Source organism: Carassius carassius, chromosome 8 (genome assembly GCF_963082965.1).
Source record: "Carassius carassius chromosome 8, fCarCar2.1, whole genome shotgun sequence".
Taxonomy (NCBI): Eukaryota; Metazoa; Chordata; class Actinopteri; order Cypriniformes; family Cyprinidae; genus Carassius; species Carassius carassius.
Genome location: NC_081762.1, coordinates 3,544,866 through 3,754,865, shown reverse-complemented (window position 1 = coordinate 3,754,865; position 210,000 = coordinate 3,544,866). Strand labels below are relative to the sequence as shown.

General features: G+C 35.7%; 8 protein-coding genes across 12 annotated transcripts; 5 read left to right on the top strand and 3 right to left on the bottom strand.

Annotated features, from left to right (window-relative positions):
- Positions 1-10,301: 10,301 nt before the first annotated feature.
- Positions 10,302-40,834, bottom strand: LOC132144999 (TBC1 domain family member 20-like). 2 transcript variants are annotated; one of them, XM_059555653.1, is made up of 8 exons: positions 40,574-40,834; positions 39,640-39,825; positions 39,458-39,538; positions 37,191-37,377; positions 36,746-36,847; positions 23,102-23,243; positions 20,018-20,202; positions 10,302-11,027 (listed from the first exon to the last, which is right to left on the bottom strand). In XM_059555653.1, exons 1-8 carry the CDS (start codon positions 40,635-40,637, stop codon positions 10,775-10,777), a joined length of 1,200 nt encoding a protein of 399 aa, XP_059411636.1. In that variant the 5' UTR covers positions 40,638-40,834; the 3' UTR covers positions 10,302-10,774. The 2 variants fall into 2 exon arrangements, with proteins under 2 accessions (XP_059411636.1, XP_059411637.1); XM_059555654.1 differs by lacking the exon at positions 10,302-11,027 and adding an exon at positions 17,157-18,739.
- Positions 40,835-41,963: 1,129 nt separating this feature from the next.
- LOC132144996 (diacylglycerol O-acyltransferase 1-like) lies at positions 41,964-57,211 on the top strand. Its single transcript, XM_059555650.1, has 17 exons — positions 41,964-42,283; positions 44,702-44,789; positions 49,912-49,952; positions 51,375-51,460; positions 51,620-51,672; positions 52,362-52,467; positions 52,672-52,800; positions 53,388-53,462; positions 53,592-53,695; positions 53,757-53,795; positions 53,886-53,927; positions 55,116-55,160; positions 55,506-55,618; positions 56,491-56,556; positions 56,672-56,759; positions 56,871-56,933; positions 57,011-57,211. The coding sequence occupies exons 1-17, from the start codon at positions 42,099-42,101 to the stop codon at positions 57,158-57,160; spliced, it is 1,473 nt and encodes a 490-aa protein (XP_059411633.1). The 5' UTR covers positions 41,964-42,098; the 3' UTR covers positions 57,161-57,211.
- Positions 57,212-58,258: 1,047 nt separating this feature from the next.
- On the bottom strand, positions 58,259-62,056 carry LOC132144998 (cilia- and flagella-associated protein 20). 2 transcript variants are annotated; one of them, XM_059555652.1, is made up of 6 exons: positions 61,578-62,056; positions 60,146-60,225; positions 59,911-60,022; positions 59,646-59,834; positions 58,491-58,601; positions 58,259-58,407 (listed from the first exon to the last, which is right to left on the bottom strand). In XM_059555652.1, exons 1-6 carry the CDS (start codon positions 61,659-61,661, stop codon positions 58,405-58,407), a joined length of 579 nt encoding a protein of 192 aa, XP_059411635.1. In that variant the 5' UTR covers positions 61,662-62,056; the 3' UTR covers positions 58,259-58,404. The 2 variants fall into 2 exon arrangements, with proteins under 2 accessions (XP_059411635.1, XP_059411634.1); XM_059555651.1 differs by having other exon boundaries at positions 58,259-58,410; positions 61,578-62,053.
- A 3,914-nt stretch (positions 62,057-65,970) lies between these two features.
- On the top strand, positions 65,971-78,603 carry LOC132144995 (E3 ubiquitin-protein ligase TRIM21-like). The gene is made up of 8 exons (XM_059555649.1): positions 65,971-66,126; positions 67,200-67,364; positions 74,691-75,079; positions 75,399-75,485; positions 75,988-76,221; positions 76,301-76,439; positions 77,056-77,091; positions 78,025-78,603. Exons 2-8 carry the CDS (start codon positions 67,202-67,204, stop codon positions 78,570-78,572), a joined length of 1,596 nt encoding a protein of 531 aa, XP_059411632.1. The 5' UTR covers positions 65,971-66,126; positions 67,200-67,201; the 3' UTR covers positions 78,573-78,603.
- Positions 78,604-80,374: 1,771 nt separating this feature from the next.
- On the bottom strand, positions 80,375-85,876 carry oxsm (3-oxoacyl-ACP synthase, mitochondrial). 2 transcript variants are annotated; one of them, XM_059555647.1, is made up of 3 exons: positions 85,798-85,876; positions 82,645-83,661; positions 80,375-81,122 (listed from the first exon to the last, which is right to left on the bottom strand). In XM_059555647.1, the coding sequence occupies exons 2-3, from the start codon at positions 83,649-83,651 to the stop codon at positions 80,720-80,722; spliced, it is 1,410 nt and encodes a 469-aa protein (XP_059411630.1). In that variant the 5' UTR covers positions 83,652-83,661; positions 85,798-85,876; the 3' UTR covers positions 80,375-80,719. The 2 variants fall into 2 exon arrangements, with proteins under 2 accessions (XP_059411630.1, XP_059411629.1); XM_059555646.1 differs by lacking the exon at positions 85,798-85,876 and adding an exon at positions 84,693-84,777.
- A 72-nt stretch (positions 85,877-85,948) lies between these two features.
- Positions 85,949-130,494, top strand: LOC132144994 (serine/threonine-protein phosphatase 6 regulatory ankyrin repeat subunit C-like). Its single transcript, XM_059555648.1, has 29 exons — positions 85,949-86,189; positions 87,269-87,370; positions 95,874-95,969; positions 96,292-96,405; positions 97,470-97,574; positions 101,709-101,807; positions 105,926-106,027; positions 107,325-107,426; positions 107,714-107,812; positions 108,891-109,091; positions 110,237-110,338; positions 110,410-110,508; positions 111,409-111,537; positions 111,632-111,760; positions 111,841-111,957; positions 112,850-112,948; positions 113,796-113,996; positions 114,069-114,167; positions 119,855-120,058; positions 121,817-121,918; positions 121,990-122,088; positions 122,183-122,347; positions 124,506-124,613; positions 124,691-124,888; positions 125,089-125,295; positions 125,697-126,154; positions 127,671-128,569; positions 129,459-129,596; positions 130,105-130,494. Exons 1-29 carry the CDS (start codon positions 86,052-86,054, stop codon positions 130,236-130,238), a joined length of 4,845 nt encoding a protein of 1,614 aa, XP_059411631.1. The 5' UTR covers positions 85,949-86,051; the 3' UTR covers positions 130,239-130,494.
- Positions 130,495-145,295: 14,801 nt separating this feature from the next.
- Positions 145,296-149,640, top strand: LOC132144846 (uncharacterized). Its single transcript, XM_059555411.1, has 6 exons — positions 145,296-145,435; positions 145,521-145,595; positions 148,757-148,816; positions 148,966-149,034; positions 149,124-149,345; positions 149,447-149,640. The coding sequence occupies exons 1-6, from the start codon at positions 145,417-145,419 to the stop codon at positions 149,638-149,640; spliced, it is 639 nt and encodes a 212-aa protein (XP_059411394.1). The 5' UTR covers positions 145,296-145,416.
- Positions 149,641-150,508: 868 nt separating this feature from the next.
- On the top strand, positions 150,509-201,508 carry LOC132144992 (solute carrier family 45 member 4-like). Of its 2 annotated transcripts, XM_059555644.1 has the most exons (9): positions 150,509-150,663; positions 151,962-152,053; positions 175,921-176,799; positions 191,367-191,555; positions 196,160-196,339; positions 197,456-198,537; positions 199,564-199,663; positions 199,745-199,956; positions 201,083-201,508. In XM_059555644.1, exons 3-9 carry the CDS (start codon positions 176,520-176,522, stop codon positions 201,434-201,436), a joined length of 2,397 nt encoding a protein of 798 aa, XP_059411627.1. In that variant the 5' UTR covers positions 150,509-150,663; positions 151,962-152,053; positions 175,921-176,519; the 3' UTR covers positions 201,437-201,508. The 2 variants fall into 2 exon arrangements, with proteins under 2 accessions (XP_059411627.1, XP_059411628.1); XM_059555645.1 differs by lacking the exons at positions 150,509-150,663; positions 151,962-152,053 and adding an exon at positions 156,240-156,307.
- The last annotated feature ends 8,492 nt before the right edge of the window (positions 201,509-210,000 follow it).

Below are 210,000 nucleotides of genomic sequence, written 5' to 3'. Positions count from 1 at the left end.
CATTATATCACTTGCTCACCAATGGATCCTTTGCAGTGAATGGGTGCCGTCAGAATGAGAGTTCACACAGCTGATAAAAACATCACAAAAATCCACACCAATTCAGTCAATCAGTTAACAGCTTGAGAAGCCAAAAGCTTCATGTTTGTAAGAAACAAATGCATCTTTAAAATGTTTTTAACTTCAAACTGTTGCTAGTCCTCTATCCATAACATTGCTTTCTCCAGTGAAAAATCATCTCATTTGAATCATGAGAGAAATATGCACAGATCAAGCACCGTTTACAAGCCAAAGCGGTACAAAAAATAAATAAATAATAATAATACAAATTAGTTAAAAATATCTTTATGATGGATTTGTTTCTTACAAACATGCAGGTTTTCACTTCACAAGATATTAACTGATGGACTGGAGACTGGAGTGGTGTGGATTATTGTGATGTTTTTATCAACTGTTTGGACTCTCATTCTGACGGCACCCATTCATTGCAGAGGATCCATTGGTGAACAAGTGATGTAATGCTGCATTTCTTCAAAGAAATCTAAAGAAAACTGGAATCTCTACAATTTGTATCACATCTTGTACTACACATTTAATCGGTGATCAAATGTTCAAATGCTATGGCCAGTTGTGTATAGTCCACCAGTACCATCAGAGCATTTATCACCAGGTAAACCCAATATAATCAAAAAGGAAGGCATTAGACGGCAGTATAATCATGCTGTCGACCTTTAATAGCAGTCTTCAGACCGTGAGAGTGCCAGTGAGGCTGTAAAATGCGTCTGTGAGAAGTGTTTGCAGCTCTTACATCTCTTTGTGTCACTCTTTTAGAGTAACTAACACAGCAACTTGACTGCGTAAGTCATTACCTGCAGTCTTTGGTCTCTGGCCAATACATTAAATCTAAATTACACGTCTGCAGACTGAAGGATTCCTGCGGCGAGCTGCCAGTAAACAAACAAAGAGACCTCGCTGTTTACATTCACACACTCGCCTAAAAACACAGTCTGGTCTGTAGTTCTGTCTAATTTCCCAGTTAAATTATCTTATAATCATATAAACTGGACAAAATTACGTTTGAAGCAGTTTATTGCATGAGATATTGTAACATTCAAAATTGAATTGAGAAAGAAGTTTTAATTTCAACTTCAGTTCATGAATTTTAATTGAGGTGGAAAACTCTAAGATTTAATATAAGGAAACACAATTAAGATTCATTTAAATTTAAAGAAATTAGATTATTTTTTTTAGCTAGAATAGCAAAAACTGTCCAATTAAATTTTGGCTTTTGTTCTAAAGTTAGAAAACATCTTAAAGTGCCTTAAAGTTGGTCAGACAAATTTATTCCTGCTACTTTTAATTAATTGCGATTAAGTGCATCCAATCGGTTTGTGTACTGTGTATATTTATTATGTATATATAATAATAACATACACACACACATACACATATACAGTATATAGGTATACATATATATACACACACACACTTTTTTTAAAGAAACAAAATATTTATATAATTATGAATACAGTGTATGTATACATGATGTTTTTATTTATTTATACATGCATGTATTTATATATACATAATACATATACACAGTATACAAATACTATGCAAACAGGATTTTTTATACATTTTTTTTTTTGGATGCAATAAATCAGCGTTAATCGTGTGACAGCCCTAAAAATAATTAAAAGTAAAACACCTGTTCACTGATTTAAAAAAGCTGAAGCTGTAAGTAAAAGAGTTTTTCAACATCAAAATGTCACTTTTGCTTTTTCTTTGTAGCCTACTTGTTTGTGAACTTTACTAGAGCAAGGTCTGTGTAAAGATTGTTCATGCACCATTTTTCATGTGTAGACCTATTAATTAAAACACATTGTTTTACAAAGCAACGTAAAAAGATTAACAAACAAACACTTAACACGGAGTTACTTCTGGTATGGGGATTACTCTGAATTTTCACCCAGAAATTTCTAGTGAATTGCACAAATAATTACAAAGAATTACAAGTCTGCATGCAGGCTGAAGGATTCCAACAACAAAGAGGCCTTTACTCTGTTTACACTCCCAGCTAAAAGCAGTTTGACCTGTAATTGACAAGTGCTTCAATCAGCGCAGTGCTGAACCTGAGGCTGCTCGTTCTGAAGCGTACTGTCGCGTGTTCTTTGTTTTAATGTCTCGCTCAGTCACCGAGGCCACAGCGAGTCACAGACATTATCTTCCCACCGAACACGCAGTGCATGGTAAAGTGTGCTACACGCGTGCCGTTCCGTGTCACTGACTCTGTACAGAGGTTTATGGCTTGCACTCATACATATATGCATGCTCTAAGAAATGGAACACGTTTAAAACATTTGCCTCTGGTCTGGCATGCCTTACAGGGGACCCCAACGCCCTGACGAGATACAAGCTGCGCGAGCATCATTGCTTTTATTACAGGCAGTTTGCATCATGCTCCGTGGCCACGTGGCGTCCCGTAATGCCCTGCGTTGGCGTCTCAATTCACTGAAATGAGTCTCGCTACATTTTTAAGGTGTGCAACGCTGGCCGGGATGCGTGCACAAAGCGAGCGTGACATTCAAAACCAGTCTGTAGGGGTTTTATTGAAATCTAAGTGTCAGGTCCAGATCACTCATACTGATGTGACTCAGTTTTTATCAGTTTAGAAAGTTTAGCTGAGGAAAAAAACTGAGTTTAAGTCAATAAATCGTGTTGCAAAACCTAGTGAGTGACCTAGACAGCATCACATTACATAGACTACATTTTACATTTACTCTTATGGATTTGGCATATGTTTTTATCCAAAATGACTTAGCTACATTGCATTCAGGGTTTACATTTGATTAGTTCATCCATTCTGGAGGAATCGAGCACATTAGGTTGGAGTTGCTTTATTGGTTATATGCTTTATTGCTTTTTAACAAATCTTATATCATGATCCAGACACAAGGCTTTTCCAACATTAAGCTAAATTCTAACGCAACATCCAGTAAATCGTTTGCATTAAGGCAATCGCAGAATGCACTGCAACAAACATTCATAATCACAAACATTTAACTTACACTGCAAAACAATCTAATTTTTTATATATATTTGGTTGGTAATTGTCCAGTTGAAATATATTTTAAAAAATCTGTCAAACCAGACAAATGTACAGTAGGCCTACTTGTAAAGCAATTTATTTCATATAAATTTATCAAATTTACTATTCATGCTTTTTGAACAAATAATTCCCCCCAAAAAAACAAGTCATGAAAACAGCAAGTAGCACATTAAATTAAACATGACACTTTTTAGGCAAAAAGACTCCAATAATTTTTATTTACAACTTTGAATAATGTTACAATTCAATCATCATATACAGTACACTTGTTTGGAGAATATTGGTTTTAGCTTATCTGCATGATCACTTTAAAATATTGGGAGTTAAATCTCGTGTTTTAAACGAGGAGTGTGATTTGTGTGCTGTGCTGAGTTGTTGTCTATTTAGAACGTTGTGCAAATCAGTTCCTCACTTTAGGATAATTAGAATGTTGCCTTAGAATTTAGACAGCAAGGAAGCATCCTAGGTCTTGAAACTAAGTGAATAAGAGAGCCAGATGCATGCTGGGAAGAGCGCTGGTGTGCTTCAATAGCTCATTACAGATTTCGAGGAGCTCAGGGGCCTAATTAACACCAGCTCATTTCCTACCTGTGCCCAAAAACACTGGGCTGTCGTTTTTCATGATTAATTCTCTATCAGCGGCTGACCGTCAGTCAGGCCAGACTCTCAGATCTCCAGTCTTCCTCAATTAACCGGGTCATGGGCATGAATATTAATCCTCACCTCTGTCATTTGGGTACCTGGAGTCGACCCCTTCAGACAGGGCAGCTTTCTCTGGAGGACCCTAGAGCTCTCCATGCAAATGACCTTTAACCCTCGGTTTGGTTCCCGTATGCTTTAGCAGGTCCCCAAGTACCGCAGAAAAACCTTGCTGGGCCGATTTCACTCAAAACCTTTCACAGACGCAGAATAGATTTGAATTAGTTCATGTGCTCCCATGAACTAAGTTGCTAGCATCATGCTTTTACTGTATGATTTTTAAGTTATTTTAACATTATTCTGCCTTCTAAGAAGCCAAGTTTTAAAGGAACATCAAATTAATACTTAAAGCAATCCAAGGAGGCACTGCAACAAACATTCACAAACATTTCATTAACAGAGCAGAAAATCCTATACACTATTTATTTGTGCTTATTTTTTTTAAATAAAAATAATTATTTAAACCAGAACAATCTTTGCAATTTCAATTTCTGAATTTTAATTAAGGGTACAAAATGATTTGAATGTAAGGAAGCAGAATTAAAATGAATGTAACTATAATTTTCAAAAAAAAAAAAGAAAGAAAGTTGACCAATGTTGTTTTTCTAGTTGTTTATAAAAAGCTTAAAAGGCCTTCAAGTTTGAAGGTTTATCCTATAGGCTTGAAACTGTAACTGTCAAAGTGATTTCTTATGGATTACTCTGGTTTCTAAGTTTAAATGAGAAAAAAAAAAATCAAACTGTACAAACACAGAACACAAACTAAAGTTTTCTTCCCAACTCGCAACAGTACCAGGAAATTTGTAGATTTCCACTCACATCAGGGGTTTAGTTTCCATGAGTTTTCTTGGCGAAAGACGGGAGAAGCCTCGCTGCTTAAACCTGCCGGTATGCATTAAACATAGAATTGGCCGAGGGAATGATGGGATACTTCGTTGCATGGGTGCTGTGAGTCTTTCATTACCTGAGCTGTGAGAAATCTAATCGACAGCCCCTCCATCTCGACGGGCGCCCATCCATTCACCGCCCCGCTGCTCCGGCTGAACCCGACGCCCGGTAGGCCGCTCTCTCCTCCATTCTTGGCTTCATTCGCTCTGTTTCCTTCTCTCCTGGCCTTTGGCGGGTCCATTGAGTTCCCAGCTGCCCTTTAGAGCAGTTCTCCATCTCTTTCTCTCCTCGTGCATCTCTTGCTGCTCTTTCTGTGCTTTCCGTGACCTTGCTGTACAGCGAGATGCTCCTGGGAAAAAAGATGCCAACCCTGCACTGCAGCCGCTGGCTAAAGCCTAGTGCACACTTCCTTGTTTCGAAGGAATAACAACTGAAAATCTGTTGAAAATGTACTCCTCTTCAGGCCATCCAAGATGTAGAGTCTTCATCAGATTTGGAATAATTTAAGATCACATCACTTGCTCACCAATGGATCCTCTGCAGTGAATGGGTGCCGTCAGAATAAGAGTCCAAACAGTTGATAAAAACATCACAATAATCCACAAGTAATATACTCCACTCCAGTCCTTCAGTTAACATCTTGTGAAGTCAAATGCTGTGTGTTTGTAATAAACAAATCTATCAAGATGCTTTTAACTTTAAACCATCGCTTCTGGCAAAAATATAAGTTCATAATCCATAATAACACTTCCTCCAGTGAAACACTCCATCTCCGGTTTTCCTTTCACATCAAAATCCACCAACATATTGGTCTAGAACTGTTTTGGCTTGCAAATGGTGTTTAATCTGCGCATATTTCTCTCTTGATTCTAACCAGATAACTTTTTTTTTTTTTACTGGAGGAGGCAATACTACTGATAGAGGATATATATATATATATATATATATATATATATATATATATATATATATATATATATTTTAGCCAGAAGCAATTTGAAGTAAAAAAAGAAGTAAAAAAAAAAGGTAATTATGGACTTGTTTCTTAGAAACAAGCTTTTCATTTTCATTTAATTGATGGACTGGAGTGGTGTGGGTTACAGGTGGATTATTGTGATTATTGGCACTCATTCTCATTCTGACGGCACCCATTCACTGCAGAGGACCAACTTGTAAGCAAGTGATGGGAAAAATTTCTGGGTGGGTCCTATTTCAGTGATGCAATAGAAGAACCATCTTGGTTAATTTAGTGAAATGTTCTAAAAAGAACTCTATTTCAGGGTTAAAAATCATCTAAAGAACCTTTTGTGGAATGGAAAGATTCCATGGATGATAAAGATTCTGCATGGAACCATCAATGTCAATAAAGAACCTTTATTTTTAAGAGTGTGTCAAATGCAACTATAATAGGTGAGGGCTTGTGGTGTGTGCTTGGAATAACATACAGGTGTTTAGGGCCTATTTATGGATTTCAAAACTCAACAGATTATGTCAAACAACCTAATAAAAAGTATACGGTTGAATTCTGGTTGATCTTTTGCAAAGCTTTTATTTGTGTGCACACTTTTAATGACCCAGAAATCACTCCGAATAAGGAGCTTAATAAAACATAGCGTTTGATTGTAATATATACACGTGAACAGCAACTAACAAAGTCCAACAGACCAGCTTTTAAAAAGTTCAAGTCTTTCTTCAGAAGTACAGCGGTCTGTGTTCCAATCAAACAGCAATGCGTCCAGGTGTCAACTAGACCTTGTTTAAACTTGGCCGGAGAGCCAAATCGCTTTCCTGTCAAGTCTCTTTCTCATAGCTGCTGGATCATCTGCCAACAGTGTTCAGTGAAGCCAGCAGCCTTCTGTCCTCACACATACAGCACTGTAGGCCTTTTAGAAATGAAGACAAAAGATCTGCTCCAAAACTAAGAGCTGCCTTGCTATCATGCATCAAGACACAGATTATTAAAAACAACTGTTGTAAATAGTCAAATCCCCTGCCCTCTGAGATTAGGAATGCAGAATCCCTTAGTGTTTTTAAATCATCCCTTAAAACGTACTTTTTTAGGGTTGCTTTTATGTGATTACTTTTATATTGGCTTTTTATTGTTTGGTTAGTTCTTTACTGCTTGTACTGTTGTATGTATCTTTTAACTTCATATTTTTATATGCATGTAAAGCTCTTTGAGATGCTAGTTTTAAAGGCGCTATATAAAATAAAGTTTATTATTAAATCATTTTTAATATACATACTCTCGTTCAAAAGTTTGGAGTTAGTATTTGTAATGAAAAAAATTATACTTTTATTAAGCAAGGATGCATTGATGAAAAGTGACAGTGCAGACAATGATAATGTTACAGAAGGTTTCTATTTCAAATAAATGCAGTTCCTTTGAACTTTCTGTTCATCCCAGAATCCAGTGCTTTCACAAAAATATTCAGCAGCACAACTGTTTTCAACAATGGTAATAATCAGAAATGTTTCTTAAGCAGCAAAAACACTGAAGATTGGAGTAATGATGCTGAAAATTCAGCTTTGATCACAGAAATAAATTACATTTGAACACATATTCACTTAGAAAACAGCTATTTTAAATTGCAATAATATTTCACAATTTATACATTTATTTGTATTTTTAGATCAAATAAATGTGAGCCCAAGAGAATTCTTTAAAAAACTAAAAACTTTACAGACCCAACATTTTTGGAATATTAGTTTAAGTACATATCTATACATTCACACACATATACATACATAATTTTATGCATTTATACCCATACTAATTATTTTCAGTATACCATTTCTAGTCATATCATTTAAACTATGTATTTATGATACTTGTGACTGAGTTTTCCACGGCCAGTCGAATACAGTCAACTTCCTTCCAAACATCTTATTACAATCATTGGTCTAAAAATAACAACATGAACCTGACAAATAGCACTTTGGTTTGATTTAAACTCAGATAAACAAAGCCAGTCTGGCTAATTTCGACTCGGATGCACCTAACTTCCAAAATACAAGAGTTCATGAGCCACTCGAAAATAATAAAAAAAAAATCTGCTCCAAGATTCTCTGGATCACATTAAAAACACATTAAAGTTGCCGGGATGAAGACTTACTTCACACAAACACATTATGTCTTCCTTTTTTTGGCAGTGGTGATTTTCGGCTGAGGGCACCGTCTGGTAACAGCCGCTCATCAACACCCAAGGCACAAATAGAGGCAGCCAGCTGTGGAAGCTCTCACATCACTTCCTGCAGTCGGTCGGGCTCCGATCGACTCGCTCCCGCCTGCCTGGAAACGCAAGACTGTGATAGATATGCATTGCTCTTTTTAGAAGACTTCACAGCCTGTGAGGGTATGAGCTGGCTTTATAAGAAACCACAGAGCTGAAGTCTTCAGGAATGTTCAGGAACATTTATGATAAGCTTTAGTCACTGATTTTGGTGTGAACCAAACTAGTCCATTTTCTGAAGTTATTAATGGACTGTACAGTAAAATGTGACCCTGGACCACAAAACCAGTCATAAGGGTAATTCTTTTTTAAATTGAGATTTGTACATCTTATCAAAGATGAGTAAATCAGCTTTCCATTGATGTATGGTTTGTTTGGATCTGACAATATTTGGCTGAGATATTTGAAAATACTGAGAAAATCATCTTTAAAGTTGTTCAAATGAATTTCTAAGCAATGCACATTACTAATCAAAATAAAGTTTTGATATATTTACAGTTGGAAATGTATAAAATTTCTTCATTGAACACTATCTTTACTTTAAGGGGTCATATGATTTTTTTTAATGTTCATTATTTGGTGTATTTGGTGTAACAGAATATGCTGACATGCTTTAATAATAAAAACAAAAAAAAAAACATTTTTCAAATACTGTACATTATTGTAGGTCCTCTATGCCCCGCCTCTCTCAAACGTGTAGTTTTCTACAAAGTCCCTCCTTCCGACAAGCACAGTCTGCTCTGATTGGCCAGCTGACCCAGTGCATTGTGATTTGCCGAACACCGCTAGCACTTGTCAGAAATGTGACACCCCTTTCCATATTCGCAAGCTTCTTCTTTCAAAATAAATGGAAAGACAGTTAATAATGTCCTTAGTTTTATCATCAGTTCAAGCCTGATAGAGGAACAGAGTGGTGTGACAGACACAGTGATGAATCTCGTATGTGTTTACAGTACACATGCCACGGACGGTTAAGACATCTGACTCCACTGTGTGACAGTCTCTCTCTCTCACACACACACTCACAAAACGCACAAAACTCTGCATTTGAACAGTCAAGAGCAAATACTTAAACCTACATACAATACATACAACAGCTGATTTAGAAGCGCCAGATTGTCGTAGCAAAGTCACAATAACCTCCTCTTCTAGGTTCACGAAATAGTCGTCCATAAAATGCGTTGCTGCTCTGTTGTAAGTAACTAAGTAAATCTTAAAGATTCCTAAATGCATCTGCTTTCTAAATAAAGTGCTTTTGATTTCGCCTAGATACACACAGCATCTCCCTGACATGGCTGCTTCAACACTAACTGCGGTTACCTTCTTTACCATCTCAATTAGGAGTGTCAATGGTCTATTTGAGAGATAGGTGGCGGTAATGAACGTCTGTGATCTGCTGTAAAGCAAGAAGAATAAGAAGACGCCTCGTGCACCTGCTGCTGAGAATGCACTCAGGAGAGGTCTAACAGTTTGTACATTGCGTGAATCAGAGGTAAAACATTGTATAAATACTGTTCGGTTTCTTGCACAGACTGATTGTTTTGTGTCTTTACACATCAATGTATCGTCACGAGCCGCAGTGTTTAATTTGGTTTTGTTTAGGTTTTTTTTTTTTTTTTGTATGTATGTATGTTTTAGCTGTGATTCCCATCCACTTACTTAATAAGAGTGATAGACTGCAACAGTTTGAGCTAAAAAATCTTGGTTTGTGTTCTACTGAAGAAACAAAGAACTAATAGGAGTTTTTACTAATAGGTCTTTTTTTCAGTAAAAATGCACTGAAATAAAAAGTTTCATTTACAACTACTTAAAAAAATAACTTTTTACAGTGTGCCCAGAAATACTTAAAACAAGATAAATATGTTCAAAAACGGCAGTCCCTCATGAACAAACATTACGTTCTGAATAACTGTGCAATAGTTAAGTTAAAATTAAAAATACTAAAATTACTAAAACTAAAATATAAAATTAGGGTAACTTATATATTTATATATAGTAACTGATCATCAGTAATCAGTAACAGATTATTATATGTAAGCAATCCACCACAAGTGTCAACATTTGAAAAAAATGTCTTAAGACGAGAACAGGTATTGTTTTGGTTTTAGGTTTTGTTTTGGTTTTGGTTGACTACAATACAACAGTCAACATTTGAAGTTGATCAGAAAGGTCAATGTTGTCCTAAGACAAGAACGGGTTCTGTTTTGGTTTTAGGACAACATTGATAAAACATTTTGATCCACTTGAGATGTTCACTACTGTATACATACAGTATACACACATTTACTAGCAGTTTCTCGATGAAAATATTATTAAAGTAAATAATTATTTATTTATTAATTTTTTTGAGAAAGGCATCAACTGTATAATCTGTGCACAGAGGACACTGGTTGATTTCTGAAGGACCTGAAAGTGTGTGTGTAGGTTGATCTGGCTCTAGAATAAACTGTGTTGTTGTTGTAGTAAAGTACTGTGTTCACCAGCGTGTCTCTGTGGTCTTTCAGCCTTCACCCGTTTTCTCCTCTTAATGAGCTTCACTCACTACTGACGGCAGAAAAAAAAAACATTTAATAATTTGTGCTGTTGAGAACGGCCTAGCAGAGCATTTTCTCTGGCATTCTGCTGATGGAACGACATCCAGAAATGCTTAGGATTACAAAAACCTTGATTGACTCCTCCCACTTCTCCAATATTAGCTTGGCTGAAATCTATAAATAAGGAAAAAAAGCACGGTTCGGAAATAAATAAGCAGCAGATTCATTCTCTCCAGGTGTTTTGCATCACTTAACACATATTTGCAATTGCAATTCACCCTGTTTGTCACACGTGAGCGAGGTGTTTGGTGTCAGAAGATCTGCGAGAGAAACTCAGGTGCCCAGTCCATGGCGGTCTGAGCCACAGCCAGCGCCGCTGCTCCTAACGTGGCTGACAGACCCCACACTGCCATTTTGATGAGTTGGTTAGTGCTTGCTGGCTGAGTGCTCATGGGAAGGGCTAGCTGGGTTTCATGCCGCTTTTCAAGCTGTTGACGAAGGACGGAGTCGGGACGCTGCCTCAGTGTAGACGTCTGGAAGTCAGTGAAGGTGCTGATGGCGATTCTGAGAAGAGAAGCGGAGAAACAGAAAGCAGTGTCACTTCAGCATCACTACTATTTCATCTTTAATTATCATAATTTTCCATTTTGATTTTCGTTGAAGTTTTAAGACTTTTTTTGTGTATTTCAGGTGTATTTAGGTTTTTATATTTTTATTTCAGTGTTAGTAATTTAATCATTATAGTGATCATCATAGGTTAAAATACATCTTTAGTAATTTTACTTTTAGTTCACAATTGCTTTTGGTTTAAAGTCAATCTACAGCAATACTGCAAACCCAACAAATTAAACAAATTATAAACGCTGATTAAGCCTGAGAACTATGTCTGGTGTTTACAGGTCAATCATGTGCGATACAAGTCAATGGTAAAGCAACATTAGTCTTTACTGAAAGAGAAATAAAGTCACAAAATCACATCCAGTTAAAACTGATTTGATTTTGCAACATCCTAGTGAACAGATAAGAAAACATTTTTTTAACATGCATCAAAAAACCACACACAATAAAAGAGATTTCAGAAACCAAGCAACCAACAAAAAGGTCAGGTTTGAACGCCCAGTTAGTGAACAACACAAGAAAAGACTGAGTGAGTGAGGCATAGAACAAAAGAAACATCAAAAAGCAGAAAGAAGGAACTGCAGCGGACTCATGGCCTCTGGTCTCAATCAGACACACGGATAGAGCCTCATTTCCAGAGTTTTCCCAAGTCCTGTGGAGCCCATGCTGAGGGCTACACGACTTTCTCTCCACAGTTTAGAGGAAAAACATCATTAAAAAATCATAAAATATTCAATTCCATTTCATTACGGTCTCTATGGAAGAATAGTAAACATGGAATGCAAATGTCTTTCACTCAAGATAATAAAACTGCCAGAAATACATTCAACACTTAATGAAAAAGTGGCTCTTGTACAAGAAATACCACGGGCAGACGCTGATGGGCTCAACGACTTTAAGTCTTCATTGTTTTGTGTGCTTTTTTTTTTTGCTCTCCTGCCTCTGATTCTCGGTTTTCCCCAGTTCTCATTAGTATCTACAGCTAATGCGCCACTGCTGAAAATAGCTGACAGGTAACAGCAGAGCAATTAACTTTTAAACTTTCCCTTTACCAGCGGAGGCCTGGGAGAGCCGGCAGTAAACCCCAGTCTAATGCAGACCCAGCAGAGCGCTGTCACTCAGAGCCGGCCTGAACCTCTCATGAAACGAGCTGTACGCAGTGCTTTTCCATCCAGCGACAGTTCACTGAAAAACCACATCGTTCAGGTTACTAGAAACACAAAAGAACTGCACCATAGTCCATCTCTTCTAAAGTCAAATATTAGCTTTGTGCAAAGTGCTGTTAGTATCGTTAACTAAAACCAAAAAAAAAAAAAAAACATTGGTTTTATTACTCGTATTATTACTTATATTTGATCTAGTTGCCAATGGAACATTTCTAATTTTTGTTTAATGCCGAAATTCTAAAATAACCAAAAATCATACATACACTTAATAAAAACTATTTATAAAAATAACTTATACAAATGAAGAAAACAATCCTAAAAGGTTAAAATTAAAAAGAAAACAGAAAATATAAAAAATAAAATTTTATTCAAAATCTTAGCAAAAATTTTATAGAATATCAATTGTATTAAATTAACACTGGTGCAAAGATGGATGTGATATTTACTAAAATCATATTTGCAATAATGGTGCCTAGTTTTATTGCACCGAGTGGTTTTATTTCAATGACTTGCCAATGCAATATTGTTATAAACACTAAAAAAGACTAAAGTTACTTAAAAATTGTTTTAAAAAAAAGCTTTAAAATTGAAATGAAAACAGAAAATATAAAAATAAAATCTAATTGAAAATATTGACAAAAACTAACAACATTAAACACTGGTGCAAAGACTTAAAGAGAGCACCATATAAAACTAATTATATGTGACCCTGGAGCACAAAAGCAGTCTGAAGTCTCTGGGGTATATTTGTAGCAATAGCCAAAAATACATTGTATGGGTCAAAATTATAGATTTTCCTTTTATGCCAAAGATCATTAGGATATAAAGTAAAGATCATGTTCCATGAAGATATTTTGTAAATTTCCTAACGTAAATATATCAAAACCTAATTTTTGATTAGTAATATGCATTGCCAAGAACTTCATTTGGACAACTTTAAAGGAGATTTTCTCACATATTTCTCGGTCAAATATTATCTTATCCTAACAAACCAAACATCAATGGAAAGCTTATTTATTAAGCTTTCAGATGATGCATAAATCTCAATTTCAAGAAATTTACCCTTATGACTGGTTTTGTGGTCCAGGGTCACATATTTGCAAAAATGGTGCCTAGTTTCATTGTACCAGGTTATTTATTTCAATATTTGTTATTCATTTTACTTGTAAAACCAAAAACACCACACAACAAAATAACAAAATGACAATGAAAGTCATTGCAATGAAAGTAATGATTCAAAATATATATATAAAAAAATATATAACAATATATCAATGATGTTAAATAACTCCTGGAAAGACCAAAAGTTAGCGCTAGTGCAAAATTGGTACCTTGTTGCACTGCACCAGGTTTTGACGTCCATGGTGCCAAAAACAACTGATTCTCGTGAACATGTGGAATGGAGAACAGCTTTGTTTGATCGTTTCCTCACACAAAGTTATCCATGACTTCAGAAGACTTCCATATGGTGCTTTTTTGGTCGTCAGATATGAAACTATGACCTGTTGTTGTATAGCAAGAACCAGGTGAAGATTTCTCAAAGATTCAGGTACAAAGTATAGACAGGTTTCGAAGGACGAGAGGATAGGTAAATAATTTTCATTTTTTGGGTGAACTGTCCCTTTAACTCCCAAAGCGATGGGCTCTGCGGGGAATCTCTCTTCCCTCAACTTCAGAGATGTATTTTAGTCTTTGGTTTCCTCTGACTGCTCTCTTCAAGGTGGCACATGTCTGATGGTCTTTGATCGCTTTTTCTCCCTCCCTCTTGTCTCGAAAAGAGTTTCTAATTTTACCGTTTCCTCTCTCAGAAGCAGCAGATTGTGTGACCTCTGTCACATCATTCTTCTGTTTTTCCCCTCGCTCTCTTCCTCTTGCTCAATCTGTTCTTGCTGTGGTGAGGAAGATATAGCAGATGATGGATGTGTTTACACTGGAAGAACATTTCCACGGCTGCACTCAGTCAAACCATCACAACTCCACAGTCTTCACAGAAATCCTACCCTCATCTTCCTCCTCTTTGAAGGTCTCATTCACTAATCACATGCACACGTGTATTAGGGCGTAAAGCCTGTGTGCAAATGCTTACATGTTTCAATTGATTTGCACATATATATTTTTCATCTTATGACAAAACCACATATTCACTAATTATATATTTGACACAATATTTGGAGACAATGGGGTTTTTAATTATTACTTTTGTTCCGCAAAGATGCATAAAATTTATCAAAAGTGAGAGTAAAGGCAATAGCTAGTGTGGCAAATTATTCTATTTCTTTTCTCATTTTTTATTGGAAATAATAAAATGATGGACTCTGAATATCCACTGACCCTAAAATTGCCTCTGCTCTCCTGCAGGTGTAACATGCCTGTAAACCTGATCACCATTAGAGCCTTGGGAGCCCGTTATTGGCTTTTAGAGCATATACTTAAAGCCCTCTCTCGCTGTCATAACGTTATGGGTTAACACAGTTCAGTGGGATGCTCTAATTCAATGCGTCCTTCCATCTAACACACACGATGGCCGTATTATTAGACACTTGCTGCTGAGATGGTATGCCCAATTACCCATCAGTCTGCACTTGTCTTGTGTGAAAGAGTGTGTGTGTGTGTGTGTGTGTGTGTGTGTGTGTGTGTGTGTGTGTGTGTGTGTCCTGCAGGTCTTTGTGAATCAGCTCTGATGTCCTGATGACCCGTAAGTGCTGGCTCTTTTTCACGTCAACAGGAGCTGTTTGTTCAAGCATGCTGTGATGCACCAAAGGCCTTTGCTTACTGGACACACATAGAAATTCCAAGTGGAGGTTAAAGGGTTAAAGGTTCCTATATGCTCTATAGGTCCACTTTGGTTCACCTAAATGTTCCAAGGAATCCAAGTCTATAATGATGCTTTGAAGTATTTAGGAGCTGGATGCACATAATGCCACCCACCACAAAGTCTAAATTTCGAGTGGTTAAACTGAACTTTCTTTAAAGGAATACTTAACCAAAAAATGAAAATACGCTGCAAATACTCACCCTCAGGCCATGCAAGATGTAGAGGAGTTTGTTTCTTCATCAGATTTGGAGAAATGTAGCATTGCATCACATCCTCTGGAGTGAATGGGTGCCGTCAGAATGAGAGTCATTCTCAATAATCCACAAGTAATCCATACCACTCCATTCCATCAGTTAATGTCTTTTGAAGTGAAAAGCTGCGTGTTTGTAAGAAACAAATCTATCATTAAGATGTTTTTCCTTCAAACCGTTGCTTCCAGCTAAAATACGAGTCTATAATCCATAACATTTCCTCCAATTAAAAAGTCTTGTCTAAATCAGGAGAGACATATGCAGAGATCAAGCACTGTTTACAAGCAAAAACGGTCCAAATCAGCTCCAAATAAATATGTTGGTGGATTTTCAAGAAGACAACATGAGTGACACTTTTATTTTCACTGAAGAAAGTGTTATTATTGATAAAGGTATTTTAGTCAGAAGAAAGTTATAACGTCTTGATGGATTTGTTTCTTACAAACATGCAGCTTTTGGCTTTAAAACACATTAATTGATGGATTAATTGTGGATTATTGTGATGTTTTTATCAGCTGTTTGGTCTCTTATTCTGACGGCACCCATTCACTGCAGAGGATCCAATGGTGAGCAAGTGATGTAATGCCATTTGTTTCTAATAAAAAAAACAATGATCTGAGGGCGAGTACATTTCAGCAAATTTGTATTTTTGGGTAAACTATTCCTTTAAGCCCTGCGTTTGTTTACTCATTCATTTTATGATCTTAAGATGATTCGGCCAGTTCGGTGATTCTTTCTTTATCAAAAGAGCTCATTGTAGTGTGGGAATTGGTAAACATTACTTTGGTTCTTAGCAGAAACTGCAAACTGCAAACCTTTTAGCCAATGCATCAAACAAAGATCACACCTTTAATGTAAATCTAATGCAGCATTTCTCAAACCCATCACTGCATATTTTAGATCTCCCTTATTTAACATACCTGATTCTACTGATTAGCTCATTAACTCATCAAGAGCATCCGTGACCTGAATAAGGCATGTCAAATAATCCAAAGCATGCATGCTTGTGGGGTTCTGTAGGAAAAGGATTGAGAAATACTGAACAAAAAGCCATACCTAGCAATGGCCTAGTGTTTATTTTCGGGAATCTCAGATTATTTCAGTCTATCTCTCCCCTTGCCCTCTCTCTAGTTCTATAAATAAATAAAAAAATAGGAAAAGCCCCAAAAAATCATATGCAATAAAGCATGCAACACACTGACTGATTCGCCTCAGATTTATAAACGTGCTTGAGGGTTCAGACCAGCTCTAGGTAGATGTGGGTGTCATGTTCCTGAAATCTTTCTGTTTAGTTTGGCACATCTTCCACACCCTGTGGTACTTTATCTAAATATGGGTAGCTGACGCATTTCATGGCACCTACCCAGATTAACTTTTTAAATTATGAAAGATTTGAACATAAATGTGAGTTTGTACATGAATATGAAAAACTACCTCAGTCCGGAAACTATTTAGCCCTCGGTTAACATTATCGAACAGCCTGTGTAGCATATGACATCATCTGACAAGGAAAGTCGCTACAGAAGCGAAGCAAGTTTTATTACATTTAAGTGGAAGATTTGAATTATGCAATACCTTTTTTTTTTTTCCATGCATGAAAAAAATAAAAAATAAAAAATCACAAAAAAAAAAACTAGACCAGGAACATGAATTTAGAAAAAAATAATGAGCTTTAAAATCATGATTGCAATATATAAAGCCACAATCGTCAGATATCAAGTCACAATTAGAAAAAGTAAATGAAATTAAGATGTAAAGCCACAATTATGAAAAATAGATGTAACTTCAATAGATATTTAATAGCTATTTAAATATTTAATAGATATAAATTCAATTACAAAAAGATGCAGATGCAAGATATAAAGTCAGAATTTTAAGATATACATTTTACTCATTTGTTACTAATTATAGTGGCTTTTAATTTTTTGTATCTCTCCGATTGAATAGCATCAATAAATAAAAAGTTAAACTAAAGAGCTGTAAGATATAAAGTCACAATTAAGAAAGATAGACACAACTGTGAGATACTAAGGCACAGTTTTGAGATACAAGGTTAAAGAAAGAATACAGGGTTATGTAAAGTTGGAATTACAAAACATTTGGAGATATAAAGTCACATTGTGAATCAAGATACCTTCTGATGTTCATTAATGTTTATTTCATGCCATAACAAGTAAAGAGGAAGACGTGATCGGTTCACATGCTGCTTGAACTGAGGAGCTCCGAGGTACAGAGATCTGTCACAACACATTAAAGAACCACACAGAGCTATTTGTTGTTTGAATTTCTTTAAAAAATAAACACATTTGAAAGCTGAGACCTTGTTTCATACCAAAAGTAACCTGCTCTGTCTCGTCCGTCAATGTGTCATCAGTGTTTGCTCCACAATGTATTTTTCACTTTGTGAGAACATGATGTGTGGCGTGAGGAAGGGGGCGGGTTTTTTGTGCAGGATCAATTGTAACTTAGACATAAAGCTGCAGTTATGAAAAATACAGTAGATGCAGTTGGGAGATATAAAGTCAGAATTGTGAGATACATAGTCGCAATAACAAAACACAGATGCAACTGTGAGACACAAAGCAACAATTACGGCAAACAATCTGCATACAAACAAACACCGGCGGTCTACAAACTCTCAGCATCCAACAGAATACACGGATGCTTGTTAATTCTCCTCTAGTATTTTCTTTCCTGAACACACCAGATCTAATCAAACGGCAACAGGCAGCGCTAACAAACCCCAAACGCTGAGATCAGAATCGGTGATAATATAATGTGGCTGCGTTTATGAAGTCAGATGCGCGCGGAGGGCAGGGTGTTAGCTTGAGGGGTGTGTAGGGGGTTTTAATGAAGAACATTTGGGGGTCAAAGCCATTAGGGAGTACGTGTCACTCCTCATTACGGCACTCCACAGGGTCAAACAGAACAATAGAGATCAAGGTCACAGGTCACGGCCTCAAGAGAGGCTGCTCATTTCACTCACACACACACACACACACACACACACACACACACGTATGTTCTTTGCTTTCAGTGAGGACACAGATGCTGGTGGGGGAGGGGTTATGCAAATCAAGGCAGAGCTTTAATAACCCATTGAGGCGGAGCTTCCTTATTGCACGCCTGATTTGCATACAGAGTCATTCTTGCACTTTCTGTCTATCATTGTTGCTCTTTCTCTCTCACTATAGCATTTCTGTCTTTGTACAGGTCTCTCTCTCATTTCCGTCTCTCTCGCTGCCCCTCATTCTCAATTCTGTCACTTCCTTTTTCTCATTTGTGTCTCTCTCTCGCTCTTAATCTTCATAGGCGACAGCAGACATGGGGAGATCTTAAACAAGACAGATCTCTCCTCTGATGGCTTTTTCAGCACTGAGGGACTCGAATTCAGTTCCCGCAGAATGCCGGAGGAATCGGTTCCTTCTGCCGTAAGAGATAAATCATTAAAGTGGCTTCACCTGCATCTGCGAATGCAATCATCAGATTGACAGCGAGTGTTTAGACACACAGGAGCGAGACGCAGACAGCTCCGGCTGAGCGTCCTTCACGTCACAACAGGGGCACAACAGTCTCACCGTGTGCAAAGGAAGTGATATCATACTCAATAGCTCCACCTGATGGACACAGGTGGAAACAAACACCCCTCCAGACCAAAGATGAGGAGTGTTTTTGCACTGTATCTTACAGTGTAACAACACTGGAACTAGTACAGAACACTACTTAGGGCTGAACGATTCGGAGAGAGAAAAAAGCTAATAAAATGCAATTTTTTTTTTTTTTTTAAGATCTCCAGGTTTGCTGAGCTTGTTTGTAGGGGTGCAGAATTTGGCAAATAAATAAATACAAATAAAATAAAATCATATCGTGCGTATATACTAAATGCTAATATTAATACAAATTATTATTATTATTATAAAAAAATTAAAACATCAATATTGTAATCATGCTGTAACATAAAAAGTATAATATATAAAATATTTAAGAAAATAAAAATAATGATAAAACAGAATAAGAAATATATAACTATTGTCATACTATTGTACTGTAAAATAGTATATCAAATATTCTGTAAAAATAATTCAAAACATTACTTAATAAAATCAATAATATCAATCAATAATAAAATATTTTATTTTATAGCATAATAACAAAATAATTTAAAAAAAATTTACAGCTGTAAAATAACAATACCAATATTATAGAAATTAATAAATTAAAGATATTAGTCTTATTTTCTTAATTTTCAAACATTAAACCCTTTGGCAAAAAACTTAAAAGCTCCTTTGTTGGCAAAAAGTTTATAAACCTGTCTTATAAAAAATCTGGGGTGCGTTTCCCAAAAGCAACTTTGGTGGTGAGTTCCGTCGTTAGCAATAAAGTTCAATGGAAGTAACAGCTTTAGTTAACTATCAATGCTTTTGGGAAACGCACCCCTGGATGGTGCATGTTGTATTCCCAAATGCACTGACAGAGATGGAGTTTGTGTGGAGCAGTATTTATGGTGAAACAAATCCTAAAAACACCAGATTATGAGCTGCTCATGTGTAAATGAACATACTGCAGTGCTTCACTCCAAAACATACAGCGCATAATCACTGATAATAATTATAGGTACTTTATAAGCATTTATGCTTCTCTGAAGAGGTGAAAACCTTTGTTCAAGTGCATGTGTGTACATGTAAGCGTGTTCGAGAGCCTCACATGTTGCGTGGCTGCAGCGCTGCAGACTGGGTCAGCAGAGAGGGGGGGCAGCTCATGAACAGCCTCTGAGCTCGACCAATCAGATCCTCGTACGGCAGATCCTGAGGCATCTGAGACAGCAGGTGATGAACGCTGGCCATATCACACTCGCTGCTCTTCACTTCCTTCTGTCTGTACAACACAATCTGATGAGAGAGAGAGAGAGAGAGAGAGAGAGAGAGAAAGAGAGAGAGAGAGACACAGGTCTGTTAGTCTTAGCGTCTGACTCATACTGTAGACAAAACTGACAATTCAATCTGATCGACTGGCTTTATTCAAGTATAACAGTCCACTGGGACACAAATGCGGTGTTAGAATTGTTAAAATTACACTTCTGAGGAAGAGATTCACTGAAGTAGAAATAGGTTCATAACTACAAATATATGAAAAATATAAAAGAAGTTTTTTAATCACTTAGTAGCATGTAAACTAGACATCCATGAACAGAACAATACATTTCACTGTGAAATAAATCAGGTTTGATCAGAGTAAAAAGAAAAACAAGAAATCAATGTGAAAACCCACAGTACTAAACTAATTAAACACAACTTGGTGCTGAACCCCTTGTCTTCAAAATGCTGTTGTTTTTTTTTCTTTTTTAAGTAAACAAGTGTTATTCTGTTCGATTTATATTTAATTTTTTTAAATTGATGTTTAAATAAGAAAAGAGTAATAAACTTAAAATAATAAATGAATAATATAAAACTATATAAAAAAACAATAGAAGCGTAATTCTTAATCTTATTTCATGATATAATCTCTGAAAATAAATATTAATATATTTAATATATGAGACAACTTCATATCATTTAAAATGATTCTAATTGTAATCATACTACAATCATACAGTCAATAAATTATAATACACACAAAACACGCAAAATTTTATTGTTTTTTTACTTTTTTAAGTTAATTTCATTTCATTTATTTTACTTTATATTATTTTATTTGCTTTTCTTGTTTTAAAGTAAAACTTTTTTTTGACAAATTAGAAAAAAAAAGCCAAATAGGGTACGAAAATTTTTATTTTTAATTCTAATTGAAGACACATTTTCAAAAACAAGTCTGTAAAACAAGTAAATGTCTATGTGCAGATAGTTTTAATTAAAAATAAATATAAAAAAATGTGACTAATTGTTAATTTACATGCTCAGTCTCTTCCAATCTAAGTGGGTGATTCTTGGTGAGAATAAGATACATTTTGGACCAAAACTAAACTGTTTCCTTCTCTTACAAGCAAACAGCACTGAGCTGCCTGTAAAAAACACCCGAGTTCACAGATGTTCACTCCAGCACGGGTGTCTACAGTCCCTCCCAGCACAGGTCAAATAAGAGCAGCTCAGAGCTGAGCTGGGTCACGTCCAGCAGTGTGTGAGTGCACCGAGCCCCACCTCATGCACCGAAGAAGAAGCAGGATGAACTACATTTCTTTCTACTGCTTTCTTATCCTGACTTCAAACGGCCGCTGGCCCCCTTTGCTTTCGCTGTTGTGTCTAGCAGGGGAGCGGCTCGTGGAGACAGAAGAAAGAGGCACACTTCCACACAAACCTCTGGTGAATTCATTAGAGTTGTTTAATTAACTGATCCCGTTACAACAAAGTGCCCTCGATTCCTGCATCAAATGAGGAAGGAGTGGAAAAATAAAGAAAATCCCTCTCTTTGCAGCCACGTTTGTTGTTTTTGTGCTGATGAATTTAGCGATCGCCTAAATAAGTGAATTAACAAACACCGAGGCAAAACACGGTAAACAACATCCTCTTTAGGATTGCAAAAGCTTGGTATAGTGTGAGGGGTTATACGACGTAGAGGATTGCTCTGAACTCTCACTACTGCCTGAAACTTCAGTGTAATCATGGGAAAACTAAAAACTACTGTTCACAGCAAAAGAGTGCCATTCTTGAGGATAGAGACCGTTTGTTAGACAAGTCAGATAGACACATGCAGCCGGTTAGTTAATGTAAAATGACCTGTTTAGAGATCACGAGTGAATCAACACTGGCAATCTGATGAGATTTAGCATTACCAGTAAAGACCAATGTTGTTATTGTTAACTAAAACCGAAAACTAGGAAAAATTATTTTCAGTAACTGAAATAAAATAAAATATATAAATATAATATAAATATAAATGAAAATTATTAACTGAAATAACTGAACTAAGTTGAAGTATTAAAAATGTCAAAAACTTAAATAAAAATAAATGTTATTATTATTATCATTATTATAATATTATTATTAATATAATAATTATTATTATTATTATTATTTCATATTAAAACAAATGGAAGAACTATTAAGATAATAATAACAATAATAATAATAATAATAATACATATTTATTATTATTATGATTATGATTATTATTATTGATGTCATCCTTTAATATGAAAAAAATAAACAAATATATCAAATGTTGCCTTGGTTTCTATATGCAATGAAAAAGTTTGTTGAAGAATATAAAGGACTAAAACTGAATAAAATATAAACAAAAACTAAACAGAAGTATTAAAAAATTCATAAAAATAAATATTAACATAATAATAATAATAAAATATTAGATGAAAACAAAATTCTTAGTTGAAATAAGTTAATAATATAGTAGTAAAATGATAGTAGACTAGTAGTAAAATTATTAAAACTGAAATAAATGAATATTTGGCCTTGTATTTTTATAAATGTGATGCTCATCTCAATACTGTTCCCTTTTAAAAGAAAAAAAACTCTGCTTAATGTGCCTTGCCAAAAAAAAAAAAAAAAAGGTCAAATTGGATAGATGAAACTAAACTAAAGCGCTTCTCATCCAGGCAGATGAAGAAGACAGCACAGTGTTTCAAGGTCTTTGAAACATGGTAAATGTGAAAGTGGCTTTTTCAGCATCTTGTGGCAGAAGTGTTGAGCTTTAAGGATGCCCAGTCATGTTAAAATATATTTTTAGAGACCCTTCAGTCCTTTTCACTCAGGAACAATGAAAAGGTCAACACACAGCACTGCTGGATGTCCTTGAGACACAGACTAAAGCACAGACCGCAGAGACGCTCCTCCTTACCACAGCGGCGAAGTAGATGGCCATGAGTGGGTGAGACGCCAGGAAGAAATCATAGAGCCGCAGAACATGCCGGAAATCTGACAGGACGTAGCCGTACCATGTGATCAGCCAGCTGAGGGCGAAGATGGTGCCCACCTCAGACCTGCAACACAAAGACAATCGGTGATTAGCTCTCATCTGTTAACATGAGTTAATGCATGAGAAAACATGAACAAACAATGTCTAACCATATGTTTTACAGCATTTATTAATCTAGAAGTCATTTTAATAGTAATGCATTAGTCTATTATGATTTTAAAAACTAAATTATTAGGAACTTATTCATCAATCTATTTATTTTATTAGCAATGAATTAATATATTAGCAGTTTTCTTTAATTACTTCGCAATTTATTCTTTAATCTATTAGTTATTTTATTAGTAATGCATTAATCTATTGGGATTTTTATTTATTAATTTTAGCAGTAATTCATCCATTAATTTATTAGGTATTTTATTAGTAATGCATTAAGCTGTTAATTATTTAAATTAATTCATTAGTAATTTATTCATTAATCTATTAGTGATTTTATAAGTAATTCATTAATCTATTATGATTTTATTATGAATTTATCCATTAAATTTATTAGGTATTTTATTAGTAACGCATTAAGCTGGTAGTAATTAAAATAAATATATAAGTAATTTTTTAATTAATTTATTAGTAATTTTATTAGCAATGCATTAATCTATAAATAATCTCAAATGATCTGCAGTTTATTAATTAATCTATTAGTAATTTTTTGGTTAATTTATTAGTAATGTTATTAATGTAGTAATGTAAGTAATGTATTAATCGAAGTAATTTTTTGTAAGGTATTAATTTTAGTCATTTCAAATTATTAGTAATTTATAATATTAGTAACTTATTAGTAATAATGTTATCAGTAATAATGAAATAGTTACAAATTATTTGTTCATTGTTTCTTCATTCATGTTAAGATACAACTTTTGAGTTGAAAAATGTATTATTAAATGTTAAAATTGAGATTAAGGTTATTAAATGCTGTAGACTTCCTGTTCTCATACACACACTCACATACATATATATATATATATATATATATATATATATATATATATATATATAAATTCAATCATAGCTATTTATTTATTTAAACTAAATTAATTTAAACTACATGTAAAAAAAAACACATTTCCTTGGCAATATTTGCCAACCCCATTTCAGAGCACTATGAGCATGCTTATATTTGAAGAAAACTCATGATTGAGCCCCAGGAACTGAGGTTTGGGACCATGGCAAAAGCACAAAAACTAGCATTTAGCATATACAATGGGGCGGCACGCTTGTATGTGTCATGTAGAGTATGTATCCGGCAGAAGTAAACACGCTCAATGGCAACATGACCTTTGAAAGGGCCTATAAACTGTGAAATGGACATTCAAACATGACAGAACTCCTCCTCTAAAAACCCACCCAAGCATTTAGCATGTGCAAAACACAGAAACGCATGTCTGACACATTCATTAATCACCATCACTGATGTCACTGATATTCCATGCAAACAATTTAACGCTGCTGTAGGCCTTTTTTTCCACTCTGTAAATGTGCTGCAAGGTCACGAGTACGTGTAAGACGAGAACAAAAGTGACCCGCCAATGGACTACAGATGGACTACAGCCACAGATTTTCATTTATTTATTTTAACAGCCATGAAACTGTAAGTGCATTGCATGGGCAACTGTATGAGATTTATTTTTATTTATTTGTACTTTTTTTATTATAATTATTTATTTATTTATTGCTTTTAAACATTTAAACAAATTTTTATTGTAAATTTCTATTGTCTTTTCACTGACCTACAAGATTTCACAAATACAATATTTTTTTGTTTGGTTGTGTTTAGAGATGTTCCAATACCATTTTTTCCCTCCAGATACCGATTCCGATACTCATGCTTTGGGTATCGGCCGATACCGAGTACCGATACCAGTGTGTTAAAAGAAAAAAGGAAAAGATCATACTACGCCTGCATAACTGTGATATTATCATTGTGGTAAGGTCTGGCTCAGGTTAAACCCTTTGTAAAACATGAATAAATACAGGAAATGGAAGCCATTTATTTTAAATTATTTTTAATGTTTAAATAGAACAGTATAAAACAGTAGTGCAACAGCAATTTAACTAAATAAATACAGGAATATATATTTTTTTATTTTTTTTTAAATAAAGTGCAGCCACAATATTGTAAAAAAAAAAAAGGCATTTAAATTTTTTAATAGAACAGTATAAAACAGTAGCCCAACAGCAACTTCAATGATTCCTTAAAAAAAAACTTAAAGTGCAGCCATTATGAAATAAAAAGGCATTCAAACCTTCAAATAGTGCAGTATTTAACAATAGTGCAAAACCAACCTATAAAGTAAACATAAACAAAAATACAAATCAAAAGAGTAGCAGCTACATATTAAACAAAAAATACTTTACATCAAGTAGGCTACACATTGCAGTAGCATTTAAGCAATTTAGTATTGCTCATAATTTCAAGAGCAAAGGCAGATTCTTCTTCAAGAAGATGAGCATTTCTGCCCTCTCTCCTCCTAGCCTGTTCCTTCTTGCATCAATAATGTTGGATGCTACACTGAACAGTCTCTCACTGTCAACACTGGTACAAGGAGCACAGAGAAACTTTGCAGCGGTGGCAGCCAGGGTGGGAAAACGAATTTGGTTGACTTCCCAGTACTGGAATGGGCTGTCTGAGCGTGGGACCGTTTGTTCTGTCAAATATGTCTGTATTTGATTTTGAACTTGTGTGCTAGTGCTACTTGCCCCACGTTCCTCATCATGCTCCTGCAGGATTTCCTCAAACAGGCCTTTCAAGCTGCTCTTTCTGCTGTCTGGCTGTGCTTCCAGACGTGGGGCTTTATGGGGGTTTTCTGGCACTGTCGCTGCTCCCTCAGGTGTCGTCCTGCTCAGTAACGCTGCCGCCATCTTCTCCACTTCTTGGGTCAGAGCATCCTTGGCATGCTTGTTGCTGTCTGCTCCTGTGAAGTATCTAAAAACAATGAAAAATAATAAATAAATGTCTTAATGTGTAAAATAAACATATAAGCAACCTCTATAGTAGCTTTTAGTGGTTACATATTAATGCAACAGTAATCAATAATAATGCAATATCTAGTTATCCAAAACACCATTTCAAAATTTTGTTTATAATATAGACATTTAATAAACATATTAGACATACCTGTCTTTGAATTGTGGGTCTAAAAGAGTGGCAACTGCATACAAGGGCTCATTCTCGATATTCTTGAACCTTGAATCTTTGACTAACCTCCGCCCACATGAATACACAAAAATAGGGGCGTGGTTTTGTTGCAGTCCGATGGAGAAGAGAAAGAGTTGCGTCTGTGTTTGTCGCCATGTCGTCGAAACGCTGTTATTTTCATCTCGGAGTCCAATCACCTTTGTTTGGCCTTCCCAGGGACGCCGTACTTGGAGATTAATGGTTACAATTTATGTTTAACTCAGTTCCGGAAAATTATAATCCACATGTAAAACTATGTGCAGCACATTTTGCTGAGGACAGCTTTCTTAAACTCAATCATTTTAATGCCGCATTTGCACAAAGATTATTCTTGAAAGATGGAGCAGTTCTCTCTTTGTCTGGAGAAGACGTTGTTTATGGACCACAACCGGTAAGTGTATTTTATTATTTAAGTTGGTGTGTTTAACAGTTTCTGTAACTTATTACACAAAGGGCAACGCTGTTTAGCTTTGTTAACTAGATGTTAGGGCTGTGCAAAAAATCGAACGCGATTTTCATGCGCATCTCGTCAGTAAAAACGCTCCTGTGATTATAAGTACATCTCTCCAGCACATGCTCCTGCCCACTTGCTTCTCAAAACTAGTCCAATCGCGTTTACAGGAGGGCAGCGTGCTCTAAGCTGCTGTCGAATCACAACACAGGAACCGCTGGCACAATCACAACTCGTTACTCATTTCTGAAGGAGGGACTTTATAGAACAAGGAAGTCATCAGCCCGTTTTTATGACAGTGAAAACAGCGGTATACAGAGAGGTGAATTGTGTGAAAAATACTGTTTTTTTACACGCGAAACATGAACACATGTTATATTGCACACTGTAAACTAGGGCTGGGACAACGTCCCAAAAAATACGTCGACGCAAAATATGCGCATCGATTCGTCGACCTGTTTTTATTTTTCTAAAAAACGTTTGCAAAACATTTACCTTATGTGCGCTGAATATACGCGATGGCCGGAACAACATTCTGTCCAACGTTATATAACCAATCCAGGGGTTTTGGCGGCTGTCAAAGCATTATTTGATCGGTGAGTGATGTAGAATAGAATGACTGCGGCGCCTGACAGGGCGCGTACGAGAGAGAGCCCCGGCTGTGCGCGCACTCACAGTCTTCAAACAACACGAGCGCTTCTTGCTCTTCCTCTCCCTTGTGCATATTAATCAAAATCATTAAACACGATAGAAAAAAGGCAAAACACCAAAGTTTCACGCGCGCTCGCGCACTCACAGTCTTCAAACTACACGAGCACTGTCTTGCTCTCTCTCTCTCTCTCTCTCTCTCTCTCCCTTGTGCATATTAACCAAAATCATAGAAAAAGGGCGAAACGCCAAAGTTTCACGTGGAGCATTCAGAGATTTTTTTTTCTCCATGACAGGCTGCTGGCTTTTTTTTTAGGAAAAGCACTCTGTATTAGCTTAAAGCCCTCAAGTTTACATTGGTTACTGTATTCTTTCAATTGCTCTAAACAAGTATTTTGGGTGACCTTTTTTATTGAATGCTAGACATCAAGTTGTTGTTATTTTCATCTGAAAGAAGAACTTTTTTTCAGTAAGCTAGGCCCTATGTGTTCAGTAAGCTTGTTTCAGTAAGCTATGTGTTTTCAAGGTTTCAAGGTTTTATTGAATGCTATCTCTATACAAGTGCAAAGTAATGCATTCTTAGTCAGTCTTTTATTTTGTAATTTTAAGAGCAATAAACATATATTGCAATGTTAAGGAATTCATGTTTTTTTTTCATTCAGATATGTAAATCAACATGTATAAATTGTTAGTAGTCAATTAATGGGGAGATAATCGTAATCGAATCGGTCTGAAAAATTAATCGTTAGATTAATCGATGCATCAAAAACATAATCGCTAGATTAATCGTTTAAAAAATAATCGTTTATCCCAGCCCTACTGTAAACACAATCAAAGCTTCAAAAAAGCGTGAAAAATGGGACCTTTAAAGTAAAATAGCCTACAAATAATATTTAGACTGTGTTTTAGATTAAATAAAGCAGTAATTGATGTCATAACATAATGGGTATGTTTTGACTTAAAGATCAGAAGATATAGCTTACATGAAAAAAAGACATTAATAACATGACATTAATAATAAAACAAATAAATGACAAATAATTTTATATATACTGATTTATTCATTAATCATGTGTAATATGTTAAATTTTTTTAATCAAATCATAAGCTCTAAAAGAATTTCAGAATTTGTACAACTTTTGCTGTAGACCATCTACAGATGTTAAATCTTAAAATACAAAGTTAGGGTTAACTGCATCTTTCTGGGGGAAAATGCAGCAATTGATTTATAGTTTATTTATAGTTATTTTCAAAGCTTCAATGTACTGTCAAAAAAAAAAAACTCATTGTTCATTTAATTCTAACAAATAAGATCTTGTAAAAAATTAACCAAAATCTAAAATATTTTGCTTAGAATTTCTGCAAGGAGAGACTTCCGAACAAAAGGGAATATATCGGTATCGACCAAAATGAGTTAAAAAATATCGGCATATCGGATATTGGCAAAAATCCAATATCGTGCATCCCTAGTATAAATGCTTTTTGGATTTAGGCACTATATATATATATATATATATATATGCTCGTTTGGAAACACAAAAATGTACCTATGTTCCGCACACAAAATATTGCATTCGGTCATTCGGTACACATGTGCACCGTAACGAAAGCCCTGTACCGAAACGGTCCGGTACGAATACACCTACCGTTACACCCCTAAAATATATATATATATATATATCTCTGTACAGACCGACTGATGCACAAACACAAACAGGAAAATAACAATTATTTTTTAGGCTGTCTCATCCAACCATGGGCTTTTTAGAAGTTCTGCATTTTTATTAACTTGTTTGGAAAGATCCATAAAAGCAAAAGCAACAGCACCTGAGTGAGCAACACCATTAAACCTGTGGACCAGCGCTGCGACGAGACACGCACATGCAATATTGATGAAGAACCTCTTATTCTCTACATTTTAGATGAGTCACCATTAAAATAACCTGCTTTTACAAACGCAAGCCGGAAAAGCCACACGCAATGCAGAGCCTCAGGTTTACGTGAATACTTGCACAGACGCAAGGCGACATACATTTATGATGTCCCAAAAGTGTATCAACAATATCAACAATTTTGTTGGCTTGCCACACCAAACGGCTTTCACTTAAACAAGACAGTCACATAGCAAGAAAGCATGCATCTATAAGCATCAGGTTTTAAAAGACAAACCACACAGACTGACAACATTCAAAATGCATTTGAGGAATATGCAAGCTTTTTTTAACCGTCTAAAACAGGATCAACAATAACAATGATCATTATGTGAGTTTCAGCACAGGGCTTACATTCATACGACACAACATTACATTTCTTTACCATGAACGAGCATTTTTATGCAAATGCCAATATATTGTTTTCTGTGAGGTTTAGCAGTTTTTGATTTTAAAATGTGTGTTATCTAGCTACTGTAGCTAGGGCTAGGTATCGAGTTTGATACTTTTTAGACACAGACCAAATTGCCTCGATTCCATCGAATATCGAAAAACTTCTCATCGTTAGGTACCAAATTATCGATACGTGGCGTTCAACATCGTTAACAAAGAAGAACTACGTTAACAACAGGAGGATGGAGGACGCTGTGATCAGAGCAGTGTTTTTGTTGCGTCTTATAGATTTCACAATAATGGAGATGGAATGTCAACGTATACGTAAAGTGATTGAAAGAATCGCCAGATTCTGCGAGTGCGAAAATGTCCAAAAGTGGGTAGTTCCACAATTAGTTCTGGTACTATGAAAATGTTCCTGCGGTGCGAAAGCGCGTGTTACACAGTGTGAATTTTGTTGACGAATAATTAGCATCATAATGTTTGTCAACAACATTTTTTTTCACTGACGACAATTAGAAGATAAACTAAATCTCTTTTTGAATGCCAAAAACTATGGCTACGTTCACACTGCAGGGCTTAATGCTCAATTCCGATTTTTTGAAAAAATTAGATTTTTTTGCAAGGCCGTTCACATTTCCAATTAAATGCGACCTTTTGTGATCTCCTGTGTGAACGTGAAATGACCCAGAAGTGATCCACATGCGCAGAAGAGTACTCAACGGCCAACGACGTCACTTGTTGTTTGCGGAAGTAGCTAAACGTGGATGTCAACAACAATGTAGTCAACAGCGGAGCTCATTTAGCAATATTAAAGTTATTTAAGCAGCATCGTCCGCCATGGTTGTTGTTTATCTTCTCATTCCCGCCTACTTCAATGCAGAATTATGACATTTGTAGCATATAAATGACGTACGGGTCGGATACATGTGGCCTGGCCGTTCAGACGGAGGTCGCATTCCAAAGGATCGGATACGTATCGGATTTAGGACCACATACCCAAGTGGCCTGGGTCGCATTTGAAAAGATCGGATCTGTGTCGTTCAGACTGTCATGAAAAGATCAGATACAGGTCGCATAGGGGCAAAAAAATCGGAATTGGGTCGTTTCAGCCTGCAGTGTGAACGTAGCCTATGATGTAAATATATTGACATTTTCGTCAACCAATAAAACCGAGACAAAAATGTTAGGGTGGGACAATTTGGGAAGAGATTCATTCAATTTCCGAATGAATCTGCTGCGTGATTAGGAGGTTAGATGCATACATATGAACTGGAGGGACATAAGCTAAAATACACTTGCTGCACGTCGCATAAAACGTTAAAAAAATGTCAATGTGTAAGAGTAAGAGAAGAGCAGACATATAGATAAATCTGACAATGCAAGAGAGAACTCAATTCGGTCCGGTTTTCAGTAGGGATGGGCGAATCGATCCTGAAGTATCGATATATCGATTAGGGCTGTAGCTATCGAATATTTTAGTAATCGAGTATTCTACCAAAAATTCCATCGATTAATCGAGTAATCGGATAAAATGTGTTTTTGCTTAATTAAAAAGTGTAATATTAATTATGCAAGAGAAAATAAGACTCCTGGGTCTCTTAAAATGGACAGCTAAGTTTCCTTTTTTAGAAAAAAAATATTTTTATTTTTTTAAATGCATAGAATGCAATGCATACATCAAAAATAAACATTTAATTATTACCCATTACCCATCTCTGTCTGTACTTGTACTGTGAACAATGACAATAAAGTTGACAGATGAATTAAGTGCATTTAAATGCCATTCAGTTGGGGTTTTAAATAAAGCATTTTCTGAGATGCACATTAAACACATAAAACATCAATTTAATTTATCTTTTAATTATTGAAAATTAACTTAACTTTTTGGTAAACAAAGGTAGTAGTTTTTTTGCAGTAGTAGGCTATGTACATTCTGCTGAACAATAGTCTTTAACCAGACTTTTATTTTGATGGGTTGACGTACCTTTACAGTTCTGTGTATGTGATGTGATGCTAGTTTTACTCAAATCAAATGGTCAAATGCTCATGAAGTGACTGTCAGTGCAGTTCTGGAGATGTTGTTCATGTGTTCACGTCCTTATTTAGTGAGACAGCAGACGCTGAAATTACCGCGAGCGTCACGCGCGCTTCTGTGTGTTTAATGAATGAAGACGCGCTTCTGCTCCATTCATTAACAGGGACACGCAGAACATGCAGGATTCATATTTAAATAGACTGTTCCGGCTTAATATTTACAGATATTAGTCCATATAGTGATTTGATGTAAGTGCAATGAGCTATTTTTGATTAATTAATTCAAAATTTGGTAAATTCAGTGCCATTCCGCGTTAAACTGTAAATTCCACTTTTATGACTGGATTCCGCGATTCCCTCCGCGTTTTCTGCATCCCGGAAATTATAGGGCCCTAGTTGTGGCATGCCAGCTCTATCTTGCAATGAACACACACCACAACGTTCTCTTTACGTTTGCCCGCGCCCTCAAATCAAAACACTGCTGACTCCTTGCAGTATGGGATTTCAGACGCAGCGCTTGTGTCTCCTTCCGCTTTGTGGGTGACGTAAACGCGTTGTCACATTAAAAAAAATCATTGCGAAAGAACCTGACGTGGGATTTAAAATAAATTAAAAGAGGCTTAGAGGCAGAGGAATTTGCCTCGATCATTTTTTGTAATCGAGTTACTCGAGGAATCGTTTCAGCCCTATGATAATGATGCAAGTATCGAAAGTATTGATACTCAAATAAAAAATATCAATACTAAGGTGTTTTTATTTATCAGTGTTTTTGTTTATTAAACAAAAAATAATGCCTACAATATGCCTTAGATTGGACAAATAATCTATGTTAGCAAATAATTGTGTGGAAGGCATTTTCCTGCTCGTCTGAACACACGCAAATGTTGCAAGGCAAAATCAATCAATTACAGAGAGCGTCTACTGACTTCTGACAGTGCATTTCAATAGAGCTGTGTTGCCTATAATAAGAAAGCATTTATGTTTTTGGAAAAGACAGCCCAGAACAATGCAGAAAAAACATATGTTTGGGTTATTTCACAGTAAACCCATTGAAACTGTACCCTAGCTTGTGCAGTACATTTATTTAAATTTGAATGTTAAAAGTTCATATTGCTCATGTTCTTTTCTGTATTGTTAATATAAATCATACTCTCTCCGAATAAAAAGATTGCATTTTATGCATGCAACAGTCTATTACTGGCAGTCCCTTATGACAATGAACCATGGTAAAGTGAACATAGTTTAACTATAGTATTTGTAGATTTCCTTGGTTACCACTACAATAAACATATTTTAACTATGCGTAAACAAAAATATAACCTAATAAGTTTCAATTAAGGCGTATTGAATGTTAAAATGCATTTCAAATATAAAGTAGGTATTACTACCCATTATACTCATAATAATTAAATAAATTTCATAATCTAAAAGTTTAGTTTAGAAGTATTGTATCGGTATCGATATTGACGATACTGGCAATTAAAAGTATCTGTATCGTATCGAAAACAAAATATGTGGCATCACCCATCCCTAGTTTTCAGAGCAGAGACACCGAAGCATACATACACAAAGAGCGCATCTCACAGAGTGCGAGTACTCTTTTGCGTTGCATGAACGGAGAATTACACACAAAATTATGTGGGATTGTCCGTTTTGACGCGCATTCGTGTAAACACAGTTGATTACATCTTAAGTGAACGTAAACAGTACGTTATTGCAGCAGTTTCAAAGGTGCAGCAGCCTAATTTAGTTGCTATTGTCCGAGTCATTGATGTTAATCAAGCAACAAAAGAACTTTAATAACCCTAACCCTAAAATAAACCCTAAATCCTATTTATTTATAGAAATAAAAATGTCTGCTTGAAAGAATGAAGAATATGGTAAACAAGTTACTATAAATAATGCATAGTAAAAAATTATAAACATTTGGTATTTCATTAAAAAGAAGATTCTTTATGAGAAGTGGTTGTGTGTCACTGCAATTAATTCAGTGTCTATCACGATAAAACCTTAATATCAAACCTATATAATAAATGTAGAAATATGGGAAAAATGCTTAAGGTTTATTAAGGTTCAAAATTAACACTGGTGTTACATGACCATTCATGCACACTGTAGCATCATGCTACATAAGACAATAATTAAGATATATATTACGCTTTTACTCCAAACTCACTTTAAACCACCATCAAGTGTTTGTAATAACTTCCGATTGCCGTCTAAAGTGTGTTTTGGCCATGTAATGTTGCTGAAATGAAATATGTTATTACCTCTGAGTCAGAGCAGCGATCATGGATGAGAACACAGGCAGACAGCGCTGGAAGCTGCTACTGCTCATCACTTAATCAGTGGAAAATGGATAGAAATGATGAGTCTGTCTGAGCTATGCATTTTAAAACAAAAACACACTAGTGTAAATATAGCCTAACAGACGTGTAAACTCAAGACTATTTGAGCTTTATTAAAACTATTTGCACTGATATATTGTGTTGATTACATTTTGTTCCTTTGTGCAGTGGCTCAGTGGATGAGTCTGAGTCTGCTTAAACATCAACAAGCTGAAAAATAAAACCAAAATTTTTTTTAGATAATGTAATCTTGTTAAAATTGATATCGAAAAAGTATCATTCAGGAATCGGTATCAAAGTCAAGGTATCGGTATCTAAAATTTCTGAACGGTACTCAGCCCTAACTGTAGCTGACTATAGGATTTATCGAGATTGCAAGAATGGCTTAACAGTCTTAAAACCATCAGCTAAAATGAGAATGAATTTCTTAATAAAGAAATAAACTTATTACATTATGCATGATATTTCTTTATCTGCAAACATTTTAATGCAAATTATAAACATAATTATTACTCATATATTACAGTAAGAAAACATCAAAAACAAAAAAACACTATAACAGTAACCAACTAAAAAAATATGTAAATTATATAATTACTCAAAAATAAATAAACTACAGGACCTACCTAAAGCACGTGTTACCAAGTGTTATTTTCATTGACAAATAATTTACGTAATAATGTCCGTCAACAACACCAACGACAACGAGATGATACGGACAAAAATGTTTTTGAATGACAAAAACTGACGAATCAACTATCAACGAATAAAATCGATACTTCTTTATCTGCAAACATTTTAATCCAATTATAAACAGAATTATAACTATTATTTATCATATATTACAATAAAAAAAACACTATTACAGTAACAAACAAACAAATAAATGTTAATTACATAAATACTGAAAAATAAAATCGCAGAGCAATAAGCACTAACTAAAATTCAGCAATAACTAAAAAAGGATTAACGGATATTCTCTATGTACTGAAAGTAATTATTTGTTGTACATTTGTTGGTGTATTTTTTTTTAATATTACTAGAATTTAAATAATTATATTAAAAAAACAAAACAATATATACATGTTTGTTAGGGTTTTTGAAAATCAGGAAAGAACAAATCCTTACTGTTGAGCCCTGTGACAGTGACTTTGATAAAGGACCGCACAAAAAAACGTCTCTTGTGAGAGTATTTCATAAAGCGCCTGTGTGTGTGTGTGTGTGTGTGTGTGTGTGTGTGTGTGTGTGTGTGTGTGTGTGTGTGTGTGTGTGTGTGTGTGTGTGTGTGTGTGTGTCCTTGCAGGGAAACCAGTTTTGATCTGACAGAGGTGAAGTGAACTGTACATCTACTACACACTGCTACTCCTCTTCTCTCGTCTGATTCAGTGTAAACAGCTACCATCTACTGGCAGCAAACGTGCAGACATTCAAGAACCACGTCACAGATTTCAGCAGCTTTAACAGTCACATACAGTGTGTAATAGTCAAAGATAAACCTGTTAACACATGACTCTGTCTAGTTGTTTAAGATGCCCTCTGCTGCCCTCTTCAGTACAGAAAAGTATATTAATCTCAGCTGGTCAGATGCATTGAAATCAATGATCTGGGATCATAACAAGCCGATTACCATGAAAAAATAATTTGACAGAATTAAAACAAAAAAGTCAGGACTTTGTTACTCCCAGTAAATAAACACAGAATTCTGACTTTTTTTCCCCTTTCAATTAAAAGTTTGCATCTTGCAATTCTGCTTTTTGTATCTCACAATTTTGCCATTTTTATTCTCAGTATTTTGAGTTTATATCTCAAGTTTCAATTCTAAAATGCAAGAAAACAAATCTGATTTGTGAGATATAAAATCAGAATTGCAAGAAAAAAGTCAGAATTGTGAGATTTTTTATTTTTTGCAGGTTTTATGAAGGTAAATAAACCTAAGGCTTACAGAACATGTAAAGAACAGTTTCAAGCACAAACTCACATAAATTTTGTTCAGTTTTTCAGCTTTGTTATACATTTATATCTTATAAGTAAATGCATCTTCTTGATTTAAGGGTGTTTAGATATTTGTATTGAAGAAGAAAATCAAGAAGATATTGATTTTCTGCAACGTTTTCAATATTTAATGTGATTACTTCATGAATTTAAGACTTTCTACTCTGAGAACTTGTGGAAGGGCAAATTAAAAGTTTTTTTTAAGACTTGCAGAACCCTATTTTTTTATTCTGGCAGAAACAGGCTTCCATATCCAACAGCAATTTAAAAAAAAAAAGACAACAACAACAACAAACAACTTTCTGCCAAGCCATATAGTTGGTTAGTTTAAACCAAAGGCTGTTTATTGCTGATGCATTAATATATAACTAATATGCAGTCACAGCTGGTTATTTACAACAGCTTCAAACATGCCTGATCCGATCAATTTAGAGCCAGAAATACCTTAAAGTTTAATCTTTATAAAAACTGTAGTTGCGTAGAATATGCATGTAAGAACGTGGATCAATCACAGATAATGACAAGTCAGCAGTCTACCTGATCATGAAGTCATGTAACTCTTGGTCCACTCGCTCCAGAATGGGCATCAGATAGTTCAGGACGTGCTTTGTGCTGTCCATGGTGGGGTCCATGAAATCCCTGCAGTTTCCAGCAGAAGAAAACAGAAAATACTTATCAACAAAAGAATTCTTATCAACATCAGAGCAAAACAAAAATGAGTAATTTTTGCAGCTCAGCAGCAGCTACAAGGTCATGGATTCGATTCCCTTGGAATGCAACTGACAAAACGTCATTGCTTTGGATAAAAGTGCATGGCAAATGCACACATTTTTTGATGATGCATCAGTCAAGTTTTTTATTTATAATCCTAAAAAATGTAAAATGCTTATGTGAAACTAAATTCTCTTTTGCTGCAAGGAGCAAAACATAACATTATAATCAGAATTATGTTGGGAGAGAACATAAGGTCAGGTTAATTCACCTGAGATGATGATTGGACAGTTTCTCCATGATTGCGATGGTCATTTTCTCTCCCACCACCAGCAGGAAGGTCACCACAATGTCATGATATCCCTGATAATAGTGCAGCTGAGGATTTCTCCTCAAAACATCCAGAATGATGTCGATCAGCTGCTCCTGGAGAACCTCTCTCTCATCCACACGCATGCCTGAGAACGATCACACCACCACAAAACCAAACGCATTACTAAAAAAAGCACTGTTTGATGGAAATTAATTATTCCTTAGGATCAAACACACTCTGTAGACATAATGACTTGTAAAAGTCTCCATGATTATTGCAGCTTTAAACCTCAACTTTCAAAATATCACATGGGAAGCTCAAGGTATGTGTGCTGGGATAGATAACACACAATCAATGCATTGTTCTGAATTCACAGTGAAAGAACTTCACTGAAGGACACTGGAAAGACTGGTGATTATACAAGCAAACATTAATATGCAGAAGAATATTTAGATGTTCTCAATAGGGGTGTAACGGTACGCAAAAATCACGGTTCGGTATGTACCTCGGTTTTAAAGTCACGGTTCGGTTCATTTTCGGTACAGTAAGGGAAAGAAATGCAAAAATTAAACTGCAGGTTGTTTATTACTATAAACTTTTTAAACAATTTGTTTACACTTTTTTTAAAATACTTTTTAATAAAATAAATAATAAAATATAATTTATAATAAAATAAAAAAAGAATAAGAAATAAAATACTGCTGCAAAGTTCTCCACTAAATAAAACACTCTCAGTCTCAAACCAATATCATATAATAAAATATAATGAAAAATATAAATAAATAACTGATTACAGTGCAGCATTACCAATCCCAGCTTGTAGGCCTGCTCATATTTAAAAAAGATATATAACTTTTCCAAAGTGTAAAATGCAGCATGAACAGTTTCAGTTTTTAGACCTGCTCAGATTTCGTTATTGCGTTGGACCGATCAGAATTAAGAGCAAAGGTCTGTTTAAATGCCAACGGGAGCTGCGTTTGAATTACAATCGTTTTTTTCCTAGTTGTAGTGATGTTCACACTCGCGTGATGCCTTTTGAAAACCTTAGGCCGGTGACACACTGGCATATTGCACCTGTCAAACACCGTCAATACTGTTGACGGTGTCCTTTATCATTAGGCTTTATATTTATGCTCAACATGAAGTATAGATATTGTTGTTGTGAAGACAAGATCCTGTTCTGTCGGCGGTCTCCCTCTATGTCACCTACAGTAGCAGCAGCGCGCCAGCGCCACATCAGGCACGATTCTGGTGTGTAAAGACATAGAGAACGCAAAGCAGGTGTCACGCAACTGACAGGCAGCAGAAACGCCACACTCATGCCACGCAGCCAGTGTGTCACCGGCCTTAGAATCAGCTGCAGGGCGGGATTTGCACTGAACGCGGAGACTTCCGCCACTTAATATGTTCGTTTGGAAACACGAAAATGTGCCTATGTTCCACATACAAAATATTGCATTCGGTCAACACGTGCACCGTACCAAAATCCCTGTACCGAAACGGTCCGGTACGAATACACGTACCGTTACACCCCTAGTTCTCAATGAGGTACAAAAGTCTGTGACAATATGGGGAAATTAAATAAATAAATAAATGAATAAATGAATAGATAAAATAAAATAAATTTAAACCTGGCAATGTAAAAATAAATAAATAAATAAAATGAATTAAAAAAATCTTACATAATTTTAAATATATAAAGAGGAATATCTGGGTGTTTAAAGGTCAGGAGGTCAAATGTCTACATTGAAAATCTGGGATTTAAAATCTAATTTAACTGTGGAAATATAGAACATTTTAGGGTTAAAAACAATATGAAAGAAAAATAAAATTAATAAAAAAATACATATGTACAATAAATATCTTATTTCTTTCAACTTTTGAATTGCTTTGTTGCATTAATATTTTGAATTTTAAGTTGTTTGTATAAGTTGTTTTCATTTTTATTTCATTCTTATTTCAAGCTTATTTTTTAAAAAAAATCATATTTTATTTTTTAATTTTAAAAACCTCACACAATTTACAATAAAAAAAACAAACAAATCAGTCAAATCAGAATTTTCATATTTTGGATGTCAGATTTTATGTCACGCTGGACAGTTAACTGAATAAATGCAAACAGTGCTGACTGTAAGTATGTCTCAAAACAGTCCAGAGTGACTGAATCAGATCATGGTGATCATGGAGATGATGGTGACTCATTGACTCATTTATCAGATACTGACCTTTCGGGAAGCGTCGCATTGATCTCCTGACATCGAGAACCACCTGTCTGTAGTCTTTGTGGTCTTCTCGGTCATCTTTGGCTTTAAATGAGGGAAATAAGAAAAAAGTAAAAATAAATAAAATTTAAAAAAGAACACTGAAGTTTTTGTGGGACGTCCCACATGCACAAACACACACTTACAGGGTTTGGCAGGCAGATTGTACACATTGATACTGAGGAGTTTGGGCCAAACTTTTCTTCTGATGTCATCCGTCAGCAAACCTCCTTCGCTCACAGCCGCCCGCCGCAGGGTCTCGATGTCCACGGGGTCACTGTTCAGGGCCTGATGGATGTCCAGGAGCTTCTGCTTCTTCCAGGGTAACTGTTCTGCAGATAAAATACAAACATATGAAGCAGGATGCAAAATTAACACTAAACATGCAGCAAAGTGAATGCCCAGTTGGCTGTAAATTTTCTCTGAAACTGAGCATTGCATGGCTTAAATCAGTGGCTCTCAGAGAAATCACTACATGTTAACTACTATGTTAAATCAAAATGAATTTTAATTTAATCTTTGAGTTTTTTATTTTCCTGTATTTAAGCACAGTGCAGTGATAATGTTCAAATTGTGTATTTACAATGTTAAAGTCTCTGACAACGATAAATAACTCTTATTGGGAATAAAGCTTCATGTACAGATATAATTATGTGGTTAAGCCAGCAAAACTAAATATGAAACAAATTCATGATGACACATGATGCTGTGTAACACAATAACCTAACCAAAAATACAATAAAAGCATAAGATCACTTGATTATTTGAATCACAAATTAATATAAAAGATAAGCCACTAGCTAGACGTCATTATATATTTCTCACTCATTCAGTGACATCATAAGAGGTCTCTCTCTCAGCTTCGATGACGTCATAATGGACCCGTCAATCATTCGGTGTCAATATAATGGATCTCTTACACATTCAGTGACATAATAATTCTCTCATAAACACATTAAATGGTTTTCTTATGGATCTAACACTTACTTAGAGACATCATAAATAACTTCTAACCCAACCATAATGAATCTCCCACCTATATTCAGGACATTTAAATTGGACCGGAACCGGTAACGTTACCTTCATGTTTCCTGACAGACGCTTGAGATCCGCTCGCCGACAGTCGCTTCCTCGCTTTTTTCATCCCTTAAAGCGACTCACAGTAATGAGGATATCAAATACATACTGTTCTGATGATTATGAGATAGTTTTAATTTAAAAACTGGCAGTAAAAACAAAAGGAAAGTGACGGTTATGATTCTCTTCAGATCGACGTCGAGACGTGGAATGAGTGAGTGCTCGTCACCCGAGCTTTACGCTCACTGGCTAAGCGCCGGTGAGTCAGTCAATCAACATTGGCTGCTGTCAACGTCTCTTCTGATTGGTTTAAAGACAACGAGAGGCTCGACGCCATTGGCTCATTTCAAACGTGATTCTACCCATGATGACAGACATGCGGCGTGTTTGTATTTACATGACTTATGTAATATATCACTGACGCAATTTCAGGTTTTAACTTTGACATATAATATAATATAATATAATATAATATAATATAATATAATATAATATAATATAATATAATATAATATAATATAATATCGTTTATCGTTTTGGATAAAATCGTTTTTTAAATGACTAAATTGATATGATATGATTTGATATGATATATTAATCTTATATATATATATATATATATATATATATATATATATATATATATATATATATATATTATATATTATAGAGAATATATATATTATATATTATAGAGAATATATATATATATATATATATATATATATATATATATATATATATATATATATATATATATATATTATAGAGAAGCAATTATTATTTATAAATAAGTATAATTTCAATAATAATAATAATTACCTACAAAAAAATATATGATATTATAAAATATAAAATAAATAATGTTTTAATACAATAACAACACTGCAACTTCTAAATGTACTACTAATGATCATCATTACCATAATTTGGATTACAACATTATTCAACAGGGCACAAAAAAAAACACACACTGTAATCTCAGAACATTCTGTGCAATAAGTCTAAATATATTAGACAATCCGATGTCTGTATCATATCAAAGATAAAGCAAAGTATATTTCCTGATAGGGTTTTCTAAATAGCCTACAACAAACAGGGCAAATACTAAATGGAAAACGTGCATTATTGTAACCTGAACTTGTGTCTTCATTAGTAAGGCCTAACTTGTCAGATTTATAAAAACTTTCCAAATTGATCTTATTGTATCCATTGGATAGCTAAAACAATAATAATTATATATTATATATTGTATCACCAACGAACACAAAGTTCTTTATAAGTATAAACAGCAAGCAAATGTGTTTTATGACAAACTATTGGCAAATCGTGGAGATGATTTTAAAAGGGGCTTTATGATTGATTGAGTAAACTGTGCCATGGTGCATCTGGAGTCGCGCGCTCATTGCGCAACGCTTGATGTGCCGCGCGCGTCCTGTTCGATTCAGCGCGCTGATATCAAAGCTCGGCGAAACGGCAAGAACATGACAGAGACGACGGGTCTGTCTGCTTGATCATAACCGCGAGCATGGGCGACAGAAGCGAGAAGGGCTCGTTGAAGCACAAACGGAGAAGCACGATCTCCGGAGACGCGGCGGGAGCTCATCAGAAGACGCTCAGCGGACAGGTGAAGGAGAAAGAGCAGAGACAGAGACACGACACACCCGCGAATAAACACAAGAATCACCGCGATGCTGGCGACCACGACTTCAGGTAAGATGTGTTATTCAACTACAATGTTTTTGACTTGATATATGAGCCACATGTCTCTTTCTCTTCTCTCTCTGTCCAGAATCTCGATAGATCTCGAGAATGATGCTACTGTACAGACACGTGTACAGGGATGAAGGCCTATGGCTTTTTAGTTTCCTATCATTCATGCAATATTATTTCAATATGTTCAGCTATCATTTTAATTTCAGTCTAAGTTTTAGCAATTTTGTTATGTGCAATGTTATATTTTATTGTATTATTGTTTTATTATTGTATTATTATCATTTTTGAACTTTAGTATGAGTTTTTAAGTTTTTCAACTGATATTCTTTATTTTATTTCAGCTTTATTTCACTTAACGAAAACTGTTTTTTTGAGAGTTTTAGTTAACAATAACATCACTTTATTAGACATGTTCCCTAGTGATTTCATAATGTACTATAATATTAACAATATAATATACTGTATATATGCAGAGGCATATTGGCAGTGCTATTTATTGTAGTATTTTTATTAAAATGTTTCATTTTCATTTTAGTTTAAGGTTTACTAATTTTGTTAAGTTAAAATTATTATATTTCAAACTTATTTTTATGTAGCTTTTTATATTTCAGCTTTCATTTTAGTAATTTTAGTACTTTGATTTATTTCAGTTATTTTCCAAGGCAAACTTTAATTCAAAAGAGATTTAAAAAGTTTTTAAAGTATAAGTTTTTCATCTTATGTTCATATATTTTTTCAGCTTTATTAAAATTCCCGAAAACTACTTTTAATAGTTTTAGCCCAATTCAAAACAGCACTGTTTATTAGACATACCAAAGCAAGTGCATTTATTTAAAAGACAGCACAAGTGCACTTTTAAAGCAAACCATCTAAGTTGCCTGGTTGCAACTCGCAAATGATCATAGTGATATAAAATTCTTATACATCAATGCATATTTCTTTACTTTCTAGTTGTAACCAATGACAAACATATGGATTTCAGTTTTGTTAAACATTTTCTGTATGCATATATTTAGTTGCTAATACATTCAGCATTTTGTAGGCACTATACAAGTTTATTTAATGCTTTGTACCTTCATGTGCACACTGAAGATGTGCAGGGAAGTGTATGAAGGACATGAGGACTGAGAAATGGTAAGCGAGCACATGGAGTAATCACAGTATTATAGCTCCAGCAGCAGTCGGTCACATACTGTACAGTATTTCACTTCAGTTGATGGGTCACTCTGGTCTGTTTGGCTTTGAAGCTGTGACCATAGTGTTAAAAGCACTGAAGGCTAATCATGATGTTTCCTCAAGCCTCCTAAACCGAGGATGGAAGTGAAAGAACTTGTGTAATGCTAGTTCTCCTTTCAGTGCATGTGTCAAACTCAGTTAGGTTCAGAACAGACACGTTCAGAACAACTAGCATACTGCTTCCTGCACAATATATACTGTACACGCATATTTAATATAGATATTAGTATTTTCAGGTAATAATCTTCATGTTTGCAGTATGCTGTATATAAAAGGACACGAGCGGTGTAGTGTTAGTTTTTATTATTATTTTGAATTTACTTTTTTCTTTATACTTTTAGTTTTTATTGTAATTTGAGTTTAAGTTTCAGTCATTTGTTATGTTAATAAATAATTTTGTTTATATATTTTAATTTATTTTAATGTATAAATTGATTTAATTTTGTAGATTTTATAATTTTGGTACTTCATCTTCTATTTTTTTACACTTAATATTTTTTATTTGTATTTTTAATAATTTTATAAAAAGTTTATTCATTTGAGTACTTCAAGCTCATTTGATTTCATTTAGTTGTCATCATTTCTAATGTTTTAACTTTTAAGATTTTTCTTTAATATTAATATTTATATTTATTTCAGCTTTTAGAAGTAGCAAGAGCTATTTGAATCATTTTAGTTAACATTAACAACACTGATGGACATCTCTTCAGGTAATGCCACTCCTGGTAATGAGCTGTTGTCAAATGAAATCACTTATAAAATCAATAAGATCAGCATGACCGCAATCTTTAATAACCTTTATAAATCACGCCTCATACACTTGAACACATTAAGAGTGAGATTGCTCAAACTCTGGCATTTCGTCACCCATTTCAACATTTACTTGTTCTCAATCAGTGTTTTACAGTATAAACTCATTGTCAGGGATGCAATGATGTCTAAATGTCATTGCATCATATTGAGTGTAAATGCACTCAAACGCTGCAGGAACTTCTTTCTTTAAAACAAATTACACTTGGTTGCAATGACGTTCAGATATTTTAAGTGTCCAAATACTTTTCTGGGCTGTAGTCTGAAGCCTTTAATAGCTGTATATCAGATCAGAAATGCATATGCACAACTTATTGGTAGAAAGCATGTAATCAGCTACTGCTTGACTCATTTTGTCTGTCTCTTCAGCTGCCATAAGCTGCAGGAGTCGCTGCTCAGCTCCAATAGCGGCTACAGCAACTACAGAGGAATCCTTAACTGGTGTGTGGTCATGCTGGTAAGTCTCCAGCACATGTAATGTCCAATATTACAGGTCCAGAAAATACCCATGTTTGCTCTAGATGAGAACAGATTTGGAAAAATGTAGCATTGCATCAATGCAGTGAATGGGTGCCGTCAGAATGACAGTCCAAACAGCTGATTAAAACATTACAGTAATCCACAAGTAATCCACACCATCAATATCATCTTGTTTAGCCAAAAGCTGCATGTTTATAAGAAACAAATTCATCATTAAGGTACTTTAACTTGTAAACAGTGCTTGATCTGTGTGTATTTCTCACCTGATTCAGCCGAGTTGACTGTTTCACTGGAGAAAGCAATATTATGGATAAGACTCGTATTTTAGTCTGAAGAAAGTTAAAAATGTCTTTGAGGATTTGTTTCTTACAAACATGCAGCTTTTTCACTTCACAAGATGTTAACTGATGGACTGCAGTGCTGTGGATTCTGGCGGCACCCATTCACTGCAGAGGAGCCATTGCTAAACAAGTGATGCAATGCTACACTTCTACAAATCTGTTACCATGAAGAACCCACATTCAAGCCATTATTGGTTTGAAAAAGCATGTAAAAGTAAGACTTTTTGGAAGTGTACTGTAAGATGACTATGTCAGTGCCATGTTTAGGCCCTCGCTGTTACCTGAACATAAACACTGTCACTCAGTTGGACTTGAACCTTTGAATGGCTTCGGTCTTATCATGCCCTTCATCGCGGTCAGTTGCGTCAAGTTCATTCTGGGCTATTGAGAACTAGGATTGAATCGAGTAAGAATTTGACCTTTATCCTCGGCTCCGGTCTCGTATAATCATGTGACACGCAGCACAATGCCAGACGTATGAGTTAGAGTCAGATTTCTGCAGTGGAAACAGTGAGAAGTGACTGAAGTTTTGCTCAAGTTGTTGTGACAGCCTCGATTCCCACATTAAACCGTACAGTTCAACCCAGAGGGTGTTTATTCCTCCGCGCTCTCTTGCTGTCTGTCTGTCTGTTTGTCCTCTCAAAACAAGCAGCATGCATCACGTTCTACTCGCTGTTAGAGGCTTAATGCATTCATTTTGTGTTAAGTGTCAAAGAGACAAAACTGACAAAAAATTCATAACAAAAATTACCATGCATAACTTTGTCTTATCAGAAGTGTTATTTTAGTTCTATTTATATAATATAATGTTGTAGATTTTTTTTATATTTATCCTTTTCATTTTAGTTAGTAATTTTGTTAAATATTATTTCATTATGTACATGTATTTAGCTTAAATTATTATAATTTTTTTTCACTTGTAGTCATTTCAGTAATTTAAACTTAAACTTATTCATTTCAGGGAGTTGCCAAAGCAACATTTTAGTTTGTTCATCTAATATTTATGTTTTATTTGATTTCAGCTTGATTTGATTTTAGTATTAATTATATAATATTACAGTATTGTAAATATTTTGGATTAGCTTTTAAATTTTAGTTTTAGATTAATTTTGAGTAATTTTGTTATGTGATTTTGCCTTTTTTTTAAATGTTTCTATTTAGCTTTAATGTGTTTTATTTCCATATTAGTTGAAATAAAAAATATTAATAGTAATATTAGTAATTTTAGTACTCTACTTAAACTTAGTGGTTGTGAACTTAAATGTTTTTCATCTAATATTTATTTTGTTTTGTTTGATGTTTTATTTTTTATTTTATTTTATTTTAGTTCATTATTTTACATTATTTCCTTTCATTTCAGTGACTGAAAATGATTTTGAATAGTTTTAGCTTCAACCTAAACTTATTTCAGTTACTTTTCCAAAGTAACTTAAAAAAAAAATTAAGTTGCAACTTACAAATTGTCATATAATATTTGTTTTTATTATATTTCAGCTTTATTTCAATTACCCAAAATAATTTTAATAGTTAGAGATTTAGTAATTTTAGTACTTCAACCTTAATTTATGCATTCCAGCTAGTTGCAAAGCCCCTTTTTAAGTTGTAAGGTTTTTTAGTTTGTTTAAGTTTTTAATCTAATATTTGTATTTTATTTTATTTACCAAAAATGATTTTTAATAGTTTTAGTTTTAGTTAACAACACTGTTTATTGGACCTATACCGTTGTAAGACATCATAATATATATATATATATACATACCATAATAGCAGCTGCATAAAATAAATCTCACTGGAGATTGGAAAGTGTTTTGCTGAAAACCTTTGGCTGTCCTAGAGTGACCTTTGACCCACTAACAGATCCTGCCAGCTCCATCTCAGTCTATAAATACAGTATCAATGACTCTGACATTTAATATGCTGAGGATGTATACGCTAATGCTACAGGGACGTCACTTATGATGATGTGTCAATCACAAGACAAACCGTCCTTCAAGTCCATCTCAGTCTGTCAGAGCGAGCGGCCGAGTCTTAGAGTTTCTCTCCTCTGCTGTAATGAAAATTCAAACACTTCCTGGGATTAGTTTAATGAACGCTCAGAAATGTCACCCGTCCTCTAAAAATAAACATCTATTTCACCCTGAACCGCTGAGAAACTGGAGCAGCATCTTCAGAGCCATGGAAAGCAAATCACAGTTAATCCTCGCTTTGAAAAGCCATCACATCGACGCTCTCTGTGGGATTTAGCTTTGACTTCATTTTTTCTTTTTACCATATTCCCATGGAATATCCTCAAATGCTTTGAATCCATTAATGGATAATTATGAAAGTCCAGTAGAAAGGCGACTGCTTTTGAGTGATTTCAGCTGGAGGAAATAGATGGAGAGCAACAGCAGGGTCCTGAAAGTCAAACTCTCATTCGTCTCTCCATAGAGAAAGACATTTTTCATTCATGCATAAATGAAAACAGGTCAGATTTCTGTAATAATTCTAAGAAACTGATTGTGTTTCAAATGCACAATAACCAGGTTTATCTGTTTCTCATCAATAAATCCAACTTGCTTCAATCTGCTGCATCTTAACTATGAAATATTGCTTGGTTTGAATAAATGCACTTTGAAAATATAATTATATCAATAGAATCGATGTAAATGGTTAATAAATGAACTAAGCCATGTTTTTTGAGTGCAGAAATCTGACCTCTTTCATTAATGTATGACTGTCAAATATACACCACATTACGTTTATTAGTTTATCTAGAACTGTGCGATCCAAATGGATGGAAATTTTATGTGCAACTCAAATATATAAATCTTAAAATTAGGTCTAAATATTTGAGGGTTCAAGTCAATGGCAAGTCTTTTGGAAAAGAGCGTGTGTGTGTGTGTGTGTGTTTGTGCTGAAATGAACCAGAGTCCCACAGCCTTTAAGCAATTACCCGAGCATGGATCTATGTGCTAAATCAATTAGCAATATGCCTTTAATGAGGTCAGGGTTGAGTCTGGCAGCTTTCCCGACGCAAATCTAATCAAATGGCCTTTGGAATGAGAAAGTCTTTCAGCAAATCCTCTTCTGTCGTATATTATCGATGGTGGTTCAAAGTCTTCAGGCCTTGTGTTTTGATTAAAAATTAAAGCCTTCAGGTGCTTTGTTATGCTTTTAATGAATAAAATGACCAAATCACAGTGAATTTGGTTTAAATAAAGCTGAAGTAACACTCAGAAGAAGTTCATTTTCAGTAATTGAGTCTGAAATACGAGCGCAGAAACCTAAAGCATGAAAACTGCTCTAAAAGGTCAGAGGTCAGATGTGTTTGTCAGACTGGAGTGCTTTATCTGAAGCTGTTTATATTGTTGTGCTGTAGACCTTGCTCTCTGCTAGTGACAATATGTAAAAACAATATTATGGTAGATACAACACAATCATTGGAAGGAAACATCCGTCTTTCTATTTTAGAAATCTACATATGATAATAGTTCACCTAAAAATATTAATATTTGCTGTAGATGAATTTGTTTCTTCATCAGTTTTGTAGAAATGTAGCATTGCATCAGTGTCTCAGCAATAGATGCTGTACAGTGAATGGGTGCTGTCAGAATGAGAGTCCAAACAGCTGATAAAAACATCACAATAATCCACAGCACTCCAGTCCATCAGTTAATGTCTTGTGAAGTGAAAAGCTGCGTTTATAAGAAACAAATCCATCAATAAAAAGGTTTTTGCTGTTTTATTTTATTGTTTTATTATCTTTAAAATTTTGCTTCTGGCTAAAATATGAATCCTCTATCAATAATATTGCTTTTTCCAGTGTAAAACTGGTCTCGTCTGAATCAGGAGAAAAGTATGCACCGATCAAGCACTGTTTAAAAGTTTTACAAAACAGCTGTAAACAGATATGTGGGGGGATGTTGATGTGAGAGGACAGCAAGAGATGGACTTTTACACTGGAAGAACAGCTTGTTATGGATTATAGACTCATATTTTAGCAACTGTATTAAGTTTAAATGCCTTAAAGATAGATTTGTTTTTTAGAAACATGCAGCTTTTCGTTTTACAAGTAGGAGTGACTTTGATTCACTCAACTCACGATGCGATATGATTCACAATACTGATTTCACAATATGATTTTCTCACCATTGTATTAACAAAATGTGATTTAAGACAAATTATAAATGAAATGGTGCATAACTTAAAAACTTAATAACCTTTTATTATTTCTCAGTCAAAATGTGGCACAGTTCTTTGTGAAATTGAAATGTCAAATAAAATAAATGATACAAAATTAAAGAAATATAAGTCAACTAAAGTTTTGCTTCGAGGCAACCGCAGGATTTTAATCACGATCCAAACAGAGTTGCTGCATACATGCAGTTTTTTATTCAAGTTAGATTATATAGTTTTGAAAACTGCATATTTTGACTAGCTTTGTGAAATCTGAAAGAAACAGAAAATGCAGACAGGAAGATATGCGATGCAATAATAAACTACTAAGCCATTTGAATAGTCATTTGGTTTTTTATCCAACCAGGAATGTTTTATCGACATATCATCCAGATGAGCAAACGCTTAATATTGCTGCATCTTGATAAAAAATACACTACCAAACAGACACAAATGTGACAAAACCACCTGAATCATCCTGTTTATAGAGTTAAACATCAGTTGTCCTCCAGTGTAACTCGTTTCCTTTCGTTTTGTCTGTAGGCTTGGATACAAATGAGCTGCAGATGCATTAGATTGGTTCATTTGTTTGTGTTTCAGGTTCTGTCCAATGCACGGCTGGTCCTGGAGAACCTTATAAAGTAAGTATATCATTAACATCATTTGTTGCTTAATTCATAAATAAAGCAGCTATGCTAATTTGATTTCTCACGCTCAGTGACTCACTAATTTCTGGCTAATGATCCAGCTGAAGCGTCTGAATGAGACAGATAATGACTGTGCCCGGCAGGAACTAAATGCATGTCTTTTGTTACTTGTCATTAAGCAAGCACTTTTATCCAGAGCAGCATATAGTGCACTAATCGCTGGGCTCGTCCCTCTGGAGAAAGACACTGTAGTTTTTCCCCGGGCGCCGCAGCATAAATGGCTGCCCACTGCTCCGGGTGTGTGCTCACAGTGTGTGTGTGTGTTCACTGCTCTGTGTGTGTGCATTTCGGATGGGTTAAATGCAGAGCACAAATTCTGAGTATGGGTCACCATACTTGGCTGAATGTCACTTCACTTTCACTTTCACTTTCACTTTCACTAATGATGAAGAAACTCTCCAGTTTGATGGGTGTTTCTACCAGGTGTTGAATGCACAAGCTTTGGCTTCTGGGATTTTTCAGCCCAGTCTCACTATTTATTCAACATTATTCAACATTAGCACTAGCAAATGTGAGGCTTTGAATAGCAAACAAAAGCAATACAGTCATACTTATTAATTTTTTTGTTTGTTTGTATAAAAAAAAAATAATAATATTTTTTTTTTGCATTGCATAGCTTTTTTTTTTTTTTTTTGCATTGTCGTTTTTTTTTTAATGACACACATTTACACACATTTTCCACCAATTCTCATTACTGCTTTAAGAAAAAAATCCCATTCCAATTACAAAGATTAAAATTTTTGTCATATGTTATTTCAATTAAATAGTATAATGTTATATATATATATATATATATATATATATATATATATATATATATATATATATATAAAATCATTTGTTATACTATTTTTTTTATAAATTATATTATAAAAGATATAAATTATGTACACATATATTTTCCTATACATTCATACATATACGTGTCACAATGAAAAAATCTTTCTGTTTCTCTATAGAATGATTTAATGTACCATGCAATTATTATAAATTATTGTAAATATTAAAATGTATTATTTATTATTATATTTTATGTAAATGTATCATTTATTATAAATAAAATTATACAATTGTTATATATATATATATATATGTGTGTGTGTGTGCGTGTGTGTGTGTGCGTGTGTGTGTGTGTGTGTAAATGTCACTTTTTGATACATTATTTTATAAATATTTGTTTTAATTGATTATTGATTTAAATCCACAAATGTTATTCATATAACTATATATTATATACATGAATTTATGTATATACAGTATGATGAAAAATTGAAGGCAGTGTTTACTTAACACATGAAAACGTGCAGTTTCTCATTAGAAATGCATCTTAATGACGTGATCTCTTCTCGTCTTCAGATATGGTGTTCTGGTGGACCCCATCCAGATCATCTCTCTCTTCCTGAAGGACCCGTACAGCTGGCCGTCTCTGTGCCTGATCATTGGTATGATGAGTGTGTGCTTTGTGACCTACAGCAGATACATGCAGATCAGCTCAAGCTGAAGACATCATTTCACACCACATTTACACTTTCTGTCATGCATAATGTAAGATCATAAAAATCCACTTCAATATGCTGTGTCTAATCTGTTTGCTTTTGCAGTTTCCAACGTCTTTATAATGGCAGCGTTCTACATAGAGAGAAAGCTCTCTGTGGTGAGTTGCATGCTGGGAATGAACTGTGTGATTACAGTCATGGATTACAAATATAACCAGTTACACTGAAGAGTGAATCTCAGAATCCAGATCAGATCACATTTTACCTCAAAATTTAAAAAACAAATAAATAGTATCAATAAAACAAAGCTTTTTCTTTTTTTTACCTTTAAGGTTTTCTTTGCATTATGACATAATTCACATGACAGTTAAGCACATTTTTATCTTATTCTTGTATTGCTATGTTTAAATATCCCATCCTCATTACTATAATGCAAAAAAACCCCAAATATATATATATATATATATATATATATATTTATAACTAAACTAAATTTAAATGATGGTAGAACATAAATGTAAAATCTACCATATAAATTCAGATTATTATTATTATATATTATATAAAATACAAAATCTATGCAATATATATATAATTAATAAATCTGACAAAAACTATATATAAATATATATATTTTTAAAAAATGTAATACATTTTTCACATTTATTTATTTATTTTGCATTTATAATATATGTTTGTATTGGAGATGAAATATGATCTACAGCTGGATTTCTTCCTGAGATTCCACCGACAAGATTTGAGTATTGCAGGTTAAATGTATATCTGTTAGCACAGGTGCTTTTCATTGCTGGTTTGTTTTAATAAAGTCATGTAATTGAATTTCCAGGGCATCATCTCCGAGGGCACCGGGACATTCCTCCACTGCATCAATCTTGCAGCTCTGTTATTTGTCCCGGCCGGGACAGTTCTCAGCCTGACCTCTATAACCCCAGGTATCACACTTACACCTTCAACCTTCGATCTTACTGGAAAAAGTAGTTTTCTTATGTATTAACTACCAAAACCTCTATCAGTGGCAGATTTTACCTTCTGATCATGTGATTTGGTTGTGGGTTTAACTATAATACTATGTTTTTATTTATGTAATCCTTGTTGGCATGTTGGAAATATATTTCTGTCCCGTGGCTGTGTTTCAGTGGGTAGTGTTCTGGCGTTGAGTGTCTTCACCATTCTCTTCCTGAAGCTGTATTCATACAGAGACGTCAACAAATGGTGTAGAGAGATCAGACACGCCAAAGCCCGAACCCTGTGCCGCTCTCAGTCCTGTGAGTCACCCTCCAGCCTCACCACAAACCACACACAAACTCACATTTTCATCATGCATTCTCATGCATTCATATCTGATGTCAAGCTAATTCTAACATTCACATGCATTTCTGTGCATGAATGCTTCTAGATACAGTACACAGTCATTGTTGTGAAATGCATCATTGCACAAATCTTAATCTTTGCATCCAGTTGTTTATTTTGCAGCAGTAATACCTGCCGCTTGTCCTCCTGCAGCACCTGCGCTTCATAAACCCTGTATGTTCTCATCTGTTGTTTGCTGTGAAGGGCTTTCAGTGTTTGTCTGAATCTGTACAAACAGACTGAGATGTGAGAGGCATTGCACTCTTTCGGTTTGCTCAGAGTCTGAGCATGAGTACTAATGCTGTACTGTACTGCCACATGCTGGGCACAGAACAACAGCACATTTAATGCAGCTTCACCATCAGCATAAAAATTAAAAAATGTGTGATGAATTTTCATATTTGATCAGTGAGTCCTGTTGTTATACTTGTTGTGGCTGTTCTCCTGGCAGAGAATATCTGAATGTATTCAGTGTGTGTTAATGTTTGATTTTCTCCCGTAGGCCCGTCTGTGCACAAAGCTAATGGCACGACTGAATACACACATGTGAGCTATCCAGAAAACCTCACACACAGAGGTCAGTCACTACACAACAACTCAACCTGTTTAACAAGGAATATCAGCTCACTTGTAATTAAAATATCAGTTCAAATACTTGAATTGAATTAATAAAGAATGCATTTAATTGAAATGTATTTAATTACAGACATGTATTATTTTATTTTCGTCCCAACTCTGTGTTACGAACTGAACTTCCCGCGCTCTCGGCGGATACGGAAGCGTTTCTTACTGCGCCGACTGCTCGAGATGGTGAGAGACAGCAGAGACTCACGTTTACAGTGTGCACTTTCTGATAATGTCTTTTTTGCAGGTGTTTTTAATGCAGTTAATGCTTGGATTAATGCAGCAGGTATGCAACGAGTCATTTTAATAGAGCTTAATTGTGTGTGTACAGTATATGGCATTATGTTTTTAATGACTTTTATTTATTTTTTAATAGTGGATGGTTCCGACGATTCAGAACTCAATGAAACCCTTTCAGGTAGAAGCGCCCTGTAAATTCAAACATATAAAGTAATAGTCAGAAAAAATCTAATTATTTAAAGGGACAGTTTATTGAACCTTTAGACAAAAAAAAAAGAGTTTGCATATGGGTTTTTGTTTAGTATCATATCTGATACATCCGGATTTTATGGCTCATATAGTATTATAGAGTGAGAATATGGAGAAAAACAAATGCCTCATTTTTGTTCAAAAGCTCAAACAGAGCAAAGATATGCCAGACCACTGACATGAAATAATATAAATACCAGCTATCACTCTACATTAGTCAGTAATGTCTTATATGATAAGATTTAAATGCTTACTGTTATGATCAAACCATATGTGACCCTGGAGCACAAAGCAGTCTGAAGTCTCTGGGGTATATTTGTAGCAACAGCCAAAAATACATTGTATGGGTCAAAATTATTGATTTTTCTTTTATGCCATAATCATTAGGACAATAAGTAAAAATCATGTTCCATGAAGATATATTGTACATTTCCTACCGGAAATATATTAAAACTTCATTTTTGATTATTAATATGCATTGCTAAGAATTCATTTGGACAACTTTAAAGATGATTTTCTCACTATCTAGATTTTTTACACATCAGATTCTAGATTTTCAAATAGTTGTATCTCAGACAAATATTGCCTGACAAACCATATATCAATGGAAAGATTATTTATTCAGCTTTCAGATAATGTATAAATCTCAATTTTGAAAGAATGTACACTTAAGACTGGTTTTGTGGTCCATGGTCACATATGTGTAATGCAATACAATTACGTTCCTCAAAAAAGCCTGACGATCATATTTGACTCACATTTGAACATGATTTTTATCATAAATGATGTAGTAAATCTAAGTTGCTTCAGTCCAGTATTTGTCTTGAAATGTTACTAACCATTTAAAAGTTATTCTTATGATTACTTTACAAAAAGCATGAGCTGAAGGTGGACATTTATATACAGATACTAAAAGATACTTTTCACTTGCTAAAAACTATAAACTATCAATCAGATGACAGAAAAATGCTTTTTTAAATTCAAGGTGGTCCAGGGTTTAAATACTTTAGTACTGGTACTGGTTAGGCATACAGAAAAACATCTTTAGCATGTTGTTTTTATCAATTTCTCATTTGTATGCACTGATTGAACATGGAGTCTCTGTCTCTTTAAACAGGACATGGATTTCTCTAGAATCGTTGAACGTCTTCTGAAGCTCGCTGTAAGTGTCCAGAGAAACCATTGCAGACAGATGCTGTTGTTGTCATGGATGGAATTTTGTTGCTAGAGCTTTTGCAGGTGCTGCTGAAACGACTTTCACTGTGGCCCTTGAAATCAAAAATAAATTGACAAACAATATTGAAAACCGAATTATACAGTTCAGAATTTCCCAGAACATTTAAATGCTGAATGCCATGATTGACCAATCAAAATTAAGCATTCCAGGCCGCTTGAATTTCGCATAGTAACAGCTGCTGTCACTTTGGATGATGTCATGTCTGTGGCCCCTCCTCCTCAAGAGTGTCTAATGGCACAAGCCCCGCCCCTTCTCCCTGTCCCTTTACAGGTGCCCAATCATTTTATCTGGCTCATCTTTTTCTATTGGTATTTCCACTCCTCTATGAACTTCGTAGCTGAGCTCATGCAGTTCGGAGACCGGGAGTTTTACCGCGACTGGTGGTGAGTGGCTTCCTCCGTCCAGAGCTGATTTACGCCTAGCTAAACCTGCAGTGTGATAAAGTGTCTGTTTACACCAAGGATGATAACTATACTAATATCTTCTATGAGAATAGAGGAGAGAAGAAGTCCATAAAACAAAAACATTGACAGCGTTCTTTTCAAAAACTTTTTTTTTTTTTAGCGAAATATAACAACTTTTTTTCTCGTAATTTAATGAGTTTATTCTCAACATTTTCTACATTTTTTTTGCTATTTAACAACTTTTTTCTTGCTATTTAATGAGTTTTTCTCAACATTTAATCTCATTTAATCTTTTTCTTGCAATTTATGACTTTTTCTTGTAATTGAATGACTGTAATCTCAACATTTTATCTAGACTTTTTTCTTGAAATTTATCAAAAGTATTTCTCAAATTTTAATGACTTTAATCTCGAGATGGTTTCATTTATTTTTTCTTATCCTCTTCCAAAGATATAAAAGCCTGTTTCTGTAACAAAATAAAATAATAAACAATTTTTAATTTCAACTTTTCTTCTCACAATTCAGACTTTTTTTCTCATTTCAAATTGATGTAAACTTGCATTCTGAATTCTGATTTTCTCTCTCACTTTTCTCACTCTGAATTGTGAGAAACAATATTTATTACGTTGTTTATTTTATAGCTATCATTAGAATCAATGGGCCTTTTACTCAATGCATTACTTTTGGAGTCACTTTTTTTTTATTTGTGCATGATCCATATACAACTGTACATATTTGCTTTGATTGCATCACATTACAGACATAAAACAGCTTGCAGATGCATTTCATGAGAAAAAGTTTTCACACTGTATAGTCCAGAGTGTAGTAGTTAATGAGCTTTTTGTTCACAGGAACTCTGAAACGATTCCGTATTTTTGGTCGAACTGGAACATTCCTGTTCATAAGTGGTGCCTGCGGTGAGCTGGGGTTATCATCACTTTATGTGTTATGTGTTGAGCTTTGTGTTCATATTACATATAGTTTGTGTTGTGCAGTTTGTTCATTGATTTCTCATTCTCTGTCTCTCCTCAGACACTTTTATAAACCCATGTTGGTGAAAGGAGTGAATAAGTTATCCGCTCAGTTAGCCGTGTTCTTCTTGTCGGCGTTTTTCCATGAGGTTTCATTCCACACTTACATTCCTACACTACAATTTACAGTCATGTCAGACTTGTTTTTTTCTTTTCCTGTTTCTTTAATAGTCCTGATTGCTTTGTGTCATTTCTGCCAGTATTTAGTGAGTGTTCCTCTAAAGATGTTTCGGTTCTGGGCGTTTCTGGGAATGATGGCACAGGTCAGTCTTAAATATTCAATATTGCTTGTTGAGCATCAAATAAAATTCCTCATTTCTCATTCTACTTCCTGTTTCAGATCCCGCTGGCCTATCTTGTGGGCCGATTCTTGAGGGGAAACTACGGCAACGCCGCCGTCTGGATGTCACTGATCATCGGTCAGCCGATCGCCGTGCTCATGTACGTCCACGACTATTACGTGCTGCATTATGAGAGCACTGCGGCATGACACAACCATATCTGCTGAATGTAAACACAATGCATATATTTTTTGAGAAAGGGAAATATTAGATTTTTAACGGACTTCAGCAGACAAATGTGATCTGAAAGAATCGAGCTGGAGAGTTTTATAACGTACGATCTGATGTTAACACAGCTGAGCCAGAGCAGCACATCATTGCAATGCCTTCTCACTAATGTTTTATACTTGACATTTTCATACTAAGGTGATCAATTCAAAGAGGCGCAAAATCCAAAGTGTTTGTACTTTTCCAAATGCATTTCAGAAGGGAACTCATTTGTGTCCGCAATATAAATCTAAGTTGTTTTTTTAATTCTTCGTGCTGTTGCTTTGGTGTGATTGACTGAATCTTTGAGCTGATTCACTTTGTTCAGAAATGCATGACGTTTGTCAACATTTTAAAGAATGTAACTGCTTTTGTTGATTTTGATATTTGCTGATAAATTTCAGTTTAAATAGATCATATCAACATGAATCTGCGAAATTATTAAAGCCAAAATTTCATGTTGCTCTGTTTAAATTGCCAGCAGTGTTATTTAGATGTGATTTAATGGGATTCAAGCAGCAATAGGGCCAAGAAAGATGTCCTAGATAACATATTCTCATATACTGTGAAGAGATAATACAGAAATAATTATTCTGTTCTCTGATTATCTAGCTAAAACATCTCGACTGCTGTGGTGCTTGCTCCCATTATTTGTGTGTGTATTTTTGGATCTCATAATTGACCATGGTTATGATAATACTGAGATGTAAATTGAATTTATTCCACTGTAACTGCTGCAATCAGGTGTGATAACAGACTTGTTTGAAGAGTTTTTGAATTACATTTGAAGTACCTTTCTACAAAACATTTGACAGATTTAATAACCAGCTGATTTTTCCTGAGAAAGCCAAAGTTTGTTACTGAAGACATTTTACAGTTTTTCCCTGTACAGTTTCGGCAGCTCGTGTTCCAGTTTAATAAATCTTTTCAAACATCAGCTTATCTAGTTGTGCATTAAACATGATGTGACAATATTTAGAGAAAATGGCTTTGTTCAGATTTTGTATGTCGCTATAACACATGCGAATAAGATCAGGGTACACTTTGTGCATATAAAATATTTATTCAGCAGATGGAAACCAATCACAAAGATCCAAAACAACACTTGAAAAACAACAAAAAGACCATCCAATATGAACGTGTGCAGATAAAACAGAGAGGAAATGAAGGAATCCCATCTGCTGTGTCACTGCTGTGGAGAAAACACACGAGATTAATACACACCGATAGAAAAACATGATTCTGCACATGAGCAGGCCTGGTGAAGCTCACCTTTGCTTTGTTTTGTACTGGTAAATAGAGTTTAAATTCAGCGGGGAGCTCGTCCTCGGAGTACAGCCGGTCGGAGAAATACACCCTCCTGATGCGACAGTTTGCGTGAATCTGAAAGACCAGGACGGCCATCATCATCATCATCAGTCTGACGGCTTTAGTTTCAAGCTATTTCTAATAACAGCTTCGATCATGAAGGTTTGCTCACATTAGAAATTATTTTTGTATTGGCAGATTTTAAAAGCACTGCTATTTGTTCTTTCATATATATATATATAGAGAGAGAGAGAGAGAGCAAATAAAATATTATAAATATACTATTTTATTTAAATATAAATGTACATAAATCTTATTTTTAAAATCTATATTATACAAATTATTATTTTCTAAACAATTAAGTCAACTGAAATACAAAGAAATTATGATGTAAACAAATCTGATATGTTCTGCTGCTTAAATTATGCTTAAATATTATATAGTTACATTTTATCATATTGTAATACTATATATATATATATATATACACTGTCTGCAGTGTTAAGTATTATTGAATTAGTTTTTATTTTCAATTTACATTTTAATAATTTTGTTGGGTAAATATTTTTTATTAGATTTTTTTCCTATTTTCTTATTGTATTAATTATTTTTAAGTTATAGTTATTTCGGTTGAAGTTATAAGTTGCTTTGGAAACTATCTGAAAAAAAGTTTTTATACCTTTTATTTTAGTTAACGTAAATGTTTGAGTAACAAACATGTTTTTATAGTTTTAGTTTTTATTTAGCTAACTTTAACAACCCTGAGTTACCATAAACATAAACAATAAATCAGCTGTTAAATCTAGCAATTGAGTACATCTAGAGTTAGTCCCAAAATAGCACACTTTATGTAAATAGATTTTCTTATATTTTTCCTCTTGATGTTGTGCTGAAATAAGTAGTCAAATGTATTTAATTAAAAGCTTGTCCAATAAGATGTCTTAAAGTGTTTTTTAAAAGATCCTACAGAACCCATAGCTTTTGATGTTAAAGGAAGTGAGTTCCAGAGCCTTGGAGCCACAACACATAAAACACGGTCACCTCACATGTTCTAGGAATAATAAAAAAAAAAACTAATAACCCAAATATAACCTAAAATACCCTGGGTCAGCCTCTCACCTGCACTCTCAGCGTCTCGATGTAGTTGGTGCCGTACGCCCGGCGTGTGAAATCAGACAGGTTGAACTGGATCTGATTCCAGCCGTCGTCCAGCCGCATGGGCATGGTGCAGATGAAGGGCTTCACACGGGTCGTGCTCTGATAGTTACTCGCCCTGAACCTCCGCCGCACGTTCTTATCGTCCAGCACCTGAAGACCATCACACAGTCACACATGTCTGACATCACTAATCAACTCTGACTGATCTGAAGAACCGGTTCTCTACCTGAACTTCGAAAGTGAAATATTTCTTGAGGTTCTTGATGATCATGACGAGGAAGGGCAGCTTGATGCCGAGGGTTTTCTTGGGGTCAGCGGGACACGTGATGTAAGTGGTGCTGTGGAGATCACACACACACACACACACACACACATGGGTCAGGTCTGATCATGATTGTGTGTGTGTGTGTGTGTGTGTGTGTGTGTGTGTGTGTGTGTGTGTGTGTGTGAGACAGACTCACCTCACATTCGTCCCCTCCACCTCCAGAACTAAAGACTGGATGTCATTGTCTGTGATGCGCTTTATGTGTCCGTTTCTGACCTGCAACAGCATAATTAATGTCTACATCAACCTCTCTGTCCATTAGGTTATTAGCTTTTATCCTTCAGGTTATAACAGAATGCATTTTTTCAGTTAACATATATAATGTTATATATATACATACACACACATATATATACATATATATATATATAATAAACATTATAATACAATAATATAAAAGCTATATATACATACTAAAAAATAATTCATATATATATATATCAGGGGTATTACAGTTAATTAAAACTAAAACCATTAAATAAATAAAAAATCATTTGTGTTACTTGAAATAACCTAAAATAAAATTACAAAAATTCATATTTCAGCTAGATGCAAAGGAAACATTTCTCATTTTTATTTAATTTAAATTAAAGTTTTAAAATAACAAAAATATATAGAAAAAATAAAATAATAATATTTAATAATAATTAACAAAATTGTTAAAAGTTTTAAAATAACAAAAAAACTACAAAATGGAAAAAAAAAAAAATTAACAGATGTACTAAAAAATGATGGATAACTAAAACTAGACCCATTAAAATAATCATATTTTTTGTTTCTTAAAATAAAAAACTGTTAACAGAAATATATATATATATATATATATATATATATATATATATATATATATACATAAATACACACACACACACACACACACACACACACATATATATATATATATTTAAAAAAAAAACTATTATTTACAATTATTATAAAATTATTTCACCTACGTGCAAATGAAACATTTATAGTTTTTATTTAGTTTAAATTGAAGTTTTAAAATAACAAAAATATATAGAAAAAATAAAATAATAATAATTAATAATAATTAAAAGATGAAAAAATTATGGATAACTAAAACTATACCCATTAAAAATAATATAATTTTTTGTTTCTTAGAATAAAATACCATTAACAGAATATACAAACTAAAATTTTTAATTTCAGCTACTTGCCAAGGAAACATTATCGTTTTCATGTAGTTTCAAGTTGATGACAACTAAATCTTTAACATAAATTACTGAAATATAATAAAATAAATGAAAAATAATAATAACTAATTAATAAACACTAAAGCATATACCGGTACTATAATACTGTTTAGGTAAGTTACTTGAAAGAATGCTATAACAGTATCATTATGGTATGTTGTTACCATGGTAATATCATAGTACTTTTTGCAAGAATGTGTATAACGTTACCGAGGCTATATCTTTCACACCTAAAGCAGATGAAGTGTAAACTCGAGCATCATTCTAGCCTGAATATGTGATTGCAGTTAGCGGTGCATCAGCAGCAGCTGAGCTCCATCAGTCAATCTAGCATCATTCCCGCCGTCTGCTCACCTTCTTGTCCCAGATCTGCAGGGGTTTGCTGCCGATGCTGTAGAGGATGGACAGAAAGCCGCTCTGAAATGTGTTTTTGAACATAATCCTGCGGTTTTAATTCAGATGACTCCACACCATTCACAGTTTACTCTGCTGTGAACGCGTCCGGCTGGATCTCTGGACTCCAGACCTCGGGTTCCGCTTTACAAACAACAAACACACGTATGCATCAAGTAACCGTCGAATATCAAACTTAATAACGCGTTAAATATCGCGTCTGGTCTAATTAATCCTCAACAGCGACACTGACGAGCCTGAGTTTATTTGGGAGTTGCTAGGAGACGTGACGTGATCTGGTTGTCACGTCGGACCCTTTCGTGTTGACACGGCTGTTGCTATAGTAACGTAGAACTCTATGATCCCAGTGGTGTTAAAAGAGCTTTTTATTAAAACAATTAGATAATATTCAGAGAGGACATCTCTTTATCCTCGTGCGTACATTTTTAGGACACATTTACAAAAAAAGTCTTATAGAAAATACTGATGCACCGTGACAACTAGTTCAACCACTTTGCATTGAATTGCATTGCATTGATTTATGAAATGAACTAATTCCTAGATGCTTAAGACTGTGAAACAGAGAACCATTTTGAGTGACATGACATCGGCAATTGATAATGTAGGGAAACAGTAGACGATTGCACATAATTGCATTAAAGAATGAAAAATTCCTTTTATGATGTGCACAGATGACTAGATGATGACCAAGCAGTTTTGAGTTTACAAACAGCTTTGTTAATCTGTTGATATCTGTTCTTCATGACCTAAACATCAGTCCCAGACACACATGAGCAAAACAAACAAACCCAGATAAAGGACAACAGCAGCAGGAGCTCTGACTATGGCAAGCCGTTGTAACATTTAATCTATACCTTACTAGTATCTTTTTCATGTTTCTGGTACTTATTTTTTAGATACTAGTAGCTTTTCCATTAAGTACTAGTATTTATTCATTAACTACTGCTTATTCTTTAGGTAGTAGTGTATTTTGTAAAGTTACTAGTACTTATTCATTAGATACTAGTACTTATTCCAATAGATACTAGTGCTTATTCATTAGATACTAGTACTTAATCATTAGATACTAGTACTTATTCCTATAGATACTAGTGCTTATTCATTAGATACTAGCACTTAATCATTAGATACTAGTACTTATTCCAATAGATACTAGTGCTTATTCATTAGGTACTTGTACTTATTCATTAGATACTAGAATTATTCCAATAGATACTAGTGCTTATTCATTAGATACTAGTACTTATTTATTAGGTACTAGTAATTATTCATTAGATACTAGTACTTATTGATTAAATACTAGTATTTATTTATTAGATTCTAGTACTTTTTTATTGAATACTAGTACTTAATTCAATAGTGACTAGTAACGTTTATACTGTTACTAGTAACACATTTAAAAATTTTGCTATCGACTTCTATGGGGATCCGTCATTGAGAAATCAACTATTCAGTTTTGACTAGTATGTATTCTATGGTGGCCGAGAGAGATCAAAATACTGCAATTTAAGAAAACACATGCAAATTGAAAAAACACCAGCAAATGCACTGCAAATCCTTACAACACATTCAAATTAAGAAATGCTGCAAATCCTCACAACACATGCAAATTAATAAATGTGCTGCAACTCCTCACAACACATGCAAATTAATAAACGTGCTGCAAATCCTCACAGCACATGCAAATTAACAAACGCGCTGCAAATAGCACTGACCACAATGGGACAAGTTTCAAGGAGACCCCAAAAAGTGTCTGACGCGGCTGGGATTTGCTTATTGTAGAGTAGCTACTGGTCAGTGGAGTTGTTGGTGAACTGAAAGGTATGTTTTTTTATTTTAAACACTCTGATTGCAAATTATTTCTTTTAATTTTGATGATTGTAACTGACAACTAAGGAAAATCCCAAATTCAGTATCTCAGAAAATTTGAATATTACTTAAGATCAATACAAAGAAAGGATTTTTTTAAATCTTGGCCAACTGTAAAATATGAACATGAAAAATATGAGCATGTACGGCACTCAATACTTAGTTGGGGCTCCTTTTGCCTGAATTACTGCAGCAATGCGGCGTGGCATGGAGTTTATCAATCTGTGTCACTGCTCAGGTGTTATGAGAGCCCAGGTTGCTCTGATAGTGGCCTTCAGCTCTTCAGCATTGTTGGGTCTGACATATCACATCTTCCTCTTCACAATACCCCACAGATATTCTATGGGGTTAAGGTCAGGCGAGTTTGCTGGCCAATTAAGAACAGGGATACCATGGTCCTTAAACCAGGTACTGGAAGCTTTGGCACGTGCAGGTGCCAAGTCCTGTTGAAAAATGAAATATGCATCTCCATAAAGTTGGTCAGCAGCAGGAAGCATGAAGTGCTCTAAAACGTCCTGGTATATGGCTGTGTTGACCTTGGACCTCAGAAAACACATTGGATCAACACCAGCAGATGACATGGCACCGCAAACCATCACTGACTGTGGAAACTTTACACTGGACCTCAAGCAACGTGGATTGTGTGCCTCTCCTCTCTTCCTCCAGACTCTGGGACCCTGATTTCCAAAGGAAATGCAAAATTTACTTTCATCAGTGAACATAACTTTAGACAACTCAGCAGCAGTCCGGTCCTTTTTGTCCTTAGCCCAGGCGAGATGCTTCTGACACTGTCTGTTGTTCAAGAGTGGTTTGACACAAGGAATGCGACAGCTGAAACCCATGTCTTGCATATGTCTGTGCGTAGTGGTTCTTGAAGCACTGACTTTAGCTGCAGTTCATTCTTTGTGAATCTCCCCCACATTTTTGAATGGGTTTTATTTCACAATCCTCTCCATGGTGCAGCGATCCCTATTGCTTGTACACTTTTTTCTAACACATCTTTTCCATCCCTTCGCCTCTCTATTAATGTGCTTGGATACAGCTCTGTGAACAGCCAGCCCCTTTTTGCAATTACCTTTTGTGTCTTGCCCTCCTTGTGCAAGGTGTCAATGGTCATCTTTTGGACAACTGTCAAGTCAGCAGTCTTCCCCATGATTGTGTATCCTACAAAACTAGACTGAGAGACCATTTAAAGGCCATTGCAGGTGTTTTGAATTAATTAGCTGATTAGAGTGTTGCACCAGTTGTCTTCAATATTGAACCTTTTCACAATATTCAAATTTTCTGAGATACTGGATTTTCCTTAGTTGTCAGTTATAATCATCAAAATTAAAAGAAATAAACATTTGAAATATATCAGTCTGTGTGTAATGAATGAATATAATATACAAGTTTCACTTTTTGAATGGAATTAGTGAAATCAACTTTTTGATGATATTCCAATTATATGACCAGCACCTGTAGATGTATAGCCTGGTAATACCAAACTCTGCTACTTCGCTTTGCTTCATAGACAGAGTCTGGAAGGGCATACAGTAGTTGACAAACGATTACTTTCTCATGGGGGGGCACTTGTCTGAAGTTTAAAATCATTGGTATACCCATTAGACAATCACATAACATTTGGTTATGACCTGTACAGGACATTAAAGTAAAAACATTCAGTGTATGCAGCACCAGTGTGCCCTGTACAGAACATTAATGTAAAAACCTTCAGTGTCTGCAGCATCAGTGTGTCCTGTACAGGAGACATTAATGTATAAACATTCAGTGTCTGAAGCACCAGTGTGTCCTGTACAGGACATTAATATAAAAACATTCAGTGTCTGCAGCACAACTGTGCCCCGTGCAGAACATTAATGTAAAAACCTTCCGTGTCTGCAGTACCAGTGTGCCCTGTACAGGACATATTAATGTAAAAACATTCAGTGTCTGTAGCACCAGTGCAGCCCTGGTATGATATTTATTGTTTTTACTGGAGGAAAAATAGGAAAATAACAGCTAATAAAATTGGTGTCTTATCTCCATCCAGCCACCAGAGGTCATTCGATAACCAACAAACACATTAGGCTACTATATTTACAAAATTTATATTGTTTGCAAAACTGACAAAAATACATTTTCTATGTGCTTGTGTACAAATAATTGTTTCTTTTCTATTTGGTTTTCTAAAAAAAGTACATCCATCTCCTTGTTTCAGTTGGTTTTATCTCTCTCCTATATAGTTATATATACTATATTACTATTGAATTAAGTACTAGTATTCAATAAAAAAGTACTTGTATCTAATGATTAAGTACTAGTATCTAATGAATAAGTACTAGTAACTTTACAAAAGACACTAGTACCTAAAGAATAAACACTAGTAGCTAAATAATAAGTACTAGTACTTAATGGAAAAGATACTAGTATCTAAAAAGTAAGTACTAGTAACATGAAAAAAGATACTAGTACGATTTATAGATTAAATGTTACAATGGCTTTCCATATTCTGACATCACTGTAATTCAGTGAGAGATTCAGAGAAAACGAAACTTATGACAATATGGATGCCTGAAAGTTACACAAAATATTTTCTGAGACATTTAAAGACTCTTGTGGAAACATCTGAAACTCACAGGTAGGCTTAGTGATAGAAACATAACAGAGATTGTCCCGAACAGGTTTTCTAATGGAGTGGTTTGGTTTGCTGTAGTAGGGTTTATGTCAGACTAGAATAATCTGAACAGAACCAAGCTTAAGCATATCAAATATAGGCTACTTAACTTTTTTAGTTTACTGAAGATTCTACAACTTTACACTTTTTAGTCAATATCAGTGTGTATGATATGAATATTCCTGTACATTATTATGAATATTGATTAAAGAGTCATAATGTGATTTTATGTTGGAAAAAGTGAAAATATATTCAATGTAGAACGATAAATAGATGCATAAATTAATTCTTTAATAATTTGTAATTAGTGATATTGAGCTAGGCTATTTGGTATTTGATGTGGGATAATGCAATGAATATTAAATCTGGGTTAGTTCCACTATAAATGGAAATTCTTTTATCGTTTAAACACCCTCATCTCATTCCAAACCCCTTCGTAACTATCTCTTCAGAGAACATAAACAAAGCTTTTTTTTGTCTATTCACTTAAAATTCTGACACTTTTAAAAAAGAAGCGAATGCCTAAATAACATCTGTTCATCATATAAAACAATTATCTCTTCATAAGAATTGAATTAACAGTCTATTTAATTCATATGGATTTATTTTTTAATCTCTTTACAAACATTATGAATCATCAGACTTTCAATGGAGGGACAGAAATCCCTCAGATTTCATAAAAATATGTATATGAAGACAGATTTGTCATTTTAGGGTGAATTACGCCATTTTGCAAACCATATTTACCCCAAATTGCCAAAATCAGACTTTTGAGGTATTGTAAGATTATACTGAAATAAACGTTCCTCAGTTGGGAGGTGTATGTGAAGTATTTCTGTTCCTGTGGCTCAGTGGTAAAGCATTGTGTTAGCAGTGCAAAAGATCATGGGTTCAATTCCCAAAATGTACAGTATAGCTTGAATGCACTGTAAGTTGCTTTGGATAAAAGTGTCAGCTAAAAATGCATACCTGTAAATGTATTTAACTTCAACTGTTCAGGAATAAGAGTAATTTATGTTCATCATTTATCTTTTCAGCAATGTCATCCTCCAGTGGTCCACTGTCTGAGGAGCTTCAGTGCTCTATATGTCTGGACGTGTTCGCTGATCCAGTCACTGCTCCATGTGGACACAACTTCTGCAAGACCTGTCTGAATAAGCACTGGGACAACAGCCAGACCTACAGTTGTCCATATGTAACCGGTCTGCTGCTGACCGCTGTCACAATACTCTTTTTCTCTGCGTTGTGTTTAGTAAGGACCAGGACACTGTTACTGCGGTTCATCACAATGACGATGTTTATTCACAGTCACACCCAACATGGGCTTTCACCAACTGTGGATCTGTGGATTACAGCAATAAAGTTGATAAAACGTCGTGTGAGCATCTCACTATTGCATCACCTCTCCCCAGCATGTGCAATGCGAACTAAAGAGAGAGGCGCGCGCACACTCAAAATGGCACCAATGCAGCAACAGAAAAACATGTCAAAATAAAAGTCTCTAATGTGAATAGCAAAAACAACATATATTGCTCAAAGAAAAACAGAAATAAATCAGTAATAAAATAAGGATTTTAGTGGAAAAGACAACAACAATACATTAAACTTGAATTGTACTTCTAACTCGTTACATTCACCCCTTCCAGATTTCACTAAAATCCGTACTGGATCCAAATCAAATAACAACTGGTACAGGTCTGCAAATGAAACATTCATTAGTTCAACTTGTCAGTTACCCACAAATAGGTCAAGAAAAACCCCAGGGTGATCAAACCTAAGATTATCTTGGAACAATACGGTGCCTTGTACACCATAAAATGACCTGACCCTAATGTTTCATATTTGGAATCAAAATGTATCTTCACATCATACAAAAATAAAACACAACAAAATACTCTTTAAAACAAAGAAAGGAATGACCCAGTTCTCTTTTTCAGATTACTTCCTACACCTTGGAGGTAAAAGGGTTTCTGAGCCATCGACTCGATTAATCTGTTCACTTTCTTAACAACTCTACCTGCCCTTGTCCTAACACCCTGAACGTCAGTAACTGGAACTTGGATGTCAGTGTCAGTCTGAGTGTCAGTCAGAACTTGTGGTTGTGTATGTGTATCTGTGTCACAGTCAATGTTAACATCAAGAGATGATGGACTGGATTCAGCTCCACTCTGAGAGAAATCTCTGCTCTTATTCTCTTCAATGTGCAACTGATCACTGGACTCCATTTCCTTCGGACTGCAATGGTCTGTTTCCACAGCTTCCTCATCATCAAAATCTGAAACTACAGAACTTTCAAAGTCTACGTTCACCCATCTCCTGGTTCTCTCTTCCAGATCTGTTGGTTCAAAGTCATCCGCACAAGACTCATTTCTGACGCTACGTGACTCACACTCTGAATCTTCCACAGAGGGCGGAAGACTTTCCTCCTCATCAGGTGTTTCAACAGGTAGGAAACTAATGTCTAAAACCAGGTTCCTGTGCACAATCTTCACTTTCCCTTTCTCATCCTCTAGCTTGTAAATGTGCTTCTGCAGATTCCTGTCTACTACAGTGTACACCACAGGGTCCCACTTATCCGCTAGTTTCCTCTTTCCTCTTTCTCCTTTATTCGCCACCAGCACACGATCCCCAATGTTCAGACACATCCCTCTGACTTTCTTGTTGTAACCTTTTGCCTGTTTTCTCTGCTCTTTTTCAGAATGTCGCTGCGCAATCTCAGCCGCCTCATGGAGGTATGACATCAACGACTTCAGGTAAGTACCATGATCAACAACCACAGGGTCATGTAGCACCTGTCTGAACATAACATCCACCGGCAGCCTTGGTACACGACCAAACATGAGTTGAAATGGAGCAAACCCAGTTGTCTCATGGACCGTAGCGTTGTAAGCAAAAGTTAGCGTTTGTATTTGCTCTGGCCATTTGTGCTTTTCTTTTAGAGGCAGGGTTCGGAGCATACTTCCCAAGGTCCGATTAAACCTCTCTACACCTCCGTTTCCCATGGGGTGGTATGCAGTGGTGTGAGACTTTGCGACTCCTGATAGCTTCAACAACTCCTTTAGAAGGGTACTCTCGAAGTTGGCTCCCTGGTCGGTGTGGATGCGACTCGGGAATCCGTACACACAGAATACACGATCCCACAGCTTCCTTGCAACTTGTTTCGCACACTGATTCGCACAAGGGAAGGCATGTGCCAACTTCGTGAAATGGTCTGTCACAACGAGCACATCCACGGAACGTTTCTTCCCATCCTCCGCAGACCAGAAGTCCAGGCATACCAGCTCCATGGGCATAGAGGTCTTAATACTTTCAAGAGGGGCCCTTGCAGATGGTTCGGGAGCCTTGGCTAGGATGCATCTTTGACAGCACTTGATGTATTCACACACATCGTTTCCCATTCCCGGCCAGAAGAAACGTTGGCGGGCTAGATGAATGGTTCTTGCTTGCCCCTGATGACCCGCAAGATCATGTACACCCTTTAAAGCCTGCCCCTTGAGGCTAGAAGGTAAGACCAGCTGATACCGCTTCTGTTTACTGTGTGGATCTTGTGTGACTCTGTACAGTATTCCATCCTTGAGCTTTAATTTGTCCCACTGCCTGAAAAGAGATAGGGTTTTGGAACTCATGTTGGCCTTCTCTCGCCTCGATGGTTGACGCTTCAAGTTCACAAAGAACATCGCTCTTGAAATGACTGAATCAGCCTCTTGCATTTCGCGAATTTCATCCGCAGCAATCGTAGGAAGGGTGTCAATACCAGCTGGTATTAAATCTTGGTAAGACTGAATTAGCTGCACGGCTCTTGCTTGAGAAGTCTCTTCCCACTGATCATGTAAACTTAAACAGGCTTTGATAGTGGCACTGTCAGAAGGTAAGACAAGACGGGACTGGAGACAGATCTGTAAGTTCTGAGCTCCTTGACGAAACGCATCTCGAACTCCATCTCCATCAACCGCTTTAGCCTCCACAAGTAAATCATGATATCGTTCCTTCATTAGCCTGCTGCTCACGGTCTTGACAAAAGGGTCTCTACTCAGAGCATCCGCCACCACGTTTTTCTTCCCTGCTATATGCTTCAGTTCAAAGGTGTAAGATGCCAGTTTGGACACCCAACGTTGCTCACATGCAGCGAGTTTTGCCTTGGACATGACGTACGTGAGCGGATTGTTGTCTGTCCATACCGTGAATGTTTGACCTTTCAACCAATGGCTAAACTTCTCGCACACGCTCCATTTGAGTGCCAGAAACTCGAGCTTATGAACTGGATAGTTCCTCTGTGATTTGCTCAGAGTCTTGCTTGCAAACGCGATTGGACGAGCTCGCTCTTCACCCGCAGGCACTTGGGATAATACAGCTCCCAGTCCGTCCAGTGAGGCATCAATCGCCAGGATCAGAGGCAGAGTAAAGTCAGGGTGCGCTAAAACCACACTTTGAAGCAGACTCTCCTTGAGGCAAAATAATGCGCTATCACATTCTGAAGTCCAATCCGTGGGCTTGAGCTTCCTGTAAGTTCCCGCTTTAATGTCTCCCTTGATCCCTCTTTTCCTCCTCTGCCCAGCCGCAAGGGCAAAAAGCGGCCTTGCCAAAGTAGAACATCCGGGAATGAAATGTTGGTAATATAAGATCATCCCAAGAACTGATTTGATCCTCTGCACTGATGGAGTACATTTGTCATCTTCCATAAGATCTGCCTTAGACAGCTTCGAAATAACATCGACTTTGGCAGGATCTACTGAAACTCCATCCCTGTCTATGATGTGACCAAGGAATTTTACAGAGGTTCTCAGTAGGTGGCATTTCTTAGGGCTCAGCTTAAGATTGTACTGCCTCAGACGACTGAACACGATCTCCAGTCTTTCTAAAGCTTCCTGCTCATTCGGAGCGAACACCAACAGGTCGTCGAGATAACATAACAAGCTGCTGAAGTTCAAATCTCCGAAGATGTTTACCATCATCCGCATAAAGGAGGCAGGACTGTTGCATAGCCCTTGCGGCATCCTATTGTATTCATGCAACCCTACAGGGGTCGTGAACGCAGTGTATTTCTTGTCTTCTTCAGCCATGGGGATGTTATAAAACCCTGACGTCAGGTCCATGGTGCTGAAGAGTGTGTTTCCGCCCAGAGCAGCTAAGCAATCAGACTGGTGTGGAAGTGGGTGTGCATCCTTTATCGTTCTTGCATTTAGCCATCTGAAGTCTGTGCATAGCCTCAGACTGCCATCCTTCTTCCACACTAGGACTAACGGAGAAGCATACTCACTTACAGACTTCCTAATTATCCCTTGTTCTTCCATCTGGGACAAAACCTGCCGCAACTTTTGGTAGTGTGCAGGCGGCACTCTACGATAAGGGAGTCTGAATGGACGCTCATCCATTAGCCGAATGCGATGAACAAAACCCTTTACTTCTCCACAGTCCAATGCATGCTTAGAAAACACGTCGTTGTATCTCTCCAGTAACTGTACTAATTTCTCCTTTGTCACATGGCTGACAGAAACAGAATGAATGTCGAGATCAACAAGACCAACCGTTTCCAATCTCTGTTTGAAATCAGCTGACAACTTAGGAGAATGCTGAATCTCCTCCGCAGACACTTCAGCTCGACTCAGCCCTTGGAAAAGTTCAAAATCTTCCATGGCAACACATGGGAACACGTCTGCTAATTTGCGATTCCTCTTAAGGGTGACTGGCTTATCAGAGAAGTTAGTGACTTTTACGGGAACCCAGCGATCACCCCATAATGGCGTGACGACCCGCCCGACCATAATGTCTCGTGACACAGACCTTGAATTTGTAGGTTCCACTACTACTGTGCTCCCAGGTGACATCGGGACATTTTTTGGCAGCTTTCCCCAGACAAGATGTTCCTGCCTTGCTAAAAGAGTGACACACTGCTGTAGCTTGATTGTTCCCACCTTATCTGGTAGCTCAGAACCCTTCCACCGACACGTGTTGGCCATTACATCCAGGAACTGCTCACATCCTGCCATAGGTTCCACTCTATGATTAGAAACAAGTCTCCAAAAATCATTGCTACCTTTCATCCGATGCGCAAGGAATTTTATGACATTTGTGCCAATGATCAGATCATCCCGCTGGCCAGGTACAACGAGAATGGGCACTAGGCAGCTCTCTCCATAAACTTTCAACTGGACCTCGTACATGCATTTTGGTCTTGTAACCTTGCCACCACATCCTACTAAGATGACTTCCTCCTGAAGTGGTGTGGGTGAAGGCAATACATTCTCACTTAACATCCTTTTTTCCACTTTGTCACTAAAAGTGCAGGCCATGGAGCCTGTATCAAGCATCCCCTTAATCGAAAACACATTATTAACACTGACTGGTGCGTAGAACAAATCGTCGAATGCCTCAACTATCTGGACATTTTGTGCGATCACCTTGGTCCCAGTGGGAGCCTGTGCACGTGCATTCTCATAAAACTGGTGAAGATCAACACTCTCTAGGGGTTCTTCACTAATGCTCACGCATCCCCCTTCCGAACGTGAGCCATCTAGTTTAAACCTGATGGACCCCGGAATGGTGATGGACCGGGTCCAGACCTGTCACTTGTACAGTCACTTTTACTGTGCCCAGGCTGGAAGCATGCAAAACACAGACGTTCTCGTCGACAATGTGTTACAGTAGAGTGATCGTGAGATTGGCATACTCTACAGAGCTTGCTTTGGGGCTGGCGAGATGGCATTTGAACATTTTGAGACAGCGCACGGTCAAGGAGATTAATCAGAGTTCTCATACAATTGTTGTCATCCTGTATAGTGTGTGCATTACTAACTTTGCTGCACTCACCCGACTCTGTTGGAGAGCCAACATCCACTTCATCCTCATTGAACGTCTGAATGTGAGCGGTGACATGCCTTGTAGCAGGGTGACGCTTAGGCTTGGCTGACATATGCTCTTTTAACTCTGTGTGGTACCTGTCAAGCTGTTCTTGGATTTCCTGTGCAGTCCATTTTTCTGGAGCTTTGAAACGGAAAACTGCAGCAAGAGTGGAATCTGGGCAGTACTTCACGAACATCATTGCAGCTTCTTGACATGGATCTTCCATTCGCCGCCCAAGTCTCTTTAAAGCTTCCTCCGCAAGATCCACTGCTTTGTTCAACCGCACCCAGTACTCGACAGGATCCTCTCCTACTAATGGAACAGTTCCATAGAAATCAGCCAAAGGCATACATGAATAATTAGCATCGCTAAAATGTTGTTTCAGGATGTCAATGATAACCTTCGGGTTCTCAACTGGGTTTAAAGCTGAATTACAGCGAAGAGTGACTTTGACGACATCTTTAGCTTTACCCATCAATCTGCTTAAAATCTCTTGATGCTGCTCTGCTAATGGTATTCCTCTCTTTCTCAGATATGTGTCCATCAGCTCCTCCCACTCACGCACACCAAACTTGTCTGATGCATCACCACGGTAGACTGGGGGCTCTTTTGCTTCACTTTGCATTACTAACCTCACTCCAGTCAAGTTAAGTGAAGGTATGTCTGAGAATGTCTTACTGGTACCTAACCCTGGTGTTTGTGCACTCTTATTCTCTCCTTCACCATAACTAGCCTCTTTTTGAGATGCTAACATGGTCTGCCCCACTTGTTGAGCTATGTGTGCTATCAAACCTTGCCAATTTGGATCTGCTATGTCTGGAACAGCTAAGGGCACAGTATCATGATCAGTCACACGTGTGGAGCTTAATACACGGGGGGTTCTGTTCACCTTATTCTCTCTCACAATTGGAGTTTCACTAAAAAACTTTCCCCTCCCAAGACCTAAACCAGTCATTGTCTCATAAGCGTCAATTTCATCATCTTTTAAACTAAACGCCATGTCTTCACTTGAAAATCAAATTTCAAATAAAATAAACAAATGAAAAATGTCAGAAAATGTGAGAAAAATAAATCACTTAAATGAGAGAATGCATTAAATCAATATTAGAAATCTCAAATGTCCATTTGTATTCTCACTGTTCTTTTATCAACAAAACTGAACCTCAATGCAGCGTCCCTCGGTGACTCAACTGACGTTGATCCTGAAGCAAATCTTCTGATCCGGGTCACGGCACCAATGTAACCGGTCTGCTGCTGACCGCTGTCACGATACTCTTTTTCTCTGCGTTGTGTTTAGTAAGGACCAGGACACTGTTACTGCGGTTCATCACAATGACGATGTTTATTCACAGTCACACCCAACATGGGCTTTCACCAACTGTGGATCTGTGGATTACAGCAATAAAGTTGATAAAACGTCGTGTGAGCATCTCACTATTGCATCACCTCTCCCCAGCATGTGCAATGCGAACTAAAGAGAGAGGCGCGCGCACACTCAAAATGGCACCAATGCAGCAACAGAAAAACATGTCAAAATAAAAGTCTCTAATGTGAATAGCAAAAACAACATATATTGCTCAAAGAAAAACAGAAATAAATCAGTAATAAAATAAGGATTTTAGTGGAAAAGACAACAACAATACATTAAACTTGAATTGTACTTCTAACTCGTTACACATACTGTAAAGAAACCTTCAGCCAAAGACCCGATCTCAAGATTAATATCACACTCCGAGAGGTTGCTGATCACTATAAGAAGAAAAGTCCTGAGGAAAAGAATGAAGTTCTGTGTGACTTCTGTGAGGACAGAAAGCTGAAAGCCCTGAAGTCGTGTCTGGTGTGTCAGAGCTCTTACTGTGAAACTCACCTGGAGCCTCATTTGAAAGTGGCAGGTTTAAAGAAACACAAACTGATGAATCCTGTGAGTAATCTGGAGGACTATATATGCCAGAAACATGAGAGGCCTCTGGAGCTGTTCTGTAGAGATGATCGGACATGTGTGTGTCCCATGTGTGCTCTGACAGACCACAAGAACCACAGCACTGTTCCTCTAGAAAAGGAGAGTGAAGAGCAGAAGGTAAAACCGCTTTTAAATGGTTCATATCATGAGCAATCTGATTTTTATTTGATCTTCTAAAATATTTTGTGAACAGAAAGCAGTAAATGTGATGATATATTGGGCAACTTTTTGAGCAAAGTTGCTGGGTGAGACACACTGGGCCCACAACCATTTTAAAGTATACAGATAGAAATTGCCGAAGAAAAACACAGCCAAAGCAACATAAATCAAATATCATCGTGGAGTTGGAAAATGACCATTTAAAAAACAAAAGAAATAAAAGTGGCGTGTTCCTTTAAATGTCTGTTATAAATGTGTTGTGTTGGTCTGTCTATAGATGAAGATTCAAAATGAAGTACAGCAGATGATCGAGGACAGAACCAAGAAGATTCAAGACATCAAACACTCAGCAGAAGTCAGAAAAGTGAGTTTAAAATAATTTAATTTAATATATGTACATATATTTGTGGTGGATCAAAACCTCTAATCAAAAAAAAATTAATAAATGCATTCTTGTCTTAAGACAACTTTGATGAACATTTTTGATTCAATTCAAATGTTAACTACGATCCAGTTCCAGGTATCCAAGAGTCTTAAATGCAGACCAAGTATTTCCAGTAGTCTGGCGATTTTACAGTCACTCTTTCTGCCTTACCATATTCTAGCTTGCTTAACCTTACCCAATACCTAACAACTGGTTCCTATCACAAAGCAGTAATTAGGAGTTTACTAGTTTATCATGAGTATATGTTCCCCAATGATGGCATCCCAAAATGTTCCATGATTTGAGTTTAATACTTTCTTTAAGCAAAAGAGTTACCCCTAAAATTGACATACTGTATGAGCAATGGTAACACAAATTCTTGGCTTAGCAAACAGCACTAATAATTTTTAATACCAATAATTTTTTTGACCTGGTTCTCCAGAGAAACACAGAGATGGAGAAAGCAGCTCGTGTTGAGTTCTTCACTGATCTCATCCGCTCCATTGAGAGATGTCAGACTGAACTGCTGGAGACGGTGGACAAGCAGCAGAAAGCAGCAGGGAAACAGGAGGAAGAGCTCATTGAAGAGCTGGAGCAGGAGATCAGTGAGCTAAAGTTGAAGAGCACTGAGCTGGAGCAGCTCTCACACACTGAAGATCACCTCCACCTCCTGCAGGTCAGTCAGCATCTCTCTGATCACTGATAGTGCAGTATGACACTCCTCATGCTGAAGGGTTTCTCCTCTCCTGCTGTAGATTTACTCGTCCCTGTGCAGCCCTAAAAACACCAGGAACTGGCCTGAGATCAGAATGGAGACTAGTGAGAGTCTGGAGACTCTGAGGAGAGCTCTGACTCAGCTGCAGGACACTATAGATGAGAAACTCACACAGACCGGTACATATATTTATCAGAATTGAATCTCATTAATGTAGAATGAACCAGGTTTGAGCTGAAATGCAAGTATGTGAATGTGTTTGTGGCTCATTATCAGCCATTGTTAGTTATTCATTTCAGAAATGGGGGAGATACTAAAGAAACATTCATTTTATATTCACTCTGTGATTGTTTGACCTTTCAACTGTTTCATTCATATTTTTGTGAATACATTTTCTATGAGAATATGAACGATTGTGTGTAGATCCATCTTAGCAGCTCAGAATTGTGAATATTTTACCAGGCAATCAAACTGATGGACATCAAGACGTGTTTATGTGTGTGCGTGTGTGTGTGTGTGTGTGTGTGTGTGTGTGTGTGTGTGTGTGTGTGTGTGTGTGAGTGTGTGCGCGTGTATGTGGGTGCGCGTGTGTGTGTGTGTGTGTGTGTGTGGGGGGGGGTGCGTGTGTGTGTGTGTGTGTGTGTGTGTGTGTGTGTGTGTGTGTGTGTGAAATTACATGCCTGCATCTCAAACAGCAGCTGGGCTTTAATTGTTTTTCAATTTGTTTAAATTCAATTTGTCTTTATACATAGAAGATCTCAAATACTATATCTCACAATGTTTTATTGTCATTAGTCTCTACAGAGTTGAAGTGGATGCAGCAGTATGCAGGTACAGTGATGTCTGCTCTACACTAATTTTACATTCATACAGCTTTATTTTATTTGTACTTTCCATACAGCTTTATTTTTGTACTACTGTCTGATTAAAAACTAATAAAATATGAAAATGCCCCTATTGCATCCGGGGTCTTTCCTTGAGCCTGTTCTGCTCTGATTAGTCAGTCTGTTGTGATTGGTGTAGTGCTTAGAGCACATGTCAGAAACTAAACGCCAATTATCATAACTGTATTTCTGCTTCCTCAGCACGCATAAACACAGTGATACAAACAGTAATGAGGATGGTGGTTTTATCAGTTCAAGTCCTCATCCTTTGGAAGTGCATGCAAAGTAGATTTGCTTTCACACCCAGAAAACATTGTCGGCGTATTTGAGGGTCAAAGTAGATGTTGTTCAAGGGCAGCCAATGAAGACCACATGCTGGCATTACCCTGTTGAAAAAAACAGCATATGTTAGGTTTTGAAGCATGGCTGCTGGTTTAAGCTCGTCCTTAATTGGCCATGAGCTGGTTTAAGATGGTCAAGTGCTGGTTCTAAGCAGCTAGCTCCTGCTCAGGACAAGCTCATGTCCAGATCATAACCAGCAGCCATGCTTCAAAAAATACCTAACCAGAATATGACTTTTTTTTTCAACAGGATATGCAGATTTGTTACAAGCTTAGATAGCTTTGTGCAGGAAGTAAAACCTTTATTTACAGACGACTCGTTTTGGCACTTTAGAACCGGTTCTTTTTCTTTTGATAGACAATAACTTTATTTATTGTGCACAATGAGCTTTTACATTCACAAACAGCTTCATTAACACTACATGAAAGGTAATATCTGAAAAGGCATAATAGGGGCACTTTAACCTGTCATTAATCCTAATCCTAATCTCAAAATCTGTCTACGGTAAAGTTGTGATGCATATTCTTTGTTTTCTCAGTGGATGTGACTCTGGATCCTGATACAGCTCATCCTGATCTCATCTTGTCTTATGATGGAAAACAAGTGAGATGTGGAGACATTAAACAAAAGCTCCCTTATAGCCAAAAGAGGTTTACTTTCTGTACAAATGTCTTGGCAAAGGAGGGATTCTCCTCAGGGAAGTTGTATTATGAGGTGCAGGTAAAGGGGAAGACTGAATGGGATTTAGGAGTGGCCAGAGAATCTGTTAAAAGGAAGGGAAGGATCACATTGAGTCCTAAGGATGGATTCTGGACCATGTGGCTGAGAAATAAGAACCAGTATGCAGCAATCTCTTATCCCACTGTCCCTCTGTCTCTACGAGTGAGACCGCAGCGCATCGGTGTGTTTGTGGATTATGAGAAGGGACTGGTCTCCTTTTATGATGTGGAGTCCTGCTCTCTTATCTACTCTTTTACTGATCAGTCTTTCAATGGCAAACTTTATCCATATTTTAGTCCATCCTTGAGCTTTAATGGTAGAAACTCAGCCCCTCTGATCATCACACCTGTCAATAACAATCAATGAATTTACACTCTCAGGCTGTGTGTCAAAGCATTTTTAGCCAAATGAAGTGCTCTGTTGATGCAGCATTTAGCTTGAGTGAAATCTTCTTCCGAGCTTTATTTTTCAATAATGAGATCTCATCTGGTACAAACATAGATACCTAGAGAACAGTGATATTTACTTCTTCTGTTGTGACGATCAGTGATATTTCTCCCACCCCTCCTCCACTGTGATTGGGTGGCTGGATTAAAAAGTGACAGTGATGTGTGTTGTGTTTTTACACAATTTTTTCAACTCTCAGCCAGAAAAAATAAAATAAAAAAATATCACTGCCTGAACTTGCTGCAGCCATTTACAAATAGTGACAGGACTTTTGCTGTCAAATAAACACAAATTTCTTGGTCCAGGTAAGAGCAAGAGTAAACATCATTAATTTACATATACTACAATGAATATAAGATATAAGATAATGCATATAGAGTATAACATACATTCGTACATAGCCCTGGCAAAATCTCATTATGCCCATGGATGCATTTGTATAAATTAAATAATTTAACATGTTAATGGCAATTAGCTTGATCAAGATTGTACTCAATTTAAATAAAAAAAATCTATATTTATGATATATTTGCTTTTATGATTAATGATAAACCAAAACCATCTGAACAAAACTGTATAATCCTGTATGATTATGCATAATTAAAAGGGGCAAATAAAATGTTGCTTAATATATCACAATTAAATGTTGACATCACAAAGGATACCAATCGGGTCACAATACAAAACTAATCTTTTTGGTCTTATAAATAGACGTCCTTTTTATTGAGATTACAACACAAACTTTAACCGCTGATAAAAAAAATAAATGATTATATGTTTTAATAATAGGCTTTTTCCCTGTGAAAGTTTGCATTACCATCACAATTATTTATCAAAAGCACTTGTAATTTAAATTTATCAGACATTTGAAGTGCATTAATCCACGTATAATATTTACATATATAAAATATATAATATAATTATGCTTTGTGAACCAGAATAACTTGTTAAACATGTGCAAACAATATACTTGCTCTTGTGAATTTATTTGGATGTTAATTGCATTGTGCGAGGTGTCTCTTTAATAAAACTGCATGGTTTATATACATGTTGCTGCTGATTTGGCTGACACACCTCGGTCCAAGGAAGGTATTCGTTGCTGGCTGAAGGTTTCCTGCATGTTCGGTCTTTTCAGCAGGCAAAGTTATTCAATTCTAATATGACTCCATTTTAGTATGACCTCGAATTTAGGTTGAAAGGCAAATTGGTTGTTTGCCTGTCTCTAATTAGTATTATTATTCTTCTGACATTTAATTATTCTAATTTAACTCTTTACTTTATATTTACTATTTCCTCAGAAAACTATGTTGCTCAGGTTGTCTCGTGACCAACGTCTACATGGACCCCACGATCACAAACTCACCAGTCTTATCATTAGTCAGAGGTTATGACTAATAATATTTAATAGGTCACCCATGCTTACTATTCTTATTTGTGTTTAGTCCCCCTCAGGTACCCATGTACAACTTAGTTATAGCTCAAAGCAATAATCAGCTGTTATGCTAGAACTCTTTTTCTAGCCCCTGACAGTTATATAACTACATACAATTTAACTAAAGCTGAGACAATAATCAGCGGTTATGCTAGTTCTATAAAATCTGTTAATATTTCGATAGTAGTCTATTTTTATCTAGCCCCTGATAGTTAAAATAACTACGTACAACTTGAATTTCATTTATTGTACCCTTTAAATTCGCTTGAAAGAACAACAACAGCAGCAGTATAGTGTAACATTTATTTGAAACATGTATTTGGTACTTGCTTCCTTTTATCTTTCCTTTCCTTCGCATAACCGCCACAGACCAATAGAAACTCAAAGGTGTTTAGAAGCCAAAACAAACTCATCCAGAGAGTCCCCTTTGGTGAGCTGTTTTGAACTGCCGCAATGAACTCAAACTCTATGATTTTGTTCGAAATTACATATTTAGTTTGAAGTATACAGGGGCCGTTAAACGTCACAATAGAGTAGAAAAGACTATTGCAACTTCCACTTCATGTCGACTTTATTGATGCATAATGAAACACCAGTGGATTTGAACGGAAATCATCCATCAGCATTACAGTGATCACACGCTCGCGAGACACAGAGAAGCGTTTGTTCCCCCGAAGCCGAATGAGTTGGTGAGAGCGACTCTGCGTCCGCTGGAGCTCCAGGTCTGTGCTGTGCAGGGCACATAGTTCAGGTCAAACTCTGGCTCGGTGCGGTCCAGGTTGAGGGTGGGCGGCAGGACGCTGTGGTGACAGGCGAGGGCAGTGAAGGCGGCCTCCAGCGCTCCAGCCGCTCCCAGCAGATGACCGCTCGCTCCTTTAGTGGAAGACACGGCCAGTGAGTACGCATGCTGCCCAAACAGTCTCTTAATGGCAGTGTTCTCCGCGGCGTCTCCGAGCGGTGTGGAGGTGGCGTGAGCATTGACATACGTCACATCTGAAGGAGACACTCCAGCATCACGGAGAGCAGCAGACATGCACCTGAAACACAGCAAGAGAAGCTGCTTAATACACTCATGGATGATCCCTGCAATTATATCCAAGCATACGAAATAGTAGCAGTAGTATATTTTTATTTAGTACCATGTCATCATCTCAGAATCAGAATCAGAATCTTAGGCTATTCTCATGGCAAAATGTATAACAAATACAATAAAAACCAGCAAACACAAGATTTTAAACATATGATAAAAATTCTAAAACGTTTTCTGCCAAAATTATAATAAATAACTTGTGTTCACTTCATAAGAGTTTTCTACATACATTAAAAGTGAGACAGTCCAAAAAAGTATGTTTGACAGAAAAGGGAATCTTGCAAAACATGCACTGAGTAGGGTCTAAGCATATAAAATAAAACAATCTCTAAGCATTCAAATTTCATTACGCTTGTCAACTGCCTGCATATTTAAAAAAAAAAACTTAAAATTAAGTTTGTATTAAAATAAAATTAAATGTAATAACAAATGTGAAAATACTTTATTTCTGATGAATCAAAATGCACTGTACTTTTTTTTTGTTAAATGCAAAAGTATGTGGAACCTCTTTGAACTGTCTTATATTTGTATTATCCATGTTCTGTAATGCCTGTTACTAAACAATGTTATATATGATTATGTTGTGTTGCAATAAAAAAGGCTAGGTTACAAAAAGAAATGTTTATTTGTATATTAATAAGTGTACGTAAAGGGATGACTGCAATTATATTATTCTATATAAACAGTCTCTTAAACTTTTTAAGTATTTGATCGGTTTCTTTTTTTTTTGGGATAATTCAAAATCTATAGTTGCATATTCTATAATTTATTCTATTCCATAACTTAATTATTCTATTAAAAAAGTAGTGGAGAAAAAGAAACTGGACATCACTCATTTAATATAATATCTAATTTTTATTATATATTAAAGAAAATTAAATGTAATTGAAATTCTGATGTTTAAAAAAAAAATTAAAAAATATGATCACTGAACTTTGCACATTACTTTTGTCCCCCAACAAATAAAAAATACTCTTTGAACTATGTGCTTTTTTTTTCTTTTCTGTTATATATATTTTCCATGTCCTTTATTGTCTATAATCAGTTTAAGTTTAGTATCATTGACACCCAATTATATTATTTCTTAAAATATCAAATTAGACGTAGGGGTTAGGGCTTTTGTTTTAATTTTAGTAAAAAAAAAAAATTATTTTGTTGTTTTGGCATTTTATCAGCTTTTTTGTCTAAATCTAAATATACTATAGAGTCAAATCTACAAAGATTTGACTCTATAGTATATATTTTTTATTATTATTTAGTCTTAGTTATTTTAGTATTTCAACTTAAGCTAATAAAATAAGTTACATTTTATTGTATTATTGTAAATAATGAAAATGTATTACTATGGTGCTAGTTTTAGATAAATCCTATCTGTCCTTAAATAAGGTTTTATATCATTTGTGCTGTGTTACGTTGTAATAAAACAGAGTCGTGTTTATTTTCTATGCTATTGGGTAAAACAGTTTTACCGAAAGGCTCCGTCTCCATCTGCGGTTGGAGCCGTGATGTGGCTGGCGTCTCCAGAGAGCCCATATCCCAGCACCTCAGCATACACCCGTGCACCCCTCTGCTCTGCATGTCTGTACTCCTCTAGAACGAGCACGGCCGCCCCTTCTCCCATCACAAACCCCTCTCTGTCTGGATGGAACGGGCGCGAGGCGAGTCTGGGCTCCTGGTTCCAGTTGGTGCTGAGGGCCCGAGCGCGAGCGAACCCGGCGATGGACAGCGGACTGACGCAGGCCTCCGTCCCGCCGGCGAGCATCACCTCGGCATCACCGTGAACGATGAAACGAGCCGCGTCTCCGACAGCGTGAGCTCCTGTGGTGCATGCGGTGGACACGGCGTGATTGGGTCCCTTGAGTTTGTGTTTGATGCTTATGTGTCCTGCCGCCATGTTGACCAGGATGCGAGGGACAAAAAACGGACTGACTTTGCTGTAGCCGCGTGTCTGAAACGCCAAGGCCGTCCGAGCGATTTCCTCCAGAGACACCATACCCATCCCGACCGCCACACCGGTGCTCAGCTGCTCCTCAGGGCTTCTGGGAAACCATCCGCAATCCTCAAGAGCCAATTGAGCGGCACCGATGGCCATAACCGTGGCTGCAGACATGCCTTTGAGCTCTCCTTTGGACACATACGCCTCTTCGTTGAAATCTCCATGTTTATCTCCTCGTGGGACATGGGCCGCCACCTTACAGGGGACCGTCTTATACTCCTCTGGGTCCAGAGCAACCAAACCGCTCTCTCCACCAATCAGACGCTGCCAGGGCAGAGCACTTCCTGTCCCGAGGGGAGAGACGAGTCCGATGCCGGTGATCACCACCCTCCTGTGACTCTGAGCTGCTCTAGTGTAGTGTCTCAAACACATGCAGCTCTTCACGGTGGACAGAGAGCCTCCATAGAGTCTCAGGAACATCTTCTGACAGCATCTCAGAGACATTGTGACCAACCTGTGCTTAGAGGACTGAGGCCACATCAGACCTTCACTGCAAGAAATAAGGAAAAAACAAGTAGATCATTACTATTGCTGCAGTCTTAATTTCATGCCATATATCATAGTAAAATAAAATAATGATAAAACAACAAGAAAATCTTTTTTTTATTGATTTATTTTTTAATTTAATACAATTTTTTAAATAATAAAATCAGAGTTAATAGTGAAAACACACATTAACCATTATATATATATATATATATATATATATATATATATGTGTGTGTGTGTGTGTGTGTGTGTGTGTGTGTGTGTGTGTGTGTGTGTGTGTGTGTGTGTAATTCAATTTTTAACAATTTTCAAAAATCATATTTTTTCGTTGGGCATTCCAGTTAATCTCAATGAAACTGCAGTTGGGTTATTGTGATTAGGTAAAAAGTAACTAAAAAATACAGCTAACTAACACAATAAAACACATTAAAAACATAATATAAAACAAATAAGAAAATGATCAAAAACAGAGTTATCTGTTTTTGAGAATAAACTCTTCATATATATATATACACACACACACACACACACACACATATATATATATATATTTATATAATATATGTATATAATTATGTGACCTGACATCAAAGCCAATCTGACATGCTATCATATTATTATATCTTTATTAGCATAAATACTGTGTGCATAAATATTTCTAAATAACTAAATGCTGTTGCAACATATATATTTATGCTGTATATAATAGAGGTGATAATAAATGTCATTTTGGCTCAGTTGTCACTGACTGAAATGTCAACCACCCAGATATCTTTATTAAAATCGATAATATATTAAATTGTATATGTTAGCTATATATTTAATTAGGTATATATTAAACTGTATTTAGAAAATAAGCTTTTAAAAGGTTGACTATGCTTTCAAACAGAATAACCTTGAGACACACAGTATCACACTTTCAAGCTCCAGTCACTCAGAATTATGCACTGCATGAATTGACATCTATCCACTTACTTAACTTAAATGTCACACAGAATTATAACTAACAAGTAACTAAACTCAGATACGCACTTGTGTTCAAGTGGATTCAGCAGTGGCAAAAGTAAACAGACCAGAGACAGACAGTGGCTGACTTCCGGTTCATGGTTGGTGATTTCTATAATACAAGTCCCCAGATTTAGTGCTAAAAGTCCTCGTTTGATGGATCAGAAATCGCGATTTACTTATTCTTATACTAATTACTAATGTGACTCATTATAATAGTAATAATAATGTATTTGATTAGATTATCTATATTATGAAATTATAAAAATGAGCAGTCGTGTTATTAATAACAGGTTGAGGAAATGTAAGCAGTGCTGGGAGAAGCGAAGCCAACAGAAAATCATTAGACTGAGGACATCTACTGGTTAAAGTCGTGTAAATGCAACTAGAACAGCAAAAATGTAGAATTAAATATTAGTACGTACCATTTTTATTCATTTGTAGAACATATTATTATTGATTATTCATATATAAAGTTTTACTGTAAAATTAAACTAATTAAAATATTAAAATCATAAGCATTTACTGTGTTTATATACGCATACACACAAATGTTTAGTAATTTATTTAATGTTTTAATTAGTCTAATTTCATTTTAAGTCTTTCAATTTCATTTGTTCAATTTCAAACTAACTCGAGATCAGTGACAACCATACATTTACTCATGGGTTTGCGTTGATTTTTGCGTAACATAGGGGCTTTTTCACGTAACGTTACGCAAGAAGCTTGCAAAAACATCCAAAATTAAAATAAATGTATTATTTTCTTCATAAAGTATGAAAACTAAAAATGTGAGTAAAATTCTTTCTTCGATTAGATTTTAATAAAGTAATATCTGATTGGTCACGTGGTGCCGCTCGCGAGCTCGGCGTCTGTTCAGTTAAAAAGATCTTAAATACCTTTATATTTATTTTGTTTAATTTACCATGTTAGACCAAATAAACGTCATGTGGTCAAGCGAAAACACGTTTCTATGTTGATGGATCTGATTTTACCCCGGAAATAGAGATTAACTCATTATATTTGAGCATTAAAAAATGTCGATGTTGATTCTGAGGTAAGTTAAGTTACAGTAACAGCAGCAGCAGTAAAGTCGAGCTGAAAGGCTGTTTTCGGCAGCTTGAGCTCTTACTGTTCTGTCTCTTTTCTGTGGGCTTGTTTCAGTGGTCTTTTTTGTTGAATCCAGGGTAACAGGAGGAACTGAAGGCGGAGTTTGCAAACTTTAACGGAGGAATGTTCTCTTTATACCTCCTACCAAGAGGGAGGAACCGTTAGACCGCACCTGCAGCGGATCTGTCCTCGTCTCGTCTGTTAAATGAGCGTGTTTGTTATGGTGCTGACAGACACGCACGGTTTGGTTCCTGTGAGGTTGTTTTGTGGTCTTGTATGATGTCAGAGAGCCCCTCTGTGTCCGGGACCCCCCAGCGCCTGATGCCTCTGGCCCTCAGGGGAGACTGGATGGCACTGGAGCAGAAGCTCAAGACGCTGGAGAAGGGACACCCGGAGATCTTCCACATCGACGAGGTGAGAGACGCACTGCAGGGGCTTCTTATTGCATGCATGTTTCACAGGAGAGTTCCGTTATTAAATAAATATATATTTATTTTTAGTTTGAATTCATTTTTTTTACTGTATTATAAAATATTTTAGAGTGCAGTATTATGAAATCACGTTACACTCGGAGTAAAAAATAAATTAATGTAGAAAAATGTAAATGAATAAAATGTAATAAACCTTTTTGTTATTTGAATTTTAACTGTGTGTATAAAAATTAATTATATATGTGTGTGTGTGTGTGTCTGTGTGTGTGTGTATTAATAAAAATGTGTATAAATAAAATGAACATTTATTAATTTAATACATTTCACTTAAAATAAAACTAGACAAAGTATTATTATTATTTTTGAATTATTAAAATACACTAAATACGTCATATATAAAGTATTACTGTAAAATTAATCCAATTTAAATATTAAATTCATAAGCATTTACTGTTTATATACGCATACACACAAATGTTTAGTAATTTATTTAATGTTTTAATTAGTGTAGCTTCATTTTAAGTCTTTCAAATTAATTTAGTTTATTTAGTTTATTTATTAGTATATAAATTAGTTTATTTATTTATATTTTTTTATATAATTCTTTAAGTCGAAGAAATTTTCAATCAATAAACATTTATTGTATGCATGGGTATGTATGAGTTGCATATTACATTTTCCGGTGTTTGCTGTTTTATACTACAAAGCAATATATTTACCATAACTGCTGTAGTTATATACCATTTAAAATAATAAATAAAATACTTGTACTGTCTTAAGTTGTATTGTGGTAATAACTTGTAACAATCAATGGATCTGTGTTTTAGCTGAACAAAAACGGTTCCTAAAATCAGTACAGCTGTGTTTTTGATCTGCTTATGCAGTGTTCAAAATGCTGTATTAAAAAAAAAAAAAAGTTGGATTTGAATGTTCAGGCTGTTCTACATTTATATTGATTTCCCTCTTGTGTAATCCAAACACTTCAGCCGTGAATATAAGCATGGTACTGAATCATTTCTCGCCGCAGTGAAATATTGACTATGTTCCCTTGTCCTCCCGCAGGAGTCTGGCTTGAGCCTCCTGATGGTCGCGGTGCGAGAGAGCCGTCTGTCTATCGTTGACAGGTTGCTGGAGCTGGGTGTCAATCCAAGTGACAAAACGAAGGTAGGAGTTTCCCAGCGTCTGGAGTCATGTCTCAACTTAAATAACTCCCACTCCTGTGAGACAAAACCAGAACACGTCACTCAACACAGATGTTGTACATTAGTAGAAGGCAATTAAGCTTTTTAATGGAAAAGGTTCAGTGGTTTTGAAGTTATTAAATAACACTAGATTTTCTGAAGCGAAGCTGCTAGGGTGTTTGCTATGTGAAAAGGTCGCCCAAAAAAGAAAATTAGCTGAAGTTGTACTCTCAGGCCGTCCAAAATGTACATGAGTTTGTGTCTTCATCTAAAGAGATTTGGAGAAATGTAGCATTATATCGCTTGCTACAATGAATGGGTGCCATCAGAATGAAAATCCAAACAGCTGATTAAAAACATCACAATAATCCACACCAATCCAGTCCATTAGTTAATGTCTTGTGAAGCAAAAAGCTGCATGTTTGTAAAAAAAAAAAAAATCCATCATTAACTTCCAGCTAAAATATGACTCTTATATATGTATAATAACACTTCCTCTGTAAAAAAAAGTCTTTGAATCAGGAGAGAAATATGCACAGATCAAACACTGTTTACAAGTGAAAACGGTACAAAACAGTTCTAAACAAATACATCGATTGATTTTGATGTAAGAGTGAACAGGAGATTGACTTTTCACTGGAGGAAGTGTTATTATTGACTGTTTTTTTGCTTTACAAGATGTTAATACATTAACTGGATTTGTGTGGATTATTGGGATGTTTTTAATATGCTGTGTGCACTCTCATTCTGACGGCACCCATTCACTGCAGAGCATCCATTGCTGAGCAAGTGATGTAATGCTGAATTTCTCCAAATCTGATAAAGAAACAAACTCATCTACATTTTGGATGACCTGAGGATGAGGACATTTTCAGCAGTTCCACATTTTGGGGGAACTATTCCTTTTCTTCATTTTAGGTGTTTGCTCAAATCACAATTTATTGTCTTATTAATTTTTTATGCGGTCATGGAATCTGACACATAAAGCGTGTGATGTTTTAGCTGTACTACAGGAAGTAGGTGTCAGTATCTGAGTTTTACAGCTCAGTGGACGCCTCGTGAGTAATTGTCACTCTGTGGGTGTTTAAAAGTGCAGCTCAGATCAACTGTGAGCAGAAGACTGAATCTAAAAGGAAAAATAAAGAGGTGACGAAACTTGGAGTTGGACATTTGTGTGAGACTAAGTGGGCGAGAGAGTTTTACAGCAAATCTGTCCGCCTGTTCAACATGTGCTGCTCTTCCAAAAACATCAGCCTTTTCAGTGTGATTGTGTATATATCGAGAAATTAATACTGTTGTTCAGCACAAACACATTGAATTGATCAAAAGTGACATTATTAAAGACATTTATAATGTCACAAACGATTTCAATTAAATGCTGTTCTTTTGAACCTTCCATTCATCAAAGAATCCTGAACAATATAATTTTTTAACAATTTCCACAGAAATATGAAGCAGCACAACTGTTTTCAGCATGATATTAATCAGGAATGTTTCTCTAGCAGCAAATCAGTATATTAGAATGATTTCTGAAGATCATGTGACACTGAAGACTGGAAAAAATGATGCTGAAAATACAGCTTTGATCACAGAAATAAATAAAATCTTAACATTATATTCACTTAAAAAACAACTATTTTAAATTATAATAATATTTCACAATATTATTACTGTATTACTATATTTTTTAACAAATAAATGCAGCCTTGGTGAGCAGAAGAGACTTCTTTAAAATGTTCCAATCCCAGTCTGATTATGAGCAAAAGCTATAATATTAGTTAAAAAACAAATGTGTTTTTATCTCCTTTTTATAAGGAGAGAGCTTAAGCAATGTTTCCATTTGTTCTCAAATTGAATTTCATTGCTGTCTAGGAAAAACAATTGGTATCACTTGAATAAATCTCATTTCCTAATGGGATAAAAACGTTTCAGTTCAGAGGAAAATGTAATTGAAGAATTGTCTGTCTTTGTGATGGTAAACCAGAGTGCTGAATCTATTTCTGTTATTACACAGTTATTACTGTGAAGTAATGCGGTATGATGTGAGTGTCACAGCGTGAACTGTTTCTCATGGCTGTACTGTGGTTAGTTTATTTCTTGTTGGGTGTTTTTATTTGTTGGTCCTCATCTGTGATGACTTTTACTAGCTGTATTTCTGCATATCCAAAGGGAACACGCAGTAAAGAAAATGTGGTGTACGATTTACTTTAAACAGTTTTCACTTGGAAATTGCTTGTAAATTTAATAAATAATTACAAAGGAATGGTAAGTTACACATTTAATTAAATTTGAAATTGAAGTAGAAAGAGATTTTCTTGCTAAGTGTATGCGTATGGCGTAAAAAGTTAAAACATAGAAAAAAATAGTGTATAATTTATTTTTAGGTATACATTTGTCCAAAACCTTAATGTGATTAATCTTGAAATGTTATCAGACGAAAATCGCAATTATGTAATTTTTTTTAGCAAACAAAATGCTGCATAAAAGAAGTTGTGTGACATTTCTTTAAAAAAGTAATAATCATTTTATTATTATTAAAGTAAACATGAAAGTTTGAAATATAAATAATTAAATAGTATTTAATTTAAATGTATTTATTTCTGTGTAAATTTTCTAGAATGTCGTGGATGAATAGTGAGTGATTTCTAGATGTCAGTGTCGTTTGGCTGAAATTTTGTTTCCACTTTTTGTTTTTGTTTTTTGGCACTTTGCTGAGCTGCATTTTAATTTTATGTTGTTTTGTTTCGTAGCTCACTGGCACTTTTGCCGTCCATCACTTGTGTTTCAGGGGACGAGTGGAAATGATTTATGACAAGTTGTTTGTCTGTACTCGAGGTTTTCCAAAACCCATGAGGTCTGGATTCAGCCCAGCTCCTGTTTCCCATCTCGTCTATTGATTTACCCTATACATTTCTGCTGATGTAAATACTAGTTTTGGACACCGTGTGGTGAACGATGCTTGAATAAATAATCCATGGTATGTGGGATCTTTCAGTCGCTTGCCAGTTATCTTTCAAAACTGGTTGGTTCAAAATCTGCAGAAGTTTAGTAGTGGAAACCTCACTGGGACTAGAAGTGATTCACTAAGTAATTCCTCAGCGTAATATATTCCATCCATCTTTGGACGTGTCTGGAATGCTCTTTACCGTGTGTTCATGAAGTTTAGGGGTTTGGAGAAGCACACATAGTTTTTTTCAGGTGCGTAGAGCTGTGATCCGGTGTCTTTGGCACGCCGTGGTTTAAGCCAGGGAAGATTGGTGAACAAAAGAGATTCTTAACTGTCTGCATTTGGACGTCAAGGAAAGTATGAGCTACATTATTAAAGCAACATTCTCAAAATTATGTTTTTATACATGTTCCATTTGACATAACTGTCCTAGTTTCTGCACAATTGGCATTAACTAATAAAACTAGTTGCTAGGACACATAGGTCAGTCTCAGGCTGTGCTCTAAAACCTAGTGAACCTTCTTACTGTCTAGTGTCTACATAAACAGCTGCCTTCTAAGTCATCATCAACTGAATTGGAAACTCGATTGATTTGAAACACTCTACTTGTTGCAGACAGCAAGTCCTTGAGGCTAAACAATACAGTAAAAGCAGTGATAATGTGAAATATTACCATTTCAGATAACTGTTTTCTATTGTTATATGTGACCCTGGAGCACAAAAGCGGTCTTAAGTCTCTGGGGTATATTTGTAGCAATAGACAAAAAAACAATGTATGGGTCAAAATTATCGATTTTTCTTGTATGTCAAAAATCATTAGGATATTAAGTAAAGATCATTTTCCATAAAGACATTTTGTAAATTTCCTACTGTAAATATATAAAAACTTAATTTTCGATTAGTAATATGCATTGCTAAGAATTAATTTGGACAAAAATGTGATTTTCTCAGTATTTAGATTTTTTGCACCCTCAGATTCCAGATTTTCAAATAGTTGTATCTCGGCTAGGGCTGCAACTAACGATTATTTTGATAATCGATTAATCTGTCGATTATTTTTACGATTAATCGGTTTATGTACTTATATTTTAGTTTTTTCCATTTTTTCCCCAAGTAAATTATTAATAAATGGTCTTTATCATTCAGCATAGATTTAAGAGATTGTAACCATTTTGCACTGTCATATCCTCATCAAAAATATACCTGGAGTTGTTTTATTGTGTTAGTAATCCTTTGTCGAACTCTTCTGCAATCAAAACACTGACCCATACTCTAGCAAATTTCACAAGGAGATTTCAAATAATGTTTTCACCATGGCAGTCCTTAGAGCTCCTAAAGTAGTTTAACATCCTGAACAAAGCTTATTAAGGAATCTTTCAGAACATATTTTCACGAAGAATAAGGATAAAACAGAATAAAATTGCAGTGCATTGTATTTTATTATTTACTGGGAAACAGCTTTATAGCTTTTGCTGTGAAATTGTAAACAATCCTTCAAAAAAAGTGCCAATGGCATGAAACCTGAATGGAACTCACAATTTAAAGTAAAATCCATCAGAAGGTTGTCCAGAAAAAAAAATTGGACAGTCACACACAAAAAACCTGCTGTGTGAAAAAGAGCAGTGAATACTTAGAAAATAAGTGCATTTCAAATATCTATATTTACCTCTCTCATTCAGTCATAATTAGGCTGCACGACTGAATTTTGAACTGGTAAACGACAAACTGATCACAGAACATGTTTGTAAAGCTTTAAATGTTAACTGTTAAAAAGCAATGTTATCAGCTTTTACGACTAAACATTTGCAAACAACATTGTACTGGAGAATCTGCACAAATGAAAGTCTTAGGGGCCGTTCACAAATCGCGCCTAAAAACGCGTGGAAAAACGCTAGGCGCGCCGCTTTCTCCTTCTTTCCAAAGCGCTCGCGCAGAAGCGCCCCTGAGGCGTCTGCCTTTGATAAGCAACCATGACGTGCTCTCTCCTTGAAGAAGCGGAAATTTCAGCAAAGGATAAATGGATTTGCAGCTCAAAAAATCGCTTGCAGTAGCTCTGCTACTAAATTTATTTCAAAATGGAAATCCATATACAACTATGATCAGCTGTTCCTTTCATCTTGACTGAGCTTTTAACGTTGTTACGGGAAAGGATGAAGCTGATTGGTTAGTTCTTGTCACATGACCCGCGGTGCGGTTGCGGCATTCGGAAAAGTTTAAATGTTTTTAACTCGATGCGGTGCGGTGTTGGAAATAACGAACTTGAGAGCGCAAAAGACGCGATATGTGAACGTCCCCTTAAACAGTGCAGTAGTGCAGAGTTTACAGGTTACTCTTCTTTTTTAAAGGCTCAATGTAAAGTACTCCCACATCACGCTGAATGACATGGCTGCAGAGACGCTGTTCGGGAAGCACGTGACATAAAACAAGGCCAGCTATTGGCTATTCGCTACTTCTCCTGTTGTACTGGCTGAGTAAAACTTCCGGTGGCTCATTACTGCCACACTTTGGTCACCGCAGATTTGAAATATGCACGAAATGAGCCGCTTACGGCAAATAAAAGTTATTTAGCAACGAATCGATGACTAAATTAGTTGACAACTATTTTAATAATCGATTTTAATCGATTAAATCGATTCGTTGTTTCAGCTCTAATCTCGGCCAAATGTTTTCTGATCCTAACAAAATGATACATCAATGGAAAGCTTATTTATTCAGCTTCCATATGATGCATGAATCTCAATTTTGAAAAATTGACACTTAAGACTGGTTTTTGTGGTCCAGGGTCACATATATTTAAAGGGGAGGTACAATGCTGTTTCATGCATGCAGAGTTGTTTGCACTGTTAAAGAGTTGGATTCTCATGCTAAGCATGGACAAAGGTTAAAACTAGAGCTGAAAATCTTTGCCCGAACCCGACGCAACCCAACCCGTCGGGTTCGGGCTTAATTTATTTCATCTTACGCGGGCTCGGGCCAGGCTCGGGCTCCGGTTTGCGAGGTAAACGAGCGGTCATGTGATGTGTTTCGATTATCGCGAGAAAGAAGCGAAAATGGATGCTAAAACGGAGGCTTGCCTCTGGTGATTACTGCACCAGCAACTAAAGCAAAGTCTGAGGTGTGGAAAAGTTTTGACCATGTTTATAATGAGAATAATGAATGAATAATGATGCACCATCAGTGAGCGCAGGAACGCGCTGAAGACATCTACAGTGGATTCAATCATTTTCCTCCACAAAAACATGTAGGCTTAGCCTAATCTCTGTGATTAAAGGTTTTTCAAATGATAACTAAATATTCATTGAGTAAATGCATAATGTGGACAGAGTATTTATTGGCATTATTCTTTTATTAAATGTTAATAATTATTAAATTATTAAATTATGTTAAAAGGTGTATAAATGACTCATTCTTGACACAAGGAAAAAGAGATGTGTGCGTGCGCACATTTGAATAATGTCGGGCTGTAAACGGGTTCGGGCTTTTAAAGAGCTGTCAATCAAAATGTACTTGTCGGGTTCGGGCCGAAACCTGTCAGGGTCGGGTCCTGTCAGGCCTAACTTTTAAGACCCGATTACTGCTGTAGTTCAAACAACTATTTGAACGTATGACAGAGTATTTCTGTGGCAAAAATCTTACCTCCAGGTTCGTACAAGTTTCAGAGAGGTTTTTTTTTTTTCGATCGTTGCTCTTCATTACGTAGAGGAGGGTGGAAATCCTTATATGGTCATTTCTCCCAGAGAAACGTGCCTGTGCACGCATTGACCAGAGCGAGATCTGTTAAACAAAGAGATTAAAATGTATACAAAAAAGTATTATAATGATTCCTTTTATATTATTAATAATAAAAAGGCAAACATTTTAATACTTTCTCGTTTGCTGTCAGCATTCAGCAAATACACATTTATATAATTTAAACAACTTTGAATGGCTAATGAACATTTCAATTCACAAACCTTGCAAACTTAGTCTTATCCAGTTGTTGATATCTTGTGAAGTGTGACATGACCTGCCTGATTGTGCGTTCTCTGCTTGACTTTTGACGTTAAATTTGTGATTTTAAATTATGCTGCTTTTTATGCATTTGCCCACTTTCATTCTCATGTCATTTCACTGTGTGCTGTATGTAAAATGAGTGTTACTTTGGCTTTGAGAAAATCTCTTTCTGTGTTTTTAGGCCCAAACTACGTCTGCCACAGTTCAGTTACACCATGCAAACTCTTCTGAAAATATCTGGATTTTTGGTGATGTTTTTTGATACAATGTTTCAGCCCAGTGATAGTCATAATAGTGCTAACGGTTGTGTTTCTGTTGTTTTCTTTGTGGTTCACCACACTATAATGTTACAGTAGCATTAGCATGTTCCCTACTGTAAGCAGCTGAAATTGCAGTCCTGGTTAACAATTCTCTTCTGACAGGATGGCACAGTTATTTCCAATACCAAAAATGACTTACAATAAATGTGAATTCACCAACCGCCTGTTTCAGAAAATTAATATTAATGTCTAACTGTGGTAATGTGGGTGCAAACTATCTGTTCGGTTGTAGCCTGGTATTTAGTTCTTTTTTATGAAGTGGTGACTGCTTACAACCTTTTCCCCTTTGCTCACAAACTTACGAGATCTGTGGTCATTCAGTAACTCTTGGCGATCCGGCTGGAATGTCTGTCCAGCTGTGCATGTGTGTAAAGGCCATTCACTTAACCCTTGGAGTCAAGCTGTGTCAGTGACTAAAAGCTTCTGTCGTGAAATGTCCTTGGATAACCTCTACAAGCATTATAGTCTTCCACTTCACTGTCTGAGACACAGACTCCTGTGGAAACAGACTGTGAGGTCAGTAGTGCACAGGACTAAAGGTCATCCATTTACACTTTGAAGTCAGTATCAGAGATGATCACTGCATTTGATTTTCTCTTAATTTTTCTCTATATTCTCCTAACTTTCAAACAGTCATAACTTTAGACAGCTATACACTACAGGTCAAACATTTGGGATTGGTAAGTTTTTAAATGTTTTTTGGAATGTTCTGTTCACCAGAGTCTGTGATTAAAAATACAATGAAAATTAAGAAATATTTTTTAAAATGTAAAAAAAGGTTTCTGTGTATTGTAAAATGTAATTTATTCCTGTGATGTGCATCTGAATTTTCAGCATCATTACTGCAGTCTTCAGTGTCACATGATCCCTCAGAAATCATTTTAATATGCTGATTTGCTGCTCAAGAAACATTTCTTATTATTATCACTGTTGAAAACAGTTGCTTCATATCTGTGTAGGAAAAAAAGTTTAATATGGAGACTCCCAAAAACATCAAAAATTTGTGTTTTATAGACATATATTATACCTTTTTGTATTAAAATGTATATTAAACCTAAGAAAAATAGAAGTAACTTTAAAAGGGATATATCCTGACAGACATTTTGAGCGTAGAACACAACTAATGACTACTTGCAATTAAATATTTTACACTCTTGTTTTTTAATGATATGTTATGTATTTTTTTGTAGGAATTAGTTCATTTTGATGTTGTTTTTATTAATCAGGATGGCAGATCAGCGTTACACATCGCTGCAGCTCATTCCAAAGACGAGATCGTCAAACTACTGGCCAAAAAAACTGATCCCAATTTACCAGCAGGGGTGAGATGTTCAGTTCACTTTATCTTCACATAATCATATTCGGCTAATATTGAGATTGAGTTTAATGTTAACATGCATTGATTATTTTATTGCCTTAAACATTTAACTAAAAGTCAATAAAACGTCTGTTTCGTACCTTTTAATCACACATTTTGTTCTGTTGCACATTTTTTATAATGTAAATCACATAATATAACAGTAGAACAGACTTAAAATGTGATTAATCATTGACCTCTGAATGCATTTTGTGTGTAAATCTTATACTCCATGTATTTCAAAGAACAGCTCATATTGATGTAATTGAATTCTCATTCATGTTTAGCCCAGTGATCAGTTGCCCCTGCACTACGCAGTGTCTCGACCGACCGGAGGACTCGGAGTCGTGCAGACTCTGCTCAAGTTCAGCAGCAAAGATGCTCGTCTTATACCAGACAAGGTACAAAAGCATTGATCACGCTTATTGATTAATTATATGAGAAAAATGTGTCCTCCAGAAGCTTGCGTTCTGCAAGTGAATGCCGCTTTATGGTCCCATCGCAAAGATGCACAAAATCACTTTCACCTAAAAGGGATACTCCTCCCCAAAATGAAAATTTTGTCATTAATCACTTACCCCAAACCCATAAAAGCTTAATCCTACTTCAGATCCAAATGTAAGATATTTTGGATGAAAACCAGGAGGCTTGAGACTGTCCCATAGACTGCCAAGTAAATACACCGTCTAGGTCTAGGAAAGTATGAAAAGCACCGTCAGAGTAGTCCAGTGGTTCAAACTTAATGTTATGAAGCAACGAGAATAAATAAACAATAACGACTTTATTCAACAATTCCTTTGTCAACAGTCTCCTCTGTGTCTCTCCACATCAGTCAAACTGCCTACGCTCTTCTGTGTCAGCCGTGCCACAAGGATGTGCTGTTTTCTTTCAAATCAAAGCATAAATACACGTAGAAACATCCACGTGCATCTACCTCTACTGTCTACTTGTTTTCTTTTTCTTTTCTTTTTTTTTTGTTTTAAGAAAAAAAATCAACCCTCTAACAGTAGCACTCTCTGTCCTATTTCTATTCTATCTACTTGTTTTCTTTTAATTATGAAAAATAAAAAAACTTGACCCTCTAAAACTAGCGTTCTTTATACTTTTTGTAGTTTATGTACTTGTTATAAAAAAAAATATTGCAAATATTGCACTGCATTAGACTATCCGGGACTTGTCACAGCACTTACATATTATTGCTCTTTTGTTGGTTTTGATTGCATTTATTGCCCTTATTTCGACTAATGATTAGTCAACTATTATGGGGCAGCTCTAGATAAAAGCATCTACTAAATTACTAAATGTAAATGTAAAAATTATAATTAGTTCATTAAAACCAGGATACCCACTACAATGGCCAGAAAATGTGGTGTTGTCATATAAATGTAATTATTGGATTCAGCTAAGAAATAGAATTTCTTCACTACGAGATCAAATGTTCCCTACCATTTTCCTCTCTTTCCAGGATGGCTGTCTTCCACTGCTGCTGGCTGTCGAAGCTGGGAATACTGTGATTGTTCGGGAACTCCTTTCCGGCCAATCCGAGCCGCAGCTCAGAGCCATGAAGGCAGTAAGCGTCCCATGACCTTCAAAACCTGAAGATTACATTCATACAATCGAATCAAGTTATTTAAGTCAATTTATAAATTTTAAGTGTAATTTAGGATTAATCAAGTAAAAAAGTTCTGAATAGGAAACCCTGATCATAAAACTGCAATGGTTCACTTTCAGTTTGAGTTTGACCACATTTGTTGATTTAGCTGGTGTCATCAGTGGAAATTTAGCACTCATCTCTTACTCAAAACAAAGCCCTCTAGTTCTTAAATAGGTCAGTTCACTTTTCTTTGTCTAGATCTATTAAGTGTTTTTTAACTAGATTTTAAAAGATGTTGGACATCCTCATTTGCCTTTGACCTGGAATACATTTACATTTAGCAGACGCATTCATCCACTGAGCAACAGGAACATGGGAATATCAAACCAGTGTTATATTAGTGTCATAAATATACTATTAGAGTTTTTGTTCATTTGAATTAATTCAGTTTTATATTTTTTTTTGTCCTCACATTTAACTTTATACTGTATTGTTTTTATTGATTTTTATTTATTAGTTTTACCCCCGGTTCCACATGTAAGGCTTAAGCTAGTCCCACACTAAAATAATGTACATGTTTGTCTTAACTGAAAAAAAGCTTGCTCTGACATATCTTAAAATCAGTGTCATTGTCATTGTTCTGTGTCAAGTTTTACACCTGTAATGTTTTCTCCTAACGCATATGTGTAAAAGTTGCTTAAATACCTTAATTTAACTGAGGCCTAGTCCTGGCTTAAGCTAAGCCCTGCTTGTGAAACCGGGCCTTAGTTTATTTAATATTATTTATTTTAGTGCCTCAGGTTAAACAAAAATGAGAAATATAGTCTTGGTGCTTGCTGAAGCAAAATCTAATTTAATTTATTTAGTTTATTTTATTTCCGTTAAAAGTGACTTTTCCCGTGTTTAAGTGCTAAATGGGTTCCCCATGCATCTGCCAAGCCACAAAACCTGAAAAAGGACAACCCAGTTACTTTGCTTTGATAAGAAAACTTGTTAAAAAATGAGCCGCTCAAATTTCACTCCCGCCGTGACATAGAAAGAGGACCTTATTATAATATCACTGCCCCTTGATCTGCACGTTTCCACACGTCAATGCCACTGTGTTTTTGAAAGGGACAGCGGTGTACCAGTTCTAACGTCATGGTGAAAGTTCGAGAAAAGCATGCTATCTCTTCTGGCTTTAGCTGCACTGATGAGAACAGAACACTGTTTAGAGATCCAGCCTCAGAGGAGACAAGAGAGCAGTGGATTTATTGATTTATTTACTGTATATTACACTGCTTCCATACACTTCTAATATAAACGTGATTTCTTTCCCAGCTGTTGACCTTTACAGACATAACCGTTTTTGTAACTTGAGTGTTTTTAACATAAACTTGTGTGTATTTGACAGTTAAAGTGCAATTAGATATGAACGATAACTTAGTTTAGTACTCACATCAGGGCTCCAAACTGCGACTAAAACGGTCGCATTTGCGACCATAAATATTAAAATGCGAGTGAAGTTTTTGCTGAGGTCGCCACTGGCGACTAGGCCTATGTATTTACATGTTATCTCTTAAAAAATTGCATGTAATGCCTTTTTTCCTGATTGTTTTGCATTCACATCTTTTGTTATGTTCGCGTATTGAGAGAATGCGCATCGAAGTTTTAGTGGGAAAAAGAGTTTTAAACAGTCCTCATCTGCTGCGCAGCAGCGCTGACACACACCTGATAAACGCGCAAGAGAGAGAAAAGATGGAGACTTGAAGAGAAAGTGCAGAAAAACAACGTCTATTTCGTTCATAACTTGAACAAACTACAACAGGTAAAGCTGTCATCTGTGTGGATATTGGCTATATCGTTAACAGTTCTCGTTTAAAATCATAAGGCTTCTTCTTAACAAGATCTCAGTCCATGCTGTGTTCTGTTAATGCATGAACTTCATTATTTTAAGTGCACTTGCCGTCCAGTAATGGCAAAAAGCTTTGTGCTTTGTTACTTTTTAATTTACAAAGTATCAGCTTTAAAATTATTCCAAATTCATAACAAAATTCAAACAATAAATACAGTTTTGGTGCTCTTTAAGGGGCCGTTCACATAACGAAACAAAACGCTAGGCGTGCCGCTTTCTGATTTTTTTCCCAAAAGCCTTCAGGCTCTTGTGCTCCTGAGGCGTCTGCCGTTGCTAAGGAACCATAACATGTTCTCTCCATGAAGACGCGTAAATTTCAACAAAGGATAAATGGATTTGCACCACTAAAAATCGCTTGCAGTAGCTCTGTTACTAAATTTATTTAAAAATGGCTATCCATATACAGCTATGATCAGCTGTTCCTTCATCTTGGCTGAGCTTTCAACTTTGGTTGGTTCTTGTCACATGACCTGCGTTGCGCTTGCGGGATTCTTAAAAGTTGAGATGTTTTTAACTTGATGCGGTGCGGGCGCGCCTGGGAAAAAAACGAGCGCGTCGCTTTCATTATGAGCACGCACGCATATCGCGTGCCTACATTTGAAATATGGAACTTGAGCGCACAAAAGACGCGACATGTGAACGGCCCCTAATGCGGCAGGCGCGATCGCGAGTAGTGCCTCAGTTCAAGCAGCACGTGAACCTATCATACCTTGCTCTTTACTACTAGAGTACATAATGAACATGAATTAACATCAAAAGGTAGGCTATTTTATAAGAGATTCTACAGTACAACACTTTCAAACTGCGGAAAACGTGTAAAGCTTGTAAACTTTGCAACGTAATATTAACCTCAGTAACCTTTCGGTGTCCATAAGCTCATCAGTCAGCTAGAAAAATAACTATAAAGAGGAGCATTTTGCTATATTTATGAGCTATTGAATTTTTATATTTTTACTTAACCTGTCTACATTATTTGACTCCTCCTATAAAATTTAATTTTACTAATTAAGAAAAACAGACTGAAAGTGTGAAAGACATGCACTCTTAAAAATAAAGGAGCTTAAAAGGTTCTTCACAGAACAATTTTGGTTCCACAAAGAACCATTCAGTCAAAGGCTCTTTGAAGAACAATCTCTTTCTGACCTTTTCATAATCTGTTATTGTCTTCAAATGTTAAATGTTCTTTATGAAACCATTTAGACAGGAAAAAATGTTATTTTATGGTATCATGAAGCACCTTTATTTGTAAGAGAGTATGACAAAACTCTCATAGGACCCCAAACTATACTCAGGGTCCAAGTGATGCTTATGGTCCATGATATTGGTACAGATTTTGTGTAATAAACAGCGCATGACTGTATATTTCAAGTTGGAAAAGACATTTAGCTCCCACTTTAAGTGGGAATGAATGTGAACCTTCATTCCCAGGTCATCTACAAGATGGATTAAAATGCTGATAAAGTCAAGAAAAGATGAGACATAAACACGTCAGTATGATTAAAAAGTTAAAATGTAAAATAAATAATTTAAATAAAACACATAAAACATGCTTATTCTGTGGCACCTAAAAAAATCATTTGGCACCTAAGTTTTTTTCTTATAGGAGCCAATGGCTCCTTACTCGATTTTTTTGTTTGGAGCCCTGCACATGCTGTGAACTGTGCACATGCTTCAGATGTGTACGCTCAGAAAACCCTACACCTGAAGATTAAACTAATATGGTTTATAACGCATGATTTCAGTGCGATAGACATGATAATCAAAACTAAGCAAATTTTTTTGTCAGAGTATCTGAGGTATGAGCTGTGAAGGCACAGCCCTTTTTTGGATGGGGACCAGCAGCTCTTTTGCATTTAAAGATACAGAGCATTTCTGTTTCCAATCAAAACAGGAATTTTCAAAATGATTTAATAATTGATCTGTGGGTATTTTGACTTGAAACTTCAAACACATTCTGTTGACACCTGAGACTTACATTACATATTCTAAAAAGGGGCATAATGAGTCTCCTTTAACCTTTATTTTATATATATATATATATATATATATTATGGTTTTAATTTGGTTGATAATTATAACCCTCATTCAAACCCAGAATCAATACCACTATAGTCTCCGAATCATTATTGGGCATTGTTTTGAAACCATATGACCTTATTTTGCATCTCAGCATGATGTATCTGTTTTATATTCTGATGGTTGAATTGTGTTTCCAGGCAAACGGCGACACTGCGCTTCACATCTGCTGCAGACGGAAAGATGTTGAGATGGCCAAAGTCCTGGTGGATTTTGGGGCAAATCCGGATTCTCAGAACGTAAGAATCTCTCTCTCTCTCACAATCACACTCACACTCACACTCACACACACACACACACACACACACACAAACAACAAGCAAAGACATGCTCAAAGGGCTTCTGTCTTGTTGATTTGTCCGGTAGAACATCAAGGCTTTCAGAGATGCTTTTGTGACCATTTCCAGTTTAAAGATGTTCTGAGATCTGTTTAGTTTGAGTAATAGCTCACATCAGGCCAATAAATTATATTCTATTATAATTTCTATTATGTTATTTTAGTACTAAAACTTTAGTTGACACATTTCTCAGTTTTATATTTAGATTTTTTTATATATATTTTCAGTTTTATATATTAGTATTTTTATTTTTTATTTTATTTTTTCGTTTAGTTAATAAACTTAGGGAAGGCAAAAGTATTTTTTTCCGTGTTACTGATTATATTGAACTTTTGGAGAAGTCATTAGCCTGAGTATTCACATGCTTTTCAATGGAAACAATATAATTTGTGTTTTAGCAGATTACGCTTGTCTAATGATGCGTCTTAATTGAAGATTAGTTCAAATCTAGACATTATTTTCCTTACAACTGCATTCCAGGTTTCTGTTATACATGTTAGCTTGTGCAGTAGCCACCGTTATGATACAGTCGATTAAACCCAATGTGAGAGCCAGGAACAGAATAAAAGAATAGATTCGATCCCACTGAGAGCTTTAATAAGAAAGACACAGGGCAATGGCCAGAATGGACAGTAATGGACAGAAGTGAGATAATGGATTTCGGAGGCGTTTTGAGTAAGGAAAAAGCTGATTTTGTACCCAAGGGATATGTTGACATTTTTTGGCCCCTTTTGATGGCTCACCAATTGGTCTCCCTGTTAATGGTGCTTTCCCCCCAGGAAAAGGAAGGAAGGGGAAGAAAATCTCAAAAACATCTTTGAAAATTATCTCTGTGTAAATGGAGATAGACTGTGTGACTGCTGATCACTTTAGCCACATCCTGGGCAGATAACATGTGTTATTTTACTATTAGTTATATGCAATTGTAGTCATTTATTTATTTAAAATTTTTAATTACTTGTTATTTTTACGCTTTCAGTTTTTTTTATTTTAGAATTTTGTTATGGGCTTTATAGTGTTATTAAAATTTAGTACTTTAAAATACAATAAAATAAAATAAATACAAAAACTTCAGCTAGTTGTCCAGGAAACCTTTCATTTAGTTTAACTTGATGTACTTAATTTATGTTTTAGTTGTATTATACTGTATTCATGTGCATTACAGTCATTTTGAGTGATTTTATTAAGTACCTTCAGTTTCTAGTAACCAGGAATTATTTATTTAAAATTATTTAAATTATTTGTAATTTGTAATACATTTTAAATAGTTATTAAAATGACAATTAATAAATATAATTGTAATTTTATTATAGCTGGCTCTATTTCTGTAACGAGGAGTTGTTCGGATCCATGTGCAGAACTTTATTCAGAGAATGGTCGGACAGGCAGAAATCAGGAATGGCATCAGGTATGTTAGGGGTAACCAGAATCAAAAACAGAACCAAGCAGAGATCGGGGCAGGGAGCAGAGAATCAGAGTCGAAATACACAATCCAAGATCAGACACGGGAATATCAAACACAAGGGAAAATGCTCGGAAATGCTAGACCGGCTAAACAAGACTTAGCAGTGAGTGAAAGTGATTGTGGTGCTTATATGTGTGTGTAAATGAGGTGCAGGTGTGGCAAGGAAATTGGCTGATGAATGAGGTGCAGGTGTGGCAAGGTGATTGTGATGCAGTGACTCATGGGAGATGTAGTTCGGGTGTGGTGCAACAGTATGAGAGGTGCTAGTGATGATATCGGTGGTTGATGGGTGGAATGGTCCTGAGTGGAGTGCCCTCTACTGAAGTTCATGGGCACTCCAGCTAATGATCGTGACAATTCCTGTGCATTACAGTAATTTTGATTAATTTTATGAATTACCTAGAATTACATTAATGTTTTAAAATAGTATTTTTTTTTTATAATTATTACAATTCTAGGATAAAAACCTTCTAGGATGGAAACTGCTCATTTGATAAGCCCAGAAGTGAAAATGAGTTAAGCACAAAAATCTTCATCCTTGAACTGTCAGGAAAGAAGCCAAACTACAGTCAGTGAGTGTTACCTTTAAAGTCTGCTTTGACAGCTGGGATTGTTTCTGGAGCGCTCTGAAGTTTTCTGTGAGGCTTGGAAATGAGTGAAGAGTGAGTTTGAGGGTGGATGGGGGAAAATGTTTGTCCTGTTAAAGGTCAGGGATGGACGAACAGACAGCTCGTATGGAAGATTATTTGCATCATAATATTGAACTAAAACCACACAATAAACTTTTACTGAAATAAAATAAAAGATAAAAAGCTTATTTTATTCCAGATAAATCTCCAGGCAATATTGATGTACTAAAGTAACTTTAATTGATAAAAATTTTATAAAAAAACTGAACAACAAAGTTACCAAAATTGTAGTAAAAATTTAAATGCAAACTAAAAAATGTAAAACCAAAAACTACTTCAAAATATTAATAAAAACTATAATAGTATCCCAATGAGACCAACATAAAAAAAAATGTTGCCTAGATAACTAACTAAAATAAATGTAATAAAATAAATGATAATAACCCTGGTTGAGACAAAAGCACAAAGAATTCAGATTCACGTTTAAGTGCTTTCTGATCAGTTATTCATCATTCATTAGAGAGTGTCTGAGTGCTTCATAAGGGGGACACAAACATACACACACACACATTTACATTTTATTAACATTTAGTCATTTAGCAGGCACTTTTATCCAAAGTGTCTTCCAAATGAGGACAATAGATGCAATCAAAACCAACAATAGAGCAATAAAGTCCCAGTTAGTCAAAATGAGTAGTATAAAATGATTTTTTATATATATATATAATATAATACAAATAAATAGAGAATGCAAGTGTTATGGGGTCATTTTAAATATAAAGAAACAATTTAAAAGAATAGAAATAGAATAGAGTTCTAGTGTTAGAGGGTCTATTTTTCAAATTAATTAAAATAAAAAAAAGTCGAAAGAATATAAATACATTCACATGTAGTAATTTAGCAGTCACTTATGAATGAGGACAATGGAAGCAAACAAAAACAACAAAAGAGTAATATGCAAGTGCTATAACAAGTCTCAGTTAGCATAAAGCTGCGGTTACACTAGACTTTTCGTTCCATTGACTTCCATCCATACACATGCAAATGTGTCAGGCCAGAAACGCAAGCCCGTGCAAAGATATTTGGCATTTCACTGCATAGCAAAATTCAATCTTGGTGAACTCTGGCCTGTGAATTCGCATCACTTGATACTCTGTGACCAACGGCAGATCGATATGTCACAGCTTCACCTCTTATCTGAATGATAAGAACATAAATTTAAAACTGCAGTGTTGCAGGAACGTGGAGTAGATTGTATGCTTTTACATTATATATATATATATATATATATATATATATATATATATATATATATATATATATATACACACACACACACAAACAAGTAGATAGAATAGAAAAAATAGAAAGCTAATGTTTTTTTTTTAAATAAAAAATAAGATGGATGAAGTAGAATTAAAATAGAATAGAAAGTGCTAAAGAGGGTCAAATAAAGATGGAACAGATGTGTTTTTAGTCATGTTAAGTGTTGGAGGTTCAATTGTAGATGGAAGTGATGTGTTTCCTGAAGATGGCTAAGGACTCAGATTGAGTTGGGCAGGTCATTCCACCAGCAGGGAACAGTCAATGGAAAAGTCTGTCAAAGTGATTTTGTGTCTCTTTGGGATGGCACTATAATACTCAGTCCACTTGCAGAACACAAGCTCCTAGAGGCACGTAAGTCTGAAGTAGGAAAAATATGTAAAAGGGTGTAAAGCCAGTGGTAGTTTTGTAGGCAAACATTAATGCTTTTGGTAACCTGGAGAGCAATGAGAAGAAACTGAGGTTTGCTAATAACATATGAGTCAATGTTGTGCTGCTGTTTGAAATGCAAACATTTTGTTTCCATTTCTGTCTGATTTCTCTAACTGGAAAGGACAGAGTGGTATTGAGCTGATTACCCATCATGCCTTGTTTGTTTACAGAATGAATGGCAGACTCCTCTGCACATCGCTGCTCTGGAAGGAGACGAGAACATGCTGAAGTTTTTATACCACTGCAAAGCCAGTCCCAACATCTTAGACAAGGTGTCACTGAAAACATAGTATTATGTTCATAAATTACTGAACAGTCAATTCAGTAATAAAGCCTTGGCTGTTTATGTAGAAGGATTCCTAAATGTTTTTGTAAACCGAACCCTTTTGATCTATTTATTAATATTATATAAAAAATATATATACAGCTCTAGATAAAAATTAAGAGACCTCTTGAAAATTCTCTGGATTTACTGGATATGATAGGTATGGGTTTGAGTAAAATGTTAATATTTGTTTTATTCTATAGGGGTCTGATAACATTTCTTCCAAATTTCAAATAGAAATATTTAATTTAGAGCAATTAATTTTTATTGCATAAATGACAATTGGTTAAAATAACAAATATGTTCATGTGTTGTGATTGAAAATCAGGGTTATTCCCCAAAATATAGTTTTTCTTAACTCTTCTTAAGTTAAAACATGGGTATACTAAACATTCTAGAAAACATGGCAACTTTTTTTTAGTTTTTTGACAAAATGTCAAAAATTTGGAAGGAATTTCATCAGTTGTTTGCTGAATAAAATAAAAATTATGTTTTACTCAAACACATAACTATAAATTGTAAATCCAAAGAAACTGAGAATTTTCAAGTGGTCTCTTGATTTTTTTCCAGAGATGAATATAATTTTTTTTTTATTTAATTAAGTTTAGGGATGTACTTTTTTTTTTTTGTAATACTGTTTTAAGTATTGTTTTATGTCTAAATACATTCAAGTTGCATTCAGGAAATTAAATTGTAACAAACTGAACTCAATTTTAAGCTACAATTCCAAAAAAGTAAGCATATAAATTGGTCTTATGTAAAATTATATATTTTTTTCAGTAAGTTGTTTCATTTTTATTTTGCAATTGACATAATTATAAAATTTTTAGTAAGCATTTTATTTGTAATGTTATTTAACATGCATTTTTCTTTTACATAATTGTCATTTAGTTCATTTTCAATGTTTTATTTTATTTTTTAATATTACATTTTTGTGATTGAGTTCATTTTGATTTATTATTTAAGTATTTTATTTCATAATGTTTTATTAACATTTATTTTTTTTAATTAATTTTCAGTATACATTTAATTTGTATTATTTTTATTTATAATATTCTATGTGAAATTTTCAGAAAATGTTTTATTTTAAAAAATGTTTTAGAATTTTTAGATATTTTTACAATTTGAATTCATTTGAAATTAGTGTGTTATTGTTTTTTGATGTTGTTGTTGTTTTCATTGTTTATGTTTTCATGTCTCTGTTATTGTTGTTTTTTCAAATCTGTTTTTCTCCTCTGTTTCAGATGGACAGATCTCCTCTCCACATCGCCGCAGAGCGGGGACACACCAGTGCAGTCGAGATCCTCACCGAGAAGTTCAAGTCCTGTGTGTTAGCAAGAACAAAGGTGATCTGCTTTCAAATCATTTATTATTACTTAAATGCGAAAATAAAGTCTTAATTAAGTTTAAAATTGATCAGTTGAAAACAGACACAAATGAGTCAATCCTCTTTAACGTAAAAGTGTACAGATTTATAAAATGAAGGAGGAGCATCTCATATTATTTGATGAGAAATATTTGAATCCATATTGAGATCTCTGATTTGTGATTGCAGACTTTGAGTGCAAATTTAAGCACAATGTTGTGTACTGTGAAGATGTTTCTAATGAATCTCCCGTATGATCCCGTACAGGACGGCAACACACTTTTACACATCGCGTCTCAATGTGGTCACCCTGAAACCGCTCTCATGCTACTGAGGAAAGGCGTCTCGCTGCACATGCCCAACAAGGTCCTCGACACATCTCTCAAATTAGTTTAGAAGTAGACTGATTATTATATGCGTGAAGATTTGATTAGATCTTGAAAATTGTTTGTTCAAAAGAAGACAAAGGTCTCTGAAGGTTTCTTTAGGTTTTTATTCTGGATCAGATCTTCAGTATTTGTTGTTCAAAACCTGTTCATAAGATTAAAATAAGAAGACATTACTGTAGTAAGTTTTACAAGAAAATACAATTGCTTTAATATTTCATGTTTAATTCAGTGCTAACTTGCAGTTTCTTTGTAATAATAAAGTTTACTAGCAATTTCTGAATGAAAATTGTTTAAAAAATGTAAATACTACATGATTTTTAATTTATTTTTGTTATTTATATACTATTATAGTATTTATTAATATTTCGAATTGGTGGATTCAGGGATTTTAGGAACAGAATGAAATTTTGCAAACAAGAATTACAGTGATAAAGTAGATAAGGAAAAAAATAGAAACATTATTAATAATAATCCCCCAAACAACTGTCAATATCAAGCAAAAAAAATGATATATTTAATTTTAAAAAATTAAAATAAACAAAAGTTATTAAAAGTCCAGTTTAAATTTAAATGTAAATATATTTTAATATAAATTTCACTATATATTAATTACAGTGACACAGTGAGCCAGTCAAACGTGGTTTCTTACAATTGCATGTATATTTGTTAATTTCTCTTTACTTGTTGTGGGTCAGATAAGAAATCTCACTGTATAAAGGAAATGAAAATAGAAGGGGATATTTATATTATTTTATAATGCTGTTTCTGTCAAACAAAAGCAGTTAATGTGCCATAATGCTGATTGTTCTGCCTGTTGTTCAGTGTATATCCAGTAGCCTATATTTTTATATGTAACCCTATTTAAAGCTCTAATCCAAAATTGATCATCTGAAATCGTATTTTTGGATCAGAATGATGCGATCCAATGCTGCTTTGAAAAATTCTCATTAGTTGCATTAGAGATTTGCATTATATATTTTTGCAATGTTTATTGCATAATCGTATTTCTGTAATGTGTTCTTGTGCGTGGTTGGGTGTTGTGTGACGTTGTGCAGTCAGGGGCGGTTTGTCTTCACGCCGCGGCTAAGAGAGGACACACGGCTGTAGTGAAGGCTCTGCTCCAGAAGGGGGCGCATGTGGACTCCACGGCTAAAGACGGACAGACGGCGCTTCACATCGCGGTGGAGAGCTGCAAGCCACAGGTGGTGCAGATGCTGCTGGGATTCGGGGCAAATGTGCAGCTCAGAGGAGGAAAGGTAAAAACATACCTGTACGGGTCTGATTGATCATGAAGACATTTCCAGAAGAGTTCACTGAGGTTTTATTTAAAAGAATCATAACTAAATTGAAATAAAAAGAGGCAATGCTTTACAATAAGTACTCATTAGGTCATACTATAATTTACAATGATACATTTGTAGCAATACATTTGTTACAGCATCTATATATTAACTGTTCATTATTAGTTCGCATAGGCACTGATCCATTAAATAATATTAACAGATACAGCTTTTGATTTTAATAATGCAATAGTCAGGTTTATTATTTAGTTAGTTGCTAATACAGCATTTGTCATGTTAATTTAGTTGAACTACTAAAATAACTAAAACTTAAACTTAAATAAAAATAAATAAACATTTTTTAGACACATTAAGAAAAAAAATACTAAAAAAACACTGAACAACCAAACCATAAAAATAATTCCAGTTACTTGAAATAAAAAAATAATATTAATAAATTAAAAATGTATATTTGTTTTATTTCAGGTAGTTGAGCAACATTTCTCACTGAAATACAAGTTAAACACTATTTAAACATATTATTAAAAACTACTAAAGCAATTCAAATTTTGTTTAATATTAACAGATATAAAATTAAATATATTTAAAACTTACTAAATAATAATTGAATACTAATTACTGAAACTAAATAAAATGTGAAAATTAAAAAAAAAAGTTTTTTAAATAGTACAAAACAAAATTACTAAAACAATACAAAAAGAAACGATAAAAAGAAAAGCTATTTAAAAACATCAATAAAACAATAGTATTTAAGTGATTCTTAAATACTACTGTTATTTGTAAATATTTAAATTAAAATCAACCGAAATGAATACACTTTAGAAGTGTCATTGTTAACAAATTAAACCTTATTGTAAAATGTTATAGAATAATTATTTTCGCACCTGCATGCTTTTATGTTTTCCATGGAACAAGATTTTTTATTTTAATTTTTTTAAGTAGGGAGCTTTGATTTCAGGTCCAGTAAAGTTAAGGCTGTATCAATCTGCAAAAAATATCTGTTTGCTAAGTCTAAAAAAAAAAAAAAAAAGAAATCAGTTTATGAAATTTGACAGCGAATGCAAGCAAACTCTTGGTTGATGTGCGTGTCCTCTATCAAGGCGCAGGAGACCCCTCTGCACATCGCAGCGAGAGTGAAGGAAGGTGAACGAGTGGCTGAGATGCTTCTGAAGAGCGGAGCCGATGTGAACGCAGAGCAGCAGGTGGGCGTCACTGGTTCAGTGTGTAACGAAGGGAAACCTGCCATTAAAACAGTGTTTCCTTCTCTGATCAGAACGGAGAGACCGCTATGCATGTAGCCGCGCGTCACGGCGCTCTGCAGATGATACGAGCACTGATCCAGGAGGCTGGAGACATGACCTGGAAGTCTAAGGTACTTTATTAAACATCTGAAAAATAACTGCATGTCAAGGTGAGACACAAAAACAACAAAAAAATCAGTAATAAATAATGCAATTTTATTATCTTATATCTTATATAGCTTCTAATCTTAATATTACATATTAATATTTAATCATGTTAAAAGTGTATTAGAATAATAAAAAAAATCATTAAACAAGATTAATAAATGCTGGAAAAGTACTGTTCATTGTTTGTTAACAATTGCATTAACTGATGTTTCTTAGCATGTATATAATAAAAATGTATAACAATGTAAATATTAAATTAGATTTTGTACTCAAAATATAAACAAAATATATTGTATATTCTAAACAAAATATAAAGAATATATATATTCTTCCCATCTTTAAAAAAGCTATAAGATTTATTTATTGATTAATTAATTTATTTTAAATGTCCTGTTTGAAATGTCTTTCAATTTTATATTTTTGTATTAAATACTGTGTATGGTATTTATATTTATCTATTAAACGGCCACTTTTACAAAAACATACTAAAATGTATTATTTATATGTTTATCTATTTATTTAACGAAATGCCTTCAATTCAAAAGTTATTATATTTTGTTCCATGCATTCTACGCTTTGTATTCTTTGTATTTTTTTTTATTCAAACCCCAAAAAGCCATACCAAGATTGATTGATTTATTTGTTTAAAATGTATTGTTTAAAAGTTATGTATATTTTGTATTTTTGTGTTGTATTCTGTGTTGTATATTTGTATTTATCAATTCAAACCCCACTTTCTTTTCATCCATACTAAGATTAATTTACGTATTTGCATTTTCACCCTTTTTGTCTTCTCTTGTAGCAGATTTAATTTATTTGCATTTCTAAATCAATATTATCTCAATCTAAATCTGTGTTTTGAGGTTGGTGAAAGCCCTCTCCATGTTGCGGTGCGTCACTGTCACGCTCGTGTGGTGGAGGAGGTTTTAAACTCTCTGACCAATGAGAGAAGCCGTCAGGAGGCGGAGCTCTGTGTGCGTGAAGGGAACCAGGTCAGACTCACAGATCAATGAGAACGATGTGATAAACTACGAAAGCAGCAGTTAAAACCCAGCATGCTTTGCTTGTGTTTGGCGCCCCCTGCAGAAGGGCGAGACGCCGCTGCACCTGGGAGCCGAGCTCAGGAGCGACGCAGTGCACGAGCCGGACGAGGACACCTGCATCATCAAGATCCTGATGGAGCATCACGCGGTGGTCACCGCCGTCACCCGACAGGTGTGCTCTGTGCTGTTTGACAGGCATCGTGACACACAACTGACCAGTAAGCTGCTGCTATGAATGTGTTGTTTCCTCAGAGCGGAGAGACGCCTCTTCATTACAGCGCCAGGGTGGGAAACACCGCCGTCCTTCAGGAGATGCTCAGGAACGTCCCCTCCAACCAGCTCCAGACCGCCATCAACAAACACGCCAAGGTACAAATCAGCAGAGACACCAGATCTGTCTCACATCTCAGAAAGATCTCAGACTGACAAACTGAAAAGACTCCACTGTTTTCTTTCCTTGTGCTTTACCTACTCTTTAAAACATGCAAAAATGTGCTGATAAAGAAAGTGATAAAAAAAATAATAATTCTAAACTTTTGTTTTACTTGAATTGAGGCGGTGACATTATTTTAGTTCATTTTTAAAGATCAGATGTTCCCAAAACACTAGTAAAAGTGTTTCTTATTTAAGTATAAAATTTTGTATTTCATTTGCAATTTAATGTAAGTAATTTTGTCATGTCATTTCATTATTTATTTTATATGTAACTATTCAGAACTGATTTTTATATTGTGTGTATATTAGGTTTTAATTTTCGTTTTAGTTGCATTTTAGCTATTTATTTATTTCCAGTTATTTTAGTAATTCAACATATTGTGTCTAACTAATTATTTTAGTTAGTTACCAATGCAACATTACTAATTTATTTTTATATAATATAATATTTATATTTTACATCACTTTATATCAGTTAACAAAAAAGTTTTTAGTAGTGTTAGGCTGAGTTCATGATAATAACTCTGGATGCAAACTTTTATTATTGTTTTAATTAAAATTTTTATTTGATCTATTTTTAGGTTTAATGTTATTTTTGTTTTATTTTTAGTTCCAGTTTTAGTGTTTAATTTTAAAATTATTTCAGTTGCAAGAGCAACATGCATTTTTGTTTTATTAATTTATTTCAATTTCATAAAAACAAACAAACCAAAAAAAACATTATTTTAAAATATATTTCATATTTTTAGTTTTAGATTTAATTATGTATGTGTGTGTGTGTGTGTGTGTGTGTGCGTGCGTGCGTGCGTGCGTGTGTGTGGTACAGAACGGCTGGTCACCGCTGCTGTTGGCCGCAGAGCAGGGTCACACAGAGGTCGTGCAGATCCTGCTGCAGAACAACGCCAGACTGGACGTGTTTGATGAGGTCAGAGATGATCAGTCACTGAAGTAGCTTATTTCTGCTGCATTATTTTTATTTTTTGATATTTCTGTTTAGCTTTCATTTGTTTGATTTTGATGTCATTTATTTTAATCATACATTTTAATTAGGCATTTATAAATCTATTTAAAGTGAATTGCATTTTATAAAATATATTATATAAACATTAGTTAATGTAGTGTAAAATAGCGTGGGGAAAAAACTGTGAACCGCTGTAGCATAGATTTTGTTTGAACATTTGAGTTAATTATTTCTCTATTATTTTTAATAATAACAATAATTTAATTATAATAAAATATTAAAATATTTTTATTATATAATTAATAGTTTAATACAAAAATGTAATTATTGTAGTATTTTAGTAGTTATTTTACAGTAAATGCCATATTCATTTACCATAGTATTATATGTACGTGTTACTCCAAGAAACTTGTTTTAGAAATAACAGTATGTATTTGCTAGACAAATTATAGAAACGGTTTTCACTCAGAAATGGCTTGTAAATTTCACAATTACAAAGAAGTAACATTTTATTAAACGTGTAATTTCAAAGTATAGTAAAAAAATATATATATTTTCCAATAACAACAACAAAATCACTTTTAACCAAAATCATTGTTTTCTTGTTTACATAATACTAAACAAAATGCATGATTCTTTTCGATGTTGGAGAATTTGTTTTAATAAAAAAAATTGTGACAATGTTACAACATAATGTTTTATTTGGAGACTTTCAGTTGTAGGTTTATTTATGGATCTGAATCTCTGAATCTGTATCCTGAAGAAGCGCTTCAGAAATAATGTATTGAGGATTTCTATGAAATCTCATCAGGAGGGGAAGGCTGCCATTCATCTGGCTGCAGAACAAGGTCATGAAGACATCGTGGACATCCTGCTGGCCCATAAGGCCTTTGTGAACACCAAGACCAAACTGGGCCTGACGCCTCTTCACCTCAGCGCTCAGAGCGGCTCGGCGCGGCTCGTCAGGTTACTGGTGGAGACCCATCAGGCCAGTGTTGATGCTCTCTCTCTGGTAAGAACTGAAAGCTCTGTGCAGATACGATAACCCAGAGAAAAGAAACTGAGCGGCTGGTTTTCATCACAGAGAAAGCAGACGCCTCTGCATCTGGCAGCCATCAGCGGACAGCTGGACGTTTGCAGCAGTCTGTTAAACCTGAAAGCTGACATCACTGCTACAGATATTGTGAGTGTGATGAGACAGAAACACAGACACCTGCAAGAAATAATATATTGTGTTTTTCTTCTGATTAAATCTCAAATCCACCACGATTTAATGAGTGTAACTTCTAAAATGGACTTGCCAGCAAAGTGAAACCACTTTGTGAATTAGATTTTGTCATCTATTAATTGTTTCCTTTATTTAAACAAATTAAATTTAAATGTGTAACTTAATACAACTGATATATAGTTGAAATAACTCCTAAGTGATTTTTACATTTACCTAAAGGAATGCTTTTTACACTGCCAAGTTTATTCTGAGTAATGTCTGTAACTAATACAAATTCAATATAGCACAGTAAAATACACAAATAAATAATAATGCACAACCTTTGCCGTATGCAGCAAAGGTTCGCTCAGCCGTATGTCTTGGACACTCGGGTGAAGAGAGGGGCGGAGCTGTCAACTGATCACCACCTGGTGGTGAGTTGGATCCGATGGCGGGGGAGGAAGCTGGACAGACTCGGCAGACCCAAACGTACTGTGAGGGTCTGCTGGGAACGTTTGGCAGAGCCTCCTGTCAGAGAGATCTTCAACTCCCACCTCCGGCAGAGCTTCAACCGGATCCCGAGGGAGGCTGGAGATATTGAGTCCGAGTGGACCATGTTCTCCACCTCCATTGTCGAAGCGGCCGCTCGGAGCTGTGGCCGTAAGGTCTCCGGTGCCTGTCGAGGCGGCAATCCCCGAACCCGGTGGTGGACACTGGAAGTAAGGGATGCCGTCAAGCTGAAGAAGGAGTCCTATTGGGCCTGGTTGGCTTGTGGGACTCCTGAGGCAGCTGATAGGTACTGGCAGGCCAAGCGGACTGCAGCCCGGGTGGTTGTGGAGGCAAAAACTCGGGCCTGGGAGGAGTTCGGTGAGGCCATGGAGAAGGACTATCAGTCGGCCTCGAAGAGATTCTGGCAAACCGTCCGGCGCCTCAGGAGAGGGAAGCAGTGCCCTACCAATGCTGTTTACAGTAGAGGTGGGGAGCTGTTGACCTCAACTGGGGATGTCGTTGGACGGTGGAAGGAATACTTCGAGGATCTCCTCAATCCCGCTGTCACGTCTTCCATTGAGGAAGCAGAGGCTGAGGGCTCAGATGTGGACTCGTCCATCACCCAAGCTGAAGTCACCGAGGTAGTCAAGAAACTCCTCGGTGGCAAGGCACCGGGGGTGGATGAGATCCGCCCTGAGTACCTCAAGTCTCTGGATGTTGTGGGGCTGTCTTGGCTGACACGCCTCTGCAGCATCGCGTGGCAGTCGGGGACGGTGCCTCTGGGATGGCAGACCGGGGTGGTGGTCCCTCTTTTTAAGAAGGGGGACCGGAGGGTGTGTTCCAACTACAGGGGGATCACACTTCTCAGCCTCCCTGGGAAAGTCTATGCCAGGGTACTGGAGAGGAGAATCCGGCCGATAGTAGAACCTCGGATTCAGGAGGAACAGTGTGGTTTTCGTCCAGGCCGTGGAACACTGGACCAGCTCTATACCCTCTACGGGGTGCTGGAGGGTTCATGGGAGTTTGCCCAACCAGTCCACATGTGCTTTGTGGATTTGGAGAAGGCATTCGACTGTGTCCCTCGCGGCGGCCTGTGGAGGGTGCTCCGGGAGTATGGGGTCCGGGGCCCTTGGCTAAGGGCTATCCGGTCCCTGTACGACCGGAGCAGGAGCTTGGTTTGTATTGCCAGCAGTAAGTCAGACTTGTTCCCGGTGCGTGTTGGACTCCGGCAGGGCTGCCCTTTGTCGCCGGTTCTGTTCATGATTTTTATGGACAGAATTTCTAGGCGCAGCCAGGGGCCGGAGGGGGTCAGGTTTGGTGACAACACGATTTCGTCTCTGCTCTTTGCGGATGATGTTGTCGTGTTGGCTTCATCAAGCCAGGACCTTCAGCATGCACTGGGACGGTTTGCAGCTGAGTGTGAAGCGGCTGGGATGAGAATCAGCACCTCCAAATCCGAGGCCATGGTCCTCAGTCGGAAAAGGGTGGCTTGCCCACTTCAGGTTGGTGGAGAGTTCCTGCCTCAAGTGGAGGAGTTTAAGTATCTTGGGGTCTTGTTCACGAGTGAGGGAAGGATGGAACGGGAGATTGACAGACGGATCGGTGCAGCTTCTGCAGTAATGCGGTCGATGTACCGGTCTGTCGTGGTGAAGAAAGAGCTGAGCCGCAAGGCGAAGCTCTCGATTTACCGGTCAATCTACGTTCCTACTCTCACCTATGGTCATGAGCTTTGGGTCATGACCGAAAGGACAAGATCCCGGATACAGGCGGCCGAAATGAGCTTTCTCCGCAGGGTGGCTGGGCGATCCCTTAGAGATAGGGTGAGAAGCTCAGTCACCCGGGAGGAGCTCAGAGTAGAGCCGCTGCTCCTTCACATCGAGAGGGGTCAGCTGAGGTGGCTCGGGCATCTGTTCCGGATGCCTCCTGGACGCCTTCCCGGGAAGGTGTTCCGGGCACATCCCAGTGGGAGGAGACCCCGGGGGAGACCTAGGACACGCTGGAGAGACTATGTCTCCCGGCTGGCCTGGGAACGCCTCGGTGTCCCCCCAGAAGAGCTGGAGGAAGTGTCTAGGGAGAGGGAAGTCTGGGGTTCTCTGCTTAGACTGCTGCCCCCGCGACCCGGCCCCGGATAAGCGGAAGAAGATGGATGGATGGATGGATGGCACAACCTTTGTACGAATATAGTTATAAATAATAAACAACATTAAACCTATAACATTATTTGATGCCATTAATTAACACGAACTGATGAAAAAATACCTGCAGCATTTTTAATTTCACAATAAACATGTGAAAATCAATTAATAGTTTTTTTTTTATTATGTAACATTAAGATTCAAATTAATAAATGCTGGAGAAAAAAGATATATTGGTAATTAGTAGTTCTTGTCAGCTAATGCATTAACTAATGTGAACGAATAAGACTTTAATCTGAAGTAGGGCTGTCACGATATTAGATTTTTCATATCACAGTTATTGTGGCCATAAGAATTCACGATGTCGATTAGGGGTGTTACGGTACGTGTATTCGTACCGGACCATTTCGGTACAGGGCTTTTGTACGGTGCACGTGTGTACCGAATGACGGAATGCAATATTTTGTATGTGGAACATAGGTACATTTTCGTGTTTCCAAACGAACATATTAAGTGGCGGAAGTCTCCGCGTTCAGTGCAAATCCCGCCCTGCAGCTGATTCTAAGGACGGTGACACACTGGCTGCGTGGCATGAGTGTGGCGTTTCTGCTGTGTTTCAGTTGCGTGACACCTGCTTCGCGTTTTCTGTGTCTTTACACAACAGATGTTGAGCATAAATATAAAGCCTACTGATAAAGGACACCGTCAACAGTATTGACGGCAAAATAGACTGTGTTTGACAGGTGCAATATGCCAGTGTGTCACCGGCCTAAGGTTTTCAAAAGGCATCACGCGAGTGTCAACATCACTACAACTAGGAAAAAAATGATTGTAATTCAAATGCAGCTCCCGTTGGCATTTAAACAGACCTTTGCTCTTAATTCTGATCGGTCCAACGCAATAACGAAATCTGAGCAGGTCTAAAAACTGAAACTGTTGATGCTGCACTTTACACTTTGGAAAAGTTATATATCTTTTTTAAATATGAGCAGGCCTACAAGCTGGGATTGGTAATGCTGCACTGTAATCATAGTTATTTATTTATATTTTTCATTTTTATTTTATAATATGATATTGGTTTGAGACTGAGAGTGTTTTATTTAGTGGAGAACTTTGCAGCAGTATTTTATTTCTTATTCTTTTTTTATTTTATATATATTTTATTAAAAAGTATTTTTAAAAAAGTGTAAACAAATTGTTTAAAAAAGTTTATAGTAATAAACAACCTGCAGTTTAATGTTTGCATTTCTTTCCCTTACTGTACCGAAAATGAACTGAACCGTGACTTTAAAACCGAGGTACCGTGATTTTTGCGTACCGTTACACCCCTAATGTCGATATATCGTGATATCTATAGAAACCTTGGGGTGGGGAAGATATCAGTCAAATTATTTTTTACTTTGTTTATTGAGTTTTTCTTTTTCACCCAACGAGCATAATATTGATACTGATAAACGCAGGGCACAAGACTCTGGCTTTCTCCGTCTTCTTTGAAGCTCTTATGAAATAACAAGAGAGAAAATACTGTCAAGTTCAACAGTATGATGAATAAATATTAATGGTAACACTTTACAATAAGATGCCATTTGTTAACATTAATGTATTAACGAACATAAATGAACAATGAACAATACATTTATTACACAATTTATAAATCTTTGTTAATGTTAATAAAAATCGAGTTATTCAATGTTCATGTTCATAGTACATTAATGTTTACAAACACAACTGCATTAGTAAATGCTGAAATAAACATGAACTAAGATTAATAAATACTGTGGAAATATTGTTCATTATTATTTATGTTATTTATATATGTTCACTAATGTAATTAACTAATGTTAACTAATGAACCTTATTGAAGAATGACCACAGATGAGGCATTAAGTGCATGGCACTGTGACCAACTTAACATTTTACTGAGTTTAATGTAGCAATGTGGTCACACAGTTTTTCAAGATCCGTTTTAATCGTGTAACTGTTCATAGATTTGAACAAAGAAAGAAATGAAGTGTTACTACGCACAGGCCGTATTGATTGCAAATACAAAAATAAGACGAGTAAAGAAAACGCGGTACTTATTAAAATAATCACCCTTTACTTAAGTATACGAACACAGAAAACCGCTGTTAATAGGTTATATAATATTTCCCAGTCTATGACTATTAAAATAATAAGAACTTACTCTGATGAACACGGCTCTCTTCAGAGTAGCTGCGAGTTCTGCGTCTTCTTCTTGTGTGACAGGTGTCAGAGTTAAGGCACGATACTGCCACCTGGGCACTCAACCAGGTACTGTTACCAAGTATTTACATGTGGTGTCATCATAAGAGAACTGTTCATTTTAAATATTGCGGCTATCACTAATACCGGTATATCCTCATACACTAAATTAAGATGATATCGATAATTGTTTATTTGAATATCACGGTTATCGTCAATACCGGTATATCGCGACAGCCCTAATCTGAAGTGACACCAAAATAAACCTTAAAATATTTGAATACAAGTTCTTATAATAAAACCTGTTTATGAAACATTTGAAGTAAAATACGATAAATTATTCTGTATAATTTCTTCATAAGTAAGATATGTAATCTTTATAGCTAACAGAACCCTGTTAATAATAATAATAATCCTGCTATTTTGTGTTATTGTACTTGGAATTAAAATATTAATCTTGAAACAAGTCATCTAAATAATTCTTAAAATTGTGCATAGAGACAGTAAAATATACAAAATAAATATCATTATGAAAATTTATACATTAATTAATAATTATTCATATTTTAATCAATTTATGATTTGTATATTCCTAATTTCACATTTAAAAAGAGTATTTTTTTCCTATTATAGTAATGTAAATCCAGATGCAGTTGTTGTGCTGCCACTGCTGTCTAAAGGAAGTATAAGATATCTAATACATATTCTCAAAATATGCTTCTTGAATTCTCCCAGTCGTGTTGTTTATGTCTGACCGAACCCTGAGAATAATACCCATGATCCTCCTGGTGGCTAATCTCGTGGTGTTTGTTTCAGCGTGGTCAGACTCCTCTTCATCTGGCGGCCGAGAGCGATCACTCGGAGGTGGTGAAGCTGTTTCTGAGGCAGCGGCCTGAATTAGCCGTGCTAGCTAACATGGAGGGAGCGACCTGCACACACATGGCTGCAGCTAAAGGCAGTGTGGCTGTCATTAAAGAGCTGCTCCTGTTTAATCAGGGTCCGGTCACACTCAACAACAAGGTCAGGACGTCACTGCTCATTTCAGCTTTTATTATTTTACTGTAGTATCATTAAGATACTGTTATTCATGTTTTGATGATTATTCTGTTTCTGATTTTAGTTAAAGTTTTAGAAATTTGGAACAAAATTTTTTTTTTAAATTAATTTAGTTTTTAATGTGAATATATCTATATATATGTTTTTTTATTATTATTATTAGTAACAGTATATTCCCAATAGTATACATATTTCATATTACGGTTACAAAAGAACTGCAAATAAAAAGCAAATGCAAGAGCAAACATAAATACCAGAATTTAATTTACAATTAGATTTAATTAAATATATTAATCAAAAGAAATTCAAGAATGAGAATTAGATATTTAAATTAACCTTCAACCGTGTTTTTTATTCAATTTCATTTAAGTTTTAAATATTTTAAATACTTAGTTGAACTAAATAAAAATAAGAAATGTTTCCTTGAGAAGTGGCTGAAAAAAAATAATTATATGTGTATATATATATATTAAATGTTCTGTGCGAAAAGTGTGTGTGTGTGTGTGTGTGTTTAATAATATAATAATATTAACTAATAATAATTAATTACTAATAATATTAATATTATTAAACACACACGTGTATGTATGTATATATATATATATATATATATAGTACAGACCAAAAGTTTGGAAACATTACTATTTTTAATGTTTTTGAAAGAAGTTTCTTCTGCTCATCAAGCCTGCATTTATTTGATCAAAAATACAGGAAAAAAAATTAATATTGTGATATATTATTACAATTTAAAATAATTTTTTTTAAATGTATTATACTTTAAATTATCATTTATTTCTGTGATGCAAAGCTGAATTTTTAGGATCATTATCACATGATCCTTCAGAAATCATTCTAATACGAAGATTCATTATCAAAGTTGGAAACAGTTCTGCTGCTTAATATTTTTTCAGAACATGCGATACTTTTTTAGGATATTTTGATGAATAAAAAGTAAACAAAAAAAAAAGCTATTTTTTTTTAATATAAATATTTTGTAATAACAATATACACTACTGGTCAGTAATTTGGGGTCAGTAATTTTTTTTTCTTTGTTTTTTTTTATAAAATCAATACTTTTATTCAGCAAGGATGTGTTAAATTGATTAAAAGTGATAGTAAAGAAAATATATTATTAGAATAAATATTATTATAATTTTTTTTTTATTTTGAATAAATGCAGTTCTTTTTAACCTTTTATTCATCAAATATATTAGACAGCAGAACTGTTTCCAACACTCATAATAAATCAGAATATTAGGATGATTTCTAAATGATCATGTGATAGACTGATGTTACATGTGACACTGAAGGCTGGAGGAATGATGCTGAAAATTCAGCTTTGCATCACAGGAATAAATTTTTTTTTTTTAAGTATATTCAAATAGAAAACTATTATTTTAAGTTGTAATAATATTACACAATATTACTGTTTTTTCTGTATATTGATCAAATAAATGCAGGCTTGATGAGCAGAAGAAACTTCTTTCAAAAACATTAAAAATTGTAATGTTTCCAAACTTTTGGTCTGTACTATATATATATATATATATACACACACACACACACACATCCTGTATATATGAATATGTTTTTTTATGGTTTTACATATTTTATTTATATCTATATAGTGTTTATTAATTGTATTAAGTTCATGAAGCTAAATGTTGTGTTGAGTGTTGTTTATAACACTCTGTATATCTTCTGCTCTTTCTGACTCTGCAGGCTAATGGTTTGTGTCCGCTGCATCTGGCTGCTGCTGGGGGTCACACTGAGGTGGTGAGAGTTCTTCTGGACGCTGGAGCATCAGTGACGGAGGAGGACGCCGTGAGTTAGACAGACCAATTATGACAGAGAACATTTAACATGATCATTTCTAATACATCTGACTCTTTCAGGAGGGCATGACGGCCGTACATCTGGCTGCCAAGAATGGACACATTCATATTCTGGAGGTGCTGAAAGGCAGCGTTTCACTGAAGATCCAGAGCTCCAAGGTGCTGCATGTGAACACATGACCTCTGCTTATAAAGGTCAAGCAGAACAAAACTTGTGTGCTGTAATGATTCAGTGAACTGTGTGTGTGTGTAGACGGGTTTAACGGCTCTGCACGTGGCAGCCTGTTTCGGACAGGTGGACTTTGTGAGAGAGATCCTGACTAAAGTTCCAGCTATAATACGCAGTGAATTCCCCAACAACAGCAGCAGCAACAGCGGCGGCAAAGATGACGTGAAGAGACAACAGCCGTTAGCTGAGGTGACACCACACTTTCACTCAGAGTTACACTGCAGAATAGGGGTGGGAAAAAAAATCGATATTGCAATATATTGTTGTGCTCTCTGTCGCAATAAATAATCGATACACTAACGCCCAATATCGATATTTTATTACAACACAAAATGATTAATTTACCCGTTGTCAGTGTCACTGTCACTACCCAATATCTACCATTCTGTTTGCGGGGGGCGCTGTTAGAGTAAATAGGGGTAAAGTGGTGCAAACAGCAGCCGGTGAAGAACACAAGTTAACTAACAACAACAGAGAATTGCAGAAAAAAAGAGAAGCGAGAAGAATGGGGGAAAACAATAAAAAACTAATCAAAGACCCACCCGCTAGTTTCCACTCTAAAGTGTGGAGACACTTCGGGTTTTATGAGACAGTCGACGGAAAGGCACTGGATAAAGTCTATGCAATCTGCATGAACTGCTTTGCAAAGATAAAATATAACAGCAACACTACGAATCTGCAAATGCACCTCGTTCGCTATAACGGTGAACTACTCTCAGGTGATAATGAGGGCAAACCAAGTCAGCCGACAATCACTACTGCGTTCAAAGCAAAGCTCCCCTTTGGGTGGCCGAGGGCACAGAGTATCACTAAATCCATCGCCGAATTTATTTGCAAGGACCTTCGCCCTTAAAGCGTGGTCGAGAATGATGGATTTTGCAGAATGTTGACAACACTGGAACCGAGATACGAGATACCGAGTCGTCGGCACTTTACAGACAAAGTCATCCCTGCATTGTATGCAGATACCAGAGCCAAAGTGGAGGGTGCGCTCCGGTCTGCTAAACGTTCCTCAAGAAGAATATGCCTTGATGTGTCCACTGTTTACAGTAACTTACTACTGACGTTTCAGTATTATGGTTTACACATGTTAATCTTCATGTTGTTTTGTAATGTTCATGCACTTTTATCTGTCTAGATGTACAGTGTTAACATTTAAGACCAGGAGGCAGTGAGTTATTATGCAAATGCATATTTCTTTGCACAATGTTGGAAATGTTGGCATTAATAAATGCATAAAATTTCCTTATTCCTTCTTTTTCTTTTCAGCCACATATATCGTTGATGAAATTTCTTCCAATATATTGAATATCATAGATATCGCGAATCGTGATATTATCATATCATGGACCACATATCGCCACAGAATTGAATCGTGAGGTACCTGTATCGTCCCACCCCTACTGCAGAACATGCATATTAGCAAATAAAGCATTTTTAATTAGATTCCTTCATTTGGGGAATTCTTGCTTTGAAATTAAGCTTTCACTGGGAAACAAACTCACAAGTGTTTTTAATTGTTATTCTAATACATCGGATTAATTTGTACAGTTTTTTGAATAAAAAAAAAAAAGAAGGGAAAAGGTTATTGAACTTACTGTAATTTTAAATCCCTTTTTTAAATCTAAATAAATCTGAGTAGGATTTATGCTCCAATTTCTGTATACATAAAATAAAGAAAACAAACTTTATTATGAAAATGTATATTTACTTATGTTTATCTTTTAAATATATTTATAGTTATTGATCTTTTTAATCAGTCCATGATTATATATTCATAATTTCATGTTTAAAACATTACTATTTTTTTTTATTTCAAATGTTTGTGTATTTGTTCAGCAGTAAAAATAGAAATATAACTCATAATTGAGTTACACAGCTAACATTTTACATTTTATTTAACATTATTTAATAAATGTTATAACTGCTCTAAATTCTGTATAAAGACCCAGTGCAACAGTAAAATATTATACAATGTATATAATACTAATTTTATATTATGTATTCATATTGTAATAATCATTCATCTTGTAATGAATCAATTTGTAATTAAATATATTTAAAATATATAATATAATCAAATATATATATTCAATATTACACAGTTATTAATTCATAATATTATTTCTACAATATTATTTTCCTAGCACAGTAAATGCATTTATGTCACCTCCATACAGCATTAAACAGTCTATGTAAAGAATATTTAAGATACATTCTCTCAAAATAAATCTCGATATCTTAAGGTAATTTGCTTTTACAGACACAAAAGCCACAATGCACTTATAGTGAAGATAATGAATCATCAGTGCACGAAGTGTGTGTGTGTGTGTGTGTGTGTGTTTAGTCAGGTTACACTCCTCTGCACCTGGCGGCTCAGTCCGGTCATGAGAACGTGGTTCGTCTGTTGCTGAATTCTCCTGGTGTTCAGGCCGATGCAGAAACAAATATTCAGGCAAGAGATCAGAAGCACTGCTCTGGTGTGAAGCATGATGTTTGAGCGCAGTACTGACCGTCCGTCATGTGTTTCAGGGCTCCAGTCCTCTGCACCTCGCGGCTCAGAGCGGACACACGGCTGTGGTCGGGCTGCTGCTCAGCCGTTCTGGGTCTCTCCTGCACCTGACTGACAAACGTGGATGTACCTGTCTGCATCTGGCTGCCGCACACGGACACGTGGCCATGGTGAGAGTCCTGCTGGGACAGGGAGCGGATATCAACCACACGGACACGGTGAGACGAACAGGATGAGGACATTTCAAGTTATGAAACTTGCAGGATGTGCTAGACGTACAAAGACCTCTCCTGTATTAAAAGATCAAGGGGAATTTGGTTTCTCATGTCATGACCCCTATAAATAAAGCTGAAATATCATGTATATGAAATTTTTTTTTAAAGCAACAAAGCTGATGTACGTTTGGTCTGTGTTTCAGAGTGGCTGGACGGCGCTGCATTACGCAGCTAAAGCCGGTTGTCTGGAGGCGGTGTCGTTCCTGGTGGAGAGTGGGGCGTCACCGTGTGTCGAATGTCGGGTCGGATGGACGCCGCTGCAGTACGCCGCTCAGGAGAACCACGAGGAAACCGTCATCTTCCTGCTGAGACGAGAGAAGAACATCCTCCGACTGCTGGAAGACAAGAAGGTCAGACTCAATCATACACTATGTGTGAAACACTGAGGCACATCACTTATATTAAAACTGGATTATGTGAAGCTTGTTTTAAGTCCACCTCAGTTAAAAAGTCATATTTTTTAATGCTCTGTAATTTTTTGTTTGTTTGTAATTTTGCCTCAGTGGTAAAAGTGCCAATGTGTTTTTATATTATTTTATCTGTACATATAATAGTTTTTTACAATGGTTAATTTGAATTATTACATCACAGTTTTTCTGTAGATTTAGTTTGATACAGCTGTATTGTTTGTTTCATATGATGACAGGGTCGATGCTTTCATTTAAATCTTAATGAGCAGATGACTACTACTGAAAATAAACCAATTCAAAGTTGATCCTTCAGCAGGTTTTGTTTTGCGTTCTGTCTGTAGTTTGTGTTCAATCTGATGGTGTGCGGCCGGATGAATGATAATGTGGCTCTGGAGGAGTTGGTTCTTCATTCTCCGGCTCCTCTGGACACGTGTGTGCGTCTGTCTCGAGCTCTGACTCTGGCCGCGCTCAGAGAGAAAGAGCGCTCCGTCGACCTGCAGGCCGCCGCGTGTCACTGTGAGCTCATGGCCTCTGACCTCCTGACCCTCGCCGCTTCTGCCGGGGGCCACGGTGCGGGCCCCATCCTCAGAGCCGTGGACCACCGGGGCGCCAGCGTGCTGGACTGCCTGATCGAGGGCCAGCGGAAGGGTGTGGTGTCCCATCCGGCGGTGCAGACGTACCTGACAGATGTGTGGCATGGAAGCCTGCAGTGGGATTCATGGAAGATCCTGCTGCTGTTCTTCTGTCTGCTGCTCTTCCCTCCGCTGTGGGTGACGCTCTCACTGCCACTCAGACACAGGTACACTCTTACACAGAAAACTTCTCACCAGGACTGCATTTATTTGATCAATTGGGATTGGGGATTGGGAATATTGGTCTTCTATGTGAATATATAGTAGAATTTAATTTATTCCTGTGATGTGCAGCTGTATTTTCAGCATCAATCCTCCAGTCTTCAGTGTCACATGAGCTTCAGAAATCAGTCTAATATACTGATTTACTGCTCAACAGACATTTCTGATTATTATCAATGTTGAAAACAGTTGTGCTGTTTAAAACCATGATTAGTTTCAGCATTCTTTGATGACTGGAAAGTTTGGAGCACTTCAGTATAAGGACCAATATTAGCATACCTATTAATAACATATTGGCTGTTTTTAGTATTTATAAAGCACATTCTGCTTGACCATATTCTACATAATACCTTAACTTAACATCTACCTAACTAACTATTAATAAGCAGCAAATTAGGAGTTTATTGAAGCAAAATATGTAGTTAATGGTTTGTTAATAGTGAAAACTGGACCTTAAAATAAAGTGTGACCGAAAGTTCAAAAGAACAGCATTTAGTTAAAATAGAAAAAAAATTATAAGATTATAAATGTCTTTACTGTCACTTTTGATTAAATTGAATGTCCTTGTTGATTCATACAGCAAAGCCTTGAAAAGTGTTACTTTAGTATTTTGTATTGTATTATTATATATATATTTTTTTTAATTTTCATTTTAATTTTAGTATAAATATTTTTTGTTGTTTGTCTTTTTTATTACTTATCTTTTTGTTACTTATATTTTATATATTTCCATTTAGCTTAAAAATATTATTTTTATTTCAGTAATTTTAGTTGCCAAGGCAACTTTTTTAATTTCTCATGTAATATTTATCTTTTATTTTATGTTCAATTTAGAATTATTTATAAACTAAAATGATATTTAATAATATTTTAGCTTTTGTTTTATATTTTCAGGTTTCATTTTAATTTTAGCTTAATTTGTAGTAATTTCATGTGCTTTTGACTATTTTCATTTCTATTCAGCTATCTACTCTAACTATTTTTATTTCAATTTAAGATTTAGTAAATTTGGCATTTAAGTACTTTTTTTCAGTTAGTTGCCAAAGCAACATTTCTAATTGTATAAGTTTGTCTAAGTTTGCTTTGAATCTAATATTTGCATTTAATTTTATTTAATTTTATTTTGTATTATTTCAATTTAGTCTGAATTAATTTCAGTACAGTGATGTATTTACAACTGATACAGAATATTGAATAGTGGGAGGGGCTTTATTTTTATTTTACACCAATAATAAGTGTTATATCCGGACTGTTTTAGGAGTAGTCCAGTACCTGCATGAGTCTTCATAGACATAAACAGTGAGATAGCTCCAGCTACAGTGTTCTTCAGCAACCGATTGAGCGCCTAAAGTTACAGAATGCAGAAACATAAATTCAGTCACATGTCTCCAAACTTTATACTGGCAGTGTGTCTCGCTTGAGGAGAAATGTTTGTAACTGATTGCTTTAATCTCCACTCAGCTTTAACACCATCCCAATCGTGAAGTTCATGAGTCACCTGGTGTCACACGTCTTCCTGCTGGCTCTGTTCATCCTGACGATCGTGTATCCGCCCGTGAGTCCCCTGTCCGAGGGCCGCCTGGTTCCCGGCTGGTCTGAGTGTCTGCTGCTGATCTGGCTCTGGGGGATACTGGTATCTGAGCTGACGTTTCCAGGTGAGCGCACCGGATTAGCGTGGATTCGTCTTCTTCTCCTGGGCTTCTCCGCCGCGGCTCTGCTGTGCCACCTGCTGGCGGTCTTCACCCAATGGTGGCCGCCGTTCCATCTGCACTGCCTGTTCGCCCGAAACGTCCTGCTGGCCGTGGCGATGATGCTGGCATTCATCCAGCTGCTGGAGTTCCTCACCTTCCACCACTTATTCGGCCCATGGGCCATAATCATCCGAGACCTGATGAAGGATCTGTGTCGGTTCGCTGTGATCCTAATATTGTTCCACACTGCCTTCACGCTGAGTCTCACCGCTTTGTGTCAGCCGCTGTATCCTCGAGATTCGGACAACAGTACTGGTAATGTGACGGTTCCGGATCCTTTAAACATGTCTGTGCTGCTCTTCTTCGCCTTGTTTGGTTTATCCGAACCGGATAAAATTCCTGACTTGGAGCGCTCGCCTCCCGCCACAGCCGTTTTGGCTAAGATGGTGTTTGGTGTGTATCTGGTGGTGACATGCATTGTGTTGATCAACCTGCTCATCGCCATGATGAGCGACACGTACCAGCGCATCCAGGCTCAGTCCGACACGGAGTGGAAGTTTGGCCGCGCCGTTCTGATCCGCGATATGAGCCGCAAATCTGGAGTTCCATCTCCTTTCAACTTGTTCACCAACCTGTTCTACTCCATCAAGGTCCTCTGCAAACGTGCAGGTAGGACTTTTTATCTTTTCATATAGAGATCGTTTGCCTGTTACTGTGGAAACTTGTGTCCAGCAAAGCAAAATAACTTTTTTTTTTTTTTTGCAATTGTGAGTTTATATCTTGTATTTTGCAAGTTATCATCACATGACTAAATTACATCTTGCAATTCTGACTTTTCCTTAGAATTTTGAATGTACATCAATTTAATTTTTTTTTTTTCAGAACTCTTAGTTTACATCTTGCACTTTTTAATTTTCTATCAATTTTCTATCAGAATTCTAAGTTTAAGTTCTGACTGAGGAACTTAAAAAATTCTCGGAATTCTAAGTTTACTTCTCACAATTTTGACTTATTTTTTAATATTTTAACGTAACATCTCATAATTTCAACCTTATTTTTTTCAGAATTCTGAGTTTACATCTCGCAGTTTTGAATTTTCTCACAATTCTATTTTTACATCCCACAATTCTGACTTTTTTCCTGAGAATTTTGAGTTTACGTTTCACAACTGTAATGTTCTTTTCTCAGAATTCTAAGTTTACATCTCTCATTATTTACTTTTTCTTTTTAGAATTTTAAGGCAGCATCTCACAATTTAGTCTTTTTTTCTCAGAATTTTGAGTTTACATCTTGCATTCTTTAATTTTCTTTCAGAATTCTAATTTTACATCTCACAATTCTAACGTTTTTTAATCAGAATTCTAAGTTTACATCTCTGTTTTGACTTTTTTCCTCAGAGTTTTACATTTTACATCTCACAATTGAAATTATTTAGCAAGTTTACATCTTGCAGTTTTTGTCTTTTCTCTTTAAATTTTAAGTTGACATCTCAAACAATTTTGATTAGTTTTTTTAGTATTCTATGTTTACATCAGTTTCTCATTCCCGTTGTGCTCAGGGAAGATCTGCTCTGTGAAGTGTCGTAATGAGATGAATGAGAATGAAGACACTGAAGGTTTGACAGGCTCTCGCTCTCTAGAGCTGCTGGCTCAAGCATCTGTCAGAGGAAACAAGAGGACGCAGATCCTTCCCGAGGGCAAGTACACAAGTTCACTGCCTCCTCTTCTTTGGTAGAAGATTAATTTATTGGGTCAATTTTAAGCTAACTTTAGATTTTTGGTAAAATATCACATAGAAAAAGAAAACTAAATAGTTGCTGTATTTTTTTTATATTGCTGTTATAAGTTTTATTGCTATTAAGATTATTTTGATTTCTCCTACTAGTATACCATATAAATAGCCTTTGCCGCATTCAAATAACTACATAAATTATCATATTATGTTATATTATATAATGCTCTGTAAAAATATTGTAAATCAAGTTTAGTAAAGTACATTTTACAAGAAAGTTCTATATCAGTCTTTTACTTCAAAATGTTCAGTTCAAAAACTGTTGTAATAAAAAATACTATGATAATTATTCTATTATCATTTATTTATTGAAGTTTTATTGTTATTATGATTATTTTAATTTCTACCACTATGAGTTTGCTATTGACTGAATGAATGATTAAATGAATACAATCATACATGCATACATGCAGGTGGTCAGGTGGTGCTGTCCATGTCTGGAGGACAGGTGCGCGTGGAGAACGTTGTGGATTGGTCGTCTGTGGTCCAGCAGTTTTCAGCCCAGCGCAGACAGAGGGACAGATCCCCGCCAGAGAGAGACGAATGAATGACCGATGGTTTCACCATGACAGATGAATTAGCACTCCCTATGAACATCAGTCCATCCACCTGAGCCCACATCACTTCGGCTTCCTGTTTAATTAACACCGTTAGCTTTAGCATGTCACAGCATGTTCCTTTATCTGATATTCGCTCCTCACTAATCACTGTCAGCAAAGATGTTATTCACACTAGGGGTCAAAAGTTTGGGGTCAGTAAGATTTTTTAAATCAAAATCAAGTCAGCATTTGTTTGTTAAAAAAAGAAACGAGAAATTGTAAAATATTACAACTGTTTTCTATGTAAAAATATTGTGAAATGTAATTTATTTCTGTGATGTGCAGCTGTATTTTTCAGTCTTCAGTGTCACACGATCTTCAAAAATCAGTCAAATATACTGATTAACTGCTCAAGAAACATTTCTGATTATTATCAATGTTGAAAATAGTTGTGCTGCCCAATATTTTTGTGGAAACTGTGATACATTATTTTCAGGATTCTTTGATGAATAAAAAGTTAAAAAGAATAGCATTTAACCCTCTGGTGCTCCTTATTTGGGAGTCACACTTGTGGTCTTCACAGTCAAAAGTGATACCTAACTTTTTTATATTTTTTTTATATTAATGCAATAATTATGATCAGTTTTTCCCATTGAAAATAATACAATATGTTTTTCTTCAAATATTTTCTAGTACTTTTCAATTATGGCAGTATTGCATGTTAAAATAGAGACAATGCCTTTAAAATCAAATTTTTAAAGCCAGATTAGTGCTGTCTGTTGGGAGTAAAGTAAGAAAAACATCTTCAATTCTATTATTTAGCCCTTAGTTTCACATGAAGCTCTATATTAAAGGGCTATAAATATTCAAATTGTTTTAGACATATATACTTATTTTTATTATTGTGGGTTTGGATATGTTAATTTAAAGCGTCAGTTTTTGAATTATTACTACAGTCAAACTTGAACACAGAGAAAGCATTTTGTTACACAAAACATAATAAATTTTTAAATCTACAAATTCTATTAAAATGTAACAAAAATGAACAGGAATGTTTTATCAGAGCTTTAGCCTTCTGGGTCTGATCTGATTTCAACTTCTTGTTACAGTTTTGTGACTCGTTATGACTATATGGTTATAGCCATATCAATTCATTTGAATGCATTGTGCATAATCTGCATTGTGGTAGATTTCTATTCGATAAATGTTTGTGTTTTTGTCAATTTTCACATTCATTTCCTATGGTTGGTCATTTCTGACCGAAGACCACAAATGTGATGATTTTTTTTTTTATGACCACTTAGCCTGCTCCAATCAAGCCCTCAAATTTTTGTGTGTTCACATTCCAAATGCCAAAAATGTTTGTACCATTCTGAGTTAATTGAAACAGAAATCTTTTGCAACATTATAAATGTCTATAACTGTCACTTCTGATCAGTCTAATGCATATTTGCTGAATAACAGTATTCATTTCTTTAAAAAAATCTTAACAATCTTACAGACCCCAGACTGTGGAAGGTAGTGTACATGCTTGTTATTGTTGTATTCCTACTGTATAGATAACTCTTACAATCATAAATATGTTTTATGGGCTAAAGCTAGAAAGATGACATGCTGTATAAGGAAGCCGACTGTAATGCTTGCATTTGTTTTTCAAGTGTTCACTTAACACAAAGAAGTGACCAAAAGCACTTCTCAAGTAGGAAGTTGAAAACCTTGGAGAAAACACTAAAGCACTGCAAGGAATATGTTTTACAGTATTATGTTTTTGTTTTATCGACATGGAAGAGTATCTTTTATTTGTTCCTTTTTGTTTTTGTTTTTATACAAACTAATGAAATTAACATGTGAAAGATGCGCGCTAAATATAGGTACATATAACAGTATAATACCTTTATAGAAATTAAATGAAAGTGTTTTCAGGGCTCACAACATGTTTTTGTTCAAGCTGCATTCATGTCATGTCAGAATCACCATAATTCAGTTTCAAGATCATAATTATAACATTATGCTCAAAGCTGTTCATTACTTCAAACTCATATTACCAAAACATACTACTGTAAATACTTCATTACTAACTTTATAACTGCTCCTGACTGCCTTTAATTGTCGGTCACTGCCATTTGAGCTCTTTTTACATGATATAACATCGAGCAAAAGATCTGAGCTTTCATATGATTCAGATTTGACAAGTTATGGTGTATCTGACATGATCTCGGCAAACGTCATACTGTTGTTATTGTTTTACTATAGTACAACTATGTTGTCAACAGCGTTAAATCATGTTTGTTAGTTCTACAATTTGTCTGTCATGAAAACAGAAATAAAAACAATGTGGATCAAATTGTAAAGGCTATCATATTCTCACACATTTAACCCTATAAAGACTACTGTATCATATTTGATCAGAGTTCCTAAAGCCTCTGAATCATGAACATGATCAAAACTTTGCTGAAAAACTTGTCACACAATCTACTACATGCCTTCTGTCTCTGATTGATAGCTTGGACTTTTTTTTAGCAAGTAAAAGTAATTTTAGTAAAATTGTACAAACTAAGATCTGTAGCTTGTGCTTCACGTGTCTTTTTGCTGAGAAAGCTTTAAGAATACCTTATATAGTTATAATATAAGAAACTTAGGTTTGCTTGATTACCCATGTATCATTTATCTTTTTATAATTTTTTGTAAGTGTTAAAATGAGTCAAATATGATGCATCAGGAGTTAGAGGAACATTTATTTTTTTCACTGATTGCAATACATTCACTGTATTGCATTGCATTATGTTTTGATCATAAAACTAAGCATTTAAATCTTGTTTAAATTATTAAAAGATATAGAGCAAAAACCAATATAATTTTATGTAAATATATGTCATACTATTATAAAAAAAATATATAAATACACGTTATATCCAAACCTGTAGAAGGTGATAATGGCATATAATGCGCTGCACTTTCCTCAGATGCGGACAAAACACAAGACCTTGTTAACTCCGTTTGAGCTTGTTTTTCATATAGCCTAATGTTAATTGCACGTGTCTGATACAACACCGACACTGTTTTTTTGTTTTTTTGTATCTAAAATAAAAAAGGTGTGATTCAAGTGATTCGCGATCCTGCTACGAACTCCCGAACTGGGAGTTCCGAACTGACTCAAATGATTCGCGAACCCCGAACTGACTCAAATGATTCGCGATCCCGCTACGAACTTCTGAATTGATTCAAATGATTCGCGATCCCGCTACGAACTCCCGAACTGACTCAAATGATTCGCGATCCCGCTACGAACTCCCGAACTGACTCAAATGATTCGCGAAACCCGAACTGACTCAAATGATTCGCGAACCCGCCATGAACTCCCGAACTGACTCAAATGATTCGCGATCCCGCTACGAACTCCCGAACTGACTCAAATGATTCGCGAACCCCGAACTGACTCAAATGATTCGCGAACCCGCTACGAACTCCCGAGCTGACTCAAATGATTCGCGATCCCGCTACGAACTCCCGAGCTGACTCAAATGATTCGCGATCCCGCTACGAACTCCCGAACTGACTCAAATGATTCGCGATCTCGCTACGAACTCCCGAACTGACTCAAATGATTCGCGATCCCGCTACGAACCCCGAACTGACTCAAATGATTCGCGAACCCGCTACGAACTCTCGAACTGACTCAAATGATTCGTGATCCCGCTACGAACTCCCGAACTGACTCAAATGATTCGCGATCCCGCTACGAACTCCCGAATTGATTCAAATGATTCGCGAACCCGCTACGAAAGCTGTGTCCCAAACCTAAGTGCATGGACTCCGAAGTGCGCATTTGAAGTGCGAATGCGTCACAGGAGCGCGACGAAGGGTGTCCCAAACTGAAGTGTGTGGACTCCGAGGTGCGGATGTGAAGTGCGATTGCGTCACAGCGTCACGACATAAGGTGTGTTCGACGTCGGCTGTGGCGGGATGCAACCGATCGGCGAGAGTAGCCGCGTGCAGGTGGGGAGGAGCTGCAAACGAAACGGAGATATGAAGCCGGACACGTTGTGGCTCCCGTAGTTTGCTGCAATTACGTCAGTCATGGCAGATCACATGGCGTTTGCTTACTTGATCGCGTTTAAGATGTGTGTATAAGTGGTGTTTTGGAAGAGTGTCTTCCAAGACAAGATAACATATTGGATATATACTTTAGCAGTATGACATGGGTGTTTCTGCTAATACAAAATGATAAAAGTAACCTATAAAAAAATTCCCTGGTGGGTAATGGTATGTGTTTTTTAAGAAGGTTTCACCAACAAGATTTACAGTACCCTCCTGCTGAGCTCTTTTTAACATTTTAAACATAACACCACTGATTTTCATATACAGAAAAGCACAATTCTGTTGGATTTATATTGTGATTTAGACCAACTATTTGAAAGTGAACAGAATGTTGTCAAGTTGTTAAGTTGAAGTTACAGCAAATTGTTAGCAGTTTGCTAACCACATGCAGGTGAAGTATAAACACAGCAAAATAAACTAGACAATATGAAGAAGCCAAACAAATGGAGGAACATAATGTATTATGTATCATTTGTATAGGAGCATACATTTATGACCACATTAGATTGTATGTTTTTAAGATTAACATTTTAGTTATTAAAAATGCTCATTTGAATAGGTTATGCTAAAAAAGAAAGTCATGCAAAATAAACATACACAAACTTTATATTAACAATAAAGTAAATACAGTAAAACAATATTTTTATAAATATGATTTATAAGATGAAGACGAAATAAAAGTGTATTGAACTGTTTTAAAAGTCCATATGAGAATTTCTGAAACTGAAGTCGACTCGCAATAAACTTGAAACGCACGTCATCGGTGTCATCAGTGAATCCAGCCAATCGTGGATCAGTTGTGTCGTCATCAGAACCTGTGCAGCCGCTCTTCAGAAGCTGCGCGCTGGCTGAGCTCTCCGGCTTCTTCTGTGGGTTTTATTGTTCTGGGTCTGAATTTGGGCTCCTGTGGTCTCAAAAAAGAAACATTTTCAATCTCCAAGGTGAACGTTATGACAACACACTCTTAGAAAAAAGGGTTCATTGGGGTTCTATATAGAACCATAGGGTTCTTTACTCAACTCCAAATAACCTTTTATGCTAAAAAGGTTCTACAATGACAAGAAAGAACCCTTTTGGCACAAATTTTCTTTAGGCTATTATTCATTCATATATTACATTATTCTGCAACATTTTGTATTTGTAATTAAATTATTGTTTGGTGTAACTTAATATCACATTTAAATCATGCAGATTTTTGGAGAAAAACTGAAATGGCACTCTTCGTGTTATATTGATTAACTACATAAAATTATATAAATATATACATTTTTTAAACCCCATATCTTGAATTTTGTGATCATTCACATGCATTCATAAATGCATTTGAATACACCGAATAATGCAAGAACGCACTCAAAATCCACACGCGCACTAGTATGACTTAATCATGTAACTTTACATTAGCCTAGATGCGTGCACTTTTTAGGCACGATTTGTTTAGTTTTTGAATATACTTGATACTGTTAAAAGGCACATCATTAAAAAATACGAGTTCACATATCACACCTAAACACGCGTGGAAAACGTAATTAGAACTAGCTACTAAATTAATTAAAAATGCCTATCAATACAGCTATGATCAGCTGTTCCTTCATATTGGCTGAGTTGTCATGGGAAAGGATGAAGCTGATTGGTTGGTTCTTGTCTCACGACCTGCGGTGCGCTTGCGGCATTTTGAAAAGTTATTATGAGCGCGCATTACCGCGCGCCTACATTTGAAATAACGAACTTGAGCGCGCAAAAGACACGATATGTGAATGGCTCCTTACTTATAGCCTTGTTTGCTGCTCTTTGTCATTTATGTGAAATTATGTACCACAACTTAACAGTTTTGCTTTATGGATTAATTTTTTTTATCTGTTGAACACCAAACATAAACTAAAAGAAGTAATAAACTCATTGTTTTCATTAATTTTACAAAGTAAACAAATTGTTTGCATTTGTGCGTCTCGCGAGTGCAGTGCACGTTTTTGAATTCCAACGGTCGAGAAGAGACTGATCCCCGTCTGCTGATTTAAATTGATGGTCTGACGGAAATATTGTTGTGGTAAGTCAGATAAATATTTTTTACTTAGTAATTTACTTTTTATAAGCTTTAAACCCATTAGTAATTAAGTTGTCAATGTTTCTGAAGCGGATTTACACTAAAACACGAAAGAGCCTGTACCCCGACATGTGTCACAAGTTGCCTTAAATCGGTAAGTTTTGTTGTGCTTGTTGCAAACTGTTACATTTAGTGTTTTCTGATCCTAAGCTTAGTTTGTAACTGCAGATAGTGCTCTAAGCTAGTTTTTGACCGCACACTCAAATGGTAATGAAGAACAGCCCTACAGAACAGAACAGAACAGCCAGACTCACTTCAGGACAGATCAGCTGCTGAAGAGAGAGAAAGAGACACAAGACAAAAAGAGTGGAGATTGCTATACTGAGAGATGCTCTTTCTTTATCTGTATGAGTGATGGAGATTGTTGAGATTTCAAAGAGGCTTCATTTGAGTTAAAAACAAAAGAAAGCAACTGATGTCCACTCAGACCCTTTTCTTTACTTATAAATATACATAGGTTTGAAATGTATTTAATGTTGAGTGTTTAACATCAAACCATTGGATGTTGATGTTTTATATTCCATGGGATATTACAGTCAGATCCTCCCACTGACTGAATCATTTGGGAAATTGAATTGCAGAGCGTAACATGAAGTTACATGAGACAGAATCTAAAGGATCAACCTCCTCGTATGTAAAGATCAGACAGAGTTAAACGGCTGGAGTCTGAGCTGATGAAAGAGATCTGAGATTCTTTTACATATTTGATTAAAGCTCTGAAACACGGTGGGAAAGAGTCTCGGAGCAGAGAGACGTCAGCGAACAGGAGTACAAACTCTCTCAAAATCAAACACAGAAGAATATGTCATTTCTAGAAAGCTGTGGAAAGCTTCATGCGGTGGCTGCTCTGTGGCTTTTCTTTTGAGAAAACTTAGACATCATTATTTTTTATATATAATATAAAAAATATATATACAGCAATTGATTCTTTTATTCAGCAAGGAAACATTAAATTGTAATAATAAGAAGGTGCATTACTTATTTTAATTTGTTCCCTTGACAACTTCTATTTTTATTTTTTAAAAAGCAGCGTTTGTTCTGAAAATCTGGATTTCAGAAGTGTGATTTCTAGACTTGTGCTGGAAATTAATCAAATATAAATAAAGTCGAGTCATGGAATTTTTTATATTCCATAGAATATTTTCTAGTTATAGCAATAGAAATGGCTATTTTTAAAATGTATTGGTGATAAAATATAAATTCTGAGGAATATTCATTTAAATGAATTAGAGCAACCAAAAAAAATAAAATAAAAATCAAGATTCATATTTTTATAATCATATCATATACATATCATAAAATCACATTCAGATTTTTTTTAAGACCTGGAAAAGAAAATCATGGAATTTTTTATAATAGAAATGTTTCAGCTTATGTCAATACAAATTGCTACTTGAGTAAATAAATGTTTCATAAAATTACAGTAAAATCATTGTAAACCCTTAAGAACATTCAGTCCTATTGAATTTAAATATTTTAATAAAAATGTAATAAAAAGTATTTAATGTATATAAAATTGTTAATGTGAATAAATATTTCTCAAATTATTTTTCAAATTAAATAATTACATAAAATGATATGATATTTAGTGTTTTTAATGAACATTTGTTTTAGATCTTAACAAGTGAACATCTGTTTGAGTGTGTGACATTAAATTTACCACAAGAGGGCATCGTTTCCTTCAAAATGTTAATAATGTACATTTGATTTGTGGAATAAGGCTATAAAGAAGTTGCTTTCTAAAGAATGTAAATACTTTTCTGATGACAAATAATGCACGAATATCACTAATATACACAACAATAAGCATACTAGTTATCTGTCACCCTTTTAATGTCTTGTTTTTAACCTCTACTTTTCATTGTTTGTTTGCTTTTAAAGTTAAACACATTAATATATCAGTTTTTCTCAAGTATCTGGTACGTTTTTCTCCCTTCATGAACTGTTTTGCACATGCTGAATGCTTCAATTATGCAGGTAGTCATATATTCCAGATGACATTTGCTTGTTTTTTCATAAAAGCAAACCTCGTGCAAACACAAGCTCTCTTTCATCAATCACAGTTTTTAAAATGCTCAACACTAATTGCTGGCACACAAAGTGTGCGAAAACTCACTTAATGCACCATCAGTCAAACTCAAAGGGAATGCTGACGTGAAGAAATGTAAATGCATGTTTATGCAGCTCAAAATAGTTTATTTTCACTGAAAAGCCCACTGAGGATTGTCTGGTTGTTTTCAGATTGAAGTTTGATGTCCTGATGCATGGAGAGGAAAGGATATTTAGAGACAGAGATACTGAATCCTCTGTGACATTCACACAGCATCTTGAGGATTAATAGAGGAATGAGACATTCTGACACATCTAAAATAAACCCGCTGTCCACACTCAAATCCACTGTGATGGAAACAGACCAGCCTTCTCCCGCTGGACGCTGCAGACCATTAGCCACCACAGCGAACCAAACCAACACTTGCTATTAGACAGTTTATACCAATGCTTGTCTTCTTTGATGGAAACTCTAGCGCCACCTTGAGCAAAAATAGTTAAGGTGAGTTCATTTTCCAAATCATTGGTACACACCTGTGCAGTTTATTTGATCTACAGTAGCTTTTAATGTGAGAAAACAACATTTGTAATCTTTATTCACAGAAAATCTTCCCTTTTGCAGCTACCACAGCAATGCATCATCCTCCTGTGCTGAAAACTGGCTACAACTTCTGTGTTTGGGGTTAATTTGACCCCATATTGGCTCCAGATACAATTTGGCAAAAGCTGACAATAAAAAAAAAAAGGTTTATGCAAAACAAAGTATAATTTTCAGAGTTTACTACACAGACACAAACAAACAAATAAAATAAATAAATTATAATTTTTTATTTTTTTGGGTCATAATTGCTTGAGGTGACTATTTGGACACTTAGGTGTAAATACCTAAATTTAAGAAAAATATTATCTAATAATGTATTTGTACTTCCTCTGCCTTTTTATTGGCTTTTTTCAAACCCTTATCTGGGTAAAATAGAATAGAATTATTAACAACAACAACAACAACAAAAAGCTTTGACTGTAACTCTTGACTAGATAAAAAAAGTGAATTTTCCTCGGATGAATAAGAAATTACGAGTAAACTGTGAGTCTTGAATTTCATAAGTTCTCATGTAAGTCCTATTTTATTCTTCGACTAGTTACGGTAAAGTTTTTCTGTTTTTTAGTGTCTTTTGTGTTTTCCAAAGGGTTTATTTCTGGCTAATTGCATGGAAACCAATGAGGGTCAATGGTGGAATCAATATTTGTACAGCTTTTCCAAAATGCATATCTATTGAAACTTTGCATGCACATTCATGACCCTAAATGCAAAAAAGTTAGATAATTTCAACAAGAAATAAATTATTTAATCAGTACTTTAAGAATTATGAGTCATATAAATACGAGAAAATGACCCCAACACATTCTGCATTGGATAAAGTTGTTGAATTGCTTGTAAAATGAACTTTATCATATCAATCTGTTAATTTAACAAATATTTTCTTTAAAACAGCTGAAAAAAACAAAATGTTATAGATGTTGAAGTATTCAGTAATCCCCCTAGAAATCTGTTTGTTTACATGCTATTTTTTTCCTTTATTTTGATTGTGTTTTGTTCTCCTGAGCACATTCTGAGCCTTTTTAATAAGGTTCAACAATCCCGCAGATTTACTCTAGCAAAGACACGCTCAGGGACTAAACGCTTCCTTCTTGTTTTTTCTCTGAATCAGAAGGGCTCTTATCCTGGTTAGAGTAGATCATGTGAACAGATTAAACACGTGCTTTGTCTTAACACAGTTTCAAAAGAGCAATCAACCACCAATTAAAAAGTCAATCAGGGAATGTGATGGACTTTTAGGAAAAGTAGAAAAAACTCTGTGTACAAAAAAGTTCAGATGAGTTCATCTTCCAAAACCTTGGGACACTTGCGCGACTCAATCACTGTGCAATAGCTTTTGATGCGAGAAAACAGCATTTTTTTATCTTTATTCACAGAAAATCTTCCCTTTTGCAGCTGTGCTCAAATCTCATTCACACACATTCAAGTACGGCACACATTAAATTTGGTTTTTAAATTTTGGTTATTACATTTTTATCCCTGATTGAAAGGCCACCAACAGTAAGATTTAAAATAGAAATAATTACAGGTTTATCTTTTCACTATATAGAACTTTCTTTTTTAACGGTAACTCAAATGGAGTACCTAATCAAACAGTATGCGATTTTGGACACACTTTTAAAGAAAAACTATGCACCTGCACACAAACCTATAGCCTGAAAACATATAAGATATGTGCATAACATCACGATTTTTATAAATTAACTTTTTTAAGTTTTCTAAGAGACACCAACAGTATTGTTTTCAGGATCCCAGTACGGAATTGTTGTGTAAATGAACAGCCAAATGCATGAAAAGCTTTAGTTTTTAGTTGAAAATGGTGTTGTGCAAACACCCTCTTATAAGAGGCATTTATTTCAAGAATATTAACACATTCGGTGTAATTTTACATTAAAAATAAGCTATGTGATTGGTGGAGTCCAATTAACCCTATATGGTATGGAGTTGCCATATGTCAACAATTGTTTTCTATTTCCTTGTTATTGTGAAAAATACAATATATTGCAATATGGTAATTAAAAGGACCGGGCTTAGGTGGTCGATGATGTGCTGTTTTTAAGTCAAATGACATTTGAATGTTCCTCCAACTAATTTTTTCCCACTGAATTGAAGAGATAATAACATCAATAATATGATTGCAATTATTTCTTTATTTGAAGTGTTCATTGTAGTATAGTTGTATTGATGCACGAATAAGAAAATATCTAATAAAGTTAATTCAGCAAAATTTCAGAGAAAGGGCAACAGGAAGAGTGCAGAGTTGGCTCTTCCATGTGATGAGGATAAGCCCTGGCTCGCACTGGCCCGACAGTGGAAATGCGACTAGTGACTGTAACCATGAGTGTGTGTGTGTGTGTGTGTGTGTGTGTGTGTGGCAGATTTTGATGGAAATTAAGATTGAATGCATCAATTTCTAAAACAAATGTGCATTCCAATTGAAAAGACATTCATAATCACATTTTTTGACCATTTCCATTGTTGGTACACTGTTGCCATATGGCAACGTGTTCCTAAATACCCCCACCACCAATGTTTTTTTTTTTTTTTTTTTTTTTTAATGGTTAGAACAAAATGCTTACCATATGGGGCTGATGGTTCCGCCGGGTGTGAAAGTGAGGGAGGGGAAGCAGAGACTCCAGATAATCACACACTTCACACGGAGGAACAATAGCGGTCTGGAGCTCGTCCAGGACACGGAGCCCCGCTCTCTCTCTCTCTCTCTCTCTCTCTCTCTCTCTCTCTCTCTCTCTCTCTCTCTCTCTCTCTCTCTCTCTCTCTCTCTCTCTCTCTCTCTCTCTCTCTCTCTCTCTCTCTCTCTCTCTCTCTTTTAAGCCTTTATGACAACAGCTTGATTTATTCCTCACACTCCGACAATAAACACAACTGACGTGTCATGACCTGAGAAAAACTAATGGTCTGAACTTTCTGGATTGATTAATAACTGAACAGGTGATTTAGAGTAGAAATTACCAAACTAAACGAGATCAGCTTAGTCAAACATTTGTCTTCCAGACAGTAATATTCAGAGCAAATATAAACGTTTGCTTAAATATCCCCCTTTTTTTAGTTTTCAAATAAGGCAAACACACGTATACCCAGTTTTGAATGTAGGCTATTGTACACAGCCTACATACAGTACAGACCAAAAGTTTGGACACACCTTCTCATTCAAAGAGTTTTCTTTATTTTCATGACTATGAAAATTGTAAAGTCACACTGAAGGCATCAAGGGCTATTTGACCAAGAAGGAGAGTGATGGGGTGCTGCGCCAGATGACCTGGCCTCCACAGTCACCGGACCTGAACCCAATCGAGATGGTTTAGGGGTGAGCTGGACCGCAGACAGAAGGCAAAAGGGCCAACAAGTGCTAAGCATCTCTCGGGGAACTCCTTCAAGACTGTTGGAAGACCATTTCAGGTGACTACCTCTTGAAGCTCATCAAGAGAATGCCAAGAGTGTGCAAAGCAGTAATCAAAGCAAAAGGTGGCTACTCTGAAGAACCTACAATATGACATATTTTCAGTTGTTTCATACTTTTTTGTTATGTATATAATTCCATATATAATTCCACATGTGTTAATTCATAGTTTTGATGCCTTCAGTGTGACTCTACAATTTTCATAGTCATGAAAATAAAGAAAACTCTTTGAATGAGAAGGTGTGTCCAAACTTTTGGTCTGTACTGTATATATATGTGTGTGTGTGTGTGTGTGTGTGTGTGGGTGTGTTAAAACATTAAGATAATGATAACAATAACTAAAAATATCATGTAATTAAAAATGGTATGATGAGATCATATTCCCAGACAGTAGGCTGTAATATTTTTCCAGGCATACATTTTCCCAAATAAGTTGTAAAGAAAAAAAAATCATATATTTAAAGTATTTGTATACACTATTATATAAATTATGTAAACAATTTATGTTATGTAAAAATAAAATTATGTAAAACAATATTTTGATAGTTTTTTATTTTTAGATTTATTTTATTTTGTATCATCATATTTTTTAAACAGTTTTTGGTTGTTTTAGTACATTTTTTAGTCATTCGCCATGTGCTTTTGACATTTTTTTATTCGTTTTTCTTTCTTTCTTTCTTTCTTTCGGTTATGTTGTTATTTCTCCTGGGGTCCTATAAGGGAATAATCATTGAAATAAGGTTGACTTACACTAAAACAACAACTTCTGACTGAAGTTTTTTCCTGTGTGTTTGACCTCTGTAAAGCGATTCAGCAGTTTCTTGTCGTCTTCAGTGTGTGAAACACACACAGACGTGATCAGAAGCTGTTTCCAGACCTCTAGGAGATGGTGAATTTAAACAGGAGCTGTGTTTATGGACGGATATGTTTATGTATATGTGATCTCCTGTCAGAGGTCACAGGCAGAAGAATGGTCTGCGAGAGGCTTTGACGTGCTGTTCTCATCAGAGATAGCGTGATTAAACCAGCGATACCCTCAAACAGGAAGTGTTTGGTGAGATTTCCCACTGCTTGTTATTCTTATGCATTAAACCCCACATGTCCACATGGTTCTGTCTGTATCCCAGCTCTGACTCACACTGACATGAGCTGAATATCACTTAATGCTCAGTTTGTCTAACAGAAATGATGTATTCACAAATCAATACATTGTCAATAAAAAGTCAAAACTGAATCTATATTTTACAATGAAATATGCACATATGCAGGCTATACTAAATAACAACACTCAAATGCACTCACATACATGTTTTTGGGGAATGTTACTGATCATTTTGAGAACTCATCACCACATCCTGTGTTTGATTGACAGCTGATGCCAACAGGCCTGTCTGAAGAAATTAGGACAGTGTTTACTGACTGTGATATATTGATTATAGTTATTAAGTATTCTGCACTGCATGAGATGTGTAGTACGTAGAATAATGTACATCTTCAAATAAATAAATAAATGTAAATACAAATGAATTATTAAATTTTGTGTTTTATATTGTTTATTATTAGTCACTTTTTATGTGCTTTTCTCATTTTTATTAGTGTTTTAATATTACTATATATATATAGTATTATAATATATTTAGAATTTTATTTGAATAGTTTTAATTTTCCTACTGACATAAAACATTACACATATTTAAAATAATATTTTGATATAGTTATGTTTTTTACATTTTCAGTTTAAAATGTATGTACTGTACTTTATTCATTTTTATTTATTTATTTAATATGTTTGCGTAGTATCGTATCCTTTGTGTCTCTTTGATTTATGACCCTGATTTATGGCTTGATTTATGGAGGGTCCAGTCAGCGTTGATTGACAGGTTTTCTCATGTCAAATGTGTACATGGTCAGATTTATGAGTTGATTTATGGCTATATGACCTGTCTGTCACGTGACTGGCATGTCACTGGGTCCTGTCACCCTTGATTGACATGACGGAGGTGTGTGTAAATCAAAAGATCAAACAGATTTTGTTGTATTTATTACTGGATTTATGATGGTTGTATCTCTCACCTGAGCTGTGGGGGTTTCTGTGGAGTTCCTTCCTGACCTGTTACTCACTTCCAGTCAGGAGGTGTTTGGGTTCTTCCTGGAATAAAATGGCTGAGCAAAGTGAGTGTATTGTCACCTTGACAGGATCGATGTTTGTTTGATCTATATGGTATATGTTAATACCTAAACACAGACAGTGTGGCTGGCTACTGGCCCATCTACATCCACCTCTGAAAAGAAGGTTGTCTGGACACACGTCTTTCCAGGTGAGAATTAACATCAATGTTGTCTTTTATGTAGACTTTTGTTAAAACAAGACAGACAGAGAGAGAGCGAGAGAGAGAGAGAGAGAGACATTTATTTAAATTAACAACTAACCAAACTATTGTAGAAATAAATAATTTAATGTTACCCAAAATTAATAAAATCAAACAGACATTCATTAATGTTGAGAATACTATATATGTGATTTATACTCTTAGATTGTGTGTTGTGTAAAAAGATTTGAAATCTCACGTAAATTTTAAACCAATTTTTTAAAATATTTTTTTCTAAACACACATGCACACACACACACACACACACAAATTTGGGTGTTGATATTTAAGATAGGTGAAACTATCTAATATTTCTATATTAAAAAAAAACATTTTTCATTACTTTCTTTAAAGTATAGGGTGGTTTTATGTTAATGATATTTCACGCCGGTGTTATTTCCTTTGATGTTGCCATGGCTACACGGGACACGCCCCCTTTTCGCGGCTGCATTTCGCGATTACAAAAGCTTCCACCGCAGGACCTGAAGCTTGACCTGAAGTTTTTTTTCCTACGGCTTAAATCAGAACAACATTGTTTTTTGAGGGGAAAATGGCTGTCTCTCCTAATGGTAAGTCTAGTTTTCATTCACATCCGTTGTTTAAATCAAATTAGTTTTTTGTGTGATCACGGTATGAGTTCCCATTGCTTCACAGGCGATATGATGTTCTGTAAGCAGAACACCGGTTATGAGACAATTGTGAACGACATCATAGCACTGAACGCGAACGGTAGGCTATGATTCAACTATTGTATCTTTATTTATTAATTTATATATAAATAATAATAATAAAAAAACATACCATTATGCTTAAAAGTGTCCCCCTCCCCCTCGGTGGGCCCCCTAAGTTTACTTCACTATATTACAATTAAATTACATTTAAATTAAATCAAATTAATTAAATCCTAATCTAATCCTGATCAAATCTATCGTTGGAAAGACTAAGGCCCGGTTTCACAGACATGGCTTAAGCCTAGTCCCAGACTAAACTGCCCACTTGAGCTGTCTTAACTCAAAGCGACTTGCACAGATATATATTAAAATAGTCAAAGATTTAGCCTGTTCTGGATTAAACAAAGCCGATTGCAAGAGGAAGGATTATAGCTAGTCTATGACTAAATTGAATCTTAAATTAATCCTTCAAAGAGGCAGGTTTAACTCCTGCTTAGTACTGTTTGTGAGGGAGCATGGAATATTTGGAATATCTAAATGAAAACCAACATGCACAACAGAGGCCAGCCAGAGTACTTGTGGATAGGAGTGATCAATTACATTACTTTGATGACACAGCTTTTCAAGACCGCTTTCGTATGTCCAAGGAAAATGCAGTGGATATAATATCTTTGCTTGAGCCTAGACTTTCCTGTCTGTCTCTGAGAGGAAGGCCTTTACCCATTTCTCTCCAAGTTCTGCTCACACTGAGGTTTTTTGCGTCCGGGACCTTTCACCGTGAAACTGGTGATTTGTGTGGTGCCAGTGAAGCAACTGTGTGTAGAATAGTTCACAAAGTCAGCAGAGCCATTTGTGAACTGAGGAGTCTTTACATAAAGTTTCCTGATGCTGCTGACCAAGCCAAATATAAAGTGCAATTCTATGAATATGGGCACTTCCCAGGTGTCATTGGCTGTATAGATGGATGTCATGTTCCTGTCAAGTATCCATCAACCCCTGATGCTGAGGAGTACAGGAACCGTAAGAACTGGTTTTCTATCAACGTTCAGGGTGTATGCACACCTAATTTAGAGTTTTCAAACATTGTTGCGCGCTGGAAAGGTTCAACTCACGATTCAAGGATTTTTGTCAACTCTTCATTATGTGCTCCGTTTCAGAGTGGACAGTATAGTGGACTTCTACTTGGTGACAGTGGATATGGTCAGAGTAACTTTTTATTCACTCCATACATAAATCCCACAACAGCGGAGCAGCAAAGATACAACAGAGCTCATATCCGAACAAGAGGCATGGTTAAACGCATGTTTGGAATATGGAAAAATCGATTCCAGTGTTTACGTAATACACTTCGCTTCAGGCCAAGGAGATGCTGCAAGGTCATCATTGCTACAGCGGTGCTGCACAACTACCTGAAGCAGCGCTGCTGTCCTGATCCTCCAATGGAAGATGACGATGAAGCAGATGTGCCCATGACTGAGGCAGCCAGTGACCAACGAGGACTTGCACACAGAGTTGCTTTCACATTGCAGCACTTCAGCTAGATGAGATCTATTTCAATATGGAATGTATTCATTATGCCTTATTTTGCCTTGATAATTTTTGTTCTGTACAAAATTAAAATAGTGTGCAGCAAAATTAAAAAAAATTACTAAACCAATACTGGTTGAAAATGTAATTTGTGGTTGTTTAAATACACTCAGTCATGAATATCTAAATGACAAAAGGTTTATTTTTGTTTTTATTGTTTATACATCATATTGTTCACCATGGCTGGTAATCACAATTGCCTCCTTACTGTATCGTTTTTGGATCATACCTTTTTCTTCCAACTTCATATCCAATTCAACCTGTAGAATTCTCATTTTTATTTCATGTTCTTCCTTCAGATATTTAATTTTTTCCTCATGAAATTCTCTGGCTAACTTTTCATGGATGGTCATCTTGCTTGTTCTCTGCTGGAAGGTGGTGGCAGCATCTTTTCTCAGGGATGCAGGAGCAGATGTGGAAGGCACACACTCACTGTGCTCTGGCTTTTCCCGTTCCCGTTCAGATTCCTTTCTTCTGTGGGGAAAAACAGAGGCACAAATAAATTCACATGATCCTTACAATGAAAGAAGAATAAAAATTGAAAAAAAGAGTGGAATATATGTACCAAAGGAAGAAATCAATTTCTTTCGAACATGCCATTTGTGCTCAGATCTTCATCTGAACTGTTCAAGTGATTATCATCTGGTATACCATCCAAAGGTTGCTGGTGCTGTATTATTCCAGACAGCAAGTCACTCAATTCATCAGTTTTGTCTTTATTTGGTGGTCCACCACCAGTAGTAAATCGCTGTCTTCTGATCTCTGCATTCTGTCATTTTAAAGCCAGTTTAAGGTTCTTCCACAGAGTCTATACAGGCATAAATCATTCATTATAAATTGTCCCAAAAATATGAATATGAGAAATGAGCAATGATAATAATGAAGAAATCTCACCTGAAGTTGTTGTATTGTTCTTGTGGTTGCATTTTCATTTGCATTAAATTCATTGCAAATTGCATTCCAAGCACTCCTTTTCTTTTGCTCACTAGCAGTAGTGTGGATTTTACTTTCAATAACTGGATGGTTGTTCAAAATTTGTTTCAGTAGTGTTTTTTCATACTCACTGAAGTTTTTGGAACAAATTTTTTTTGCATCTGCCATTGCTTTGTGTCAAAATGTACACCGATAATAATGTTTTCTGGTCCATTCCAGGTTTTTATGAGCACCATCAGCCAGACGGCATGTGCTTATACTCAACTTAATCAGGCCTATCCCAGGTGTTTTCATTTAAGCTTACTTAATTTACTCCATGTCTCTGTAGTCTCAGACTAACTAAGCTTATTTTAAGCCACGTTCATGAAAGGTAGGCTACTTAAATGCCCCAGTTTAACTAGTACACATTAAGGCCTACTCCTGGCTTATGCTAAGCCATGTCTGTGAAACCGGGCCTAAGACTTCTAAATAGATATTTTACCAATCTTTTTTATTAAATTATGTAGGAAAAGTAATAGTTGTTAATTTATGGCAAGAGTGCACCTCAAAATCCTACATTATATCAGGAGTTCTGACCTTTGTCAAAAATTTAGGTTTGGATCATGCACTTTGAAGTCTATGTTCAAAAATGTGAGTGACAGTTAACAGGATAACGAACGCGTGTTTATGTTGGTTCTTTTTCATTATTCTCACCGACAGAACAACCTTGCATTGCATCCGAGGCGTCCGGGGTTAGGCCTGACAACACCACGACACCCGGTAAGTTTTGTTAATAATTTATATTATGTCATAAAAATAAAGAAATTGTACATGCACTAGAGTGTTTAAGGGCCTGTTAACTCCCCGCAAATTGAGCGTGGTGTATGCATTGTTTTTGATCGTTTCTTTCTCATTATTCACACAAACAGGAAGAAAAGTGGTTGTGACTGCCCAGATCCATGCCCCACCGCAAACATCTACAAACTCTGCACCAACTGGTATGTATTTATCATGCATATTATTTATAATATACCACATTTGAAAAAAAAAAGATAAAAACATTAGATGCTTGTTCTTTTAACTCTAGATCATATGATGAGTCTTGCTAACACTATACCACCATTATCACCACAAGCATTTGTTGATGGCAGTTCTGGTGTAGGTGTTAGGAGGCTATCAATAACACATCAGGAAGACCAGAACGTGACTGCTCTGTTGGTTCAGACTGGTGGACAAAAGACTGCAAGACCCCGAGAGACCGGTGTGATACCTAACACCCCTGAGCAAAAACGTCAAAGACAATCAACTGGTCAGTATAGAGGAATCTAATTAAATTATTATTAATATCATTATGCATAGTAGCATTGGTATTTTATTATTATTATTATTATTATTATTATTATTGTACAGAATCAGAAGACACCGCGATCTGTAACGAACATGTTGTTCAAGCATGGGATGGGTGCGATATGAACAGCAATCCCCAGACACTGTTGAAAACGTCGCAGATTCAGACGGTGATGCAGACAAACTCTCTTCAAACCAAGAGGAATCCAAGAACCGACAGCAGAAAGACGCAAACAAAGAAATTTGGAACCTTCTGAACACCGTTGTCAAGAACCAAGAAAGAATTCTAGAGGAGCAATGTCTGTGATATTGATTATAGTTATTAAGTATTCTGCACTGCATGAGATGTGTAGTACGTAGAATAATGTACCTCTTCAAATAAATAAAAGTAAATACAAACGAATTATTTTAACATTTTGTGTTTTATATTGTTTTATTATTAGTCACTTTTTATGTGCTTTTCAAATTATTTCTTTTTTTAATAGTAATATATATATATATATATATATATATATATATATATATTTATTTTAATAGTTTTAATTTTCATATTGACAAAATATTTCACATAGTTATGATTTTGTTATATTTTCGTTTATATGCTTTTGTCATTTTAATTTAATATTTCTGCATAGTTTGAATTTTAGTTCAGTTTTAGTTTTTATTTCCAAATAGTAATTTTAGTGCTTTATATTAAACTCATTTCATTGAGTTGTCATGGCGACATTTAAAGTTTGGATCATTTTTATGTTTTATTTTATTTCAGCTTTATTTCATTTAATACTTAAAAAAAAATTAGTTATAAAAGCTTAAAATCTATTCAGATACTTCCCCACCCCCATTTATTTATATATTTATTTGGTAAATTTGGTATGTCCTTTTTTTTAATAGTACTATTTAAGTTTATTTACATTTCAGCTAACTTTATTAATTCTTAAAATGCATTTCGGTTTACATTTTTACTATCCAACCCGGCTGTAAACTATATATGTTGTACATAATTACACATATAGTATGTCTCTTGTCTATGGCCCCTCAGCAGTCAGGTGTCGAATGATGAAGTTACCTTTAAATTCTAAACCCCGCCCTCTTATGTAAATGAATCTCCTTATCCGTCGACGGAAGCGGCTCGCGTCTGTCAGTGATATTTCGCCTTTAAAGGCGCATTAAAACAGCGGCTGAAGTGCAGACAGAACCCGAGAAGAGCAGCTACAGAACTAGCACAACAACCTCATCTTCATTTCTGACAGAGACATAAAGACAGGAACGCGCGCGTCAGGGTGAGTGTGTTTACAATGTAGCGTTTGCGCTGCAGCGCGGCAGCGGCTCCTTTGATCGTCTGATTGATGTTCTGTGCGCGTCATCATTCACATCCAACTCTTCACGCATCTGCAGCCCTGTGTGATAGTAGCAGCTGATTGGCCACGTAATCACTGCGGTATTTTGGTTTATATCTGCGCGCTTCATAAATGTTCACGGATGCATCCACAGCTATAGGTTACATTTGAGGCTTAGGATAAATGCTGCATGTCTGTTATATACGGGTATGAAATGTTATGTTAATGTTACATATGTGTATGACTGTAGTTTTATAGCTGCAGCTGTGTGTTGAGTATGTGATGTCTAAATGTGAACCTGCTGGTGGACAGAGAGCTGATGGATGACTGTTACACAACTGAGAGGTTCCTGGTGTCCCGTTCACTTTCACTGGGCTCTTGTGCACTTAATCTTGCTTTGAGCTTCACTGCGCGCACTTTTGCTCTGAATTGAAGGCGAGGAATAGTTGCAGTCTTACTAACATACTAAAATACCTAAAGCACCACAGTATTGCCATGTTTCTCACATGATATCTATCTATCTATCTATCTATCTATCTATCTATCTATGATATTTTTAGATTTGAGATTTTAGTTTATTTATTTCCAGTTAGGCCACTAAAAGCACCATGGTATTACCATGTTTTTGAACATGAATCTAATTGTCCATCAATAACCTTAACAAATATTCAGAAAAGACCTACAGTAAGTACAGTAAAATTTCCATTTTAATATCTTCATAGCATCACCCAAAAAAATTATTCTGGTTTTCAAACCATTTATTATCATCTTAATTCTGTGAGAAACATAATGAGGTGTTGGACAGCATGTCTGAGCCTCTGTTTTCCATGGAAGGAAATATGATTTATACTCCCATGATGCATGCTTCAAAACAGGCAAAAACTAAATTTAAGTGTGATATAATAACAAGCTATTGCTTTAAAGAGGTTGTTGCCTTTGGAAATGTTTATTTGAATATGCAAACACAATATTAAAGCCAGTGTTCAGTTCAACTAGGGGGACAGGCTTTTGTTATTTGGTGAGTTTCATGTCAGCTTGTGTGTCAAGCACAGTTTTCACTCCTCTCATTGAGAATGTGTTGAAACAACATATAAATTGACCATGAACAGCGAGCAATGCAAAGCAGGTGTTTATGTACGTGTACGTGTATGTGTGTGTGTGTGTGTGTTTGTGTGTGTGGCTGGTTTACTGCAAGACTGCTGGTTAGTGGGCTTTAACCCATGTCTGGGCGCTCTCTGTAGGTTCTCAGCCAGCTGTGCGTCCGGACAGAAGACTCGACGCTGCTCTCATATGCAGTCTGACTGGATATTTATGAAGCTTTCAAGGCTTTTTGGTGAGTCACACTGGCTTTGCACTGCTCTTGTTCTCTCTGCTGGACTGTGTTCAAATTGATATCATGTTATCCAAGAACAGTACCTATAAAAGTGTGTTTCTATTTTTGTATCCTTGAACTGAGTAGTGTTTGTTTATGCCATATATTTATTAATTTGCTTATTTGTTGTTGATTTTTTTCTTGACATTTAAAAATAATCATATATATATATATTTATATATATATATATATATATATATATATAAAGTATATTATATTATATAAATCATGATTAAAATTAAAAATATATATATTTTAAAATATTTTAAAAAAAAATTAAAAGGCAATATAATTAACAAAAGTAAAAAAAAATGAATAAAATTAAGCTCAAAGGAGAAATTAACATGTAAAATAATAAATATAAATAGTAATATTTTATATTGTTACTTGTATAACTATAACTATTTTATAATATAAGATAAATACAATTTTCACTTGATACAACTTGATAATTTTATAATTGTATATTTATAATTCTCTTCTTTTACCAAAGCAGCTGAATTGTGTTGTGGTCTACATCTGTGTTGTGTAGTCTGATCTGCTCATATCAGTCACATGATCCGTGTGAAACTCACAGTGCAGCAGCTTGGAGTTTGTTAAGGGTCAAACTAGTAGTTAAACTGCTAGTTACCCTTTTAATGAAGTATTTGGCTGGATTACAACATCTGATTTAAAAAGCTGTGTTTATCTGGCATCTGTTTTCATTGGGTGGCAGAGTCGAACTTATTCAAAGTGAGTGTTTAAACTGATTTGTGAGTGCTGTGCTGTGTCTCTGATGGGTTTGTGAATGGCTCTCGTGATATGTGTGGGATGCACAGTGTAATTGGACGGGCCGCAGGACTGGATTCTCTCAGTGTGCCTCAGGCTGCATCCGCAGTGAACACTTTACATCACAGTCTGACCACCAAGCGCACAGATCTGCTGTTTGCATGAATCCAGACCACTGAGATGCTGATTGCTGCCCAGCTGTAGGATAGTTTGCATTTACTCATCCCAGAAAAGAATTTAAGCAGTGCCAGAGAATAACTATTTTTGGTTTTGAGTGGTAGCTAGGTTCTTGGTGGTTGTTGGGTGTTTTGAAAAAAAAAAAAAAAAAAAAAAAAGAATTCTAGGTTTAAAGAAATTTTTGAAAAAATGAAAAAATCTTTTTCTGCTATAAAGAACATTTTGTGGACTGAAAATGTTACATAGATGTTAAAGGTTTTTCATGGAACCACCGACGCCAATAAAGAACCTTTATTTTTAATTGTATGGCATCCTGTTTGTGACTAAAAATGTTGACTTTAGTGCAATACATCTGTCTTTGTCTGCGGTTATTGCTTTTGCACAAATAGAATGCCATAATGTTTGGAAGCATCCTTTGATTAAAGACAGAATGAAACAAAACCAAAGAACATGCACATAATTATATACTAACTGTGTGTGATATTGACCAAAAGAAAATGTATTCTTTTTTTTTTTTTCAATAATGATAATTAAACAATACTATGCTTGGCGGGTTTAGGCCTGTCGTGGAAAAATAAATAAATGATGCTAAAACAGCCAGTAGGTGGCAGCAAGTCTCTGTCTTAATGAACAATTTATTTAATTATTCACTCAAATGATTTGTTCAAAACCGCAGATTAATTTAGAAACAAAGCAAGTGACTTTCTTTATGAATGGATTGTTGAATCACTGACTTCAATGAATCATTCAGGAACGAAACTCTGGAAACTCAAGGTAAGTTGGAATCCAGCTTTGCTTGAAAAGCTTTTTTGTTGGGGAAACAGACCGTATTGTGTCTAAAATTAACTTGCTGAATATTTACTTCTTGTTTGTATAAAATCAGTATCACACTCGTACACCTCATAATTATTATGTCACAGATGATGTACTTAAAATTTAAGCATGTAACCGTTAATGACTGGCTTCCCAAAGCGTTGGCCACTGGTCATAAAAACAGGGATTTTAATAGAAATAAACTTCAGGATGGTTTGCTTATATTTGTCTACATGAGCTGGGATACAAGCAAGCTTTGTAACTTCAAACAAACTTACACATATCTATTATAAGCAGTAAGTCATGAAAGGTTTTATGTTGCTTGTATATTTAGTTTTATAACTGTTTTAGTTCATGACTTTTAGCGACACAAGAATGCAGTGTTGACCAATCCAGAATGTATTTTAATGCATCATTTTTAATGATCGTTAATTCCGTGTTCGTGAGAAATGTATTTCTTGAGGCCTTTTGGTGTTGTAATGAATTCGGTAGAGCAGATGAATGCAGTGTGTTATTCCTTTCACAGCAGCGACTGTTGCATAAGATCTTTATTTAGTAAAAGCCTCTCGACGCTGAGGAGTTTCAGTCCGGGACAGACGCTGTAAAGCTCTGCGCTTCGACCTCTGTTCGAATCGCTCCTCAGTGAGCCATATTAAAGTCACACAATCGATTTATTTCTTTTTGATAAATGATTTATGATTAATGATTCATGCATAACAGCCACAGTCGCATTTGTAGTTAAACAACATTATGTAGGCCTAATTATATGGTCACTAGGATCTTCTCAGGGGTTTTTAGAATGTTGTTGTTGGTTGCTAGGGTGTTTTGAGGAGTTGTTACGATGTTGTTTGTTGCTAGTGTGTTCCGGGTGGTTGCTATGGTGATCTGTTTTTTTTTTAGAATGTTTTTGTTTGTTGCTAGTGTGTTCTGGGTGGTTACTAGGGTGTTCTGAGGTTTTTTTTTTTGAATGTTGACATTTGTTGCTAGGGTGTTCTGGGTGGTTACTAGGGTGTTCTGAGGGTATTTTAGAAGGTTGTTGTTTGTTGCTAGGGTGTTCTGAGGGTTTTTTAGAATGTTGTTGTTTGTTGCTAGGGTGTTTTGGGTGGTTACTAGGGTGTTCTGAGGGGTTTTTTTTTAGAATGTTGACATTTGTTGCTAGGATGTTCTGGGTGGTCACTAGGGTGTTCTGAGGGTATTTTACAATGTTGTTGTTTGTTGCTAAGGTGTTCTGAGGTTTTTTTTGAATGTTGACGTTGCTAGGGTGTTCCGGGTGGTTGCTAGGGTATTCTAGGGTAGAACACTAGAGAAAATCAAACATGCAAAACCGGAAACCCAAAATGAATACCTGTGGCTCCTGATAATGTATTGAGGCCTTATGAAGGGAAACCATCAGTCTGTGAAAGAAACTGAACAATATTTGCGACATTATTATGTGTAATACAGAGCCTCTAGCTCTGTTCAATTCAGTAGTTCATTTCTGTAATCGAGCAATGACATAATGTATACACAATTAAATCAATAAAGCATCCAATGATGATGTGAAACATGAATGTTTTATATGTTTAAAGCACATAAAGTGAGTAAACTAGTCTTCATCAACTCCCAAATGCCACTATTTTGGCTTATTTCTAGTCTGAGTGACTGTTGGACGTCTGAAAGTGAGTTTTGATTGAGTAACTTGTCTTGTAGATCTGTGCTGCTTAAGCCACAAGCCGTCTCAGACACTTCAGTCTGATTTGGTGAATTGATTCATCTAGTTTACTAAAAAAGAATCTGTTCAGAAGAATGAACTGGACATCACTCTGTACCGTTAGCCTGAGGCTCTGCATTAAAGGTGATAATGTAATAAATAATGTTCAGTTTCTTGCACAGACCACTCATTTCACTTCACAAGACCTCAAAACGTCATCAGAAACCACGGGTATATATTTTGATCTTGCCTTTTATCTGCTTTTTTGACTCTCAAAGTGAAGTTAACTTGCATTTTATGAATCATCAAGGACCATGCTTTCTAAAAATCTTCTTCCCTGTTCTACTGAAGACAGAAAGGCCACAAACATCTGGGATTGCCTTAGGGTGAATAAGTTAACAGCAAATATTCATTTGTGAGTAATCGATCACTTTAAGAATTTTCCAAGAATGTTACCTTTATTTAATCTGGCACAGTTTTTGGATGTTAGAGGATGTTCTGATGCTTGCTGACTCATTTAGCCTCAAACAATGTTCCTCCCAGGACCTGTTTTGGTTGAAGAGGGAGGTCTTAGTCAGAATGGGCTGCATGTCGACTTGGATAACAGGTTTCCCAAGTTAAGTCTGCGTTCGTTTCCTGAAGGCTGTTGAGATGTTGTGAATCTCTGACTCTCAGCTGTCGGTCTCTTCGGAGTGGTTTCTCTGTTGTGTGGCGTTTCAGCTCTTCTTGTTGTGCTTGTGTGGTCTTCGTGCTGTTCACATCTCAAGGTGAGTTTACCATCATTATGGGGAGAAAGTTGGCTTTTGCTCAAGAATAACATTAACGTGTGGCGCTGAGATCCAGACAGATCGTTCTGTGTTTGTGTTTGCGCTGGTGTCTGTCCATCTGTCCAGGACTGTCTCATGTGCTCACGCTGTCTACAGCTTGGGTTGCTGCATCTTAGGCTTTTTTTTTAAGGTTTAAGGGTGATGCATATTGTGTCTGGATGAATTTTTTATATTTATTTATTTATTTAGTTAAAAGGTTTCATTTTTTGGTAAGATTGCTTATCTACATGTCCCTGGACAATTCACTGTGAAGAAAAAGAACAGAACAGAATGCCCTTACTTTTGTACTTTGGTAATTTGTTTGTGGTTTTTCCTAACGAATTAACTAGATTTTGGTGTGTGTGTGTGTCTGTGTGTCTGTGTGTCTGCGTGCGTGCGTGTGTGCGTGTGTGCGTGCGTGTGTGTGTGTGTGTGTGCGCGTGTGTGTGCTAAAGTAAAAATCTATTTATAAATATTAGATAAAAACTCATTAAAAATGCTTAAAATAGAAATGTTTCTTTGGCAACTAATTGAAATAAAATTGTTAAAATACTAAAATGACTAAAACCTAAACTAAAATATAAATTAAAATTAAATTAATATAAAAAAAGCTAAAACTTATAAAAATGGCAAGCACATAAAAAAAATTACATTAATGTAAAACTGAAAGTATAAATAGAATATAAAAATAAGCTAATTGAAATAGTTATTTTAGTATATAATGGTATATATTAATTTTTATGTAGAATACATATAACATAAAATGTTTATATTTTAATAAATATTTATAATGTAGTAATTTTAGTACTTAAACTGAAAACAAATTTAAATTGTGGTTTTTACATAATGTTATTTTATTTTATTTCACCTATATCTGAATTATGAAAAAATGATTTGAATTTAGTTTCAGTTTACAGAACACAAGTGATGTGAGTTTGCGGGTTACAAGCTAATGGCACACAACTCTAAGCATAAACAATGCACATGTTGCTCAAATATGGGGTAAAATAATACATTTTTAAATAAATTTGAACTTATTATCTGTATCACTATAGTGATGTCTAAGTAGACTAACATTTCACTCATTTCTGCAGTGTTTTGAACTTCCACTTTTGCTGTCTATGACTACGTTTTGGTTTGTTATAACATCTTCACAAAGGTTTGAAATTGATCTTTTGCACTTTTGATGCTCCAGTCCTCAATTAAAAACGATTTAAATATTAAATAAGAATGCTAATCTGTGCTGAGCTTGTAAGACTTCTTCCTTCCAGCGATGCTGCAGCATCAAGTCTGAGTGTATAACGGATCGTCATGGAGACCCTGTTCTGATGGGCTGCGTGTCACTTCCTGTCATCTGCACTCTCATGCTGCATTCCTGGTTGAAACATCTTCCATTATATTTTATATAGTCTGATGCTTGAAATATAAAAAAAACTGTTTGTGTTATTTAGAAACATTAGGGTTTGAATGCATTTGAATGTCATCATTAACTGTGTACATCTTACTGGAAATACGATATCAGAAGAGCAGCTTGAGGATGAATTAATGTAATGTTTGTCTGCCATCAGCTAGATCTCATTTAAGTGCAAGTCACATAATCTGCAGAGTTTTCTTTACCAGAACAGATTGCATAAAACGCGAGTTATTTTAACTAGTGGTGATTTTTTTTTATTTTGCTAATATTCATTCTTGCATAACGCTCAACATGTGTCAGCTCTTCCTGAGGGCCGGCGCTCACATGACCCTAGACAAACAGAGTTAAAAAATTATGTGACAAGTTAATTTTGGGAGCTGAACCTTCCAAACAGGACACTTGCATTAACATAAATGATTCAAATTGGATTCATTAATAATTAATGCAGATGAAAGAATAGTGTGTGTCTGCAGGGCTAGAGATGAATAGCTAACAAACGAATGGCTCTTATAACTGCAGCACAGATAGTGTACATAAAGAAAGCTTTGTGAACTCTGAATATTTGAGAGATGAGCGGACTAATAAGCACTCCACATGAAGCCTAGTGAGCCTTTTAATGCATTATACTGCTTTTTAAAATGCCTTCCTTTTAGACAGAAACTAATGCAGCATCTCAAATATTCTGTACAGAGTATGCAAAATCATAATTTATAACTACTTGCATGGTGAGGGAAAAAATGCAATGGAAAATGTTCATGCTAAATTTTATCACTGAATATAAAAAACAATATATAGATGCTGTTACACCTAGGATATTATCATAAACTGAAATATTGTTAGTTGAAACCAGGTTTATTACAGTTAACTTAAATCACCTTTAAACCTTTAAAAATAAAATAAATTTTATTAAAAAAAAAAAAAATTATATAAAAATGTATTTTATTAAAATAAAACATTGAAAAGTAAACATTAAATAATAAAATGTTAACATTTAATGTTATTTCAGCTGTTTGGAAAATTATTAAAACAAAAATAAAATGAAAAAATAAAAACGCACATACATGTATAAATTAACATTTTAATTGATTCTTTTTTTGCAAATACTCATTTCTGAATATTCAAATTATTTTAGTTTAATTGAAATATTATTATAATGATTCTGGCAAGAAAATAAATATTGACTGAAGTGTGTGTGTGTGTGTGTGTTTGTGTAGTAACTAATAACAATAAATGCACAACAATATTACTGCATCTTAAACTTAAAGTGCTATATATATATATATTAACAATGGGTATAAAAGTATGACACTGGAATAATTCTTTATTAAAGTTTTTGTCAAACTCTACTGAATGATCTGTATGTCGAGTGTGAGTTATTTCCTTTCAAATAATTGACTTCTGAGGCTCTGTTTCAGTTTGAATGTGGATAAGATTGCATGTGTTAGCTACAGAGCTCTTGTTTTTTCTCTTATGTGTTTGTGATCAACTCAGATTAGTTTTTGACTTCAGTCTTCAGCTAGAACTATATTTCTTTGCTTGGCCTTACCAGACAGTGAAGTGTGTGTATCATAAGAGGTCGATGGTGCCAAAGGCCTTGCTTTCTCAGACCGGAATTTTCCATCCAGGTTCATGTGCTGTGTGTGGGAGGAGCCCAGTGTGGTATTTTTGCAAGTCTTAGTTTGGGAGTTTGGAGCTGTTGTTGTGTTTAACTAGTGTTGTTTCTACTGCACCGGGAACCAGGGAGGTTTGGGTCAAGGACGATGTTGTTGTCTGGGACAAAATATCCTCCTACTTTTATTTCTGTGTTCTGAATTGCATGCTTCCACACTACTCAACTATTTCTTTAGTTTGCATGATGTGTATTGTGCACAGTATGCATAATATGCATGCAATATCAGAATACAGTATGCAACTAACTAGATGCTATTTGCTGAAATAAATATGCAGTTTAATTGCATATTGTTGTTGGAAAACTCTATCATTTACATGCTATTTCAAATACTTGTGAGTAGGAAGAATATTGTTGTAAAACAGCCCAACCAAGGCACATTACCCATAATGCATGTGTTTTTTTCCAGAGAAGGTCACTGCTGTAGGCGAGAGTTCATGATTTATGAGTCCTTGTGAGTGTCGCATTTCTGACCTGCCTCTTTCTATTTGGTTGCAGTTTGTGGTAGAGCTGCACAATTAATTGAAATAAAACCAACATGTGTGACTCATATTATTGTGTTTTCGGCGACTTGCTTCACAGTATATGGTTTTGCATTCAAACACAGCTGTTTTAAGTTTGAGTTGTTTTATGATGTGCATTTGGGAAACGAATCATATGCCAACCATCTCGACTTACTTGGGATGAGAAAGGCAACAACAGAATCTTTAAGGGATTCCTGTCATTTTCCATCAAAATAAAAGTTGGATGGTTCAGACAACCATAAAAATTCTAATTTGTATCAATTCCTATTATTATTTATTAAATACACTTTTTTAATATACTGAAATTACAATAGTAATAGTTATATATTTTTTGTAATAATAAATTTGAAAATAAAAATTACAACAGTAATTTCTTATGATGTTGTTGTTGTTGTTGTTGTTGTTGTTGTTGTTGTTGTAGTAGTAGTTTTCTTAAATTATTCAATTTTTTTTTTATTTTTCACACTAGTAATATTTCCTATTTCATTTTATATGTCACGATCATTAGATGGAGTGCCCATGAGCTTCAGTAGAGGGCAGTCCAGTCAGGACATTCCACCCATCAACCACCAGTTGTCACTTGGACACTAGCACCTCTCATACTGTTGCACCACACCCGAACTACATTACCCATGAGTCACTGCATCACAATCACCCTGCCACACCTGCACCTCATTCATCAGCCAATTTCCTTGCCACACCTGCACCTCATTTACACACACGCATAAAAGCAGCACACTCACTCTCACTCACTGCGAAGTCTTGTTGAGCCAGTCTGACACTTCTGAGCGTTTTCCCTGTGTTTGTTATTCCTGTGTTTTGACCTTTGGACTGTTTATTCCGACTCTGATTCTCCGCTGCCTGTCCCGATCTCTGCTTGTTTCTGGTTACGATTCTGGTTATCCCTGACACACCTGACGCCATTCCTGATCTCTGCCTGTATGACCATTCTGTTTAATAAATGCTGCATATGGATCCGAACGCCTCCGACTCCTTGTTACATTATAACAATTATTATTATTTTAATTTATTAAATATACAGTTGTCATTTTGCAGTGAAATTACAATAGTATATTTTTTTACACTAGTATTATTATTATGTAATAATTATAATTTTATTAAATATGCATTTTTTATTTTACAGTGAAATGAAGAATAATTCGATTTAGCATTATTAATAATTTCTTTTTTTATGTAGTAGCAGTAATAATAATAATAATACAATTATTTAACTTATTTTGTACAATAATCATATTTATTTAGTAATTTCTTATTTAGCTCTTTAGTGATTTTCATATTTTCAGTTATTATTATTATTATTAGTAGTAGTAATAGTAGTAATTTATTTATTGTAATTTATTTTTTAAAGCCATGCTGGTGTATATACAGTGCTAACAAAAGTTCAGCCAAATTGTGCAAACCTTTAAACCAAGAACAGCAAACCTGAAATTTTTATCTGACAATCCCAATTCGTGCCTAGTTTGTGGTTGTTTAGTTTCTGGGTTATATTTTGATTATGAGTGAATTAGTATGTTTTTGTGCATTTCTTTTTTTAGTCCAGGAATAGCATCGGGATCCAGGCCTGGTCTCTGTTGCTAAGCGACATGTTTTTTACAGATTCTCTGGAAGCTCGTTTGCCATAATTTATGCTGAGCCACAGAATTAATCAGCACAGTTAATTCCTGTCTTATCAGTGCAAGTAAGAGAAGAAGCCAATGTTTCTGCCGTTCCTGATTGATCACATTTAAAGGGACGGTCCGTCCAAAAATCATTTACTCACCCTCAAGTTCACACAAGATAAGATATTTTGAAGAATGTGGGTAACCATGGCTATGGTCAACCGTTTGATGACAGAATTTCCATTTTTGGGTGAACTGTCTCTTTAAGGGCACGGCAAATTGCAGTGTATCAGAGGAGGGAGGAAAACGATGAATAAAGCTCACGTTTAATGCCTTGCAGTGGTGTTTTCTCATCTGATCTGTGTGTCAGAATTGTTTGTTTTCTATAAGCGCTTTCCAGGTAGATGCCGCTTCACTAATAGATGATGTTGGGACATCCATTCAGAGATGATGGTCTTATGTTTGCGCTGTAAGCCTCCTCACATCTTTCCAGGAGAGCGGAGGCTTGTCATTGACTTGCTGTCCTGTGTTTGGGATGTTTTTGGGCATCTGCCTGTTTGGCTTGGACTCTGGTCTCCGTCTGCGCTGGAAGCTCACGATGAGGAGAGTCTGATGCTCATGCCTGAAAACAGCTTGTTCTGGCAGCTTTTGTAGGTTGATAACCACAAAAAAGTGCAAGACATTTTGAAAGTGTAGTTAAAGGGTGTTAAAGACAAATGAGAAACATATTCTGTTGCCTCTTTGAGATGAATTTCCTGCATTTCTCTTTGTAAATTAAATATGCATAAAATTTGGCTTCTGCTGAATGAATACTATTCCTGTTAAATGTATAAATTCTTAAGCTTCTTCAGTCACTTATTTGTATAATGAATGTAGAACCAGATTGCTTAAGTTATAAGCATTTATATTGGTTTATTTTACATGTGAACGTGATATCTGTGTGCTGAAAGTGCTTACAGATGATGTTATATATCGAATGTTTCCACTCAAATAAATAAAGCCAATAAACTGTTTTCATACATCAGGATGTGTTTATGAAACATGAGCAGAAATCATTTGCATAACAATTATGGGAATTATTGCATTGAACTGAATGAGACTATTTATGTAAGATTTTTGTTTTATGAATGATTTGCACAAATGCATTAGGCCTCTGAAGCTGTTTTGGTGTAAATGTTCTGATGCATACATTTTAGTTGGTCAAAATTTACACTGCATTTTGAAAACACTATTTAGCCTATTGTACAATAATAATAAGATAATTATTAGAAATATTTGTTAAATATGAAAACACCAGTAGTATTTGTCTGCAAACTAAATGGCTTTAAAAACAAATTGTCCAAATAATTGTTTGTTTTTCTTTAAGGAAAGTTTATAATATAGTTTTTTTTTTTCAGTATTATCAATGCAATGTGTTGTTTGCATTCATGCAAAAGATCCGAACCTGAGGAAAGAATGGCAGAGTTCCCACAGCGTTCCTGTACAGGTGACTCACACTGGTTATTATTGGGTGGAGATCGAGATCTGTTAATTGTGAATGAGAGAATGCAAGCTCTGTTTGTGAATGGCTGGAATGCAGATCTGTGGGTTATGAAGTGTTTTTGAAGCCGATGGAGCGTTTTCGAAGCCGATGGAGCGTTTTCAGGAAGGTACTTTTATTGGCACAAATTACTCCTGGATTTCTATACACACTTTCTGATGAATGAAAGGACATTGTGTTTTTTTTTTTTTGTGCACTGGTTCGTTGTCTTGCACGTTTTAGCGCAATTGATCAAGTTTTAATGGATGTTTAGCTACTTCTTCAGCTTTCACAATGAAGTGTTTTTTCGTGAATTTGAATTTACATTTCCTTCAGCCTGAGGCTTTTGCTGGTAAAGGGATTTTACATTTGCCAAAAATAGAAATTTTAAAAAGCAAACAGGTAGGGCTGTGCAAAAAATTCCTCGGTTCCCCAGGTTCCTTGCTTAAAATTGCATTCCAGGTGATTAAATACACGTTTTTTTTGGCATGGTTCCCTTGTTAAAATGTTCATTTTTGGGGCAAAATAACTACATAAGCTACACAAAATCGTTTTCAAAATCGCAGGCGATTCATTGCCGATTTTGAAATAAATTGTGTGCAGACTGTCAGTGAACTACGGCTCTGTGTAGTAAATGCTGCTCCATCTGAACCAGTGTTGCCAAGTCTGTGGTTGATTTTCATGTCCACGGGTTAAAGCGACCACAATCCCAATAACGTGATATTTAGCCCCAAAAAAGCTAATTTTACCAAAGGAACCCCGCCCGGAACGTAATGAAACAAAATGCAAAAGTGCATGCTTTGCAATATTTTGGGTTTTGAAAAGCCTGTTGACTTTTTCCGTTTATCTAAGGTGATTCTGAAATTCTGACATTGGTTTCTTATTTAATTGGTTCCACATTGTTTGCAGATTTTTACTTTATTTAAACTTTGTGTCATTTTATTTATACATGCCATGCCTCCAAGCTTTCTTACTCATTTTGCTAATAAATGTTCTATGTTTCTTATTTTATCTGGTTATATATTATTGTTGTTTATGGTTATATGTATAGTTTTGTATACATATTTAAATTAGGCATAGCCTGCCCTATAGCATGGTATATTTTTATGTTTTAATAAAAGTTCTGTCTATATATAGATGAAGTTTGAGTTTGACGTTGTATTTTATTGTTGCATTTGAGCAATTGACGATGAACTGCCGCTAATTCAAGTAAAATGCGCAGAGCGCTTTTAAAGTGAAAGTGATGTAACATTCAGCCAAGTATGGTGACCCATACTCAGAATTTGTGCTCTGCATTTAACCCATCCAAAGTGCACACACACAGAGCAGTGAACACACACACACACACTGTGAACACACACCCGGAGCAGTGGGCAGCCATTTATGCTGCGGCGCCCGGGGAGCAGTTGGGGGTTCGATGCCTTGCTCAAGGGCACCTAAGTCGTGGTATTGAAGGTGGAGAGAGAACTGTACATGCACTCCCCCCACCCACAATTCCTGCCGGCCCGGGACTCAAACTCACAACCTTTCGATTGGGAGTCCGACTCTCTAACCGTTAGGCCACGACTTCCCTATTTTAAGCTATTTAAAAGCGAAGGAAGGTGAGGGAAAAGAGGGAAAATTCAGATGAACTAAAAACAAACCATTGCTTTATGCTGAATTGCAGCTATTGTAAGTGGAAAAGTAAAATGTGCAAGCCAATTTTACAAGCTATTAAAAAGAGAAGGAAAGCGAGAAAAAGAGGGAACGCCCCGCCCCCACGGTGTTGTCACACGTCAATTAACTGGTGGGAAAATTTCCTCACCATCACCACCCTAGTATGGAGCTGTCACTACAATACTGTAGAGAATAACACCATACGGTCTCTCCACTAACTCCCTCCACAATTTTCTGTCATATTCAGGAGTGATCAAAGAACTACTGGTATGTAAAATGTTTGGAGGGACTCCTGTCAGTGTGGAATAATGACAAATGTTGATCTAAAGAGACGTGGCATGAGTTGCAACCATTCAGACTAAGGTCGCATTGCAAAACATCTGAGCCAAATCAGATTTAGGACCACATATGAAAGTGGGCCAAATCAGAATCGAAAAATCTGATTACATGTGGTTTGTCCTGTCCACACTGTCGTGTAATTTAAGCCTTTGGGTCACAGTTTCCAGCTGTGTGAACGTAGCCTTAGTGAAGTCATGGAAGCTAATTGAGATTGATTAGATGTAGACAGTCTCAACTTTGTTTCTCATTTCAGACGCTTTGGTTGCTATAATACAGAATATATGTGGAAGTGTACTAGTATCTATTTTGCAGGTCATTTTTGAATATAAAAAATGTCTACACAATGTAAAGTACTTGCTCTGTCCCTTATTTGAAATTATTTTAATCTGTCATCTGTTGCTGATGTACAAGCAGGATGTGGTGATTGGTCGGTGTGGAATTTGCCCCGCCCCTCCTCCACTGTGATTGGACGGCTGAATAAAACACTGTTTTTACTCAAAGCTGAACATTCTTCATCTCTTGGTGATGAAAAAAAAAAACCTCCCAGCATTTAGCATGAAAAAGACGCTTTGCGCATTGTCGTGCTGCTTGCATTTGAAAAATGTGGTACTCCCATTCAAAACAATTGGTAAAAAAGCTAGCCTCTGGGAAAAAAAATGCTTTGATGGACACACAGACTAAGCATGTTCAGATTTAATCTCTATGTTTTTGTTGTGTCTATGGCATTGCTAGGTGGTTGCTAAAGTAAGTGCTCTCAAGTTTAATCACTTAAACAGCAAACCTTTCAAATCTTGCAGTGAAGTCATTAAAGCCTGGAGTTTAAAAGCTGCAGGATGAGCGAATTTAATCATTAGTGTTGTGGGTCTGATCACAGCTTTGGCAAACAGCATTAATCAGCACAAAAAGCCAAAGTAAAGCTCCCTGTCCAAAAGCCCGTTTGTCTTGAGTATCTGAACACGATGTTCTTCATGGTCTCCTTTCGCTGTGGTGTGATTTACATGTACATGTGCTCGTGAGGCCAAATGCTCAAATACTTCATCCCTCGTAATGACGACAGTGAATCATTCTGCCAGCAGTAACAGTATGCATGTGTTTGTTATGTCTGACTAGAGTTATGAAATGCATGCTTACAGGTGGAAACTTGGCGTCTAGATGCAGCCGAAATATTTCACCGCAGGACGTCTGTATTGCGATTTGTGGGAATTTGGATCGCTAGACAAAGTTGTAATTCGAGTGTCACCTGAATCCACCCTTTAATCATAGTGACCCGATCTCCGTGTGTGCCTCGTGAGCCTTTTGAGTAATAAAGGGACCCAAATTTCCCCAGTTTTTCTGCCGTGACGTGGATTCGGTTCCCGCAGGATCAGCGGATGGATGTAGGCCGGCCGGGGGAGGGAGTTTCACCCCGGCATGTACAAATTTAAACCCGATACCTTGACTGCAATCAGCCTGACCCGTGAAATCTAGCCAGTGTAATTTGGGTCAGCCGTACAATGTTGCTTTTATATGTGCATCGGTTAAGTGACAGTATGCCAGACAGGGATGCATTGATAAAGTATGAATACAATTAGTTTCTTTTTGATAATAAATATAATACTGTTACTTGTATTATGCTGTAATTTTATCTATATACTGAAAGTGATAATACAAAGCAATATTCCTGGAGCTTCAGTGTACACAATATATATAAATAAAGTCAGTGTTGTGAAGTGGTGTTTAGTGCATTTATCAAAAAAAAAATAATAATTATATATATATTTTATTTTTATTAAATTGCAGATTTTTTTTTGATAAATGCACTAAACACCACATCACAACACTGACTTTATTTATATATATATATATATTGTGTACACTGAAGCTTATATTTGTGTGTGTGTGTGTATGTATACACACACACACACACACACACACACACACTATTTAATAATTTATTACCATTTTATTTATAGTAGACAGTGTTGTTACAATATATTTATTTTTTAAGAATTTTTACTTCATAATAATCATGCATGTACAGTACAGACCAAAGGTTTGGACACACCTTTTTATTCAAAGAGTTTTCTTTATTTTCATGTCTTTGAAAATTGTAGATTCACACTGAAGGCATCAAAACTATGAATTAACACATGTGGAATTATATACATAACAAAAAAGTGTGAAACAACTGAAAATATGTCATATTGTAGGTTCTTCAAAGTAGCCACCTTTTGCTTTGATTACTGCTTTGCACACTCTTGGCATTCTCTTGATGAGCTTCAAGAGGTAGTCACCTGAAATGGTCTTCCAACAGTCTTGAAGGAGTTCCCCGAGAGATGCTTAGCACTTGTTGGCCCTTTTGCCTTCTGTCTGCGGTCCAGCTCACCCCTAAACCATCTCGATTGGGTTCAGGTCCGGTGACTGTGGAGGCCAGGTCATCTGGCGCAGCACCCCATCACTCTCCTTCTTGGTCAAATAGCCCTTGATGCCTTCAGTGTGACTCTACAATTTTCATAGTCATGAAAATGAAGAAAACTCTTTGAATGAGAAGGTGTGTCCAAACTTTTGGTCTGTACTGTGTGTATGTATGTTTTTATAGTCATATTGAATGGGTCAAAAATTGTGTGAGTTTGGGCTCAAGTAGAAAGTTATTATTATTATTAATAATAAGTATTGTTATTTTAGTTTTTATTATTGTTTTAAATTCTGTTCACTTTTATTGTTAATGTTGTTTCTTGTGAAATCTTTTCAAGTTTCTCTCAAATTGTTCACCCCTGAAAAATGGTTTGCCCAAATCTTCAGAATAAAAAATACTTTTGTTTTGTGCAGATGCAACTCCTTATAATATTTTGCTTATGTGATTTGCTACTGTTGTTGTTGATGTTCTTATTTTTTTAACAATTTGTAACATAAATATGGCATGAACAAATAAATACATAAAATAATAATATAAATATTCTTTTGATTATATACTTTTTATTGTTACTATTACTGGTGTCGGTTTATGTTGTTATTTTATTATTTTTTTTTACATTTGTCGCTTAAGTATGGAATGAAAATACATAGAAAAACTAAAATTAAATTATATTTTTGGTAATATTTTGTGCCACAAGTCAAATGTTGGCTAGCTGAGAATACAGAAGTCTATGTATGCCCTTTAACATTTCAGAGCTCAAATCAAACTGTGCTTCTGAGCATTTTGGGCTCATTGGAGGCCAGTCGAGCTTCAGGCCAGATCTTTCTCTTTCTCTCTTTTTTCTTTTGTCTTGCACACCATTGCGAGGCCAATCACGCTGAAGTGCTGTGACTAATGCACTGCTAATGAGTCTGAGCGATCGATGGTTAATGGCTGACTGGACTGTGAGGAAATGTGGCGTGTGCTTCTCTTGTTTGAGCGTCCTGTGATCCCAGGCCTCATGCGTTATAATAAACCGGTCAAATTTGGAGCTAAACCTAGTCTGGAACTAAAATAGTTTGTAACCTTGATCTTTAAGAGGCATCTCGACACCTCTCTCCCTCATTTAAATGTGCAACGAGGACGTCGCTCACGTGAAAGAGCTGCTCATATTACTTTTCACAACATTCAGTTGGTATAAAAGGAACTTTTATTAATCCTAGTGAGCTGCGCAATAACATTTATGACCTTGTTTTGGTCACAAGTTGAATAAGCATTGCTTAAATCTAGAATGCATTGGTGAAAATGATGACAAAAATGATTGATTGTAAATGTACAGTATTTGCATATCAGTTCAGCACTAAAAAGCATAGATTTAAAACAGCTGAATTGAATTCAGATGTATTTTTCATGTTTAGAGTATTGTGCCAATAGCTTTGCTAAATTGGAATCAATTGTGAGATGAATCTTAGTTTCATTTTACTTAAAACTGATGCCATCATGTGAGTAACTGCATCTGTATAGTGATCCAGATGAATCACTAAGATTCAGGATGCTGCTTTTAGAATATAAGAAGTTGCCTGTGGAAGCTTGCAATTGTGTGTCATAAATGCAGAACTGAAAAAAAACTTAGAAATTACTTTTTATTTTTTATGGCAGAAAAAATAAACAGAATTGCAAGATGTGAATTCTGAATTGAATTCTGAGAAAAATACTCGGAGTTGTGAAAAAGAAAGTCAGGATGTCTCGCAGTAGTTTATCTTGCAACTCTTGAGTTTTCAAGGAAAAAGTATAAATTCGGAAAGTCTTAATTGTTAGATATAAATGCACAATTGCAAGAAAAGATACCCTAATAGTGAGAGAAAAGTTGCATTTACCTTTATTTATTGGCTTAAGTGTTTTTAACAATATGCCATTTACACTAAGTGCATTAGCGATAGATGGTAAAATAGATTTTCTGCTATTTATATTACTTATTGCAAATAGTGGTAATTATCTGCACTTCAGTATTATAGTACATTTTAAAACAGTATGAAGTTATATCATATTGAGTGTAAATGATCTTTAATCCGAATTATTAAATAGATGCCACCTTATTGGGACAATAAAGCCCTCCCTACACCTACCCTAACCTTACCAGCAGTGTTTGGAATAACGGCGTTTAAAAGAACGGTGTTAGGTAACGACGTTATTTTTTCAGTAACGGGGTAATCTAACTAATTACTTTTCCTGTCGTTACAACGCCGTTAACGTTACTGAACGTTAAATGCGGTGCGTTACTATGCATGGATTTAATATGCAATCCGAACGCACCCCTGGCTCACACAGCGAGTGAGCAGGTGGGTTAATAACGAGATAAGCGATTATGATTGGCTAAGGCAGAGTCATGTGTTTCATGGTAGCCGTAGCCAATCAGAGCCAGTGTTTTTACACACACGCGCCAGCGGCGCCAAACACACAGTCACACACACAACAGCTACACAGAGATTCGCAGCAGCAGCAGAAATGGCGAGTCAGGAGCAATCCGATGAAAAGTTGGCATTTTCAAGGTGGAGATATAAGCACTACTTCAAATTCATTGTAGTCAAAGGCAAGAACGTGCATGTAATGTGTGACACACGCATCTACAAAGCTAGTGGCCAAAAACACTTTTCTTACAAAGAGTGCAGGATAAAACGCTTGCTGTCTGTTGACGTGCAATAAATCTCGAAAGTTATGTACGAACACCTGTCTGTTCTACTCATTTCAACTGACTTGTGAAAACTGCTAAAAAAAAAAAATTATTTGACATTAGCAACTTTTTCTTTTTTTTTTACAGTAACGCAAATAGTTACTTTCCCTGGTAACGAGTTACTTTTATTATAGAGTAATTCAGTTACTAACTCAGTTACTTTTTGGAACAAGTAGTGAGTAACTATAACTAATTACTTTTTAAAGTAACGTTCCCAACAGTGCTTACCAGATACTTGATTTTCGACTTTTTGATTATTTCTTTCATTTTTATTGAAAATAAATGCCTTTCTTTACCATAAACTCCCCTGAAGCTGATGTCTAATAGTGTTGACTAGCCCTAGAACACATTTGTGGGTGAAGCTAGTGTAAATAGCCTCTGCTAACAAGACGGGCTATTTGCACTTATTGTAAATAGACACTATGTTATTTCTGTATTTTTCTTCAGCGGTGGAAACAGGCTTTCATAGCTGTGTCTGCAGCAGTGTCTGTGTCTGGATCTCTGAGCTGATCTCTAGCACTGTCGTTAATTCAGGCTTCTGCTGCGTTTGATCAAACACACTTTAAACATCAGCAGACATGATGGAGAGAGATGATTCATCACTGAGTGTGTGTGTGTGTGTGTGTGTGTCACATGAATGTTTCCGTTTCCTCTCTGATCTCTTGAGATCTTTAATGAGTGATGCTTCACATTTTGCATGTGTAAGATGTTTAAGAAGCAAATCAATGCACTGACATCAGATTAAAAAAGAACTGTGTATTGCTTCGCTTCACTTTTGACCATTTTTACCTTGACTTGCTTTCTTAAACCTAAGATAACTGCTGTCAAATAAGTGTGTAGCTTAATACTTGATGACGTCACATCACACTGATTCCCCCGACAAAGACCAGGAGGATTTTTCCATTGTCTTTTGGATTATTGCAGAAAATAAGCTCTGCAATGATTATTACACATTTTGTTCAGTCTTCAGAAATGTAGCATATGTATCAAAGGTCATATATCTCAAAGGTGAACATTTAAAAAATTTGATAACGATATATATATATACAGTCGTGGCCAAAAGTTTTGAGAATTACATAAATATTAGTTTTCAAAAAGTTTGCTGCTAAACTGCTTTTAGATCTTTGTTTCAGTTGTTTCTGTGATGTACTGAAATATAATTACAAGCACTTCATACGTTTCAAAGGCTTTTATCGACAATTACATGACATTTATGCAAAGAGTCAGTATTTGCAGTGTTGGCCCTTCTTTTTCAGGACCTCTGCAATTCGACTGGGCATGCTCTCAATCAACTTCTGGGCCAAAACCTGACTGATAGCAACCCATTCTTTCATAATCACTTCTTGGAGTTTGTCAGAATTAGTGGGTTTTTGTTTGTCCACTCACCTCTTGAGGATTGACCACAAGTTCTCAATGGGATTAAGATCTGGGGAGTTTCCAGGCCATGGACCCAAAATTTCAACATTCTGGTCCCCGAGCCACTTAGTTATCACTTTTGCCTTATGGCACGGTGCTATATAGAGGGCGTCCAATATATATATATATATATATATATGGTAATATGTCTCAAAGATAAACTTTTTAGAAATTAAAAAATATATAAATTATATAAAAATATATAAAAAATATATATTTTTACAGAAATATATATATTAAAAAAGAAAGAAAAAAGAGCATGCTATTGTGCACCTGGCATTGCTGTCACATCAGATCTACCTGTACCTGATTCAGCAGATGGATGGTTATCACACACATTCACAGCTGGTGTGTGTGTGTGTGTGTGTGTGTGTGTGTGTGCACGTTCATGTGAAAGTGAGATGCTTCAGCTCCATGTAAGAGTCTCAGCACAGGTGAGGAGGGTATAAATAACTCTTCTCATCTCTTCCTTCCCCGTGATCCCGTCACATTCAGACGTCTCTCTGGATCTGTAGAGTCAGTTTTCTGCAGGATCCCAGCAGGTTGTGCTCTCTGTCCTCTGACAGGCTAGCTTCTCACATGATAGACCGCTTTTGGTGCAGATGGCAGATCTCCCGAAGAGAGCAGCTCGACACCCTTTCAAACACAAGCAGAGCCGTATTGTTGTGCCACGTGTTTTTGATCGTGGCTGTTTACTGGCGTCTTGATGATGGCATGAAGCTCTCGGTGCTAATTTGAAGTGATGCTCTAATAAGCATAAAAATAATTGACACACTGACAGATAGAATAGTTTCTTCTAAATTTGATTGAAGATTTTTAGCTGTGTGTCATAATTATTGTAGAATAATTAACAAAATATTAATAAAAGGCACAGACATTCCTTTTAAATTAGATTTGCATGTTTTTTATATATAATATATATATATATATATATATATATATATATATATATATATATATATATATATATATATATATATTTATATATATATATATATATATATATATATAATATATATATATATATATATAATATATATATATATATATTTATTTATTTTATCTATTGAATTAATGTCAGAATTTTGTTGAATGTTCACATTTATAATATTTTCTAAAGACACAAATTCTATCCCTTATAAAATATACTTTTTATCATATATTAAATATAATATTTTCAAAATGTAATATATATTGAATTAATGTCATAATAATTAAAATAATGTTTAAAATGTTTATAAAATATACATTACTTTTAAAGTAGATTAAATATAATAAATGTATATAATAAAAATATTATATATTTTTTTTTAATCCATATTAAATTAACTGATTTATTATTTATATATTTTTATTATTTTGCTTCCTTCAAATGTGGTAAAAGCAAAATTTACTTGAGAGATGCAAGTTAAATGTTTGCCCTTAAAAATATTATAAAATGTGTTATATATAATATTGTATAATAATAACTTAATATTAATAATAAACATTTTTCTTGTTTTTTGATGGATTGATTATATATATATATATATATATATATATATATATATATATATATATATATATATATATATTAATCTTATTACAATGTATTCTAAGATTTATTTTATATTTTTTTATCCATCAAGGATAAATGTTATTCTATTCTATTCTATTCTATTCTTTATTTTATTTTATTCTATTCTGTTTTATAAATTTTTTTATTTTTAAAAAAGGTAGGATTTTTTTGTAGGATTTATAATACATCTATTGAATAGATATATATAAATTAAATTAATATCAAAACGTTTTGTAATAGTTAACTAAATATTTGTAGTCTTTCTTCTTGCTTAGTTTGCCAGTATGTAATGTCTGCAATGCATTCTGCAATTTTTATTTTTTCCATGAAGAATATATGCAGTGCTGCTTTTGAATTTGGTTAACTAAATTTACTCAGGTAATCTAAGATAAATATCTCTTTCTTTACTTCTGTAGTTATGCCTGCTCGCTGCTCATGATGCCTTTAATTGCTGTCTACGTCAGCAGCTCAGTAGATTTAGGAGCGAGTCTGTGTGTCCCATCGACTCACAAGCTGAGGATCCAGTCAGGATTAGATAACCAATCAGCTGGCAGATCAGACCATCGCCCCTGTCACCCAGGGCTCACTCATGGGAATCCTAGTCAGCTGCTCCAAATGTAATATTTAAATAGCTCACACCTCACTGCTATGCTGAATAGAGCAGTAATCTGATAGCATTTGTGTCCTATCAGTGTCTCACATGATAAACAAGCCTCCAGTAGCTCAAGATGACCTGCTGGAACAAGAACCAATCCCTGTACTGATAATGCTGCTTTAGGAGGGAAACCTCGGCGACATTTATCAATGCACAGCCTGATTGTTTGTTGTCCAGTTTTACTTGTGTTTGTCTTTGTTGTGGTGTTCAGGAAATGCTAATTTTCCGTCCTCCTTCGCCTCATTTTTAGAATCTGTAAATAGCAGCATGTATAATCAGGAGACTCGGATGCATGAAGACAATGTCAGCTCTGTTATTCCAGGTTTGAACCATGAGCGAAGTCCATTGTGTTGGGTATTAATGAGCCCTCAGGACCGCACGCGGATTCATTTCACATCTGGGTCATGATAAGAGGTTTATGAAGTGCCACCGCAGAGCTGATTGTTTGTGCGCGCTTTAGTGCTTCAAGGTTTTAATTTGAATTACATCCCGTTCTGAAACGTGCCATATTTACAATGGCTAATCTCTGAAAGCTCCCGGTATAATCCCGCCAAATATGTTAATTCTGCTGTTTGTTTGGAGTCGCACTCGAGAACCTCAGATTATCCATTTAAATTAAAAATAAGGAATGTTCTAGAGAAGTGCTTCGAGACAACATGATACTGCAATAGGCGATGCATTTAATGGCAGTAATTTCACATTTTTGAGTGAAGCAACAATACTGAGTGGGAAATAATATGGGGTGAGCATGTACATTAAAACTTTTATGCATTATCATTTGTGCAAATGGCAGACACTTTCAACCAAAGTGAATTGACTTAATGCAGTCCCTGGGAATCAAACCTATAACACTGGCATTTCTAGCATCATGCATGGGGTCATGAAAGTACATGTTAATGCATAAAAGTTAATGCATTAATGTAAATGCATAAAAGTACATGTAAATGCATGCATGTGTGTTGATGCATAAAAGTACATGTGCATTTATGCATTTATATCAATGCATGTACTTTTAAAACTATATATACTGTTTTGCATCAACGTACTTTTATGCATGTAATTTTATGAAATTACATGTAAAAGCAAGGAAGTACATAAATTAATGTTAATGCATAAATGTTAAGTCTCAAGTCTACTTTATTTATTGAGCCTTTTCCACTAAAAAGTAGACCAAAGGACTGTAAAACAACAAAACAAGATGAAGGAAACCAGTATGTTTTCAAGTGAGATTTAAAAACATCAACTGAGGTGCAGATCTGATGTCAGGCGATATCCACATTCTTAGGCCAGCAACTGAAAATGCACGATGCTCCCTTGTTTCAGGCGAGTTTTTGGAACTGAGAGCAGAAAGCAGCTGCATTTTGGACCAATTGCAATTTTGAAATAAGAGATTGGCTCACTCCCAAATAAAGTGCATTACAGTAGTCCAAACGGGAGGAGATAATTGCATGAATCACAAGATCACAAGATCTCAAGATCAGCATCAGACAAAAAGGATTTCATTTTCGCAATACTCCTCAACTGAAAGAAGCATCTTTTTACTTTTTAATCTGATGATCAAACATTAGAGCTGAATCAAAAATTATACCCAGATTTCTTATTTGGGACTGCACATTAGTTGTCCATGTACCTAACACATCGTTTATGTCACAGTCAACCTTATTTGGCCCAAAAATGATTACTTCATAATGCATATTTTCATAATTTTATGTTAATGCATAAAAGTACATGTAATTTTATAAACAGTACATACATTAATGCAAATGCATCAAAGAATACATTTATGTCATTTCATAAAAGTATGTGCATAAAAATTACATGCTTTATGGTATAATGCATAAAAGTGCATGCATAATGTAAATGCATAAAATAACATGTAAATGTGTAAAAATTGGTGCATTTAATGCAAGTGCATAAAAGTGCATGCATTATTGTAAATGCATAAAAGTACATGATAATGCATAAAAGTAAATACATTAATATAACTGCATAAAAGTACAAACATATTGTGTGAAAATCTTTTCTGTGAGGGTTTTTTTTTGTAACACTCTCTCTCTCTCTCTCTCTCTCTCTCTCTCTCTCTCTCTCTCTCTCTTTCAGATTGATCGGTTGCTCCATGGGGATTCTCCGGTGCTTTCCGTCTGGTTTCTCCTGCTCTTCACCCCTCGGCCTGCCCTCCACCCTCTACAACACCTCCTCCATACAAATCATGAAACTGGTATTAACTGAATGGCAATTGATATGGATTTTTACTGTTTCCAGTAGACAGTAAACACACCTGCACCACACACACACACACACACACACACACACACACACACACAATTACATGCATGTACACCCACACACACACACACACACACATACACATACATATACATATACACATACACACACTCACACTCACACACATCACGTTAGTGGGAGTGACCTCATGATAGAGTCATATCCTCCCCAACTGTCCGAACCAAATCCCCCAACACGGCCCGTCCCAGAGCTCCTGCAAGCGGCCTTCATCAAACGGCACATTTCGGGATGTTTTACGCTCCTTGAGTCCGATCCACGGCAGATTTCCTTTACAGAAGGACATCCACGAGAAGCGGTGCGTTGCTGTTGGCTTTATTTTTCCTAGATATTTATTTTTGCATTATTTTGTGAGTTATTTGCGTGGAGCCACACGTGACCTCTGCTCCGAGTGCATGCCGACGACGATGGCCCCACAGAACACCGAGGCCGACGCTGTGCAGATGCAGGCCGCTGTGGTGACACCTGTGGAGAAACGGGCTGGAGGAGGCGGGGCTACTGGAGTGGGCGGGGCTGGAGGGCGGGATTTGGCGAGTCAGGAGGAGTCGGTCAGCGAGGGATCTATAGACCGCATCCCGCTGCGTCAGTGGGTCATGCACGGCGCAGTCATGTTCGGACGAGAGTTCTGCTATGCCATGGAGACGGCACTGGTCACACCTGTGCTGCTGCAGATAGGTGAGACAACTGACCATTAACTTTTACATTATAATAAACCAGATCATAAAATATGACACGATCGGATGCACCCAGCACCCAGCTGTGACAAGTACTGATAATACGAGGATTAAATGCCCATTTATACTTATTAAACATATCAGTTATCAATAATTAAATGTATATAATTTATTTTCCATTGTTTAAATACATTTGCAATTAGCTATTTACATTTATAGTAACATATACAGTGTTGGGAAGGTTACTTTGGAAATGTAATAGGTTACAGATTACAAGTTACCCTGTTTAAAATGTAATAGTAGTGTAACTTTTTCAATTACTTTATTAAAGTAATGTAACTAATTACTTTTGAGTACTTTTTGATTACTTTTCTAAATTTGTGAAAATTAAAGAATAATAAATAAAAGCATATACATCAACTTAAATACAGTTATCTAATAAGCATGTGACGTATTCTGTGTACTAAACTCCTGAAACATTGGTGTTTTTTTGAAACTGCTGTCTCTTTGTATATGATGATAGTTTTCTCAAAATAAGTAAAATGCACATGAAGTGACACAGAGCAGTTCTAGAAATTATGTTTATGTACTCGTGTACTCCTATATTGAGGCGGCAGAGGTTGAAAACACTGCGAGCTTCAGTAGGCCTATGTGTAGTAAATGAAACCATGTCTTTGCCATTAATTTACAGGAGGGGCGGACTGGGAAAAAAAATCAGACTGGAAAATTCAAACTCATACAAACAAATTCATGGACAAAACTATTTTTTTGTATGGACCTGACATAAAAAAGGTTTAAATCTTTAATTTGGGGACATGCAAAATAATTAAAAGTTATCTCCTGAACTGCACCTTCACTTCCATTTTTCTCTTCAGTTTCTTTATTTTGCCCTGTTATCCATCTCTCTCATGACTTTAATACTCAAGATTGAACAAAACTATACTTTACAATACAATACTCTACAATACTACAATATCTTTATAGAAAAATCCTAATACTGTACACGAGTCATGTTTTTCCTTTACAAATATTACCATGCTTTTATTAGCCTATATAAAAGTAAAATAACCTTGTTTTGTTTGTTTTTTTTGCAAATGGATTTTTAAATAAATACATTTGTAAAATAATTTTACATTTTTGGTTACCACAGTTAACCAATAGTAACCATTTTCTCTGGATTTATAGTTAAAGATTAAAATGTTAATTTTCGTAAGGGTTGTGTTGTTGTCTGTCCGTAGCTCCCCCTAAACCTATTAAAAAAATCTGATTTTTTTCAGCTAAATTACTACTGTAACATTACAACAGATAATAATGATGTCCTTTATAGTATTTTGAGTGATGACTGATGAGCAACGTGCTGCTGCTTGATTAAATAAATAAAAAAACAAAGACAAAAAAGCATCTTTACAGATAAAACTGACCTGAAACCCTGAACAGTAGTTCTGCTTCTCTGCTCCAGCAGTCCACTCTCTCACTCTCACTCTCACTCTCTCTCTCTCTCTCTTTCTCTTTCTCTCTCTCTCTCTCTCTCTCTCTCTCTCTCTCTCTCATTGATTACTCTGAGTCTGATCCAAACCGTTTGGTGGAGGCGCGGAGAGCGCGCGAGTCATGACTAACACTTCATGATTTATTAGAGATTTAAATATCAAATGGCGGATTCGCAAATGATCGCTTTAGTAGGCTACATTCGGCAGGCAATTATACAATAATGATATTAAATAGTGGGGCAAAATCGGCTGCCAGGCCACAGGGAATTGTCCCGGTTCTCCCGGTGTCCAGTCCGTGCCTGATTTCCACAGACACGCAGAACGTGCAGGAGTCATATATTGCATTTTTGGGGCTTTATATTAACAGACACTAGTCGATGTCATGTTTTGATTCAAGTGTACTGACCTACTTTTGATTTAGTCATCCAAAATGTGCCATATTCCGTCCGCGTTAGGCATTCCGTTTTTATGACTGGATTCTACAAACTAGACTTGTGTTTCCGCATCCCAGAAATTATTAGGGCGGTATGTCTCAGAATAGTCAGTGCAATTTGGGAAAGAAATCAGTTAAATCTGTATGTGGATGTGTGTAAATATTCAAATGTAATCCCCTTTGTAATCGTTAAAAATTTCATAAGTAACTGTAATTAAATTACTCATTTTTTCTTAGTAACTGTAACTAATTACAGTTACAACAATTTTGTAATTAAATTACGTAACGCCGTTACATGTAACTAGTTACTCCCCAACACTGAACATATATGCATTTAATATATTATTATATTATAATTTAATGACTGCAATTTTTTAAATACTATATATTTGCTCAAAACCCACTGGAAAATTGACAGCTTTGATTAAGGTGTCAGTGCGTTTTGAAACGGAATCTAATGTTTATACTGATGACTAGTTCTGCTATAAAGATGGAGACACTTGAAGTGAAAGTGAAAGTGAAAGTGAAGTGACATTCAGCCAAGTATGGTGACCCATACTCAGAATTTGTGCTCTGCATTTAACCCATCCGAAATGCACACACACAGAGCAGTGAACACACACACACACACTGTGAACACACACCCGGAGCAGTGGGCAGCCATTTATGCTGCGGCGCCTGGGGAGCAGTTGGGGGTTTGATGCCTTGCTCAAGGGCACCTAAGTCGTGGTATTGAAGGAGGAGAGAGAACGTACATGCACTCCCCCCACCCACAATTCCTGCCGGCCCGGGACTCGAACTCACAACCCTTCGATTGCAAGTCTGACTCTCTAGCCATTAAGCCACGACGAATGAGCGGTGGAACAGTTTGAACCACAGACGAACACATCTAGCTGACTAGGTTACATTTACATTTATTCATTTAGCAGACGCTTAACTGTACTAGACATCCCATAATGATCTGAATAGTCTGCACAGACATGTAAATCTAATATTTGTGATTGTGCCCTGATTTCTGGCCAGTTTGAATTGTCTTCACTCTCAGTGTTTTTAACAAACAGCCTCTCCAGCAAAGAAACATCTCTTCATCTCTGAACTCCCTCTCTGTGTGTGTGTGTGTGTGTGTGTGTGTGTGAGACGTATCGTGATAGAGAGATTAAAGGAGCTGTGGGAAATATGTTGCATGACTCGTCTGCCAGTTTATAGATTATGCAAACGACACCCCAGGCCGTTATATTACTGAAAATATGCCACTTTGTCATGCAAGCAGCTGTGAGCCTGGAGAAGCAGGTTTTGTTCTTCATAGTCATCAATGTTTTATTGAAGAAGACATTTTTGTCAACAGGAAGTCCATCTGCCACATTTGGTCATGTGACAACAGTGATTGTTGTGATTTGGATTACTTGTATCTACTTCTATACTTTTAAATCTACTAATGCATAACTTGTCTTTTCTTTACACTAATAGTAAAAGTTCTGTATGATTTATAACAGTTTTTGAATGAATTCTTTTTACTCACCAAGGCTGCACATAATTGATCGAAAATACAGTGAAATCAGACAAATTGTAAAATGTTTTACAAGTTTTCTGTTAGGATATCTGTTGAAATGTCATTTATTCCTTATTAGTCACATCATTCCTCCAGTCTTCAGTGTCACATGATCTTCAGAAATCAGTGTAATATACTGATTTGCTGCAACATTTCTTTTTATTATCAAAATTACAAATGCATGGGAGATGGCAAATGCATAAATGCAAATGTAAGTATAGAAGACTCTCACTACTCTTCTTTTTATTCTTTCACTCGTTTACGCTGCAGCACTTTTTTCTAATTAGCTACACTTCTCACCAGACCTAGCTAGTGTACCAGGAGACTAACTGAAGATATTGTTTTTGAGCAATATTTCTCTCCCCTGAGGGATGATCCATTATTTATTGTGCTGTAACTGTGTCATTTCAATGAACTGGTTCATCAAAAGTAGATGTGCTGATTCAGTCATTGCTCAGTAGTGTGCACAATAACATGTGCATGTCATTTTCCTGTTTTTTAGTACATTTTGTAAAAAGCAATAAGGCCCCATTAGTTAACATTAGTTAATGCATTAAAGACAATTTCCATTTCCAAAGTCATGTTAGCTCAGGTCTATTAAATAATATTAACAGATACAACATTTGATGTAGAGGAGTTTTTTCCTCACCCGATTTGAAGAAACAGCTCTGCAGTGAATGGGTGCCGTCAGAATGAGAGTCCAAACAGCTGACGAAAACATCACAATAATCCACAGCACTCCAGTCCATCAGTTAATGTCTTGTGAAGTAAAAAGCTGTGTGTTTCTTATTCATCATTAAGATGTTTTAATTTCAAATGACCAATTCTGGGCAATATATGAGTCCATAATCTTTCATATGAAAACAATGCTTGATCTGTGCATATTTCTCTCCTGATGCAGATGAGATTACTTTCTTCACTTGAGAAAGCAATATTATGAATAGAGGATGTATATTTTAGCTGGAAGCAGCTGTTTAAAGTAAAAAATGTCTTGATGATCAATTAGTTTCTTACAAACATGCAGCTTTTTGCTTCACAAGATGTAAATTGATGGACTGGAGTGCTGTTTACTTGTGCATTACTGCTCAAAGTAGAATAATAAGTTTGAAATGAAACACTTTTCCAAAAGGGTAACTTTGTTGTTTACTTGATTGTCTGTAACTTGATTACTTGGCTCTTGTTGGTGATTGTGTAAGATAATGGCGAGTTCTCCGGGTTTAAAGGATTAAGTCATCAGGTCAAGGCCAGTTGCGAGTGACTTGATGTTATAATGCGGCACACTAATTTTAGAGCCCTGTGTGAGTTTGCGTCTGTGAAGATCAGGCACTCGCTGTCCTAACTACAATAGCAAAGGATAAGAGGATTTCAGGAGGTTGAGCCTCCCTTGTTCACCAGCAATCAGAGAGTCGTATGTGTGTGTGTGTTTCGTATGATGGGATATATTTAAAATTCCATGAATTGGTAATGGCTGGATTAGCCACAATAGCTCACAGTTAGTTTAGATGCAGGAAATCAGTAAATTATACTGTCAGACTGGATGTGGTGCTCAACATGATGACATTAAAGACCAATCCAGATCCAGATGAGCCAAGACATGGAGTATACGCATGTTTACAGTGGTCCCATATGAATATCAACTGTTAGCAGTACGTTTCAATATGAACAGCCGCTCATAACAAAGGCCGAGGGAATGAGCGGCCCGCCGCTGAGTTGGGAATGTGTGACTCAGCGGATTCTGAGGTTCGGGATGAAGCGCAAGCGTTCACGTGTCCCAGAATGCCCAGCTGCTTGGGGGTCAAACAGCCTGTGGATTTCATGCATTCCACAGTGATGGGAGAAAAAACACCCTGTGAACAAACAAAGCTCATTCCAAAGCATGCAAACGTCCTACACAAGCCACAAAAATTTGTTGATATGCTTTGAAAATCTCCTAGCTGCGGTAGATCTCGCTTGACGTTTGAAAATGTATGGAATAGTGTACTTCTGCGCTGTTTGTACTGTACTCCAGTGTGTCTGCTGTATGTGAACTGTATGCATACTTGATGTACTCATGGAGATCCTGCACATTTTAGCCAATGTATAAGGATGTTGTTTTTTTGTTGCAGACTTTATTTATTCAATAACTAGACATATTTGTTGGTCTAAATGCCAGTTTTTTTTATTAAACAAATATGGCAAAAAATACATACATTTTAATATACATTACTGAAAAATAATTTGAAGTATGTATGTGCATATGTGGATGTAAGTGTGTGTGTGTGTATATGTACATACATTTATTTATTTTATATAAAGAGTAAAACATTTATTAAATGCATTTATGTTTGATTTTTAAACGGACATTAACAATTTGTCCTCCGACAGATAATCATGAATGTGCATATGAAAATAAATAACTTATTAATAAATGAAGAAATTATTAATATAATAGAATCTATTAAATGTATTTGTAACATTACATACTATAACACTAGTGTACTGTATATACTGGCTCACTATAAGCGGTACGCTAGCAATCAAGCTCAAGATGGTTGTGGTCCAGCAGATGCAGCTCGTGACCTGCTGTAACTCTGGCTTGCTGCAATGCCTCATGGGTATTTCTCATCTCACACACAGGGCACAAGTATTCAGCGCACACCTGCACTGTCAGCCCTGTGATCTGTTAATTACAGGTGTGTCTCAGCTGATGTGTGGACTCGTTGTGATGTTTCTGATGTGTACGTGAGCACTATGCAGTGAGGTTGTGACGTGTGATTTCACAGGTCTCTATTGACTCTATAAATAACCAAACAATGAGCCCTTTTGGTCAGTCTCTGACGGATTAGACTCGAGTTCTCATGACCAATCCGACTTAACAATAGTAATACTCATTTAGTGTTTTGTTTGAAATGCACTGCATCCTCTGTGAAATATGTGCCCACAAAAGTAGGAAGCAGAGCCGCCCAGGAGATGACCGTAACCGCAGGGGTTTCCAAGAGCCAAGAGCAGCGTGACGAATCACACTGAGCCCAGATGGGGAAAAGGAGAGATGTGTGCATGACTGAGAGTGTTTTTGTTTGCGTGCGTGCGTGCGTATTTGCATTTGTGTGTGTGCGTGTGTGTGTATGCATTTGTGTGTATGTGTTAGTTAGTTTGTTTGTGTGTATTTGTGTGAATTTTGTGTTTGTGTGCATTTATTTGTTTGTGTGTGTGCATTTGTATTTGTATGTTTGTGTACGTTTGTGTGTGTTTGTGTATTTGTATTTGTAGTTTTTTGTGTGTTTCTGTGAGTGTGTCTGTTTGTGTGTGTGTGTGTGTTTGTTTTTGTTTGTGTGCGTTAGTCTCTGAGTGAGTGTTTGTTTGTATGTTTATGTGAGTGTGTGTGTGTTTAGCTGCAAGAATAAAATTGCTCTAGATCTCCTTTATATGCAGTGCAGTGCTGAATTCGACTGTGTGCTGCGTATAGCACTGCTGCAGTGTTACGTAACTGAGCTGACTCGCCATCTGTGTGTGTGTGTGTGTGTGTTATTAAATCCATGCAGTTTAAATGTCCTTTTAAGAGCTCAAAGACAAGAGGAAAAACAGACAGACAAATTAGAGGTCACTTTTCACCCACTAATGATTAAAACACACAATTTCTCTCTTAACAATACACTGACAACCAATGCAAACTGCAGAGCAGCATTCCAGAATCATTTAGAACGCCTCAGTTACAGCTTAGAAACAACATGGCAACCACACAGCGCACCTTAGTAACTGCATAGCAACATGACATCATCACTCAAAACCGTTAACTATAAGCATAGCAGTAGATTTTGGTGGCAACTGGCAACCTTTGCATGGATAAACATCACTTTAGTTGTTTTAGAAAGTTTGTTACTAGCAAAAGTTGATTTCTCTTAGTTTTTTCTCAATGTTTGCATGTTTGCTGATCTGAGATCAGTGCTGTGAGTCAGTCACCTGGGATTGGCAATGCACACTGTCTGTTATTTGTGCAGATCACTATCCTTAACCAGATCCAAACCGCACATCTCTCTCTCTCTCTCTCTCTCTCTCTCTCTCTCTCTCTCTCTCTCTCTCTCTCTCTCTCTCTCTCTCTCTCTCTCTGATGAATTATTCAAGCTGTTAAACTACAGTCGGACACGTTGCAATGGAAGAGAATATGAAACCAGCGTGTTAATATTTAATCCTGCCATCTGCTGGTGAATCGGGATCAGAGGTCTGGAGAGATTCAGTTTCTGGTGCTGGATCATGATGGTCCTCAAATAGTTTGAGTCAGACTTAGAGATAAACCATCTGACTGACATGAATAACAAACCACAGTAAGCTTTCTTACGAAGCATATTTTTGAGTGAAACCAGATATAGGGCTGAATCCATTAGTTGACATTATCCACAAATATTTTTGTTGTCGAATAGCCGTTCTCTAATGACCTCATGTAAGGGCCTGCTATGACACGGTTTGACCAGTGTGGCGCTGTAGAGCAACACTGTAAGGCCTTGTCCCAAATGAAACACTTCATATGCACTTGCAGTCTTACGGACTTACAATGGCATCTGTTTCCGCTTGTCTGTTAAGTCTACGAGACTGTAGGGTGTCCCGCTTGTCATTTTAGCGTTTGAAAGGGTGCTTGCGTGCGCCCCTTTGCAGCTGCAATGCTCCCTTGATCAGCGTTTCTCCCGAGAAAGCACTGGGGTGAGCTGTAACTTTCAGTAGTGATGGAAAGTTCAGATCATTTTACTGTCTCTTTGAATATCATTCATTAAATTTAACAAATCTTTTCTTTTATTATTTTGTTCATTCCAGCAGAATATAGTTAAAAATGTTACATTAATAGTCAAATTACACAACACATCCACTTTTTTCTATTGAATAAGGAAAAAAAACATTAATACAACCAATGCATAATAATGAGAAACACAGACGATTATTTTATTGTTTCAGGTTGTACATTGTACAGTCTGAAAGTTTCTAACATGTGACAAAAGAATGAACAATACAGATCGGGACATCACAAAAAAGCTTAAATTTGAGACCAGAAATGCATCACGTAACTGTAAGCGTGTTTGTAAGGAAGGTTGGGAATTATTAACTCATTTCTGTATCCTCGTGACAAAAGAATGAACAAATCAGAAGAGGTGAACTAATCATTTCTATTTCCTGTGAACAATCAATAGGATGTTGCGCATGCGCAGTCATCACAAAGTCAACGAATCCCTCGCTCAGATGATTTGATGTTCCCGAATTATGAATCAAACTGAACAAATCTTTCATGAATGACACAACACTAGCATTCGGCAGAAAATACATGCACAGCGCTTATGAGAATATGTTAGAAAGTAAACAAAGCCAATAGTAGAGTGTGGGAAGATTATACAAAATTACAAACAAAAATGCTGGCACGTATGAAGGCATAGATTAAACTAAAAGCAAATTTAGTTTTTCTTCATTTAGTTTTTCTTCATTCTTCACAAAAAAAAATGTGACATCTCAAGCAGCTCTTTACTGTTCGCAAACATCCCGATGCTGCTGAGAGCAGCGTTTAGATGAGTATGTGAGCAAATGCTGCTCGCTTTTCTCTCAGTAATGAAATAAACACACAACAAACATGACAGTGGTGAGAAAACAGCAGTTAAGAAAGCATCTGATCGTAGCAATGTGGATGTTTGCACAAGGCATGCAATCGATGCACTCCAGTTAGTCACGTCATGTTTATTTAAAGTATATAACACTCGATGCAATAGACTATTTTAAAGCAAGCAGCATTACAGTATTAAACATGAATATATGTACACTTAAAAAAAAAAAATTCAACCCAACTTTGGGTCAAATATGGACTAACCCAACCATTGGGTTGAATTTTTACATTAAAAATTTTAACCCAAAAGTTGGGTTGAAATAACCCAGCATTTTTTAGAACGTATGAATATGTATAGAATATGTATAAATATGTTGATGAATTGCAAAAGCTGCCTATTCGATAGAAGTGTACTGATTAACGGGTTTAATAAAAGACGATTGGTCAAATGATTGTTCTAATAATGTTAAGTTTAATTGTATTTGGATGAAAAAATGATGACTAATAATGTGCATTGATGATGAAGAGGGTATTGGGGGAACTGTGTTCTGGCTGTAGGCCGCTGTGCACCTGACACACAGAGAGAACACAGCACCTGTTTCCTCGCATTGCTTTGCCTTTTGTCCATTTCTAGACAGTTTCACCTTCCTGACCTTCCTCTTCCTCTTCCTGTCACTCTCACTCTCAGTCCAGATTTCTCTGGTTTGTTTTGGGCAGCAGTGCGCGCTGTGTTGGCAGGCTTCTTGTTTTCATAGGAACAGTCTGCTGTAGTGGCGGCAGTGGTGATGGCTGACTAATGATGGTTTTGTTAGTGTTAGGGTTCATTAGAGGGACCATGTGGTCAGTGAACTTATTATGTGTGTGTGTGTGTGTGTGTGTGTGTGTGTGTGTGTGTGTGCGCGCAGAAACAGTGTGTCAGAACGCCTGATACCTGCATATTACCCACATGTTCAAATGCATGAAGCTACACAATTTTGGATAAATTGAGAATCACAGTTTTTTAGTTTTTTACTCAGAGATGTTTATTATTGTAATTTAATTTTTTATTTATTATGTCATTTTTTCATATGTTTCTTATTTAAACATGAATCATTAATATTAATTATCATATATTATTATTATTATTATTATTTATATATTATATGTACGTTTCATTTTTATTAAATTTTTATTAATGTTTTTTTTTACTTTATCATTAAATGTTATTAACATGTACATGTACTGTATGTACGTTTATTGTAATATTTATGAAATGTTTTATTTATAATGTAATTTTATTCATAATGATCTAGTTTATATATATATATATATATATATATATATATATACACACACAAATTTATAATGTAATTATTTTTATTTAAATATGATTAATTCCTATTAATTCTAAGTGTATTTTTATATTTTATATTATAGATGTGTTCATAACATTACATTATTTACTTGTATTTATAATATAACTATATTATATATTTCTTAGTTAAATATTTATTAATAAATCATATTATTAATATATTAATGTAATATTATATGTTTGCATGTATGTTAACTTTTATTTAATTTCTTATTTATAAAGTAATTTTATTATGTTTTTAATAGTATTAATAATTAATATTCAATATAAACCTATTAATATTTATTTAGAATTCATATTGGATCTCTATCCATCTGTCTGAGTGTCTGTCTATGTATATCTTCACATATGCTTGCGTTCCTGCTTTGAAACGTTTCTATACATATGAATAAAAGCGATTGGGAAATGAGGTGTAGTGTAACTGGCTCTAAATGCATCTAAATAATCAGTGAAGGAGGAGTTTTGCTGGAACATCCTGCTAGAAGGTTGTAGCTAGTTTCACATCAACCTGATTTTGACCCTTGACCTCCAAAATCCAGGTACCATGTCCCTAAAACAGGTTTTTCCCCGCTGGAAGCAGACTCCGGAGCGTGTTGTTTTGGATGCTGGTTATTGTTGGCTTGTTTCTCTCTCTCTGAGCTTTAGATTTGTGTTTTTCTCTCTTCTAGAAAAGACTTCCTCTGGTTTGACTCATTCTGCTCTCAGTATTGTTCACCATTTTTGACCTGGTGGGAAACAGAAAGACTCCTGTGATTATTTACTGAAATCCCTCAAGCTTCCTGTTTGCATGTTTACTTCAAGGAACAAATAACTTGTTTACATCTGATTCAGATCTGTTTCGGAGGTCTCAGTGGTTCGGTGTTTGTGTGTTGAACTGCACAGACTAAATATATAACAACACCTCAACAAATCGGAGGAAGAGGAAGTGGACTGGTGGCACTGCGAGCCAGTTTTCCGGCTGGTTTGTGTTTGTCAGATCCGGTCGTGACTCTGATAAGGCTCTCTTCTCAGGACTCTAGTCTCTAGTTTCCCAGAGGACCGTGAGGTTTTTCTGGACGTCACACTTTTCACCAGCAGGTGCAGTGGCTCTATTCCAGCTGATTTCTGACAGCAACCGTGAGAACAGTTAGGACTTTATAGTCATTCTTTTTTGTTCTTATACAAAGAATTGTGAGATGTTTTTTTTTTTTTTTATTTGTATTTGTCCAATGGAAAACTTCAGAGGGACGTACTTTAAACTACTTTTGAAAACAAGTAGTATATGCAGTATATGTATACTGTGCACAGTTAACATATATTTTAATAATATGGTAATATTTAAAATCATCATTTCATTTTATATTGATTATAATATATTACATGTTTATTATTTTTATATTTATTACGTCATTTTAACATATGTATGTTCTTATTCTTAGTTATAAATATATTTATACATTTTATATTAGTCTATACATATGTATGTTTATTGTTTAAATATTGATTTTATTTTTATTTGTTATGTAATGATATAATGTATATTTATTATTTAAATATTTATCTATAATAATATTCTGAAGATATTCATAAATTTTATATGGGTGTACATGTTATACGGTTATTATTTTAGTGTTTTTTTTAATAATGCAATTTCATCATAATTCTTAAATAAATTTATACATATATATACAAAATTCTATTTATAATTTAATTTCACCATAATTCCTTTTCAAATGATTATGAATAAATATTTAAACATATAAAGAAAAAAAATCTTATTTAATATATATTTATTTATTTTAAGTAAATATATTTGTTTGTTTATTTTGCATATTTATATTATAAACATACTGTATATTATTTATATATTTACTTTTCATAGAAGTGTCCTGTTCACACTAAAATATTTTAATAAATATTATTTGATAATAGTGAGTGATACAGTTTTGAAATTGTGATTTATTTTATTATTTATTTGTTAATTTATTAATTTATTTTAAATCTTTTTTATTTTATAAATTCTTAAGTAAATGTATATAATTTACAAATTTATATAAATAATAATTATAAACAATTACATTATTATTGTTTATTAAATAATTGTATACAATTTATACATTTTATATACATTTTCTTTCATTAGTTTTTTTCTGTAAGCACTGAATCTTTCATTTTATTCATTTTTTATTTAGTTAAAAATATATATTTGTCTTACTGGAATCTTGCCTGGAAAGTTACCTGGTTAACGTCAAAGTGATTAATTTCAGCTAGTAATGTGCCTTTGTCTGAAGTACATGTGCTGTGTGTGTGTGTGTGTGTGTGAGTCTTTGGTCTCGGTCTGAACGGCTGGTCTGATCTGGTTTGCTGTGAATCTGTTCAGGACGTCTCTTGTGTAACTTCAGGAATGTTCTTCTCTGGTGTCCTGTATCTCAGCACCGAACCCGACTCCTCAACGCTTCACGTAACAGACCAGACAGTCTGTGACCTGAGAGTGTGTGTGTGTGTGTGTGTGTGTGTGTGATAATCCTATTATAGCTCTGGACACACACACACACACACACACACACACACACACACACACACACACACACACACTAGAGATCGAGCTGATTGCTGTGAGAGTCTTCTGCCTTTCTGCGTGTGAATTATTGTTGCAGTGTCAGTCTCCACATGATCAGTGTTATGATCAGTAATATTTTTAATTTATATATGATTTTTCAATTTATTTATTTTATAGAATTTATTTTATTTTACTCCTTTTCTATGAGCACTGAATATTTTTGTTTTATTAAATTTGTATTTTATAATTTTATTTTTATTTTTATTTGTTTATTTTTTTCTAGAATTATTTTTTTTTATTTTACCCGTCTTTTCTGTGAGGACTTGCCTGAATATTTATTTATTTATTTATTTATTTATTTATTTATTTATTTATTTATTTATTTATTTATTTATTTATTTATTTATTTAATTTATTTAATTTATTTATACTTTACCTTTGCTTTACTTTACTTTACCCTAGTATACTCTAATAAAATGGAAAATATACTCTATTCACAAAAAACTAAATAGCATCCTTTTGCCAAGTACTTCACTTGAATAACATATAAATTTGTAAGCTAAATAATTTGATTGTGTGTTTCCAGTCAAATTAATTAAACGAAAGCTCATGTTATAATATATCTAACTAAAATAAAAACAGAGGAAGCTCTTACAGAAGAGAGATTTTCGCGTGTCTTTGAAGTTTGTTGTTGTTGTGAAGTGTGAAGGTTTCGGGGTTTCTTCCTGGATCATCACACAGCAGCTGATGTAGGGAAAGTGTTTGTAGATCAGACTCTGATCCGGGAACAATCAAGGAGTAGTTTGTATTTGTAAGCTGGACGCTTGCTAGGCTTTTAGAGGATTACTTACCCAATAATGATTTGCACAGCAGCCTAATTGATGATTGGAATCATGTGAGAGTGAGTTATTTCAACTTTCAACTTTTAAAGCCTGTTATTCTCACAAACAATCTACTTTATAGTCTGATCCTATTTTCTTATTGAATCCGGTCATAAGATCATATTTTTGAGTGCCAGCTGTGGCAGACGTCCTGATCTGAAACCTGAGCACCAAAACCTACTGCAATCAGGGCGAAGACATCAGGAAATGTGAGCTAGATTAAAAACACTCAAACACACTTAGGCCTAGACTTATATATTTGAATTGCATATAGAATTCCCATCCATTTGGATTAATATAATTTTGATCTTTAACTAATAAGGTTAATTTAATGCATGTTTGTCATCTATTAAACATGTCCGATTTCTGCATGTCAGATTCCTGGTATATAGTTTATAGTTTTCCCAAGTATTTGTTTGTCATAAATATATTTTTGTGTGTGTTTGTGAGATTCAAACACACAAATCTTTTTTTTTTTTTTTAATGAAGTAGATATGTGATATTTTGATGAGTGATGTTGAATGTCAGATAATGTTAGCGATAGCATCAGTATTATAAGCATCAATCTGCTTAGACTGAGTATCAGTTGTTGTTTTTGCTTGTTTTTTACATTTTAATGATTTAACTGGTTTTGTAAATGGGTTTTAATCATATGACTGTTAATGCTCGTTTATGAAAGCGATGAATGTATTTAATGCAACCCCAAACTGCTTTTGGAACAGCACTTTGACTGAAGCCATGATGTTTGTGTGTGTGTGTGGTTCTCAGGTCTTCCAGAGCAATACTACAGCCTGACGTGGTTCCTGAGCCCCATCCTGGGTCTGATCTTCACACCTCTGATCGGCTCGGCCAGTGACCGCTGTACGCTGCGCTGGGGCCGCAGACGGCCCTTCATCCTGGCACTGTGTGTGGGTGTCCTGCTGGGCGTCGCACTCTTCCTCAACGGCTCGCTGATAGGTGAGCAGTTCTCAGTCAACCTCAACATGACATCTGTATGACTGTTTACTGTATCAGTGCTTGTTACTGGTCTTAAAGTGAACAATTCTAAATATTATTATGAAAAAATTATAATTTCTTATCATCATAACATCTGTCTGTCTGTCTGTCTGTGACTATCTGTCTGTCTATCTGTCTGTTTCTGTCTGTCTCTGTCTATCTGTCTGTCTGTCTGTCTGTGTCTATCTGTCTGTCTGTGTCTGTCTATCTATCTGTCTATCTCTGTCTTTCTCTGTCTGTCTGTCTGTCTCTGTCTGTCTGTCTGTCTGTCTGTGTCTATCTGTCTCTGTCTGTCTGTCTGTCTGTCTGTCTGTCTGTCTGTGTCTATCTGTCTCTGTCTGTCTGTCTGTCTGTCTGTCTGTGTCTATCTGTCTCTGTCTGTCTGTCTGTCTGTGTCTATCTGTCTCTGTCTGTCTGTCTGTCTGTGTCTATCTGTCTCTGTCTGTCTGTCTGTCTGTCTGTGTCTATCTGTCTCTCTGTCTGTCTGACTCTGTCTATCTGTCTGTGTATGTCTGTCTGTCTGTCTGTTTGTCTGTCTCTGTCTGTCTATCATCATGTCTCTGTCTGTCTGTCTGTCTCTGTCTGTCCGTCTGTCTGTCATCATGTCTGTCTGTCTCTGTCTGTCTGTCATCATGTCTGTCTCTGTCTATCTGTCTGTCTGTCTCTGTCTATCTGTCTGTGTCTATCTGTATTTCTGTGTCTGTCTGTCTCTGTCTATCTGTCTGTGTCTATCTGTATTTCTGTGTCTGTCTGTCTGACTCTGTCTATCTGTCTGTCTGTCTCTGTCTGTGTCTGTCTGTCTGTCTCTGTCTATCTGTCTGTGTCTATCTGTATTTCTGTTTCTGTCTGTCTCTGTCTATCTGTCTGTGTCTATCTGTATTTCTGTGTCTGTCTGTCTGTCTGACTCTGTCTGTCTGTCTGTCTGTGTCTATCTGTCTGTCTGTGTCTGTCTGTCTCTGTCTGTCTGTCTGTCTGTCTGTCTGACTCTGTCTATCTGTCTGTGTATGTCTGTCTGTCTGTGTATGTCTGTTAGTCTGTCTGTCTGTCTCTGTCTGTGTATCATCATGTCTCTGTCTGTCTGTCTGTCTGTCTGTCTGTCTGTCTCTGTCTGTCTGTCTGTCATCATGTCTGTCATCATGTCTGTCTCTGTCTGTCTGTCTGTCTGTCATCATGTCTGTCTCTGTCTATCTGTCTGTCTGTCTCTGTCTGTCATCATGTCTGTCTGTCTCTGTCTGTCTGTCATCATGTCTGTCTCTGTCTATCTGTCTGTGTCTATCTGTATTTCTGTGTCTGTCTGTCTGACTCTGTCTATCTGTCTGTGTCTATCTGTATTTCTGTGTATGTCTGTCTGTCTGTCTCTGTCTGTCTATCATCATGTCTGTCTCTATACTTTCAGTACTTTTTTAGTAATAAATCGTATTTAATTCTAAAGCTTTAGATTCAACATGAAATCGAAATCACCATTTACTTTCTAAAAACATGGTCCTAGTTTTAATGTCAGGGATTCTTTAGTGCATGTTATATGTTGTATTATGTTATGTTATTGTTAATTTGTTATTGTTTTTTTCCTGTTTATACTTTTGCTATTTCTTTCTAAATATTTTCTTTCTATATGTTCAAACTTTTCTGTTTCATTTATTTGTTTAATTGTTTATTCTTCTAAATATTTTTAAATATTAACTTTTCTTTGTGTTTGTTAATTTGTTTATTTATCACTCTCTAAACTTTCACTTTTTCTAAACTGAAAGATAACTTTTCTCATCTTACTTATTTAGCCTGTAAACTTTTCTAGTTTTTTCTAAAAGTAAAGTTAATGTTTATTTATTTATTTATGTAACCTTCTATATACTTTTGCTATTTCTTTCTAAATGTAAAGTTTAGAAACTGTATTTCCTAAACATCAAAACTTTTAAAGTTAACATGAAATCAAAATGACCATTTACTTCATACATGTTCCTGGTATTAATTACGCAATATTTAATAATAAATAATATATGCATTTATTAAATAATTATAAATACACACTTATGAAATATTTTTTTATTAAAAAGGATGAAAACGCCACCTCTGAAACATTTCACCTGACTTTTTGCCTTGAAAATCATGCAATAGTCAAACATCTGTTACAATACAGAGAGCAATGGCTTGCAAACAACATTTCATGTTGACTTTCTTTGAGAAAACCTGTCTGGCATGCTGTGTTTCTGAAGGGGAGATGTTAGTGGAGCTGATTTTTCCAGAAACGCTCCTGTTGTGCTCTTTCTGACCAAGGTTTTAGACATTTACTATAGTAACACCTTGCTCTATCTAATAGTCTAGTCTCAATAGTAATAGTCTCTTGACTATCTGTCAGTATTTGAGCTGAAAGAGGTGGCTATCTGCTCTCTCTCTGTGTGTGTGTGTGTGTGTGTGTGTGTGTGTGTGTCAGCATGAACTCCGTCGGTCTCTATGACATGGGAAAGGACTAGGAACCAGTTCACAGGGAACCATTTCCTGTGTTGCCCTTTTTTTACCTTTCATTGCGTATCTGGAACAGCTTCCTGTCTCCGTGGCTAGCTAGCTGCGCTCCGACTCCATTGTCAGGAAGAAAGCGTAATACTCAGCCTCCTGCTGACACGACACATAGCTATGAGTCTGTGTCTGTTTTTACAGATTTATTCACTAAATATTAGAACAGTGTTTAAAAATACTGCATCAGTACATTTCTTTATATGGCTTTCTAAGAGTTTTTTTGTTGTTGTTGAGATTTTGATTTTATTATATTTTTAATGTTTAATTTTATTGTAGCATTCAATGAAGATTTATAATTCATTTTATTTTATTCGTATTATTATTTTTAATTATTATTTTATTTCATGCTGCTTTATTGAAGTGGTACACATGCTAGGATGTTGTTGGATTTTAAAAGTGTCATTTTATTTTTTGTATTTTCCTTTAATTTATTTTACATTTAAGAAATATTTTAGATACATTTTACTTTTTTTATAAAATGCTTTATTTTATTTTATTTTATTTTATTTGTGGCGGTAATATATTGTGGATTTTGCCAGGATGTGTGGTTTTTTTTTTTTATTAATTATTTTTTGCATTTATTTTATTTAACATGATGCTTGTAATGTGTGTCACCCCAGGTTTCTGTCAGGTCCTTTCTTCAGTGTAAGTCTGTGGGGTTCTTTTTCTAATTTTATAATTGACCAGGCAAAAATCAATCACAAGTAACAACACATCTGTCCTCAGTGAGAAATCGTTTATGAATGAAATCATTCATTCAGTGTGGAATCACTAGTTTGATATTTTGGGTTAGGGGTTCATTCGGATCATTGTGAGTAGTAGAAACGACACACATTAAACATGTTTCTCCTTTGAGCTCAGACTGTAGAAGCACTGGAAACCTGGAAAAGCTCTAAAATTAGCCTGAACAATCAATATATATCTGTGTATTTACTCACACACACATGTACAGCACAATGGCTCATGGGAGGACCATGCAGCGGATCAAGGTCAGGACACATATGCATTATGGGATGTTTGAGTTCCCAGAGGCCTGTGTGCCACATATATGCTGAAAGTCTGTATGAAATATTGATGAATGGTAAATTTGCACTCCGGAGCACACAAGCAGTGAGCGCTGACGTGTCATCTGCTGTATGTTTGCATTGTTTGTTGATATTTTAGCCTTCGCAGAGCTCCCATCATTCAGTGCATTGACCACTCTATGTGTGTGTCTAACTAACGTGATAAACTATCAATTTCTGTTGATTTCTGATGACCTTTGACCTATAAAAATGTCCCATGATGGGGGATTATAGAAGTAACATTTCATAAAAAGTGGGTACTTTAAAAACCTATTGTTTTGTGCTGTGTTTTCAAAATAATCTTTTGTATGAATATTAATATATTTCACATGTTTCAGACACATTATATATATTTTTTTTAAATCCAAAACTTAATTTCTTAATCAAAATTTAATAATCCAAAAGAAAACACAATTGTTTGAAAAATGACTTTTATTTAAAATGTTTACTGTGTTTACCTTCAATAATATGAAATTAGTATTGTTTGCTTGTTTAATTGTTTCCTTTTTTTAGTCAAATAATTCTATTAAAGAATGTAAAACTTGTATTGAATAAAATCAACATTTAAAAATGTTGGAAATTTTGAAAATGCTTTCGATCGTCATTTAAATGCAGCAACATTTAAATCCTTTTCAAACTGTTTTTTTTTTAATCATTTATAAAATATTATAGTATTTATCGATATTTTTAACCTTTTAAATTTCCAAAATTAGATTTTAGTTTTTTAGTTTTGTTAGGTACTTTAACATTTTTATAATTTTCTAAAATATATACGTATAGCTTTATTTACGGTTTAAGTTTTAGTAAAATTATTTATGTTTTTAATTTATATGCACTATATATACACGTGCACACACACACACACACTAACTTTTTTTTTTTACTCCAAATGAATGAGAAAACTATTAAAAGTCTCTACATAACAGAATGGTAATCTCATAACGAAATCTTCTAGTAGATGACCTGTTTGTTTCTGTCTGTCTGTCTCAGGTCTTGCTTTAGGAGACGTGCCAAATAACCAGACGATAGGAATCGTGATGACAGTTTTGGGGGTGGTGGTGCTGGATTTCTGTGCGGATGCAACGGAGGGTCCCATACGAGCGTATCTGCTGGATGTGGCCGACACTGAGGAACAGGACATGGCCCTCAACATCCACGCCTTCTCTGCAGGTGCAGCATTGTTTCAGTCATACATCACAACATGAACAGCTTGAAGAACTGATTGAACATGAGTCATAAGCCACACTCACTCTTCTGATAAATGCACTTGGCAATCTATTTTGTGTTTAAACAAACTTTTCCATTCAGTTTGTGACTGTCAGCTACAGTCTATGACTCAATTCAGGCCAAAATTTATACTTTTTTTGTTGTTGTTGTTTTTTACTCTACATCTACACATTTTTAAATCGAGATATATTTACTTAAGATGCAAAGTGACTTTATTTCTAACTTTTTCTTACTTGTTTTAGTTGTAAACTCATGTAATTTTGATAGATTTCAAGTCATTTATTTCCCAGGCAGAGGTACAGCATATTGACCTTAGAATATTATTTGTGCTGGAAAATAGGAAAGAAAATACTAGATAAGAAATCCTTTTGATGTATATAAGTAAGTCTATGCTTTATTCAGATAGTAAGGTTAATTCAAAGGGAAAACAAGTTTATTTTTCTTACCTCATTGAAAGATTTTTCTCTTGTTTTATGCAAAAACACAACTCCATCTTGATTTAAGAATGTTTAGATGTTTATACTTTAAGATTTCTTATCTAGTTTTTTTCTATTTTCCAGAATAAATATATTTATTGCAGTGTATTTTGTAGTACAAAAATCTAAATATTCTTAAATCAATATACATTTCCTTGAGAAGCAAAATTACCCTTTCTGTTATTTTATTTTTTATTGTATTTATGTAAATTTGTGCTCAAAACTAGACAAAAAATGTTATGGGGTATTACATTTTTTTGTACTTACTCGTTGACTTTTTTTTTCTTGTTTTTTTAAAGTTAATTAAATTTCCAAATTATTTATTTATTTATTTATTTTTATCAGTGACATCAAATATTATAGTATAGTAATATTCCTTCACAAGAAAATGCATCTTATATTTAAAATTCTAAAATATTTGTATCATTTTTTTTTATGGATTAATGGAAAATAAGACAAAAACCAAATAAGAAAATTTTTTTTACACATTGCCTTTAAAATCGCTTATCAAAAAGTCAGAAGCTTTATTATTGCATAGATGTCCATATAGAATGAGTGGTAAACTGTGTATGTTGTGTTTAAGGGCTCGGCGGGGCGGTTGGTTATGCCCTCGGTGGTCTTGACTGGACGCACACATTCTTGGGTCGAACCTTCAAGTCTCAAGAACAAATTCTGTTCCTGTTCGCCACGGTTCTGTTCACTGTTTCTGTGGCTCTGCACCTGTTCAGCATCGAGGAGCAGCAGTTCAGCCCTCAACAGGACCGTCTGGATGAAGAGGCAGAAACCGAATCCACTGTTAAAATCACAGCGCACCAACCCCAGCTCGAAATGATCCATGAAGAAGAGTCTTACGAGCATCACGACCTCTACTCGGACCGGCGATCAGAGCGAGAGCTGGACATGGATTCTTTAGACGTGGACATCGTTCGAAGTAAAAGTGACTCCGTTTTGGCGATGGCTGATGCCACGCTGGACCACCACGACATGCTGTTTCTGCGTGAAATCGAGCCGTCTATCTTCCAAGATCGCAATTCTTCCTATCATGGGTCGCTGCCACGGCGCAGCAGCAGTGTAGATAGTCAAGAGTTCCTGCGCGGAAAATTCAGCCGACTGTCTGCGTTTCTGCAGCAGGCCGAACGTGACGGAGAAGAAGCTCTGCTTAACAGTCAGCTCAACCAATCCAAAGCACCCAACGGACATACGACGGACCTCAACGGCCACGGGCCGCCCAGTATCAAACCCTCCAGCACCAACGCATCCATGCGCCACAGACGTCACACTTTCTACCGACAGTCGTCCTGCACCTTCTCCTACTACGGCCGGGTCGGATCCCACCGCTACCGTTACCGGCGTGCAAACGCTGCGTTCCTCATCAAACCGTCCCGCAGCATGAACGACATCTACGAGATTGAGAAGCGGCAGAAACAGAGGAAAGGACAGAGAACGAGGCACCAGAGCGGGAACACCAACTCCAGCGGGGACACGGAGAGCGAGGAGGGCGAGGCTGAGACCACCGTCCGTCTGCTCTGGATGTCCATGCTGAAGATGCCCAAAGAGCTGTTGAGACTGTGCGTGTGTCATCTGGTCACGTGGTTCTCCGTCATCGCAGAGGCCGTGTTTTACACTGACTTCATGGGGCAGGTCATCTATGAAGGCGACCCAAAGGTGAGCAATGCATTGCTTTTTTTAATGCATCTAAAGTGACTTACGTTGCATTCAGGTTAACACATTTGATCAAGTTATGCATGCCCTGGGAATTAAACCCACAACCTTGGCATTGCTAATGCCATGCTCTACTGTTTGAGCGATGATAACGTAGAAAAGCATGCCTGTAGCTCAAACCGTGGAACATGGTGCATCGGCATTGCCGAGGTTGTAGGTTCGATTCCCAGGGAATGCACAAACTGTTCTAATGTACAACTTCAGTGCCTACAATGTAAGCATTGCTTTTTGTAGGGCATTCAGTGTAACACTGCATTTAAGGTACACATACATTTGATCAGTTCATGCGTTCCTTGGGAATCAAACCCACAACCTTGGCATTGTTAGAGCCATGCTCTATTATTTGAGCTATGATAATGTAGAAACGCATCCTGTAGGTCAAACAGTAGAGTGTGGTGCTAATACCAAATCCAAGGCTATGGGTTCGATTCTCAGAGAATGCATGAAGTGATCCAATGTACAACTTGAATGAAATTTAAGTCGCTTTAGATAAGTCTCTCTCAAATGCTTTAAATAATACAATAAGACCTTCTTTATATCAAGAAACACAAAAGACACATAACGTTTGCTTCAAAAAAGCGTTGTGATAAGATCATAACACTAGTATATACAAATTGAGTACTACGTATAGATCTGTTTAGGAAAAATATCAAAATTTGAGCTGTCAATCACTCAAAATCTTTTCAGAAATCTCTTGTTCAGTTAAAAACATTAACATTTGCATGCTTTTATCTTAAGCAACATAGGACAGAAGAACTGAAGAAATTTGTGTAAGAGCCAACAATATTCATAATACACCATGCTAGGTTTATCAGACAAACAATAATCTATTTATGTATTTAAATAAACTTTTGTTTTTTGAAGATATAACAATGTTTTGGGGAGCTCTTGCTCTTGCATAAAGTGTAAGATTGTGTGCTTTCCCTGCCATCCAGTTCTTACACTAAATCCTGATGTCTGTCCCCGTAGGCCCCGCTGAACTCCACCGCCCTTCATAATTACCACAGAGGGGTTCAGATGGGCTGCTGGGGGCTGGTGATCTACGCCACCACCGCCGCCTTCTGTTCAGGTACGTATCCTGAATCTAGAGAGGCGACCGTCTGATCTGTTCAAGTGTGATTCTTCATCTGGATGTCTTTTGTGAATGTAGCTGTACTGCAGAAGTACCTGGATAACTTTGGCCTCAGCATAAAGGTGATCTACATCCTGGGCACTTTGGGCTTCGCCATCGGTACGGCCGTCATGGCGATCTTTCCCAACGTCTACGTCTCTATGGTGATGATCAGCAGCATGGGCATCATCTCCATGAGCATCTCATACTGTCCGTACGCTCTGCTGGGCCAGTATCACGACAATAAAGAGGTCAGAGGCTCTTCATTCATCTCTGTGAGACTGTAATCCTGCCGTATTAAAGCTGATCGCAGCACTGGTCCTAATCTTTGTCCTGACCGACTCTCACAACTAATATTTTAACAGGCATTACAATGTCATCGAATTACCTTCTGGATGTAAAGAACATAAATTCTTTTTAAAAAATTTAAAAAAAAATTAAAAAAAAAAAAAAAAAAAAAAGAATTCTAAATTAATTAATTTTATTCATTTCTCTTTTAATCTAAATTCATTTTAAGCCAAGGCAATCTATTAAAATTCGAATTGCAATCTGTGCCCGAGGAAATTGAATAGGCTGTACAGCGAATACTGATTTATTTTATTTTATTTTTATTCAATAAAAATATTTTTAAATACAATATTTATATATATTTTAGTATTTGATCTGTTTGAAATTAAAAGCACATATCTATAAATAAAAATACGTCTGTGTCCTGTGCATGAGGAAACTGAACAGGTTGTGCGGCGGTTTCTGATTCTTTTTATTTGATTGTTTATTAAATACAAAATACATTATTTTGAAAATAATATTTAAATATAGATTTACAATATTTCATTTCAAATATATTTTTTAAATATTTTTTCAGACAGAAATGTAAACTGCAATCACTATACATAGCAAAGTCTGTGTCCTGTAATCATAAATAATTGGAAATATGAATATTCTTTGCTCTATGAATTAATAATGTATAAATTAAAACAGTACAGCATTCAACAGTGATGCATAACTTTAAGGAGACTATATATAAAAAAGTACAGTAGTTACAGTATATATATTTTTACTATCGAAATATTAAGAAAAAAAAAAAAAACTTTTTTTTAAGTAGTGTTTAATTGTTATGAAAAAATTTTTATGCTGCTTGTCTCAAAATAAACAGGCTTCTTAGAGCAACTCATGCAATGCATGGTAAGTTTTGGCAGACCAATATTTCCTCACTAGTTGTTATTTATACGGTTGTCGCATTACTCATGGTGGTAATGATTTGTTTGATTGTCAATACTCTAGGTTTTAAACAGATTTCTGCACTGAGATCTCATAGGATAAAGAGCAGAATTCTTGGACACTGATATGTGACCGATGTGTTCTTGCTGTTTGCAGTACGTCCAGCACAGCCCTGGCAACTCCAAGCGAGGTTTCGGCATCGACTGCGCCATCCTGTCGTGTCAGGTGTACATCTCTCAGATCCTGGTGGCATCTGCGCTGGGTGCCGTGGTTGACGCGGTGGGCAGCGTGCGGGTCATTCCCATGGTGGCCTCCGGCGGCTCCTTCCTGGGCTTCCTGTCCGCCTGCTTCCTCGTCATCTACCCGGGCTCCGGCGGAGAGGCTGAGCAGACGCGGGCGCTGACGTCCCCCAATAACAACGGCGTGACCGAGAAGCCCAGCTTCCTCAAGCTCACACGCAAAGGCGGTGCAACCACCACCTGCAAAGTGGAGTGCGAATCCACGCTGTGAAAGCCATCAGATGACGGCGAACATCTAATGCCGAGTTCACACTGCAGCATTTTAGATGCAAATTTCACTCGCAGACAGTGAAATATTTAACATGCTACACTAGGACTGCACGAGTAATCGAATGCGATAGTCATTAGTAGTAAATCTCCAGCACATTGCATTCATTATCGCAGATGATTTAATCACGCGATAATGAAATCAAAGTTATCATTTGTGATAATGAAAGCTGTTTGAATTGAACTACGGCTCTTTGTAGTTAATGCTGCTCCATCTGAAAGCACGTGAAAATAACACATTTAATAACAGATTTTAACTCCAAGTCAGTCATATGAAATGTAGTTCTGCGATTCTTTCTATTGTGAAGTCATGCAGATTGTAACCTCCTGTCACCAATCCATCGTGCAATGTGAAAACAACAGTGATCCAGTCAGTGTGAACTCGGCATAACATTCCCCACGCGTTTCTTCACACATTGAAGGCTCAGTTGTGTTGTTTTTGTTGGACTGTCCGTGTTTGGCCTGGTGTTGTGGGTCTCAGGGCTGCATCTCAGGGCCACCAGGGGGCGACTCTGGGCTGAACTCTTCCGGAGAGAGAGAGAGAGAGAGAGAGAGAGAGAGAGAGAGAGAGAGAGAGAGGCTGAACTGGGTCTCTCTCGCTCTCAATCACATGCACTTCACTTGCACACTTCCATTCGAAGCTCATCCTAAACAAATCTAATGTAGAGAATCTTTAATATAAGTTAATGACTCGAAAACTTGATGTTTTCCTATTTTTTAAACCGAGGACATTGATTACCAAAAGTTGCCCAGTGCAATAATAATATCAGTTTCATTGTGAAGGCGTTATTTTAGTCGTGTTATGCAGGTGAAAGGGTGAATCTCACGAATAAACGTCATTTCATATCTCACAGAAAATATGAAAAATTTTACCTGCATTTGCAGAAAATGATGGATTATGGACATTATTTTCATGACAATCCTTGCTGGCAATGGAAAAAAAAAAAAAGATACAAACTCCATATTTATGAAGCGTTTTTTTTTATTATTAAACAAATTAACATTTAAAAAAACATTTACATTTAAAAAAGTTATATATTTAATCGCTAGAAAGTGAAATTGCAATGCCTATAAATAAAGTCTATAATCATAAACAATAGGAAATGCATTGGTCACATGATCTAGGAATTTGTCATTTTAAAATTAGCATAAAATTAAAAGCTGTAAAACAATACTACCATTATAGAATACATTCACATTGTACTCTACAAACTGTATAAAATTATGTAGATATTTTGTAATATGTATACATTTGAAAAAAATCTCTTTTACTGCATTACAGTTGTGAATAATTGTTTAATCGCCATGAAAATATAATGTCAATTAATGCTCCAAATTAATGCTCCAAAAAAGAAATGGTTCCTTAATTTTCTTCATGAAAAATATAATTTCTTTTTTCTTTAATTTAAAAAAACAACAACAATGGAGGTGAAAAATGACACGTTTCTGTTTACGTTTACGTTTTTATATTTTTATGTCAAGAAGAATACGAGAAATTCTTTTTGAAAATGAAAGATAAAAGAAGAAAATCTAATTAGTCACAATCTGAAGTGAATATAAACATTTTTACATTTAAATATTTCATTTAAAAAAAAAACTTTTTTTTTTACATAAAATGTTTAAATATTTAAATATATATTCAATCCACTATACATTTAAATTGCAGTGTGTGAGTGTATATAATCTCTACAAATTAGTCTTTACAAATTATATAAAATATATTAAATATGTATATATTTTAATAAGCTTTTTTGCCTTGCAGTTGTGGATAAATGTTTATTTGTCATGCAAATAATGGGCAAAATATACTTCATTCTCTTCACGCAAAGCATAATTCCTCAAGTCATTCTATTGGACCTAAGGTAATAAATGACAGAGATTTCTTGAGCATCTTCATGAGATTCATCCAGGAGAGCGTGACTTTGGTCATGAGCGTGTCAGTGCCTCTTGACATTGACGTCCTGAAGTGCTTTAATACGTTTGGTGCGAGAGGTGAGTCTCCCTCATAGTTTCCTAAAACGGCCCACGCAAGGGCGAGTAATAATCTCAATGCTGCATCCGAGTGTTCACACAGATACCAAACCTTTCTTACACTCACAGACTTCCAAGTTGCAATGGTGATTTTCTTCCGCTCAGGTCCACGGCACTTTCTGGCAGAACATTTGAGTTTTTCTCCCTCTGAATGAGAAGGAGTGTGTTCTAGCGGTCTGTTTACATTAGCACCTGGATGCTGCGTGTTTTTGGTGGAGAGAGATGTGCTCTGGTCTGCCTGAACGGACTCATCTCCAGCCGCCATCTTGGCTCAAACGTGGCCCTTTTTTCTGGGTCTCAGCTGCAGTTTCCTGACACTGAGGATGATTGTGCCTGACTATTTTTGAGACATTCTTTGAGGTCTGGTGACTTGTATCTGACCAGACGTGACTGGACGCTCTTCTACTTGCTGTCTTGCTGGCTAGAGAGTTAAAAGATGTTTTATTGAGGCACATTTGTACTGGCTTTAACCTGCATAGAGTATTAAGATCTTAAGATAAGCTGATATATATATATATATGTATGTTAATTCTGGAATGTTTATTGAAATTAAACCCAAGCTTGAATGAGAAAACCATCAACTTTCTGACGAATTAAGCACCGTTGCATTAGCTGCACCTGTCTCGGTCAGTGTTGGCATTACCGGCGTGAATCACAACACACACCAGACTTCTCAGTTGAATACTTGAAGTGCAATCTTGGTTGTGTCTGGATATTTCGGGATCCGTTTGCTGACCTCGAAGCAAAGACTGGAGAATGTGGGACTCTCAGAGAGCATCAGGGGAAGAAGTTTCCAGTATTGAATGTAACTTACTTTTAGTTTTTTTAGAGCAAGAAGATTCAACGTTGCACTGAACTTGCACATACAGAGTTTTAAAAGAAAAAATGAATCCATATCTTGAAATAGAAAAGCCTAAACTGTGGTTATTTATTTTTTGAATGCATTATCCTTAAATATTTAGAGGATTATAAGTACAGATAAAGATTTTATTTACAGCTTGTGTAGATGAGTGAGATAGGATGTGTGTGTGTGTGTGTGTGTGTGTGTGTGTGTGTGTGTGTGTGTGTGTGTGTGTGTGTGTGTGTGTGTGTGTGTGTGTGTGAGGGACACATGCAAGTTATTTATGTCTGTTTTTGCATGATTATAAGCACCATGTGGATGTTTGTGCATGGAAGAGCGCGTGTGTGTGTGTGCGTGCGTGTGTGTGTGTGTGTGTGTGTGTGTGTGTGTGTGTGTGTGTGTGTGTGTGTGTGTGTGTGTGTGTGTGTGTGAGAAAACATCTCACTCTTTTATAGAATGAATCTCACAAGAACATCTCCAGGTCACACTTCACCCTATAATTAGAAAAACGAGAAAGAAAAAAGAATTATATTTGGAATTAATATAAGCCAATTTCTTTTAATATATTGTATTTGTATTTATTTGTATTTTATATTTTTTTACAGTTATAATATTTAATTGTCATGAAAATTTATGCTTAAAAAAAAATTCTTCATGCAAAATATAATTTCTTAGTTTTTCTTTAGAATTTGTGGTGAAAATGACATGTCCTATTTCATATCTTAATAAAAGTTCAATTAAAACAAAAGCATTTTTATATTTTTTCATGACTATCCATTACTGTAAAGTGGAAAAAAACTAATCTTATTCTAATTACAGAAATCTTATTCAGATATTTCTGAAGTGGATAAAATAATGTACATTTTAAAATGTATTTAAATAATTATTTTATTAAACAATAAACATTTAAATGTTATTTTTTATAGATTTTTTTTTACATAAAATGTAACATGTTAAATTTAAAATATGTATGATTAATCACCTAGAAATAAAAACTGGAGGCATGCATATATTTTTTTTTTCTTCTTTTTCTTTTTTTTGACAAATGTGTTTACTTTTTATATAATGCAATAAAAATAATTCCTCATTCTTTTGATTTTGGGGTGAAATATTTGTGGTCTTGATGGGTTTGATGAGATTCACTTTATAACCATCTTTAGTTTACAATTGACATTTCACTTAGCAGAATATCATAGAGCAAACACAGAAATCCTGAAAACAGTGTAGTCTTCTCACGTTTCCATCGTAGTTGAGTGTGTGCTCAGACGTGGCTCTTTTCCCGTATGGAAAGCAGATGGATGTTATTGAAGCACGCAATGTAAGACAGGAGAGAAACTCCTTGCAGTCTAAGCTACTACATGCCTTGTCATTTACAAGATATGTATATAGTTTCTTTTGATTCTGTACAAAAGCTCATTATTTTGTATTAGTTTTATTTTGTATGAGAACTGTATATAAATCCTGTACATATGCCTGAAAATGTAGACAAACTGAAAAAACACTCTATTGAATGCACCTTTAAAGAATTTATGCCAAATATAACAGTCTGAGATTGTTTTTGGATTCTTTACACATGTATTTCTCATATTGTATGTCTTTTTGATGTTTTTCATCCAAATACAGTTCTGGTCAAAAATACTAGCACAGCTACAGTAAGTAGGTTTTTGGAGTATAACTTTTTGTGTTAATTGAGCAAAACCCAATTCTGACACAGTCGAACAGGATTGTTTAATATTTTGGACTCAGGTGTCTGAAAGGGGCATTATGATGATAAGACGGATGGACAGTTTCTTCTGAGATCACTTTTGTTGCTGTTCATATAGTTCTCTGTACAGTACAAGCACAAGCTCTAAAGTTCACAACAGTAGTCTATTTAGTGATCTAGAGCGCCATCTGCTGGATAGAGAGAAACCTGCTTTCACTGAAGGGGTCATCATTTCATGCATAGATATTAAAAATGGACTGCGGTTTTCAACTTGTTCCACCTCTGACAGACTTTTTCAGTCCCACAATAAAAGTCAATGGGGTCTAATGCTGACGGTGTTGTTTCAAATGTGCTGATTTGCTGTTTCTCAGCATCCATATGAAAAGCTTGTGGCTCGGATCAGTGTTGAATGAATGCATTGATCAACCTGTTGTTACTGAAGCCACATTATCCTCAATGAGAGACAGTAAACTATCCTTTATCTAATTAATTAGAGCCTCATAAAACAGCTTCCGTCTCATGGCTCCGTGATTAGCTCGGAGACACAGGGACAAACATTAAACACACTTCACTTTACGCCTAAACTGCTTTATGATCAGCTGCTAATTAGAGCTTATGAAGCCTACTGCTTTATTTAGAATTACTGACGGTAAATATCCATAAACATGAAGCTTTTCAAACAAGGAGAACAGGGTACAGTACTACGGTATTGATTGACAACCATAATTACGTGCAGTGATATTTACAATGGAATTTACTTTTTTTGTTAGTAAAATTAGTAGTAGTATATTAGTATATAATAAAACTGAAATAACTAATAATAAAGCTAAAACTTTCCAATAAAAAATAAATCAGTGTGTCTCCTGTAAGGTGAGACAGGAGCAGATGGTTAGAAAGTCTGAATCAGCGCTGAAAATGACTCACTTTGCTACTGTAGATGATTAAAGTCTAGCAGACACATGGGCCACGACGCTCACCAGCACACGTGACGACCTGCGCTCAAAATTACATTAGTAAATACTTTTTTGCGATGGGAAGTGATTCAGCAAACAAATCTCATGCCAGCATGCACATTTCAATGTTATTCTTTCATGTTCACATCAGAGTCATAGTTAAAACCACACTTTTATTCTGCAGTGCTTTCCTGCTTGCTTCCATTGGAAATATATTAATGCAAAGGTTAGTGCTGTTATTTTTTAATCAAATTTACAGAATGCTGTCAATCGAGCTTCACATGTAAATGAACCCAGAATCTTGCTTTAGGGCAGATATGTGTGGTGTTGAGTCTGACCTGACATGAGCGAGAGAGAGAGAGGATGTGCTGGGGTCTTCAGAGGAGCCCATGATGGATCGCAGGGAATAGTCTGCTTCTCAGGGCCATTTTAAGACATGGGGAATCTTTATTAACTTTTGCGGAAGTCTTTGCATCTTTTTTTTTTTCATAATTGTAATTCGTCAGACTGATCTGATAGATAAAAAAAAAATTCCAAACATATTTTTTTTTTTTTTTTTTTAAAGAAAAGCACAGTCCTGTCACACTGTTCTGCAGAAACACAATGTTTTGAAACCTTCTTCAGAACGTTTTTATGCTTTCAAAATTATTAGTGATATTGACTTGGATGGTTAATCGTACAATATGTGGGCATTTTTTGATTGGCCTGATTGACGGAAGATGATTTTCAGTGAGGTTTGAGTATATTGTGTAAACTGTCACTTTAAATAAACTGCATATATATATATATATATATATATATATATCTGTATTAAAGCATAGTCAGTTCTCTAGATATTGAGATCAGCCATTATTTTATTTATGCATTGCTTTATTTAATTATGACATATTTTTAATTAAATTATTCTGATCATAAAATACACAGAAATAATAAATATTGGCAAACTTGAATTTTAATTACACTCCCCTAAGGTGACGATTATTCTGAAATGAAAACCAAGGACAAAATTTCAATTTAATGCAGGATCTAGAAACAAATCTGATCATGATTAAACCAGAAAAATTTTAAAATAAATAAACGAAACTATTTTTTAAAGTTTGGGCTCATAAATATTAGATCACTCACACCCAAAGCAGTTATTGTAAATGAAATGATCACAGATAATAGTTTTGATGTACTCTGCTTGACTGAAACCTGGCTAAAACCAAATGATTATTTTGGTCTAAAAGAATTTACAGATTTCCTCTCAGACCTTCTAGTTACAGTTGATAAGGCGCTAATCATGGGAGATTTTAATATTCACGTTGATAATGCAAATGATACATTAGGACTTGCGTTTACTGACCTAATAAACTCTTTTGGAGTCAAGCAAAATGTCACCGGGCCCACTCATCGTTTTAATCATACACTAGATCTAATTATATCGCATGGAATCGATCTTACTGCTATAGATATTGTACCCCAAAGTGATGATATTACAGACCATTTCCTTGTATCGTGCATGCTGCGTATAACTGATATTAACTATATGTCTCAGCGTTACCGTCTGGGCAGAACTATTGTTCCAGCCACCAAAGACAGATTCGCAAATAACCTGCCTGATCTATCTCAACTGCTATTTGTACCCAAAAATACACATGAATTAGACGAAATTACTGACAACATGGGCACTATTTTCTCTAATACATTAGAAGCTGTTGCCCCCATCAAATTGAAAAAGGTTAGAGAAAAACGTACTGTGCCATGGTATAACAGTAATACTCACTCTCTCAAGAAAGTAACTCGTAGTCTTGAACGCAAATGGAGAAAAACTAACTTGGAAGTTTTTAGAGTTGCATGGAAATACAGTATGTCCAGCTATAGACAGGCTCTAAAAACTGCTAGGGCAGAGCATATCCACAAACTCATTGAAAATAACCAAAACAATCCAAGGTTTTTATTTAGCACAGTGGCTAAATTAACAAATTACCAGACGCCACCTGATTCAAATATTCCACCAACGTTAAATAGTAATGACTTTATGAATTTCTTCACTGATAAAATAGATAACATTAGAAATACAATAGCGAATGTAGATTCTACAGCGTCTAACACTTCAGTTTCATCCATCGCACCCAAAGATAAACTGCAGTGCTTTACAAATATAGTACAGGAAGAGCTAAATAAACTTATCACTGTATCTAAACCAACAACATGTTTATTAGATCCTGTACCCACTAAATTACTAAAAGAGCTGTTACCTGTAGCCGAAGAACCGCTTCTCAATATCATTAACTCGTCGTTATCTTTAGGTCACGTCCCAAAACCATTCAAGCTGGCGGTTATCAAGCCTCTTATTAAGAAACCAAAACTAGATCCTAGTGTACTGGCAAATTATAGGCCTATTTCAAATCTTCCATTTATGTCTAAAATTTTAGAAAAAGTTGTGTCTGCTCAATTGAGCACCTTCCTGCATAAAAATGATCTGTATGAAGAATTTCATTTTTTATGGTGGGGTTTTAGGCCCCACCATAGCACAGAAACTGCACTTGTTAAAATTACAAATGACCTGCTCCTTGCGTCAGATCAAGGCTGCATCTCATTGCTAGTTTTACTTGATCTAAGTGCTGCGTTCGACACCATAGATCATGACATACTCATAGATCGATTACAAAACTATACAGGTATTCAAGGGCAGGCTCTAAGATGGTTTAGATCCTACCTGTCCGATCGCTACCACTTTGTTTATTTAAATGGGGAGTCATCTCATTTATCACCAGCAAAATATGGAGTGCCACAAGGATCTGTCCTAGGTCCTCTGCTATTTTCAATATACACGTTGCTCCTTGGTAACATTTTAGATAATACAGGATTAGTTTCCACTGTTATGCTGATGATACTCAACTATAAGTTCAACACACATGGCTGTTTCTCTAATTATCTGTGATCCAGCCTAGGCCACCTGAAACCATGAATACGTTCTCGAGAAGAGTTTCATG

What these genes read in the sequence shown, in the direction of transcription:
- LOC132144996 (XM_059555650.1), top strand. Translation starts at nt 42,099, where the DNA reads ATGGGCGACAGAAGCGAGAAGGGCTCGTTGAAGCACAAACGGAGAAGC. An exon ending in GTCCTGGAGAACCTTATAAA is followed by an intron (nt 49,953 to 51,374) that starts GTAAGTATATCA and finishes TCTCGTCTTCAG; the next exon opens with ATATGGTGTTCTGGTGGACC. An exon ending in TGTCGGCGTTTTTCCATGAG is followed by an intron (nt 56,760 to 56,870) that starts GTTTCATTCCAC and finishes CATTTCTGCCAG; the next exon opens with TATTTAGTGAGTGTTCCTCT.
- oxsm (XM_059555647.1), bottom strand. Translation starts at nt 83,651, where the DNA reads ATGTGGCCTCAGTCCTCTAAGCACAGGTTGGTCACAATGTCTCTGAGA. An exon ending in GATGGAGACGGAGCCTTTCG is followed by an intron (nt 81,123 to 82,644) that starts GTAAAACTGTTT and finishes GCTGTGTTTCAG; the next exon opens with GTGCATGTCTGCTGCTCTCC.
- LOC132144846 (XM_059555411.1), top strand. An exon ending in TACAAACTCTGCACCAACTG is followed by an intron (nt 149,035 to 149,123) that starts GTATGTATTTAT and finishes TTTTAACTCTAG; the next exon opens with ATCATATGATGAGTCTTGCT. An exon ending in ACGTCAAAGACAATCAACTG is followed by an intron (nt 149,346 to 149,446) that starts GTCAGTATAGAG and finishes ATTATTGTACAG; the next exon opens with AATCAGAAGACACCGCGATC.
- LOC132144999 (XM_059555653.1), bottom strand. Translation starts at nt 40,637, where the DNA reads ATGAAAAAAGCGAGGAAGCGACTGTCGGCGAGCGGATCTCAAGCGTCT. An exon ending in TTACATGACTTCATGATCAG is followed by an intron (nt 23,244 to 36,745) that starts GTAGACTGCTGA and finishes TTTGTGTTGCAG; the next exon opens with GTCTGAGGTGGGCACCATCT. An exon ending in GCGCTGCAGCCACGCAACAT is followed by an intron (nt 11,028 to 20,017) that starts GTGAGGCTCTCG and finishes TTCTCTTCTCAG; the next exon opens with AATCGCCATCAGCACCTTCA.
- LOC132144994 (XM_059555648.1), top strand. Translation starts at nt 86,052, where the DNA reads ATGATGTCAGAGAGCCCCTCTGTGTCCGGGACCCCCCAGCGCCTGATG. An exon ending in ACATGACCTGGAAGTCTAAG is followed by an intron (nt 110,509 to 111,408) that starts GTACTTTATTAA and finishes CTGTGTTTTGAG; the next exon opens with GTTGGTGAAAGCCCTCTCCA. An exon ending in CAGTGACGGAGGAGGACGCC is followed by an intron (nt 121,919 to 121,989) that starts GTGAGTTAGACA and finishes TGACTCTTTCAG; the next exon opens with GAGGGCATGACGGCCGTACA.
- LOC132144995 (XM_059555649.1), top strand. Translation starts at nt 67,202, where the DNA reads ATGTCATCCTCCAGTGGTCCACTGTCTGAGGAGCTTCAGTGCTCTATA. An exon ending in ACTCAGCAGAAGTCAGAAAA is followed by an intron (nt 75,486 to 75,987) that starts GTGAGTTTAAAA and finishes CTGGTTCTCCAG; the next exon opens with AGAAACACAGAGATGGAGAA. An exon ending in ATCACCTCCACCTCCTGCAG is followed by an intron (nt 76,222 to 76,300) that starts GTCAGTCAGCAT and finishes CTCCTGCTGTAG; the next exon opens with ATTTACTCGTCCCTGTGCAG.
- LOC132144998 (XM_059555651.1), bottom strand. Translation starts at nt 61,661, where the DNA reads ATGTTCAAAAACACATTTCAGAGCGGCTTTCTGTCCATCCTCTACAGC. An exon ending in ATTTCACTTTCGAAGTTCAG is followed by an intron (nt 59,835 to 59,910) that starts GTAGAGAACCGG and finishes GATGGTCTTCAG; the next exon opens with GTGCTGGACGATAAGAACGT. An exon ending in TCGAGACGCTGAGAGTGCAG is followed by an intron (nt 58,602 to 59,645) that starts GTGAGAGGCTGA and finishes CTGGTCTTTCAG; the next exon opens with ATTCACGCAAACTGTCGCAT.
- LOC132144992 (XM_059555644.1), top strand. Translation starts at nt 176,520, where the DNA reads ATGCCGACGACGATGGCCCCACAGAACACCGAGGCCGACGCTGTGCAG. An exon ending in ACCTGTGCTGCTGCAGATAG is followed by an intron (nt 176,800 to 191,366) that starts GTGAGACAACTG and finishes TGTGGTTCTCAG; the next exon opens with GTCTTCCAGAGCAATACTAC. An exon ending in CCTCAACGGCTCGCTGATAG is followed by an intron (nt 191,556 to 196,159) that starts GTGAGCAGTTCT and finishes TGTCTGTCTCAG; the next exon opens with GTCTTGCTTTAGGAGACGTG.